This window comes from Lissotriton vulgaris, chromosome 3_2 (assembly GCF_964263255.1).
Source record: "Lissotriton vulgaris chromosome 3_2, aLisVul1.2, whole genome shotgun sequence".
Classification (NCBI taxonomy): domain Eukaryota; kingdom Metazoa; phylum Chordata; class Amphibia; order Caudata; family Salamandridae; genus Lissotriton; species Lissotriton vulgaris.
Window position 1 is genome coordinate 224,444,135 of NC_141690.1, and position 237,483 is coordinate 224,681,617.

General features: G+C 44.8%; 1 long non-coding RNA gene and 1 pseudogene across 2 annotated transcripts; one reads left to right on the top strand and one right to left on the bottom strand.

Moving 5' to 3' along the window:
• Positions 1-7,512: 7,512 nt before the first annotated feature.
• Positions 7,513-207,254, bottom strand: LOC147725557 (uncharacterized). Of its 2 annotated transcripts, none has more exons than XR_015309790.1 (3): positions 207,143-207,254; positions 168,068-168,227; positions 7,513-8,214 (listed from the first exon to the last, which is right to left on the bottom strand). It is a non-coding gene; the product is annotated as an uncharacterized LOC147725557 (long non-coding RNA). The 2 variants fall into 2 exon arrangements; XR_015309791.1 differs by lacking the exon at positions 7,513-8,214 and adding an exon at positions 129,878-130,001.
• Positions 88,139-96,847, top strand: LOC147725558 (uncharacterized; annotated as a pseudogene).
• Positions 207,255-237,483: the final 30,229 nt, after the last annotated feature.

The window sequence follows — 237,483 nt, forward strand, 5'->3', positions numbered from 1 at the left end:
TGACTCGGTTCAGAAGGGGGAATGGCCGAGAGAATTTTTTGTATTTTCTCGTCAAAGAAGGTAGCAAGATTAGTACATTTGCTTTCCCCTTCTTTGGGGTCCAGTGGTTTGACAGGGGGGTCAGGGGCATGAAGGAGTTCTTTAGGAACAACGAAGGTTTCGTGGGCTGAGCATGCGGCGTTTTTAATTCTGCTCTCAAAGAATGCGGTTTTGGTATGACGTAGCTTCTTTTTGTAGGCATTTATGGAGGTACGAAATGTGTCTTTTTTCTCTGCTGTTTTGTCCTTCCTCCAAAGGCGTTTGTTCCTCTTGCATTCCTTTCGCAGAAGGTTGAGTTCGGGGGCGTACCAGGGGGACGGGTTGACTCTCTTAATGCGTTTCAGAGTGCTGGTTTTCGGCAGGATGGCATCCAGAGATTGGGTGACCCAAGTATTGAATTCCTTGTCCGCGGCTATGGTGTCTTGAGAGGGGAGGGGGACGTTTTCCCTTAATTTGGCTGCCCATTCATCTAAGTCTAGTTTATTCCATCGTCTAGTATAGGTTCTGATTTTGGGGGGTTGAGGGGGCGGAATGTTGATGGCCCATTCAAAGGGGACCAGGAAATGATCGGTCCAGGGGAGGGGGACGTGATCAAGGGTTTTCAGGTCTTGGATGTTTGTAAATATGGGGTCGAGCAGTTGCCCTCTTTCATGAGAGGCCTGTGGATTTTTTAGGTCAAGGCCAGTGGAGGTGATATCTTGTAGCAGTTCTATCGCCTGCTTGTCGACCGGGTCCAAGAAGTGGACATTGAGGTCCCCCAGTAGGAGGTAGTTGGAGGAGGACGTGCACTCAATGGAGATTTGATCAATGATATTGCTAGGAAATTCTGCCAGGTGGCCCGGGGGGCGGTATACCAGCATTCCCGACAGCGAAGTCACTGGGGAGATTTGTATGGCAAAGCGACAGCTTTCACATCCCTTGATGTTGCCGTCCGAGGTTCTGCAGGTAAAGACGTCCTTGTAAATTATGGCTAGTCCACCTCCTCTACCCTCTGGTCTATTCAGGGAGCAAATGAGGTACCCGGGAGGGAGTGCAAGGACTATGTCGGGGCCGTTGCTGGAAGTGAGCCAAGTTTCAGTGAGAAACAGGATATCTGTGGCATGATTTGCGATCAGGAGGTTGATTTCGTGCGCGTGCTTCACGAGCGACCTGCAGTTGAGTAGGCCTAGTTGTAGTCCACTAGGTGCCGGATCCGAGCCGGCAGGGTTGCAGAGGTTGCACCTGGTGAATGGGATGTCGCCCGTCAGGGTGCGCGTGCAGGATGGGTGTTTCTGGGTTTTTAAGGCTGGAAGCTTGTCCCGGGAGTATGTCAGGTTGTTCCTGGCAAAAATGGGCATAGTGGTAGGGCCTGGGGCCGGCTGGGCCCGGACGGGCCCAGACGGGCTTGCCTTTGGCGCGCTGACGGCGCGCCCACTGCGCCCGTCCGCTGCGCGTACGTGGGAAACACATGTTTATGAAGGCGAAGGGGGCGTGGCCTCGAGCGAGTGGGCATGGCCAAAGACCGGCTCACTGGCTGCTGGCGGTGATGAACAGGGCGTTCCCTCGGCAGCGATTAGCTCTGCTGCGTGGGGCAAAGGAGAAGCGAGCGTGATCTCCCTGAGGATCGATCAGGTGAGAGAGGGGGTGATCGTGACACAAAGTTATACAAAGTAATACACAAGTTTTAAAATCACAAGTATAAAGTTTTTAAAATTAGCGCTCCCGGCTGTGCCTCAGGAGTAGGTCTGATGAGAGCTCCGAATCCGCTCTGCTTATGAAGGCGAAGGGGGCGTGGCCTCGAGCGAGTGGGCGTGGCCAAAGAACGGCTCACTGGCTGCTGGCGGTGATGAACAGGGCGTTCCCTCGGCAGCGATTAAAGGATTAGTGGTGAATTAATATTTTGAAATATGAAGTAATTTCAGTGGTGGATATTTAGTCAGATTATTTGGAGTGAGAAGGCTTGCGGAGGGATAAAAGGGGAAGAAAGGTGTGTATTCATTTAGCACTTGTTACCCCTGATAGGTGTTGAAGAGCTTTTCTGGCGAGTAGCACGCCACTTGGAACCCATAAAGGATTAGAGTTGAAAATTAGTATAGTAAAATATGAAGTAATTTGAGTAGTGGATATGTTATTTAGTTATTTGGGTAGAGAAGGGTAGGTGGCAGGATAGAAGAGGGAAAGAGGTTTGTATTTATATTGCGCTTGCTACCCCTGATGGGGTTTTGAAGCGCAAGTAGCACGCTACTCTGGAACCCATCAGGATTAATGTTGAATTAGTATGGTGAAACATGAGAGTAAATTTAGTGTTGGATATGTCAGTCAGTTATCTGGATTGAGAAGGGTTGGGGAGGGGTAGAAAAGGAAAAAGGTTTGCATTTATATAGTACTTCTAATCCTGCTTGGGTGTTAGACTCTTTATTGGCGAGTAGCACGCTACTCTGGAACTCTATAAAGGATTAGTGGTGAATTAGTATAGTTGAATATGGAATTTGAGAAGTGAACATGTTAGTCTGTTAATCTTGATTGAAAAGGATAGTGGAGGGATAAAAGAGTGAAGGATTTCTTTTTTTTTTAGGTCTTAGCAGTAGGAGGAGGCTTTTGGATGAGTAAATAGTTTTGGAGGGGAGGAGTCAGAGGGAAGAGTTTAGAAAGGTTTGTTTTAGTTGATCGGTATAGTAAAAAGAGGTATCAGATGATGCGCGGAGGGGTAGAGTAGGAGAGAGTCTAGAAAGGGTTATTTTGGCGATCATAGTAGTGGTATGAGGTTTGGGATAAATGAGAGAGTGGATGTAGAGGATATATTGATAGATCTATAGGATGAGAGAGGGTAGTGCATTGGAAAGAGTAGTAGAAAGAAGTTTGAGATGAGTCAGAAGGTTGGGCTAGAATATATATTGAGCGAAGTATAGGCTGAGAAATAGGGTAATGCATTGGAAATGCTACATTAAAAGAAAGTGATAAATATAGAGATCCATAAGTACATTGAAAGTATGTAGACACACAAATGAGGTAAGTATATTTAGATGAAAGGTATTGATAGGAGGCACAGGATGAGAAATATGGTAGTGCATTGGATATGCTTTTTCAGGAGAAAAGTAACAGACACACAGATCCAGGTACATGGAAGTTCCATAGATGCACAATGGAAGTATGTACATGTAGACCAAAGATGATTTTTATTTATTTATTATTATTATTTTTTTTCTCTTAACACCATAATTATTTTACATGTTTATTCAAAGTAATACACAAAGAGAGGTACATATCTAAAGTGAAAACAAATGCTTATATACAGAGAGATATGCTGTAAATTTCAGTTTGCGTATGGTGCTTATGTGGGGAGGGGCCAAATCTTGAGTAGTTTTCTGAAGATAAAGGTTGTTGCTGGTGGACCTTATGTTGGCGGGTAAAGAGTTCCATAGTTTGGCAGCTTGAACAGAGGATGTGCCACCCATGATTTTTTTATTGTATGGTGGGATTTTGAGTTGAGATGCTCCTTTAGAGCAGAGGTTCCTTTGTTGAATGTGTTTGGTGATTTTATTCCTGATGAAGAGTGGTCCCATTCCATGTGTTGCTTTGTGGGTGATACAAAGCAGCTTGAACGTGGATCTTCTGGCAACCGGTAACCAATGCAGGGGTTTCAAGGCAGGGGAGATGTGGTCTCGCGGTTTGATATGCAAGAGTAGTCTGACAGCCGAGTTCTTAATCCGTTGTAGTCTTTTCATGGTTGTTAAAGGTGATTCGTGGTAGAGGCTATTGGCGTAATCGAGTTTGGACAGAACAAGGGACATGGTAGCCTGCACCTTGTGTGGAAATCCCAAATAAGGGAAAATTTGTTGCATTGTTTTTATAGTGACAAAGCTTGATCTTGCTAGTGTATCCACTTGGGCATTCATCGACAGCTTGGAGTCCATGGTCATTCCGAGGTTTCTTACTTCCTTCAATACTTTAGGCAGTGATCCCAGTTCATTAGGCCATGCGACAAGCAGGTTGGAATGTTTCTAATCGCCACACATGAGTATTTCAATTTTTGAAGCATTCAATTTGAGATGGCTCCAAGTCATCCACTGATCCACGGTTCTGAAACAGCTGAAAGTTGGTGATTTTCCAATGTCTTTGGGGCATTTCAGTTGAAGGAGTATTTGCATGTAATCTGCATAGTTATAGCACGTGAGGTGAAATTTATTGATCAGTACAGGTAATGACTTCATGTAGATGTTGAAAAGCATGGGCGAGATGATAGAACGTTGAGTGCCTGGAAGGACCCCAGGGCCCCCCCGGTGGGCGTGTGGAAAAAGGGATTAGATTACTGTATGGGGTTGGAGCGTCCAGTGTTTGAGGCCCAAGGTTGCCCCAGGAAGCACTACAAAATATGGAAGAGATGGGCGGAGTACAGGGGATCGTGGCTGGAGCCGCCAGCACAGAGTGATGTGACTGCAGAACAGATGCCTTAAGAACTGGGTGGAGGGGAGTTTGCATTACCTGTTTCATGACTCTTTTCTTTTTTGGATCTGTGAGGACATCGTGCATGGGGCAAGGGTGGGATCCGGGAGGGGGTAGTTAATATGGGGTATGGGGATAGGAGAGTTGTAGTAATTATGCTTATTTGAACGACTGTATTGATTGCTATTCTGTGCATTTTGATTCTATGCTCACAGCCCCTCCGGTGTTCGGAGTACTGTGGTCTATTTGCAATCTCTCTCAAGAAAACAATAACATTTTGTTCTGAAAAAAGAAATTGGATACCATTGTCTCTCCCAATGTAAGCAGAAATGCCTTCTGATATAAATACTTCATCCACAAATTCCAAAACAGAATCAGTATCTGCCTTTTCAACAACTTTGACCACAGGCAATCTTGAAAACAAATCAATCAGAACAATGAAATACTTATGGGCCACCGCATGATGGAATAAAAAAAATAATAATCTTTTTTCTTTTATTCTCCATAGGGTAGGTTTGACAACACGGACAGAGAAGTAAGGAGATCTTCTCGATCGTGCGAGAATTTGCCCCCCCTCGCTCGAGCATAGATCAGGAGACTCCGGATGAAACCTGGGCTGACACTATTGCTAATTTTTTTACGACCAAAATTAGACAGATTCAGACTCCTTTCTTCCGAGACCGACAGTTGCTCCTTGCATATTGTCGAATGAGATAGTCCACCAGCCTATCTCTGGTCCGGTTCTATTGAATTTTCCGCCTCTCACGATTACCTCATCTTTAGCATTGATGAGGAATCTCAAATCTGGTTCGCCTTGTGATCCCTGCCCGGCAAAATTTTTAGCTAGAAAGGCAGATGTTGTGAACCCCCTAGCTAACCCTATTCTCAACCTTTCCTTGAGTCAGGGGGTTCTGCCTCCATCCTGGAAACAGGCCATGGTGATCCCTTTCCTTAAAAAGCCCAACCTTGCCCCGGAAGCCCCGTCCAACTATCGACCAATTTCGCTCCTTCCTGCACTTACTAAAATCCTCGAGAAGCACGTTCATAGCGTGCTCTCCAACTTCCTGGAGTCGAATGAGCTTCTCCATGCGTCTCAATCGGGCTTTCGATCCAACCTAAGCACCGAGACGGCACTTTTGGAAGTCTCAGAGACTGTGAAGGAGGTGCTGGATGATGGAGGCAGGGTGATGTTAGTCATGTTAGATTTGTCGGCGGCTTTCGACACCGTTCCCCATGAGGATCTCCTCATAAGACTACATGACATCGGTCTAGGGGGGACGTTGCTCAATTGGTTTCGTTCCTTCTTAGCCAACCGCCGACAAACGGTCTGGGCCTCGCCTGGATCTGCCGAAATGCCGCCATTGGGAGTCGGAGTTCCTCAGGGCTCAGTTTTGAGCCCTACTTTATTTAACATCCTCATGACCCCTCTGGCGGATTTGGTGGAGTCCTAAGGGGCCCGGATCGTCTCTTATGCTGACGACACCCAGCTCCTTTTCACCTGCTGCAAGAGCGAAGAATTTGATAGCAAAAGTATCCGTGAGTGCCTTGGGGCTGTTTTTAATTGGTTTCATCTGAACAGCCTCAAGTGTAACTCGGATAAATCCGAGATACTTTTCTTTGGATGCCCTGTGGAACCGGACTGGCATGGTTGGTGGCCTGCTGATAAGTTCCCTCCAGCCCAGTCCTCTAAATGGGCCAAGAACCTGGGAATTAAAATTGACAACGGGCTTTCGCTCAAATCCCAGGTGGCAACCTTGACTGGGACTTGCTTCGGGATCCTCAGGATGCTCCGAAAGTTTTTCCCTCTGCTGTCTGAGGAGCATCGGAGAATAACTGTGCAGGCTCTCATCGGATCCAGATTGGATTATGCCAACATTCTATATCTGGGTCTCCCAGAATACCTTTTACAGCGTATGCAGGTGACCCAGAATGCCGCTGCGCGAGCCATTTTCGGCCTGCACCGTCGAGCCAGTGTTTCAAACTTGCTGCAATCCCTCCATTGGCTCCCTATACGGAAGAGGATAATGTTCAAGGCCTTGACATTAGCCCACAAAGCACTGCATGCCACGGGTGCAAAATACCTTCAGAAGAGGCTGGAATTCTATCGGCCGACTCGATCTTTAAGATCGGAGGTCTAGCTCTTGCTGCAGTTCCCCGTATAAAGAGGGCACGTCTGGGAGGGCGATCTTTCAGATTCCTGGCCCCTCAGCTATGGAACTCCCTTCCATTGTCCTTACGTTCCACATCCAATCTGTTAGCCTTTAGGAAGGGTCTGAAGACTTGGTTATTCGCTAGGTAGAGTTCTGTTTTCTTTTCCTTTGTCTTCTTGTTTGCTGTTATGTTCTTTTTAGTATCTTTTCTGGGTCTGGAGCACAAAGCGCCGGGACACTCCTTTGGAGTAGCCGTTGCGCTATATAAGACCCATTAATAACATAACATAACAAGAGATGGAGGAGGGCGGATTGCTGCCTCAATTCCATCGAATAGATGCAGTGGCCCTTATTGGCCAATAATACTTGATCAGGATAATACTATGTTTCTCATAAAATCGGACCTATTGGAATTTTCCATTTTCAACTCAGAAGAAGACCTCTTGCCCTAAATAAAAACTTTGGAACATATACATCGGTTCATATGAAAGACTTCTGTTTGAGCCCTAAAGACAAAAAAAGTCAGAAGACTATCCCTGGACTGGTTCAAGGAATATAACACTCACTGGACTCTATTCTAGTCACATCACATTCACTCAGGGCATATCATTAGTGTGTTTCTTAAATTACTGGTCAACTAAAGTGTAACGTTCACAGTCTTTTATTTTAAAATTCAAATAAAAACACTCTCATTTCAATGAGAGACGTAAGGATTATATTAAAATATCAGAAAAAATATTTCTCTGAACACAGTTCAATTTGAGACATCTCATACAATACAATAAACTCAAAATATATTAAAACAATCAATAGTACATCAAGACAATAAAACATGTATCTACACAGGAAGAAAACACAGGCAGTGTAACCTAAATGACAAATGTAATCATACCATATATATATTCACACAGAGAAGAATAAAAAGAAAGACAACCCCCTTTGCTCAGTGAGACAAACAGTATTGCCACAAATTAATCAGATCCAATAGTCTTAAAATTAATCCCACGTGACTTCCATTGTCCAAAATTGGGATATAGCTGGAGTCCCTTAGACTTTGTTTGGATTCTATAGTTTACTGTGCGTCAACGCGTTTCGGTGTTTCAGGCCGTAGATATGGTCACTCCTTCTTCAGGACAGATTTAATGGGGTCATCCTGTTCTTGTGACTGGTATCCTTCTTTACGGTTTGCATGGGATATCTGGTAATAATCCTTCGTGTGGGTATGGGCAGAGCTTCTTTGTCCCCAGATACTCTGGCTCCGTGTTTACCAATTATCCGAAATGGAACCAATAAATAAAGTCTTTTTCTATTGCGTTTCTGTTCTTGTTGTTTCCATATTTTTCTATAATTGTAGCTCTCACTTCGTTCTTGACTAATGGTAGGCTTCTTTTTTCTTTGTATCGTTCTTACATTTATGTGGGTATTTCGTTCCCCGAGGTTTACAAGCGGTGCTGACTGTCTGATGCGTTACACCAGTAGGTAATGGAACCGGATATGTTCTATTTCCTTCTTTCTGCCGTCACAACCTCGGGTGCCATCTCGTATTTTTTTCGTTTATGAGCCCTGAAGACATCGTATAAAAGGATGAGACGCGTTGGCTACCCTGTGGAGAATAAAAGAAAAAAGAATAAAGGATTTTTTTTTTTATTCCATCGTAATTGTCCACAAATATATTTGTTTTGTGACTTTGATTTCATGAGTTAGTGTGTGCTGATCAAATTCTGGCACATTATTTATGTGAATTTTATTCAGGTTTAAGAAACTATGAGGTCTTGTTTTTTTTTTATCCTTGCACCAAATAGTTTCCCGTTGTGACAACAGGTGCAGTAATATATCCAAGACCTCCTTTGTAAATATTTCTGCATTCACATTGATATTCTTGCAAGTCTTGAAGATGCAGTGGTAGAACCCTTGGTTGTTAGAATTTTAATCAAAGGTTTATGGTCACTACAGATGGTACAAGCTTTCCTCCAATTAAAAGTTTTGAAAAGTTCTAAAGCCCAATCACATGATAAAGCCTCTCTTTCAATGATGCGATATTTGTATTCACAAGGAGACAGAGATCTAGAGGCATACATGATAATGTTTTCTTTCCCATCACCGTCCAATTGGGACTAAACCGACCATAACCCTTGTTACTGGCATCTGTGGTAATGATGCTATCCAACAATAGATCAAAACATTGTGAGGCTGTAGCATTAGCAATTGCTAGCTGGATGGCTCTAAAATCCCCCTCTCAATCAAGTTCAAGTTCAAGAATTTGTATAGGCACTACTCACCCAGAGGGTCTCAAGGCGCTTGGGGAGGGGGTTCATTATTTATCGAATAGCCAGGTTTTAAGTTCTTTTCTGAAGGAGATGTGGTTCTGTGTAAGGCGAAGGTGAGTGGGGAGTGAGTTCCAGGTCTTGGCCGCCAAGTAGGAGAAGGATCTACCTCCCATGGTGGATCTTTGGATACGTGGAACTGCGGCGAGGCCTCGATTGGAGGATCTTAGTTGGCGGGTGGGTGTGTAGAAGGATAGTCGAGTGTTGAGGCATTCGGGCCCTAGTTTGTAGAGGGCCTTGTGTGCGTGGGTGAGGAGGCGGAATGTTATTCTCTTGTTGACGGGAAGCCAGTGGAGGTCTTTCAGGTGGCCGGTAATGTGATACTGGCGAGGGATGTCCAAAATGAGTCTCGCTGATGCGTTTTGGATGCGTTGGAGTTTTTTCTGTAATTTGGCTGTAATTCCGGCATAGAGGGTGTTTCCGTAGTCTAGTCGACTCGTAACCAGTGCGTGGGTGACAGTATTTCTTGTCTCGGCGGGGATCCAATGGAAGATTTTTTTGAGCAAACGGAGTACATTGAAGCAGGAGGATGAGACGGCGTTGACTTGTTTGGTCATCGAGAGTGAGGAGTCTAGGATGAAGCCATGGTTACGTGCGTGGTCTGTGGGTATGGGTGCTGAGCCCAGATCCGAAGGCCACCATGAGTCGTCCCAGGCAGAGGGGGATGATCCTAGGATGAGCACTTCCGTTTTGTCTGAGTTAAGTTTTAGGCGGCTGTTTTTCATCCATACGGCTACTTCTTTCATGCCTTCATGAAGATTAGTTTTGGCGGTGTTGGGGTCTTTGGTGAGTGAAAGGATCAGCTGGATGTCGTCAGCGTAGGAGATGATGTTAAGATTGTGTTGACGCGCGATGGATGCGAGTGGACTCATGTAAACGTTGAAGAGGGTGGGACTGAGTGATGATCCTTGTGATACACCGCAGATGACTTCGGTGGCCTCTGATTTGAATGGGGGAAGTCGGACTCTCTGAGTTCTCCCCGCTAGGAACGAGATGATCCAGTCGAAGGCTTTTCCTTTTATGCCGATGTTGCGAAGACGTTGTATGAGGGTGCTGTGACAGACAGTGTCGAAGGCGGCGGAGAGGTCGAGTAGAATGAGGGCCACTGTTTCTCCGTTGTCCAGTAGTGTTCGGATGTCGTCTGTTGCTGCGATGAGGGCGGTTTCGGTGCTGTGTTTGGCTCGAAAGCCGGATTGTGAGGGATCGAGGGAGTTGTTGGATTCGAGGAAGGCGGCGAGTTGGCTATTGATGGCTTTCTTGATGACTTTGGCCGGGAATGGGAGGAGGGATATGGGGCGGTAGTTTTTAAGTTCAGAGGGGTCTGCTGTGGGTTTCTTCAGGAGGGCGCTGACTTCGGCATGTTTCCAGCTTTCTGGGAAGGTAGCAGAGTTGAAGGAGCAGTTGATGACATCACGGAGATGGGGTGCGATGATGGAGTCTGCTTTGTTGAAGATGTGGTGGGGACATGGGTCGGTTGGCGAGCCAGAGTGGATGGAATTCATTAGGTGGATGGTATCTTCAGTGGTGATTGGGTTCCAGGCGCTGAGGTTGTTAGAGGGCGGTTTAGGTTCTGAGGGGGGTGGAGAGGATTGTTAGTTGGAACTGTTTTTGAAGCTGTTATGTATGTCGGCAATTTTGTTGTAGAAGAAGGAAGGTAACGAATCGCAGAGGTCTTGGGAGGGAGTGATGTCGTTTGAGGCTGCGGTGGGGTTGGTGAATTCTTTGACGATGTTGAATAGTTCCTTGCTGTTATGAGCATTGTTGTCGAGTCGATTCTTGAATGCTGATTTCTTGGTGGATCGAATCAGCTGGTGGTGTTTGCGGGTGGCTGCGTTGAAGGTGGTCAAGTTGTCGGTGGTTGGGTTTTTTCTCCATGTTTTCTCGAGAGTACGGCATAGTTTCTTGGATTTCTTAAGGTCATCATTGAACCAGGGGACCTTTTTGCTGTCTTGTTTGGTGTGATGGTTTTTCAAGGGTGCTAATTCGTCAGCGCTGTGAGTGATCCATTGTTTGAATTTGATGGCAGCTTGGTTTGGGTCCGATGAGAGTGTGGGTGGGTTTTGGTTGAGAGATGTGAGGAGTTGGTCGGTGGTGATTTTGTTCCATTTTCTTCGGGGAATAGGTTGTGGACGGTTGTGGGTCGAGGTGGTTTTGTAGCTGAAGTGAACACAACTGTGGTCCGTCCAATGGAGAGCTGTGGTGCGATCGAAGGAGATGTGTTTGCTGGAGGTGAAGATTGGGTCGAGCGTATGTCCAGCTACATGGGTGGGGGTGTCAACAAGTTGTTTGAGGCCGAGATTGGCCAGGTTGTCAAGAAGGGTGGTGGTGTTGCTGTCGTTTTTCTTTTCCAGGTGGAAGTTGAGGTCTCCTAGTAGAATGTAGTTCTCAGAGGCGAGGGCGTGTGGGCTGATGAAGTCAGTGATGTCTTCGCATGATTGTTTCTGGGTTCCTGGAGGCCTGTAGATGAGGGTGCCTCTGAGTGTGGTCCTAGGGTCGGTGTGGATCTGGAAGTGGAGGTGTTCGGCAGTTGTAAGGTTATCGTCGGAGCTGGTCGTGATTTTGAGGGTGTTCTTATGGACGATGGCGATGCCTCCTCCTGTTTGGACGGTGCGGTCTTTTCGGATGATCTTGTAATTGTCCTGGATGGCTATGGCGATGTCGGGTGTTGATGATGCGTTCATCCATGTTTCAGTAAGGAAGGCGACGTCCGGTGATGTAGTGTCGAGTAGATCCCAGAGTTCAGTGGCGTGTCTGTGGGCCGAGCGGGTGTTCAGCAGGATGCACTTCAGGTGGTTAGAGTCTGTGTTTGGGGTTAGTGGATGTGGTATGGGTCTTGATGCTGGAAAATTTGCAGCAGTGGCAAGCAAAGGGACCGTGGTACGCCCCGGGGCAGCCTCGTAGCATTGGGGTGTGCGTCCTGGGTTAAGGGATAGGAGGGTGGCGGCGTCATACGTAGTGCGGGAGGAGTGCGGTTTGCGGGGGCGAGGGGGTCTGGTGCTGGGCGCGGTCCAGGTGCGGATGGGCGTAGACGGGCTTACCTTTGGCGCACCTTCGGCGCGCATGGGGCGCGACCGCTGCGCGTGAACGCTGCACGCAAAGACATCTGTCATATATAGATAGTGGAGGGGGGAGGGGCGAGGGCGGAGCAGCTGGGAGGCGGGAGGCGGGGTGGAGATCCGGGGAGGGAAGGCAAAACAACAACAAGCAAAACAAGATGGCAGTCGGCCAAATTCAATGCAGGGTTGGGGCACAAACTATGTAAAAACGCTATGATACTTCTAGTGGGACCGGCACAGGACACAATTATTCAAAAAGTTAAATGCAGGCAGCACAAACAAAGCAGAGCGTTGCAGGGCGCTATGGAAGGCTAGCGCTACGCTAATATGCTAATCAGCACAATTGGGACTAGCGCTACGCTACTATGTTAATCTGCGGAGACCATGTGAATATACTATTTTTTTTAAAACAATTTGCAAATATTGAATGCTTTTTCTGCAAAGTTGGGGACATATTTAGCACAAAATTCTTCCATTCCCACGAACAATCTAACATCCTCTTTGCTAGCAGGTGTGGAAGCTCCTTCAGTAGCAGACACCAAAAGAGGTTTTGGTTTGACGCCAGACTTGATGACATGACCAAGGTAAGTGACACTCCTTTCTGAAAATGTACACTTAGTATGTTCCACAGTATGACCCTTTTCCTCTAAGATATTATAAAAACCATCAGCAACTTAGATGCATGTTCCTGTTTGCTTGAGCCAAAAACTAGAATATCATCCTGGAAGAAGGTCACGCCATGTTCTTTTCTGGATAACTGAAACATTAACAGCTGAAAAACAGCAGCTGCTAAGGCCAGGCCAAAAGGAATGCGCTTGAACTGGAAACAACCCAATGGAGTGATAAAAGAGGTCAGTTTTATAGACTCTGATGCCAATGAAATTTAATGATAGGCTGCTGAAAGGTCTAATGTACGTGGCATTTTTCAGACAAGTCATCATCTTGTTGATTTTTGGTAAAGGAAATCTGTAGATCACAATGTTGTTATTTAATTGTCTTAATTCCACACATCCTGGCTATACCCAGGGGAGAAACCCAATCAGATGCTTCAATAGGTTCTATTATGTGTGTGGCAACCCTGGTGTACCTTATGTACTGCATTCCCCAGGACTATTTTATGCTCAAAGCCCTGAAGGTTGTCCAATACCTTACTGAACACTTTAGGAACTTTTTCCAGCATTTTGACACCCATTATAGTACCATCATCCACCGCCAACAACTGTTCCTTACTATTTGGATCTAGGACAATATGTAATTTCTTCTGGTCGAACCAACAAAGAACTGGTGGATCTTCCTTAGCTACTTACAATTTCACTCTGCCCTCGAATTTGAAAGCAAACCAACGGTAACCAAGTAAATCAGGGGTTTCCCCACAGTAACCCTCTGGATTTATGTCTGGCTCTAATAACTGTTTGCCCACCTCCTGTGTACAGGATATTCTCCTTAAGTCCTCATTTATGATCGTATAGGGGGATCCGGAGTCAGCATACATTTTTATGTCCGCCCCACCAATTTCCATCCAGCATTCTGGTTTTTGTTCCTACAATCCATGTCGCTAATATAAAGCACAAGATTATTACGTACATTCCTCACCAAGTTTCTTGTAGGTGCATTATCATCACTTCCGTCTTCATTTGTTTCACATTTTGTGCCATTGTCCTCGCAATCATTGACAAATTTGGTTTTAGAATTTCTTCTACATACTTTTGCAAAGTGGCCTACGATACCACAATTCCCACATTTTTGCTTGGTAGCGGGACAATTCCTACTATATGCTAAATGCTCCTTACTATCACATCTATAGCATCTCGCTTGACTCTTCACTTTCATTTTGTCTTTACTAGATGTAAAGGATCCCTTCTTCTCTGCCGCATTGTTAACTCTCCCCACCACTTCTTCTACAAAGGTATCCTCCTTAAGTGAAATAACATATCTACTCAAAATCTCAGCTTTCTGCACAATGGGAACAATTTACTCTAACAATGCATCCTCATTACCCCAAAGACTCTCCTGTATGGCTAGTTACTGGCATGCATGACTATCTGATCTCTAATAGGTTTGTCGTGTAAAACCCCAAACCTGCAATCCAAAACCAATTTTTTGAGATCAAGCACATACTCATCAACAGTTTCTGACTTACCCATCTTCCTCTGGAAAAACTTAAATCTTGTTATTCCCATACATACTTTAGGTGCATAATAGTTATCTAGATGTAATAATGTCATACACATTAATATCACCAGGAACAGTGTTTTTTTTAATATATTCAATTTTATAGAGTTTTTGAAGAAAAACAATAATAACAGCACAGCACATTTCAGCAACGCAGTTACGGATAGTAATAGGAGAATGAGTCAATATTATAATGACACACAGTGCCACACCCCACCCCACCGCATTACAGACAGAATTAGACCAATAGCTGAGAGATTCAGGTATCCAACAAATCCTAGCCACTTGCCTATTATTTTACGATGTTTGGTCAGGCACCCCCTGGCCTCATACAATGGTTTTCTCTGTGCTGTGCACCAGTCCACTCCCGTGCACCATTTAGTTATGCTTTGAGGAACAGGATTCTTCCATGCCGCTGCAATGTCTCACTTGGCCATCATAAGGACGGTGCCCAAGAATAGTTTGTCTACTCAAGACCAGTCCAACCCATCCGTGACTCCCAGTAGTATGTTTAGGGGGCCGTGAGGGACTTCCCACCCTAGCACTTCAGTGAGTTCCGCTGCCAGCGACTCCCAGTATGAGTCAAGGAGGGGACAAGTCCACACCATATGATAGAAGTCCGCTTTCTCTACCCACACCATGTGCAAGATGGGTGTGGTGTTAGGCCTTCCCTATGGAGGCGGTCAGGAGTAAGGTAGACGGTGTGAAGGTAGTATAGCTGTACAAGCCGGAGCCTAGCTGAGGCAGTGACGGTTTTGGGAGATATCAAGGCATCTCTCCAGTCATCGTCTTCTAGGGTGCCTAGCCAGGCCTCCCAGTGATTCCTGAGCGAGTCGATGAAGGTGGGACTGTTGTTTGTTAAGGAATGATAAATGCGTGATACCCCTCCTTCCCCAAGTCCCACGTTGTGATTTGTGCTTCTAAGGGACTGTGTTCTGGAAGTGACGTGCCAGGTACTATGTGCACATTGAGAGCGTGGCGGAGTTGCAGATATTTATAGAACTGTGACGGATGGAGCGAGTGTCGGGTCTGTAGGTCCGAGAATTAACGTATGTGGTCACCGACCCAGACATCGCCTAGTTGCAAGACGCCAATGAGTTCCCAGCCCTGGAACCCCTCCAATTTCCCCACTTCTCTAAGCCAGGTGCCCTGCCAGAGGGGTGTGTGTTGGGTCAATTTATTCTTCCAGTGGGTGTGGCGCAGGGAAGCACACCAGGCCAGCAAAACCACACGGGTCACTCTGGGCAAAGTCCTGAAATGGGCCCTCCATACATCATAGTCGGGATCTGAGGAAGTACCAGATAGGAACAGTGGCCGGTTGGCCCTATAGAATGTAGAAGTAGCCTTTTTTTCTGCGCCGGTTTAATCTTGCCTGCTTCATCCACAGCTTCAGTGTTTTCCTGAAATAAGCCTTCCATTCTAACCACTTAAGGGAAGGTTCTGTACTAGAAGCCCAAAATGCTTGGGGTGGTTTAGCATTGTAACTCTGTGTGCTCATGGTGCGTGGACTTGTCCAGTGTCCTTACTTCACCTTAGGACTAGTTCTCAGTCCTGATCTTCACCACAAAAGGAGAGTAACACCAGGAAGAAAAATGCAGCCAAACTACCCCACCAAAAAATTGGGTAAAAAATATTGTGCACAAACCGCCAGATCCGCTTAAAGTACTTTAAAAGGAACTCTTGATCCAGATTCTCCCCTGTTATAATAAAGTTCTCTTTACGAAGAGAAAGCTCGAAAGGGGGAGAAGAATCAATAAGGCCACTTTCATGTAGCGTGACCCAGCGCAATAACATCACTTCCTAAACAGAGCCGGAACACTATCACGCTCTCTGAGGTACTGCACTGTGCAAGTGAATGACAGCAAACATCCTCACGCTCTCAGGAACCCCCAAGGTGACATTGAACTTCCTTGCCCTCTCATGAGCCCTCACGGTGGCACTAGAATGGTGCTCCAACACTCATGCCTACAGCGCCAGCCACCAGGAACTTGCACAAGGCAAGCACGTATGTTAAGGCAAATTACCAACGCTCTGACCTGATGGATGTGGCACACCGTAGAAAGTATGCGCCAACAGCCAGTGCTTTAAATGGGCCGGTAATCACCGGTACTGAGTACCGGCACTTCTACATTTTCTGCACTTGAGTACCGGAACTTCTTTTTGCTCAAAGAGAGTACCGGTACTCATGGGCAGCAAGCCAACCCAGTGCAATTTGGCATTTTTAAAAAACCAAAGCGCGACACACAGCCGACGAGTCAGTCCATTTTTGTGACGCACTCGAGTGCTAATCTCCCCTTAAAATCTGCTAATTGAGAAGCCCCCCTGCCCCCGTTGTGCTCTCTAACCCGGGCTGCTGCAGACTCCCGGACACGGGATTCATTCAGCAGACCTGCACGCTGGGCTATTGTGCTCTGTTGGCCATACAAACGGATGTATGTCGTTACAACGCATACTTTTACAATGCATACCTTTACAATGCATTTTTTACACCGCAACATCCATTACAACGCATTCCATTACAACGCATGCAATTACAACGAATTCTTTGAAACTACCTTTACAACGCATTCCACTACAACGCATACTACATTTACAATGTATACCATTACAATGCATACCATTACATTGCATGTATGGTAAGTGTTGGATAGTGTAGGGGTAAAAATTACTATTCTAACTCCAGGGTGTGCAACAGTAGGGTAAGTGTTGGATAGTGTAGGGGTAAAAATTACTATTCTAACTCCAGGGGGGCAACAGTAGGGTAAGTGTTGGATAGTGTAGGTATGCGTTGTAATGGTATGCGTTGTAATGACATGCGTTGTAGTGGTATGCGTTGTAGTGACATGCGTTGTAATTGTTGCGTTGTAATGGCATGCGTTGTAATGGATGTTGCGTTGTAAAAGTTTTGTTGTAAAGGTAGTGCGTTGTAAAAGTTGTGTTGTAGGTGTAGTTTCCCATACAAACACCTTTGTAAAGTGGAGGAAGCTCTGTTTTTGTTTTTACATTTCTTCTTGTGCCCCCCTGCAGTCGAGCTCCCTGTCGGGACAGATGAAAGGCCCAATTTGCATCACGCCCCTCTCCCTACTGATAAACACACTACAGCCTTACATTTTTAGAGCTGAAATTATAAAAAGGAGAAATAATATACATACCATTCCTTTAAAATGTAATTGAACAAGAAAGTTGGTGATATTGTGTTATGTATTTTTGATTTCTATTGCACTTTCCCAATGCTTGTGAGGCCAAATAATCACTGTAAATGGCCATCCATGTAGGTTCTAGCCGCTCCTCAGCTCTCGTCACCAGTGTTGCAGCTCCAAGTATAAGTACGCTTATTTATTCAAGTTGAGGAGACACAACCTTTCTCTAACATGTACACCTCCCAACTGCCCTTTCCCAGTCATGCTATTGAACATAAATAAATAAAACAATTCCTGCTTGGTGAATGTATATAATTATGGCAAAAAGTCATACATTACAGAGCGCAAAATGTCACACCATAGCCCGTACACACACAAACACAAAAGATTTTCAAATTGTATTCTTTTCAGTTTTTTTTATAAATACTGTATAATATTATATACATTGTTTTGATGAATAATACAACTCCACAGACAATATAAAACATTAATGGACAAAAAAATTGAAAATAATTTGAAATACACACCAAAGATGCCAGAAATTCACAATAAGACAGAAAGCATCCCCCAACAGAATCTCACAAAGACATGCATATACTCAAACCAACAATACCAGACCATACCCAAACTTCAATCATTCAGAGAAAGATCCAATTCTTCAATAAAATCATCAATAAAATTATAATCAGTAGACCAGAAAGGATAATATAAATATGTATTTATGTATGTTGTAAAAGTGTCTCCTCTCCATGTCTTTTGTAGTTTATAACTGTAGAATGGCCCAGACTTCCTACATCCAAAGGGGTTGCATTTTAAATAATAGTCCTGGTTTGACTGATCTCAACCTAAGCGCCGATGAGTATTTCGGTATAGGCCTCAGTTCGGGTCCACCTTCTTCATGGCGATGAACTAATCAAATAAAACAAGATCCTAGGATAGGGGAGGGAACCCTGACACAGGTCATCGGGAGAATCAGGGGAATGATCAATCCCTATGGGGAACATCACTTACAACGCATTTTTTACAACGCACTACCATTACATCGCAACCATTACAACGCATACCATTACAACGCATTGCGCTGGGGGGCGCTCTAGGATAGGGAATATATTTAATTTACTATCCAACACCTTCCTTGCTATCCACGGGGACTGGAGTTGGAATAGTAAATTAAATAATTCACTATCCAGCGCCTAAAAGCATTATGCGTTGTAATGGACTGCGTGGTAAAAACCGCGTTGTAAAGGCATGCGATGTAAAAGCATGCGTTGTAGTGACACCAATCCATCCCTACAGATCTGACTCCAAACGCACTGGTAATGGTGACAGATGGCAGTGCTAAATAATAGCTCTGGGAGAAATCTTTTGAGTCAAGAGAGGAGGGCCTTTGGAAGATGTGGATCAGAAAGACCTGAGTGTCATAGATCAAATCAAGATCTCCATCTCTTCCTGGTCATAAGAGATGTTGAAAACGTAGTTCTATGGAAATCCTGATTCTCAGATAAAGAAGGGAGCATAGATCCATCTGCTGTCAGGTACACGTACCAAAGTTCACGGCGGAACATCCAATGAATGTAATGGTAAGTAACAGTGTTAGATCTGGTGGTCTCTAGTTGGCAGAGGTAGGTACCTTTGGCCAAATAGGGACCCTTGCGTCTAGTCAGGGTAAGGGGGTACACTCCGAAAAAAACCTCTGCTCAACCCCTTGGTAGCTTGGCACGAGCAGACAGGCTTATCTCAGAGGCAGTGTGTAAAGCATTTGTGAACACATACAGTAACCCAGTGACAACACTACAGTTGGACACCACACAAGTTGTAGAATAAAAATAAGTATTTTTATATAGACTTACCACAAGACCACAAATGACAAAAATCCACAATACTGTACTTAAAATGGTAGAAATAGATTAGTTCTCTTTAGATGGTAAATGCGACACTTTAAGTTCAATGTACCTTTGTATGCGTAACGCTATATAACGAAAGTGATGCAGGGAAGGTGATGCGTCGGTTCCTTACACGCAAGAACAGTGATGTGCTGGGTCCCTACTGCTGCCTAGGGGATGCGTTTGTTCTTCTCGGCTTGGGGAGGTGATGCGTCCGGTGCAATGAAACCAAAATGGTGTCTTCTCCTTGATGTGATACAATGCGTGCACGCCCGACGGGCGTGCAGCGAATCAACGATTCTTCTGAGCCACGACAGCCCCTGCGACACGCCTCTCCGGTGATGCAACGGCGACACTCTTCTCCGGTGATGCGAAACGTTTCAGCGATGCGACAGCGGCGACATCCCTCTTCAGTGATGCGTCAACAGCGGCTGCGGCGGCGACACGCTTGTCTGATGCAATGGCAACACTCTTCTCCGGCGATGGGAGGCGCTGCGAGGTGAAGCGGCAGCAGCGACACCCTTCTCCAGTGATGTGATGACAGCAGCGGTGACACGCTTCTTCTTCGTGAGTCGCACTTCCAGCTCCTTGCGCCACTCAGTGCCTTAGAAGGCCCAACACAACAGCAGGCACTTCCAAATAACTCTTGGGGAGTTGGTTGGTGAAGTCTGTTGTCCCTGAAAGTTCAGCAGGACGCCGGTTTTTGACGACGATTGCAGAGAACTCGCCTTGTGACACAAGTTGCACTGAGTATCATCACTGTATAGATTACAGAGTAAGCGAAAGCCTCGTGACACAAGTTGCACTGAGGATCACCATTTGTAGATTAAAGGAAAGCAAAAGCCCCGTGACAGAAGTTGCACTGAGGATCACCATTTGTAGATTAAAGGCAAGCAAAAGCCTTGTGACACAAGTTGCACTGAGTATCATCACTGTATAGATTACAGAGTAACCGAAAGCCTTGTGACACAAGTTGCACTGAGGATCACCATTTGTAGATTAAAGGAAAGCAAAAGGGCTAATTTCTGAAGACTTGAAAGAGCAGTGACTGAAGCCTGTTTTCTCATGAGAACCAGTGGGTCAAGTCATACATCCTTGATAAGGTGTTAACATTAGCTTTGGGACAGCGAGTGAAGATATGCCACTTGGTCCCCCATTTTAGGGGTCATCAAGATCATTGGGTTGCCCTCTGTTTTAGTCCTGATGAAGACACGCAGGGCCCAGGTCCAACTTACCTTTAGGCCCTAAGACGAGTCGAAACGTCGACGCTCTTTCTTTGAAACCTGGATCCTGTGACACTTTTTCATGTGCAAATAATTTTGGAACCCATTTCCTCCCTTTTTTGAAAAATGTGTATAGAATCGATATTTGAGGCCAGGTCATTGTAGGACGGTGAATTGTGTAACCGATCCTTTGTACAGTATTTTTGTGAATAATTTTATGTCCTTATCTGAACTTTGAAAACGGACAAGGGCGTCCCCACACAAAAAACACAAAGTAGGAGTGTGTCACACTTCTATTAAGTGCACTCTATAGTAAGTATTTTACTCTAAGAACAGCATGCCGTCAATACGGCGGGAAAGGTAAAGTTACAAGAATTGAATCTCAACTTCTAAAAGCGTATTTCAACTGGAGAGGCGAATTCTGTGTACTGCTGTTCCTGTGTATCTACAGATACCAAGTCTTTAGCAAAAGGCCTATTTTTAACTATATATTCAACTCAAACATAAGCATTAAAATCTGCGATATTTAATGAATAACACAAATGAAACAATTAAAAAGAGATGTTTTCCACACCATACGTTTCGTAAACCTCTGTTATACATTTATTACATTTCAAAACATAGTTGATCATTATACAGGATACAATTTTCAAAAAACATGATTATACATTTTATAAAAAACAATTTAAAAAACAAAGAATCACAAGTCGACGCGGCGTTTCGGTATTCTGTTTGTCTACCTTCTTCAGGACTGATTCTGGATAGATTTAAAAAGATTTAAAAACACAGAGTTACTCTTCTTACATTGGTGCAGCTCCTTCCATTAGAGGAGAAATTTAAATCATATGGGTGGAAAAGAATTTGAAATAGTGGAATACCAAGACTTTGTGTTATAGATTGATGCCCTTTGTACAAGAGATGTTTTAAAAAAACAATGTTATAACCGCTATAGTTGTGACTACTTATAGCTTTTAACTATTAGGGAGCTGCACCAATGTAAGAAGAGTAACTCTGTGTTTTTAAATCTTTTTAAATCTATCCAGAAGCAGTCCTGAAGAAGGTAGACAAACAGAATACCGAAACGCCGCGTCGACTTGTGATTCTTTGTTTTTTAAATTGTTTTTTATAAAATGTATAATCATGTTTTTTAAAAATTGTATCCTGTATAATGATCAACTATGTTTTGAAATGTAATAAATGTATAACAGAGGTTTACGAAACTTATGGTGTGGAAAACATCTCTTTTTAATTGTTTCATTTGTGTTATTCATTAAATATCGCAGATTTTAATGCTTATGTTTGAGTTGAATATATAGTTAAAAATAGGCCTTTTTCTAAAGACTTGGTATCTGTAGATACACAGGAACAGCAGTACACAGAATTCGCCTCTCCAGTTGAAATACGCTTTTAGAAGTTGAGATTCAATTCTTGTAACTTTACCTTTCCCGCCGTATTGACGGCATGCTGTTCTTAGAGTAAAATACTTACTATAGAGTGCACTTAATAGAAGTGTGACACACTCCTACTTTGTGTTTTTTGTGTGGGGACGCCCTTGTCCGTTTTCAGATCTACTATCCCCCCAGTCCCCTATTAGTCTGTGCGGGGTCCTCCTTTAGTTTCGTAACTTATCTGAACTTTTCCTTCCCCAATCACCCTACACTGTCCTAATCACTCTTTGCTCTTTGCACGCTCCCTCTGGGCAACCTATAAGCTTCTATCATTGGATAATTGTGATAAGATGTACTAATCAAACTGCCCATTCTGGCCTATGGGGAACCGATAGACTTGCAATAGTGAAAAACGAAAATGGCTGTAATTCACTATTAGGACATGACACACACACCAGGGCATGTCCTACTATTTACCTACAATGCACCCTGCCTTTGGGCCTACCATAGGGGTGACTAATATGTAGAAAAGGGAAGGTTTAGGGAATGGCAAGTGGGGGCACTTGCCCAGTCAACATGGCAGTACCAGACTGCACACAGGCTTTGCCATGGCAGACCCGAGACACACTTTTACAGGCTGCTTCTATGGGTGGCACAACCAGTGCTGCAAGCCCACTAGCAGCATTTGGTTTACAAGCCCTGGGCACACTCAGTGCACTGTACTAGGGTCTGACAAGTAAACCAAACCAACCGATCATGGAATCACTAATCCATACTTCAATTTACCATAGAGAGTACTTGCACTGTGGCCCTGAATAGCAGTGGCAAAGTGCCCAAAGCATCTATAACCAGCAAAAACACGAGGCAACAGCAAAAAATGGAAGGGAGGCCCACTCCAAGGTGCTAGTTCTAACAAACAGTCTGTGTTAGTAAGCAACATAATACAAACTTAAACAAATTAATACAAGAACACATAACGTAAAAATTACATTAGAACTACCTAATGTTTCCTGATATAATTAGTACAACAAAGCCAGAACTGACAGTGACATTTTTAGAAAAGAATAAGGATATGCGTATTCACATAAGTACGAGCTTTGGACCTTTCAGGATCTCTTTTTGTCTCTGAAAAGGGTTCCAACACTAGCTGTGGGGGTCTGCGTTATGCCCCTGAAAATAAATCAGCACCCCTGATGTAGGCGAGAGATATGATTTTATTGGTCAAAAATTGTATATTTGTTTTCTCTCGCTTAAAATTTCTCCCACCCTTAATAACATTTAATAAGGAAAAAAGTAAGCCCTATGTTTTTTTTCTGTTGCAAGCGTTTGCCAACAGACTCAAATGAATAACCTTCCTTGTTTAACACCACTGATTTCAACAGTCCAGTTTACCAGTGTTGCCAAAGTTAATATGGCATTGCGTCAAAGTTAACATGGCATTGTGTCAAAGTTAACATGGCATTGCCCATGCTTTTCACTCCTTTTCTAGTAATTTCCCCTCTACTCAGCTTAATTAATTGTCTTTGTCATCATTGGACACGTCTTCAGACCTCAAACTAACAACATTTATCAATAGGTATCACTGTGCTTTGTTTGTATTCATTTATTTTGCAGTTATGTATATCGTGGACTATGTCAGTGTTGACAATAGAATATACATGTAATTATTGAAACAGCATGCTTTGTGGGGTGTGGCCTGGGTGAGGACCAGGTAAGAAAGTGTCAGCAAGCTCCCCCTCCAACCAGTTGGACCTTGAAAATTGGGATGGTGGGATCCTTATGGCCGCTGCAAAGCCCCAACTGGCGCAAATCCAAGCTGGTGACTGTGGACTTTGCCTGCAGAGTTTCTGATCAATCACAGGGGAACGCCACCCAGGGGCGGCCTTAGGCATGTGCAAGCTGTGCACCTGCACAGGGCCACCAAACCTCAGGGGCCACCACGCCAATATATATCCTTAATATAAAATCCCTCTGAGGATGGATACATATTTGCGTGGTGGCCCCTGACAGGGATTTGGTGGCCTTCGGCTCTGTTCCACTTCCAAACACCCTGACCTCCCCCCTCTTCACTGGCCTCGGCGCTCCGCCCTGCCCGGACCCCCTCTTCCGGGGCCCCCCACCTATGCCCCCTGCCCAGGGCCACCTTGAGCCTAGAGCCGCCCCTGCGCCACCCCCTTTCAAGATATGACACTGCTGTCATCGACCTTTTAGAACAGAGAACTGACTGCCTGCCTGGAGCTTTCTCCACTGTGGTTGGCATGCCGCAATGGCCAGGGGGTTCAAGGCTCACTTGGTTTTAGAGCCATGGTGCTGCTCCATCATAGGTTAGTGGCATGGTTCACCAGCAGAGCCTCCCCAAGGGGTAACAGTACACAATAGATCGGGTCCTGGCTTAGGGGAAGTAGGACACAACAGGGTTTTTTCCAAGATGGCCTAGGAACGGAGGTCATTAAAAAGTTTTTAGCACAATTAAGCAGCATTTTGATTTCGATGAATTCTAGAACGGCGCCCATCGATGGACCTACATTATATTAGTGACATGGAGAAGAATTAGCCTCAATGAGCTTAACAGCCCTAAAGGTCTAACAATCAATCCCCTTGGCTTAATTCTCCATCACAGTCAGTATCTCATCTAGAGCAGCGGCCTAACTTCTAGCTCATCTTCAACAGGGACCTAGTGAAACGGAGAACAGCCGCCTCAGTGATCTCAACAATCCTGAAGGCCCAACAACCAGCCCACTTTTCTAAACCCCCATCACAGTCACCAGCTCAGCTACAAATGCTTGATAGTGGTTTGCAAATATGGCTACCTCAAAAACCAAACCGGCGAAACTGTTGTCTATCAAAAATGGCATTCAATCCCAGTAGAGGGATAGAACGAGGTCACTGACTTAATTGCGTCATCCATGAACCACAGTACACCGACAGCCGACAATGCCTCCTAGTGTCCCAAACCCCAGCCACCAAGGCTGGCATCCATTTATTTCTTCAGGAACTTAAAGGCGAGATGTCACCCTTTTGCCATGGCCTGACAAAAAACTATTAACAAATCTAGGCACATGCTGAGAATAGTCTCTATCCTGATCAAGCTATTTGGAGTACAACAAGCGCATGAACAAGATACTCTCGCAGAAAAAATAAAAGCACCAGCACGGACAGATATTTGACAAAACTGCAAGAACAAAAGTCAGAGGAACAACAGTAGAAATACAAGGGATTAATGCGAAGCTCCCTAAAGCTTCATCTTGAATAATACGTGAAAGGACTCATTTATCAAATTCTACCTGATAAGTATGACAATGACAGTTTACATAGTGTTCACAGCATATCAAACTCAATAATTGCTGCTTTCTGATGTTCTGAAAATGGAAGGGAGACCCACTCCAAGGTGCTAGTTCTAACAAACAGTCTGTGTTAGTCAGCAACATAATACAAACTTAAACAAATTAATACAGGAACACATAACGTAAAAATTGAATTAGAACTACCTAATGTTTCCTGATATAATTAGTACAACAAAGCCAGAACTGACAGTGACATTTTTTAGAAAAGAATATGGATATGCGTAGTCACGTAAGTAAGAGCTTTGGACCTTTCAGGATCTCTTTTTGTCTCTGAAAAGGGTGCCAACACTAGCTGTGGGGGTCTGCGTTATGCCCCTGAAAATAAATCAGCACCCCTGATGTAGGCGAGAGATATGATTTTATTGGTCAAAAATTGTATATTTGTTTTCTCTCGCTTAAAATTTCTCCCACCCTTAATAACATTTAATAAGCCCTATGTTTTTTTTCTGTTGCAAGCGTTTGCCAACAGACTCAAATGAATAACCCTCCTTGTTTAACACCACTGATTTCAACAGTTCAGTTTACCAGTGTTGCCAAAGTTAATATGGCATTGCGTCAAAGTTAACATGGCATTGTGTCAAAGTTAACATGGCATTGCCCATGCTTTTCACTCCTTTTCTAGTAATTTCCCCTCTACTCAGCTTAATTAATTGTCTTTGTCATCATTGGACTCGTCTTCAGACCTCAAACTAACAACATTTATCAATAGGTATCACTGTGCTTTGTTTGTATTCATTTTTTTGTAGTTATGTATATCGTGGACTATGTCAGTGTTGACAATAGAATATACATGTAATTATTGAAACAGCATGCTTTGTGGGGTGTGGCCTGGGTGAGGACCAGGTAGGAGAGTGTCAGCAAGCTCCCCCTCTAACCATGTGGACCTTGAAAATTGGGATGGTGGGATCCTTATGGCCGCCGCAAAGCCCCAACTGGCGCAAATCCAAGCTGGTGACTGTGGACTTTACCTGCAGAGTTTCTGATCAATCACAGGGGAACCCCACCCCCCTTCAAGATATGACATTGCTGTCATCGACCTTTTAGAACAGAGAACTGACTGTCTGCCTGGAGCTTTCACCACTGTGGTTGGCATGCCGCAATGGCAGGGGGTGGAGGCGGGGTGGGGTTCAAGGCTCACTTGGTTTTAGAGCCATGGTGCTCCTCCATCATAGGTTAGTGGCATGGTTCACCAGCAGAGCCTCCCCCAAGGGTAACAGTGCACAAGAGATCGGGTCCTGGCTTAGGGAAAGTAGGACACAACAGGGTTTTTTCCAAGATGGCCTAGGAATGGAGGTCATTAAAAGTTTTTAGCACAATATAGAAGCATTTTGATTTCGATGAATTCTAGAACGGCGCCCATCGATGGACCTACATTATATTAGTGACATGGAGAAGAATTAGCCTCAATGTGCTTAACAACCCCAAAGGTCTAACAATCAATCCCCTTGGCTTAATTCTCCATCACAGTCAGTATCTCATCTAGAGCAGCGACCTAACTTCTAGCTCATCTTCAACAGGGACCTAGTGAAACGGAGAACAGCCGCCTCAGTGATCTCAACAATCCTGAAGGCCCAACAACCAGCCCACTTTTCTAAACCCCCATCACAGTCACCAGCTCAGCTACAAATGCTTGATAGTGGTTTGCAAATATAGCTACCTCAAAAACCAAACCGGCGAAACTGTTGTCTATCAAAAATGGCATTCAATCCCAGTAGAGGGATAGAACGAGGTCACTGACTTAATTGCGTCATCCATGAACCACAGTCCACCGACAGCCGACAATGCCTCCTAGTGTCCCAAACCCCAGCCACCAAGGCTGGCATCCATTTATTTCTTCAGGAACTTAAAGGCGAGATGTCACCCTTTTGCCATGGCCTGACAAAAAACTATTAACAAATCTAGGCACATGCTGAGAATAGTCTCTATCCTGATCAAGCTATTTGGAGTACAACAAGCGCATGAACAAGATACTCTCGCAGAAAAAATAAAAGCACCAGCACGGACAGATATTTGACAAAACTGCAAGAACAAAAGTCAGAGGAACAACAGTAGAAATACAAGGGATTAATGCGAAGCTCCCTAAAGCTTCATCTTGAATAATACGTGAAAGGACTCATTTATCAAATTCTACCTGATAAGTATGACAATGACAGTTTACATAGTGTTCACAGCATATCAAACTCAATAATTGCTGCTTTCTGATGTTCTGAGTACTCTTTTTGAAATTAAAAGAAATAAAAAGAACACAATTTCTGAGACACGACAAGGCCATTTAAGGGCGATAAAATCACTCCCTTTCAAGACTTGTCGCCTTCACAGCTGTCAGACAGACACCCATCCCTTACAGACAGGGGCCCGTCATTCATCTCTTCTTTACGTTAGATTTGATTTGATTTTTGCATTTATATAGCGCATGAGTGCGTCTATGCTCTTATACTAGTGAGTTCAGTAAAGTGTCGATGGAACTGTAGAAGAACATGTTAATTTGCAAAGAGCCAGGTTTTTAGTGATTTCTTAAAGCTAGCATCCTAGGGCTGTTCTTTAGGCAGGCTGGAAGCGAGTTCCATGTTTTGACCGTCCCTAAAGAAAGCCTCATTCCCCCCATCGAGTTCTCTTGACCTCTGGAGTTTGTAGGAGTTTGCTATGTGCGGATCTTAGATTTCTGGAAGGCGCATGCCAGTTCAGGTGTTTCTTCATGAATTGAAGACCGGCGTTGTGCAATGACTTAAAAGCTCGGCATTGGGATTTAAACTTGATCCTCTTGTCCACTGGGACCCAATGCAGAGTTCTGAGACAGTGCAAAATGTAAATGTAAATGTAAATGTACAGGAATTTATATAGCGCAAATCACCGACCGGTTTCTAAGCGCTTGCTTAGGGAACCCATCCTGGTATTCCCCTGTGAGATAACCCCGGCAGGGTATCCGCAAGGTGAAAGCCAGGCATCCCGCCGCGAGGGGCCGTTGTGGAGATTAAGCAAGCTATTGCCCAGAGTCGCAGAGTGTGAACCCATGAATCGAGTAGGCACCGGAACGAGAATTGTCAAGTCCATGGACATTATAGGACTCAAGACCACGCCGAGCCGGGAATTGAATCCTGGTCCCGGGCTGACCTCTGCTTCCAGGTCTGCCTCCTCTAACCAGTGAGCCACACTTCTCCACTGAACTGGCCTAGACCTAGGGATATCCAGCAGTAGTCTAGCTACCGCATTTTGGAGGCGCTGTAGCCTCTGCAGAAACTGTGATTGGATACCCATTTACAAGGCATTACCGTAGACTAATCTGGACAGAGATAATGCTGTTACAAGTGTTTTCTGTGAGTCAGGCGGGATAAAACATTATTAGGATAGTAGAGGGGAGAGTATTGATCTGATTTTTGAATGCCAGTTTGTCATCAAAAATGAAACCTAATTTTTTCACCTTCTGCACTGGAACAGGAAAGTCTCCCAAACTGGAGGGCAACCATATAGGTGACCAGAAGGAGGTATCCATACCTAGCAGAAGGACCTTTGTTTTTCCACCATTACGTTTTAGGCAATTGGACCTCACCCACTGGTTTAACTGTGACATGCAGCTGTTAAATCGAACTGCGTCTCTTCGACATTGCTTGACACCGACATCACTAACTGGATGTTGTCAGCATATGATCCCACTGAGAAGCCGTGCCATTTGATGATTGTAGCAAGCAGGGTCACATAAAGATTAAAAAGCGTAGGGCTCAGGGGCGAACCCTGTGGCACCCAACAAGGGAGTTTAAATTGCTCAGAGGAAAAGGCTCCGGACTCAACTGATTAAAGCCTGTCGGAGCGAAATTATGTCAGCAGCTTAAGGTTTGTGCCAATTCCCAGCTGAGATAGCCTGTTGGCTAATATTTCATGGTTCACTCGGTCAAAGGCCGCCGCTAGATCTAGCAAAATCAGGGTGGTCTTAACCCCAGCTTCCAATATAGCTCTTATGTCTTTTGCTGCCATGACCAGAGCTGTTTCAGTGCTGTGCCCCTCCCGCAACCCGTATTGTGAGATATCTGGAAGGTCGGTGGGGGAGATAAATGCAGTGAGCTGTGCATTTAGTATTTTTTCCTGCACCTTAGCCAGAAAGGGTAGTCTGGTGATAGGTCAGTGGCTGCTAGGATTGGCTGGATCAAGGTTGTTTTTTTAGGAGTGGAAGAATCGATGTTGTTTTCCAGGAGTCCCTGAGCAGATTATCTCCTTGTATACAACGGCTAGTTCACTGATAACATCAGGCACCAGGTGCAGTATTTTAGGAGGACAGGGATCGGATGGAGACCCTGATTTGGACATTTTTACCAACTGGATAATCTGTTCTGTGGGAGGAGGGGAGAAGGAAGTAAATGGATTGGGTGGGAAAGGAGATGTAACTGCTAGAGGGTTCCCAAATATGGTTTTGTCACAGTCCGTAAAGGATTTGTACTCTGTCTCTACTTTGTCTTTAAAATACGGAGCCAGTAGGTTACAACATTCAGTACTACTTTCCATCCTTGGTGGCTCTGGAAGTTTTGATAGGCTTTTAACTGTAGCGAAGAACTCCTTACTAGAGTTTTTTGCTTGTGAGATTTTTGTTGAAAAGTATTTACTTTTTTCTTCCATTATCAGTTTCTTGTAGTCTGTCAGTGATTGTGCGTATTGTATTTTTTTAGTAGGGTCGTAATTAGCTTTCCACTGCCTCTTTATTTTAATTTGAAATTTAATTGAAAGGAGTTTGTAGAGCGCCTGGTGACGCCTCCCGGCTTGTCCCCGCGCTGTGGAGAGAGTGTGAAATAGTGTAGAGGAAACCAATCACAAGGTAAAGAGGCAGGTTTTCAACTTCTTCCTAAACATGATTTCATTATTCTCCGTCCTGATATCCAAAGGAAGAAGGTTCCATTTCCTAGCAGCTAGAGTACGGAATGATCTGCCTCCCATTCTAGCTTTTTTGGGGCAGGTAGTTCTGAGCAGACCCATTCCTTTAGATCTAAGCGACCTGCTAGGTTCATAAACATATGCCAAATCCGACATATAAGCCGGTGCTCTGTGATGAATTATTTTATGGCACCATAGCATAGCTTTAAAATCAATCCTCTTCCTGATAGGTAACCAGTGGAGGGCTGCGAGAGAGGGGAGTGAAGGAGCTCTGCGGGGAAGCCTTAAGACCAGGCGAGCTGCCGAATTTTGTAAAACCTGTAGCTTTTTGATGTTTTTCTGTGATGTCCCCATGAGCAGCACGTTTCCGTAATCAATACGGGACGTTATCAGTGCTTGCGTCATGGTACGCCTGGAATTGATGGGTAACAGGTCAAGGGTGCGGTTCAGAGTTTTCATCACCCCAAAGCATTTGCCTACAGTTTTTCTTATGTGGCTATCAAAGGACAGTTTATTATCCACCCACACACCCAAATTCTTCGCCTCTCGAGAGGGGGAAGGCAAAGGACCAAGGCAGCTGGGCCACCACTCTGTCGTCCATTTGACCTCGTTGCCACCAATAATGAGGACCTCTGTCTTTGTCCCATTAAGTTTCAGACAATGGTCATTCATCCATGTGGCAAGTTTGGTCATGCAGGCATTGAAGTTATCAGCTTCCTTAGAAGGAGCTTGGGTCAGAGATATAAGAAGTTGCGTGTCGTCGGCGTAGGAGACAAGCTCCACGCCGAACGACTGCACTACCTCTGCCAATGGGGCCATGTATAAATTAAACAGGGTGGGACTCAGGGCAGAGCCCTGAGGAACCCCCTGCTCAAGCATCACCCTGTCGGAGAGAGAAGTCCCCCTTTGGACTTGGAAGCTCCTGTTAAGCAAGAAAGCTTTCAGCCATCCCAGTGCCTTATTGGTGACTCCCGCTTTGTTTAGACACTGTAGCAGGATGGAGTGTGCTACAGTGTCAAAAGCGGCACTGAGATCAAGCATGATGAGGGCCATTGTCTTTCCCTCATCTGCTCCCTCACGTAGGGTTTCTGTGGCCCTCAGGAGAGCTGTCTCCGTAGAGAAACCAGATCTGAAACCCGACTGAGATTTATGGAAAATATTATGGGTCTCCAGATGTTCCATCAGTTGAGTGTTAGCGATTTTCTCTGCTAACTTGGCCACATAAGGTAGCAGGGATATAGGTCGTAAATTATCCATTATGTCCAAACTGATGTTGGGTTTTTTCTTAATGGGTAGCACTATTGCCTGTTTCCATTCCTCCGGGAGACAAGAGGTTGAAAAGGAGGTTTGTAGTAGGTGCCTCAGATGAGGTTCCAATACTGAAAAGGCTTCAGCTAAAATTTTTGGTGGTGCCGGGTCCCGGGGCGATCCTGATTTAATTTTATTGCACATTTTGGACAAAATCTCATGGGAGGGAACTACAAAAGATTTGAGGCACACAGGAGTACTTACAATTTTATCATTTTCAGTAAAGTCCGTGGCCGGGGCTCCCTGTTTAGAGAAACTAGTGTAGATTTTACTAATTTTGCCAGCAAAATACTGAGCAATATTATTGCACGATTCCACAGAATCATTTTGGGTGGAGGAGGACATCTCCACTATGGATATCTCTTTATATATTTGAAACAGTTCCCTAGAGGAGTTGCCTGCTTCCGTAATACGAGTGTGATAATGCTCAGCTTTGGCCAGGCGAACAGATTTGTAATATTCTCTCTGTGCTGTTTTATATAGTATTTTAGTATCTACACAGAGGTTATGGCGCCAGGCTCTCTCAAATTTCTTACAAGCCGTTTTCAAGGTCTGTAGTTCTTGGCCGAACCATGGAGCAGTTTTCTTAGGCCTCCTAACATTGGACATGGTGCGGCTAGGGGCTGTGATGTCCAGGGCCTTAGTAACGATATTGTTTAGATTTTCATTAGCTACCTCACAGTCAGCTCCTTTAGGAGGACCTTCGTCTTGAACAATTTGAATGAAAGAATCCAACGTAAAATTCTTCCATTTTCTGCGTTTGTATCGCAGGGATTGATGACGAAAGAGCTCCGCTTTGTCAAGTTGGACTGAAATGGGAATAATATAATGATCCGACCAGGGTATGGGTATAGGATCAGAAGTATGCACTCCCAGCCAGTTGCCAAAGACGGGGTCTAGCAAATGTCCTAGTTGGTGTGAAGGTTCTTTATTTTTTAGGTCAAATTGAACCGATTGCAGTTCCATTCGAATATCAGCTGCGTCTTTATCTAAATGATCTTCGAAATGAGCATTGAGATCTCCTAGAACTAACAATTTAGATTTCCTTAATGCTAGATGGGTGACCGCCTCCATAAGGGTGGATGTGAAGTCATATAATCTACCCGGTGGTCGATATATCAAGATACCAGAGATCGAATGATTGGGACCAGTGTTGATTGTAAAGGTGCCAGCTTCACTATGATCAACCTGTATGTGTGCAAGGGAGCAGACGAGAAGAGCTCTAGTAACAATGGCGATGCCACCTCCTCTACCGTCCTTTCTATCTAGCCTAGATATGGAATATCCGTTAGGTAAGGCCTGGATAATGTCCGGATCCGAGTGTTCATCCAGCCAGGTTTCCGTTAAGAAGAGGATGTTAAGATTCTGGTCGTCAAGCAAGTGGTAGATTTCCAGAGCATGTTTGCGTAAAGATCTACAATTCAGTAATGCTGCTTTGATGGTAGGCCCGGTGCTAGTATCCGGGGCTTGAAGGAGGGGATAAAAGCGGCACCTCCAGCATTTTGTGAGTGACTGGGCCAGCATGGTGTGCTTGCAAATGGCAGGCGTGTCGGGTTGTAAAGCAAGTAATGTATGTCTATCATACCTTATGGAAGTTTGTGTCAGTCTACCAGGGTCTGTGGCCCCGCGCCCCGTCCAGTCGCGGACGGGCGCAGACGGGCTGGATTTTGGCTCGACTTCGGCGCGCTTCCGGCGCGCCCGCTGCACGCGTCCGCTGCGCGGTCGCTGCCCTAAGCACATTTATACTAGAGGGAGGGGTCGCTAGAGCGCTGACCTCTGCTCCCAGAGCCCGGATGTGCAAGGCTCCTCCTCGCCCTCCGCATCAAACGTCCAGACTTGTTTCTGAGCTCTTAATTTATCAGAGAATCATGGTTCAGAGGGATTTTCCAATCCTGGTGATAATTGCAGCTTTAATCCAGATGGAGAGCCTGTGAGTAGCTGTATTGGCATCAGTGGTTATATCTAGCTTTGAGCAGGATAAGGACACTTGCAGAGTGAATGGATCCCTGTTCCCCCATTCACGACCTTTGGATGTGACACAGGGAGTATGCGGTCTCGAGGTGTGCTGATCAGTGCTTAATGAGTACATTATAGATTTATGGTCTGACCATGAAACGGACAGCACTTCAGAGACCTTCAAAGATGATTTTGAGGTAAAAATGCCATTTAAGGTATGCCCTGCATTGTGAGTAGCATGCTTGACGATCTGTCGCAGGGAGAAGCTAGCCATGGCATAGACTAATGAGGTTGTGTTTTGGTCCTCCTGGTTTTCTAAATGATAATCGAAATCATCTAACACTGTGAAGTCTGCTGCATTGATGCTAGATTCTACAAAAGAGCTAATGGCGTTCAGAAAGGTGGTCCTTGACCTTTGAGGTCTGTATAGGAGAAGGCCCTTAAATGTATATTTTTTACTTAGCGTGATCTGAAAGGATAGTACTTCGCAATCTGTAGAGCGTCCCGCTGCGAACCCTGAAACTAGCACGTCGTCTCTGAAGATAATTGAAAGCCCCCCACCCCATTTGTCTACCCGATCTGCTCTAAGAATCAAGTAGCCTGTAGGGATTGCTAAGCCCAGCTCTGGATCAGAAGATTCGTCTGCCCAGGTTTCAGTGACAAATGCCAAGTCGAGCTTAAATTGAGCCCACCATCTCTGCAAATTCTTTATTGTGTTTAGGTAAGGACCGGGCATTAATGAGCATACCCAGGAACACCTTTTTGGCTCAAGGTAGTAGTTGATTACATAGGGTGGCCTCAGCACTATTTCAGACTTTAGCAAAGCACAGGTGTTGTTTGCACTAGTGCCATTGCCTGGGCTCGCTCTGTAGGTCTAATAGAGGGCAGTTATGGTTTCCATCTGCCTTGTTTAGGGTCAGAATTTCCTCCTTTGAGTATTTCATTGTTGACCCTACTCCTGGAGTAAAACGGGCAGGGGTTGTGGCGCTGGGCACAATCCAGGCGTGGACGGGCGCAGACCTGCTTGCCTTTGGCGCACCAGTGGCACGCCTGCTGCACGTCCGTCCGACATCAGGCTAATAAGGTGGTTGCTGCAGGAAACTAGCCCTCGCACCACCCAGAAATACCTTTAGCCATCGGAAGTGAGGAGGATGATTAACTGGTTCGTACTCGCCCTCCGCGCCAATGGCACTGACCGCGGCTGAACAGTGCAGAGATCGGGATCCTAATGTCCACCAGGTGAGTACCTGCAAAGTATCAGCGAGGAGAGGAAATAGCCAAAGAAAGAATGCTTGGAGGATAAGATATTAAAATGATAAAAATGCTTAAGAACAACGAGTTTTGCAAACTTTGAAAAGTGATACAAATATTTAAGAGCAACGAGGCACGCAGTAATAATAACAATTAACATTTATTTAAAAGGGGGGGCTGCAACCGCAGCAGCCTTACCGCTAGGGGCGATACGCACTCCAGAAGAGGCCTTCAAAATACTAGGCCTACTATTGTGTTTGATGCTGTAATTGTTGGAACCAACCATATGCAAAACAATGCAAAACAATGGATTGAGATGCAGCAACGAGGGATTGCCAGTACCTAGCTGATGGGCCCTAATGAGGGCGAAACCAGTTCTGGGTTGCTTGTGTTCTGGTTCAGGACAGGACCTGGCAGTTCGCGCTGGACTGTTACCATTGGATCGGGGTGTAGTCTGATTTGCATATGTCTGGGTCCAACGTGTGGTGATATGGTGGCCAAAAAGCAATGAGATATAGGCCTGAACGATCACCAGTGGCTGAGATTAAATCAAGCATTCCACCCATCACCTTGTTTTTAGTGGCCAAAGTGCCCTAATAAGGGCAAAACCAATCCTGGGCTGCTTGTGTTCCGGTTCAGGGAGGACCTTGGCTGGTAGTTCGGGCTGGACTGCCCCCACTGGAGCAGGGTCAAGACTGATTTACACAAGGCTAGGTCAGACCTGATGTGGCCTGGTGGGTACAAAATGATGGATTGGGGTGTGGCTCGAGCAATTGCTAGTGACTAATAATAATTCAAGCATTCCATTCCTCAGCTTGTATTTAATGCCGCACTTGTGACGGGTATGCCCAGATGTGGGTCATTTGGGATTTGGAGAGTGAAGAGGATTGAAAGCAGAGAGTTCAAGGGATTTAGTAAGGCTAAAAATCAAATGGCAGGAAGGCATGTGCTACACTGGCAACTATTCTTTGTACGGTGGATAGTGGTATGGAAGTCATGCATTTCCTGATGCAAAGCCAGTGAGGCTTGGCCAAGCTTTGTAAGATGTGATAATAGTTGCCCAAATCAAGCCCCATCGTAGCAGGCATTCTGAACATGCTTCGATTGAGCGACTAAGAAGGCTAAAGAACAAGAGCTGGGGTTTCCTAATAGAGGAGTACCCTCTTGTTGCGTATGCGTGATAAAAAACAGTTCTTTACCAGATTAGAGACCTGGTTTTCCATGGTAACACTGTTCTCCATCTGTACTCCCATTTCTTTCCCTATAGTAACCGATTTTATGCAGGAGCCAATCCATGGTGGCCAGAGATCAGCTTTACAGAGAGGTGAGACCAGCAAAATGCGAAGGACATATGTCTGTCAGTTCGATATATACGCTATGGTTTTCTCATGCTCAATGTGAATGATCTTTCAGACATCGCATTTAAATATCAGTCCTCTATTTCAGAACTACCTCCTCAAATCCCAAGCGGTGACACTACATTGAAGAGAATCACTGCTTCCCCCTTCTTCCATCAGCTTCCCCAGTGTCCCCTCCTGCTCAATTACATGGCTTCACAATGTAACCACCTGCTTACCAGATGCCCTGAAAGAGGGCCATCCCTCCCACTACTCCCTTCTCACTTATTCCTCATCTCTTGCTTCTTACCTTTCATGACACCTACCACCCTAACCTTTCCCCTACACACTCTGCAGCATCTCTGGCTACAGCTGTCACCCTACCCCTAACTAACATCTATTAAAAAACTTTCAGCTGTGACGTCCACAACAAGTGGCAGTAAAATGTGAAAATGAATCTGTTGTTAAAAAGTCAACTGAGATACAGGAAGCTGCCTGTTGTTGCCTAATTGCTCCATGGTCAAAGGTAGCTCAAGGATAATAACAAGCATAGCTGACTATCACCTTTGGACCACCTATGTTACCTTAGGCTGTATCCTATTATGGTACGTGTGCTCTATTGCTTTGTAAATCATTGTACAGACCATAAATCTCCTACAATTAGGCCCCAAAAACCACCTTGCCAGCTTCTTTCTATCAAATAAAAGCTTTTATTTTTGAATAAATAAATTAAAATTCTCCAAAAGAAAGACATGTTTTTTTCATGGAAAAAATGCTAGTTTTTCATTTTTAGTTAATACACATAGGAGACAGTTCCCTATCTGTCAGACTGCATGTGTATCTGGTATTCGGCCTATTATTTTAGCCCTAGTATCACAATAATTTAAGTGTGAGTGCAGAGGCCTTGGCCAGTCGCTGGCTATGCAAGTTCGTGCACATGTCCTGTGACCTGAAGGGGTGCATAAGTATGCCCTCATAATCGCCAGAAAACTACTGTCACTGTCCAAGTAGTGTTAGCACCACACCATGTTTTGAGATTGATAGTGTGACCAGACTTTTTTATACGTGTCATTGAGAATGTGGCCTACAGGCTTCACTGTTATGTGATTGCTCAGAACTTTGCGCTGACCTGTGTGCATGTTGAGTGCATGTGTTGTTCCGGCATGTGTAACTCCGTGTGCGAGTAAGCCTGAGCAATGAAGCCTGTGGCACCCATGCAAACTATGATGATGGGCCCCTAAATCCCCCCTATCTTACAGATATTCGTTGGCCCTGGGCTCAGTGGGGACCCGCAGTGGCTGAAGAGGGGTATGTTACCCTGTGCTACTACCTTGCCAGTGGGATCCATTTTGGTATCCCTGGTTTGGCAAGGCACCATGCCGAACCAGAGGGCATTCTGTCCAGAGAGTGGAAGTGGATTACCTGCATTTTTGGTACTGGAAGCTAGAGATACTGAAGAGAGGAGGATGGAGACAGGGCTACCTTTAGAAATAACATGAAGGCTTTCATTAGCAAGGGACTGCTGTGAAGGACTGGGTTCTTTAAGACCCAGCGGTGCCAGGGCACAACACCTGAAACCTTCGTGGGTAACCTGCTCCGGCGTACGAATGACAGAGACACGGGACACTTCCTTAGGCGTCAAAGATTCAAGGTTTATTTGCTGCAGGGAACACAGATATCACAGGAAGTACATCGAGTGTAGTTCGGGGAGACTGCTTCAAATTGGTTCTGTGGGATCGCTCCTTTTATACAGTTTTTACCCATAAGACAACATGGTACACAAAAGTTTACAACCCGGTTCCCACCATCATCCCCCAGAGGGGTCGCTTTGGTCACTTTGAAACACATGAGGTCCGGATCATAAGTGCGGAAACATTTGGCGGTTCCCAACTGTAAAAACCCATCTTCCCAACATTAGTGCATTCCAATCGGTAATAAACAGATCGAAGTAGGAACAAGAACAGGTGTAGAGGAAGACGGAGACAGTGGGGAAATCGGAAAGGGTGTAAAAGGGAGGTATCGGGGAAGCACGAGATACAGGCATCAAAGGGACGTGCCTAATGAGATGCACGGCTGAGACAATAAGTCCGTGCAGCAAGATGAGCCTTGAGCGGCGCCATCTGCTTTACAGTAGCATCCCCCTCATCATAAAGGCACTTACAAAGGACATGTGTCTTCCGCAAATATCTTGGGAGTCCCAGGGTCGCGAAGCGGACATCGTCCGTCCGCTGGCTACTTTGAGGGCAAGAGACAAAATGGATGCCGTATCTAAGATGGAACCCGTGGGTACAGGTGAAAAACCCACATAACAAACGAACGGTTTAAGTTGGCACAGCGAAACTGCGCACACTTACTAAACTCGTCATTTGCGGTTCATAGATACCAGACTCGACCATATTCGTGCGAGTTAAAAACACCACTTACGATTGTCACGGAACCTCAGACGCTCCTTTTGCCCTCATGTAGGCAAGCACTAGTCGGAATCATATTCGATATTCATCAGACCATCGAGATGTTGCTGTAGCATAGCTCTGTCCAATCGAGTCCCCTTGGTAACAGGTGGCTGTCTCATACACGTTGTAGCACAGAGGCCACATAAGGCAGGACCGCACTGCACACAAAGGCAACACGTGAACAGGAACACCACAACGACCCCGATGATCATCAGAATCTTCCAACCCCACGTCGACATCAGGCCCCAAAACCATCCAAGTAACGTCCAATCCCCTACATCCACGTGTATGGATTCGGAGATCTTATGTAACCTCGAGATGGCTTGATAGACAGTCGGAGCATTATCCGGAATGAAAATGCAGCAGCTCGAATGGATCACCTTACATACCCCACCTCGATCTGCTAAGATGACATCTAAAACCATACGGTTTTGTAACGTCATAAGTCTCTCCGCCTGAAGTTCTGTGGTGATATTACCAAGGGCACTGGCAGTAATATTAGCTGTCGATTCTACCACTCGAGTCAACTGTCTCAGGTTCCTACTATTAACCATAGGTCCCCAAAAACGGGAGGAAACCCTTGAAAAAGTCTCCTGCCTCTTGACCGGCAGTATCCTCTTCGCTAATTACGCCTCTCACAACTCTAGTCTTGTGATAATCGGCATCTACAGTGAACGTCGGAGGCAACAGATTTGCAATGAAGCATGAGCCCATGAAGTCAGCGGGCAACCATGCGTATGCACGATCATAGCAGATAAAGTACGTACCCTTGGCAGCCAGAAACACAGGGGACGAGAACATTGGCAGAATGTAATTTTCAGTGCAAGCACTTGCTCCAAGTCGGGCTTGTGATCTTCGGCCACGACCCATGAGACAAAAATTACCAGTGTGGGGTACGACCCATATTGGAGGCGAGCTTTTAAGCTGCTTTTCGCTAGTGAACGCACTATATTCACCTCTACTTAGGACCCTATAGGCTTGTACCTCTTCTTCGGGAATAAGCGAGGGATCATAGATATCGCTATCTAAATCCTCTATTGCTATCGACAAAGGTTTTTGATACGAGGTAGGACCAGAGTAGGGGGAACGTGGTTCTCGAATGGGGTGGAAACCCAGTGCGCTTCGAAACATTGTCTGAAATGCTCGAGCGGACCCTTGGGAACTATACGGTAACACCAGATATGGAATTCCCTTATCCGTAGTATGTGGCATCAACCCACACACCCAACAATTAGTAGTGTTAACCACTAACTGATGCTGAAGAAGGAGCTGAATAAAGGAATTGTTGCGGAATTCTACACGTCTAGCCTGCTCATGTTCCGGTAACATATGAAAGGAATGAGGAGAAACGGTAGAGGTAAGGTTAGGGTCAGAAGTAGGAGTAGGTGTAACGGAAAGTAAGAAGTAAGACATCGTATAATACACCCCACCCGCCAAAAGTGCAGAAGCAGTCAAAAACAATACAAACAGTTGAAATATAAAACATTTGGTACGACTGAGTTGTTGCAGCTTGAATCTATGAGCTTGTGCTCCTTCCAAATCGTTCAGCTTCGAGAATGCCATTCCCTACGACCGTCCGCAACGTTTCTTGACGCACTTCGTTCTGTGCAGCAATAGTCAATCCCTAGGAGTTCCCAGGAACCGACGGCCTTTAACCTAGCGTCAAGACCTACTATCCAGAAGGAAGTACGCGCGCGGCCCTACGGCCTTCAATGCACAATATGTATATATGCAAAAACAAAGTCTCTCAGCTGCGAAAGCAAAAAGTATATGGAATGAAGCTCAATATATATATACAGGAATAATTACAGTAATATGAATGTTCAAAACTGATCACGGAAAACGGGATAATGCAGTTGTCAATACAGCAAAGCAGGATCTTTATTAGTCTTTAGTACGAGATCGGAAAAAGTATCGAGTCTTCCCAGGACGTGTCTGCTCGTCGAACAAAGGATCTGTTGAAGAGGCAGCGTCCTGCTGATCAGTCGAGTGTTCTGGTCTTGAGTCTTCCGATGATAATTGTTCAACAGTGTCTTTCTGCTGCGCTGAGGTTTCTCCAACAGGCTGCGCGTTGCTAAAAGGCACCAACGCTGGCAATGCTTCGGTTTCCGTTGATGCAATGCCTTTCCTTACCCACGGGTCTGCCGGCAAAGGGATAGGGACTCGCTTGGTATGGGTGGCATGCACCCAATTCTTGCGTCCCTCGAGACGAACGGCAGTCCTCGTGGCCAGGAGCACCTGGTAGGGTCCAGTAAACCTCGGGTCCAGGTTATTCTTGCGTGAAAAATTTCTCGTCACCACCCAATCTCCGGGCTGGAGCTGGTGGCCTGGACCCTCCGTCTGCGTCGGCAATGCGTCGTAAACCTGTTGGTGAATTAACCTCAGTTTAGCAGTCAAGTCATGTAGATAATCGATCAACATTGGGTACTCAAGATCAGAGAACATTCCTGGCCTAGGAACCCCCCACACATTCGCAGGACGGCCGAACACTATTTCATAGGGACTAAGCCCTACTCGGGAGTGTACAGTCGCCCTAGTTGACAGCAGTGCTAAAGGTAAAGCGTCAGGCCACGAAAGACCAGTCGTAGCCTGAATCTTCGCTAGCTTGAGTTTAAGGGTGCCATTGTACCCTTCAACCAAACCAGCTGACTGGGGATGATTGGCGCTATGGAATTTCTGATTAATTCCAAGGCCCTTACACACACTCTTCATCACACTACCCACAAACTCACTTCCGTTATCTGACCACACGACTCTAGGCATTCCGTACCGAGGAAAATATTCCTTCAGTAGGATTTTTGCAGTAGACAAAGCAGTATTGTCTTTGAGAGGATAAGCCTCGATCCATCGGGAGAATGCGCAAACCACAACTAAAACATATTTCAAGTTATTGCATCGCTCCATATGGATGAAGTCCAATTGGATCACCTCAAAGGGACATGAAGGGGGAGCAAAACTGCCAGGAGGAGTTGGAGTTCCTTTGCCAGGATTGTACATCATACACACCATACAATTCTTCACCAGACGTTCAGCACATTTCGTGATACCATCATTCTTCCATACAGGAGACAGCAACTTACAAATACCTTTCGCGCTAATATGTGCTAACCCATGCGCCATTGTCACAACGGCCAGCACATACGCATCGGGCAACAACCATCTTTTCTGATCCGACAAATCAATCCAACAACCACTCGCATCCAACTTTCCCGTGCTTTCTTTCCACTTCATCTTTTCAGTCTCGGTGGCCTCATTCTGAATTTCTTTCACACTTTCGATAGTGTCCTCACACATGCTCGATTCTGTAGGCCACCTAACCGAACTCGTCACATACATCCGAGTGCTAAGGTTCCGGGCAGTCTCTTTAGCAATCTCATCTGCAAACGCATTACCACGACCAACATCATCCGTCACCTTACGATGCGCACTACATTTAACAATCGCTACTTGCTTAGGCAACGTCAGTGCATCCAAAAGATCATTCACAAGTTGGCCATGCTGAATCTTCGTACCATGCGACGTCAAGAAACCTATCTCTCTCCACAATCGTCCAAAACTATGTGCGACACCAAATGCGTATTGGCTGTCGGTAAACACATTCACACGTTTCCCTTTGGCTAACACGCACGCTCTAGTGAGAGCGATCAATTCTGCAGCTTGGGCAGAATTCTGATTCAACCTTGCAGTCTCAACAACGGTATTCAACGTTACAACAGCATAAGCAGTAGTCACATCACCATTCGGCAACTTAAAACATGACCCATCCACATACAGTGTACCGTCCGGATCTTCCAATGGGGTGTTTTTAAGGTCCACTCGACCTTTTGTTTCTTCTTCGGTCCTCAAGTAGCAATCATGTTCTGCTACTTCATCTGACTCTGTGCTAATTGGTAACAAAGTTGCCGGGTTCAGAACATTACAACGTTTTATCTGAACATGACTTGCCAACAACGTCAACTCGTACCCAGACAACCTCGCACTCGTCAGGTGCTGAGTTTTCGTACGATTCAAAAGAGTATCGACTGCATGCGGAACCATCACCGTAAGCATATTATCCATGACCAGTCCTGCTGATTGTCGGATGGAGACCGCAGCTGCCGCTGTTGCTCTCAAGCAACTCGGCAATGCTCTAGCTACTGGGTCCAAGGTCGAGGAAAAATATGCACATGGACGCTGTTTACCACCAAAAGGTTGCGTTAAGACACTCAAAGCACAGCCTTCCCTCTCGTGAACATATAATGTAAACGGCTTACTGTAGTCGGGAGTACCCAACACAGGAGCCGAACACAATGAATCACGCAATTCAGAAAAACTTTTCTGACATTCTTCCGTCCATGGTAAAGGAGTTGAAACATCCTTGCACGTAAGAGCCACTAATGGTTTTGCCAGCAATGAAAAATTAGGAATCCATTGTCTGCAGTACGACGTGATACCTAGAAAGGCACGCACATCTCTTTGGGTTTTTGGCACAACCATTCGCGCAATCGCTGCAATTCTCTCTGGGGTCAACCTCCTTCCCTCCTTTGACAATAAGTGACCTAGATAGGTTACTTCTTGACAACAATATTGGAGTTTAGAAGGGGACACCTTATGATTCAACTCACAGAGATGTTGCAGCAATGACACTGTAGCAATTTTGCAAATGTCCTGAGTATCGGCAGCCACCAATAAGTCGTCGACGTATTGTATTAAGGCCGCACCGACCGGCAACCGAAACGCATCCAGTTGGCCCTTCAAGGCTTGACTGTAAATCGATGGACTTTCACAGTAGCCCTGAGGAGCGCGTTTGAACCGGAAGCTGCGTCCACCGAGAGAGAAACCGAAAAGGTCCCTGCTCTCCTCGGCAATCGGGATGCTGAAAAACGCATTTTTCAAGTCAATCACCGAAAACCACGATGCAGAAGCTGGAATCAGAGTCAGTAGCGCCGTGATGTCAGGCACAACAGGGAATTGAGGAACCACGATTTTATTCACCTCCCGTAAATCGATAACAAAGCGATAAACAGGCGGTTTGGAAGGATCCGTACGTTTAAGAATGGGCAGCACAGGGCTGTTGCACACGTTTCCCCGAGTCTCTTCAATAACATCTTTCTCGATCAAATCATAAATGATCGCTAACAATGCTCGTTCACCATCAAGGGAGATACGATATTGGGGAATACGCGGCAATCGCACATTAGACTTCAACTGAACAACATAAGGGGAGATATCAAGTAGGCCCACGTCATTCGGACCCGTTGCCCACAAAGACGCAGGAAGAGAACTCAATTCCGGTGGAAGCTTATCGAGAGACAAATACATAGGAGAGACGACCCTCTCTCCTAACGTAAGCTTTACACCCGCAGGAGAACAATACAAAGTTGCATACAAACGTTTAAGCAAATCCAGGCCCAAAAGATTTTCACCACAACCAGTAGTCAAAATTAACGGAGCCTGAAGCTCACGTGGCCCAATTGTAAGGGGCAAAGGACACGAAACTGGATTGCTAACGGGGGCGCCAGAGAATCCAACGGAAACATTTGTTAAGCCAGACAAAGGTGCGCCAGGGAGTTTCGAATGCTTCATGGAACTTTTCGCTGCACCAGTGTCCAACAGAAAAGGCTCAACGACGCCCGATGTAGCAACTGCGACGTAAGGCCCTCTCTGATCAACCGGAACTGATACCACTCCCTCTCCTTGTCTTTGGCTGTCCTAGTAATTACTGTCGTCAGTTCCCTGATCGACGTAATAATCGTCTACATTGTACTGCGCAGATCGTCCTTGCGATGATCCACGTTGATCGAAACAATTATTAGAATTAGAGGAGTTATCGGAACGATCATTCTGAGCACCACGACCTCTACCACGTGATGCCTGCTGCGAACCACCACGACCTCCTCTAGATGAGTTACCACTATTACGTTCATTCAAAACAGGGCAATTGAATTTAATGTGTCCCTCCTGTCTGCAATAAGCACATTGATTGTACCCGAACGACGATCTTTGGGAGGAGGAATCATTACGTGTTTGAGATCGGTTCGATTGCGACTGTGATCTATTCTGTTGAGATGCATTCTGATTTGAACGCGGAGGATATGCTTGTTGAAGCAACACTTTAGTTTTTAGTTCTTTCGTCTTTTTATCAGCACGGTCGTTCTCCTCTTTCTCTCTATTCTCATAATATTGTGCCGTAGCCAATATCTGAGCTGAGGTAGAAACGGCCCATGCACTTTCCGAATTCTTTAATTTATTGCTCAAATCGGGCAATAAGTTTGAAACAAATTTATCCACAAACAATCGTTGACCACCCTCGGTACCCATATCCTGTCCACTATGGTCAATGAATGCTTCCTCGAATCTCGTAAAGAAGTCGGAAACACTCTCGTCCTTCTTTTGCTTACAAGCTGATAGTTTGTCCCAATTGACCCTCATAGCTGGCATAAGAGTTTTCATTAACGTTATTATTCTTTGAGGAAGATCAGTAATCAGCTGCTCGGGTTTAGCACCACCAGTTTGTCGCGTATCGGCCGCAGTAAGAGCAGCCCAATCGCCACCCAATTCGTTTGTGTGATCTTCGTGCCGAATCTTAGCCCATACCGGTTGTGGTACAACATTGCCAAACAGCATATCAATGTCAGCAAGGTTCATTATCGTAGCATCTACGAGCTGCGATAATTTCTTGTAATACCCTGTGGGATTCTTGCGAGGGTCAGGCAAAGATTGCTTCACCTGCAACACTTCTGAGCGTTTCCATGGGAGATGTATCCACACTCTCTGGAAATGTGGCAGAATCGGCGGTGCTCGGGTGGCATCACCTGGCATCCATACCGGTGGCACTTCACGCATGGGAAACTGACCAGACTCATCTGGCAGTCTTTCAATATCCTCGATAAACAATGCATGAGGGATCGGAGCGGGGCGAAAAGATAGCAACCGCTCAACAGCACGTCGAACATTAGTATCCACTATCAGTCCATTTGAGAACTGAAGCTGAAGATCAGACAAAGCGGCCAGCACCTCGACAGGCGCATCAGCCGATATCTGATCGCGAAGGAACTTACACATTTCATCAAACACGTATCTTTGGGTTGGTATATTGAATTGACAAAACGTTTCGAGTACAACACGGGGCGGATTTCTAAGAGGGTTTACCATCCAACCCATCGCCATATTATATAGCGCAACACGTTCTCTGTTTCCAGGAAGCTGACTACGTCTCTGAGGACCATCGGAGCTAGCGGACCCATGAACAGGTCCGAGCGAATGAAAGAAGCTAGCCGCAAGAGGAGTAGTACGAGAACGGGTCGAGGGAGAAGTATAGGACACAGGACTAACAAGTGAAGGGGTAGAAACAGTAGCGACAGCAGAAGTTAACAAAACAGGAGCAGCAGGGGGAGCAGGAGTATGTGGAAGCGGAGGAGCAGTAGGGATAGCAACAGACAAAGAAGCAGGAACAGTCGGAAGAGCAGGTGCAGGTTGAGGAACAGGCGGGAGAAGAATAGGCGGAAGAATAGGTACGGCGGGAACCACAGGAGCTGCGGTACCCTGTACATATGGAGGTGGCGACTTCATGAGATAAGACATTAAAGGATCCTCAACTGGCTCTTCCTTCTTTTCCGACTCCGCAGGCAAAGCGGGATAACATTTATCTACGGTCATACGCTGTAGTCTGTCAAACACTTCCTTATCCTTATCCTCCTTATCACGCTGAAACTGCTCTGCTTTCTTCACTATGGTAGCAACATTATCTCGCTGATTTCGCTTATTCTGTCTAATTTCCTTCTGTCGGGCTTCTTTGCGCCACAACCGAAAGGCATCAAACATGGCCGGCCTTGATTTTCTTTCGAACAGCTTAATCTCTAAATTATCTAAGATCGGGGCCTCGAAGCTACCATGAGGTGGCCAACAAAGGTCACCGTCCTTCTTCGTGTATTTAGTCCAATAATCATTAAAGGTAATCGGACCCAATCCATGTTTACTATATAGTTCATACGTGGGAGTTCCAACCGGAGGTATCGGACACGAGTCCTCCAGTCGGGAATCCGTACCACAAGGTTTGAAACAACTAAACAAAGTACTGCGACCAGGCATCTTGCACACTAGCCGAGTTTCACAAACTTCAAGGGTTACGGGATTTACCAAGTCCCAGCCAAGAACAAAACCCTCGGTTTTTGGCGGCTGCAGTCGTCAAACAACACAACAAAGTACGCTAACAAAGTGTCATCGACAAAAACACTCTCACAGCGTCAACAACAAAAACACTCGCTAAAGTGTCAACAACTAAGGACTCTGGGAGCGACCCACAAATACTTAACTCAAAGATCAATGGCGTCACCAGGAAGGCCCGTCTATCGTCTCGCTCTACCAAGGTCTACGCCAGGCGCCAAAACAGGTCTACAGTCAGGGCAGCAGTCCGTCGCAGCCGTCAGGAGGCGGGAATCTTCGCGGGAAAAGTCTTCGGGCCACTTATTTCGACAACAGGATCGATGAAGCGGGGTGCACCTTCCCTCGGAGATTTCACACGAAGTTCCTCACGATCGTCGGGCTTGGACCGGTACCACTGATGCAGCCCCACGTTGGGCGCCAACTGAAGGACTGGGTTCTTTAAGACCCAGCGGTGCCAGGGCACAACACCTGAAACCTTCGTGGGTAACCTGCTCCGGCGTACGAATGACAGAGACACGGGACACTTCCTTAGGCGTCAAAGATTCAAGGTTTATTTGCTGCAGGGAACACAGATATCACAGGAAGTACATCGAGTGTAGTTCGGGGAGACTGCTTCAAATTGGTTCTGTGGGATCGCTCCTTTTATACAGTTTTTACCCATAAGACAACATGGTACACAAAAGTTTACAACCCGGTTCCCACCATCATCCCCCAGAGGGGTCGCTTTGGTCACTTTGAAACACATGAGGTCCGGATCATAAGTGCGGAAACATTTGGCGGTTCCCAACTGTAAAAACCCATCTTCCCAACATTAGTGCATTCCAATCGGTAATAAACAGATCGAAGTAGGAACAAGAACAGGTGTAGAGGAAGACGGAGACAGTGGGGAAATCGGAAAGGGTGTAAAAGGGAGGTATCGGGGAAGCACGAGATACAGGCATCAAAGGGACGTGCCTAATGAGATGCACGGCTGAGACAATAAGTCCGTGCAGCAAGATGAGCCTTGAGCGGCGCCATCTGCTTTACAGTAGCATCCCCCTCATCATAAAGGCACTTACAAAGGACATGTGTCTTCCGCAAATATCTTGGGAGTCCCAGGGTCGCGAAGCGGACATCGTCCGTCCGCTGGCTACTTTGAGGGCAAGAGACAAAATGGATGCCGTATCTAAGATGGAACCCGTGGGTACAGGTGAAAAACCCACATAACAAACGAACGGTTTAAGTTGGCACAGCGAAACTGCGCACACTTACTAAACTCGTCATTTGCGGTTCATAGATACCAGACTCGACCATATTCGTGCGAGTTAAAAACACCACTTACGATTGTCACGGAACCTCAGCTGATTAGCTCTTCCTCAGCACTGACATTTTGTGGATAGCATGAGTGAAGGGCGAGACTGTAGTTTGTTGTGCAACGTGAGGATGTTTTTAGGTCAGGCTTGCCCTTGTGTCTTTCAATGATTAGTTCTTTGGAGAGCCTCTGAGCCAGGTCCATAAACCTCTCACTTGATTGTGCCAATGTAATGTGTGCTCTAGCTTGGGGACAGCTGTTGTGGGAAGTGCTGTATAAAGCATCCCGCTACACAAGGCTATGTTTGTATAGCAGTCAGAGACCACTTGAAAGGAGAACCATCTCAAACCTGTTCTGAAGTTGATACAGTGGATCAACATTCCCTGTCTAGAATATGTCTATAAAAGCGGGATGCAACAATCCTACTTTCGTCCAGTTCCAAGTCCTTCATGGCCAAGGAAGAGAGGGCTCTGAAGAGTACTCAAAGGCCTGCTGTGTTACCAGTAAGCCATCTAACAGTCAGTCTCCCAGAGGCATATGAACATCACCTGAAGTCTGCACTTTCTGTTATATGAGCTGAGTTTCTTCTTAGTGCCTAGAAGCTTGCCCACCTGAGAGAAGGAAGGAATCTGCCTGGCCCTGAAGAAGGGGAGATTATCCAGGAGGGTATACCCAGCCTGTCCTTGGATGGCGGGACACCCAAAGAAAGCTGTATACCTGAGAGAAAATTTAAAACAGGGTGGAGAGGGGTGGGAGATAGAAGTATAAGTATTGAATTTCACTATTCTTCCATGTGTCATAATACTCTCAAAAGGGAGTGAATTCTGTCGATCTGGGAGGAACTAGGTGTTTTCAACGTCTTCTTGAAATCCTCTACCAAACTTTGCCATTAGTGGCGTATATTAATCAACACTGTGGTATTGTCGTTGAGTGGCGTCATCATTGGGTTTCTCACCGTGGTACTCGCTTCCCTAGGTGAGTACTGTCTCTGCTTGAGGGAAAGTACTGGTGGGATCCGTCTGATAGTGTCTAAAATGACTTCCTGTAACTTCAAGGAATACTTTAATATGGTTCGAAGATGCAGGGATAAGAATAAAAGAAAGGTGATGTTCTAAGATGTGTTAATTAACCATAACATCATACAGGGGTTGTCAACAGGTTTCGGCCTTTGATTCCCTATTGGGTCTGTGCCTTCATTAGGACCTGATACCAATATTAGATGTCCCATTGTTGTTTGTTGTTCTCGGTCATCTTTTTATACTTTTTGGACTCGTAAGTCATTTACTCACGTGTCATCAATCCGAAATGTGTTAGTTGGAAGAATATTCTTGGCCTGAGATGGCAGCCAAACACATATGCACACTTGGGAGGTGCACATAGTACTCCTCCTCCCCATGCCCCGCCCATCCCTGTTCAAGTCGGCGCAGAGCCGGAAAATGAAAAATAAAACAATGACCTTGTTTTATTTTGTATTTACTGGCTCTGAGTCAGGCAGTGGGGCGACGCTCCTGCACCAATTTCGGAGGAGCCTCCACTGGGCACCTGAATCTTCACCATTAGACTGATTCAGACTTAATCCATAATTGTTAGGGGAATTAGCAGATGTAGTGCCACAAGGAAGAATTGTGCCCATGATCATTGCCCTACAGAGTAGATTGGATTGTGTAGCATTTAGTACTGCAGTGAGATTATAAAGTACTTTACTATCAAAAAGGGAAGCTCTAGGCTGGATATTGAAGTTATTGTGTCTGTTGGTTGATTGAGTTCTGAGCTCCAGCCTCCATACTACCTCCCTGAGAGATCTATAAATGCTCGCTCTCGCTACCCTTAGAGTCAAATGCGTAAAAGGTTACATGTGGCCCACGTTGCACAGACATAATTAGACCACACTAATGACAACAGTGGCAAACTACCTCAACCACCATGGTTGAGGCCGAGTAGCCCTTGTCTGTCATGTGGCCCCTGAATCAGATTGGACAGATTTGGTTCCCAGATATCAGCATGTCACTTCCATCAAGTACATATTTATATTACTCATGTACATGGTTAGAGGATGAGAGTGTAAGGATACGAAGGACCTTCTGGAATCAATGGCGTGCTTAGTCTTCCCCAGATGGTCAATGTCCCAACGCATATTGCAGGACACATCTTGGATGGTAGATTTTCCAATGATCCTCTATTGAAGCTTAATGAAACCCTGCTGCTTAGTTTTCAGACCACTATGTAGTGGGATCTCTCTTTCTCGGCCAGCTAAACAAGTAGGCCTAAATAGCGATAATAATGAGTCAAGTATAAGTTGGGAGGGTGTATCAGAAGAGACTCTCTCAATATGAGAATGTGGAAATGGCCGCAGTGGAGTTCTCATCCTGGCTCAGCTCCGCATTGGATGTGGCGGCCCCCTTAAGAAAACTCAGATGCACAGGAAAATACCACTAGCCCTTTGGTTTACCGAACGTACTTAGACAATCTTGCCGGTAACAAGAATGCGCCTGGCAGAAGAATTATGAGAGCCAAGAGAAAGACACATATAAGACTCTTATTAGGGATTACAACGCTGAAAATCAGGGAAGAGAAAGTTAACTTCTAAACTAATAAGATTAACCTGGAAAAATTTACGAGTAGAGGCTGTAAACCTATCTGCCCACAAAAATCCTACTAACCAAAGGGATCCCAGGACTTTTGTAAGTAACTGGCAGATTATTTTCAATACAAAATTCTAACAATTTACAGGGAATTTGATCCCCCTCAGAGGAAAGACGAATGCACTCCCAGCTGCCACTACCAACTGAGCACAACGTCTCAGGAATCAGAGATGAATTAGGGGCACATACAGCTGTTTTAACATCCTTCAACCCCTTTATAGTGAAACAAACGGAGCATTATCTTCGTGGTATAAAGTCAGGTTCTTCTTTAGGACCTTGCCCTCCTATAATAATGCCTCTAGAAGCCAATAGCATTGCTGACACCTTGCCCTCCATCATTAACAAAGTCATGAGCACAGGTTGAAAAAAGCCGCAGTCAGGCCCTTACTGAAAAAGCTGAATCTTAGTCATCCCAGTGACATAAAAAACTACTGTCCCATCTCCATGCTCCCTGTACTGGCAAAAATCCTGGAAAAGCACCTACCTGTACAGCTATGTCCCATACTGAACAACACAATATGCTAGATGTTTCTCAGGTTGGATTTAGGACCAATCATTGCACATAAACTGGTTGCAGCGGCGGACAGTATTAGATCTATGGTTGATATGGGTCAGGCTGCAGCACTAATCCTATTGAACTTGTACGCAGCTTTCAATACCATCACCCTCTCCATGATAAGTCGACATCAGGACTTAAGGGTTCAAAGCTTCTGCACTAGACTTACTAAGATCCTTTCTCACAGATAGATCACAGATGGATGTCAAGCAACCAATTTGTATCAGGAACTCCGCAAAGTGACAAAAGAATTCCACCAAGCTACACAGAATACCCGAGTGGCGGAGTTGGTTACCTCACGCCGTTTGCACTAATTTTTAGCACCGGGTGTTTGTCCAGCACAAACGGCATCCCGCACAGTGCAAGAGGGCACTGCCTATTTCTGCTGCTCGAATAGAAGTTCTACTCGAGCAGCAGCTTCCTCTACGTGAATGGAAGGGTTCTCAATGCGAGCTATAGTGACCATCTGCGACTGCCCGAGTTGAGAAATCTAGCTGGGAAGCGGTCTAGCGTCGGATTTTCCTTGCTTGCGCTTTCCAACTTACCGTTGACTAGTGCGAGCGAGGAAAAAACTCAGCTCAAGAACTGTATAATCACTGCGGAGTGCAAAAAACTCTGCAAACAAGATCACTTCCCAGACCTATTAAAATCGGACCTTTTCACCCTGCCCTGTACGGTGCCTCAGGGATCTTCCCTGAGCCCAACCTTATTTAATATGTATGCCTCCCCACTAGCAAAACTGTTCCGGACATTTGGACTGCCAGCAATATCTTACGTTGATGATACCCAAATAATCGTCTCTAACATTAAAGACAATGAGTCTGTCGCAGCCAATTTCAACAACTGTATGAAGATGGTGGCTAAGTGGATGAGAGATAATTGTTTAAAACTAAATGGGGACAAGACGGAGGTCCTCATTTTTGGTAATCAACCATCCATATGAGCCACTAATTGGTTGCCAGAGATGCTAGGATCATTGCTGATCCCCATCGACTCAGCAAAAAATCTAGGTGTGATTGTGTACACTTAAGCTGGCCTTTGACTGGCAGGTGAGCAGCACAGTTTCCACCTGTTTCTGCAGAAGTAGGATCCTGTGCAAGGTCTTCTAATTTATCCCAAAATTGGCGTGCAAACAAGTTGTACTGACAATTATATCATCTAGACTTGACTACTGCAATGCACTCTATCTTGGTATTAACACGTCGATTTTGACCAAGTTGCAAATAGTGCAAAATGCAGCAGTAAGTCTATACTAGACATCCCTAAATACCGGTCAGTATCAGTCAAACTAATCAAGCTGCACTGGTTACCAGTACAAAAGCACATTGGGTTTAGCGCTTTATGCCTTGCTTAAAAGGCTCTTTATGATTCAGTCCCTGGAGCAATGAGATCTATGTTCCAGTGGTATGTCCCCTCTGAACATCTTCGATCATCAAATCAAAGTTTGTTAGTTGTCCCCAAATTTAGGAAGGCAAGCTGGAGAGTTAGAGTCTGCTCAGTTGCTACAGCGAAGTTGTGGAACTCTCTCCCTCAGCAGGTCTCTAGCCTGGAATCCCATGCCTTCTTTAGAAAAGCATGGAAAACTTGGGTTTTCAATCAATTAGCTCCAGACACAGCATAGAAAAATATTTTGGTTCCTTTCTCATCTGAATTACCTAGGCTTGTAATGCCTTGACATGTTTGGCTATGTGTGCGCTTTGATAAATCTCATTTCATTTCATTTCACATTCTACCTTGAGTGTCTATGTAATCCCATCACACACTATAGGTACATATATTGCCACAGATTTAAACCACTATTATGACAGAGTTGGCATAATCATACTATGGATGTCAACAATTTGTGAGGAATCACCACCATCGAGCCATGCCCAGCATTATACCAGGATAGGCACCATCATGCCATGCTTGCCCACAATATGACAAGATTTGCACCACAGGGGCCAATATTATGCCAGGCATTGATCCTGTTGTACTGTATATGAAGAATTAGAGGAGGATCCGAGGGAATTTTAACAACCTGCAAGGATTAAATCCCTAATTATGTACTTAATGACAACAAAGAAATCCTTGGGTCAAAAGGTAACTCAACAAGCATTTAAAGTGACTTCCAAAATCACACAGGAGAGCCTGTGGGATGATCCCTTTTAGGACGATCTCCCTCACCCTCCATATGTGGCATGCTTCATCATTGGGGTTTCTCCTCTCAGTGAGAATTCCTAGTCCCTCCAAAGGCTACAACTCCCTCTCTGAGAGGAAGGAGCTCAGGGATGTTTTTGTATTCCTCCTCTGCTGAGGATATACAAAATCCAATCGATAAAAGACAAAGGTCGGTCAGGAGAGGTGCAGCGCAACCAAGAATAAACTGTGAAGGGGTGATGTTAAAACTAACTAGCGGGGCGTGGCTTGGAAGGCCAACGAGGCGGACGCACCTTAAAGGGGCTCCATACTTCCACGCCAATTTCTTTTTAAATCCGGCATAATCCTGTCTAACGGAGCTTGCGAAACTCACAGCCATGAACCTGCGTTGCCCGGCTGGACATCTGACCGCAACTCTGTGATCCTGCGGTGCGCAGACGAAGCTGTGCTGAAGCCAGTGGCGGGCTGCAGCAGGCCGTGACTGCGGTGCACCCTCATCCTGTTCCCGATCCACGGACCAATGGGCGCCCCCGAGGTAGGCAGAGAGCGCCCTGGGGTTGCCTGTTGACCCCTGGATGGGACGGCGGGCGATTCAGTGGCCGAGTGAGCGGGCTGATAGATTGTAATTTTCCTGCTAATGATGTTGTGAATATGTTAGCCTAATGTGTCTAAACCAATATGCAGTTACAGCCTATTATTCATGAGCTGCAACCCACTGCGCTATTTCTGTAATATGCAAGCTTCATTTGGATAGAATTGTTTCTGTAATTGTTAAGCTTTTGTCTTATTTTTGCCTTCTAAGTTAGAAGACTTGCTGTAGTACATTGCCTTCTATCTGTTAGGTTCCCATTATTGATATTTTTGTATACTTTCCTATAAGAGAGAGAAGCTTGTCTATGACAGACAGATTTCTAATGCTGACATTTGCTCTGCAGCTCCAATGTCTCATGGTACAGTTTTCCCCCCTCCCTTATGAGCAGAAAGTCCCTGTTTCAGCATTTCTTTCCTCAGAGCTTCGGCTCTGTGGCCTTGAGGGGTGATAACAGTGTTGCCTTCGCAGGTGCAGATGCCTCATGTATGAGTTCATTGTTCACCCTCTGCTGAGCCCAGTACTTTTCCAGACTGGGCGTGGTTTTACTCTGCCATGCTATGTGATAATGTATTGCTGTGATGAGCGGAGTCAGTCCTCTCGATGCACTCCCTGGGGTGTAGACCTGACAGGGCCCATCTGCAGATGAATATTATGGCCAATAAAAATATTTTTAATTCTTCTCCACTGCCTGGCTGGCTTATTATATGAGAATGATAGATGAGTGAGGTAAGTCGCTCAGGTGGATTTGAGCCACTCTTATCAGGGCCGATTAAAGATAATCCAGACTGGCCTAAAGTGCGGGCCTTCATTCATGGTCTGGGCCTCCTGGTGGCGCCGGGGGCCTGGTTGCGGATCCCTGACTGGGCGCGCTGGATGACTGCACCGGTCGTACGACCTGGGTGGCTGCCTGTTGATCCTCGGCTGCATTAGTACAGCCGGTTTGGGTGCCGCCTTGTGGGTGCGACCCGCCTGGAGCAACTGCTAGTGATCTGCAGCGCCCCATGGGATTGGAGTGCTTCCCGGGGTGGGCCTCCCAGCGGCGGGCACCCCCGTTGAGCCAGCACATTGCAGCAGTGGTGGTGCGCCTCTGGTAGTTACTTACCAGCGCTGAAGACATCACTCTGGCTGGGGGTGGTCAGGCACCCGCAGAGCCCTGGAGTGTTGGTGTCTGCCCCTCCTGCATGCCTATCAATCTGTGAAACCACTTGTGCCAAATGAGGAGGCTGTGTAACGTGGGAGGATTTGGGTGCCGTCGTCCATTCCAGCCAAGCATATCCATCCCTGCCATCCTGGGATCACAACGGGCCTCATCGGTAAATCCCTCCTGGTGGCGACCTTGCCTGGTGCCTGCAACTTGGCGACTGGGCCAGAGGGTGAACCATACAGCAGCCATGCTATAGGGTGGAGGCGACAAGGTGTGATGATCTAGGGGCACGATGAGGGACGCACTTCCCTTCCTCGCGCCTGCAATAGGATTAAGCATGGGCGGAAAATCCGTTTCGCTCGCGGATTTTGCGGATTTTCGGTAAATTCGCAATCCGCGAGATTCGCGAATCTCCCGCAAAATCCGCAAATCCGCGAGCAGCGGATTTTGCTCACACTGTTCGCACAGTTCGCGTGAGTTCGCGGCTTCCCAGTACAACTTCGCGCCCCGCGAATAAGTGCAAAATTGCAGAAATACGATCTTAGCAAAACTGAAACTACTTACCAGGTTCAAAAGTTCAGGCTCATCATTAGTAGCCATTTCCTGTAGTGCTTCCTGAGGGGCCCCTCCAGAGTTCAGTTGCCAGTTGCAACTATTATGTGACCCTGCTCTGAACCTCAGAATAGTTACACATATGCCACAAAGGTCCAGCCAGGCTGGAAGTTCAAATCCATTAATCAGCCCCTAATTCATTATTGTCAGTTGGGGCAGGGCAGGTGTTGTAACTAATTTTGCAACAATGAAAGCACTTAGCAAGTGCAAAAGATCACTAATCAGGAAGCACTAAGGAAGCAGGTGCCAGCTAAAAAAATATTCTGTGACACATTAATCAGCCCCAAATTAATTCAGGTCACTTGAGGCAGGGAAGGTGTGCTTGCGTTGCCACAATAATGTACACTGACTGGACAACCAGAGGGTGCTGTGATGAAACAGAGGGTGGCATGGGTGGGCCAGAGGGTGGCATGAGTAGTCAGAGAGTGGCAGTGGTGACAGAGAGTGGCAGTGATGAAGAAGAGTGTCCCAAACAGGCTGGACACGTAGAAACAACAAGTTCGCGAAACTTGCGACCCGACAGGTAAGTTCGCAATTTGCGACATTGTACAAAACCCTCGCGAACTGGCAGAAACCCGCGCAAACACAAAAAAAAAAAATCTGCAAATTCGCGAGAATTCGCGGATTTTGCGGATTGCGAGTTCGCAAATCCGCAAAATTCGCGAACGCGAGATTCGCAAAATTCGCCCATGCTTAAATAGGATCTGCGTTTTAACACAGCAGTCGGATCACTGGTCGCCATGGGCAAAGACAAACCAGGTACAGCTGGTACCAAACAGAGCGCCCTTGATCAATACGCCACAGCGCCGGGCAGTCCGACTGGGAGTGACTCAAGTGGCACAATGCCGGACAATGCAGCGCTCCTGGCGCCCATCACTGAAGCATGGAACACGCTGGATGCCAAAATTGGCAAAGGTGGGTGCGGAGGTCTCTTTCCTGCGTCAGGATCGTCGTAAAGCAGCTGACCGCATCTCTGAGGCAGAGACGCAGGTGTCAACAGAAGAGGATTCCGTGGCCACTCTACAACAGAAGGTCAATAGGCTCACAGTGCTGACACAGGATTTGGCCTCTCGGGTCGAAGACGGAGAAGGACGCACGCAACACAAAAACTTGCGCTTTGTCGGCTTCCCGGACGGCTGTGAGAGATCATCCATGACCAACTTCCTCACCCAATGGCTGACGGACCTCATGCCACCAGATAAATTGTCCTCTTGCTTTGTTGTAAAATCTGCACATCGTGCATTAACTAAAAAAACGCCTTGGGGGAAAGTCCAAGACCCGTGATTGCAAAACTCCTCAATTATGTGAACAGAGACTCCATTCTGCAATTTGACAGGACTCAAAAAGACAAACTTAAACATTACTCCAAGCCTATAATGATATTCCCGGATTTTTCCCGACTTGTACAACAGCTGCGCCAGTCATACATGGACGTGAAGCGCAGATTAGGAGTATTGAACATACAATACATGCTTCTTTACCCGGCCCGAATGCGAGTCATATATATTTCCAAATCCTACTTCTTCGATACACCGGAGGCAATTTTAGCCTGGACTGATGAACGAACGCATCCAAAATCGCACACCCCACCGCCAATGGAGTCAGATTCATCTCAACCTACCTACACAGGAATAGGCCGAAGGGAAACAAATCCCAACCGCGATACAGATCAGGCTCAGCACGGCGCACATCGGATCCGGAAGAAGCATCCTAATACTAACTGTGACCATTACTGCTCTAAGGAATCAGGGTCAACTCTGCTGGTGATTTTTCAATTTGCTTTCTTTGCATAGACTTCAAGATGGCATTGAGGTTCGGCCACACACTTTCTCCCGCCCGGACACCTTTCATTGTTGATTAAAGTTATATGGGGGTTCAGGGTACCTTTGGTGGAGGCGTCCTGGGTCCCTCTGTTGGGGGCCTGAGGGTATCCTCCACCGTGACAGATGCTATGTGTTGCAGGCAGTATCAGGTGGGGGGAGCGTTTTTTTAAGGTATTACATTTGCATTGTTTTGTCACACACTCAGAGTTCACGTCCTGATCCCACTGTTTTAATCCTAGCACATGCAGATCTTGGGGGTAGATGACAATTAAACAGAATGACCCCCCTCTCAGGGGTTTGACCATAGTCTTGTGTAATGTCATGGGTCTACTTAATAAAGTAAGAGGGGCGCCATTCTTCGCCAAGCCAAACGTTATGGAGCTGACATTCTCTTTCTGCAGGAGACACTTTTGATGGGCACTAAAGCTCCCTATCTCTCCAGGTTTGGATACCACACTGTACATCATGCAGGATTCACCAGGGGATCTCGTGCGACTACTATTCTTATCCACCGCCGCATCCTCTTTGTACACACCAAACACTGGCTGGATCCCAGCAGTTGCTATGTCTTGTTGTCGGGGATACTTTATGGGGAATGTCTAACCATAGGGAGCGTCAATGCCCCCCCACCTTTGGGCGTCACCTTCGTTGAACGAATAACTCATCTGTGGGGAGAACTCTCTGACGACTTGACGCTTCTGGGTGGAGACTAGAATGATACCATGACAGTAAAGGATAGAGCTCGTACATCAGGGCAGGAACTCCAGGTTGACAGATCCAAACTCAATTCATTGGCATCTACACTGGGCTGGTCAGACGTTTGGCGCAAGTATCATCCCACAGAGCTAGGCTTCACATATATGTCCACTGTTCAAAAATCTCTGTCTCGTTTGGACTACATATTTGTCCCACGCGGATGTGTCCATCAGATCCCCGATGTGTCACACCTTCCCAGAGGTCTCTCTGACCACTCCCCAGTCCAGTGCCAACTCTGGGTACACTCCTATAAACCCCCATTCAGGTGGAGAATGTCTCGGTTGCACCTACGCGGCGCAGAGTATCTGGAGACGCTGTCTCTAGCGGTTTCTGACTATCTTGTACATAATGAATCGTTGAACCCTTCTAAGCGTACTCTTTGGGAAGCCATGAAGTCTACTATCCGTGGGGTAGACATCAGTTTCCGCGCCATGACTAAACGTAAATGATTGGCCCAACTACTGGAGTTGGAGGACCACCAGAGAGCGGTGGAGGCCCAGAGCCTAACAGACCCAGACCCTGCTCTTAAACGTGCTTTACTGCAGGCGCATCGGTCCCTACACCGCCTTCTTATGGGCGAGGCCAAGGAAATTTGACTGGCATCGCAGCACAGAATCTACCAATGGTGTGACAGAACAAGCAAAATGCTCCATAGGTTATGCCTAGCAGAAAAGTCCCCTACCAGTGTCCCGCTGCTTCACGACGATGGTGGGGCCTTATGCTCGTCCCCTGAGACGGTGGCTACTGAGTTGGCACGGTATTTCTCTTTGCTTTATACGAGCCAAGAGCAACTATTGGAGGCCTCTATCAACGAATTCTTGCGAGATATTCTAGCACGGGTCCAACTCGATGCTCCCATAATGGTGGACAAACTTAGTGCCGCATTGGTGGCCATACACCCTGGTCAGGCTCCCAGACCTAATGGTTTTCCAATGGAGTTCCTTAGAGCGCATATGAACGTACTGGGCCCACGCCTACTCTATGCCATACAGGAGGCCGCCGACCAATCACAACTCCCCCTGGAGTGGCGGCACCCGGAGAGAGTCCTTTTCTTAAAACCAGGACGCTCACCAGAAGACCCTGCATTGTACAGACCTAGCTCACTTATCAACTATGAGCCTAAGCTGCTAGTCAAAGTCCTCGCTAACTGTCTTAGAGCTTGTATATCAGATCTGATCACCCGGATCAGTCTGGGTTTATGCCCTATCGCTCCACCCGGCATAACATTAGATGCGTGCATAATGCTATGTCTAGAGCCCCAGAGCTTGGACGCCCAGCAGCTATATTGCTCACAGACATCGACAAGGCGTTCAACTCTCTTAGCTGGGCATACCTTTTTTGACTCTTAGAGGCTGTTAACATTGCCCCGCGCTTCCTGACTTACATGCGCCTTCTATATACAGGGCTGACTGCCTCGAGTTGAGTCACTGGACTTCGCTCGGTCCCATTTTCAATACATCGCGGTACGTGGCAAGGCTGCCCCTTATCACCATTATTGTTTACCCTCGCTGTGGAACCTCTAGCGGTGTGGGTATGTGGCGATCCAGTGCTTAGGGGTTTTGACTGGGATGCATCTAGATCTGACAGCATTGCACTATACGCAGACAACGTCTTATTCTTTATGACAGACCTGTGGTTCTCGGGCCGCATCTTACAGCTCCTGCGGGTATTTGGTCAAACCTCTGGGCTTCACATGAACCCCACTAAGTCTATATTATTCCTGGTATGCGGACACCAGGGCACCGAGAAGTGGGCTGATCAGCTGTCACGCGCTACCACTGGCTTTCAATACATTGGCATTTATACATTGCCCTGCTCACAGACTTCATGGGCTTGTAACATCAATCCTCTCCTTAAAAGCCTTAAAGAGGAGACAGTGGTTTGGTCCTCTCTTCCGCTATCATTACATGGGCGATCGGGAATTTTTAAAATGGTTTCTCTACCTAGAATACTCTATAGATTGCAGAATTTCCATTATGTCATACCGCGGGCTTGGTTTTCTCAGGTGAATGCCGTATATAAGTTTCTCAGGCACGATGGAGCCATGCGAGTGGCATTGAGCACGTGCACGCAGTCAACCTATTACAGTGGTATAGCGGCAACAGACATTTATGCCTACTACGTGTCTTCCCACCTACAAGTGGTCAATGAATGGTGGTACAATCCACCATCGGACCCAGCATATGCAGTGGATCATATGGCAATGGGGAATATTCCACTCCTTCAATTTCTTTATAGTTCACAGAACTTAGATTCTCTACCCCCCGCCAGCAGCATTGTCATCCATCTCTGGCGGGCTACGGCCCGACCGATGGGATGGCATGGCCGCTTGTCCCAGACCACCCTGCTGTAGCATGGTACACTGCTACACCCTGTAACAGCACTTGCGGTATTCGGAGGGTGGGACGTGGTGGGACTATCCACTCTGGGAGACGTAGTGCGTGGTACCATCTTAAAGTCATTTCAACAACTCCAGACGGAGTTTCAACTACGCAAGTCGCAATTCTATAAATACCTCCAACTTCGGTATGCACTTAACCCCGTACTGCGACAGACTGATACCTTGCCTGAATTCCATCCCCTAGAAGGACGCCTACTGATGGGTGACATAGGTGCTCACAAGATCGCCAGTCATATCAAACCCTGACAACACACAATCAGCCTAGAAGGCGGACATACCAGACTTACCCGACGATACTGGACCAAAACCTTGGCCAGCTCTCGGGGTGCGGCAATCTCAAAACAATACCGACTGATACAGTTTAAATACTTGCACCGTGTATATTACACTCGACTCAGACTATGGAAGATGGGTGCCATCCAGTCACCTGTGTGCCTGAGATGTTTGATAAAAGAGGGGACCTTCATGCACACAGTCTGGGGCTGTACCACATTGAAACCATTCTGGCAGAAGGTAGTAGCTTTTCTGAGTGAGGTGCTGGCATGGGATCTGCCTTTCGAGCCGAAGTTAATGTTACTACATAGCACCGATAACATGGGGGAAACCGATACAAACACCATTCATTGTTCTTAGCCGTTACCATCGCTAAAAGAGATATTGCACAGCAGTGGAAAAGTGTATCTCCCCAAAGATGGGCAGATGGAAAAATGCCATTGGCGAATGTATGAATGCAAAGATTGCTATGTTTCAGACTCGGGGAAGTCCCCAAAAGCAAAATATGGCTGCAGTGGGTGGACTACAGAGGCATAGAATTACCCCAATTCATCGAGTCCGACCCTTGAAAGACTATCCCCCAGATGCATCAAGCACCCACTCCACGAATTCTAAATAGCGAAAAATACCGAATCGCTATCTAGAATTCGCAGAATGGGATGCATCATAAAAATCGCTAATCACAGCGATTCGCAATCGGCTGCAATCACCGTATGTGAATTACCCAAAATCGCTATTAAATCGCAGAATCGTTTTTTTCACAACCCCAAATTGCAATTTCGCAAATACCAAAATCGCAAATAGCGATCTCGCAGATTGCGAGATCGCAAAAACGGGAAGTCGCATTTTGAACCCAATGATGACATCACAACCAGGAAGTAGGCAGCTCCATGCCTCATTTGCAACACAGAGCTTTTTTAGAGGAGGAGGCACAGCACTGAGCTCCAGGAGACACACCCTGCAGTCCCAAGACAGGACACACATTGACACCACAATGTCCCAGGATGCAGCAGGATCCAGTGACAAAGGCAGGAAGCGAAAAATCAAGTTCTCTGAACAAGAGCTGGAGTACTTGATAGAAGGAGTCAGTAGGGACCATGACCAGCTGTTTGGTAAGCTGTACCGGAAGGTGTCCGAGGCTACCAAAAGGTGCATCTGGCTGCGCATCAGGTCAAAGGTCAACACCGTTGGAGTGACACAGCGGTCAATCGATGACCTCAAGAAGAGGTGGTACGACCTCAGAGGCCGTGCCAAGGAACGCGTTGCGGAGAGACTGGGGGAGAGACGGGCCACGGGAGGAGGAGACTCCACAGTTCCTGTTAACACACCACTGGAAGACTTGGTGGAGGACACCATCAACCCTGCAGCCTGTGTGGGGTCACTCAGCTGGACAGCTCCCGTGCCACACACTAATCTAATGCCCCCAGAGCAAGCCATATTGCTCTGGGGGCATAGTAATGGACCCAGTAATGCAATCCCTGCCCATCCCAAACGCCCAATTGCATTGTGGGACCTGTAGTGTGACAATGTGCGCTGTCACCTGAAGGTAGGAGCCGAGGGTCAGTGCCTGTTATGCGCAGCAACATTGGCTTGACATTCTGTATGTGGGCATGTGTACTTACCTAGGAGATGTCCTTCGCCAAATTCACCCCTGGCCAAGCTGGTGTGTATGCCGCTATGCCGGAAGATGAAAGAATCATGCGTGCTCCCTGGATATTGGGCCACAATGTCTGTGATGATGGTCTTCGCATTACAGACCATCTGCATGTTGAGTGAGTGGTATGACTTGCGGTTCCGGTACATGTATTCGGTCTCTGCGGGTGGACAGATGTGAATGTGGGTGCAGTCAATGCAGCCAATTACATGGGGGAAATGGGCGTTGTGATAGAAGTCCAGTTTTGTTTGCGTTAAGTCCTGTTGGGTTGTTGGGAAGATGATGTAGTGATGTATGTGGCTCAGTATAGCATCCAGGAAACTCTGTAGGCAGCGTGACAGTGTACTCTGTGATATACCCCCTGCATATGCGACTATCCCCTGGAAGCTTCCGGAGGCAAGGAGGTGCAGGTAGCACAAGACCTGGACATGGGTGGGCACGACATTGGTCCTCCATGTTGGGTTCTGCATCAGGGGGTCAAGGTCTCTGATGAGCTTATTTTGCCCCATTAAGCCTGTATTTGGAGTAGATCTCCTCTTCAGTCTGGCCCAGGAGTGTAATCCACAGCCGAAGATGCGCTCCTGGATCCTGCGTCGGTTCTGGGCTGCAGCCTGGAGCCTCAGCCGCCTTGCCACGATGTAGAGACCTGGCATTGTGACTTTCCTCATGCTCCTACTGAGTCTCCTTAAGTGTGTTTGTTTTACCCTACACCTGTTTCTTGCTTGCATTTTTTTTTCCTATTTGACTTCATGGTTACCACCTGGTTTAGCTTCTCCTTAAATTGCGAATCATTTTTAGCGAATTCGGTTATTTTCGCAATTTGCAATTTATGATGAATTGGAATAGCGATTTATTAGCGAATTCGCAATATATTTGCGAATTCCCATTTTATTTCGCAGAAAATGGGGGGAATTGCTGTTAAGGAATCGCAATGTGGGTTGCCAAATGGTTTTGCAATTCTTTGTTTTGCAAATTCGCTATTTGCTGCTTTTGTAGTTGATGAATTGCGGGAGCGGAAATTGCAATTGCAATCGCTGTTTTGCAGCTATTGCGATCACAATTTCGCTTGATGAATCTATGCCTATATCCCCTTGATGCAACTAGCCTCCATACATCGGAGAGTTCCATGTGATCACTTCCAGCCACATATTCCGTGGTTCGATTATAATTTGGTGGGATTTGGAAAGAACTGCGCAATGTTGTGTATTGTTATGTTAGGGAGTTACTTTAAAAATACAAACTGATGCATACGGTGTTATGTGTATACATCACATTGTATCCTCCGGGTCATGTCCCGGCATATACCCTGTAAAATCAAAAAAATATATTGTTAAAAAAAAATAACTAGCGGGAACAAAAGGGAAACCTTTAATAACTTGCTCTCCCTGTCAGGATTAGAAACAGTGCACCTGCAGTACGGCGGTCAGGAAAGGCGACGTTTTCCGGACTGCGATCTCCGCCCATTGGGATCTGACTGAAATCCAGTAGCCGCTCCCAATCGTTGGGCTCCTCTCCCTCTCCCCCACCCCTGGTGGACCGACAGCACGCCTGATAACAATGAGGGGGTTGGGGGTATCTACTCCAATGCCATTTTCTGGCCTCCAACGCTGCTGCCCCTCTGACCTTCCCGGTTCCCGGCAGTGATCTCCGTCCTCGTTGGAGTACCGCCCCTCCGCCTCCGTGACGATTACCAGGTATCTTCACCACCTTATACCGGATTTCTGCCTATTGACGATCATGGTCTTAGGGCTGCCTGTAGTTATGCTGACTGCGATATAGGCATTGCGGGGATCTCTGCACTGGGCTTGTGTGGTTCTGTACCTCCCACAAGGAGATATGCAGGTGATCTTGTTAGGCACTGCCTTTCAGCCTTGGGGACTTAGCTTATTGAACCAGGGCATGCTGTACACTGCCTGACTTTAAATTGGCGGCAATATGAAGACATTAGGATCGCAGTACATTGCCTGACTTTAAAATGGCGGCAATACATAGACATTGTGACTACTATACCCTCTATAGTTATATTGAGAGTGGAAATCTAGGCTTGTAATTAAGTGTTGCCTGTGTCAAGCCCACATGGGTTGCTAAAGCCCTAAGAACTGACTGACGGACTTGATATTGGATTTGGTCGGGCGCCTTCTGGATTATGCTCAGATATAATCAATGGTCCTGCTGTTATACCGGCATATCATGAGGATCCTTTCTCGATGCTACTGATGTTACTACTATGCTGATCCTTTTGTCAAACCTACAACAACTCAAGAAGCCCTGGGACCCTACTGCATGTCCTGAAAACGGTGTCTATCAGGTACTTTTCTCACTAAATTCGCAGACTTTTGTCCAGGGCGTAGATCAGAAACCCTTCTGCTCCCCGCTTAGTTTTTCCTAGATGGGCCTCCCATCGTCCTGTGTAACAGCCAATGCCAGTCTATGGAGCCGAGACAAGGTACGGGATCCAACGACTGCAGTGACTTAGGGGTCCCTAGTCTCTAGCTTTGCACAGCAAGATCTCTCCCCTCCCAACGTGCTGCCTTTCTGCCTCCCTCACCTTTCCGTTGAGAGAACCCGGATTGTTGTCTTTTTCTCTCACCTCCTTATTCTCTTCTCTGTGATCCCATCCACTCTACGATTTTACTACACAATGGAGATAAGTCCCGATCCCAATGGTTCCAATGCCTTCATCATCAATTATCCAACTGACCTCTCTAAAAATGTGGCAAAAAAATACAAACTTCGCATACTCAAAGCTAGACCAGAAATGCTATTCTCAGATACCTACTTCTGCACCAACAAAGGTACTCTGGTGAATGACCTCATCTATACCCGTAAACGGGCATGCTGGCGAGCTTTGCTCTACTCCTTGATTCGAATAACAGGATCTAAGAAAACCCCACATGGCCTCAAACTAACACCATCTCCTTCGTCCACCCTCAAAGCATCCACCACTATCATCCTCTACAATAATGGTATCATCCTAATCAAAGCCTCTAATATCAATCTAGCAAAGATGGCCAATTTTTACCCCACTCTTAAAAATGCGGTGTATGGTAACTCCTCTGAGGCCTACTCAACCTCCTCTTCTCCACTGGGCTTAACCAGTACACCCCCTTAACAGTTCTGAGTACGCCACTCTCCCCTAACCCCACATCCCTTATAGCTGATCCTGGAATTGTGCTTTTCCAGAATAAGGACTCAAACTACATTGCCTACCAGTATCAATGACATGTCACTCCTACACTACACGTTGTAGTCCTGTCTGATCTAACATTTCCTATGAATTGATTTACACGAAAGAAGGTTGACTGGGCAGTGTCCTAACAAGACGAGGCATCGGCAAAATGGCAGGCAACGATAGCAAGCTAGCCGCAGACTCAAAAAAACTAAGGAAGGACATCACAGATTCGCCAATAAAGCCAAGAAATGAGACAGTCACCTTCGAGACCATCCTCAGGAAAATCAACGAGAGCAACGCAGTAGCGAAAGAAACGAAGAGCAAGATAGACAATATGCAGCTGGAACTGGCGGGAATAAGAGCAGATCTGCTCAGCACCAACATCCGAATAGAAGCCACAGAGGGGCGCATAAGTAACGTGGAGGACGCAACGGAGCAGAATACCAAAGCAATATCAGAGTGCCAAAAAAGCCACTAAAGCCATACAAAGGCAACTTGCGGAACAGGACAACCGGACCAGAAGAGGAAACATAAGGATTTTAGGCGTCCCAGAAGGAACAGAGGATAAGGCGGTATACAACCTTTAGCATGCATCTTTTAGGACGCACTACCATTACCACGCATCTGTTACAACGCATACCATTACAACGCATAGCGCTTTGAGGCGATCTGACTTAGGGAATGGCTAGTGAATAGGTTAATTTACTATCCAATAACCTTCTCTAGTGTCCACGGGGACTGGTGTTGGAATAGTAAATTAAACTATTCACTATCCAGCACCCAAAGCACTATGCGTTGTAAAGGTATCGCGTTGTAAAAAATGCGTGGTAATGGTATGCGTGGTAAAAGTGTGCGTGCTAACATCATACATCCGATAAGGCGGGCTCCTGCGCGGCCATGCTTGAAGATATGATTCCAAAGCTCACCGACCTTAAATTTGACAGGCAGTTTGAAGTGCAAAAAGCATATTGAGTGCCGGCAGGGAAGCCAGCGACAGGGAAAGGCCCCAGACCAATAATCTGCAACTCGTTGAGAATGAGCCACACCGAGGCCATTTTTGCCTTCGCCAGGAAGAATCAGAACCTCACATGGGCAAGCAGCAAGATTGTGCTGACACAGCACTACTCCAAAACAACGGTAGAAACAAGAAAGGGCTTTTTAGCCCTAAGAGACTCGCTACGAAGAAGAAACATCAGCTTTAGTTTTACCGTCCCAGCACGCTTTAAGGTCACTGACAAATGGAAGACAATGGTGTTCGAGGACCCGGAAGTTCTGAGACGCTACATACAAGGACCACCTATGGAGGAGATGGAAACAAAGAGCCCAGGAGCGGCCAAAAGAAGTGCATCACCGGACAATGCTGAAACATCTGAATGAGAGCACAAGCACAGTCATAGGAAAAAAGACACTACCTCAAGAAAATCTACCTCAACCAAGCGCCTGGGAGTCTCACTCAGGGACTGCTGAAACACCACGAATCTTGGACGAAAGAGAGATCCCGGCCGCTAGACAAACCAAACAGACATGATACACCCTACCTCTCTGTCGACCAGGACCACGAAAGGAAAAGAGACAGAAAACGTGATAGCCAGGTTGTTTGACTCAACCCATGAACACTACCTCAGGGACTATGCGGAGCAAAGGAACTTTGTCGTCGCACACCCACTCAGCAAGTAAGGGGGGGAGGGGGAGGAAGGAGAGGGGGGCGCGGGGGGAAGGAGGGGGGCGCGGGGAGCACATACATGGGGTACCTCTATTTCTTTTCTTGTATCTCTCTATCTGCCACTCTTCCACACCTTTTACTAGGAGCTATCAGCGCAGGAATAAGTACAGCCATTCACACGTAAGCGAAGAACATGGGGGAGGCCAGCACAGTGAGGCACAGAGAATGAGGCCAGATAGATCGCCAGATGCACAACACAGCAAATGACACACAACGACCGAACCAACCTCGCAACTGATATCAAGATAGTATCCCTGAACGTTAAAGGTCTTAATAGCCCAATGAAGAGAAGGAAAGTCCTAGAATACCTAAGGAAGCTCAAAAGCGACATTTATGTACTGCAAGAAACCAGGCTAGAAGCTGAAGATATATGGCGTCTCAAGGCTAGCTGGATAGGCGAGGTAATGGGATCACCAGCACAGAACAAAAAGAACGGGGTGGTAACACTAACTAGCAAGAAATCCAAGCTTACACTGGGGAATATGCAGGCGGACACCTAAGGTAGAATGCTAGTGACCAGCCTAAAGAGAGGCGAAGAAGCAATACATGTGGCCAACATCTATGGCCCTAACACTGACGACAGGGCCTTCTGGGACAAGGTAGGAGTACAACTACACACATTACCACTAGGCGAGCTTCTAGTAGTTGCAGGAGACATGAACCAGGTCCTGGACCCACCATTGATAGACACCCGCACAGACCTAGCCAAACATCACAAAAGGGCAATATCCTGAAGAACCTGTGCTCCAAACTAAATCTTAAAGACCCGTGGCGACTCCAAAACCCGGACGCCAGAGAATACACATTTTACTCAAACCCACACAACTCCTACTGCAGAATAGACCACATCCTCATATCAGACACACACACCCACCTCATAGACCACACTGAGATTGGCCCACGTAGCATTTCAGACCACTCACACATCAGCCTAGTCCTATCAGGGAAACACAATGAGAAGCCAACTCGTAGATGGCGCTTCGACGATAACCTGCTTACCAACACGACAGCGAAGGCAAAGATTGAGACAGCAATAAGAGAATACCTGGCAATTAATGACACCCCCTAGACAGACAGGAACTCGCTCTGGGACGCCCTAAAAGCCACTATCAGGGGGACAATACTTGCCATCAAGGGAAGGCTGAATAAAGAAAGAAACAAAAAGATTGCAGAACTAGAAAAAGAAATCAAAAACTTAGAGACAGGACACATAGCAAACTTAGAAGATAGGAACACCCTCACTTGGATAAACAAGTACAAAGCCATCAACCTGTGTACCGCAAACAAAGCAGGGAAAAATCTGGCATCTTACCTTAAGGGAAAACAGAAACAACACTCGATAGAGGTCATCAAAGACAGAAATAACAAATCCCAGACGGCAAACAAAGAGATACTTGAGGTCTTCAAAGACTTCTACGAACAACTCTATACGAGGGACGCCACCTTACGAGATGACGGAGGCAAGGAACTCCTAGAACGCATATCCACACCAACACTAACAGACAAAGAGCGGGACATGCTTGACCTAAACATCACAGAGAACGAGATAGGGAGAGCCACAGCCAGTCTCAAAGATAACAAAGCACCGGGGCCAGATGGTTTCACGGCCGGGTTCTACAAACAGTACCTCCACATATTAAAGCCCACAATGACGGAAGTCTTCCCGAACTGCGTCCAGAATGGACGGATGACACCGTCAATGGCGGAGGCCAACATAATAGTAATCCCAAAAGAGGGCAAGGACACACAGCAGGCAAAAAACTACAGACCAATCTCACTTATAAACGTAGATTGTAAAATCTATGCCAAAGTCCTCGCATCCCGGCTCAACGCACACTTACCCAAGCTCATACATTGTTCACAAGTAGGCTATCTTAAAAACCGCATGACCCACGACAACACAAGGCTACTCTGCCACATAATAAACCACTCCTCCAAGAGTAGCAATGCAGCTGTAATGATAGCCTTAGATGCTGAGAAGGCTTTCGACAGAGTGTCCTGGCCATTCCTAGACCAGTGCATGCAGAAATTCGGGCTCGGTCCCAACTACAGGAAGATGGTTTTAGCCCTTTACAACGATCCCAAAGCACGAGTGGTAGTCAATGGGGGGACATCAGACCTACTCCACCTTGAGGGTGGGACCCGGCAAGGGTGCCCGCTCTCCCCAGCCCTGTTCCTTCTAGCGATAGAACCACTACTAAACATGATTAGAACCAACACAGACATAGCGGGGATACCAGTGGAAGGGGAAACCTTCAAACTAGCGGCCTATGCGGACGACGTCCTAATAATCACCGAAACTCCAGAGAAATCAATCAAGTCCCTGATGGAAACGATAGAACAATACGCCCAGGTCTCGGGATACCAATTAAACAGGGAAAAATCAGAGTGCAAATCCTTAAACGTCCACACCACAAAGACAGTACTAGGCTCATCCGGCCTGACATGGCAAAAGAAAACAATCAGGTACCTGGGCCTCCTGTGGAGAGGGAAGAAGTCTAGAATCAGCCTACAGAAACTTAGACTGATGAAAGACCTAGGAGGCCTAAACATAACAAACTTCAAAACATTTCAAAAAGCATGCATAGCAAGACAGGGACTGTATTGGCTCACACCTAAACAAGACTATACCCCGGCCTGGCTCACACTAGAAAGAGGACTACTGAGAGGGATGGAACCCATAGCTCTGCTTACCGCCACCCGACACCCAGCAATCAAACACAACCCCATCCTAAGGAACACCAAGACAGCACTCTTAAGTGTAGATAAGCTACTGGGGACTAGCATAAAGAAAACACAGTTTGAGTCCATATGGCACAACCCCAGAATCAAATACAGAGACAAGACATTGAAAATGCACTCATGGTACAAGCACGGCATTTCCACAGCAAGCCATCTACAAAAGCAGGGCACACACGTTACTTTCGACACACTCAAAGAAGAACACAAACTAGACAGCATAGAATTGTACAACTTCCTGAAGATTAAGGTAGCAATAAGAAAAGCTAACCTGAACGGATTAACACCATCAATCCTGCAATACGCCACTAACCTTAATAAACTAGGGCACCAAGTGGCGCACCTCTACAAAGCCCTGTGCCCCAAATCCACCAAACTCAACAACAAAGTCATGACCTTTTGGGGAACACTAGGGGGAAGGGTGCTAAGCGAGGAAGAGAAGGCTGATCTATGGAGATCCACATCAAGGAAAAAGGTTACGGCGACTTTAAACCAGACCAAATTCTGGCTGATACACAAGGCATACTGGACTCCCGCCCGCCTAGCCTCCGTGGGAATCCGCAACAGCGATTCCTGCTGGAATTCCAACAAACAAAGGGGGGATCTTGCACACCTGCTCTTTCACTGCACCAAGGTTAGGAAGTTCTGGAACATAATCGAGAAACTGATAAACGACATCACAGGGGCCGCCATACAACTAGATTTGTACAGCCTAGCATTGGGGTTCACGTCTCCTTCAATCACAACCAAAGAAGACAGAGACCTCATTGACCTGCTGCTGACAGCAGCGGTAAAAACAGTATTGAACAACTGGAAGGACACAGGGAAAGACACGTCAAGAACATGGCTCAACTGGGTCACATTCCTGAGAGAGGCGGTCAAACATGTGGGAGTCCCTGTACAACTACCTATCCTCGCACAAACCCCCGTAGGCAACACAGCCAGGTACCCAACCAGACAGGTGCCAACAGTACCCAGCCCACTTGATAGTGCAAACCCCAAAAAGCCTGCGCTGCTCCTTCTCTCTCTCTCTTTCCTATCCACGGTCGGGGCGAGGGATCAAGAGTGACAATCGATGCAAGACAAGGGGACGGAGAACCCAAACGACTGGCGGTCAAGCACGAACGACTGGCGGTCGGACTAACGCCAATAAGACTGAAAAGCTGAAAGTGAAGCAGATCCGCCCCCCACTCCCCTCCCAGGCGTTTTTCTTTTTCTCCTTTCTTTCCCCTTCTTTTTTCTCTTCTTCCTCCCATGTATATGTTATGCTCCATGTAAATATATCTTTTTTCAATAAAAAATTACGGAAATTAAAATTTCTTAACAGCGATCAAACAATGAGTAGTTTTTACAGCAACTCAGGAGTTCTGACATTAGCCAAACTAGATTTGTGTTTTTATGGAGGTGTATCACGCGTTAGAGAAAGCCCACAGACTACGCTCTGTAATAACCTATTCTTATTAGAGTAAGAATAAAATGTTGCTGGATCGGGTAGAAGCATTAGAAATGTTATTCGTGCTGTACTCCCTTTGCTTCAACGGACGTCACGCCTGTCTCTTGCGCATTGGTACTAGCAGTGCGTAAACCTGATTGTGGCACGTGAAATTGTGCAAAGTTTGTAAACTTTAAAAACGTCATTGGTGACTGACGTTTTCCTTCAAAAAAGATTTTTCTGAGAGGAACAGGGAGCAGGAGAAATAATGTATTTATGGCAACATGGTCATTTTTTGCTTGCTGTAGATAATTATAGGAAAGATGCAACCCCTCTCTGCATGTTCCTACACATGCTGAGAAAAAGCATTTTCTAAAAATCTAACTTAAACTTATTCAAATATTTTTTGCAACAAATTACTAACTTCTTTTTTTGTATTTAATTTCACACTTCAGAATTCACTTTCATTTGTGTCACCAGCCATGCGGTCCCTTTCAGATGGAAGAGCAAGGACGACTTCTAGGAACTGAACAGTTTATGGGAGGGGTCATGGTGTGATTATCTATTGTAAGAAGCAACATATTCTCTGACATAGGGTAAAAGGATACTGCAAGTCACTGGTGAGTTCCACGACTTTATAAAAAGAGCTCTGCCTTTGTTTGGCCTCTTCTGTTTATGGCCATGCAACTCCACAGTGACTTTCAGTGTCCCTATACAGCACAACAGAGGTTGCTTTATGCTTTTCGTTAATGTGTCCAGCTCTCTTTCTGCCTGCTATAATGACAGATGTTAGTTAGCACTGAGCACCAGAGCAAGAAAGATGTAATTTGCTTATATGTAAGGGTCACTACATGGAAGCACCAAAGAGGGATGGCTACTGTTTTTAGACAGCCTCCTGAGATCATTGCTGTGCGGTTGTTACACAATGATGTAGATAATTGTCTATCTACTGTTGGCACCTACCACTTACCATGTGTAACGTAACTCGTGCACATGTAAAGCGCTCCAATACCTTAGGGTCGCAGTCGCGCTTTATATAGCTGGACACACAAATAAAAAAGCATTTACAATGTAATAGGTCTCACATTTTTAAAGATTGAGCTATGGGTGTTGCATTCTTTAGCAATGCCAATAGCAGAAACTTTAATAATGCGAGACCTATTGCATTGTAAATGCTTGTTTCTCATTGCAGTCTGTTAGCCTGGCCCTGCACATAAGGGTCCAATGTTGATGTTAGGGGACGACATGCACTTACCTGTATAGTTACATGGATCCCCCACTCACTCACTCATGACTACTGTCACATTGTATGACGGAGCAAGCGATACATGGGAGCAAGGGGATTGGAGCAAGAGGAAATACACCTTTTGTGCTGCTTGGTTTTACATTTACAAAATCAACCTTAGAATGTGTTTGTTTATATAGCTGCTAAAGAGACTTGACCTGCTGTCATGACTGAACTAGTTCTCAATGGATGTGCGAGTAAGCAAGTAAGGCTACACAGGTCTGTTGGAGTTACTACTGAAATAATATTAAAACGTTGTACAAAGTCAATCACCTATACTTGTGTGTATATCATAGCATCAACATATCAAGCAAAAGGAAGGGTAACTACGTAAAGGAACCACAGATACAATTAAATATATAAAACACAATTTCATTTAATAAACGTTCATATTAAAAACAAATTGCATATCACTGTCAATGTTACATAAAATTCAATAAAGACACTTCAATAAAAAAAACACAAGAATTAACAGATTACACAAAAATGACAAAAAATAATCATATATTAAGAAGGACTAAAAAGTGGCAATCAATGTTTTCCGACGTGCGTTTCGGCGTTTCAAAGACGCCTTCTTCAGGAGCCACAAATTCTTATTTGAAACATATGATTAGAAAAATATAAAAACATAATCAATTCCATAAAATAACAAATTAATTTTCTTCAATTTTATGTACTTGTACACTCACTGTGGACCGTTCTAGAATTTTCCATGTCATTAAGCATTATGTCATTCATTGATATGAACACTAATAGCGCAGGTGTTTTAAAATGTGACGCTCTTTCTTACATAGTATACTCCCTAGTAGCAATGCCCTAGTTACACGGATCCCCCCTGAATGCAGTTAGACGTGGAAGGCTATAAATAGGTTTGATTGTAACTGAATTATAATATGCAAAGTGCCCGTTGTCTGCTTGGCTAGCGTTGCATCTTTTATGGGCCGTAAATAAATAGTTCCCAGAGAGCCGGCAGCTCTAGTCTTGCATGCTGTGCTACAAGGCTGAGTTTGTAGCCCGAAATCACTAGGTACACGTCTGCAGTTGGTTTACAATGCGGAACCCAGTCTCAGATATGAAACTGCTCAATGAGCATCAAGCATGGAAACTGAATACCTATCTGACTAACCGTACCTGAATCTTGATATTCCAATAGGTACCAAAGGTAGAACTGTGAGGCAGGTGTGTGAATTGAAACTCTGGAGTTGATGTGTCCTAGGGCCTTGACATTGGAGAACATGATGAAGCGGTACAGGATAATGGGTGAAGCACTGGGATCAGATTGTCTGGAGTTTGAAGAGCTTGAAGGGATGCTGCTGCCTCCTGCTCAAAATTCCAAAATTGGATGTATGACATTGTTCTGCATTCTGTCCATCAATTATTGTTTTTGCATTTGTCACCCCGAGTGGGCCTGGTATGCTCAGACGTGAATCCTGTGCTCTCCACACCTCTGGAGTCAAGCTATCCTGGCTGATGACGGCTGATAGCCAGAAACCGGTCTTACGATGATTGATTCCGGTTCAGGGAAGACATGGCTTGGCAGTTCGGGCTGGACTGTTCCCGTGAGGCACAGGGTCAAGGCTGATTTGCACATGGTCATGTCTGAACTGGGGTGTTGTTGAGTGCAAAAAAACAATGGATTTAGGTCTAGATCTCTGGACTGGGGGAATGTATGACATTGTTCTGCATTCTGTCCATCAATTGTTGTTTTTGCACTCCTGCTCAAAAGTCATCAAGGCAAGGAGGCCAGGAGGCCTATTCACAAAGGTAAATTAATTTACATGTGACTAAACCTTCACATGTAAATGTATTCTCACAAATTGTAGTAACTTTACTACTTTTTGCTAGTCACCATTTCTGAATGTACAGTTACTACAAAGTCATACTTACATCAGTGGCGGCTCCTCTGCTACGGCGGAGGAGCTTCGACCCACTCCTATTTTGCAATGAAACACAGATAAAATAAAATGATAATAACTTGCGTTATTATCACTTTATAGAAAATAAAATGATAATAACTCGCGTTATTATCATTTTATTTCTCTTACTACTGCCCACAGCTATACGTGAGGGGCGGGGCAGGGGAGGAGTGGTAGCACCCTCCTAAAGTGCGCAAAGACTGCTTGGATGCCCCTCTTGGGTAGTCCAAAACAGTCTTGCGCACTTCACATGTTCTCCATGCAGGCTGCATCGCAGCATACGTGGAGAACATGCACAGGCCTCCAGTCAGCGTCTGAGCGCCAAAACACAGCACTCGAACCAATCAGAACGCTGCTAAGGCAGCATTGTGATTGGCTGACTGGGAGCCTGGGTGTGCTTCCTGTGGCCGAGCGAGGAAGAGGACTATGGAGGAGAGAGGTGGCAAGAAGGTTCGTTTTTCATTTTTAATAAAAATAATTATAGCCGGTTCCTCACGCCCTCCCCCCTTCTCCCGCGTCCTCCACCACCCGCCGACCTCCGATCCGTGCCAGCCGCCGCTAACTCACACCCTCACTGTAGCGGTTGGAGTCGGCATAAACGTAAAGTACAACTGTAAAGTTACTAGAAGCCACTTACCAAGCATATTTTATGGTCTGCAGCCTTGGCAGAGACCTCTGCAAACAGAGCCTTTTGCATGGAAGGGAATATAAAACGTATATACACGTGCACAGAAAATATCTACACCTGTCTTCTCTAGAGAAAAATACATTTTAATGCAGAGGGGTCAGCCCTTGTAGTAACATTTATTTTAAAATATTACGTTATCCTACATGGCTGCCCCCGTTCACTCTCAGTGGAACACAGAAGGCAGCCTTATAGCGAGAGGTATGCATTTGGGAATGAGACACACACTGTGGGGGATATAAAATGGGCAGATGAGAGGAGGTGGGAGATGATTTCTAGGATTCAGTTGGTGCAAGGCCTTCCTAGAAAGGCACCTGGATCCTGTCTGTCTAACCTCCTCAAAGAGCCTGTCCTTCCCGCAATGCACCCCACCTGCTATATAGGCTGCCTCTTTCTGACAACACTCGTGGCAGCTAAAATTCCAAAGTCCCCTCTCTTTCTCATTAAAAACAAACCTACAGTCGTTCACCTATATCAGTCTTTCAGCCATTCCTACATTGGAAGGCACACATCCCATACAAACAACGTCTAAGGCACACCATAGAAATACACAGAGGTTTTGATTATATTCCTGTTATTTTTACTCTTTTTTTACGGCTACAGTTTGGGTAGTAGGTTGGTTGTTTTTGATGGGGAAGGAGTCATGGCGAGTGCAGCGGGGCAACACACAGGGCAGGTCTCGTAATACAATACAACACAACTACACACACAGGTGTATTTTTATGCTAACAGTGTCATTAACACCATAGGATATTTCTATCACTTGGTTTCTAAAACCTTAATTTTTTATAATGTGTTTTATATTGGCCTATAATTGACTCAAATCTAACCTTGATACTTATATTGGTTTATATACTCTGAATTGTTTTAACCCTCTTAAGGCCTTGTGTCGTTGTCCCATCAATCACCTACTCCAGTATCGACTTCTGTTCCTACACTGCACCAAAACCCAAACTGGCCCCACATGGTAGAAACTAGTAAGAAATGTCTGCTGTTTGGCGTTAGACCTAAACTCTTTATTTGTTGCTGACAAAAGTAGCTGCACGTCTTCTGTCACACATTTCTACTTGCATCCTGGTCAATATGTGTTGGAACAGTTGACCACATTATATATTGTCTTATAAAACTGACCTTGCAGTTAGCAATGTAAGGGACACACTATAAATTACATGTTGAATCATTGTGTGTCTCAAAATTAGTATTGAAAACATCTAAATTTTAATTTTCATGTACAGTTTAAGGTGGTTTACTCCCTAATCTACATCTTTGTCTCCCATCAGCTTCTGTTATAAAATGGCTGCTGGTGTACACCTTGCAAACATAATCGCCTATGACATCAACGTGTACCTGGCAGCAGCTCTTAGGCCATCAACCATCCATCGGTCAGGTAAGTCTCAGAACCTCTGATCTGAACTTGTGCATCTCATCATTAATCTGTTCAATAATCTATTTATCTCCTTTTTTTATATCAAATATTAAAAGTCTATTTATTGGTCTTGATAGCTTACCTTTCTTGTATTCATCCCTTAAGTGTCAACATTTAGGGTCATGATTACTTTTATAAGTACACAATATACAGTGAACATTATTCATATCCGTATAGCTACTGAATCAGGAGATACCTTGGAAACTACAAGGGCACAGGCTCAGGAGCTAACCTCATCGGGGATTTCCCTAAATGAATTATCTGTGGCTGGTGGATTGACATTGTTGAGAAATCATATTTCAATGTGTGGATTATTTGTTTCTTTATGTTCAAAAGGTAATGATTTTAATTCTTTTTTGTAGAACTATATCAGGGAAAGTACTCCGTGGAACATTTATCAAAACTGTATTTGATGAACTTCAACTGTTTACATCTTTTACCTCAAGGTACTGGGAACACTGCTGGATGATGATGCTGAATCATCTGCCAGCGGAGGATTGGCGGGCAATCCGAGGAGACAATTAAATCGTCATCCTCATCCAAACTGTACTTTATGTGCCCAACCCTGCTCGAAAAGAGAAGAAGAAGCAGGAGCTGGTCAAGGTGAAGAACTTTGTAGCCTCAACACAGAACATCTCCAAGAAGGAAACTTCATGGCCAGGCATCTGTTTTCCTCCAAAATCACTTCTGAGCATTGTCAGTTAGCTAAGCAGTCATGGGTGCTTATTCCACATACACAAGACTCACTTCCTCATAGCCATAGCCTCCAATTAACATGTACCCCTGAAAAATCTCCTACACATTCTGTGAAAGGGCATCTCCCAGTCTTCTTACATTCATCGGGTGGAGAGAATATCACTGTTGAAGAACAAGTATCTTCATTCATCCCGCCCCCACTAGGGTGGCCTGGAATGGAGACCTGGGGTTGGCGATTGAAGACTCGCAATAGTCACGTGTGTGTGGGTTGGTAAATCTACCTCTAGTAACGCTAGATTTAAACGTACACATTTTTACTATCTACATCGAACATACATGACACCATATAGGCTACACAGGATAGCCCCTCCAGACCCCCAGCGATACCCCTGAAGCAGTCATATGAAAGCATCATTCCTGCATCTCGCATGGCACTCTCAGTTGATATCTACTTCCGATTGAACCACACACACTTCAGTCATGCATTACTGACTACTTGTGGGCTCAAGGGGCTGGCTATTACATGTTGTTCAATGCATACTTACGAATTGTAGTATTAATCTGGGACTGTATTTTCCTGTAACTAGGTTTTAACTAGCATATGTTTAAGATTGAACTGTTATCAACCTTACTTCCTACTGCTTTTTTTGGGGGGGGGGTTTCCTCATATACCATTGTGGAAATTCTTGAAGGGAAACTGGGCACCTCCTACTGATTGGTTGACCTGATCCAGTCCTGATGTTAAAGACCAAAATCGTAGTGGTAGTGCCTGATCCCTCAAGTTGCCATTGCTTTCCCAATCTACTCCTGTTCACACCATAACTGGCACCCTGCGTTACTTAGGAGATAAGGGAACCAACAGGGCCCAGAATAAATCATAGGAAGACCTTTCACCTTTCACCTGTCTTGCCAAGCCACAAGGGCCGCCCAGATTTTAACAAAACTTGTGGGGTCGCATGCCATGTCAGATTTGCTGGTAAGAATATTGTATTTTAGGCAATTCGAAAAGGTAGGAGGGATTGGGTCTTTCCATGCTCTACATATTTTGTGCCTTGCAAGAAGCATAACATAAAAGATAAATCTTGTGGGGGGATCGTTCACATTATAACCATGGCTCAACCCAAAAAGAATAGTTCTAGTAGTGATTTCCAGCGGTAGCTGAAGAACATCTTCCAAAAAGTCCTGGACCTTAACCCAATATTTTCTTATCTCCGGAAAGACAGCAGACATATGTACATCATCTGCGGCAGGGTGTCTGCATCTTGGGCAATAATATTCTAAATTAGAAAATTTGACTAGTTTTGTGGGAGTTATATATACCCTGTACATAGTATACAGATGGTTTCGCTTCAATGTGGCAGGCTTGACCACTGCCTGCAAGATGGTAAAAGAGTCAGTCCACAGATCCGCTTTCTGGATTTGATACATTATCCCAGAGTTTTTGTAGCTCTGATTCTGTGATGTTCTCAGCATCTAACATGGCTGTATACCAGTACGAAATTTGATTTTTCCAGCTGCCACTCCTAAATATTAGATTGAATTTTGGATTGGGTTTATTAAGGTTCCATGGTCTCATTGACCACCATCCAGACAACTGGTAGTATTTAAATCTGGATAGTGTTCCCCCAGTCAGACTAGATAAGACCTCCCAGTTTAAAAGCTGCGAGTCTTCCTGGAGGTCCCCCCAACATTCTAGCCCTGCTATCCTCAGAGGCCGAGATAGTTGTCATCGAGACAAGTCGGCGTTCCGGGGGATTCCCAAATGGGGGACTGTACTGCATAGTAGGAAATATCTAGCCTCTGCCTAATAAATACCCAATTTCTTAAGGCTGCCCCTAGAATCTTAAGTCTAACTTTTTTTTAAAACTTCGGGTCCCCATACTTGAAAAGAAAATAAGCTTCACCCTGTGGTATGTCTTCCAAAAGTGCTTTAAATAATAAACCCCAAGACGATGGATCAGTTTTACCCACCAGTGGTCTAAACTTTTTAAAGTGAAAAGCATGGCAGTAGACAAGTAAATCTGGAAAGGCCAGCCCTCCTGTTTTTAAAGTTCTCCTGAGCTTTTTCCAGGATATTCTCGGAGATTTTGAGTTCCAGATGAAAGATCCAAGTTTCCCTTGTAGTTTTTTAATAGATGGTGTGCGAAATGGTAGAGGAATAGAATTGAATAAGAACGTAATTTTTGGAAGGATGATCATCTTGATTAAATTTACTCTCCCGAAGATGTTTAAGGGGAGAGATGACCATATTTGAAGGAGGGCACAAACATCCTTTGAGACTCTGTCTAGGTTGATTTTTGGTATATCTTCGATTTTTTGGGCCAGATGTACCCCCAGATATCTCATTCTGGTCTTTGCTCCCACTGTCCCTACTTCTTGATTCCACTCCATGATCTCAGTTTTGTCTCTATTGATGGTATATCCTAAGACCTCTCCGAACTCCTCAGCCCAATCTACTAATCTGGGAAGGGCATCTCCCGGATTTGAAGTAAGCATAAGTAAATCATCAGCGTATAACGCAAATTTTAACTCCAAATCAGAGATCCTGAAAGGTTTAAATACCAAATCAGATTTAAGCAAACAAACAAAGGGCTCTATGTATAAATTAAACAACAAAGGGGATAAGGGACAGCCCTGCCTGGTCCCACGTGCGATAGTTACCCAATTGGTGAGGGAACTGTTGATTAGGATTTTTGCACGCGGCGAGCAGTAGAAAGACCTTACAGCTATTATAAAGTTGTTTGGAAAACCAAAACCAGCCAGGACCTTCCACAAATACAGCCAATCTACTTGGTCAAATGCCTTGGCGGCATCGACCGCTGCCAATATCAGGGGGAGCTTCTTGTTAACTGCAACATCTATCGCTGCGATGGCTTGAAAAGTTAACTCGTTGAGTTGCCTATCAGGGATGAAGTCCCTCTGGTCTTGATGGATAATAGTTTTAACTATTTTGGCCAGTATTGCTGCTAAGACCCCGCAAAGACTTTGTAGTCCGAATTTAATAAAGAAATCGGTCTGTAAGACTCGATTTTGGATGGATCTTTGTTTGGCTTCAAAATTAAGGTAACGGTAGCTTCTGCCCATGAATCTGAGGCCCTCTCCCCGCCTTGGAGGATTTTAATAAACAGGGTTGTTAGGACAGGTAGTATTTGATCCAGAGCTATCCTGTATACTTCAACAGGAAGTCCGTCGGGACCGGCTGCTTTTCCTTTAGCCATTTTCATAATCTGAGTTCTTACTTCACCTTCTCTTATGTCGGAGGAGAGATAGATTTTGTCTCCCTCAGACAGATACGGAAGCTGTATTTTAATTAACCAGCTATCTACCCTCTGCGGGCAGTGATAGGTGTTGGCTGTATATAATGTTTGAAAAAAGGATTGAGCCTCCTCCCTAATTAGATCATCCTTGTGGGTAATTGAGCCTGTGCTTAGCAGGGATAGACTGTTGATCTGATTTCTAGACCTATCCACCCAAGATTTCCATGCAAGAAGACGGCCACATTTCTCCCCATACGAGAAATTCTGAAGCTTGCTGGCATCCCATCTATCTTTAAGAACCTTATCGAGACCTGCTTGATAGTCTGCCCGCAAGCCGTCCAACTCTTTTTGCAGGCGGAGTTTAGTATTTAACTGATTTACTGAGGCCCCCTGAAGCTCCTGTTTTTTAAATTTTTTTTTAAAATTTGTTTTTATTGCAGAATTAGAAACCATAGCATACAATTGCTCAACCAGTCCACTAATGGTGTCCCCCCGCATCAATCGTAAGATCGTATATCATACACAGCCATTCAGCCCGCATCCCGGAGGCCGGACGGCACTGCGTCCCAATTAGCAACAAGACATCATGGTGAGCGTCCCTGAGGGACAATGGTCGAAATCTTTTTACGTATCCGCATTTTACCCCCCCAACCATAACCTGACCCCAACATCAGCCATCCTATGCTAACATTCCGGTGCCACAGAGCCGCTACCGTCCCGTTCCCGTACCCTACGAGGCCCTCATCAGGCCCATCCCGGGCGCCCCTGCCGCCTCCCGCTATCCACCCACGCTCCGCAAACCCAGTCATCAGTCCAACCCAGTAGCGCTACAGTGACTAATCTGCCTCCCGGCTCCTATCCCACCCCTGAACAACCCCTAAACAACCCCTGGTCCCCCCCTCCACGCAACCGCCAATGGTGTGTGCCCTGTTCCTGACTCTTGCATGGGTCCCGCTACAGATCTAATGACATCCTTGTACTCATAAGCCTCGCGGTGTCCTCGAGCCCTGTCCATTCAGTCCTCTTCCTCCACTAATGAATCACGCAAGGCCTGCACTATCAATTCCCATGCGCGCGCTGATTCTAAGGTCTTCTCATTATCAAGCTTGACGGCCTGCCTCATTCGGAGCACACTCTCGCACTCGGACCACCTCAGCAAGTCATTCGTCCATCTCCTCACAGACGGTCCTTCCCTCGACTTCCAGTGCCAGGTGATCTCTCTCTGTGCCAGTATCAGCCCTAGGTCGATAAACTTACTGGTCACCTTAGTGTGTTTGGTGTGAGGGAACCAGAGCAACAGACACGCCGCCATATCAAACTCCACCTCCCTGTCGGTCACTGCATTGAGAAGGTCCCCTACCTCTGCCCAGTAGGCCTCCAGTTTCGGACAGCCCCAGAAAAGGTGATCCATATCCGCCTCCGGCGCCAAGCACCTCGGGCACCGTGCGTCCTGCACCTGGAATCTTCTCCGGAGTCAAGTAGGCCCTATGCAATACGAAGAAGTGCACCTGCTGGAAGCGCGCGTTCCTCGTGCCCTTCCACGTACGCTTAAGTATGTGGCCCCACACCGTGTCTGGAATGGGCCTACCTATGCTCGCCTCCCAGGTCGTTTTCAGCCCCAGGAGCGGTGCCAGCCCCTCGTGCAGCATCCTATTATGGAGGCAGGTCACCGCCTTAAATGTGCCCGCGGCCATTACTACGTACTGGCATGCCATGGTCGTGTCCGGTTCGATGAGCCCCCCCTTCCAGTGTTTCTGAATGGCCGCCACCATGGCCGCATGCAAGAGGAAGCCCCCCTCCGGCAGCCCAAACTGTTCCCGTAGCACCTCGAAGGGCACCAAGGTCCCGTCCACATATAGGTCCCCTACCACTTGCAGTCCAGACTCCTCCCATTCCAACAGTGGGGACCAATCGCCCCCATGCGGCAGAGCGGTCAACATGCCGATCGGTATCTCCGGTGCATACGGTCAAGTCGCCTTCACCCTCCTCAGACTCCTCTGCCAGCATAACCTGAGCGTCCGCTCCTCCATAGTGAGGCCTCGCAACTCCAGTTTCTGCTGCATAACTATATAGGCCAGCACATGGCGTTGTATCCCCAACTCTCGGTCGCACTCCGGCCCCCTGAACACCCTAGCTACATGCTGTGTAAGAACCTGAAGCTGCGCCGCCAAGTAATACAGCTCAAAGTCGGGGACGGCCATCCCCCCCTCAATCTTAGGGCGTAGCAACGTGTTCAGTGCCACTCTACGGCGGCCATGCCTCCAAAGGAAATCAATAACCATCGTCCGCAAATCCCTAAAGATCCTCTGGGGGATCCAGATGGGCAGCGTCCGGAAATAATACAGGAGTCGTGGAAGCGCCACCATTTTCAGCAGAGCGATCCTACCCAGCACCGTCAGGGGAAGGGATGCCCAAAAGGACATACAGCCTCTCAGCGCCCGCACGCACCGTCCAATATTGCCCTCTAATAGGTCCGCGGCCTCGTGGTAGATACGGACTCCCAAATAAGTAAAGCAAGATGGCTCCCAGACCACCCCCAAGTCACGTGTGGGGCAGGGCGCATCCGCTCGAAGCGGGAAGACACAGGTCTTCGCCCAGTTAACCCTCAGGCCCGACAACCGGCCGAACTCGGACAGCATTTCCATCGCCCCCTCCAAAGCCCGATCCGTGTCCTCCATATACAGCAGCAGATCATCCGCGTACAGCGAGATGTGGTGCAGCCGCCCACCGCTCGCGATCCCTGCATATTCGTCTCCCGACCTGGCCGGCACCGCCAAGGGTTCCATAGCCAGTGCGAACAAAAGAGGGGAAAGGGAGCACCCCTGTCGCGTTCCCCTACCGACCGGATAAGCCGCGGACACCAAACAGCCCAGGCGTACTCGCGCCGTCGCCGAGGAATACAGCACCTTCGTCCACCTGCGGAACCCCTCACCAATACCAAACCTCACTAGCACTTCATCCAGATAGACCCATTCCAAACTATTCCAATGTCTACAGACAACACCGCCTGGGCACCGTCCGCATCCACCACACCGTCCAGTATCCCAACCAGGCGACGAATATTTAACGCCGTGCTCCTCGTGGGGATAAACCCCGCCTGGTCCCTGTGCACCAGGCCAGTCATGTGTGGGGCCAACCTGGCGGCCAAGATCCGGCTCAATATCTTGTAGTCCACCGTCAGCATGGACAATGGTCTATAGGACCGCACAGCCGTCGCTTCCCTGCCGGGTTTCAGCAACGGCACTATGAGTGCTTCCCTCATTGATCCGGGCAGACCCCCCAACCTGTAAGCCTCAGCATATACCACCAACAGTCTGGGCGCCAAGCTATCCACGTACTTCTGATAGAACTCTATCGGAAAACCATCCACCCCGGGCATTTTATTCCGCGCCATGTGCTTAGCCCCCTGAAGCTCCTGTTCTTTTAATTTAAGCTTGAGAAGGCCTTCCTCCTTTTTTTTACTCAGTTTATTCCTTCTAATCATCAAAGTAGTCAAAGATCCACTCAAAAAGGCTTTAAATGTCTCCCATATCACCTGCTGGGTTGTTGAGCAATTATTATTCCTAAAGAAGTCCTCTGTCTGTGTCAATAAGTCCAGCCTCACCCCCTCTTCTAGTAGCAGGGTTCTATCCAGAGTCCACCTCCTCTGCAGTTCCTTCTGTTTAAAGTGGATTACTAGCTCAACAGTCGAGTGATCTGACAGTATAGCCGGGATATAGGAGATGGTGTCTACTGAGGCAAGGAGTGACTGATCTAAAAGGAAGAAATCGATTCTGGAGTGATGTCCATATCTACGACTATAAAAGGAAAAATCCCTTTTTGTGTTGTTTTTGGCTCTCCAAACATCTATGAGATTGAAATCTTTAATTATGTTCTTAAGCTCCATTCGAGATCAAGGCAAAGACATCCTACAAAGAAATACCCTATCTCCTACTGTCGTCAGCATTCAGATTCGGCTGGTGAATTCTACTGAGGGTTTTCTTTCATCAAGACAAGAAATGAGTCAACTTCATGGGGTCATAAAAAGGTGTGGGTTTTATTCCTCCAAACCACTTTTAGGAATGCCGGGAATTTCATTTGGACCTGTGCGCTCATACTTCTCAGATCGGGCATTCTTTTCCCCAACTCCCACTGCCTTTGCCCTGTGGCCTTCCCTACATCTGACCGGATTAGGTATTTAACAGAGTCTATCTGAAGTGTGGTATCTGATAGTGCTCTACCCAAAATTAGCTCCTTTGTTGTATAGGTGAGGAAGTTCACCAGGATCTTCCTAGGCGCTTTCCTCTCTTTGTGTAGTCTGAAAGGATCCCTATGGGTTCTCTGGATTTCAGCCTCAAGGTCTATGTCAGGTCTATCTTTTAAAACCCAGTCTGAGGAGTTTACAGATCAGTGACTTAATGTCCCCATTCTCCGTCCCCTCTGGGATTTTTAAGAATATTAGATTATTCCTTCTGGAGTGTATCTTGAGTCTCTCAATATCCATCTGGAGGGTTTTATTTTGGGTTCTGAGGGCCTCTAGGGCCCTCTCATGTCGCTGGGAGACCCCCGAAAGCAAGGACACCTCTTCTTCCAAAACGCTGGTTCGTTTACATACATCATCTAATTAGGCTTCTAGATTCGAGCACTGTTCATGGATACTTTTTTGGTTAGCCTCAGATATTTCAAACTTGGATGATAACTTGGATAATAAGTCCCCCCTCATGGTATGTAGGAGAGACTCCAACTGTGAAAACCCGGCTCCAGAGAAGTCTGATACCGATGCTGACTCCCGAGTACGGCCATCACCCTTTTTTGCCCAATCCATGGCCTCTGGAGCAATCGAGTCAACCACTATAACTAGGGGACTTTGGGGGCTTTGATGATTAGATGCCACCTCATCTGCTGGGGGCAACTCCTCTGTATCTGGATCACATGCCAAGACAGTGTATCTATTTTTCGAAATCACCGGTCGGGACACTATATCTGGGGCAGTGGTTTGTACAGCAGGAGTGGGGATAGCTGAAGATAGAGGGGGGGGGGAGGCTTGCTTCCCTTAGGACCAATTGCCTGCTCCATGATTTTAAAATAAGATCTCAGCGAGGGAGTAGGTTTACCCTGAGAAGGACAGTTTTTTTGTAGTCTCCACTTAGGTTCCCCCACCCTCAAGTTCTTCACCTTCTTCTCCTTCCCTTTCCCCCTGGGTGAATAAGCAACTACCCCGGGATCCGCTGAAACACTAGATACCAAAAGACCCGTCTTTTGCAGATCTGAGTTAGATCTAAGCTGATACCTATTTTTAAGGATTACCACTGAAGGAGCCGGTGCAGATATCACCTCCTTACTGCTTCTCAGAGCTGAAGGGAAGGATGTCTCTGCCACCCTAGGAAGGGCTACTTGTAATGAATTGGCGGCTTGTAGTATGTCAGAGCCCATCACCCTCCGCAACTCCAATTGTAAAGGGGCAGGAGCAGTCACAGAGCTAGGTGTCTTATCACAGAATCCGCTTAAACAAAGACCAAAATCACAATCACCTGTAGCACTTGTAACAGTATCAGCTCCGTGTGCAGCGCCTCCTGGGGCTCGTAACATGCACCTCCTCCCTCCCCTGACTGATCGTGTAGCGTTGGCTCCAATGGGTGCACAGTGACTAATCCTGGCAAGCACCGTCCTTGTTCTTCGCCAGAGTCTTGCCCGGCATTCCTGCTGATTCTCTTGCTCTTGTTCTTCTCCAGTTGCAACACTGACGCCCTTCACCTTCTCAGCAGTCGACTCGACTGACTCCGGAGCAGCCACCACTACCATCGAGAGAGAGAGGGTAGCAGTTTGCCCGCGGTCCTACCCCCGGGCGCTCTCAGTCTCGGTCTCGTCGGCAGGCAGGTTCGAGTCACAGCAAAAAAGGAAAATCAGAAAACGAAGAAAAATATTAGAAAAGAATTAAACATGGCAAAGGAGATTCCTTGCATCCGCTCACCGTTGGTATGCCTTTCTTAGCCACATTTACGCAAGGGAATCACTCGACCGGACCGGAGCTCCCGCGGACGGCGTCAGCCTTTGGCCATGTTCCTCAGGTCACGCCCCTCTGTTCCTCCACTTCCTACTGCTTTCAATAACCATTAAAGAAAATATATATATTTTTTTTAAGTACCCTTCTTCATCATTCTTCCCCCACAAAAAACCCTCCATACCACCTCTCGCTGTGGTGGATAACCTGTTAACCATGTCAGACGACTACACTTGCTGGGCGTGAAAGACTTTCTTGGTCTAATGCTGGTATCAGGGGGTATCACTTTTTTCATCAGAAGTCTATTTTGCAGGAGGATATTCATGCAATGGGGACAACTCTCCATGAAATAGCCATCTCCCTTAAAGGACTCCCTAAGTCGATTGGCAAACAAACAGATCTAAACCTTTTGTTAGTAACTCAAGCATGCCCAAGGCGAGACACAAGAAATACTCAAATTGGCATTTCAAACATTTATTGAAGCAATAGGATTCTTGTGTAAAACACGTGCTCTGTAATGATTAAAAGAAGAAAACAAAACAGAGTAATCAGGATTACGGGAATGGTAAAGAAAATGAATACTTCAACAATTGTGCTGTTACGTTGATTATATGAATACGTATAATTGTATCCATACCCCGATGTAATGATAGAGGGCAGAATGAAACATCATGAAGAGACCTCACAAATCTAAACCCCAGGCCCTGTGTGGACCTTTCAGGTTAGAAGCAACATCAAACATATGTATGGATGAAGTTCTGCAGATATTATGGGTAAATATGTCTGAAGTTCACCTTAACGGCCTAACGCCAATGTATGTGAAGTCCATAAATACCCCACAAATTAGATTCGGGTCCACTTACCGTGTAAAGGGCACAATAGAAAGTGCAACCAAGTACTACATAAACAATAAAACTAGGGAGATTGAGCATTTACATTAAAAACAAATTGAGGACTAAATAGAATACCATGTCCACCAAAGAGACATGGGGTCCCCTTTAAAACACATGGTGAAGGTGTCCCTCAGAGATAAGGCTAGGACAGAAAAACAAAATAAAGAATGGCATAACGCAACATTAAAATATGCCCATGCCTGCCCCCAAAAGGGCATATTTGCTGACATAACATTAAATCGCATGACTATTTTTTTTGCAAAGCAAATACACTGGGTCTAAATTGGAAAAAAGGAAGACAACCTCATACCTATGGCGGGTGTTCTGTGAAAAGAAAGATGAGCGGATTGACGATGACTATGTAATACGTACTCCCACAGCTCCCCCACCACCATACCAGATACTAGGAAGGAAACTACAGGCCCATAAAATGTATACAGTACAATCAGATAAAGAACACGCCCCATATTAGGTTCGACAGCCTGGTAGTTACCAATACCTCTGGGACCCTGGAAGAGTCTTTACACTCAATCCGAATGGCCCCCCCAACCTACGAACACTAGTACCCCTAGACACCTACCGGACGGTGTTGGAACTAAATATATGTCGCAGGTGAAAGCACAACTCACTTTACTCATGGACGAGAATTCCCCTGAACAGAAGGAAAAAGGTGATGACGACAAGGACAATACTAAGAAATTAAAGGACACGGACAACAAGGTTTCACTTATATCCTCAGCCTCTGGGCCCCAGAAATGGCAAAGGATTCAGCACAAATAATATCAGGTACCCCGGGAATGTTAGGACAGCAACAAGGTCAGGCACGGACAGGAGAATAGGTGAAGAGTCAGAATGATGGACCCAGTGACCAAAAGGAGTGATTTGAAGATAAAGAGGCATGAGATTAGTATGGGGTGGGCAGCATTACCATGCCTCAGACTTGGAGACCAACCTCAAAAGAAGGCAAGCTGAACTAGACAATAGCAAGAAATTAAAAGAGGACATCCTAACTAATCCTAAGGAAGTGCCTTGAAAGGACAACAAAGGGGTCACATTTCATTCCCTTTCAAAATTGGAAGGAGGTGAAATTGATGAGGATTTGATAATAACAGCTTTCACCTGAGCAAAAAGAAACAGGAGAACTGAGGTATACAATTTACAGTTTGACGGTTATCATGGTCAGTCCTATACAGGGACATTTGACATAGGAGTACTTGTGACATTACAAAGGGATACATTGGGTCAGTACCCAGTGCCCCTCAGACTGCTAGACAGAAAAGGACTCAGTCCAAATGAGATAGTGGCTGAGGAAGAAAATAGTTGGTACCATGTAGTCCCTTTTACTGACAACTTAGTGGATTGGACAGAAGACTTGGCACCACAAATGGCGCCATGGCCATGAGAAGGTTCCTTTGAACTCTGAGAAATGGCAAATGTGGAGATGTGCATCTTTCAGGGTATAGGGGATCCAGAATGGGAGTATCTTATATGCATAAGATTCTGCACATACAGTAAAAGTACGCCAGAAAATGTGATTCACGGCATCCGGAAGGATTAGTTGATGGACCTCTGTCCCAAATGCCCCTAGTGTATAAAGTTTAGGGAGTAAGACTTTTTGTACCTTTGCTCCATTTGGGCAAAGAACCTTAAGAAAACAAGTTACTTACCTGTAACTTTGGTTCCCCAGTATTGGTAACTTTCATAGATTCACATGCTTTGTATCATTCCCCGTCGTCGGAATGGGAGCCTCGGTAAATAGTAAAAAACCATAGTAGTAAGCACAAAGTGAAAAATAGGCCTAGGCCTCATCTCATTTTGTAGCTTATCCACCTCTTTTTGTAAAAGAGACCAAATTTCTGCAGCAGCCAATCAGAGCAGCCTCACCCCATAGAACCTTCCTGAGAGAAGCTCAGAGCCTCAGATTTTCGTAGCCGTTGTATACAGCTATCCACCAAGATCAGAAGAGTGAGCTTTCCCAGGGGAGGTGGGTGGGCGCATGTGAATCTATGAAAGTTACCAATACTGGGGAACCAAAGTTACAGGTAAGTAACTTGTTTTCTTGCCCCAGTATTGGAACTTTCATAGATTCACATGCTTTGTATCAGAGTAACTAGCAGTAAAGAAAAGCATATTTTGCCATACCTGAACCTGAAAATGTGACACATCTCTGTAAAGAACAGCAGAACACATAGGATCATGAAATATGACAATAATGCAGTATACAAAATATGCAATAGGAAGGCGGGATAGAAAGGAAAAGCTCACCGACTTATTGGAATAGATTCCTCAGGACTGCTTGGCCCACTGCTGCATCCTCCTTCACAGAAGAATCCAGACAGTAGTGGCGGGTGAAGGTGTGGACACTGCTCCACGTTGCCGCCCTGCAAATGTCCTTGATAGGGACTCCTGCGAATAACGCCGCAGAGGAAGCCATGGATCTGGTAGAGTGAGCACGAACTGCTCGCTGCAGAGGTTTCCCAGCCGCCTGGTGACAAAATTGAATAGCACCGGAAATCCAACGGGAAATACAAGCCTTAGAAACTGCACAACCCTTGCGTGGAGCACTGAAGGAAACAAAGAGCTGTGAAGATTTCCTGAAATGCTTCGTTCGCTCCAGGTAGAATTTCAGGCATCTGTGAATGTCCAGAGAGTGCAGAGTTCTTTCCGCAGGTGAAGAAGGCTTTGGAAAAAATGGCTTCAAGACTACGGGTTCATTCAGGTGGAATTCCGAAGGTACCTTCAGGATAAATTTAGGATTCGTCCGTAGAATCAGCACATTATTTTTAAACTGGAGAAATGGTTCCTCAATCGTGAAAGCCTGGATCTCACTTACTCTGCGAGCCGATGTCAGGGCTAAGAGAAGAGCCACTTTCCAGGAAAGAAACTTAAGGTCAGACTTATGCACAGGTTCAAAAGGGGCTTTCATGAGGGATGACAAAACTAGATTCAAATGCCAGGCCGGAGGTGGTGGCCGGACTGGAGGAAAGACCCTGAATAAACCCTTCAGGAATTGCTTGACAATCCTTGCTGACCATAGGGAAGGGCCTGAAGATGAACGTCGGAATCTAGAGATGGCTGCCAGATGGACCTTTATCGAAGATGGAGCCAATCCCGACTTCGCCAGTGAGAGCATGTAAGGCAAGAGCTTGTGTGGAGAAGAAGTGTACGGGTGTAAACCTTCCTTCTGGCACCAAACACAGAATCTTTTCCATTTGGCTCGATAGGTCTTGTTGGTACTAGGGGCTCGAGCATGAGCCAGAATGTCTCTACATTCCCTGGAGAGATCTAAACCCTGGAACTCTCTGAACTCAGGAGCCACGCTGTCAATCTCAGTGACTTCAAGTCCGGATGTAGAACCTGACCGTGAGACATTGTTAGCAAAGTTGGAACAGGATGTAGGAGAACTGGCTGGTCCTGGGAGAGGAGAAGAAGCTCCGAGTACCAAACTTGTCTGGGCCATGCTGGAGCGATCAAAATCATCCTGCACGGTTCCACCTTGAGTTTGCTGATCAACTTCGGAATCAGTGGAATGGGAGGAAAGGCGTAAACAAAGGCGCCTGACCAGGCAATCAAAAGCGCATTCCCCAAGGATTCCCGATGGTGAACCCTGCTTGCGAAGGATAGGCATTTGGCGTTCTGGGGAGTCGCAAACAGGTCGATGGATGGTGTTCCCCATCGAGCAAAGAGTTCCTCCAGAACGGTCTGATCCAGTTCCCACTCGTGAGAGACTGTCCTCTGACGACTCAAAGCGTCCGCCTTGACATTGAGTGTCCCCGCTAGATGTTCCGCTGAGAGGGAGACGTTGTTCTGTCTTAACCAATTCCACAGCGTTTGGGCTTCCTTGGAGAGGGTGGAGGATCTTGTGCCTCCCTGTTTGTTTATGTAGTGCATGGCTGTAGTGTTGTCCGTACGAACCAGCACTGCACTGTTTTGAATCCTCGGAAGAAAAGCTTGAAGAGCCAAGCGGATAGCGAGAAGTTCCAGGAGGTTGATATGGAACTTGCGTTGCACTGGACTCCAGTGACCGCTGACCTTTAGCTCCTGGAGGACCGCTCCCCATCCTTCCATGGAAGCATCCGTTGTTACAATCAGGGGAGATGGTGGAAGGAGGAACGATAAGCCCTTGGAAAGATTGTCTTTTTCCAGCCACCAGTTGCCTGCTTTTCTCATCTCCTTGGTAACGACAACCTTGTCGTCGAAGGATCCTGTGACTTGCCGCCACTGTCTGTCCAGTTGCTCTTGTAGTGGACGCATTCTGAGCCTGCAGTGCGGAACTAAAGGAATGCAAGATGAAATCGATCCTAGAAGTGATTTGTACTTGCGAACTGTCAGCGTCTTTCGAGATTGGAGAAGACGAGCTGAACACATTAGTTTGGTCTGGCGTTCTTCCGATGGAAGGGCTAGGCAACTGTCCGTGTTCAGGATGGCCCCTAGGAACCTTGCTGACCTGGATGGGCATAGAACCGATTTCTCCCTGTTGAGTCGGAGACCTAGTCGCTCGAACAGATCTTTGCATGTCCGGACTGCACTGGACGCTTCTTGCACAGATGGAGCTTTCAGCAGCCAATCGTCCAGGTATGGAAACACTTGAATAGCTTGTTTCCTGAGAAAAGCTGCCACCGGAGCTAGAACCTTTGTGAAGATCCGCGGGGCGGACCGGAGACCAAATGGCAGTACCTTGAATTGAAAGTGACTCTTGCCCACTGTAAATCGCAGATATTGCCTGTGAGCTGGATGAATAGGAACGTGGAAGTAGGCGTCCTCCAAATCCAGGGTCGCCATACAATCCCCCGGATTGAGCAGACGAAGGATGTCCTGAAGAGTGACCATCCTGAAGGACAATTTCACGAGATAAGTGTTGAGCTGCCGTAGATCTAAAATTGGACGCCACTTGTCCTTTGTCTTCCGAACCAGGAAGAACCTGGAATAGAACCCTTTCCCCTTCTGCGAAAGGGGTACAGGCTCTACCGCCCCCTTGGTGAAAAGTTGGTGGGCTTCGAGATGAAGGAGCCTGAGATGTTTTGGAGGGAAGGCATCCGGCGCTCTTGTTGGAGGAAGGTCTTGAAACTCCAATGTGTGTCCTTCTCTGACAATCTGGAGGACCCACTGATCCGATGTAATAATCATCCAGTTGTGTAGGCAATGGGAAATCCTGCCCCCCACAGATGTGAATGAGGGAACAGGAACAGTGGAAAGAGCCACCTGGCCGCTATTGTTTCCTGGTGTTGTCTCTCCTCTGCTGCCCCCGACGTCCTTTAGGCTGCTGGCGAGAGAAAGAACCCCTTTGAGAGTATTGTGTCTTATACGTCTGGCTGGACTGAGATCCAGAAGAGTAGCGATTTTGATTTCCTCCACGATAAGAAGAAAAACCTCTACCTCTAGCTCCCCTGAAAGGCACCTTACGATACTGCAATGTACCCAAGGACTTAGCTGTATCCGTGTCCTTTTTGATGCCCTGCAGGGCCTCATCGACGTGCTTGCCAAACAGCATCTCACCGTCGTATGGGAGATCCAAGATCTTATTCTGTACCTCCTGCCTGAACCATGTGGCCTTTAACCACCCTTGGCGTCGCAGAACCGCCGAGCCGGCTAGTGCTCGGAATGCGGTGGTCGCAATATCCATTGCCACATCAATGACCTCCGAAGAGGCCCGTTCCCCTTCGAGCAAAATCTTCTTCACCTCCTCCTTAGACGAATCCTGCAGTTCGTCTACAAATGGAGCCAGGTCGCACCACATTTGCCGATCATAGCGTCCCAGAATCGCTAAAGCATTGGCTGCCCTAACCAGGAGACTGGCCATAGTTGAAAACCTCTTGCCCACATTGTCTAGGCGCCTGCCTTCCTTATCCGGCGGTGTAGTCATCGGCGTAGAAGGATTCTTGGATTTGCTCTGGGCCGCCTGCGAAATGACCGAATCCGGTTTCGGTTGGCCAAGTAAACATGCCGGACTGCCATCCGGTGCCTTGTACTTCTTTTCTAGTCTCGGAAGCACCGGGAGGACTGCGGCCGGATTATGCATAGCCTTCAAGCCCTCAGACCAGACATGCTCAATGATTGGAATGGACCTCACTGACTTTCTGAATGGTTCTTTAAAGTCATATAAAAAGCAATCCGATTGAACTGTGGTCACTGGGAGACCAAATCTTTTGGATGCCCTGTCCATCAGGTTGTGAAATCCTCCAACGTCCGCTGGAGGCGAAGTAATATTATCCGGGTCGGTGTTGTCCGGATCTATAGGGTCAGCAGTATTCCATTGCGTCTGTTGATCCTGATCAGGATCCACCTGCTGGTCTGCATCTGAAGATGCAGCGTCATCATCATCAGTATCTTGCACCTGTACCACCTCTTGAGGGCGCACATCCAGCGCAGTGGCACGCTCTCTTGGAGGCAAAGAATGGTCTGCCACAGGACGTAATGTCTGAGGCGGAGGTGTCTGGGGGCGCACTTGTTGGGCTTCTGGAGGCGCCGGGAAACGTTGCTTGTAGTCCCGCAACATAAGTTGTAAATCCGTCACTAAAGTGGATGGTATTGCCACCATACCTTCAGGTAACTGACGCATAGGCTGTTGTGTATGAACGTGCCTGGTAGAAGTGCGTTCCTCCTCATAATAATGCTCTGGAGCATAGTGCTGTCGTTCCAGCTGCTCCTCTTCAGAGCTAAATTCCTGCACCTTAACCTGGAGGTCAGAAGGGCTATAGGCCTGCCCAAATTCACTGAAAGTCTCTTCCTCAGAGTCATCTTCCAATAGAAGGCTAGGAGGTAATTTCTGAACCTGGCGAGGAGACGTCATCTCTGGCGTGATCTGTTTCCTTTTCCGCGAAAAAACATGTTTTTCTGAAATTTCCCTCGTCGACGAGGTCGTCGTCGACGAGGCAGTCGTCGACGAGGCCGTCGTCGATGGGAAGGTCTTTTGAGTCTGTGTCGACAGTGGAAGTGTAGACGTAGATACTGTCTTCGTCGCCGAGGAAAGCGTCGTCGACGAGGTGAAGCTCATCGTCGACGATGGTGGTATCGTCGACGGGACCGTCGACGAGCTCGTCGTCATCAACATGGCAACCGGCGTCGTCGACATCGTCGTCGTCGAAGTCGTTCTCGTCGACGACACCGCCGTCGACGGCAGCTTTGCAGACATTGTCGTCGACGTGGAGATGGTCACCCTCGTCGACGACGAGCAGGATTCCGGAGCCTTGAAAACAGTCGACGGTGTAGGCGTCGACACAGCCGTCGTCGACGAGCCCGTCGACGAGGCAACCCTGGTAGAGCTGTCCTTTTTAACACTCGTAGACGACGTACCTGGGAGCTTAGTCGTCGACGATTTCTGCTTCTTGTCTGAAGCGACCTCTTGAGCCGGGGTTGAAGGTTTCTTGACCCCACGATCTTTCTCTGAGGAAGGTGAAGAGACTGTAGAAGCCTTTCTCACCTTTTTTGAGGCCTGTTGATCCTCAGGCTTACCCTGCCTCTCCTTTTCACCTCGGTGAGGAGATTTTTGGGCAGCCGGCCTGTCAGACCTGTCAGAGGTCCCCGGTAAGGCCTTGTGAAGGGACTCGTCTGAAGCAGAAAGGGGGGACCTACCCCTTTTCAGAGACCTTCTGGATGACACCATAGACGAGGAGCCCTCACTGTCCGAAGAGACAATCTCTTTCCGGTCCTTAATCTTCTGAAGCCATGTGAGGAGACGTCCTTCCCTGTCCCTCAAGGTCTTGGCTGAGAAGGATCTGCAAATCGGACAGCCTGTTGGTTTATGGTCCGGATACAAACAGTAGATACAATTCTCATGTTTGTCCTCGACAAACAACCTCTTTTTAGAGCAGGTGGCACAGGCTCTAAAAAGGGCTTTCCTCTCCGACATGCTGAGAAAAAATCCAAGTAGTTGAAGAAAAAACTGAAGAAAACTGAGCAGAGCTCAATGGAGACTCCCTTGCACAACGTGCGGTAGAAAATCTGAGGCTCTGAGCTTCTCTCAGGAAGGTTCTATGGGGTGAGGCTGCTCTGATTGGCTGCTGCAGAAATTTGGTCTCTTTTACAAAAAGAGGTGGATAAGCTACAAAATGAGATGAGGCCTAGGCCTATTTTTCACTTTGTGCTTACTACTATGGTTTTTTACTATTTACCGAGGCTCCCATTCCGACGACGGGGAATGATACAAAGCATGTGAATCTATGAAAGTTCCAATACTGGGGCAAAAAACAATTGCAACCTCTCACTGAAGGGGCTTAAGCGTGGATACCATCTCTCGAAAAACATACTGCAGGGAGTACTCTTACAATAGATGATATCAAGAGTTTAATACGTTCCCTCATAGGAGACGAGACAGATTATTCAATTCAAGAAGGCAGGAGTATAGGATGTAACTCTGACTGACCCTAGATGTGACGAATCATCCTTTTAATAACTACAGCGGAATCGTATGGAAACAATTGAGAAAAATGTATCCCCACAGGTCAGACATTGGGTCCCTTATTGCACAGAAAATGCAGCCAAATGAGCATCCAGCCCAAATCCTTAGCAGAAGGAAGGAAACATGGAAACATGAAGTTGGTGAAAGTTGGGACGTGACTGGAGGAAATGCAGTACTGTTTTAGAATACAGTGAAAAAGGGACTTCCAGCCGAAGTGCTAGACAAACTAGACAACATAGCAGCCTTAGACTCCAAACCATAGACAAGAGATACAAGCACACTTAATACACTTCTGTATGAACAGGCAAGAAAAGAAAAGAAGAGCAAGAAAGACAAAATAGAAAAAGCAGCAGTCAAATGAGTCCAGCTGAATTTGGCAAAGAAAACGGAGGGAGGAACTGCCACTGCCGCTATTCAGGCGCTGTATCCCTGGGTGTGCCTCCTACAGGCATCCCAATGCAACTTCAACCGTATGCCAAGGGGAAAAATAACATGAATGAATGAGGAAGGTGAGGACGTTTTGGGGGAAATATATCCAACACATTCCAGAGTGGACAGATGTGCCACTATTGCAGAAAGCCAGGACATTTTATTAGGGACTCTAGTCCAAAAAAGAGCGATGAACATAAAAACCAGGCAATGCAACATATGGCCAACAAGTGGCACCATCTGATGGCATTGTGGCGCAACCAGCCATGAGTCCTCAAGGAATGCATCTCCCCCAGCCCCAATTGCAAATGCAACATCAACTGCAATTGCAACCCCAGATACTACAGCATCCCGTATCCCAAATACAGTGCCGGCCACAACAGACAATGAAGCCCACCTTACAACAGCTGAACACACAAGAAGGGGTAACTGTCAGGGGAGGAAACCCCTTTCAGCAAAATTACATGGGAGGATATGCCCAATGAGAGTGCCCAGAGAGTAGTCTTGTGTCCCGTCTTATCTTTAACCCACAGGCCAAACAGGAAACACACTGTGAAAGTAGCCATAAATGACAAGGAGTACAACTTTCTCATTGACATTGTGGCCACAAGGTTCTGTATTCGTGAGAAGGGACTACCGCTGTCAGATTCATCAATGGGCCCACAGGGGTTCTCCGGGGCTGTGATGAGGGTTCCTTTGACTAAACCTGGGAAGATAGAAATAGGGAGGGGGGGTATGATGGCAGCAGTCTCTTATTCTCCCGGGCCGCCTGTGCCAACCTGGTAGGACACCCCTTTATGGCAAAATTAAACATGTCTATCCACTGTGAAGAGGAATGGCCTATGATATGTTCAACACCAGGAATATCTCCTACATACATCATGACAATGGACTCACACCGATCAGATGGTGACTTTGTTAGGGCTAGACCCTCAGACATTTTAGCCTTCATTAAAGAAGTGTATACCATCATAGCAAAAACACCTGAATTGACAGGGAGACTAGTCGAATTACCAAATAACTTTCTCTTCCGGCACCATAACCCCTAATCTGAGGTGGCAGGCAAACACCTCATCCTGGAAGTAGAGGCTCTGGAGATATCTACCGCCTATAGGACTTTGATGGCAAGTGACCACACCCATACGATGGGGGCATGTGTCATCTTTCATGATCCCAACATGCAAATGAGAGACATATCAGATGACCAGTTGTTTGCAGATGACCCCAAAAGAACAGTGACTGTTTACGAAAACAGTATACCCCTACAACCCACACGAGCGACAAGATCTGCGGAGCCAAGAACTGTCTCTGGCCCTATCAATGATGATGACCTTGCACTGATATAGGCCTTGTCCACGTAGCAGTCCCCTTCAGAATAACTCTGAAGGATCAACCAAGAGAGAAACCATACCCTCTCTCTAAAGAAGCAGAGGAGCACATATACCCAGGTGTATCCCCCTGCAACACCCCGATTTACCCTGTCAAGAAGGCCAAGGGCAATTAGTGGCATATCATTCAAGACCTGCCCCCCCTTGAATGATGTGGTTATACCAGAATTCACTGTAGTGCCTGACCCTTCTGTCATCCTCACCAACATATCTCAAGATGGCACATACTTTTCAGTCATTTTTCAGCATTCCCCTGCATCCAAACAACCACTATTTAATCCAATTTTGCTACCGCAGTTCTCAGTCGCTCCTTACCTCATGGGTACTGCAAGTCCCATCGCGTCTTCAACAGGACGGTCAAGAATTAACTTGCCAATTTTCAATGTGACAGCAGAGTGTTGCCATATGTCGACGACCTACTGATCTGCAGCCCTACAGAGGAGCAGTGCAGAAAGCACACTGTCTCTGTTTTTTTTTTATGTCCTCATTTGTACATAGCCGATATATATTTGAGAGGTTGAATGTAGAGACAGAGACAGAACCCACAGAGGAAGAGGCCCAAAGTCTAATGGCCTTAGATCACCAGAATTGGGACTTCCGATCGCTTCATTCACTGAAGGTGTGTTCACAACTCCTCGGGTCCACGCCTGGCCTCGACCTTTATCCCCATAGTCCATCACTCTGTCCCCCAGGCTCGCTCTCCAGTATAACAGGTCCCGCAGAGAGTTCTGCTCTGGGACTATCAGTCCACACCCAATAGACTATCCCACACCTGTATGGCTAAACATAATCATAGGACTGAAATCCCCTACCATTTACTACAAGAAGAAAAAAAAGAGATGAAAAGAAAACAAAAGAAAAAGAAAAGGAAAACCGTAACTACCAAGAAATAGGAGGAGAAAAACATTGAAAGGATATTTGCTACACTATACCTAATGTGGCCCATCGTCTGCTCCTATCTGGTTTTACAATAATTGTCCGAAATATCCCAAAATCTAGTTTTTAGTTGTTGTTCGTATTGCCCTATCTAATTTGGCAACCCTGTGGACCGAGTTGATCCATTCGCTCTCTAACGGCGGGACAGGCAAAACCCATTTAATACATAGTTCCCTTCGTGCCAATAAAATTAGCACAAACATTAAACTTTTATACTTCTTCGAAAGGCTAGTTAATGTGTCCTCATCTGGTATTACCCCAAAAAATTACCTGTGGGAAACTTACCTTTCTTCCTTCAACCCCCTCGATGCTGAAAATCGTCTCACCTACTTTCTCCCAGAACGATTGAATTGCTGGGCATCTCCAAAACATATGTGCTTCATCAGCCTCTATTTCCCCGCACTTTTGACATTTCACTCTCCTGGAACCAAACGTGGATAATCTTCTCGGGGTCCAATAAGCCTTATGAACTGTAAATAAATGTTTTTTTCTTAATGGTGCAGCTTTAACACTTTGCCATAGAAGAGATAGAGATACTTGCCATAAGGTATCCCGATCGTAACTCGGCAGCTCTTTCCTCCAAATAGATCCGGGCCACTGCTGCAAATCTTCATGGGGGATCATATTCCAGTACCATATGGCAATTTCCTTCCATCCCACTGGAAAAGTAGCTGCCTTCCGTTCAAACCACCCATTTCCATTTCCAGTTTTTTTATGTGATTTAGCCCAGCTTAATAATTGAAGATACTTGAATTTAGAGATGTCCCCCTTTGTTGCAACTTGACGTTTTAGCCATGATTTCAATTCATCGTCCTCCAACAACTCCCCCGCCTTTCTATTCCATTGTCTTGAATTGCTTTGGCTGGGGAGTCTTGTAAACAAATTGGGGTTCCCGGTGAGTTCCATATTGGGGCCAAAGTACTGTAATAAGGAATACGCTGTGATAGTCTTATTTGATGCCATCCCCTGCAGGCTGTGAATAGGACTTTTAATGTCACTTTCTTGTAGTATTTTGGGTCGCCAAATTTAAACAAGAAGAATCTAGCTTGGGATTTATAAATAACTGTTAGGGCCTGAAATAGTGGTGCAATGCTGGGGTGTCACCCAGTGGCTGCCTGAAGATTTGTAGGTGAAATGCCCTCTGATACTGAAGAAGGTCTGGAGTTGCTATCCCACCAGTCTCTTTTTTAGCTCTAAGCTTTTGCCAAGCTATTCAGGGGCTTTTCTTTGCCCATATGAAACTAAGAAAAAGACTTTGCACCTTATTTATCAATTCCTTCTTAAACTCCAGAGGAATAGAGTTAAATAAAAACGTATACTTTGGAAGGATAGACATCTTTACAAGATTAGATTTGTCTAAAAAGGATAATGGCAAACATGGGCGTCCGCAGACATTTTTCCAGGGGGGGCAAATTGTTAACGTCATCACCATCCTCCGACATGATGTGTGCCAGGTGGGGCACACGAAACACTGAGGCGCAGAACTAGGATAGACTCAATTAAATGCCAGGAATCCAGGGCATGTAACTGACCCTGCCACAGGCCAACAAACACCACCTGTAGGAAAAATGCTAAACTTTCTGACAAGGTGCATTATCTCTATCAGCTAGGTGTGCAGACTTCTGGGTCCTCGATCCAACCCCAATCAAGGCTGTCTTCAGCACGATTCGATTTTTATCAGAATACTTTAAAACAGCCTATGATTAAAGCACCAGATTAAATATACTGTATGCACAGTGTATGTTAGGGATTATTTGTAGCACACATATTTACCAATATTGGCTTCTTGGTGCTAGAATTCATGATAACTTTTATCCAAAGTTAAAGCAAAATGTCAAAGTTAGTAATAAATAATGCAGCAATCACACACGCTAGTGATTTGACAGTGGGTGCTCCCTTTACTAGAATTCCCCGGGCATTGCTAAATTTTACACACATTCAATGAATTTATACAAAATAAAATTTATAGGTCCAAATGTTAGCTATATTTTTGAAAAGAAAGTTAGAGTCCCTCTACGTGTAGTCAATGTCAAACTGACATCGTGCGCACATTTAGGGATACAATAATGGCCAGCTCCCTTATGCGGAAGCCCAGCACCGTGAATGTATGGCACATGCGGCGCCCGCAGCATTGCCACATCACAGGTCAAGGGATGCTGAGTCTTACACAGTGGTAGAAGTGGGGGAAAAAAAGTGGGACGGGAATAACCCAAGGATTGGATCTGTGGGTGGAGCCAGAGGTGTGGCTAGAAGGCGCAGACATCCCAATTTTTAGTATTAGTTTGGCATTTCACTGCCCAGTTTAATCAACCAATGGATACATATGATTATTTAAGGTTATAATGAGTTATTGACATTAAAATATATTCACAAAGTGGGATAGGCTTCTAATCACAGAATGTACCAAATACGATAAAATGTGGAAACACAAGCCATTTGTCTCCGAGCCATGGAATTTCTGTCATCAGCACTTCACCCTTTTTCAACAACAGCAGTTCAAACATGAATGGCAAAATATCCTAGTTTGCAAATGTTTTCTCTAAAATTATGGCTCTGCCATATTTGCCTCATAATGCAAGATCTGCTGCATTATCTGACCATTTAAACTATAAATTGTTTGTAGCTCAAACATATCAAAAGTTAATATAAAATGTGACTTGTGTTGCTGCAGAGTGGATGGCCTATTGTAAAGGTTGACTGGTCATCTTTCTCACTGCTGCATTTGTATGTTACACTGGTACTAATAAGGCAAAATCTTTCCAGAAACTGTTAGCATGTGCACACACGTCAAAATAATAAAATATCTGAGAATATACTGCATTATGCTGCAGCCTTTTTGTAATGCATAATTTAGTCAACACTAAGGCATAATGTTGTCATCCTTTGCAGCATACTTAATTCCAGTGGCCCCACAGCAGGCAGCACATGTTAAAAGTGCTTGTGAATGAAGCAGGGAGACTGTGAAGTTTGCAAACTTAGTTTGGTGTGTGCAAATCCTGCATTGTCAATCCCTGGTGAATTGCAGCTACTGCTGCTGAAACAAGGCCAATGGAGGTACCTTTGGGTGAGGCAGACTGGCCTCAAGGGCAGGGCCAGCCATAGCACTGGTGGTGTCCTGTGCATTAATGTTTGTTAGTGCCCCCCAATGACCACCTCTGCCATGGATTCCCTCACTACCACCCTTTAACTGTGCCCCCCAAGTCTCCATAAACCACTCTCTCTCAGATGCATTTAATTTGATTTACAGCGCCAATCATACCATTGTAGGGTATCAGAGCACTTTACATCACACACATTACACAGAGATAATCAATATGTGTGTAAATCACTGAATAGAAAATGTTACATAAGACTAAGGACTACAAGGTGTAGGAGTCACATGACAACCATACTAGTACCCCGTATAGTTTTATAGTGATTGGTCTGGAGAAACACAATACCCGGAATTTAAAACGTAATACCATGGTTGGGGGTTCTCCTTAATAATCAGAATTGATTTCTGTCCAAAAGAACACTTTTTGGGACATTAGGATAATCAAAGACTGCGGGACGGGTGAACATAACGCTCAAATTTATACCTTGCCGTTTGTATGCAGCTCTTAGATGACAGTTAATAGCTCACTGTTCCAGGTTAGTTTTTTTGACTTATAAACTGCAAGTAACAAAAGGATCTCTGACAAAAGCAGTAGATCACTGACCTATTTACATTATGTGCACTTTGTGATCTGCATGGCGCATGTTCTTTGCAGCCGGTACATTAACCCTCTGAGCTACCTTTCCATGAGTCAAAACTTCCACTAGACAAAATTCTGATCTCTCTCTAGGAAGAACATTAATCACCAGAGTCATCATGACATTTTTATTGTTGCCGAAAATTGCTGGAAGCCAGGAAGGAGGCACAAGAGTTTTTAGAACCATAATATACTTGCAAACATGATGCCTTCACCTAAAGTCAGCAGCCGGTGCGGTCACACTGGTTGCACCGCCCTAGAGCTGGCTCTTCTCAAGGGTCCTGTGACCTCAGTGACTGTTGTTCTAGGTTGTGCTGCTTCATAGGCCTGCCCGCAAGCCTGGAGGTGAACTTCAGTATGGATAGTGGTGGACAAGCCTTGAAGGTTATTCTACACTTGTCATGCTAGGGTCCACCTGCTGGTGCGAAGACACCAGGACTTCCAAGGTGTTGCGAAGCCTTTCAAGGTCTAGCATGAGATTGTGCTCTCGCAAGAGAGTGGTCTGGTAGGCTGGTTATTAAGGCAGAACCTGGTTCCCAGTTCCAAATTCAGCAGCTCTGACCATAGTGCCACATCCTCTCCCTCACTGAACCCCGTGCTGCCCCACTGAGAAAAACTCCCACTGTTTTCAACCACAACCCAATTGTTGCCCGCTATAAACGCCTGGATGCGCAATTTAAATTACGCACTAGACAAGAGCAATATGCGCCCTACAAAAAAAAAAGGAACAACATCCTGGAAGAAGCAAACGCTTGTATGGAATGCAAAATTTAGCAAACCATGGGAAATGTAAGCAGGAACAACATGGTTACCTTAATGCTTTTACAGTCACTATTCAGAAATCAGTGAGGGCTTTTGTCTGAAAAGTTAAGGAAACAACTACAGGGCCCTGAATGGACCCATTTCAATGGCCATTGCTTATATCCTTACAAAACGTAAGCAGTATGGTAAAAATACCACATCCCTGGACGCAGAGCCGTAGCACACATTTTATTTTCCAATCCACACATTTTGGTACCTCCAGGATTGGTGCACTAGTTCCAAGTCCAGGGAAAACAAAGACAAGAAAACAAAAATAGCGCTTCACTGGTAAACTCTGTAAAAGTGGCGCTAATGTGTTTCAGTGTGAATAAAATCAGTTTGGCCAGTTTGCTACCACTCTGTCTTACTTTATTTAGTTATTTATCTATTTTTCATATTTTTAGCCTTTTATTCCCAATGCTGCACTTTGGAATTAAAATGTCAGAAAAATACTACATTCCCAGCAAAAGCATCTTTCTTTTTTGGATCCATTTCACAGGGAAGCAAATAAAAGAAAGGAGAGGAAAGAGAGTGAGAACACCATCTTGAAGTCACGGTTTTCATTGGCGTCTGCAGGGGGGCAAGGAGGGTCGCTCTAGGGGAGGGCAAGCGCCCCTCCTTGCCCCCCCTGCGGACGCCCATGATGGCAAAGCGTCAGATTTCTGTAGTAGTGTTCTTACTTTCGCTGTTACTTTATCAAAATTAACCTCTGCTATTGATTCAATTTTCTGTACCACCTCTATGCCCAAATACCTAATATTTTGCTTAATCTGTGGACAACTATAAAGTGTGTTCCATTGCATAATTTCAGCTTTATCGTGGTTCACTGCGTAACCAGATATTTTTTTCCAATCATTACAAACAAAAGGAGTTATATCCTGAGATTTCCTAAGCTTAATAGCGAGTGGCTCACTAAACATATCAAAAAGCAATGGAGAAAGGGGACACCCTTGCCTGGTTCCTCTTCCTATTTTAAATTGCGGTGAAAGGGATCCATTTACCAATACCTGTGCAACTGGGCTATTATATAAGGATTTAACAACTTGTAAAAACGTATGTCCTAGATTGAAACGGCAAATTATTTCTTGTAAAAACACTCAATTCACCCTGTCAAACGCTTTAGCTGCGTCACAGGTCATGATTGTTAATGGTTTGTGGTGGCCAAGTCAATTATACCTATTAGTTCGTGAGTTAAATCGTGAAGGGGTCTGCCCTTAATAAAGCCCTTCTGGTCCTCGTGAATGGTAAGACCGATCACCCTCTCCAGTCTCTTGGTGATTAACTGAGTAAAACTTTTATAGTCTGAATTGAGTAGGGAGATCGGTCTATATGACTCACATATCTTTGGATCTTTATTAGGTTGGTTTTAATAATACAATTATGGTGGCTGCTTGCCATGATACAGCTAAAGCCAGTTGTGAGATGTAGATGGAGTTGAACAAATCCAATAATATGGGCGCTAACTCTTCTTTTAAAGTAAAATATATTTCATTAGGTAGAGCGTCGGGTCCTGCAGCTTTCTCTTTCTTGAAGCTTTTAATGCCTCCATAAATTTCCTCAACGTAAAGGGGGCTGATAGCTCATTCCTATTTTTTTCACTAATACTTGGGAGATCAATATCTTGAAAGAAGGCTGATATTTGATCAGTGTCTGGACTTAGATTCTCTGTATAGAGTTGTTGAAAAAACAGTGAAAATGCTTGTTTAATCCCTCCCTCCTCTGTTATCCCTAGCCCAGTTTCCGGACATTTGATTTCTTTAATGGTATTCCTAGCTAGATCTGCCCTTGTTTTCCAGGCTAAAAATTTGCCGCAGCCTTCCCCATAATCATGATTTGCGAAATTACTCGCCTCCCATTTTTGTTTTATCTTAATCTCTAGGTAATCAGCTAGATTAGCCTTAGTCTTTGATAGTTCCCCTTCGTTTATTGTATTATGAGAGTCATCTAGCTCTCTCTGTGCTCTTTTGACTGCCTTTTCTAGTACCTCAATTTCTTTTTTTTCCTTTTTCTTATGTGATGTACCAAGACCAATTAATATACCTCTGAGGTAGGGTTTAAAAGCGTCCCAGACGATATCCAAAGGTGCAGACCCAAGGTTAATGTTGAAGAATTCCTTTGTGGAAAGTTTCAGAGTAGTTATTATTGTTAAATCAAACAATAAGGATCTATTCATAGTCCATCTCGTTTCCTCTGTGTTATGTTTTATCTTGAGATTTTAAAAAAAACTGCAGAGTGATCTGACAAATGTTCTGGTATGTGCAATACCTTACTTAGTTGCTGACTGTCTCTGTTGTGTACCCTTGTTCAAGGAGGCTACAAGGCAGACAGAGGCAAATTGCAGTATTGTCAGGAAGAAGTCCAATACGTGGGACAACTGGTGTCGGTCTCAGGCTTCCGAATTACACCTGAAAGAGCAGCATCCATCAGACGGATGACAGAGCCGAGACTGTGAAAGGAATGCAGAAGTTCCTGGGCTTATGTAACTATGTCAGACAATGGGTTTATGATTATATTACTTTAATAGGTGGGTGGGTAATCCCCAAGATTACTGCTCGTGTCTCTCAACCATGCTAAAATACAGAAGGACAGGATAACATGGACTGCTGAGATGGAGCAAACCTTTAGCAAATTAGAGACAGAGATAACAATTGCACCAGTGTTAGGAACACTAGACTACAACAAAGAGATTGTCTCTTTTCCCACTGCAATGGCCATGGGATGACAGTTTTGCTCACCCAAAAATATCCTTTAGGCCACATACCGAATGCTTACTTTAGTGGCCTCCTTGATTCTGTTATGAAATACTATTACCCCTGTAAACAACCGCTGGCCACAGCAGCCTTTGCAGTAGGGAAAAGTGTTCCCATTGCTATGGGTGCACCTCTGACACTAAGCTGAACATGCAGTATTTGTGATTATTCAGAAAGCCAAAATGACACTAACATGGGTATCAGACTAAGAAATAATACTATCATTACCATCTGTCAAGGTAGTTAAGTGCCATACAGTCAACCCTGCACCTTCTATGCACACCCCATTTCAGATACAGATGATGATGCCCATGACTGTGCCACATACTCTGGACGAGTGTAGCCAAGCAACAGAAGACCCCATTCTAGGTAGTGCTGTATATTTTGTGGATGGGTTTTCCACAATAGATCAGGACACATGAGTGAGACACAGGTGCAGCAAAGGTCACAGCTATGCAGCATGACTCTTCAGAGGTTCTGTAGATAACAGAACAGCTAACTTTGCCACCTCACTACTCAGCCCAGGCTGCTGAAGTCATGGCATTCGTGGCAGCCCTCAAACAGGGAGAAGGTGAAACTACAACAGTATACTCTAATTAAGCCTATGTCACCACAACAGTGCACTCCAGCAACATGCGGTGGAGCAGACGTGGGTTCCTGAAGTCTGATGGAAGCCCTGTCATGCACCGCCCCTTTTGGAAGACTTAATAAAACCCTTCACACTGCCATGCGAAGTTGCAGTGGTGAAGTGGGCAGCCCACTCTAATGTCCAGGACTTTGTATCCCATGAAAACGCCATGACTGACTTGGCAGCCAAAGATGTAACTAAACTCCCCCTGACCCACGCACACAGTATCAGTATTCACCAGACCCGCCCTAAAGGTAAGATCATCCACCATCTCTCAACCACAAGGACCCTTCAAAGGACCCACCAGCAGTTATGTCTGTAGATTGGATCGGTTGCACCCAAGGCATATATTCAGGATATACTTGAAAGTGCAAAGCAGACAGCGTGATACAGGTTGAACGCAATGTAAGCAGATAGGCCAAAAGAACAAGAAACAGTTATCATTTAGTTCGTGAAGCAAAGGTGCGCCAAAATACTGCATCAGCTTTTCACAACAGAGTAGCACATGTGGCAGTGCTATCCCCATTTGGCCGCATGATGAAATATCCATTGTGGAGCAACTGAAATAAAACCAATAGCCTAGATAATTAGAAACAGGACAAGTGGTATGCCTCCAAATATGCCTTCAAGCATGGAGTGTATCAACAATGGAATAACTCGGAGGACGTTCTGGAAGGTGAAACAAACCCAGATCCAATCGCCTTAAAAAAAAGTGTACTACTCCCTCAGTAATTGAGGTGTTAAAATGCGGTGCACAAGTTTGCTGAAATGTGGGAGGTTATTGTGTAATAGCGACTGGATTTCAGATGAAGACCTTTCAACTTGAAGATCAAACATCACCTGTTCCGAAGTTAAAGAAACATTCTTTCTGAGACAATAAGGCTTTTAGTCTGCTTAGAATATCAAAGTACACATTTGAAATGGAAATTGAAGGCCAAATTCTCACTTTTATACCTGTACGTTCATGTGGAAAAAGCACATTTGTACTACAGATAAAAACCATAGAAAACATCATCTCATAAGGCACTCCTGGTTTCATCCCACAGAAACCCTGGTCGTTCAACATCAAATAGCTCCCATTTGAAAGTAATCTGAATGCCGGATAAATTACAGCAGCTGGTGAACCTTTCAGGTAACAGGACAAGTTCTTCTAGGAGCATCACATGCTCCGTGAAGTATGACCTCCCTGCAAACTAATGAATGGCATAAAGTGTCCACGCAGTATCTACATTTCTACACCTGTATGTGAAAGTTAGGACCCATGCCTCATGTACAAATCTCACCCCTACCGCTTTATACCTGCCTACTTGATAGTGGTGTAAGCAGTTCTTTAAGTGGAATGTTGAAATTGGCAGAGATATAAACCCATGTATTATTCAATCGGCTGATGGTGTTTCTGCCGCAGATGGTATTTGTTTAACACTGTATATGTTGTGTCCTTCCTTGTCATAGTTTTCTGCTTTTTTGTCAAATTGTATGGCAGAAATAAACTTGTGATGTTTAAATACTTCCAGGGAACACTGCCATTGCGCAAAGGTTATAAAGTCCAGCTCAATAGCACAATAGACCTAGCTGCGTTTGTCCATGTTAAAAATGGGACATGTCACTCTGTATGATGTCAGTAGCAGATAACACAATGTTACTTAGAGAATAAATCTTAAACGATAACGTAGTCGTACCCTTGTCAACAACTGCTAGATCTTTTTCTAAATTTGCTCTTTCAGTTTCACATATCTGCTCTGTAGCTTCCTGCTGTGAAACATTCCACACCTTGTTGTATATTGCAGACAAAAAGCTCTTTTGTCATGGCTTTCTAGGACCTAGCAAGAAAACAAATAAATCCATGTCACTAGAAAGGATAGATCTTCACCTCATCTAACGAGCAGTGTTTTGGCTAATCTAGGCACAATTTTCCAAAGCTACAGGTCATTACTACCCTTGAGATGTAAATGCGTGTAACATGGGTCTGGCCTATTTATCCTAAAGCCCTTCTGGACTGGAATGTGAAGAATTGTATGTACCATTCTTGAGCATGTTGGTAAATGTTTCTTCCATGTAGTTTCTGAATTGCTGCCAATTCTCAAAACGTGCAAATGTGGGAATATTTGGTGTATTCATAGCCTTTATTTTGGCCAGGCCGAGGCAGGATGTTTGCTGCACGGTTTTGTTCAGAAAAATCATTTGTCTGGGTATAAGATTTGCTCTAAACAAAGCCTCATTGCCTTGAACTTGTCAGTCTTAAGTTCCCTAAACAGATTTAAAATCTATATTTGTCTTTCCAAAAGTCATACCCTTGTATTGACAACTGGGAAATGAAAGGAGCCAAATAAATTTGCTTTGTGCCAGTGAGCATATTTTTCTTTATTGGGGAAGGGATAAGTTTATAGTAACAAGACTACGGGTCTACAGGGTAGTTGCAAGAAAAATGTGCAAACGTCTGTGCAAATGTCTTAGAGCTATCTACTGGTGGTATAGGGCAGTGTCCTCATGTGTAATTAAATAATGCCCATGGGGTTCTTGCTTTGTGCAAGTAATGGTGTATGTTAGAATTGGGGGTCTCTAGTTGGCACAGGTGGGTACATGTGAAAAATAGGGACCCTCTCCTCTAGTCAGGGCAAGGTGATTACACTGCTAAAACAACCCCTGCTCACCCCCTTGGTAGCTTGGCACGAGCAGCAAGGCTTTATCTCAGAGGTGTTGTAAGTTAAGCATTTGTGACCACATACAGTAACCCAGTGACAACACTACAAATGGACACCACACAAGGTTTTATATCAAAAATAGGTATATTTTATATAGAGTTACCACCAGACCAATAAACAACAAAAAGAATCCACAGTATTACTAGATTTTAAGAGTTCTTGTAAAATGGCTTAAATCAAGGTTCTGAGTGAGTCGGTAGCCCGGATGGGCTACAGCGTTGTTGAAAATAACACAGAGTCTAGCAAATCCAGCGGACCGCTTCAGTATGGGCCCACTCAAATGTCAACAGACTCAATCACAGTACCTTTTACTTGAAGCGGCCGGCACAGATGTGCTAGCCGGTTCTGGTGTTTGAAAGGAAGCGTTGCAGGACGAGTTGTCCCTCGATGCGGTGCAGGTAGCTGCCAGTTGACAGAGTCGCTGGATCCAAGGCTTGCGCTGCAGGGCGAGACGGTGCTTCGATGCGGTGCTTGCAGCATGCAGTGCGGCGACAGAGCCGGAGTTCGGGAGCTGTGGTCGATCAGTCCGGACAGCGGTGCGAGTCGGGTGGTGCATCGCGAAGCGTACGAGGCGGTGCCGAACTCCAGTGCGTTCACAGGACTCGAAGTCAGCAGCAGGGACCTCTTCGGTCAGACCAGTACGAGTCGGTGTAGTGAGGCGTTTGACGCCACGGTGTCCACGAGTCGCGGTGCAGTCTACGGCTCGGTGACGGCGTCAGGACGGAGTCGGTGAGGGCAGAGCTTGCGTTGTTCGAGGCGGATGTTGCTTGATGCGGTGCCTACAGGACACCGGGCCAGTGGTGAGAGTCGGTCACAGCTCCCTGCCTCTGTAGCCACTAAAACAGCGTTACCAGCAGCAATTCACAAAGGCTGGTGAAGTCCACTGGTCCTGGGACTTCAGTCAGGGGGCAAGCTCCCTTCCAAACCCTTGGAGATCTTTTGCACAAGTTGAAAGAAAAGTCCACAAAGTTCTTTCTCCTCTCTTTGGCAGTCAGGCAACCACTGCAGGCCAATACCCCAAGCAGCACTTCAGCTTGGGAATAGTCTCTCCTCAGTTTCTTCGGGTTCCTTCTCCTCAGCAGAGGTTTTGTCTTGTAAGTCCAGAAGTGAACTAATTTCCTGGGATCAGGGTCCTAATATTTATACCTCAAAATCCTTTGTTCTCTGAGGGGAGAGGGGCCTGTGCCCAGTACAAGCTAGTTCCGAAGCACTCTGTTTACCAGACTTCTCCTTTCCTTTCACAGTGCAGGGTAGGCACATCAGACGCCCCACAGGAGGTGGAGCCAGGATTGTGGAAGGGAAGTACAGTCCTGGAGCACTGACAGTCTTCCTTCTCTTCAATTAGTGTGCAGGGCAGAGACATCAGACGCACCACAGGAGGTGGAGCGAGCATTGTAGAGGGAAGGCCCAGCCCTATTCAGGTCCCAGGTGCAACTCATCCGTCCCATCTAGATGCAGATCTCCCTATTCACCACCGGGCTGCCCCAGCCTGTCACTCACAAAACCAGACGAAGGAAGACACAACCTCGCAGAGGCAGGCTTGAAAGGTTAGGCAAGCAAATACCTACTTTCTAAAAGTGGTATTTGCAAACACAGAATATTAAAATACACTTCACTAAAAGATGTATTTTATTATTCGGAGTCCAGGCATACCAAACTCGAATTTCTACCATGTTCTCTGAGTCTGTTAGGATTATAAAATATAATAACTCTAACAGCCCATTCTGGCCTAAAGAGAACAGGTAGCCTTGCAATAGTGAAAAACGAAAATGGCTGTAATTCACTATTAGGACATGCCACACACATCAGGGCTTGTCCTACCTTGTACTTACAATGCACCCTGCCCGTGGGCCTACCATAGGGGTGACTAATATGAAGTCAAGGGAAGGTTTAGGGACTGGCAAGAGGGTGCACTTGCCCAGTCAGCATGACAGTACCAGACTGCACGCAGGCTCTGCAATGGCAGACCTTAGATAGGTTTTAGAAGGCCACTTCTGTGGGTGGCACAACCAGTGCTGCAAGCCCACTAGCAGCATTTGGATTTGCACGCCCTGGGCACACTCGGTGCACTGCACTAGGGTCTGACAAGTAAACCAAACATCCAATCATGGAACCACTGATTAATACATCAATTAACAGTAAGGAGCACTCGCACTGTGGCACTGGACAGCACTGGCACAGTGCCCAAAGCATCTAACACCAGCAAAAACACATGAGGCAACAGCAAAAATGGAAGGGAGTCCCACGCCAAGGGTGCCAGGTCAAACAGTGTGCATAATATTGAAAACAAAACATTTCATTATATTTAATGTATCACTTTACATATCTTCATTTTCAAATACAGTATAATTCTCTAAATCATCAAGCAATGTCCTCACTGTACGAATATCCCTATCAGAGATGCTGCCAAGAGTAATAACATGACTAAGAGAAATTGTACACGCATATGGAATCTGCCATGTTTCTATTGGTCCAACTATATCATAGGGTACCTTATATCAAACAATTTCATCAACTATGGGAACCACTGAAATGAAATGTTCACTGGGGACATGTCTCTTTGCACTTTATGATGAAGGATGAGGCTTCAATACATCGTTTACCAGTTCAATAGCAGAACGTTCTGGGAGACAGAAGCAAGAAAAATACTGACACAAAACCAATCCAAAGGAATAGCAACTAAATGGACATCCAAATATAATCTAAGGTGGAATAAAATTTATTTTTATGCCAAATAAAAAATGCACGAGTTCCATGCAGTGGTGAATCTGACAAATCCAAAAAAGTCATCAATGTCAACAAAATAGCCTTAGGCAGTCTGTGTAAATATAAGGGCCACTTTGAGCTGTGTAGATCTGGTGGTAAACTCAAATGGTGAGTTGTGGTGTTGAAATCTGTAATTTCACACACTGTGACTGTGTGGTGTTAGTAGATGTGACTTCAGATGTACTTAGCCGGGGAGAAGAAACTTCAGTTGCTGGTTAAAGCTTGTAATGGGATTTCCTGTATGGTAGTGAGAGGAGGCAGGTAACTACCCAGTAGCCCTTGTGGCCTACTATGTAGAACCTGCCACATGTTCTGGTCCTATGAGATAGATACAAATCCCTTGTATTTACTACCAGCAAGTGTTGGTAAAAGTACAGTTCTGGTAACTTGAACAGCCAGGACCGGGACTATTTCTCTGTAAGATGGGCCACATTTTATTTTGTCGGCAACCTGTTACCGTACTCGATCACCAATCTTTGGAATACAGCCAGAAGTTGCTGGTAGTGCCTGCACTTCACCAGTGGCAGAACGTTTCTGTAGCTCGTTGCTTTGCTCTTCTCAGAAGTCGTTCAGTTCCTGTAAGACAGCCAAACGTTCCCAAATATCTAAAGGAGTTTCCGCTGTCACTGTACTAGGATTGGTCAAGATCTGGAACTCACATCTTAACTTCAAGTAGGACTTCATAGGGAGTCTGACCACCCAAAGATCTTCTTGGCAGATTGTTTAAGGATCTTCACCCCATACAGGTGGTGGACCCAACTGCAACCTGAACTTAATACTCTAGCTGTTAAAGACTGCTTTAAGTCATGATTTTTCCTTTCCACCATCACATTTCCCTTGGGATGATAAGACGAGGAATAGCGCACAGTCACATCCAGTTTTCCGATGGTGTGCTGGTAAGCCTTAGAGGCAAATGCTGGACCCTCGTCCAAACCGAATGTGGCTACTGCATATGTGCAGATGAAGACTTCCAAATCTTTTATAATAGTTCGGGCATCAACTGATCACTGTGGTCATACCCATATGACCCAAGAACAAAAATCCACTGCTAATATTATGTAAAGGACCCATCGGTGTGTAGTGGCCCGCAGTGGTCCAGATAAACACAAGCAAGAGGCTTGTTTCATATTAAAAGAGTTGTCTGTGGGGTAGTAGCTGTGGTGGGAACCTTGATTTACTGATAAATGTCACATCTCAGGACTAACCCCCAGATTCATCAAGAACACATTTTGCGATTCTTTAATCGCGAAAAATACCGATTCGCTATTAAGGAATTGCAAAATGCTATTCATCAAGAAGTCACTTCAAAAATAGCGATTTCTAATAATTCCTTAATTGCGACTCGCAAATTGCAAGTCGCAATTAAGGAATATCTCCCCATTCATTTTTATGGGCCTAAAGGCCTATACGAATGAATGGGAAGACAATCTCAATTTGCTAATCGCAATTAGCAATTCGCAAATTGAGATAGCGATTTCAAGGGTGCAGGGGTGTCCAAAGGACACCCTGTTGCACCCCTGAAATTGATGTGTACACATATGTTGTGCACACACATGCCCTTAGGGCATGTGTGTGCGCAACATGAAACTTTGAAAAATGCACTTTAGTGCATTTTTCAAAGTTTTTGCTATTTACCACGTAGTTAGACTTCGGAGTAAATAGCGGCCCCATATTGCGAATTCGCAATTTAGAAATGGTTCACGAATTGCATTTAAGGAATCTCAAATAGAGATTCCTTAAATGCAATTAATAGCAATTTAGCGATTACTAGAATTGCGATTTTTGCATTTGGGATGATGAACCCCAAATACAAAAATAGCGCCCGCAAAGGGCCAGATTCTCAGAATCTGGCCCTTTGCGAGCCGATTTCGGCTTGATGAATCTACCTGATAGTCTTTAGTTTGTATAGACCTGGCCACCAGTAGCGTTGTTGTAATAATTAAATTGTAGATGCAACCCCTGCGTGAGCAGATGCTAGAACCTCATGTGCTACTAGTATTAATTCTAACCTGCAGTATTCATTAGGAGTTACTCTATCCCGACCACCCCAGGAAGATGAACAAATGGAATGTTTTGCACACTTAGCTGGTAGGAGTATTTTGCTGGAAAACCTTTTGGCAAGGGCAAAGCTGTGACAGCCTTTATTATGTCTCCATCTATCTTCGTGTTAGAACGAGTCACTTCAGCTACAATAGCAGTTTACACTGCTGATTTTCAGGCTTCAGCCAATGAATTCCTTGCAACATGTATTCCTACATGCTGGTAGATCAGTGTGTGAATAAAATTACCTCTTGGCACACCCGCTTTAAGTTTTGCCACCTGTCGCCAAAACATTTTATACTTGATAGTGTACCCTTTAGAATCTCTGAATCCATTATGTCTCGAATAGTGTAAGCACTCATTGTAAGAATGGATACAATAATATAAATCAAATATTATAAGTGTAGGGAATTCAGGATCAGTATTCTCAAGTGCCAGAATTAGAGCTTTCAGTTCAGTCAGTTGTGCAGTGCAATCACCTAGTGACTGCAAACATGTTTTGAGAGGTTGGAATGCTCTATTCCTTATTTTACCCTTAAGCGCTGTAGAAGTGGTGGAGTATTGGTGTTTTGTTCCTACAGGCTGGGCAGAACCATCAGTATAAACTATAAAGTCAAACTGATCAAGAAGCATTATTTCATTTGGCAGAGGATATTCGTGTTCATTTTGCAGGTATTCTTGTGTTTGAAATATAGAGTCAAAGACATAGTCTAAGTCTACTGCTGTATGTGAGTTGGCCCACTATATCAATCATGGATATAGGGCTTTTGCATTAGGAACGCTAGCCTTTGTGATAGCCTCAAAGCCTGTAATCGGGAGTACCACAATTATGTGTTTTCCCTGAGCTAATGATCTTTCTTTTACTACATCTGTCTGTACTGCAGTCAGTATCACCTCTGTTGGTGCAAAATGTATTTCTGCATTGGAATAGAAATGTGATTTATATGCAATTAGTACAGTGTCACACTGGTTGAATGTGACATATGGGTAACCCAAGTTCCCTGCGAATACACGGATCACCAAATTGTGGTGTTGACATGTGTGTAAGTATTTTGAAACTAGCTTGTCAGCTTATACTGAGCGCAAGGTCTGTGTGTGTTCTGGTGTCCAATGTGTGCTTGAAAAGTCTGAAAGAATTAAATCAAAATGGTTTTACCCATTGTGCATAATCTAGTACATATGTTCTACCAAAGTTCAGAAAACCCAGTACTCATTGGAGTTTTTTCAATGTGTGTGGTGGTTGTAAGTGTGCACACTTCTCTAGAAATGTGAGGCTAAGCTTTTGCCTTCATTTGACAACTTGTACCCAAGGAACAGGACACTGAGAAAGGTATATATATATATATATTCACTGAAAAAAACATAGGTTTCACACCAGTTATAGTTAGGAATTAGCATTTAAAAAAACTATTAAATTCACTGAAAAAACCATAGGTTTCATACCAGTTATAGTTACCTGTAAATTTTGCTGGCATAAAACCATTGAAATTCCCACGTTATAGTTAGTTGGACTCACTATAACTTGCGCGTTTAATGCACTGCTGATGACATCACATATTACATCACTCATGACATGGTCAGTGACATCACTCATGACATCACTGATGACACCATCCAGTGAATGTGTGTCTTTCTGAAAAATAAATATGTTTTATATATGTATATGTAAAGCTCGATGGAAGAATAAATGTTTCAATAAGTGTCTTAATGGATGTTTTTAAAAAAAAAAATGATTGGTTAACTGGCTTATTAAGTGTTTCATAGTGAATACATATATTAGCGAGTATTGTTTAAATATTTAAATGTTTGTATCAGTGTTTCACTTTGGGTATAAGTGGCTGCATGGGTTGGTGAGTAGCTACATGTGTGTGTATATGGGTTATTAGATGTTTTTTTTAGTAGCAGTATAAGTGTCTGTATGATTTGGTGGGGGTGTTACTTAGCACATAGATGCATCAATGAATGACTCACTGTTTGTATGTGTTTTGAAGACAGCATATGTGCCGGACTGTATGTGTGAATGAGTGTGTATATGTATGTGTTAGTAATTGATTGACTGTCTTACTAGTGTCTTTATCAGTAACTACATATGTTTTAATCTAGTATATGTGAGTATTGGTGTATATTAGTGAGTATATGTGAGAGTCAGACATTGAAAGAGTTCTTGTTTAAATAAGTATGTGTTTCTATAAGTGATTGTTTAAGAAAGTAAGTATGTGTAAGTTTCCTTAGAAGTAAGGTGGTAGTGTGTGTATCGCTGTATATGCAAAAAAATGGATGTTCAATATTTTATTTGCATGTGTGAATATGTGTGTGAGCAACTTATGGAAGACTGTCAGTGTGTTAACGGATGTATAGGTGTCTCACTACATATGAGTGAGTATATGTATGACTGACTATATAGAACTGTTGGTGAATGAGTGGACGTGTATGTAAATGGTGGAATTACTGAATTGGTTGTTGTAACTGGTATAGGTATCTCCACTTTTTTGAAAATGTTAGTTTCTATTTTTTAATATTTGTTTCAAGGGTTACTTTACAGTGAAAAGAGGTCAGTCTCTCTGTCACAAGGATGGTGTCATCAGTGATGCCATGAGTGATGTCACTGACCATGTCATGAGTGATGTGATATGTGATGTCATAAGCAGTGCATTACACGCGCAAGTTATAGTGAGTCCAACTAACTATAACGTGGGAATTTCAATGGTTTTATGCCAGTAAAATTTCCAGGTAACTATAACTGGTGTGAAACCTATGTTTTTTTCAGTGAATTTAATAGGTTTTTTAAATGCTAATTCCTAACTATAACTGGTGTGAAACCTATGGTTTTTTCAGTGAATTTCAAAGGTTTTTTAATGCTAATTCCTAACTAAAAGTCTCACTTTATAAGTAAGACTGTTACCGCTCTAGTTGTTCTTTAGAACACTCTGGTACATACTATCATTGGGCTATAGTTGCACTACATCTGGCTGATATTTGGGCTACATTTGTATTTTTTTGTCTCTGGTGGCCATCTTTGGGCTACATTGGGCTACATTGGGCTACATTTGGGCTACATTTGGGCTCTAACATATATAAAGCCCAAATATAGGCCAATATATATTTTTTAGAAGTTAATTTTCTTAAAAACAACTGGAGCATATATCTCGAGACATAGCTATCAGTCCTTACAATTTTTCATTTTTTTAAATTTTCTTTTTTTTTTGTTGTTGTCTTGGAGCGCTTCCGGTGCGCGCCCCGGTGAGCGCCCCGGAAAGCGTACTATTTTGAAGCGCCCCGGTGCGCGAACCGGGAAGCGTCCCGTTAGCGCCAATGTCGCGATCGAAAACAACATCGTGACGCATCGCGTAAGCGTGACGTATCGCGTAGCCGCGTGATGCTTCTTATGACGCGCTGCGTAAACGCACCCGGAAGCGCTCCGCGGCGCTGCCCGGAGCGCGTAACGTAAGCGCGCCTGAGCGCGTAACGTAAGCGCATCGGGTCATGTGACTTGAAAATAACACTTTTCATTGGTTCTCTTCATTTTTTTTCTCCAAATAATGAAAGCCCCCTCCTTTTTTCCTCATTCTTACTTTCTTCATTGAGAGAGCAAGAGCTATTTTGGAGGAAAGAATGGCATCAATCAATCAATCAAAGACACTTGTAGAGCGCGCTACATACCCGTAGGGTCTCAAGGCGCTGGGGGGTGGGGGGGGCTGCTACTCCTCGAACAGCCAGGTCTTCAGCTTCTTCCTGAAGGAGAGGTGGTCTTGGGTCAGGCGCAGGTCGGTTGGGAGGGAGTTCCAGGTCTTGGCGGCCAGGTAGGAGAAGGACCTTCCTCCTGTGGTCGCTCTTCGGATGCGGCGGACGGCGGCGAGGGCGTGGTTGGCTGATCGGAGGTGGCGTTTGGGAGCGTAGAAGTTGATCCGGCTGTTGAGGTAGCTCGGGCCTTGGTCGTGTAGGGCTTTGTGTGCGTGGGTGAGGAGGCGGAAGGTGATTCTTTTGTTGACGGGGAGCCAGTGAAGGTCTCTCACATGTCCGGAGATGTGGCTGGTTCGTGGGATGTCGAGGATGAGTCTGGCTGAGGCGTTCTGGATCCGCTGGAGTCTCTTCTGGAGCTTGGCGGTGGTACCGGCGTAGAGGGCGTTGCCGTAGTCCAGTCAACTGGTGACGAGGGCCTGGGTGACGGTCTTCCTGGTCTCGGTGGGGATCCACCAGAAGATCTTCCGTAGCATGCGTAGGATGTTGAAGCACGCCGAGGAGACGTTGTTGACTTGCCTGGTCATGGAGAGGGAGGAGTCCAGGATGAAGCCCAGGTTGCGTGCATGGTCTGTCGGTTTGGGTGCGGTGCCCAGGGCGGGAGGCCACCAGGAGTCGTCCCAGGCGGAGGGTGAAGAGCCGAGGATGAGGACCTCCGTCTTGTCAGAGTTCAGTTTCAGGCGGCTGGTCGTCATCCACTCGGCTACCTCTTTCATCCCTTCGTGCAGGTTGGCTCTGGCGGAGGCGAGGTCGTTGGTCAGGGAGAGGATCAGCTGGGTGTCGTCGGCGTAGGAGATTATGCTGAGGTTGTGTTTGCGTGCGATGGCCGCGAGGGGGCTCATGTAGACGTTGAAGAGGGTGGGGCTCAGAGATGATCCTTGAGGGACGCCGCAGATGACTTCGGAGGCCTCTGACTTGTACGGTGGTAGGCGGACTCTCTGTGTTCTTCCGTCGAGGAAGGAGATGATCCATTCCAGCGCCTTGTCCTGGATTCCGACGTTGCTGAGGCGCTGTACTAGGGTGCGGTGGCAGACAGTGTCGAATGCCGCGGAGAGGTCTAGGAGGATGAGGGCCGCTGTTTCTCCATTGTCCATCAGGGCTCGGATGTCATCGGTGGCGGCGATGAGGGCGGTCTCGGTGCTGTGATTGGCTCGGAAGCCGGACTGTGAGGGGTCGAGGGATCCATTCGTCTCGAGGAAGGCGGCCATCTGCTTGTTGACGGTCTTCTCGATGACTTTGGCTGGAAACGGGAGGAGCGAGATGGGGCGGTAGTTCTTGAGTTCGGTGGGGTCCGCTGTTGGTTTCTTGAGTAGAGCGCTGAGTTCGGCGTGCTTCCAGCTCTCAGGGAAGGTGGCGGTGTCGAAGGATGTGTTGATGATGTCTCGCAGGTGGGGTGCGATGACAGCGTCGGCCTTGTTGAAGACGTGGTGAGGGCAGGGGTCGGTCGGTGATCCGGAGTGGATGGAGTTCATCGTGCGGATGGTGTCTTCGGTGCTGATCGGGGTCCAGGCGTGGAGGGTGGTGGTGGGGGGTGGTTGTTCGGTCATGGTGTGCGTTGGTTGGTTGTTGAAGCTGTTGTGTATGTCCGCGATCTTGTTGTGGAAGTATGAAGCGAGGGAGTTGCAGAGGTCTTGCGATGGGGTGATGTCGTTGTTTCCTGCGCTGGGGTTGGAGAGCTCTTTCACGATGTTGAAGAGTTCCTTGCAGTTGTGTGCGTTGTTGTCCAACCTGTCCTTGAATGCTGTTTTCTTGGCGGCGCGGATCAGCTGGTGGTGCTTCCGGGTGGCAAGCTTGAAGGAGGTCCTGTTGTCCGGTGTAGGTTCCCTTCTCCAGACTTTCTCGAGGGCTCGGCAGTTCTTCTTGGAGCTCTTGAGTTCGTCGGTGAACCACGGGGCTTTCTTGCTGCCGGGTCTGCTGGGCGGGGTCCTCAGCGGGGCGAGCTCGTCCGCGCAGATGTTGATCCACTTCGTGAGGTTGTCGGCGGCCTGGCTGGGGTTCGCTGAGCTGGCAGGAGGGTGCTGGCTCAGGGAGATGGCGAGCTGGTCTGCTGTGATCTTGTTCCAGCTTCTGCGGGCGGCCTGTTGCTGGTGGTGGTGGGTCGTCGTTCTCTTGAAGGTGAAGTGGACGCAGCTGTGGTCCGTCCATTGAAGCTCTGTGGCGTGGCTGAAGTCGATGTCTGTGCTGGAAGAGAAGACTGCGTCGAGTGTGTGTCCGGCGAGGTGGGTGGGAGTGGACACCAGTTGCTTGAGTCCAAGATTGGCGAGGTTGTCGAGCAGGGTGCTGGTGTTGCGATCGTTGTTGTTCTCCAGGTGGAAGTTGAGGTCCCCCAGGAGGATGTAGTCAGCGGAGGGGAGGGCATGCGGGCTGACGAAGTCGGCGATGTCCTCGCTGAATTGTGTGCGTGGTCCCGGAGGTCGGTAGATCAGGGTGCCTCTGAGGGTGGTGTTCGGGTTGGTGTGGATCTGGAAATGCAGGTGTTCGGCGCTGGTCAGGGTGTTGTCGGTGCTGGTCGTGAGACGGATGGTGTTCCTGTGGATGATGGCGATGCCTCCTCCCATCTGGTTGGCGTTGCGGTCCCTCCGGACGATCTTGTAGCCCTCTGGGATAGCGATGGCGATGTCGGGAGCTGAAGAGGCGTTCATCCAGGTCTCCGTGAGGAAGGCAACGTCAGGGGCTGTGGCGTCTAGAAGGTTCCAGAGTTCGATGGCGTGTCTGTGGATGGAGCGGGTGTTGAGCAGGATGCACTTGAGGTGGGTGCTGCTGGTGTTCGGCTTGGCGGGTGCTGGTGCGAGGCAGGTCCGGATGCAGGTGAATTTGCAGGCGTGGCAGCTGAAAGGTCCGTGGGTGCGTCGTGGAGTGGCTTAGTGGCATTCTGGGAGTCGGCCGGTGTTGAGTGTGATGAGGGTGGCGGAGGAGTACGACAGGCGGGTCGCTCGGTGTCTTCGTGGGCCAGGGGTCCTGGCGCTGGTCGCGATCCGGTCGCGGACGGGCGCAGACGGGCTTACCTTTGGCGCGCCTTCGGCGCACAATCGGCGCGCCCGCTGCGCGTGACCGCTGCGCGTGACCGCTGCGCGTTCGCACGGTCGCCATTTAAGGCGAAGTGCGCGGGTGGGCGGAGCAGCTGGGAGGCGGGAGCGGGGAGGGTACAGAATAGAAAAAGGGGCGGGGAAAGCGGCGGTGGCGGGAAGGGAGAGCGGAGGGCGGCGAGGTAGGCGGACAAACAGGAAGGAAACGTAAACACAGGCACAACGGACTTAATAAAATACAGGCACAAAATGGGGGCAAAAACAGGGCAAAAACAACAACTTAGCAGCAGAATCAGGAAGCCGGCAGTCGATCACGGACCACGCCGGAGGGGGCGTGGTCAGCGGCAGCGAGGAGAAGTGGCAGGGCAGAGGGGCACACGCAGCAGCTGGTGGCCGTGCGGCGCGGGGGTGTCCCACAAGTGGGTCACACTCACCTGCGTCGCACGGTCGCCATTTAAGGCGAAGTGCGCGGGTGGGCGGAGCAGCTGGGAGGCGGGAGCGGGGAGGGTACAGAATAGAAAAAGGGGCGGGGAAAGCGGCGGTGGCGGGAAGGGAGAGCGGAGGGCGGCGAGGTAGGCGGACAAACAGGAAGGAAACGTAAACACAGGCACAACAGACTTAATAAAATATAGGCACAAAATGGGGGCAAAAACAGGGCAAAAACAACAACTTAGCAGCAGAATCAGGAAGCCGGCAGTCGATCACGGACCACGCCGGAGGGGGCGTGGTCAGCGGCAGCGAGGAGAAGTGGCAGGGCAGAGGGGCACACGCAGCAGCTGGTGGCCGTGCGGTGCGGGGGTGTCCTCACTTGTTGCTGCAGCTGGTGCATCCCCACCACCACCCCCACCACCCAGAAAAGAAGGTCCACCTCCACAGTTTCTTGGAGGACAAGAAGAAGAGGAGGAAGAAGAGGAGGAGGATCAACATCAAAGGGTCTACCTCCCAGAAGAACCAAGACAAAGGCATGTCACAGTGCACTTCATTTGGCAATTTTTTTCTTTTCCAGATGACCAAAAAAAGATGAACGCCCCCAAAATCACCTGTCTCATCTGTGACAAAGTTCTCTCCAGGGGCAATCCCTCCAAGAAATATTCTTTTGGTAACTATACCATGATCCACCACATGGAGAGGTGGCATCCCAATAATTTGGCCCAGGCTGAAGTCCGGGAACTTCGTCACAACCCACCCCCTGTGGCCAGCACTTCCTCTTCAGTACCCTCACTTTCTGGACCAGAAGAACGGCAAATGGTGCCAAATATTCAACCAAAATTTGGCAAGGTCAAATTTCTTTGCATTTTGTGTGGCAAAAGTTTATGCTATGGTGAACTTAGTGTCACCTTAATAAATACTGCTATAGACAACCACAAATGCAGCAAGGAAAGAAAACAGTAATTCTTTTCATTTTTTTTGCTCCTGTTCAGCCATTTCCAATTCCCTGTTTTTTGTTTGTTCCCTCAAAAACCCCCTAAAAAATATAAAATTGTTCAAAAACACAAAAGAATTAAAAAAATGTTCAGAAAAATAATTAAAAAAATATAAAACAACAAAAAGAATTTAAAAAAGTTCTTTTCAGAACTACCTCCCATTTATAAAATATTGCCAAAAATGTTTAAACTCTGGCATTCTTTTTTCTCTGTTGTGTGCTTCCCGGTGCGCTCCCCGGTGCGCGTACCGGGCGCTCCCCACGCAAAAATAAAAAAATATTTATTTTTTTTTGCCCCGCGGGGCCCTTTTAAAGCCCCCACATCAAACCTAGGGGGTCAGGGAGGGTCTACTCTGCCCCCTTATGGTCAATTCCCCCTTTGTTTTGGCCACCTCACTTTCTGGACCAGAAGAACGGCAAATGGTGCCAAATATTCAACCAAAATTTGGCAAGGTCAAATTTCTTTGCATTTTGTGTGGCAAAAGTTTATGCTATGGTGAACTTAGTGTCACCTTAATAAATACTGCTATAGACAACCACAAATGCAGCAAGGAAAGAAAACAGTAATTCTTTTCATTTTTTTTGCTCCTGTTCAGCCATTTCCAATTCCCTGTTTTTTGTTTGTTCCCTCAAAAAACCCCTAAAAAATATAAAATTGTTCAAAAACACAAAAGAATTAAAAAAATGTTCAGAAAAATAATTAAAAAAATATAAAACAACAAAAAGAATTTAAAAAAGTTCTTTTCAGAACTACCTCCCATTTATAAAATATTGCCAAAAATGTTTAAACTCTGGCATTCTTTTTTCTCTGTTGTGCGCTTCCCGGTGCGCTCCCCGGTGCGCGTACCGGGCGCTCCCCACGCAAAAATAAAAAAATATATTTTTTTTTTTGCCCCGCGGGGCCCTTTTAAAGCCCCCACATCAAACCTAGGGGGTCAGGGAGGGTCTACTCTGCCCCCTTATGGTCAATTCCCCCTTTGTTTTGGCCACCTCTTGTGTCTCCATTCTACCGAGACACAAGATGGCGGCCGCTCCGGACTGTTTCGAATGTTTACAGACAACTAAGAACCAATCAGCTTTCTGCGCGCAAGTCGCGTGGCACGCCCGGTGTGCTCCCCGGAGCGCGTACCGGGGCGCTGTCATAGATATATATATTTTTTTTAACCTAAATTACTCAAAATCCACTGGAGCACATATCTTGAGACATAGCAAAGGCACATCGGGCTACCAGTCCCTACAATTTTGCCAAATTTGGTGTAAATCCATTCAGCCGTTCGGGCTAAAAGTGAGGTCGACCGCCCTATGGAAATTAACATGGGGAAAACGCGTTTTGGGACCCCCCTTTTATCTCGGCCCCCGCTTGACGCATCCCCCCAAACTTTCAGGGAAGGACCGTAGCTCGACGAGGCCAATTTGCGGAAATTTTCAGGCAGATTCGTCAACCGGCGCCAAAGTTATTCCAAATAGAATTTTGAGATTTAACATTGAAAAAAATCCTAACTATAACTACCTACTGGCGTCCGCCAGTAGGTAATATATATATATAAGGCACTTTTTATATTGTGTATTTGGATTTATCCAGAGATTTTTTAGAGTGTCAAAATGAAACCTTGTTGATTTTGGAATTATATTATAATTTCATAAAGTTTGATTTTGTTGTTCTTCAGCCGATAACAATATAAATTTCCATTATAATGTGATGGTAAATACGGTTGGGGTTCTGTCAATATGATTTTTTGACACTAACGAATATGCATATTACATTGATTATATATGAGTCATGTAGTCTGTTTACTATGTTCTTCATTAACTTTTGGAACATGTGACTTTGGTGGGAAGGGCATATCACTTAAAATGGCGAAAAACATTCACAGCCTTTATGTGAACAAGGGCGCCTAAGCCCGAAACGCGTCATCTGTTGACTGCTGCTAGGTTTTAAATAAACATCTTGCCTGGAAAAAAGAAGTGGTTTGTTCTCTTTCTTCGCTGCCGAGGCTTTGGTAGAAGTGGAAGGAGTGTTGTTTGCGATATATATATATATATATATACATACATACATATATATACATACATACATATATATATATACATACATACATATATATACATACATACATACACATATATATATATATACATACATACATACATACATACATATATACATATATATATAGCAACACAATTCTCCCTTTCTGCAAGTCTTGCCTACCTATATTAAGGACACCGGAGACTTTATCAGAAAAGTTAAGGGTGAAAGCAACTTAAAACTTGGATATTCGACAAGTAATTCCCCTCCCTTCCTCTAGCGCCTTGAGACCCTCTGGGTATGTAGCGCGCTATATAAATTATTTGACTTTGACTTTGACTTCCATGGACTGATGATTTATTATTTATTACTTTAGACATTGAATCACTCTATACGAGCAATGTACATGCAACTGGTCTAAAGGCTTTGGAACACTTTCTTGGAAAAAGGCCTATTAATTGTTATAATCATAACAAAATGATAATTGAATTAACAACATGGTGTCTCAACAACAACTTTTTTCTATTTGGCAATGATATTTATCTCCAAAAATGTGGTGTTGCGATGGGGGCCTGCTTCTCCCCCAGCTATGCGTGGAGGAGCAGGTTCTCAGACATATACATGGGGCTACCTTTGACAAACATGTGATACATTGGATGCGTTATATAGACGATGTTTTTGTTTTATGGAGGGGAGATTCTGAGAGTGCCAATACCTTTCTAATGTCTATTAATGCCAATCAGGAGAATCTTAAGTTCACATCCGCTATTAGCAATTCTGAAGCAGAATTTCTTGATGTTAAAATATTTGTTCATGATGGTTACCTAGCCACAAAACTGCATAGAAAAAGCACTGCGGGCAATAACATCCTACATGCCAGCAGTGCCCACCCTAGGCATGTTATTGACAATATTCCTTTTGGAGAGCTTCTTAGGCTCAAACGGATCTGTAGTACAGATACGGATTTGGCAATCTGCACCAATGAGGCCTTAGATAGGTTTAGACGTAGGGGCTATAGGGAATCCATACTTAAACAAGACCAATGCTAGAACTCGTGAGTCACTGCACGGACCTACTCAGAGCACTCCTTAGGAAGCTGACTCTGGTATAGATGACCAAGCTCCTAGACTTATTACCACCTTCAGTAAACAGGAAAGAAAGATCAGGTCCATTATTAAGCAAAGATGGCCCATTTTAAAAACTGATCTAGTCCTGTCACCTAGACTACCAGATGGCCCCACCATTATCTATCGGAAGGGAGCCTCGCTAAGAACTCAAATAAGTCACGAGTTTCCTGAGCTTGGAAGAAAAGAAGAATGGTTGAAATCCCAGCCGGGATTTAAACGCTGCTCCAACTGTAGGGCGTGTAAATTTGGGATAAATACCACCCAATACCCTACACCGTTCAGCCCAGTTATGACCAACATCAAGAGTTCGTTTAACTGTAAAACTAACAGTCTATGTCCTGACATGCACCTGTGGCCTTAGATATGTTGGCAGTACTAGGCTAGAGGTGCGTGTCAGGATTCTCCAGCACCTGCGCGCCATCGTTAATAATGATGGGGCATACCCGGTGGCTAGGCACTTTAAAACCATACATAACAACAATCTACAGTGCCTTAATTACTATGTCACCGACTCAGTTCCTAAGCCACGTAGAGGTGGTGATAGAGACAAAATGCTCACGAGACTTGAATCACAGATGATTTTAGATCTAGACAGCAGGTTCCCTAACGGGTTGAATACTACAGAGGATTTAGATGTATTTTTATAAATTCAGTTACTTTTGGAGGTTTCATATGGGTGGAGTGCTCCGCCTAAACGTCTTTATGCTTATCAATTCCCTAATTTCGCCTTCAAACTACACCTCTTTCTATTTCTTTAATGATTTCACTTGTTTTTTTCACGTATTAGGAGTTATCTCTTTTTGGCACCTCTTAATTAGGACATAGACAATTTGTCATGCACATTTCCCTTTGTCTTCTTTTCTTTGGATTACCTTTTATGTTGTGGCTCTCTCTCTATATGAATCTTGAGTTTTTGAAACATGCTTATTTTCCAATGTTGCTGTTAGTGGAAGCAGGATTTGGGTTTTTATTTTCTCATTTTCCTGCATCTTTCAGTGAGTTTATATATACGATCGTATATGCATTTATGCAGAGAAACTTGCAGTTTACTGTGGTATGTCCTTATACGATTATGAGGATTGAGGTTTACATTTGCTAATTTGCACATTATTCCTCTGTTCACATATCTTTGCGTAATTTGCACATTTTCTATTTGCACTTTATTGCAGGATTTGCACGAATATATAAATTGCCCATTTTTGCACATGCTATTTTTGTGTCAATCCACACAGTATTCTGATTGGTCATTGCATTTATGCTTTTAAATATATATATAGATTTTCAGCACATTATCAATTTTAATCGAATAATGCTCAAGAGATAGAAAATAATATGGATTTAATATGAATTGTTTTGTACCCATTTGATTTTTTACACAATGAGAGAGTACGAATATTTAGAAGACAGATTTATGTGTTCATAGCCTGTAGTGTGCCCCGCTTTTCATTATCACATGGGGTGTTTTGAAAAAATGTGATGAAAAAAACTGTGGAAAAAATGTATTTAAATGGTGTATGGTTCATTACCTGACGATCTGTGAGCAAGGGCAGATGCCCGAAACGCGTCGGATTTAGTGACTCTACTCTAAGAAATATCTCTTTGCCGAAGAAATACTCTGGATTTGCGTGGTCTCTACTATCGCAGTGGCGGTGTGGTGGGAGACTGCTGTTGATATATATATATATTCCAATCTATAATCGTGCGGAACAAACCTGAAGGAACATAGCAGCTGCCTCAACCAAATATCACATTTTAAACATACACTGATTTTTATATTATCACAGGGTTGCACGTAACAGCTCAGGAGCCAAATGTCAGTCAACCATTAGTCACCTATAGGTTGAGTGGGCACACAAGTAAATCTCATTAAGGGATTTATCCCTATGATATACGATTACTTCATGCGAGAAGAATTTTAAATTATATGGGGAGCCCTATATGAATCATTAAATGGAAGGATAACAGAATTTTTATGGTTGCATTTATGATGAACTCAAGATACAAGTATATTTGCATTTGTATGTACATATGTATATATTTTTTTTATATATTTATATATTTACACATGTAATGCCTGGTGCTTACATTATGTATAGAGAGCTCCTCCCCGATGCACTTTAGTTTATCATATTGCGCAGCGTTGCAAAAAGTTTTTAATTTTACTTGTTGCTGCTAGTGATGCAAATAGGTGAATTTTAAATGAGTATGTATATATATATGTATTTATTTATTTATTTATAAACTCAGTGCACAATATGATCTGAACAAATATCGTATCATATCCAAATATCTTCAACTGTGTAACCAAATTGTTATAATCATGCCCACTGATGACAAAACTTTAATTATGCATTGATGCAGTTACTTTTCGTGACAGTACACTCTCTATATCTATGCAATTGGTAACTGGCCATTGGCTCCGAGCCCTTTAAATTGAGCACGCCTGCCTTGTATTGTTGTCATGTGATCAAGGTGCTGTTTGCACCGAAACGCGTCATGGCGGTATGGTGATGAGTAATTAAAAACCACTACTCACAACATTAGGTTTGCCTCGTCTGTTTTGCTGCTGCTGGACGTTTTTATGCCGAAAGTATACTCCAGGATTGCTTCCTTGAATCCGGCAAACCCCTCCACGCTTGGGCTAAGAGGATTGAAGCAGCGATTCCTGTTTTGGAGTTTCCAGTGATTCACTCCGTGAGGAGTAACCTTGTACGCCCCGGGAGAGTAAGCAGTTCCGGAGTCGAAGCGAGGAAGGAAGTCAGAAGTGGTTCCGGTTCACGGCGGGTGCCTGCTGGAGTCGTCTGGCGGTCGCTGTTTGTGGACTGGATGGGAGGTGCACTGACAAGTACTCGAGACGAGGACGGAAAGCTTAAGTAAGTCCCTTGTGGAGTGTGTCGGCTCCCGCGTTTGCCTGGCTATTACAGACTATTACAGATTATCATAGTCGGAGCGGGGGAACCGTGTCAACTAGGCTCACAGCTATCACCATGTCCGCCGACACGCTACAAGGGCGGTCTGAGGCAGCAAAGACTATGTTCAGCGATTCCCCGGCTGGGGAGTCGGTATTACCATCGACTTTAGGAGCTCCACATGAGGTTTCCAGCAATGTGAAAGATTTGTTTAGAGCCCTTGAAAAAGCGTCTAAGGCTGAACAGTCAAAGTGGTGGGAACATAGTTCCCTAACAGGTTATTTAGAAGTTGGAAGAGTCCCACGTGGGCTAAGAATTTTTCTGGCACCATCCTACGAAAATCCGGACCCTAAAATGCTCACAGATTGTGCAGAGTGCAATTTGGAATCATCTAAAAAACTTATGACCATTCTAATACATTACGCTGAAAGCGATAGAGTCAAGTTACTTGCTGAAATGGAGAGAATAAATGGGGAAATAGAAAAACTGCCAATTACCCCACACATCACCAAATATAGGGAGGAGATGCTAGTGAGACTAAAAAGAGAGGAAGACATAATCAAATGTCGCAAAGCCTATAAGTTCCAAAGGGACCGTTTGGACTATGAGAATGGGCAAATCTTCACTTTTGCCAAAAAATACGATAGCATCAAGAAATCCCAGCCTAATAAGAGGGTGGGGTCCTCCAAAGCACCCACCACACTCGGAGCTGCAAGCACTGAGAGTCTCTCTTCTTTGGATGCAATCTCAAGCGTTGAAAGTGGGTCTGATAACGAACAAAGTAGAATTCAACGAGTGGGGTTTCGCAAATTTACTCCAGCACAAGAGCTGGAGGTGGTCCAGCAGGACAGAAAGCAGACCATGCGCTCTGGTGCACAAAATGCTGCAAGAAACAAAACACAAACACCAAACGTGCAGCAAGGAAAAAACACAACAAATGCAAGCGTGCCAAACAAAGCGCAAAAGAAACGCAAGCAATGGAACCAGCGCTAGCTTCACTGCACAGCATTTGCACAAATACTGTACCCCCAACGGTTATTAATTTGACTGATCTGACCTTATCTACCAAGGAAACTGAGATACTGCCGCTGGGCTCATCATACAGAGCGAAAACAAATTTTGATTATGCTGATACCGAAATTGTTTATCAAAAGGTGAGCGACCCGGAATACCCTTGAGGGCTTGGGTAATGAAAGTGAAGGGTAAGAGTGCCTTCAAGGGATTTTATTTTGTCTGTATTCAATAATTCAAATATTTTAGGAAGGATCAATCAATAATCCTTGGAGCGAACTAATCCAATATCAATTGTCTTAGTACAGAGTATAAACACTTCGTATTGTCAACACATAACATATAAACAAAGACACAAGGTGTATACGAAAAAATAGTTTTATCAAATAATTCATTAAGATAAGTGACTTCATATACAGATAAATACACAAATAAGATTTAGGACTGTGGGTACACACATAAGTAAATTACTAAGTGACTCAACAGAACCTAAAAAACACCTATCCCAAAATACATTGAATAAAACAAACATAGGGATAAGATGTACTGTCGACGTTTCGGTTTCTTAAGAATCAATTGCTGAAACCATCCTTAGGACTGTTATCAATTCTGATCTGTATAGAGGTATTGTAATCTGAAAATTAAAAAATATTTACAGTTACAATTCTACACTAACTATATTCGTTACACCCTGGTGACAAAACAATAAAGCTTCACAATGATGACAAGGACTATACCATGATATATACAACACAAAAACTATTTTAAACAAAAAGTTCATTTATGAAATCATAGGAAACATTTCAGTATTTTCAAAGCCTTGTATAAGTCAAGGAGATATTTTCATGTATGATCATATATATACAATTTACCCATGCGGAATCAAGCCCATATTCTTTTGGTTCAATAGGAACAAAACAACTTAGTATATTTAACCGTTGAGAGAAATAAACGAGAGCCTCCATTCCATTGAGGTCAATCACTACATATCAAATAAATCAAGTGAGTTTACATCAACATTTAAAGTGTCGGTCTTTTGGTGCAGAACGCAAATCAGAGATGCAGGTTTTTTTCATAATAATCAATCCATAATGACTTATACCTGTTTAGGAACATGATGATAAAAACTTTTTAAATTAATAGTGTTGCCCAGCAGATGTTATATGAAACCATGTTAAGCCAAGTGCTTACTGATGTAAGGGCTGTATTATTAATTGATTCCATTCTGAATTGCCAAGAAAACTAAATACCTGTTTACAGTAGTGCTGCCACTTCGTCACATAAAGGATTTTTTGGAGATCGGGGTGTCTTTATAAATTGACTACAACATAAGAAATCTAGCATGTTGAGTCTGCATTTTAAAAGGAGAACATAGAAATATCTATTTGGCCGTTAAAAAACATACCTGTTAATTGTTTGAAATCTGGGCTCACAATTAAATCAAAGGTAGACGTGAAGTAGAGTTTGATCTTCACTCATAGAAAGCAAGTAATTTGCTAAGCGGTGATAATCTGAAAAATGATAGGTATTATTAGAATTTAGCAATAACTTGATAGACTAGCCACGTAGTGCTGTTAAGCTATTCTTACCCAGTAGGAATATGGTGGAATCTAGTGCATCACCGGGACCAATGTGGAGCGAATCGTAGTGGTTTACGTGGAATTTAATGGAAGGAATTGTATATGAAGCAGTCGTCAATCCTGCATCATCTGTCTGAAAGTTCAAGAACAATGTATGCAAGCGTTAGGGACACGAGTGTCTGAACGCTTCGTTAGTTGCATAGGGCAACAAAACATTTCGGCCGTGCACAGAGCATGCGACAGTGACCGCATTGTCTTGAGCGTATGTGCGTCTGTTTCTAGTTCTATCTAGTGTTCTTACCTCAATTCAAAGCGGAGTGGAGTCACAGAGCGTCTCGTCAGTTCGGAGCAAGGAATTGCTACTGACCGCTCTCTCGTTTAAAAGCCGTGTTTGGAAATCGAAATGGGACTACATTTAGCGGCCATATTGGACTAGTCAGCGGAATAGCGAGTGCAACAAACAATATGCCATGGTGCACAAAAGTCCGAATCATGTTTTTTAAAACAATCTAGTAATATTGTGGAAAGTCGTGTGCTAATTTTAAGTAAAAAAATAAAGGGGGAACTTACGGATTTAGTCATAGAACATCCGCGATTGAAATTGAAATTAAGCGGATTGAAATTTTAATTGGCAACATAACAGACAATTATAAACAACATTATTTATCCATGTAATATTCCTATATAAGACATGTATTATTCCAAACATATCAATCGATGTAGTTGTCATTGCCATATACAAGATGTATTATTTGAAAGACATGTCAGTCTGTATAGATCAAAGTGTTTGCTTATTTGATTCAGGCCTTTAAGGAGAGGAACAGTGTAGACAGTTAAGTGGTTCACGAGAGGCATGCCAAGGCATGCCATTCAGTTGCTGAATTCAAGCCTCGCTTAACAGTATCGGTAAGGCAAATCAATTTGCCTTCTCGCATTGTTAATACCTTATCGACATTGTTCTGCCTCTTGTTGGGTTTTATTACTTCTAGAACCCACCATGTCATCTCAGTTTCCTTATGTCCTAGACGTAGAAAATGTTCTACCAAGGGAGCTGTTTCCTTCTTGCAGCGAATACGCGACTGATGTTGTAAAATGCGCTTTTTTATGGGTTGAATGGTTTTACCCAGATAATGTAGCTGGCAAGGGCATTGAATGCAGTAGACCACATTTGTGGTATTGCAGTTTGAGAAGCTTTTATTTGTGAATTGGATGTTATTGATTTTACAGGCTTTAACTGTCGTGGTGGTTGCACAGGCTGCACAGTTGTTACATTTAAAGTGGCCTATTATAGGGCTGAGTTGCTTCATGTTGTCTACAATATTATCTGCAGAGGGGTTCTCATATGCATGAATTAACCTGTCATGCAAATGGGTGCCTCTTTTGAAGGCAAACAGCGGTTTCTGTCCGAATTCAGGAAAGGAATGAAGTAGGTGCCATTGTTTTGATATGATTTTTTTTGATTGCATTTGAATGCGTACCAAAAGTAGTCACACAGACTATGTTGGTCTCATTTGATCGTTCTTTAACTGTTAGCAGAGCATCACGATCATGGTACCAGGCCCTTTTCATTGATTTCCTCAATAATTTACCCGTATAACCATGTGAAAACAATTTGTCTTTAAGTTTTCTAGGAAGCTGGACGTTTTTATGCCGAATATATATATATATATATATATATATATATATATATATATATATATATATATCCTTCACTTTGTGCAAGCAGCCGCCGCACCTCGCTATGACCCCTCCACTTACAACAGCGGTCCGTACTGGGCAGCGAGCCCAAATTATCCAAAACGATCACACTCACGTCCTGCAATCTAAGGACAGTATGAAAGTACGGACTCCAACCGGCGTATTTTAAGAATTCATTTATTTAGCGTAAATAGCAGCAAAACATTAGTCACTCAACGCGTTTTGGGGCTACATACATACATACATACATACATATATATATATATATACATACATGCATACATATATATATCTTTGCTGGTGTGTGGCTGTAGTTCTCTTGTGGAGACGGAGGCGAGCTCTTGCAACATATATATATCTATATATATATATATATATATATATATATATATATATATATATATATACACATACATACATATATACATATATATATATCAACACAATTCTCCCGCAAAGAGTGAAGGTGAGCCGCACACGTAATTTGCTAAGTTAATTTAATGCAATGTTTGTTGAAACAGCATGGCAGTCCTGACGTGTTTCAGTCTAACATAGACCTTTGTCAAAGATAAGCCTGCACCTCGCATACCGCCTGTGTCCACAGCCAAATGTCCACAATTTATAATTCTAGCCTCTGGTGGCTCATTTTTATATTGCATTCTGGGGCATGTGGTTACAACCGGCAGCCTGCTTATGTTTCCCTCCAGTGGGCGGTGCTTTTTACGCAGTTTCAAGGAATCACTTTGCTTCATTAATTTTTAACTTTTGGCAGCATTTGTTACCCTGCATCCAAACCCATTTTCAAGGTTGGTACAGGTCCAATACCGAAGCCAGCCTTCGGCGGTACCTCATTACCCTGATACGTTTTCACGGGCAGCACATTCGGTCCAAGACGGGCAATGGTGGCGCTCTTGTTGGTGGTGCGTTGCTCCTCGCCAGGACCAAGCCGACATAACATCAACACAATTCTCCCCGCAAAAAATGAAGGTGAGCCACACGCGTAACTTGCTGAGTTGATTTAATTCAATGTTTGTTGAAACAGCATGGCAGTCTTGACATGTTTCAGTCTAACATAGACCATTATCAAAGGTAAGCCTGCACCTCGCATACCGCTTGTGTCCACAGCCAAATATCCACAATTTATAATTCTAGCCTCCGGTGGCTCATTTTTATATTGCATTCTGGGGCATGTGGTTCCAACCGGCAGCCTGCTTATGTTTCCCTCCAGTGGGCGGTGCTTTTTACGCTGTTTCAAGGAATCACTTTGCTTCATTAATTTTTTACTTTTGGCAGCATTTGTTACCCCGCATCCGAACCCATTTTCAAGGTTGGTACAGGTCCAATACCGAAGCCAATCTTCGGCGGCACCTCATTAGCCTGATACGTTTACACGGGTATATATATATATATATATATATATATATATATATATATATATATATATATATTCTTTTCACAAATCACCTCGGTTGGAAATGATAGCCCGGACACCTCTTCTGTGCAAGAAAATGATAGATTTAATGGCAATAACAACGCGTTTCGGCGATTAAGCCTTGATCACGCTTACAATCTCGCCAACAAACATCAGTTTTAAATCTCCAAACAAGTGCAAATAACATAGAAGAAGGACTGTTTTGCAGGTATACACAATGTGATGGTATATATATATATACACACACATTTATTTGAATTTTCCATCAAAAACATTCAGGTCAACATGGCCCGTCATAATACATAATGCAGCTGAAACCCATCGTCCATACGCAATTACACCGTTGTAAAATACATCAAGCAATTTCTCCATCCCACCAACGATCCACGTGCAAATTTTTACATCATCATGAACAACAACCCCAACAGGGCAGCAAGGGTCCTCAGGATTCAACAGTATATTGTTGTATTTCTGCATTAAGGAGGGAGTCTATAGTGGGGGCTGGAGCCAGAACCAGACCCCTGTAGTCTGCTCACCGCTGCCATACCTTAGTGTGTTTTTGCTGGCACCCCATTCCTCGATATTCAGTGATTTCCATTACTATACAATGATCCATTCCTTTCTTCCAGGTACCCACTGTGGGTGGCGGCACATCTTTCCACGGCTTTGCAATAACTCCCTTAGCCAGGGTTACGCCTGGAAACAGTAATTGCCTTTTGTGCCTGTTCCCTCCTATTCCCTCGGTGCTATGGAACAAGATCAACTTGGGGTTAAGCGGGACCTCCCAGGACAAGACCTCCTCCAGGCACAACACCACACCCCACCACCAGAAGAGTGATAGGGCCCTGCAGTCCCACACCGTATGTATAAAGGTGACCTCGTTATCGCCACATCAAAGGCTTATCGGTGAGGTAATTGCACCCATATGCATAGGCGATGTCGGGTGAAGTAAACTCAGCGTATTTTAATTGAATAAGACGGAGTCTGGATGTGATTGCCACTTCGCCTGGAGCCATCAGGGCCTCGGTCCAGTCGCCATCAAGTGTGGCTATGTCCCCAACCAAGTTTGTCGTAGTGCCGGAAGTGTGGTAGCACTATGAGTTGTTAACGTCCTGCTCCTGCTACAACACCCTACGCATGCTCCGCAGGATCTACAAGTGGATCCCAACCGAAACAAGAAGAACGGTGACACAGGCCCTCGTCAGCAGCAGACTGGACTACGGCAACGCACTCATCGCAGGAATCCCAGCCAAACACCTACGACGACTACAACACATCCAAAACGCCTCCGCCCGACTGATCGTCAACGTCCCCTGCCGCAGCCACATCACCCCCCACCTGAGAGACCTACAATGGCTCCTCGTCGACTAGAGGATCAAGCTCCTCACCCACGCACAGAAAGCACTCCACAACGCCGGACAAGCCTACCTTAACAGCAGACTCAGCCTACACACCCACCTGCCAGCTCTGCTCTCCAGCCTCGCCCTCGCTGCTGTCTCCCGCATCCAACGAACGACCTACGGCGGCAGATCCTTCTCCTACCTCGCCGCCAAGACCTGGAACACCCTCCCTACCCACATACGGCAGACCCAGGACCTACTCACCTTCAGATGACTCCTCAAGACCTGGCTCTTCGAGCAGTAGCAGCACCCCCTCCACTCAGCGCCTTGAGACCCGCACGGGTAAGTAGCATGCTCTACAAGTACTCTGATTGGTTGATTGATTGAACGTCTAATAGATCTGTTTAAACTTGTGTGTGCCAGGTCACCCGTCAGTAAGCTACCTTCCAGGAGGTTAAACTCCGGCAACTCATGGAGATCCTGAAGGTTAGGAGTCAAAGCATGGCGGTGCAACTGAAAGTCTGTCTGTAATTCTTGAAAGGACTTAAGGAGTAAGCCTTGTATGACGAATGTCTGACAAAATATCGAAAACTAGAATATCGATGTACAAAAATATCGGAACAAAATTATCGATGTCAAAAATATCGGGATCCTATACTTAACTATATATCTACACAAATATCGATTTTTTAATATCGATATACAAAAACATTGTTTACTGTGATATCGACTACATTAATATCGGAAGACAAAAATATCGCAATCTGCAAAAAATAATGACATTTACAAAAATATCGACATCAAATATATCGTGCACATAAATATCGGATTATAAACTATATCGACTTTTTAAAAGCATTTCTTTACATAATTAATTAACGCTTTATATGTTTTCACATCAAAAATAACATACAACACTTTAATTTCTACTATACACACACTATAAATTCATATAATTTTTAATATTGGTAAAAAAATGTCACCTACACATATAAAAATATTCTATGCTACTTTGTATACTTTTATAATTATTGTTGGTTTTTCTATTCTAATACTAATTAATCTCAACAGAAATTCAAATCTACTAACTAACCAATCACAACCCTAATTTTTTAAATGAACCAATAGTAAAGTAATTACTACTGACACTCCCCTATATAAGCAATGAAAACGTAAGCACAAACTACTTGCCAAAAGTCACAGAAGGAGATTCATCTCTATCCGAATTGCTGCACAACAACTAGAAGAACCAGACTATAAACCTACTATTACATCTTCTAAGTAAGTAAATAAAATAGATAGTGCATTATTTGCTAATTGTATTTACTTACCTGCTAAATACCCAGTGCCCCTTTGCTATTCATACTACTTAACATTCTAAATAATGATATAAAAATATTTTTTTTTAGATACTACCACTACTGATAATTCTACTCCAAATAATTGTGAACAAAACATAGGAATACAGATTCTGAAAACTATGTAAGTAATTTGACATTGTTTCTTTATGTGCACATTAATCTAAACACACAGAAATAATGACTTTTGCACACCATCTTTTTATTTTTCTGTAGATTCTACTACTGAAAACTGCACTACTACTGAACTAAGGACATCAGTACTACATCTACAATACTTTTTACTAAGTAAGTAAATAAAATAGAAACTGCTTTATTTGCTAGTAATACTTAATTACCTGCTAAATACCCAGTACCCCTTTGCTATTCATTGCAGTTAACATGCTAAATAATTATCTACAACTATTTGTTTAAGATACTACGAGAACTGAATATTCTACTCAAAATAACTGTGAACAAAGCATAGGAATACAGATTCAAAAATATATGTAAGTAATTTCACATTGTTTCATTATGTCCACATAAATCTAAACACACTGAAATAATCATTTGTCCCCCACATATTTATTTTTTTCTATAGATTATACTACTAAAATCTGCTCTACTACTGAACTAAGAACATCAGAACTATTTCTACAATACTTTTTCCTAAGTAAGTACATAAAATAGAAACTGCATAATTTAGTACTACTAATTATTTACCTGCTAAATACTCAGTGGCCCTTTGCTATTCATACTACTTAACATGCTAAATAATAAAATATTATTTTTTTTTTAGATACTACGACAACTGAATATTCTGCTCAAACTAACTGTGAACAAAGCCTAGGAATACAGAATCGAATAACTATGTAAGTTAGGTCACATTGTTTAATTATGTGCTAAAAAATCTAAACACACAAAAATAATCAGTTGTGCTCAACATATATTTTTTTCTCTGTAGATTCGACTACTGAAAACTGCACTACTAATTAACTAAGGACCTCAGTACTATTTCTAAAATACATTTTAGTAAGTAAGTATTATGCAACTGCAATAAATGTGGAAAAACAATACAAACATTTATAACTGCTCTAATAAATTTCTATGATATATTGTTTATTTACAGAGCAAACACGGTGAATAGATATACAGACAACATACAGAACTTCACATTCTAAACAATAGTAATACAAATCACTAAGTAAGTATATTAAATAACATATTTTCCACATGTTTAAAAAAACCTACCAACATGGTGATTAAACTAACTCATATATTCCTTATTTTTTAAAGATAACACTACAAAATATTCTACAGAAGCTGAAGAAACAATTATACTGCCAAATACCAACCACAAAAAATATGTAAGTATCTTCACAATGTGAATCATGAATATACACTTTTGTAGTAAAAATGAGCTCTAAAATTGCTAATTTACCTAAACATTAATTAATAATATACTACTTTCATGTTTCTCATAACAGCTACAACAACATCACAACCATTTATCCTCAACTAAAGAAGCAAGAAACTCCTAAGTTTTGCTGTACATTCTAAAACACGCAAGTATAAACATTCCTACTTATCACTAACATAGATTATTGATCACATTTAAATTGACATTAACTATTATATATATATTTTATAGATATACAAAGTACAAAATGACCGAAGGAGCCGAATTTGTGACCAGCCAAAAAGGAAAATTATTACTATGCTACATGGGTTACACGTACACACAGGAAAAACAATATGGCATAAAAGTGAATTGGAAATGTTGCAAATATTATTCGAACAAGTGCTATGGCAGAGCAACAACAAAAGAAGCTACAGTACTATATACTAGGGAACATAATCATCCACCTAATATTACAGAAATAGAAGTTAGAACAGCTATGGAAAGTATAAAAGAAGCTAATACCGGATCCCAAAAGCAAACTAATGTCATTTTAAAAGAAGCCATTCCTAAAATTCCCAAAACAGCCACAACCCAAATGCCAAATATCCTATCATTAAAAAGAACTATAGCACGAACCAAAAAAGCTACAACTTCTTCAACACCATGTCCCAGAACATATCAGGATTTTAATTTTACTGCTAACGAAATAATAACTTTAAATAAACAACCCTTTATAGTTTATGACAACGAAAGCAATGAGAATAGGCTTATAATTTTTGGTACCAGTATGAATTTAGTGAAACTGCAGCAAAGCCAATATTGGATGATGGATGGGACATTTAACATCTGTCCCAAACCATTCTTCCAATTATACACAATACATGGCCTCTATCACAACTACAACATCCCTTTGTTATATGCACTATTGCCTAACAAAAACAATTCTACATATATGGAATTATTAAATGTCATAAAACAAAAAACGAATGATTTCTCTCCTGACAAAATCATTCTTGATTTTGAGCATGCAATGCTCTCAACTATTCTAAAAATCCACCCCCATACCTCCATTCAAGGCTGCTATTATCATTTCAACCAGTGTTTATGGCGACACCTTCAAAAAACTACCCTAAGTGTCGAATATGCTACAAATTCATCATTTGCTTTTCAAATAAAAAAACGTATTGCACTTGCCTATGTCCCTACAACAGATGTAGCTGAACATTACAATATTATTATAGCCAGTCCATTCTACAAACAAAACGAAGCTAGATTAACTCCTTTTCTCGATTACTTTGATTACTTTGAAGACACCTGGGTAGGCAGACTCCACAGATCTGGCCACAGAAGAAATCCAAAATTCCTCATTCCCTGGTGGAATGTGTACAATAGTACCCTTAACAGGGAGTCAAAAACTAACAATGCCATTGAAGGTTGGCACAATGCATTTGTCCAATCAACTGGCAGAAGCAAACCTACTCTCTAAAAATTCATAAAATGCCTACAGAAAGAACAGAGCTATCAAGAATTTAGAATGGACCAATCTATAACCGAACTTGTCCCTAAAACATCCTAGCAAAATAAACAAATGCACAAGTACCTGGAAGAACAAGTTAAACTTTACCCTAATACGAAAGGCATAGAAGACCTAAACATCATAGCCAAAACACTACTGTAAATAATTCCGAAACTGTTATAAAACACCAAAAGTAGCACCTAAGTATGCAAAAATATGTAACGTGAGCTTCTAAAGTATTTAATGTATGCAATATATCATGATATTATTTTAATATATGCACACATTAAAACAAAATAATAAGTTAAAAACAATTCCATAATAAATATGACATTACCCACCCACAAAAATAATAGAAAGCAAAGACTTACCAATTATGTTGTCAATCCAATAACGTCCTTCACCACCAAAGTAATCCAGGTAGTGCAAAAGTAACCCAAAAAAAAAATTCTAAAAATACAACTGTTCCAAAATTAAGAAATCCACGCGGTCCTTAGCCATCGAACTACCATAAAAAACCCGAAAAAGTAGAAAAAAAGAAAGAATCGCTCCGGAAAACCCGAAAAATGTAAAGAAGTGTTTGTAAATCAGTGTTGGATGAAAAAAAACTAACACTTCCTTAAAAAAAAAAACGGAACTTCCGATGTAGCGTACACCTATGAAAAAAACATAGAAAACAGACATTCCCACCCACAATAATTAGCTAATAATTACATACCAACATATTAACATTGATGATTTAATGTTAGATATACCCTAAAAGACTTAAATTAACTCTATAAATAATTCGTTAACTAACTAACACGACGTGTATATACCATACGTAAATATCTGATTTCAAAATCTAAAACATAGCTCCCTCACATTCAACAACACTAAATATAAGGTCACTAGGCTAAAAACATCATAATAATACACATATAACATATAAAATGAACCTTACCTGCAGCGACGTGAAGTGTCTCCCAACCGCGATCAGCCCTTCTTCCAAATAACCCAAAACGACCTAACCCGGTTACAAAAGAAAGCACCAAAAATCAATAAAATAGTCCCAAGTGTAAAATATAATATCTATACAGAACCAACTGTGTAAAAAAAATGTATTAATTTATGTTATAGTGAAAAATTGTTTTTTTTATCCTACAAAGAAATCATTAAAAAAATGTACATGAATGTAATAATTAAATATGATTAAAACAATAATGTTTATGTTAACAATGTACAAAAATGTAAGTACATTGTCACAAAATGAAAAAAAGTAAAAAAGAGGAAAATATTTTTTTTTATATTATAAAAATTTGATCTTCACAAATGAAGCAGAAAAAAGCTTAACAGAAAAATATTTGTGATATTTACATTTATTTTCTGACATAACAATATGTAAAAGAGATAATAAAGAATGTTAATTTCATGAAAAAAAAGAAAATTAATAATGGTTCTGTATAGTTGTTATTAAGTGTGTTTATAAAAGTATTTTTCAAATGAAATGTAAATAAAAAAATGTTATTATGAATTAATTTTATTTGTTAAAACGTTAATAAAATAAAAGTTTATACAATCATGGTGAATAATTTGTATTATTATCTTACTAAAAAGTATCAATGTAATAAAAAATATTTAACTGTATATTACATGTGAGTATATGTTGGACTCTAATAATGTAATGATTCATATACCAAATCCAGTGTACATTAAATTAGAGTAGGTGTTGCACAGTAATAACATAAGTATTAATATTCCTACTGTATTCTACATAAAATGTTAATATGTGCTGTACACTAATTCATTAGAATAGATTATTCCAACTGTAGTCTACAGTAAATTTGAGTTGGTGTAATGTTATATATGTATAATTTCCTTTAATTGATTAAATGTAAAATAATTATATTTTTATCCTGTAGAACTAGGTACCAAAAAGACAAAATTGACCCTGAACCCTACAAATACTCCTTTACCCAAAATCAGAACACTGACCCAGAACCCCAAAAATATACCTTTACCTAAAAACTGAAAACTGACCCAGAACCCAACAATGACCCCTTTACCCACAAACTGAAAACTGACCCTGAACCCAACAAATACCCCTTTACCCTGACCCTGAACCCAACAAATACCCCTTTACCCAAAAACTAAAAACTGACCCTGAACTCAACAAAGACCCCTTTACCCAAAAAATAAACTGACCCTGAACCCAAAAAATATGCCTTTACCCAAAAACTGAAAACTGACCCTGAACCCAACAAATACCCCTTTACCCAAAAACTGAAAACTGACCCTGAACCCAACAAATACCCCTTTACCCAAAAACTAAAAACTGACCCTTAACTCAACAAATACCCCTTTACCCAAAAACTGAAAACTGACCCAGAACCCAACAAATACCCCTTTACCCAAAAACTGAAAACTGACCCTGAACCCTAAAAAATACCCCTTTAGCCAAAAACTAAAAACTGACCCAGAACTCTAAAAATACCCCTTTACCCAAAAACTAAAAACTAACCCTGAACCCTAAAATTAGCCCTTTACCCAAAAACTGAAAACTGACCCTGAACCCAACAAATACCCCTTTATCCAAAAACTGAAAACTGACCCAGAACCCAACAAATACCCCTTTATCCAAAAACTGAAAACTGACCCAGAACCCAACAAATACCCCTTAACCCAAAAACTAAAAACTAACCCTAAACCCAACAAAAACCCCTGTCCCCAAAAACTAAAAACTGACCCAGAACCCAACAAACAGGCCTTTTCCAAAAAACTAAAAACTGACCCTGAACCCAAAAAATACCCCTTTACCCAAAAACTGAAAACTGACCCTGAACCCAACAAACTACCCCTTTACCCAAAAACTGAAAACTGACCCTGAACCCAACAAATACCCCTTTAACCAAAAACTGAAAACTGACCCTGAACCCAACAAATACCCCTTTAACCAAAAAAAATTAAGTACATTATTATAATTTATTAAAATAAAAATTAATTAATTACCAATTAATTAGTAATAATTAATTGTGACTATATAATATTAATTAATTAACTAATTAATAATAATTAATTACCAATTAGGTATAATGTAGAAATATATAATTAATTAATTAATGAATGAATGAATTAATTAATGAATTAATTATGAATAAATTACTTCCCACCCTTATCCCCTATAAACCCAATAACCCGCTCCTTTTAATAAATTTAGAAATACTAAATAAACATGTATCTACATAGAATTATTTAAGTATATAATTATGATGTCTTAATTAATATTAATTAATTACCAATTAATTAGTAATTAATAATATAGACTATATGAGCTTAATTAATTAACTAATTACTTATAATTAATTAACAAATAGGTATAATTTAGTATTATTTAATAACATATATTAATTAATTATTAATAAATTACTTCCCACCCTTATCCCCTATAAACCCAATAACCCGCTCCTAAACATAGATATGTTTTTTTTAATAATTTATTTATAATTGTTTTATATATAATAATACACCTTTTTTAATACATTTTATATACAATTATTTTACTTTTTCCTATACTATTGATTATTTCCATTACTACACGATATTTTTTTTTTAACGATATTTTGTCACTCGATATTTTTTTTTTCGATATTTTTTCATACTTACCTATTACGATATTTTTGTATCCGATATTTTTGCTTACCTATATTTTTGACCTTCGATATTTTTACTTCGATATTTTGTCTTTCCGATATTTTTTTTCGATATTTTGTCTGATTACCTTGTATGACATTTCCCAGAGTAGAGATACCTATTGTGCCCCACTGCCGAAACCTTGGCAGAGATGCCACCTGGCCCAGTAAAGTCCAGCCCCACTATAGCATTATCTGAGTCAACCGATCCCACCAACCCAGCTGCCTGAGCACTCGTTTCCATAGGTTGAGCAGTAATTGTGTTGACGGGGAATGTGACTCCCCATCTTCCAACCGTAGAGAAGGGCGAGGAGTAGTACGTCTCCCATTGCCAAGCGTTCCGTTGTGTATGCTGAATTAGTCTGCAGCATGTAACACCATTCATTTATATGTAATAGTAGGGACACTGCAAAATGGGAGTAGACATCTGGGGCGGCAATGCCATCATTATTGGTAGATTGAAAACCGCTTCAGAGGGCAATGCGCTCCACCCCACCGCCCCAGAGGAATTGGGTTAGAGCCATATTCACTTGTCGAAACCCTGTCTGACGGATTGTGAAGGGATCATTTTGTAGGTGGTATAAAATCTGTGGCATTGAGACCATCTCAAACATCATCAAGCAGCACAGTAGCGATAAAGGCTGCAGGGACAATGCTTAATCTCGCCCCTTGCATAGGGTAGGATCTGGACTATGTTATGAGCCTAGGACATGGCAGGAACTGGGGTGATATATATCCCCAGATATTTAAACCCTGACACAGCCAGCGTCAGCCCGACGCCCATGATATATCTGCGACTGCCTCGTTAATAAAAAATACTACAGACTTGTCAGCGTTCATATGCAGTCCTGAGGTCTCACCGAAGATATGCATTATTTGCAACAATCGTGGGCCTGAGGATGGGGGCTAGTAAGAAAGAATAACATGTCATCAGCATACAGGGCGACTTTATCCAACAGCTCCATGGACCACTCAAACCCTCTCACCAGAGGATCAAAGTGCACCCACGCCACCAAAGGTTCTATTTCCCAGGCGAATAAAGGAGACAGCGAGCCCCCCTGTCAGGTTCCCTTGCCTATATAGAAGGGATCAGAAGTTGCTCTGGCAACCTGAACCAATGCAGTTAGTCCGGTATATAAGAGGCAGATATAAGTTAGGAAGCAAGGGCCCAGGTTGATACTTCGAAGCAGAGCAAACAAATATTGCCAACTGACCGAATTGAAATCTTTATCTATGTTGGCCAATAGCACTGCAACTGGTCTCCCCAAGCAGCCCATCAAAACCAATGCGTTGTAAACGTACCGTATGTTATGACGTGTGGCCCTTTGAGGCTTAAAGCCCGCCTGATCCAGATGGACAAGGTCTGGCATATGCTGCATCAGTCTGTTAGCCAAGATCTTGGACAGGAGTTTTACCTCAAAATTGGTATTGGTTGATAGGATGAGTGAGCATCCGGGGGACACCCCGGTTGGAGGAAGACTACAGTTTCTGCGTGTCGCTAATCCTGCTGGAGTATGGCACTGTCTGATGCCACGTAAATAGCCTCCAGCAGAGCACTGCCTAGTTGCAGCATAAATGGCTTCAAAAAGTCACTAGGAAAACAGTTGGGCCCCAGGGCTTACCCAGTATGCAATTCGGAGAAAGCAGTTCTAACTCCTCCAGGGTGATCCTTTCATCTAGTTAAGTGTGAGCTGCAGCCAACAGAGTTCGTGACAAGATATCCTTGAGGAATTCCTGCACTAGTTCAGCACTAATGTGTCCATTCTCAGCATAAAGCAACTTGTAGGATTCTGCAAAGCTCTGGGCAACCTCGTAGGGACCCCACAATAGTCCACCTTGGGAATTCCGGACTTCAGGCACCGGCAGCACAGCATTGGCCGCCTGGCACAATCTCTAAAGCATTCAACTACAATTATTGCCCCATTGGTATATTCAATTGTGTGGCTTGCCAAGCAGTCTTCGCCTTGTTTAGACGGTGCTGCTGGTAGGGATGTTGAAACAAGGTTAATTGAGATCTTGCAACCTCACCTCCCCATCCTTGGCAGTCCTCCAGGTTCTCTATTTGTGCTTCAAAGTCTACCCGGGCTTGGACTCTATGCATCCATTATTTTGCACAGTAGCTGATGTCAACTCCTCTGAGAGTCAGTATAAGAACCTTCAATAATATTTCTTTGGAGCGAGCCGTGGACATATTAAGTGTGAAATATTCTACAGTGGCACTCTGAAGAGTTGCCCTGTACGTCAGGTTCTGGAGATGCCTAGGCGACATGCACCAACAGAATCTAGAGTGACTCACACCGGCATGGCGCTCCAGTGGCACGGGAGAGTGATCAGAAAACCCCTGCGGGTGGCTATGGGGAGATGATACTCTATATAGATAGTTCTTGGAGATATACAGATAGTCTAGTCAGGAGAAGGAGCCATGAACTGGCAAGTAATGTGTAGTCATTCTCAGCCAGGTTTTAGGACCTCCATAACTCAGACCAACCCAAGGTAGCCACGAGAGCGACAAGCCTGGACTCCTGATGGTCATCTCGCCTGATCCATGCTCGACACCTATCCATCCCAGAGTTCATAACATCAGTCCAGTCACCACCCACCAAGCAGAGACTATTAGGCAGGTTGCAGGTTGTAAAAGAAGCTCCCAGTGTTAGTTGCTCTCCGTAAGGCTTGCCTGTCACCATGACATAGAGGCCATAGGCATCGGTCCACACCTTCTGGGGTTGGAAGGGGTCTCTACGGTGGACCAGGATACCCTCCTCTCTTGAGCCCTGTGTGAATCCAGAGTGGGATATCTGAGTATAACCATGTCGAGCTAAACAGGGAATCTTAGAGCCCATGAGGTGATTCTCTTGTAGCGGCAGAATATACGCCCCATACGCCTTGCCTGGTGGAGAACTGCTCCGTGTTTTATTTTGTATAGTACCGCTCTAATATTCCACGTGAGAATTTGAAGGAATCCTAACTTTACTACTCCTAAATGCCTTTTGTGAATACCGAAAGTCGTAAAGTTAGGATTTTCTCTCAGTTTAGGAGTAGCAAAATTAGGAATCTAAACTTTACTACTCCTAAATGCCCTTTGTTATGACCGGAAGTATTAAAGTTAGGATTTTGTCTGATTACTTTTGTGAATCGGGCCCTATGTTTGTGAGCCCAGGGCAGTAAAGGAAGTCAGACTCCTGCTTTCAGGCACTATGTTTTGGCAGAGAAAGGCATTGAGATGTCTAATGTGGTTTTATATTTTCTCCGCACTATATAGTTCATTTATGTTTAACTGATTCTAGAACGAGGTCGGAAAAGGCTGATAATATTATGCTTTCTCAGTGCTAGGCATTCATCAAATCTAAAGAAAAGCATTGGCTAAATTCAAAAGTGTTTTTCTAGCCTCCCAAAAGTACACATTACTATGGTGCGCTCTGTACTGAAGGGAACTATCTTGTGTGCAGATGCACTCCTTGTGAAAGGGCGGCATGCCATAACTAATACATGAGTCTATGGCTGAATGAGTCAATGGCTGAAGTGGGCTGACATTGACCCTTGATGAATGTTGCAGTGGGGGGAAGAAAATGTGAATGACACAATGATAGACTAATTTATGAAGCCTGGCTGTAGATCCCAATAAGCAACGTTGTTATACTTTTTTTTAGTAAACTCAAAAGGTCTTGGCTAACACAGATCTAAAAAAGCCACCAGTCTCGCCTTTGAGAAAGAAGGCTTCAAAAATGGGAAGAAAGGAAGGTAGGAAAGAAGGTAGGAAAGAAGCAGGAAAAAAATTAAAGAGATAAAAGCAAACATAAAGGACGGAAGGTAAAAAAAGGGAAGGAAGGCAGAAAGGAGGAGAAAAGGCAAAAAAGAAAGGAGGCAAGAAGAAACAAAGGAACAAAAAAGGTAGAAAGAACAAAAAAGGAAAATGGCAAAAAGAAAAAGGGAAAGAGCAAAACAAAGCAAAAAAGGAAAGAAGGCAAAGATGGCAGGAATGAAATGAAAAATGAAGGTAAAAAGAAAGCAAAAGAAAGAAATCAAAGAGGAAGACAACGAACAAAGGAAAATGGAAGAAAGAAGGAAAACAAAAAGTAAAGAATGAGAGCAAGGCAAAAAAGAAAGACAAAAGAAAAAAAGATGAAAATAATGCAAAAGGAAAAAAGTTAGGATGGTCTAGAGGCAAAAAAGAATTAAGAAAAAATATAGATGCAAAAAAAGGAAAGAAGAGGCAAGAAAAGGGAAAGTAGGCAAAAAAGAAAGGAAAGAATTAAAGGAAAGTAGGCAAGAAAGGAAAAAAGAAAGTAAAAAGGAAAGTAGGCATAAAAGTAGGAAAGAAACAAACAGAAAAATAAAGGGAAAGGAAAAAAGAAAGTAGGCTAAAAAGAAGCAAAAGAATGGAAGAAGGCAAACGAGAAAGAAAGAAGGAAAAATGGAAGAATGAAAGTAGGAAAGAAAGAAGGCAAAAAAGAAAGGAAAGAAAAAGGAAAGATGGTACAAATGAAGGAAAGAACGAAAAAAGGCAAAAAGGCAAACAAGAAAGAATGAAAGAAGGCAAACAAGAACAAAGGAAAAGAAAGAATAACAGAATGAAAGTAGGGAAAAACAAAAGAAGGAATTAAAGAAAAAGGAACGAAGGAAAGAAAAGAGAAAGTATGAAAGGAGGATAGAAGGCACAAAAGAAAGACAGAATAAAAAGAAAAGTAAGGCAAAAGAAGAAAAGAAAATGGAAGGGCAAAAATGAAAGAAGGAATGGAAGAAGAGAAAAAGACAGGCAAGAAAGAAGGAAAAAGGCAAATAAGAACCAAAGAAAGCAGGAACGAGAAAAGGAAAGAAAAAAGAAAAGAAATTAAGTAGTAAGAAAAAGGGTTCACAGTATAAAATATTGGCTACTAAAACACAAATTACAGACGCGTATGTTTAAACAAGTATTAAAAGTGTGCTGCAAAGGAAACGCTATAAAAGTTTTCTTTTCTTCCTGGGCAAAGTTTATTAAAGGTTCATTGACAAAACCAATTCCAGGAAAACAATATGATATGCTGTGAAATAGCAGCAGTCCATTTCCAAAGAAATTTACAACCACATTGGAAGGAGATATAAAGTAAAAAAGCTGGACTATGCACTGCACTCACTTCAAATGCGTCCTAATATCACCTCAGGCAACACGTGCCAAAGGGAACTAAATAAACTACCTTATTTGCGGATGTGTGCCTTGTGAAAGAGCAAAATACAGTCAGTCAATGTGATGTTAACTGGAGGCTTAAAGGGGCTGACTCATTGCCCCAAGCTGTATGCTGTGGGCAGAAGCAAAAAGGGAATGACAACAAGAGATCAATGGGTGCAGAGTAGTGGTTGAAAGCCCATTTATTTAAGTATATCATATATGTAATTTTAGTAAAATCAAAGGGTCTTGGTTAATGCCAGAACTAAAAATTACTTTGGAGATTTTTCACGGCCATGTCATATAAAACATTAAGCATACCTGCTTTTTAAATACCACGCACTCCGCCCAGTGGCATTCAGGGACTACTTTAGGAGTGATTTATAGGTATTAAAAAATAAGGTGTAGACACACTTAGAGCTGTGAGATCTGCAGTCACTGTGGGAGAAGTTAAACGAAGGCTAGAAGCTGCTAGAGCTGCTCTAAAACAAAAGCTTTTGGATGCAGCAAGGAAATTATGGACTGCATCTCAGCACTGCCACTACAAGCAAGGAGACAAAACAGGGAAACTGCATTACTGGATATTTAATGAAGACATGGAGGCTAGATTCATGTCCAAAATCCATAGGGGGAGGGGGCACATTGTTTAGAATTCCCAGGACATAGCTCATACCTTTACAGATTCTATCAAGACTTTATATAAATCCCACTACCAGGAACACTGGAACAACAACTCACTATTGTGGAAGATTTGCCCTTCCAGACACTGTCCCCTGTCGCTTACAGACAGGAGAGGAACTCACTGCAGCAATCCAAGGAATGCCCACAGGTAAGACGCCAGGGGCAATGGTTTTCAACAGTGTTTATGAAAGCGGACACTGCTCGCCTGACACCATTTGTATTGACCTTATTTATGGAGACACTGAATAAAGCGCCGCCCTATTAATTATGTGGTGGTACCACTAACACAGTCATCCCCAAGCCAGGCAAATCACCCACAGAATGCATCCCCTACTGGCCGATCTACTTGATCAATGTCGAGCCCAAGATGGTAGCCAAGATCTTAGCATATCAACTAAAGTGTTTTAATCCTTAACTAAAGCAGATCAGAACGATGTCGTGGCTTGGCAGGTCACCCAACACTGCATTCACCACCTGCAATGGTGTTGGCACTACTCAACTTCAAGAAGGCTTTCGATTCGGTCGAGTGGCTTTTCCTCCACCAAGTTCTGGAAAAATAGGCTTTGGACCATACTTCCAAGACTGAAGGTGCTTTACCACTCGCTGTGCGCTAGAGTGGAGAGTAAATAATGCAGTCGCTATGAGATTGATCAAGAAGCTCAGTCTCCCTTCCTTTTTGCCTTGACCATTGAGCCCCTGGTGGAATGGATCAGGCGTGATGCGCATGTATATGGAATCCAACGAGGTGACAATGCTGAAGACCGAATATCCCCCTATATGCGTACAGAAACCAGATCTAACAAATTCAACACTACTTAACATTCTTACAATATATAGAGAAGACTCCGGCCTCCAAGTCAACTAGATTAAGTCTGTCCTGGCACTGCTGTAGGGGGAAATAGGACAAGGGCAGCAGTGCCTATCGAATGTTATAATTAGAAGAGACAGATTTTCTAACCTAACAGTATATATAACCAAAGACCAGTTTGAGAGTTGGAACCTAAATATTGCCTGCTAGCCCAAAAAGTCCAAGAATACACTGCCAGCTAAAGCAGACTCCCATTGAGCACAATGTGAAGAAGAGCCCTAGTGAAAATGATGGTCCTCCCTTAGACACTATACACACGGCAGAAGTACCCCGTCAGGATCCCCCTCCAGTGAGGTTTGCCACAATTCAGACTTTAGTGAAAATATATGGGCAATATAGAGGCTCACAGGAAGTGAATGCAATTAACATTCAATAAGGACTAGAGGGTGTTAGACATGAAGTTACATTTCTGGGTTTCCCAATTACTTCCCATCAATCACTGAATATTTAGTGACAGGTCAGACCCAGCAATTTGATAAGAAATGCATTTGTTTGGGGAGATATGCTATGGTCCTTACTCTACAGCTGCACGGGCATCGAGACTCTACTACAGGTGATAACTATCCCCTTACATTGCTGGCATCAGGCCTTAAATGGTCAGACTGGGGGGAGGTAGATAAAGGAGACCTCTGGGGTGTGCCTCCATGCTCCCAGAGGTCTCAGGCCACAGGGGTTCTGGGTATGGTGTTGTGCCAGCATCCTGCCCAACAGCTATCTGTCTCGAGCGGGCAGGACACACGGATTCCAAGCAGTGGGGCAGAGGCCGGTGGGCCTCAGTGGCACTCCCCCTACACACTTACTTCAAGGCGTTCTGCTTGCAGGTATCATCTCCTGCTCCTTTCTTTGGGAAAGTTGGTAGGGAGAACGCGGTCAGCGTCTCCATTTTGATCTCACAAAATCGCTCAAGGGTCAGAACTATAATGACCAGCACATATTTTCACTATTAGTAAGTGCCTATTTAACAGGTAGTTCCTTGTGCGACACGGTCGAGGATGTGACCCATATACACCCCCTGAAAGTGACTAATGCCACTAAAACATATATCACAAAAAGTTGACCCGCACCAAGGTTTGTACACAAGTATTTGATTTATCCAATTTCTATATTTCACAGTGATAATAGATATTCAGACAGAAACTTTCCACACATAAGAATTTTCAAAAAAGAGTTGATTGTAGATTTTTCAATTTTCTTTATTCAAGTTCTTAGTTAAAATTCACAGAATTGCTTGTTGCCAACGCGTTTCGTCACATCCGTGACTTCTTCAGGGCTCAAAAGTCAATATTCTGACAGAATTTCTGGTTAGCGTCAGCCACCATATAATCTCTACGTATTCTGGTCTGATATATTCACATTGATATGTCCGGCGTGTACCCCTCTAACCATTCAGTGCAACACAGGGAAGGTACCTTCTGTTCTTTTTGTCGAACCTTAAACAATTAGTGTCTTGTGGCCAGGGCTCATATGCGTATAAGTAGTTCCCCAAGCGTCCTGGACAATGTATACGTATGACGTATGACGCTAACCAGAATTTCTGTCAGAATATTGACTTTTGAGCCCTGAAGAAGTCACAGATGTGACGAAACGCGTTGGCAACAAGCAATTCTGTGAATTTTAACTAAGAACTTGAATAAAGAAAATTGAAAAATCTACAATCAACTCTTTTTTGAAATTCTTATGTGTGGGAAGTTTCTGTCTGAATATCTATTATCACTGTGAAATATAGAAATTGGATAAATCAAATACTTGTGTACAAACTTTGGTGCGGGTCAACTTTTTGTGAGATATCTCCATTTTGATCCAAGTTTTACTTCCCAGAATCCTGCTGACTATTTACATAACCCAATCCAAGATGGCGGCTCTTCCTGCCTTTAGTGTTCCTTCCCAATCCATCATGGCAGCTGTAACTTCCTGTGATGCAGTCCTGTTTCACCAATACAAAAGGCCATTTTTAGGTCTCGCTGAGCCAGCACATGCGCTGCTCTGCGAGAAATTTAGTGAGTGGCTTTTTGAAAGTGCCACCACAAGCTTTTCCTGGTCTCAACTTGCGTGCACGTGCCATGTTGGTTTCTGTCAAGGCTCATTAAGCCTTGTGTGCCTGCCTCTCTCCACGCTTCAATTCCCTCCCCCTCCCCCACCACAGATCGCCTCACTCTGCTTTCATGGCCGCGCGGCCGCGTTACTTTTACGGCCACGCAGCCAATGCTTGTTTACAGTTACGAGGCGTCATGGCTCATGGCAGATGTCTAAATTTGCTCAGAAAGAGAAGCAAAAAATGTATACTTGGCCAGCTTTCAAGAGCATGACACACGTTATACAGTTGCAAGTTCAAACATATTTTGCGAGGTTGTTGCTTACTGTACACAGTGCCAAGCGTGGGCAGCAGGAGGTGTTTTCATCCTGTCAGCGATTTCACCGCTTTTATTTGACTTCAATAATAACCTCTCAGGACGCCTCTTTCGCACAGGCTGTGGCCAAAAACATCTGCGGTGTATTCTGAAAAAAGTGGCATTTCCCAGATCCATGGTTAGCATTGGCATGCCTCCAATGTCACTATTCTGGCCAGTCACATAGCGAAGGGGATGCCTTGCAGAAGCTATAGTCTAGGGCAACAGAAGCGGTTAACATGATCTTCAGTGCGCTTCATTACGAATCCGCGCTTAACGAGAGGCTTCTTCTCACAAGCGAGCACACTGCTTATTTGCCCAACACATTTACAGAAATGCAGGTACTGCCTCTCAGAGTATCTGTCTGTCACAGCGAAGTGTCAGTACTCGACCATTAAAGGTACTGCATTCCGGGTGAGAAGCGGCGATGCCGTCCCTTTCAAATTAAGGAATTGCAGATAACCAGTACTTGACCATTTCAAGCGATTGCCCGGAACAGGGATTTCTCACTGAGTGGCCAAGGACCAGTAAGTTAGCGCCTTCTTCCAACAGTACCACACAGCAGAGCTGATTACCTACTATTAGTTAGAGGCGCCTCTCATCTCGCACATCATGGACTATGACAAATGCTCTGCTGCCTGATCCAGACACATCTCAGTCCAGCCTGCCCCTCTTCTAGCCTTCTACCCCTCTAACCCTCTGCTACCCCTCTTCTACCCCTCTAACCCTCTTCTGCCCCTCTACCCCTCTTCCACCCATTTTCTACCCTTCTTCTACCCCTCTACCCCGCTTCTACCCCTCTACTACCCTCCTACACCCTTCTACTCCTCTCCTACACCTCTACCCCTCTTCAACCCCTGTCCCTCTTCTTCCCTTCTACCCCTCTTCTACCTCTCTACTACCCCTCTACCCTGTTACTCTTCTACCCCTCTACCCCTCTTCTACCCCTCTACTACCCCTCTACTACCCTTCTACCCCTCTACCCCTCTTCTACCCCTCTCTTCTACCCCTCTTACTCCTCTACCCCTCTTCTACTCTTCGACCCCTCTACCCCTCTTCTACCCCTCTGCCCCTCTTCTACCCCTCTACCCCTCTTCTACCCACTGTAACTAGCAAAGACACTGTGTCATGTCAGCATCACTCAGCAGCACCACAGCATCACTCAGTGCAACAGCAGCATCACTCAGAAGCATCACTCAGCGCCACCACAGCATCACTCAGCGCCACCACAGCATCACTCAGCGCCACCACAGCATCACTCAGCGCCAGCACAGCATCACTCAGCATCACCACAGCATCACTCTGCACCACCACAGCATCACTCAGCACCCCACAGCATCACTCAGCGACACCACAACATCACTCAGGGTCACCACAGCATCACTCAGCACCACCTCAGCATCACTCAGCACCACCACAGCATCACTCAGGACCACAACAATATCACTCAGAACCACCACAGCATCACTCAGGGCCATCACAGCATCACTCAGCACCACCAGAGCATCACCACAGCATCACTCAGCACCACCACAGCATCACTCAGCGCCACCACAGTATCACTCAGCACCACCACAGCATCACTCAGCACCACCACAGCATCACTCAGTGCCACCACAGCAACACTCAGTGCCACCACAGCATCACTCAGCACCCCCATAGCATCACTCAGCACCACCAAAGCATCACTCACGGCCAACACAGTATCACTCAACACCAATACTGCATCACTCAGCACGATCACAGCATCACTCAGCGCCACCACAACATCATCACTCAGCATTGCATTTGCAATAGTACACCAGCACATCATCATCACTCAGCAACACCTACGTATCATTCAGCATCGTCTCAGCACCAGTCACCACCACCACCACTACTACCACCTCAACATCACTCAACACCACCTCAGCCTGCTCTCGGAATCTGCCATCTGTTGATTGTCTCCTACCGTCTGGGCGCTGCTAGTGTTATAATACAGGTACAAGTTCACAACCTTCAACCTCCAATTGTTTATGCCTCTCCAAAAAAAAACTTTAACAAACAACCATTTGAATAGGCAAAAACAGGTTCCCAGCATTGCAAGAACAAAAGAAAAATGAGGACATTTTTTATTGTACATACATTTTTTAATATGGTCGTTCTGTTGGACATAATGCCTTCTTGGTCATATATAAGGTAACAAAAATGATTCTGGCACTTTTTCATTAAAAATTTTCAGCATGCTGCACAGCAGCCACACTTCTCTACAGCACAGCTTAAACACATTGGCAAAGTCTATAGCTCTGCCTAAACACTTATAAGGCCCCAAAGGCGAGACCTATTGGCTATGCCAATGCTTGATCCTTTTGCTACCTGCCTCGCAACACTTCTTTCTAAGGGTGTGTTCCTCTCTCCTGTTCCTGTGAGTCCTGTTCAGTGCTCCTGCAGTTCTCTGATTCACCTGTGTTTCCCTCTGCCTTGGGGCCATATTCTGGAACCATCTGCTGGTTTAGTCCATCTGCCTTTATGAGGTTCTTTGCCTGTGGACTTTTTCCTCCTTATGACTCCTTCTGGGAGGCACCATCTGCTTCAGTGCTTTTTCTAGTGTCGGCGGCAACGTGGCTACTGCAAGGGGTCGCCCTTACCTTTGGCAGACTAAGAATGTTAATGACTGGGCTGGTCAAAGGGTGTTCTGAGAGAGTTTACCAACAGAAAGGTGCGACACATCGGACAAGATAGGGATCCCCAAAATTGAAGAGGTCTGGGCCAGTGACCCCTTGTTATACTATGAAAAACTGACATAAGAATTCAGATTACACAAATCACAATTTCATTACAAGACCGGAGGCTACCATTATGCAGTAACTTTTATTTGCTGCCGGGGGCGTGGCCTGGCGCTTGGCAAGATGGCCGCACTATAGTGTTGCTCTGCCGGCCGCCAATTGATATCCTACATTTATCCTGCCTCTACTGAGCCATCCGCTGTCCTAGGCAATGGGACTGGATTGCTTACGCTGTGATTGTTCATATGCTGTGTTTTGGGTCGTGGTAGGAGCCCCTGGGACACGATCGACTACGGGAGGATCGCTCCTGCCTCGTGGAAATGGCGGTGGAGTGAGCGAGGGAGCCTGCTATCTATGCCCTGCTACCGCCTGCGATTATACTGCTGAGTTGCGCGAGACGAACCAGAGCACGGCAGAGACTGCACGGATTGGTGCAGTGCCTCGAGGTCAGGGGTGCAGCAAAGAGCAGCCGCGCTGGCAATTTGCCCTAGGTGAGCCGGAGACCAGTGAGGCGTGCCGGGCCACTGGTGGCACGCAAGCAGCCGGCGCTGGATAGCTGAGCAGGCCGCGTATAGGCCGCACAACCGGTGGGTGACCCTGCACTGAGACTCCTTATTGCCACGCATCAACGGCTGTGACCCTCCTCCCCTCTCCCGCTGACAACACCTGATTCCCTGCTGTTAAGGAGCTGCATGAGAATTGATGCCCCGTAACGGTACCGCCTGTGCGAGGTGAGCCCCATGGAAGACAACTGCAGAGTGGTGCGGCGGGCCTCCATTCCGTACAGGCTGGGTGGATTGATTGCCTGCAGCTCTCTATCTGGAGTCTGGACGCGCATTTCCTCAGCGCGGGGCACCCCATCTGTCCACTCACGACGGGTCTCAATTTCTGTGCCACCCCCACGGGCTGCTCTACTTCTGTTACACCCTGGGAGCATGAATCGACTGACTCCTGAGCGGCCAAAAAGATTGGACCAACAGCGTACAAGGCTGAGGTGATTAGCCTGGTCACGTGAGCGCCTGCATTGCACTATAGGAATTGTCCTGGTCGAGGGTGCCTCACAGTATATCCTGCCTGCGGTATCCCACCACTGATCAGCTGAGACTGGAGTTGCAAAGAACAGGAGAAGATAAAGCTGCAGGCTGTGCCTATTTTGCGCTGCTTATAAATCTGCATTAAGGACTCTAAGGAAACATCGGGGAGCGGCAAAGAGTGGCATTATATGGACTCTAGGCGTTACCCCTTTGGTGAGTGCGGCGTGCGATATGGGTAAGCCAGAAAAGAATCAACCGCGCCTTACCTTTGAACTGCGCAAGGGCGGCAAATCTGGTCAAAATGCGGCCTCAGACACAAAGCTGGAGTCGGCGTCACTGGGCCCCACAGCATTAGAGAAGTCGCTTGCTGCTATTTAGGCCAGTCTCCAGGCTATAGATGGGAATATTGAGGTCCTTAATGGACAGATGAACCACTTCTCTGCGAAACTGGACAAACAAGCTGTGCGAATCGGCGAAGCGGAGCAGCGCATCACAGATGCGGAGGACGGTCTACAACAGGTAGCCGCGAAGACGTCGAACACCATGAAACTTCTTGTGGTCATACAAGCAAAGAATGAAGATATTGAAGCAAGATCGAGGTGCAACAACATTCGTGTTTTAGGCCTCCCAGAATCAACCAATGTGGGGCGTCTGGAGGACTATATGGAGACGATGCTACGTGAAATTTGTGGAGCCGACGTACTGTCACTTCTGTTCGCTGTGGAGCGGGCCCACCAATCCTTGGCGGCACGCTCGCCGCCTGGCGCCCCACCGCGACCTAGAATTGCCAGACTGCTTAACGTCAGGGATCGCGACACTGTCCTGCGAGTAACTCGACAAAAGGGCACGATAACTAATCAAAATAATGTTTTGTCGTTCGACCCGGATTTTCCAGCAAATGTGCAGGCGGTCCGAAAGGAGTTTCAGAGTGTTAAGAAAGTGCTGCTCAAGGAACAGATTCCTTATGCCATGCTCTACCCGGCGAGATTGCGCATTGGGGAAGCGGACACCGGCAAAATCTTTACGAGCCCAAAGCAAGCGATGGAACATCCGAGAGCTCTACGACGTCGACGGAAATCGCCGGACCACACGTCTGACATTGATGAATGAACAGTAAGAGGGTCTGGGCCCGTTGCCAATGTGTGCTCACTTTCGCAGGAATCATTGTCTGGGAGGATTGTATAATGACTGTGGCAAGACTGCTGTTGTCTTTGACATTCATATCCTTACTACAATTAGATTGGTACCCCTCACTCTGCTAGATGGAAATGTAAAGTGTGATTAGAGTGTCAAAATGTTGGGTGGCTACACTCTGCTTAGTCACATGGTTAGGGGAATGTGATCTCTCCACCTGATGTCCCACGACATCAGGTGGAGAGAGCTGGGAGTGAACTCAGCCGCTACGTCCCCGATGGGCATTCCCCACCGGTTACGATGTTTTACACTGTTTTTGTTGGGATGGGAGTCACAGGTTGGTCATGTCTTTGGCAAATTGGGGATTCTGAAGTGGGTGGGGGGAGGGGGAGATTGTTCAATTTTATCTAATCAAAGGTACTGTGATTGGAAGCATGATGATACACAGATCTGGTTTGCAGACGTCTACGTGCTTTAGAATAGTTAGCTACACTCACTGTCCTACATACCATCATAGATGAAAGGAAAACTATACAAGTGCATAACACCTAAGAAGACAAGGCAAATGCTGCCGCAGCTGGATAGACACAAGGTGCAGATTGCTCTTCTACAAGAGACCCACCTGAGTAAACACACAGAGGGTATGGTGGTGCGCAGATATCCTTACGACAATTAGATTGGTACACCCAGGGCCGCACTGGGAACCAAAACCGGCCCTGGCAAAGTGCTCAGCCGCTCCCCACCCCATGTGGGGGGTTGGGGGTGCCGCCGAGCTCTTTGCCAGGGCCGGTTTTCTGCCGATTTTGTTACAGGGATGATTTTGCAACTATGCTGCAAAAACAGCCCCGTAACAAAAACGGCCCCTGGGGGTCCAAAACCGGCCCCCAACCGTGCAGCGCACCGGGGGATTGCCCGGTGCCCGCTATGGCCAGTCCGGCCCTGGGTACACCTCACTCTGCTAGATGGAATTGTAATGTGTGATTAGAGTCAAAATGTTGGGTGGCTACACTCTGCTTAGTCACATGGTTAGGGGGATGCGATCTCTCCGCCTGATGTCCAACGAATAGTTTCTTTCGGCGCACTTTAAAGGTTGGCCATAGTAGTGGGATGGATTGACGTTTCAGCGGCCCCCTTCCTATGAGAGCTGGGAGTGGACTTAGCCGCTACGTCCACGGATGGGCATTACCCACCAGTTACGATGTTTTATACTGTTTTTGTTGGGATGGGGGTTACGGGCGGGTCATGTCTTTGGCAAATTGGGGATTCTGAAGTGAGTGGGGGGGGGGGGGGGGAGATTGTTCAATTTGACCTAATCAAAGGTACTGTGATTGGAAACATGATGATACACAGATCTGGTTTGCACACATGTCTACGCGCTTTAGAATAGTTAGCTATACTCACTGTCCTACATACCATCATAGATGAAAAGAGATCTATAGAAGTGCATAACTTGGAATGTCTGAGGCTTAAACACACCTAAGAAGACAAGGCAAGTGCTGCCGCAGCTGGATAGACACAAGGTGCACATTGCTCTTCTACAAGAGACCCACCTGAGTAAACACACAGAGGGTACGGTGGCGCGCAGATGGGCATCCTACTGGCTGGCCTCATCCTACTCCACTTATGTGTGGGGGGGTCATTATTCTCATCAAGACAGGGTTTCCGTTTAAGCCTATACAGACCTGCACGGACAAAGAAGGCTGCTGGGCTATGGTGCATGGTAAGCTGGGGATAGTGCTAGTGACAATAGTAAACATATATGGTCCTGTGGTGGATGACACGGTGCCTTTCCTTCAACTGTTTAATGTGCTGCACAAATGGCCGGAGGCTGCGCTATGTGGGGGTGACCTTAATACACATCTTACCCATACGTTGATAAATATAACCCAACAGGGGTGCGCACGGTTAAAGTTGCGCAGTGCATACCCAATGTCATTGTGGAGATGGGCCTAGTAGACGCTTGGCGGCTGCGTAATGTTGGTGTTATGGAAGGTACACACATCACTCCTGCATTCAATAGTTGGTCTCGGCTAGATTACTGGATACTCAGCGAAGAGGCCAATGGGTGGGTAGAGAAGGTTTACACGCTCCCGAGAACCTTGTCTGATCATAATCCTGTTGTCCTTGAAATAGCTATACCCCTCAATCCGCACTGACCATTTACCCGGTGCTTTCGAGCTGACACGCTGCTAGACCCGGTTTATGCTGAGACCATTAGGAATGCTATTATACAGTACTTTGAATTGAATGTGGGCACAGCCGACAGCCAAGCTACTCTGTGTCAATTTTTTAAGGTGACGATTAGGGGTGTGTGAATAAGCACCTCGGTGGGAATCTCCGTGACTTGAGGGGACAACTGCAGAGGCTTGAAGACAAACTGGGGGCATTGAAGACCCAATACAATAATGCACCTTCCACTGAGACGCTAGCTCGAATTTTACAAACACGTGGAGGAATATAATTTATTAGCGGCTACGGAAGTGAAATATTTATCTAAACAGCATGTGGCTAGAGCATATGGTGAGGGTGGCAGACCGGGTAGGGTTTTGGCTAATAGACTACGGGACAGAACTGATAACCCCCAATTGATCATATAATCGATGAAGCTGGTGAAACGCATCACTCTCAACACAGTATTGTAGAGCAGTTTCGGTCTTTTTATGAGTCTATATATACGACTCGGGGTGGCATGCCAGAATCAGCTATGAATGAATACTTGGATGATACGGCATGTGCATGGCTGTCAGACGTTCATAGAAAATATTTGAGCCTATCCATTGACGAAGACGATGTTAAAGATGCCATCCTCTCTCTACCAAATAAGAAGGCTCCGGGGCTGGATGGTCTGACGGGGTAAACAACCTTTACAATGAAACTTTTACAACGCACTACCATTACGATGCAACTTTTACAACGTAAACCATTACAACGCATTGCGCTGGGGGGCGCTCTAGGATAGGGAATAGGTTTAATGTACTATCCAACACCTTCCCTACTATCCACAGGGACTGGAGTTGGAATAGTAAGTTAAACTATTCACTATCCAGCGCCCCAAAGCACTATGCGTTGTAAAGGCATGCGTTGTAAAAACTGCGTTGTAAAGGCATGCGTTGTAAAAGCATGCATTGTAACATCATACATCCGTCTGACGGAGGAGTTTTATAAGGCATACACCGATCTACTTATATCACATATATTAGAAACATATGCAGGGGCCCACAAGACAGGTTATCTGCCCCATCCCTGAGACAGGCCTTAATCATTACCTTGCTGAAAAAAGATAAACCTCCCTCGCGGTGCAACTCCTATTGCCCGTTATCGTTGATAAATTTGGACGCAAAGATATTGGCAAATATTCCAGCCACTAAATTACAACCCCTGATGCCACTTCTCATGCTACCGGATCAATCCGGATTTATCCCGGAGGGCTCTACCTCCCTCAACCCCCGCACAATATTTGCCATGTTCCACATGCTCAATCCAGATTTGCCGGCTGTGGCAGTCCTTTTAGACACTGCAAAGTGAATGACTCGATAGAGTGGAAGTACATGATGCACATCCTAAATAGGATGGGATTCCCCCTGTTTTCGTTCGCTGGATTCATGTCCTGTATACCGACGCTTCCACGAGAGTCAGGGTGGGCGGTCTCACATCAGACCCATTTAGTATAGAGGTTGGCACTAGGCAGGGCTGCCCCCTATCCCCCTTTCTTTTTGCCATATATTTGGAACCACTAGCATGCAAAATCCGGCAATCCCATAGGGCGGCTGCCTTGAATTTTAACAATCGGCCGGTTGGAATTTCCCTTTACGCGGACGACATGGCCTGTATGTATGTGTGGTCGGAAGAACCGGTCAAATATCTAGGAGTGTGGAACAATCGGGACCCCGTGGTCGTAATCAGGGAGAATTATGGTAATGCTTACACCTCGCTGGTGCAGCAGATCGATCACTGGGTTTGCTTGCCACTGTTCCTCGCAGACCGCATAGCGGTAATAAAAATGATTATTCTCCCCAAGTTTCTCTACCTGTTCTGCAATATCTCTATCAACCTGACAAAACATTTTTTTAAAACACTTCAGACTCAATTGCTGAGATTAGTGTGGGGGAAAAAGCAACCGAGGATCAGCTGATCCAAGTTGACATTGCCATTTGAGAAAGGAGGATTTAACGCCACAGATCTCTACGTGTACTACCTATGTGGGCAGGCTCAATATGCGTACTTCTGGTTTAGGGCTCACGACTTCATCCCGCATGTGGCTGTGGAGGAGGGAGACGCGCATCCTTTACAACTGAAAAGTATTATCACCCACACCAATAGGCAGATGCCCAAGTCAGAGATAAACACAATAGATAACACTGTTTCAGCATGGCAAGAGATTGGGAGGCGGGCCCAAAAACTTCCTCTATATGCGCCGGCGTTGCCTATAGAGGGACACGCTGCTCTGTCCATAACAGGAGAAAGAGGCCCCATAACAGCCCTCAGAGAGGCACGTCTTACACTCATGAGCGATTTGTACATTGAAGGAAAGTACATAACGGGGGATGACTTAGACTATATACAAAATCCCATGCCACTGTTTCAGTACACCTGTTATAGACTCAGACGGGCAGTAAGGGACCATTACACTAGTTTCCCGGCTGAGCCAGTAGCGTTGCAGGCGCTGTAGATGATCATAGTAGCTCCATCAAGAAAGAAGCTGCTCACTAGGTTATACAGGGCAGTGCAGGCGGAGACGATTCATGTGGTGGACAAAAGTATGGAACGATGGAACGCTGTACTAGACCCCCGATTACTGAAGCAGTATGGGAGCAGATCTGCATGCTCCTAACAGGGAGGCTAACGTCCAATAGTAACTTACGAATTATCCACTTGAAGTTCCTTCATCAGGTATACCACACTCCCACCAAGTTACACAAGATGGGGCTACATGATTCGGACTGTTGCAAGAGATGTGGGCAGAGCGGTGCGGATTTTCTGCACCTTGCGTGGCAGTGTAGGCTGGTATACCAATACTGGGAGAAGGTTGTTACTCTTATACTCACCATGACTGGCCGTGAGGTTGGCTGCACGCCATTGGAGTGTCTATTGGGGTATGTGCCTAGATTAAAAGCGGCAGTGGGACGATTCGTACGGGTGGCTTTGCTGTTGGCAAAGAGACTGGTTCGATTCACGTGGGACAGCCGGCTGCTCCCGAAAGCTGATATGTGGATAGAGGACATGGTATACTGCAGAGAGCAGCTGGAACTGTACACTGAGGAACTACCGACGACCTCACGACCGACGGATATTTGGGCTCCACTGCGAGAACACTTCTTAGCTCAGAGTGAACAGGTCGATGGGTAGTTTAATGCTAGAAGGGAGTCAACTAGAGCCTTTATGCACTCGGACAATGCAAGTATGTGAAAAATAGGACTGAGATGTAGACATGTACGTTGATTACTGATCACAATGTGGCACCTGTTCTTTATTGTAACCTAATATTGGATACGGTTATACTGTTTTTTTTCTTTATTTGTATTTGCTGAGTGTTATTGCAATGTATTCTCAGATGATGTATATGCTGTGTGACATTGAAAACTCTTAATAAATAAAAATAAAAATTAAAACTTTCATTTGCTGCCCAAACATGCAGCTACCCAAACATGCAGCCCTTTAAAGAATGTCCATACATCATAAAACATAGGAGTGTTCATTAAACACAATAAATATACAGTTCACAATCCCATCTCCCTCTTTTATTTGCTGCTCTTGACACAGCTAAGTATTACTCTTGGTTGAGGCTTTATTATATATATCACCCTGGTTGTTTCTTATACCAAGTATTCAACGTGTTTGTATTTTATAACTTATTATTCGAGTTTTTATTGTAAGTGATTTGTCAAATAGAGCGTTTTTAAACTAACATTATTTTTCCTGTCAGGATTGTCCTTTCAGGTCTTAACCCAGGCCAATTTATTAGGGGGCCAGGTAAGCGCTTAGTGAGGTTCCCTTACTTCATTTATCTTTTTTTTTTTTTTTAAGTTTGATTTATTGAGAAATAGAAAGGGGGTAGGGAAAGGGGAAAGGGAAGGGAAAAGAGAAAAATTACAATAAGCAAATGGCAGAAAAAACAGTAAAAATAAAAAACATCATGAGAGTAAGCATTACAAGCATGAAAAGGCATGAACATATCTTATAAATAGGAATACATTAGGTAGAGTATAATTATTTTGAGTACAATAATAATAGCAATTAAATACCCGTATGAAAAAACTGACAGTAAGGAAATCCTGGGGGTTTGCGAACTTCAACCGTGTCTGGAGTAGGAGAGGGAGGAACAGGAGCAGAAGTAGAAAGATATGTCACCAAAGGAAGCCAAAGCAGGTTACGCTTAATAGCCAAGGAAATGGGAGATACATAGTTGGTGTCTAAACGATGATTAAAACAAATTGCATTCCACCAGGATTGATAGGTAACATTCATAGCTTGCTTCCAATTAGAGGTAATAACATGAAAAGCGATAGCAAGGAAAAGGTCAAGCAAAGGGTAATGGCTGGAGGGGCGAGGAAGTTCAGACGAGAGGGAGCCAAGGAAAATTAGTGAGGGCGAAAAGGGGACCTGGAACTGAAAAATCTTTTGAATTTGCTTCCAGAACAATTGCCAAAACTGGGAGACAGGAGGGCATTCAAATAACATATGTTTGAGGTCAGCAGAGGGGGATGGACAGGACCAACAGGAAGAGGGAGTGTCTGTTGAGAAACGGGACAGAACGAGTGGGGTAAATAAAATTCTATGGTAAATGAAAAATAAAGTCTGGGTAGTATTAGCAGCCCTGGAGGTCTTATGTATTTTAGTCCAAATTTTATCCCATAAAAGGACCGGCCATGTCTGAGAAAAGTCCAGCTCCCAAGCAAGCTCAGTACGAGATTTTAATCTATCATTGGTAAGACGAAAAGAGTTATATAAAGCTGAAGCAGAAGGAGACATTTCCAGCAAAAGGGAAGTGGACTTGTGATCTACCCGAATTTCATTAGAGGATGGAAGGGCTTGAAGATATGAAAGCAAGACTGGATAGAGGGTGTTATATTGCGTTCGAGCAGAAACGGGTAAAGAGAAAAGAGACTGAAGATGCTGAAATGAAGAGGTTTACCTTGAAATAATAATTGAGATATCCATGAGAGACCTCGAGAATGCCAAGTTCTCCAATATATGGTACGGTTGCGGATTTTGAGAAGAATATTATTCCAAATCAGTTGTTCGTGAAGAGAGAGAAGATATGAGTAAGAGGAAGAGATGAAGGGGGAAAGAAGGTTACGAGAGTATGAAAGAATAGGAGATCGAAAGCGAGTTAAGGAGGATGTAAAAGACAAGAATTCCCGGAAGGTGAAAGGGGACATAAAAGAAGATTCCATGTTTAACCAAACAGGGGGGTGATGTGGTAAATTAGATGATAACCAGCGAGTCGATTGTTTCAGGGAAAAAGCGCAATGATATTGTTTGAAATCGGGAAAGCGCACTCCGGATTGTGCTTTATCTTTACATAAAGAGGCAAGGGCTATTCGAGACCGTTTACCGTTCCAAAGGAATTTCAGTAATAGAGAATCAATTTTCTTAAAGAAAGAGAGGGGAATGTGTAAAGGGAGCATGGAAATAGTGTAAAGAAGTAGGGGGGACAGCATAATTTTTATGGAATTGAGTTGACCCCACCAGGACAGAAAGAGCGGATGCCAGCGATTGAGAGCTGTTTCCATTTTCTTGTATACATAGTCAAAATTTAACTTGAGAGTATCGGAAATCAGAGGGGCAAACCATACTCCGAGGTATTTAATTTTAGATGGTTGCCATGCAAACCCTGTACAAGAAAAAAGATATTTCTGACAGAGAGGATTTAAAGGTAGGATCTCACATTTATCAGCGTTTAAGCGATAGCCGGAGACTGCCGAAAAAGAAGAAACCTGTTGAAGAAAAGAGGGAATGGAAACAGCTGGGTCATAGCAATAGAAAAGAATTTCGTCGGCATAAACCGAGAGCTTGACTTGTTGGGGATTAAAAGGAAAACCAGAAATATTGTCATCTAAACGAATTTTAGTAAGAAAGGGTTCTAAAGCTAAAATAAAAAGTAAGGGAGAAAGTGGGCATCCCTGTCTAACTCCTCTATGTAGAGAGAAGTAATCTGAAGACATTCCATTAACAAAAATAGAGGCTTGGGGATTAGAATAAAGTAAAGAGATAACAGAAATGAATTTAGAGGGAATGCCAATCCAACGCAAAGCCTGAAACATGAAATCCCACCCAATGCGATCGAAAGCCTTCTCCGCATCTAGAGAAATAGCTGCAAAAGGAAGAGTGAGTGAGGAAGATTTACTAAGTATGTTAAGAAAAATCGAGAATTATCTGAGGAAAGACGCCCTTTGACAAATCCAGATTGTTCTGGTCCAATGATATCCGGTAGAAGAGGATCCATACGTAAGGCCAATATTCTCGCTAGAATTTTATAATCAGTGTTAACTAAAGAGATTGGTCTATAGTTTTTACATAAGGAGTGATCTTTATCTTCTTTTGGGATTAAGCAAATTAAGGCTTGTTGGAAGGAACCACTAGAGGAGCCAGCATCGGAAAAAGATCGAAATAAAAGTAGAAGTTTGGGAAGAAGAAGAGGAGCAAAGTGACTATAGAATTCGATTGTAAAGCCGTCAGGACCTGGAGATTTACCATTATGGAGCTTAGAAACAGCATGGGAGATTTCAGAAAGAGAAATATCGCATTCCAGAGTGGTAAAATCAACATGAGAAGTTGGAGGAGAAGGGAGAGATTGAAAATAAGCAAGAAGATCATCAGGAGTAGGAGTTTGCTCTGGAGTATAAAGCTTATGATAGAATTCAGCAAATTCTGTAAAAGTGGATTCACCAGAAGAGGTTTTAATGGATTGGATTTTTGTGCGTTCTTTACGAATCTTCAAGTAATTAGCCAAGAGCTTCCCCATTTTATTCTTCCCACCATAATATCTCGAATTACATTTGAGGAGGATATTAGAAGCGGCATCTGTTGTATATTTATTAAAAGAGATTTTGGCATCAATAAGAGCTTTAAGGGAGGAAGCAGATTTAGTGGTAGAGTAAGTGTGTTCTAAAGCTTTGATATCTGCCAAAATTTTCTCCGATTTGGCCGCATGTAGTTTTTTCCGCTTCGACACAAAGTTAATAATAAACCCCCTAGAGGCTGCTTTAAATGAGTCCCAAACCATGACAAAGGGTGAATCTGGAGTTTGATTTAAAAGAAAAAAAAAATCCTTGGCAAAAGCAGAAAATTCAGTACCAAAAGTGGGGTCTGAAAATAAAGCATTGTTGAAACGCCATCTGCCAGAATGTGGTGAAAAAGGAAGTAAATCTAGGTCTACAAGAACTGGGGCGTGGTCTGAGAGTAAAATGGAGCCAATCTCTGAGCGAATAGCGTGTTGGGATAAGGGTTGACTGAGAAAAATATGATCGATACGGGATTGGGATTGATGAGGAGGGGAGAAGAAACTATATTCACGAAGGTCAGGATTACACAGTCTCCAAATATCTACAAGGGCATTGTTTTTAAAGGAATTGAGAAATTGCGTATGCATTCTAGAGGGGGTAAATTTGACTTTTGAGTGTCGATCAAGGAAGGGATCTACAATCTGGTTACAGTCACCAGCAAGGAGTATGTACTCACCAGTAAGGGAAGAGACTTTGGTAGAAATAGCAGGCCAGAAAGACTTATCAATTGTCGTAGGGGCGTATACATTAAAAAGGGTAAGTGGGATATTACCTATGAGTAAATTTACAATGAGCCAACGGCCATCAACATCACATTCATGTGATGGAGAAGTGTGGCTCAATGCTTAGAGCGGCAGACCTTGATGCAGAACGCTGGCCAGGGACCAGGGTTCGATTCCCGCCTTGGCGGGTTTCGGGCTTAAATTCCTCTGACCGGATATTCTCGCCTCAGTGCCGATTCTAAGCATGGGTCCCACGCTGCAACTCTGGGCAATAGCTTGCTTAGTCTCCACAAAGGCCACCTGATACACAAGGGATGCCTGGTTTCACCATGGGATGCCCAGGAGTGGACACCCCACAAGGAAAAGCCAGGAGGGGTTCCCTTGTGGTAGGAGTACAAGCGCCGGGATGCCTCCGGGTCACTGTTCGCGCTATACAAATACGCCACATTTACATTTACATTTACATTAATCGAGGAAACATTTAACTTTTTATGTAACAAGAGTGCAACTCCATTCTTTCTAGAAGTCGTAGGTGAACAAAAAACATGACCCACCCAGCAACGCTTAATCTCAAAGCCTCCGAATCAGTTAAATGGATTTCTTGAAGGAGGGCAACATCAGTCTTAAGTCTTGCTAAATGCGAGAGAACCCTCTGCCTTTTGATGGGGTTATTTAAACCTTTAACGTTCCATGTGGTTACACGGAATGAAACAATTTAGAAAACAGCTATAAGCAACATGCTTAATAATGCATAAAAATACAATTGAGAAGGAATGAGAAGAGTAGAAGAGAAAAGGGAGAAGAAAAAAAGAGTCAAGGAAGAGAACAGTGACGGTTGCAAAAAGAAGAGAAAGAGAAGGAAAGAAGAAAAAGAAGAAAAAGAGTAAAGTCGAGGGGAGTTCAAGAAAAGAGAAGTGGGAAAGAGGACAGCAACAATTGAGAAAAAAGAGACAGTACATGTCCGAAACGAACTACTGAGAGACATACTTACGAAAATGAAAATACCAGACAAATAAGGGGAATGGTGGTGGCAGGAGGTGACGACGAGACATCCAGAGCCAACACCAAAACCTCAAGTATTATGACATCCAAAAAAGGCAGCACAAGGGGGAAGTAGGCTAGAAACGAGATGATGTGGTGAAGGGGAATACCTGTTGAGAAAGTAGAAACATGAGGATAAATATTTGAGCATACATAGGGCAAAAAGAGAAACAAAGAGCAAAAAAAAAAGAAAAATGAGATGGAAAAAGGTGAACACATATGGTCCAACATATATGAAGAGCACTGAATGCTTCATATGAACAACAATGCAAACAATGAAAAGCCAGAACTAACAATCAAATGCATGCATCAATAAAGAGAGGTAGAAAGCCAGTCAACCAGGATTAGACATATCCATGACTTCAGGACCATGGCATTGAAGAAAAGCTTGTAAGACCGCAGGATCTTCGTAAGTGGTTGTTTTGTCTTTATAAGTAACTTTAAAGAGACAAGGATGCAAAAGACTGTATCTGGCATTGAGGGCTCTGAGCTGCGGTCTCATGTCTAAGAACTTCTTCCTGCGTTCTGCGGTGGCCCTAGAGACATCCTGAGAGATGTAGAGACGATGACCTTCCCAAATGATCTGTTTCTTGAGTTTGGCGGCTGAAAGAACTTGGAGAAGGTCAGTGTATTGAAGGAAAAGCATGATAACTCCTCTAGGTTTGGTAGCAACTCTAGGGCCAAGGCGGTGAGCTCGTTGAATGTTGATGGACAATAAAGCTGGTGCATCCAAGATCTTAGCGAGGAAGGACTGGAAGAAAGCGGTAGGATTAGACCCTTCTGAAAGTTTCGGAAGGCCGTAAAGGCGTAAGTTGTTCCTGCGATTTCTGTTCTCCAAATCTTCCGTCTGTCGTTTAAGTAGTATGATCTCCGCTTCCATGGACGGGATGCAAGAACAAGAGGACTGGAATGAATCTGTTGTCTGTTCTAAAGTGAGAACACGTGCGTCTAGAGACGACCACTTCTCCTGCATCGCCTGCATATTCTTGGTGGTGGCTTCCATAAAAGGCTTGAAAGCATGTAGTTCCTCCAATATGAGATCCATAGAGGAAGGAGAAGAGGAAGAGCTTCCAGGAGAAGGTGGATCCTTTTTGAGACGCTTAGATGAAACCAAAGAGGATGGCGTTTTACCTCCGTTGGAAGCTTTTGGAATGGCTCCGTGTGGTGACTCTGATTTTGATGGACGGCTGTACTCCATATCTGGAATAGGAGAGTCAGAATCTGAACCAACCGGAACTTTAGAAGTAGATATGAGCTTCAAATAGCGAATTTTCCCCATGAACGCTGAACAAAGCAATTGGCAGGAGTAAATGTAAAAATGTAAATGTAAAGTATTTGTAGAGCGCACTGCTACCAAGCGGTTTCGTGGCGCTATTACTCATACCGCTGTGGAACCCTTCCTGGCTTTCCCTGTGAAGTGTCCATTCCTGGGCACCCCCAGGGTGAAGCCAGGCATCCTAGCGCTGTTGGGGCCGTTGTGGAGATTAAGCAAGCTATTGCCCAGAGTTGCAGCGTGGGACCCATGATTGGAATAGGCACTGAGGCGAGAATATCTGGTCCGAGGAATTTTTGAGCTCGAGACCCGCCGAGGTGGGAATTGAACCCTGGTCCCGGGCCAGAGCTCTGCATCAAGGTCTGCCACTCTAACCATTGAGCCACACTTCTCCAACACAGGAGTCCAGTGAGAGAACGCAGGTTGCCAGACACAGTAGAGAAAGGGCATAAAATGCAGTCAAGTTAATATCAGAGTAGAAAAGTTCAGCAAAAATACCCTGAAGCACCAGAGAGAACAAAGGGCGCAGTGGTACTTGGCAGTCTTGAGGTAATGTCTTTATAACCAGAAGTACAGAGCTGAATGAGTCATATCAAAAAAGAACCATGCAACTGTTCCTCCAGTAACAAAAGGAATGTCATGCCAGTGACTGAACATTGAGATACTGTGAAAGTATCGAAAACGTGATGTGGTACTGAGGGATGCCGTACGTATAGGAGAAATTGTCCATAAACTGAAGAAAACAATCGCATGAGAAAGAAATGGTAGCAAGAAATAATTGCAGGAAATATCAGGAATTCCAGCTGATAGAGAGATATAGCAGGTGAGAGTCATAAATAACCCTTTCGTTGAGTGCCAATGGAGAGTTGAAATGAACCTTGTAAGAGATATGCAGAGGTACAAAATGGCGGGTGGAGAAAAGCAGGACACTTCAATTACGAGCAGACAGGCGTTTTTTAGGCACAGCAGAGTGTGGAATGCAGGCTCACCTTGAGAAACGCTGCATTTGCTGTGCTGAAGTGCAGGCTGTAGTATGGAAGAAAAGCGGCATGTTTACATCGCCTCAAGGAGATTGCCGCCGGCCGCTGTGTGAAATACGGCCGGCGCACAAAATGGCGGCCGCGATTCTAAGCCTCCGGTCCTCCTTGGAAAAAGGAGCCGAAAGAAGCGTGGAGCCGGGAAACTGAGGTGGCGGACAGCGCACCTCACATTCCGATCTGCGAAGGCGCCCCACAGCGTACAGGAGAGCCCTTCGAGCCGCAGGAACAAAGAGGATGCCGAGGCTCGGCGCGGAGCTCCGGATCTACGCCGCCATCTTTGTCGGCGGTCAAGCCACGCCCCCTCTACTTCATTTATCTTAAATGATCTAAATCCTTACTTTCTTCCAAAACCAAGATCGATCCCCGTGCCTCCTGCCCACTCGCATCGGTCATTTTAAGCGTGGCCAAACCCTTGCCAAACTGGGTGGCCAAGTCCGTCAGCTTGTTTCTGTTAAACTCCTTATTTTCATTTTTTTTTTAAATAAGGAAAAAAAAGAAGAAAAAAGAGAGAAGATGGTCAAATCACGCTAGCGTGAATTAAACGAATCAGGTCTCCTAGCAACTTCCTAGGAGACGCGAAGGGAAGTTACTTCCTGCTCGAGTACGCGTCCTTAGTGATGCGAGCCATAGCAACCCGACGTGGAGGTCTTTGTTTCGTTCAGGCTTGTTACCTTAGTTACAGCTCCTCACTAGCTCGTAACGGTGCCTCTTTCGAGTCGGATGCTTCCTCGTCAAGCAAGTACCCTTCTCCTTGTTTTTATATGTTTTTTCACGCGACGCCATCCATGGCCTCTCCATTATTGCACTGTCTTCATTAAAAATAAATAAATAAGAAGGGTCTTTTCACGCTGTACTCCTTATCTACAATTTAATCGCAAGGCAATTCAATTCGGAAATAACAAGTGTGGGAAACAATATCCCTTTTTCTCTACATATAACCGTGAGTACACCTTAAAAAGGTTATTTGATCAATTTACATTTATCATAGCCTCTCTATTGATTAAATGGATAGTAACAACCCACAGCAACCTTCTAAGGAAGTATTTATGGGGGAGAGTTTCAAGAAATTTCTTGAGTAAGAACTTAGGTCTTCCGTTAAAGAGGAGGTGGACGCCGCACTAATCAAGAGGAAGGGGGTATCCCCCGCCAAGGAGATTTACTTTTCTCTCTCTGACTGCAAGTCGCCTACTATCTCAGAACCCCTTAAAAGGGGGGAAGTCTCTCATAAGACGAAACACCAAGAGGAAGCATCTACCCGTGCTAATGATTTTGATAGCCCCCACGTTACAATAGATAAAGGTGCTCATTGCAAAACAAAAGATAAAGCCCAACCTATCGGGGCTCAGAGAAAGGTTGCCCGTAGCTGCATGAAAGAAAGAAGTAACCTTCATGGTACAAATGATATTGGAGACAGCTTTAACTCTGACTCTGTAGAGTATCAAGTGATGGCTACAGATTTTTTTATTTTTTGATCAAATATATTTTATTGACAGTTGCATTCAAGTAAAACAATACAGCAAACAGATAGACATAGCCCTGGTGCAATGCCGCACCAAAGTCCACTGCAATTATCAGGAAGCCAGTCACTGGAGCAAAGTGCCTTGAGTTCGCACAAGAGGGCATGAGTCCAGCATGGTAATCAACTGTCTTTCAAAACCCCCCTTACCCTGCCTCCCAATAGACCTCCCTAACCCCAACTACCCTGTCCTTAGAACTGACCCCTACCCTCCCTCCACTTTCTGTCCGGTGTGTATAGCTATGTATGTGTGTGGCGTACAAGTGTGTCCTCCACTGAATCTTCACGTCCCATCTCCTGGTGGCTTATGGAATTCATCGACTAGTCTAAGGACTTTAAGATACTTTGGGAAGGTGAGCTCTCCGAATTCTCTGGACATTAGGGAGATCAAGGGTGCCCATGTTTCCCTAAAGATGTCAGAGGTCTGTGTGAGGGACGCCTGTATCCACTCCATACCCAGTGTATACCACAGTCTGTGGAGCCACCCTGTGTGAGTGGGTTTCCTAGGGGTACCCCAAAGTGAGAGAATATGTAGCGACGCTGCCCCTATTGCCAGTCCCATTTGGCGACTTCAAATAGATTTGAGTGGAAAGGTGAGCTTGTTGGGCAGGCCTAGGATCGCATATGCAGGGAAGCGGGGGATCTCTGTTTCGAAGCATTCGTCCACACCCCGAAGGACCTCTACCCAGTATTCCAGCACCATCAGGCATTCCCATAGCAGGTGGAGCATGGTCCCTATGTGTCCACAGCCCCTCCAACACAGGGGGTCTCGGCGAGGGTTGCTTTTGTGTAGGCGCTCTGGCGTCAAGTGCCAGTAATAAGCCACCTTAACCGCCGCCTCCCGGCTGGCTACATTACGGGCCGTATGATTTGCCCGGTAATAGACGTCTTGCCATTCCTTGTGTGAAAGCTCACGTCCCAGTTCCCTCTCCCATCGCTGCTGTCCCGCGGATTTAGTTGTTGGTTGGGGAGGGGTGAATATCTTGTACAGTTCTGTGATTGCCCTTTTATCCTAGTTTTTGGCAAGAAGCCATTTCTCATACGGTTTGAGAGCGCGGCCTACGTGCGGTATGACGTCTTTACTGGTGAGCCAATGCCTCAGCTGGAAATATTGAAAGTTTTGTGGTTTATTGATTGAGTACCCATCCTGTATGTCTTTCAGTGTCATAAAGCCTTGTGTATCGAATAGGAGACCTGCGGAATTGCACTCGGTCAGTTTCCACTGCGGGAATGAGCCAAGGGCCATTCCCGGATGAAATGCCGGATTTTCAAATAGTGGCGTCATTGGAGAGGGGAAGGACGTGAGATCTTTTGTCACCGCTACCGCATCCCAGACTTGTAGAAGCGTTTTGGTGATAGGTGATTTTTTAATGTATGCTGGTCTGTCCGTTCGAGCTAAAAATTGAATCTTCCAGAGCAGCATCCCAGCATTGGCACTGTCTTGGAATAGCCAGCGCTTCTCTGACATCGGCCTGGACCCCTCCAGAAGGTATTGCATCTGTGTAGCCTGAAAGTACCGCCGTAGGTTGGGGACCCCCAACCCTCCATCTGTGGGAATGCGTGTGAGCAGGTCACGCCGCATCCTAGGGCGTTTGCTTGCCCATACATATTGCTGCACGGTGTCCTGCAGCTTCTTGATCATGCCTATCGGGGGGTGATTGGGATGGTTTGAAACAAATACAGTACCTTTGGCAGCAGAGACATTTTGACCGTAGCTACCCGACCTAGCCACAAGAACGGTTGTTGTTTCCAACGCCGGATATTCTGTATCCCGGATGTTTGTAAGCAGTTTAGTGTAGTTTAGCTCCACTGTTTGAGCCGTATTAGGTGTTAGTTCGATCCCCAAATATGGAAGTGCAGTTCCTATGGTTAGCCCACCCAGGTTTAACGAGCCCCTGTTGGCCTGGCGGGCGTTGCACCCCAGGGGGAGAACGACCCAGTGGTGTAACGAAACTTGAGGGGGCCCCCCTGCAGGGTACGTGGAGGGGCCCCCTCCATAATTATTCTGTGCCTCTCCAGCCAAAGTGTGGTGCTAAGGGGGCCTATGGAGGTGTCGGTGGTCTCTGGCGGAGAACCGCCTCCTCATAAACCTGCTGGGAGCTGTGGACTGTCCATCTAGCTTTAAAAGCCTTCCTACCATCCATCATTCGGATGCTGGTTCAGGTGTTCACGATCAACAACACCAGCATGAGAGTTTAGAAGTATAATGTTTATCTCCACTACTAAAAAGTACTTGAAAATATGGAAAAATACAAAGATGTCAAAAAATGTTAAATAACGAGATTAAAACTTTAATGAAGACGAAGAAAAAAAGTATATAGGTTTAGTTTTCAAGTATTGGGAAGTGGTGATCCATCTTCCCAATATATATTATATTTATATATGCATATATTTAAGGAGAACTATGGTGCAATGGGAATTAGTAAATATGATAAATAATAACATTTTTAAAAAATAAGGTAAAATGCTGCATAGAATTCATAAGCCAAATAGAGAAGAAACACAGGACAAGAAAACAAGCAGAACAACAAACAAGTTACTTACCTTTGCTAACGCCTGTTCTGGTAGAGACTCAAACGAACTGCAGATTTCTTACCTTAGACTATTCCACAGGCGTCAGACGGAATCCAGAAAGACCTGATGACACATTTGTGCCTGGAGGTGACGGAAACGTCTCCTCGTCTGCGCCGGATGTGAGGTCACACAGATGGAACATAGCCTCCGAGTCCAAGGGTTTGGGATAGGTTAGAGGCATTTACAGCATCCAGTAAATTCTGACAACATGCTAGGAGGTATTTATTGGGTACTTAAATGTCTAATATTCTGAAATTAATCTTTGACCACAGGGGATTAATTACAAAGGTCAATTATGCAAGCATGAGTATTTACTGCACGTTTTCACCAGGTTTTAGCTGCGGAAATAAACCAGCGGAGAATTACAGGAGGTGCAGTAATTACTGATTCACTTGAAATTTCGATATAGAAAGTACATCAAAGTTCAACACCAAATTTGAAATTTTGGCTTTAGCTTGTAATGGTCCTACATACTGGATAAGCAAGACACTGCCATGTTTATCTTTCCTCAATTGGTGTACCCTGGAAGTTGCTAAATAAGGGCATATTGAGGATACCACAATATGATGGGAAGAAATGCTTGAAATAAATGTTTTTGATGATTTAATATAAGGCGAATAGTTGGTGTTCTTTTATAACAAGACGCTCACACACAGGATCTCTGAAATATGCATCAGAAACTGGCTTCTGGTCTGTATTTCATTCCTATTTCCACATTTTGATTTTGCTACTTAACCAAAATTAGAAGCAAAACATACATCTTTTTAATTTTTTTTAAAAAGGAGCATGCAAATTCGACTTATGTAAAGTGCATCAAAATTGCCATTTGTTTGAAGTTTTCTTGGAAATAACATAGGTTTTGTATTCCAGCTTATGTGGAAACCCTGCTAACGAGGCTTGCATACCTCGAAGCATCACCCTCTACGTATGTGATACATTTCAACAATAAAGTGTTTTAGTTATTTATTGATTACATTTCTTTTCTGAATATGCAGTTTGCTCATTCCAAAGCATGTCTTTTGCCTGTAACTCTCTGGTCGTACCACTCCCTGCTCGTCCCTTGCTTATATGTCGTCTCCCTGCCCACATCTCTTTCAGCCAGCTGCCGTCCTACACAGTCCGTCTGTCCCTGTCACCAGTTCTTCTCAGTCTGCACCCATCAGCAGCTGTCCCTGTCCACACCTCTGCTACCGCTGTCTGCTGCACTTCGCCCTGGCCGTTCCATTCTTAGTCTGCACTCTGTCAGCCCATTCCCTTCACAGCCTGCACGACTCCTTCGCCATACCTTTCTCAGGCTGCACCTCTCTGACCTTTACTATCTCCCTGCCCGCGCCTCTACATGCCCACTCTCCCAACCTGGAGCCCTTCCTGACCCTCGCTATCCTGCACCTTTCCCTGCACGGACTTCATGGTCACAGGTCACACGTCTCAAAGCGTTCACAAATCTCACACATATCTCTACACCCCGTACCTCTCATCCTAGCAGGGGCGGCTAGGCCGGTCGCCGACATCCTGGAGAAGCATCCTAGGCAGCTGCCTAGTCCCTGTGGGAACTACAGTAAGGTGGACAAAGATTGTCCCTTGTGACGTGGGATATATCCTGATTGCAGGAAAGGCAAGTGTTATTTCGATTTAGGCGCTGGTAACGCTTGCCTTATCTGATTGCCCTTTTCATCATGTTTTATCCTCCTTCCTACTTCTGCCTCTTAGTGAAGAGCACTGACAAAGCCAATAGGACTGATGCAACAAGAACGTATGCTTGCATTCATGCAAGACTGCTGTGTAAGGTAATTCGTAGCTAAGGCCAGTTTCCCCGGATTCACAGCCCGCATTTGTCTTGGAAAGACTAATAATACATTATCTACGCCACCAACTAAGATGCTACTATCGAGAGGGCTTTAAATTGCTCATAGAAACATTTAATCTGGTCGCCTTAGCAGTTTAGAGGGGTAGCAACTTTCGGCAAATCATCACTTCACCTAGGAACCCAAGTCTTTGCACCAAACCTCGGACATTCCTGCTACTAGGCTCGGACTCTCTCTGACTCACCTGACCTGAGGGCTGGGGGCTCAGGCTGGGCTGGGCTTACTTCAGTTATGCGGGAGGCGAGCAGGACGGCCAAGCGGCAGGCAGAGGCAGGGCAAGGTTAGCCAGGCAGGGGCGGGGGGCTAATACATTAATTTAAATTATGGCCGTCGGGGACGGAATTCGACAGTCCGGTGTAGGAGCGGCTCGCTGCGTGGCTGGGTGGGTCTTCTTCTTGGGATGCCTCACGCGCACTTTAATAACGTGCGCACAATACGCATGTCTAGAGTAAGACACATTCAAATCACGGCATTGGTCAACAGCTCTGCCCCCACCCGGAAGAGCGCACACACGCATCCGGGAAGCAACTGCGCGCCGCCCGCTTGCATATTTGTTATAAAGAGCCTCAGAGGCCTCGGCTAAGGGCGCACACCATTTCTCAAAAGCCTCAGGGGCCCCGGCTTTGGCCCTCAGCGCGCGTGTGTGTACTGTGCAGCAGTTGTTGCGCAAATTGTTCACCATTTATTCGTTATGACCTTCTGAGGCCCGGCGGGGGCCCAGGCAGGCATGCATGCCTCGCGCACGATTTAATTTATTAAAGCTGCTGTGAGCATGCGCAACGCGCACCATATCTATTCAATTGCAGATGAAGTAAGTTAAGGGGCCCCGTGGGGCCCCCGGAGCGCGGGGGGCCCCCCCCGCAAGGCAGGGTCTGCGGGGGCCTGTGTTACGCCCCTGGAACGACCAATTTGCTAATATTCATTTTAAAGCCCGACACCTCCCCGAATCGTTCCATCTCTTCCAGGAACGCTGGTATCGAGACCTTGGGGTCATCTACAGCTACCAAGATGTCATCTGCGTATAAGCTTATCGTGTGTTCCTCGCCCCCGAAAGTAATACCCGTGATGGCCCAAGTGTCCCTCACGCGCTGGGCGAAAGGTTCTATATAGAGGGCAAACAGTGGGGGCGAGAGTGGGCAGCCCTGCCTCGTGCCGCGGCATATGGCGAATGGTTTGGAGCTTGTTCCGTTGACTTTAACTGTTGCTTGAGGGGAGGTGTAGCAACTTGCTACCTACGCCCTGAACCTTTCGCCCATTCCAAATCTCCCCAGTCAACCCGGTCGAACGCTTTTTCAGCGTCGCCTGAGATGAAGGCCGCGTCCGAGGCATTAAAACACGTTTTATTGATCACGTGCAACAGGCGTTTGGTGTTGTCTGCGCTTTGGCGGGTGGGGACAAAGCCCGCCTGGTCCGGCTCTATTATGCCGGGAAGACATGGGCCCAGTCTCGCAGCTAGGATCCCAGTGAAAAGTTTCAGGTCTATGTTTAGGAGGGAGATCGGCCGGTATGCCGCGCAATTGGTCTTGTCCTTGCCTGGCTTTGGTAGAACGATAATGGCTACCTCCAGCATCTCTGGAGGGATTGATCCCAGCCCCTGGAAGGTGTTGAACAGCTTTGTTAGTACCGGGGCTAGTAGGGGGCAGAAGGACATATAGAAGCCCGCGGAGAATCCATCTGGGCCGAGCGCCTTGAGCGGCTTGAGGCGTGCAATAGCGGAGATCATCTCGTCTAAGAGTATGGGAGCATCTAACGCTAGGGCGTTTGCCTCCTTAAGGGCCGTCACGTTGGCCCCCTCCAGGTATGCTGCTCCCAAGTCCGCAGCCACGGTGGGGTCAACCGCGTAAAGTGTAGCATAGAATGTCTTAAATGCTTCGGCTATAGGGTCGCCTTCCCGAAGCTCTCGGCCTCCTTCTTCGCATATAAGTAGGATTTTGGCCCGGACGGTTTTTGCTTTGAGCTTATTGGCGAGTAAACGACCCGTCCTGTCTCCCCCCACATAATACGTATGTTTAAGGCGCAGTGCGGCGTATTCCGCCCGGTCAAAATCTAGACTCGCCAGCTGTGCCCTGGGCACTTTTAGCTTGCGCCAGATTCTAGAGGCCCCAGTTCGACTATGTGCTTGTTCTAATTCTAGCACCTGTGCCGATAACTTCTGGAGGCGTTCCTTCCGTTCCTTGTTTTCTGCTGCCGAAATTGCAATCAGCTCCCCCCTAATAACCGCTTTGAGCGCCCACCAGACCGCTGTTTGTGCCACCTCCCCTGTGTCATTCTGGGTTAGGTAGTCCTTGATGCTTTGGCTAATCTGCTCGGTGACTCCCTTGCGGGAGAGTAAGGTTTTGCGGAGGCGCCAACTGCCCTTGTGCGTTCGTTGTCGTGGTACCTGCAGGCGCAGTACCACTGCATCATGGTTCGATAGGGCCGCTGGGGCAACTTCTATATCCCGCGTCATGGGGGCCAAGTCAGTGGAGTTGAGCAAATGGTCAATTCTAGCATATGTGTGGTGCACATGAGAGTATAAGGTATACCCTGGGACTCTGTGGTGAGCCTCCCTCCAGGTGTCCAGGAACCCCCTGTCGGTGAGCCAATGCTTCCCTTCAGTGGATAGCGCCCCCGAATCGCCAAACCTGCGACCTGACCTGTCCCTTTCATTATCCATGACCAAATTGATGTCCCCGCCAATCAGTCTGTGCCGTGAACTAGTGCTTAGAACTTCTGAGAGTGCCCCAGTAAGAAACGCCTCCTGTTTTGTGTTAGGAGCATAGATGGCCCCCACTGTGAGTGATAAGTTCCCAACGTGTATCGTGTGGGCTAGGAGCCTGCCCTTAATCTCGGCTACTTTGTCCCCCACCCTGCCTCTGAAGTGTTTAGCAAAGAGTAGGGCCACTCCTGCTTTTTTCTCCGTGGTGGAGGAGTAGAGCTGAGTTGGAAACGCCCTGGACCTCATGCGATGCCAGTCTTTAGCCAATAGATGTGTCTCCTGTAGGAGGGACACCGCCGCCCCAGAGTGTTCTAGATATGAGAGTACCGCTCTCCTCTTGATTGGGTTGTTTAGCCCTTTAACATTGAGGGTGAGAATCTGAAGAGCCTCTTCAGCCATGAGAGTGTGTGTTAACATCTGCGCTCTGCCAGCGTTCCGGTGAAGGAACACCCTCCCCACCTGGTCTCTGTGCCTGAGCTAACAGGCCACACCCGGACAGAACCCCAGAACTCTCCCCCCATCCCACATCCTCCCACCCCTCCCCTACCCCCCCTAGTCCAAACCTGGAACCACAACTGGTGAACATTGTCCCAGGCCTTTATAATGTCTGTCCAGGCCTGTGGTGAACGAGTATACGTGTGGGTGTGTGGCAATGGCGGCTCAAGACCCCCCGTCGCGTCCCCGACCGTGTTCCCACAACTTAGCTGATTACGACCACCGCTGCAGTCTCTCAGGATTCGGCGCCAGTGTCCTTGGAGACTTCTTGAATCGCTGCAGCCTGTTCTTCTGCCATTGTTTCTGGATTCGGCTTGAGGCTTTTCTTAGGCAGCGGCCCCGTCTCACCTTTTGCCAGCCATCGCCAGTCACCCGTGGGGATCTGGATGAAGCCCCGGACGACTGCCCTTCGTCGTTGTCGTCCGGCTGATTCTCCTCGTGCTGAATGCCCAGCAGGGCGCAAGTGTCACGTAAGGATCGCATCTGGTGTAGGGCCCCGTTCCACTTGAAGATCAGTCGAAACGGGTGCCCCCAGGAGTAGGGGACCCCTCCGTTGCGAAGAAAGGCTGTGGCTACCTTGAATGACCTCCGCTTTTATAGGGTGTTTGCCGATAGATCCTGGAATAGTTCCACTACGTGGCCTTGGAAGCGAAGAGGCTGCTTGAGACGTGCCGCCTTCAGTATGCGTTCCTTAAGAGGGTAGTCTGGTAGGAAAGCCAAGATGTCTGGCGGGGGACCTTGAGCTCGGTGAGCTGGGCCCACCCGGTGGGCTCTATCAATACGGATCTCAAAGTCTTTGTCTCCGTCAAGCACCGTTCGGAATAGGGTCTGTAGGTATCCTGCCATGTCGTCCCCCTCTGCCTTGGATGGCACATTTCGGACCCGGATGTTGTTGCGCCTTGAGCGGTTTTCCAGGTCTCCTGTGTGAGATTGAAGGTCCGTTTGTTGCTCGTTGAGCCTAATGATTTCCTGCCGCAAGAGCTCTATCTCTTCGCTTCTGGCTTGTCCCGTGAGCTCGTTCGTGGCCACCCTCTCCCCGAGGTCGTCGACATCTCGTCGGAGTTCTCTATATTCCCCTGCCATTTCTTGCCAGAAGGTTTGGATGTCCTCGTTAAGAGAGGTGAAGAGGGCTTCCATGAACGCTTTGGTCGCCGGGGCCTCCCCTTCTGCGTGGTCTTTACCCTTAGGAGGGGGCGCTTGAGCCTGCTTGTCCGGACTTTTGTCGACCTTAGAAGTCCCTTTGGTCAGCATCTCAGATATGGTGCAGTTCCCCTTGCGGTTGGAGGACGCCATCCCTCTCCTCTCTGCCGGTCCGGTTCCCCAGTCGAGTCGCTTTCCTTGACGGGACCTTAGTCAGCCCGCGATGGACGCGTAATGGGGGAAGGGGGTGTTGTGCGTCAGGATGGCGTTGCGACCCCACGAGGGCCGTGTGCCGCTAGGCCCAGGATCCTGGAATGTGCTGTCTCCAGGCGTCTTGCTGTGGCTCGTTCTGCTGTGCCCCGGAGGCCACGGCTCTCCGATGCGGCCCCCCCGTCTCCCCCAACACCGGACGCCCGAGTTATGCCCCCCAAGCCGCAACTCCTGCGGCCGGGTCTCTCCGCTCCTCGTGATCCGCCGCAGATCGCCGGGCCCTTCCCTTGTCAGCCCCCGGGCACGTCAAACTATCGTGGACACTCACCGGGGTCCCAGGCACTGCCCCCCGAGCCCTCTCCTGGTTGCTGTAGTGTCAGCGGCTCCTTTCGTCCTCTTCTCCTGGCACGCGGACCCGGTGGGTGATGGTGTGCCCGGACAGCGCGTGCGCCGTCGGAGCCGCTCGCTTCGTCGCGGTCAGTAGCCCAGGACTCCCCTCAAGGTTCGTTGAGCACCCCCTGACCTCTCCTATCCGCCTTGGGGTTGCCTCTCTCTCACCTCTTTGCCAGTGAGTCTACCGCTCTCATTTGCGGCCTTGTAATGCTAGGCCTCGTGGCGCCTTTGTGCGAGCTGAGGCAACGCTATCTTGGGCCTTGCAGCGCGAGGCCCGTACACTCCTTTCCTTGCTGGAGCCGGGATCGCGGTTTTCGCGCCTCTTGTCCGCTGTTGCGGCGCCCTCACTCCGCGGCACTCCTCTCCGCCTCCAAGTCTCGCTGGGGGTCCTGGCTACCCAGCTAGTGTCCCGCTTGCTTTCTGCCTTCAATGGCGGGGCTCAGTAGGGAGTAGGTCCGCTTGTAAGCCCGGTCGGGGGATTGGGAACGGGGAGCCTCCTCCGTACACGTCTTACCGAGCCGCCATCTTGGCCACGCCCGTCCTACAGATTTATTTTTGACCCACAAGATAGTTACGATACCCTAGACAACCTGGATCAAGACTTGGAGCTACCCTCTACTTCCACGTCTCTTAAAGACCCCTGTGGCGGGGAACTGTTCAACCCATCATCTATTAGGCACCCACGCAGCACAGAGTGGTGGCCCATGGACCACGTGAATAAATATTTAAGTCAGTGGGTGAGGAAACCTCTGGACAGAGAGACCCTAAACCTCTTGCGCAAGGAATGCCCAAGACCTTCCACCGAGGATAAGGTTTGTAGCACCCTCAAACTTGATCCGGAATTGATACCCTTCCTGTTCAAATTTGGGAAGGACCCAGGAAAGGGATCAAAAAATGCCTAAAACAATGTGGAGACAAGCTCTTTGATATCCTTGGCCCACTAACACGAATTCTGGATATGACAGAAGAAGCAAGGGCTAATAGTATGACAGTCAATAATGACCTACTGAGAGTCTGGTCCCAAAGGGACATTTAATTATTAGGCAATGCCAATGCTAGTCTGATTACTGAATGGAGGAAGGCAGTCCTCTTGAGAATGAATCCCAAACTAGCAGATTTGTCCTCTAGAGAGTACATGGGTGATACCAAAGGACTCCTCTTCGGGGACAATTTTGTGAAATTACTGAAGAAGCAAGTTTCCACATTTACAGCTTTTAGTAAAGTGCAGTCCAACATGCGCAGAGTCTTTTGGGCGTGCCCACTTTTTGGAAGGGCTGACATGAGGGTACTGGCTGTCAGCTGCGGTACCTACAGGTCCCAGTTCTTACCACAAGACCAGAAAGGCCCCACTCCCTACAGCAGAAGTTATTGTCAAAACTCAAATGTTTACCCCCAGAGAGGGTGAAACTCAAGGTCCCGTGGCGGCAGACCAAGATCTTTGAACCAAAGCTACCACGGTAAGCTTGGCTCCCTATTCCCATTCAAAGGTAGGAGAGAGATTGAGACACTTTGCACACAATTGGTCAGAGATTACACATGACCCCTGGGTTCTAGAAACTATTGTGGGTTTCAAAATAGATGTTTGAAACAGCCAATTCAACATAAAAGACCCAGAGAGATTACTTTAGACGCAGAGAATACAAAACTAATAGACCTAGAAATTACCCAGTTGCTGGACAAAGGAGCCTTTTTAAAGATTCTTATAACAGAGATTTCAAAGGGTTTTATAAGTTCAATTTTTTTAGTCAAAGAGAAGGACAAGGGATAGCGCCCTGTCTTAAACCTAAAGTTTCTAAACAAGTTCTTAACTTACAGACATTTCAAGATGGAAGGGATCCATCCTAAGAGATATTGTACAAGCCAGGGACTGGCTGGTAAAATTAGACCTCAAAGATGCCTATTTTACAATACCCATGGACAAGGTCATCCAGAAGTACCTTCGTTTCACTTTGAAAGGAACTCTTTATCAGTTCCTCTGCCTACCCTTCTGTCTGTCCTCAGCCCCTTAGTGCTGTACCAAGGTCCTTCGTCCTGTAGTAACCTACCTCAGAGAAAGAGGAGTTTGTCTAATCATTCATCTAAACGACATACTTATTATGTCTCAGGACAAAACAGAGGTTCAAAAACACTTATCATGGACAGTAGACCTCCTACAGAAATTTGGATTTATAATAAATATAGAGAAGTCTATCATAATACCAACCCAGGAGTTAGAATTCCTTGGATTTCAGGTAAATACAATTCTATCCTACTTAATTCTCCCCAACAAAAAAGTAACCAAAATAAAGAAACAAGTGTCTGCTGTACTATCAAAAGACTCAATACTTTTGAAAGACCTAGCGAGTGTCCTGGGACTAATGTCATCTTCTATCCAAGCAATTCGATCCGGCCCCCTCCACTACAGGGGGTTTATGGTACAAGGACTCAATACCCCTAACAGAGGATGCCCGGGAAGATATACTTTGGTGGCTAAAGAACATCCAAACATGGAACCGGAAAGCCATCTTTGGAAACGTTCGACTTCATACTAGAATCAGATGCGAGCAACCGCGGCTGGGGAGGCTGCCTAAACAAACTAGAACCCGGGGGGAGATGGTCATTGAAGGAACAATCCTTACACCAGCGATTGGAAATTGAATCCAGAAGCCTTTGCAGTAATTAAAAAAATATGGGGTCCAGTTCAGATAGACTTCTTCGCGAGCAGACTAACTTCCCAAGTACAAGCATACTTCAGTTGGAGACCAGATCCCAACGCAACTGCGGTGGATGCCTTTCTTTAGTTCTGGGGGAGGAACGGGTTATGTATTTCCCCTGTTCTCCATGATAGAGAGTTTTGTGGAAGGTGCGACTAGAGTCATGTCCATCATTCTTGTAACTTCCTTCTGGTGAGCTCAGGTATGGTTTCCAGGGGTAATTGAACTTGCAGTGGATTTCCCACGCCTGATCCCAACATCTTTGGGTCTTCTTCAAGGTCTAGACAGAGAAGAACATCCGTTGGTCATAGAGGGGAAGATTGAACTTCTTGTTTGGAAGATTTCAGGGGCTCAGATAGATATTCAGACCTTTCGGGAGAGGCTAAAAGCTTACTGAAAGATTCATGGGCACCCTGAACTATAAAGAGATATAAGGGTGTTTGGAGGAAATGGTGTAGTTGATGCATGGAAAGTGATCTGGATCTCGTGGAAAGCTGTTTACAACAGATAGCCAACTATCTAGCACAACATTTTGTTTCAGGTTTCTTAAAGAACCATCAATTGTTATAGATCTGCAATTGCATCAGGTCATGCCTTGATTAATAATCTTGAATTAGGTATTAACCGCCTAATTAAAAGGGTAATGAAAGGGATTAGATTGAGAAGACCCCCTAAAGCAGGTTATGAATCCTTATGGGATGTCAACCTAATTTTTAAATTGTTCATGACCTGGCCTAATAATACCTTGCTCTCCATTAAGCAAATTTCCATGAAACTCGTGATTGTACTCTGCTTAATCTCTTTTAGAAGAGTTTCAGACATTAAAGCGTTAGAACTTTCTAATAGATTCTACTCCTCTGAAGGTGTCCACTTCAATATCTGGAAAAGATCCAAGTCTATGGCAGAATCTATATTCTACCCTTTTTTCCATGAGTGTGAGAAATTATGTGTGGTTAAATGTATAAAGGTTTATGAGAGCAAAATTTCGGAATTCAGATCTCACGACTCTGACCAACTTCCCTTATCTTATGTTAGACCATATAGACCAGTTTTTACTGCTACCTTAGCCAGGAGAATTTGACTGATTATGTATGAAGCAGGTCTAGATCTCTAAATTTGGGGCACACTCTTCCAGAGGTGCCATGGCTAGTAAAGTATTCTGGGCAGGGGGATCTCTACCAGAAAAACTTAAAGCTACTGATTGGTCAAATGCAAGCACGCTTTCTCAAAATTTTACTTCAAACCCGTGGAGCATGTTAGCAGTATAGCCTTGCATGGCTTTGAACATGCCTAATGGTAGCCTCCGGTCTTGTAATGAAATGACGATTCTCCAATTATTATGAAGAGAGAATCTAGATTTCATTAATGACAGATGGATGCTACCATTGTCCCCCCTCCTCACCCTGAGGCTTAAGGGTTGAATATTATTAATTTCTTGACTCAATGTAATGCTTGGTGAAAACTTTTTCTTTTGTGCTCTACCGTTTTTTCAGTATGTCTTTACTATACAGTTCTTTTCCTTGGTTCTTTAGATAACAATGCTTGAGAGCAAGCGGAAAGCAGCGAGATGTCTAATCCTTGGTGTCATCGCAGCCTAAGAGAAAGATGGGACTGTGCACTGTTATATTTATAGTGTTTTACAAACATCCTTATGTTTTATGATGTATTGACATTCTTTAAAGGGCTGCATGTTTGGGCAGCAAATAAAAGTTACTGCATAATGTTAGCCTCCGTCTGTCTTTAATGAATTAAAGATTATCTCTGCATAATAATTGGAGCATCGTCATTCTTCTTTTATTTGCAGTTGCCGCACACACACTAGACTTATACAAGGAGCGATTCTCCACCCTCCCGGACTTTAATACCTTGGAACCCAAGATCACTTTGGACCCCTGTGGTCGGGGTTACTCTTAACGCCTTAATAGCTTATCTATCCCCTGTTCTAAAGTATCCAGTCCCAGCCATACAGATGGTATGGGTATACTCTTTATTCTGTTTAGGGTTTATTCAGTCCTGAGCCAGTCTCTTTGAGAACTTTAGTCAGTCTCTTGAAGAAAACAAAAAAAACACGCTGATAAGCTTCTACAGCTCCTCCAGAGTAGCTTCCAGGGGCCTCTTTTCCCGTCATCTTTCTCCCAGCCAGTGTGGGGACCCAAAAAGGAAAATAGAAAAAAAACAAGGCTCAGGCTTTTGGTCCTGTTATCTATACAGGGAATGGGGAGGGGTCATGCACCGTCACCAAAAAACCCTTATTGTGATGTGCCTAGTGATAGGGAAACATTGTAGTGCCTCAGTGTCTTGTGACGCTTAGTCTCTGGCGTGGTGCTCCTAGAGCTGTCTCCTCTCCCGGGGTCAGGTTCGCCTCCACGTTTCTTCTGCTCTGCGTCGCGTCTCTCCTGCGCCGCCACCTCGCTGAGTATCCGCTACTCCTCCTCAGGTCTGTCCGGGTCCGTCGGTCCACGCTCCTCTCCTCGAGTCTCCTCCGCCGAACGCCGTAGTCCTGGCGTCTCACCCTTCTCTTCCGTATCCACACCTGGTTGTGTTTACAAGCCTGGGCCACTAACCGCACTTCCGGGTTGCTTCTCCGTGGCGGCCATGTTGGGTTGGTCGGGTGAGGTTCCGGACGCAAAACTCTCACAACCCCATAACTGAAAAGGGAATGTCTCAGACATATAAAGCACTGTTATAAGCATACCAGACTCCTTTACCAGTCTAAAAGTGAAATGGGAGAATGGCCTTGGCACACTGGTAGAGAAGGACTGGGTCAAGGTAAAAATGGCAGCCCTGTCTCTGGTCATCTCTGCACGACAGACCCTATGAAATTATATAAACTTAATTAGGTGCAAATTCATATCTGAGAAACTATGGTCTATAGGCTGAATTCTTCACCCCGCTTGTCGGAAATATGGGCCAGACAGGGGTACCATTATACACATAGTCTGGGAGGGCATAGCGATTCAGAGACACATGTCACAAATGTTCGGAACATTAAAGATGTTGTAGTCTCTCGCCTAGATAAAGATCCAAAGCTGGCACTGCTATGGATAATCTCATGTTGGGATGGCCACGCTAGTCATAAACTACTTGTTAGAATTGGGTGTACAGCTGGGAAAAGGGTCATAGTGAGACACTGGCAATCTGCCATGGCTTCCCTCACTCTCTGAAAGGTTGAGGGGAATGGGTTACTGCACCCTGACAGAAAAATCTGTATACCAGGCCAGAGGCTGCCCCCAATAGCAAGCAAAGGTCTGGAGCCCATTGTGGGAACATGTTGTCAGGACATGGGGAAAAGATTGAGGGAGGCTTGTTTCTTCCTTGATATCTTTCTTTTTATTAACAAATATGCACTTTTACAACCTCTCTCCTTTGTTGCATAGGGAAAAATAGTAGCCCGGGCATCTCCAGCGTCTCTTGTATAAATGAAAGGTCCCACTGGGAGTCTTCCTTGGCTTCAGAACTCTCAGGAAAAAAAACAATAAAATACGGAACCAAAATGAATGACCTGACTTTAGGTCTGATATTGGCAGGGTAGGAGTGATGGGATCTGCACCTTTACCAAAATTCACCAGTTGAGAGGGGAGGGCTTTGCAGTCAGGGAGTTTGCTCTACTGCGGCCGTTATGTCGCGTCTCCACCTGCCTCCCCCTAAGTGCCCTTAAACGTACCCGTACCTCTGTAAGCCACGCTCCTCCAGGAATGTGGTTTGCTTCTTCGCTATATTTTATTTTTATTTTGCGGTTTTTATAGAGCGCATCAATCATCCCGAAGGATATCACGGCGCTAAGAGCCAGAGAAGCTGCTAGGGTGACAGCTAGGATTTATGGTTTAGTATAGAGATACGTTTTGAGATTCCTTCTGAACTGAAGATAGTTGGAGGTGTGTCTTAGCTTGGGGGGGAGCTCGTTCCATCTCTTGGCTGCTAGGTGGGAAAAGGAACGTCCACCTGTTCTGACCTTATGGATGCGTTTAGGCTTTGCCAATGCAGATTGGCAAGATCGCAGATTTCTGTTAGGTTTGTAAAATTCGATCCTTCCTTGCAGTATCGAAGGGCCAGTTCCATGTAGGGTCTTGTGAGCATGACTGAGTAGCTTGAAGGCAGCCCTCTGACGCATTGGGAGCCAGTGGAGTTTATTTAGGCACTCTGATGCTGAGTCGCGCTTACTTTTGTTAAGAATAAGTTTAGCCGCCTGGTTTTGCACAATCTGCAGACGTGAGAATAGATGGTCGTTCATCCCATTGAAAAGTGCATTACCATAATCCAGGCGACTGACCAGTAGTGCCTGCGTAACGGACCGTCTGCAGTCCAAGGGTAGCCAAGGGAATATTTTAGCAAGGAGTTTGAGTATGGCAAAACTTTTCCCGCAGAGTGATCTGACATGATCTTTCATGGAAAGAGTATCGTCCATAATGATTCCCAGGTTCCTGGCCTGTTGACTGACTATATCTCTGTAGTCCTCCTTCTTCTGGCATGGAAGACTTGACCTTCACCACTCCCGCACCCACGTCACTCACTGGGTTCGTTGTTTTGCTTCCTTCTTTCTGCTCCGTCCCCCGCTGATTTCCCGATTCCTCGAAGCGGGTTCCGTGGCGTCCTCTTCCAGCGTCTTCTCAAAAGTCACATCCAGTAACTGGCTTCTTCCAGGGTTTAAGTTTTCACGATCACTGTGAACCATTGGCTCAGGGAATATACTATATAGGATGCATTCCTTGTGGGTGGGGTTTATGTCCTGCACTTGGTTTCTCTTAAAGGAGCCCGAATATCTTTTGGACATAAACGGGGATGTTGGAAAGTCGCCATTCTGCAGGAATAAGCAGGGCAGGGCATGGTCAGGTAGGGCGTCCTCCTGCTCACTATGTTTTTGTTGGCTAGAGGTTTTGTGACACACACCCCCACCATACTTTTCCTGTTCGGGGAAATACGGGACCCGGGATAAAAAGTTAGCATTCCCATTTGCAGGGCCCTTCCGATGTCATACTTCAAAGCAAAAGGGTTGAAGGAAAGGAACCATCTTAAAACTCTAGGGTTATTTCCTTTATTGCGACTCATCCACAACAAAGGAACGTGGTCGGTGTACAGTGTAAAGAAGGATCCCTCTAAATAGTTCCATAGCTTTTCTACAGCCCGTATGAGGGCGAGACATTCTTTCTCTACTGTGGGATATTTGCATTCCCTGAGGAATAGTTTTCTACTTATAAACAAAATGGGGCGTTCTTCACCTTCTTCAGATAGTTGGGAAAGCACAGCCTCCAACCCGAGGTCCTATGCGTCAGTTTGGAGGATAAAGGGTTTGTTGAAGTCGGGAGATACTAAAACGGAATGGGATGTTATGGCCTTTCTCAGGTGGACAAAGGCTTCTCTAGCTTCTGAAGGAGGATTAGAAAGGTCTTTGTTTTTCATGTCTTTTTTTAGTACATTTGTAAGGGGAGTAGCTATGTCTGAATACCCAGATATAAACCTACGGTAATATCCAAGTAATCAGAGGAAAGCCCTGACTTCTCTTTTGGTGGTTGGTGGTGGTTGGGAATGGTGTATCGATGATCGCTTACATTTTTTCATCTTGCAGCTCTATGACACCTTTTCCCAGAAGGTATCCCAGATACTTCATTCTTTGATATGCCATTCTGGACTTTTTGGCGTTAATGAGAAGACCAGCTCTTTTGAGGGCATGAAGGACCTGTTGACAATGTATAAGATGTTCCTCCCATGAGGGGCTGAATATTCCAGGTAGGCGGAGGTATACTTTTTGTGACCTTTAAGGACTGTATTCATGAGTCTTTCGAATGTGGCAGGGGCCGCGTGTAACCCAAATGGGAGTACTGTGAATTGGTACAGCCCATTTGGGGTGGCGAAGGCTGCTTTTTCCTGATCTTCTCGAAGGGGTACTTGCCAATAACCTTTGGTAAGGTCGATTGTGGAAATGTATTGGGCCTCCCCATGTTTCTCAATCAACTCATCGATTTGCGGAAGTGGATAAGCATCAAACTTGGAGATGGCATTTACGGCCCAAATGTCTATGCAGAATCGTATTGAGCCGTCCGGTTTTGGGACCAAGACTATTGGAGAGGACCAATTACTTTGTGATGGGGTTAGTATAACACCCATTGATAACATGTTATCTATTTCCTTCTCAATGGCGGGCCCTCGAGTCTCGTGTGTCCGATAGGGACGCTGTTTTATTACTTCCCCGGGATTAGAGATTATGGAATGTTTCACCAGGGGTGTTCTTCCAGGTAAATCTGAGAAGATATCGGATAAGGGGCGTAAAACGTCTGTCAGTCCCGTTCTTTGGGAGTTTGTGAGGGCATCGTTAACTTCCAGATGTTCTAGAGTAGAAGAGGGATTTGGGTGAGGGAATTGTAGGAGGTTTATTGATTTGGGAGGAGGACCTAACCACTTCTTTAGTAGCTTTATGTGGTATCTTTGTGTCTTTTTGGGACTTATTTGTATAGAGTAGGTGGTACGTCCTATTGTCTCTGTTACCTTATATGGACCCTTCCAGGTTACATGGTGTCCCTTTCTTACAATCTACAAGTAGCTGCATGAGGTGCTCAACATTCCTGCCAGTTCAGGCTTTTAGTCTACACAACTTTCCACATTGGGGTGTCTGGGGCCATACTAGCAGTGTTAGAGGAAAAGCTGTAAGTCCTTGTTACGTCCCTTTCTACCCATCCTACAGTCTCTTCAACCCCTTTTCTGCCCATTAACTCCCTGTCCTCCTCTCATACAGTCTACTAACCTTCCAACCACAACCTCCCGGAAAGGAAATTAAAACTTTCACAGACATGTTAACGGGGCGACTCACGAGAAACAAAAAAAAAGTATTTCACGACAGATTCACAACCTGTGACCTAAGGATCACTGCTTTTCTCCTACAGCCTTCTGATCTACCAACTGAGCAATTGAAGGTGCTGGAGGTGACGACCTGCCTCTCATCTTTCTCATTCCAGCACAGGCTCACTGCTAGTTTGGAAGTATTTCCCCTCGGACATGCACAGTGTTCACTAAGCACACACTGAGAGCTGCAGAGAAGTGCTTGGCTGATTCTAGGCGCAATAAATACCAGCAGTTACTGCAAATTCAAACCTGGATAAGGTCTGCACAAAATCAGGTAGGCAGACTTGTGCAACTGAAATACTGACGAACTCGTACATTTAGAGCAGCCACATTAGTAAATGAAACGAAATTATCTCTCAAGAAATTGTGATATCCTTGAACCATTGACTTCCAGGGGTGAAGTCAGGACTGCTGGCTGGTAATCCGACTGGAATATTCTTTTTGAGAGGTATTGTAAAGGAGATGCCAGCTAAACTTTGAAGCGTGTACTTTTAAAAGACCATCATTAAACAAGCATTTGGATTGCAATAGCTCTAGCATTTTTTAGAGTTAGAGCTATTGGCATTGTAAATGACAATGCCTTTCCTTGATGTGTTTTGAAAATCTGTAAGCAGTACCAAAACACACACTTTGTACTTGTAGTCCTTGCTTACGAGAAGCAAGGCTGGCAGTAAATGGGGCGCAGGTATTGCCAGCCTTGCTTCTAGTAAGCAACTACTATAGGTACTAAGTGCATGTTTACGCACTGCTTGCAGATGTTCAAAACACATAAATAAAAGACATTTTCATTTACAATGCCAATAGCTCAAACACTCGCAAATGCGAGACCTATTGCATTGCAAATGCTTTTTTATAGATTGGAATAATTGTAGCAGTAGTCCCTTTGAGGCTACCACATTTAAAACTTGGGTTAAAAGGGGGGCCCAGACCTCGTTGTTATCACAAAACCGATCTGCAGGTATTCCGTCGGGACCCTGAGCCTTATTTAGCGATAGCAGCTCTATACTTGAATGAACCTCATCCAGCGAGAAACTAATGGGAATTAAGCGTGGACTAGGCGGTAAATCTACCCTTGACTCCTCCTGGGAGCCTATGGAATATACCTTTTTAAAATGAGATACCCACTGTTCAGAGGTGATATGATGGAACATGGAAGGTCTAGCTGATTCCTCAAAGCAGGGACTGTTAATGATCTTCCAAAATAGGGCAGCGTCCCACAACTCCCCTGCTTTCGCTAGGTCCGTAGCTCAGTAACCAAAGTTGCAGCATTGCTTAGCGTGAGGGAGAGAACAGGACAGTACCTATCTACTAAGATATGGCACTGTTGTGCTCTCTCCTTTTCTCATCAGGCAGCCTAGCACCACACACACACCTTTCAAATTTTGCACTAGAAAGTAAATGCCCTAAAAACATATTGTGCGAGTTTAAATCACTTTTGTGACTCAAATCCATTGTAAAATATTAGTACATTTGCCTCTTAGTTCTTTGGCAAAATACTTTGTTTGACCAAGACAAAGGGGTTTATTTACAAGCCATGTTTTTCTTGCACTGACTTTGCTTCACTTTTTTTGACGCAACGGTGGCGCTGCATCTGCTCCATATTTACATGGACGCAAATGTGTCACTTTTTTACAGGCTTCGCCGGTATTTACCTGCGTGAAAATCGCCAGCACTACCTGGTATTTTAATTTATGCAAGGTAGGGGTTTTGTCAGAAACACCTTACTTGAAAATGACGCAGTGGTATTTACCACTTTTGTTTCATGCAGGCTGCCGCTGCACTGGCAATGCGTCACAATCCCTATGCCTGCCAAACCCAGGCGTAGGAATGACACATTGGCTGTTGCAGTGGAAGTTGACCAGCTGAAGTGAGTTCCAACAATGGAAATGACGTCCCCCTACCAGGTAAGTGCATACATAAGGTAGGTAAGACAATAAATGTCAGATTTTGTGACATTACTGTCTTATATAATGCATACAAGTGGGCATAGTGATATCCATAAGTACACTCTGCTCACTTGTATGCGTAACATACAGGACCAGTGTAATAGAGTGCAAGGTGAATTTTCCACTTTTTCACGCTCTATTCTATTGGTCCTCATACAGTAGTCGATGCGTCACTGAAAACAGACACATCGCCTCTGTATTTAAAGCATTACTGGAGTTGCGTCGGTTTCCACGCCAACTCTAGCAATGTGCCAAAAAGCGCTGCACCATGGTGCGCCAAACTGTAAATATGGTACATTCATGGTGGCGCAAAGGTTTCTCCCTCAGGCGCAAGAAAACTGACACATCACTGGTTTAACGCAACAATGTGTCCGTTTCTTGTTAATGAGGCCATAAGTTTCTAAGTGAGTGTTTCAGTCTCAGTGTTATCTTTTCAGTGAAGCTGTATCTTAGGGTGGTACAGCATGGTGCACATGTAGAGGGTTCACCGTCTGAACCTTTGCCAGTGGTTGGTGGGTGCATGTGTTTGTCAGTTGCGGCCCCCCGGGCTCTGGGCCAGCTCCTCTTCTATGTGTGGTGTGGCACACATGGAGGCAGCAGAAATACAAACCACTCTGTTTGCGCTGCTGGGGTTTGGGCTTGTAGTTACTTCATGCAGTTAGTCACATGCGCCCTGCTGGGTGACCTCTCACAACTTGAGTTGGTGCTGTTTGTGCTTCTGATGTCAGTCAACTTTTCTGGATGCTCAGCATCTAGGGAGCACTACTGGGCATTTACAGGACAGACTCACCTCTTGGGAGTGCCAGGCGCTCTCCTTCACCCTTAGACGAGGGAGGCAGTCAGGCTTCTAGACAGACCTATCGCTTCTCTAGCAGGTTACGCAGGCATTAGGTAATGTCCCCTTATCTCTGGGAGACTGATTTTTATGCAGACACCAGTTCTGGTCCTACAAAAGCTCCTTGAGTACTCTGCAGAACAATCAATTTCTTGGTCAAGAAGAAATTGGAACTGGAAGTACAGGGGATGGTTTGGGTCCTGTTTTTATATGTATTTTTAGACTGGATGTTGATCCATTATGTAAGCTCGGAGAGTTGGCTTGAGGTGGTCCTTTTTCAAATATTATTTTCTTGCTTCAGTGCAGACACTGCCTTTGTGCAAATTGATGGCTCATGCAGCAGGTAATGATTATCTTGCTTCAAGGAGGGGGTGGTCTCAAAACATGGGTACAATGAAGTAGGAAAACTTTGCACCTGGCTGTCATCAGCCTTCCTGAACCAGCTACCAGCAAAAGGCGAAATGAAAACCCCTTTCTAAAACCTTCTTCAGTCTTAACAATGGAATCTGCAGACTCACCCATTTCTACCCCCCCCCCCCCCATCAGCCAAATGACAGCACTCAGGAAGGGTTAACCAGCAGTCCCCTGCTATACAGTTCTCATAGATTGTCTAAGGGTAGCCAGTCTCAATCTTACCTCACTTCAGTGTCTTGGTCTTCGCTGTCAAACTTAAGGATTGCAAGCAGTACACTTTCATTGTTAGGAGAGCTGTATGACATCCTCTATCTTATAACACTATAATAAAGGGGGAACCACGGGCAATAAAGGTCCAGGACACGAGCCCCAAGATATGAACTGTAAACCACGGGTGTGCTGTTCCTAACAGAAGAAAAGTAGGTCAACAAGAGGGGCAATAGCTTCTATAAGGAGCAAGGGCCCTCACACACCCCAGGGGGTGTCATGCTTCATCATAGGGCAGCTCCTCTTTCGGCTGGCACTGCAATGCCTAGCGGGCCCCACAGGGGGGTGAGGCTCTTTATCCTGCCAATTTAGCCGTTGATGAAGACAGTGTGTGTGGGATATAGGGTGTATATACAAAAGTGAGTTGAGTGTGGGAAAATAGCTATGGGTACCAGCTGCACTCACTTTAATTAGCTGGTTCCATGTCATGATTAAAAGACTGTGATGCTTGCACTAAGTGGAAATGTTACATAAAGATGGCTGATAGGTCGCAGACCATAGAGCAGAAAAATGGTCTGCTGAGGACGATTATTCGACAAAAATCAGTGTGCTGCCCAGGACATTAACAGTCATCCCATGTGAGCAAAGACAACATGCTTGGTGCTCCTCTCCAGGTCAAAGAACAAGTTCTGGAGCATGACAGCTTGGCCAACAAAATGTAAGGATAACAGGATGCATGCAATTAGGTCACTCAGTGCAAGGGAACATCTGAAAAAGACGCCCCTCCCAGATCTTGCTCCACTGTTGGAGAAGGTTGAATGACCATCTGTAGTCATGTGCTGCTTTCCAACTTAGTTCTCTACAGTTAAATCCAGGCCACATAATGAGATAGAGATTTAACCAACTTGGGATTCTCTACTTTCTTTGGTCTCAGCCATTTCAGTGGCTTGCGATCTATCTGAAACATAAACTTTATACCAAAAAATGTAAGACCAGAGCCTCCTCAAGGCCCATGCTATCACAAAGACTTCTTTTTAAAAGGCAGCTCATGTCTGTTCCCTAGGGAGCAGTCTGTCACTGATGCATGCCACTAGATGCTGTCCACTCTTGTCATCAAGTTGAGTCAGTACCGCTCCCACTTCTGGGTCTGAAGTGTCAATCTGCACAATGAAGAGCTGACCATAGTCAGGTACCTACAAAACATTGCATAGTGCTAGCTTCAGGTGCCTGAAAGCCTTTTGACATTCTTCAGCCCAAATCACTTTCGTAGGCTGCTTAATGGATACCAAGCCTTTTAACGGTGCAACCTGGGCCAATAGTTGTCCACAATGATTGTGTAATATGCTGTGAGTCATAGAAATGATTCAGAAAAGGGGGTGGTGATGAACAGAGTGTCTGAATTAAGCAGACCACTCTTACCCTTTTCTGAATCGTGAGTCATAGAAAGGCTCTCATCTAGGTCTGAGTGGTGGAATCTCCTCTTGACATGCAAGCAGCAGATCTTCCCATTGCCCAGTGTATGCCCAAGGTATACCACAGCAGAACAAACACTGCTCCACCTGGCACCGGATTACCTTTATGGTTAGCTTCACTCCCCGTATCCTTACCAGCACCTATTCTCAGTGCCGTTGGTGTTCTTCTCATAGATTGCTAAAGGTGGAAATGTGGTCAATAAAGGCTAAACAGAACTCCTCCAGCCCCGATAGAACATGGTTTACCAGGCGCTGAAAAGTGGCAAGCGCATTTGTGAGCTGAAAATGCATGACACTAAACCACTACAAACCCTAGGGCATGAGAATGCAGTTTTATGTTTGGCACTAGATGGCTAGTGGCCTAATCTCTCAGCCCTAATGATGATCCAAATTTTTAATATGGGTCAAAATGTTGTTGATATGAAAAATAAGTGTCAATTACCATTGCTTACAAAACTAAAATATGATTGTAAAAAAAGCATAATTTAGGAAGAGTTCATTGGGCTAGTGTTTGTCTATACACACAGATTTGGCACTGTGTTTATCACTCATTATGTGATCACATTAGCTCTTAGCCTGCTTTCTGTTTTAAATTATTACTTATTATTGCTTAATGATATTTAATTAAATGTTTGAATCTGTATTAAGTGACACTCTGAATTTCCTTGTGCAGCAGTTTTGTTGTTCCCTGATAGGACTGTTTAATAATTCACAAATATTTATTCCCCTTTGCAAAAATAATACCTCCATGAGCCATTGTTGTTTGTAATGCCCGATGCTACATTAGGAATTTTGGCCCTCAGAGGTACCACCTCTGTATACCTATGTGTTGTCTGATGCTGAGGGGGGATGTACGTCATTACCACGCACACTTTTACAACGCGTTCCATTACAACGCGGTTGTAACAACGCAAGTCGTTACAACGACTTGCATTGGGGGGGCGCAAATTAAAAAAAATGAATTTACTATTCCAACACCAGTCACCGTGGATAGTAGGGAAGGTGTTGGGATAGTAAATTAAATGATTTACTATCCTTGAGCGCCCCCCAGCGCAATTCGTTGTAACAACTTTCGTTGCTATGACCGCGTCATAATGGTACGGCGTTGTAACGGTTGCGTTGTAAACATAGCATACCGCTGAAGGGAGGAGGCAAAAGGGCCAAAGAATTAATGCCCAGATTCTTAAATGGCACACCTACTACTGGCACTGGCACAACAGTTCCTTGGCCTTACTTCCTAACTTACACTCAGTTGGGAAGTAGGACATGTTTAATAGAACTTCTCTGTGTCTTGGCACATCCCTTACCAGTAGAACTAAGAATCTGACCTGACCTGGGCCTTTTTATACCCAAGTAACCTGCTAAGGGCACTTTGTGGCCCAGTGACTATAGCAAAATTCTATGTGCTTGGAGAACCTCTAGCCTCTTGCTAGTTACTGGCTCGGGATTCACAAGCTCAATATGAAGCATTCCATCCTCCCAGCAAATAGAATGCCTTCCAACTCCTCCCTTGCCGACCAGTTCTTGTGCTTCCTTCTGAAGTCCCACAAGTGTAGGGGACTCAAATGGTGCCTAGCAGAATTCCTCAAAGGAAGTTCCTCCAGCAGCTAACCATCTCTGCTGCAATGACTAGACTCCAACCCCTGATCTGCTTCAGGGGCCTCATCCTCCTCTCTGCCTGGAGCAGGGGTGACAGATGCCAGAGCTTGTCCTTTCTCATTGTGCGCTCTGGTCCACTTACTACCCATCTCAGGTCCTCACAAATCTGGGATGGTCTCCGTCTCCTCCTGATGCTGGCATGTAACCTGTGCCATGGACAACACAGCTGCCTGGGTGCAAGCCATACAGGTTTCTTGCTCTGGTTCTAAACTGGTGCAATTAAATCATTGGATGAAAGACATCAAGCACTTTGTTTCTCTCTTTCCTCTACGTTGATCATGGCCGTTTTGCCATTGACTTCTGCCTCAAACCTGGCAAGCAGATACTCCATGTCATTTTCACTGGCTATCAAGCCTAGGCCTTTAGCACCTGGAGGAAATTCTATCAGTTTGAGATTCTTCCACGTAACCATAGTCCTGTAAGCAACTCTATCCCTCAAGGCAGAAATCTTCCTTCCCTTGATATCTACTTCCAACACAAATCCCATGATGTTTGGGTGCATGTGTTTAGGGACTCTGAATTCCTATCCAAAATGTCGATATACACTAGGTTGAATGCACCAGGCCCTTTCGGATTCCCTTATCCATAGTCAGCAGAGTTCCGTAATGAGCGAAACGCGTTTATGGTATTTCACTTGGCAGTCTCTTTTGTAATGCCCCTCCTTGCGGCACCTATAGCAAATAACCCCTTTGGGCATAGAGGAACTTTCCTTTCCTCCTTTGTCCATATGTCCCTGGCTAGGAGTACAGTTCCCTTGCTGACCTGTGTCCAGTCTTAGAGTTTTTTGGTTTTTCTTTCCGTTTGGCATATAACCATGCTGCTTCTGCCCTTTTTGTAGCCATTTTAGCTAACCACTTGCCAGCCAATAGGTGCTGCAACCTTCTCTGGATCATTCGCTGTCAAGTCTGACAGGCTTTGTCTCAGTGGGGTAGATCACTCCTCTTTGTCGCTTTGTCACCATTAACTGGGGAAGGTTATTATATATGGGGTAACCCAAAGAAAGTCCTAGGACCTGGGTATCGAGTGTTGCAGATATGGTGGTCCTAGACATAAACTTCCACACACAATGTTTGATATTATTTCAAAGAAACTTTCTCAATTCTTATTCCATATGCGAAATCAATCCTGCAATGAAGAATTTTGGAAACAAAAAGAAAAAACACACAATAGCCCAAAAACAAACAGATGTCCAGTATACACACAAAGGATTTGTTCAAACGTTTTAAAAGTAGAGGAGAGAAGACTCTACTGTTTAATCTCAATAAAATTCCTCCTCATGGAACAGTACATAAATATGCAGTTATTACGAAACAAAAGGGGTTACCAAAAGAGGTAAGGTGCATAGAGTGAGAAGTTCAGTGCTCGTGTGAAAGAAAGAAAGGACCAAGAGGTCGGGGGATGGTGAATTGCACAATTGTCTTTGAGTCCAAGGCTAAGGTAGTCCTTGGTTTGGTTCAACAAGAGCCTGCCCTCAATAGTTTTTGCAAAGAAAAGTCAATCTTTTTGTCTTTGCGGCGGTCAATTCGCTCAGAGCTTCGTATCTTCAGAGGGGGTGAGTGGGCAGGGGCATAGGAGATGCAGGCTCAATGTAGGGGAGATTGTCGACGTTTCGATCCAAGGATACGAAGGGCAGTTTATATCCTCATAGGCGGGTCTTCATCAGGACGGGAAGGTGAAGGGAAGGAGCTAAGTTACATTATACTCATGTAACCCCAGCAGTGTGGGCGGACACCTGTAACAAAAATGTAAGGGCTAAGTATTTCAAACCAACAACATGAAGGTTTAGGACTGAAAGCAGTACTCCAAAAGCACTCACCCTTTAATGGAAAGCATAGTAAACAGAGGAAACATCTGTATGTAAAGGAAAATAAATTACAGGGTATATGTTATACAGTACATAATTACGAGATGCAGGAAGAATTATATACATGCAGGTCACATATTTACATACAGTTTCCTATGACTGCCCGCAACACAGGCAAAACCAGCAAGATTACATTAACCATTGTACAGGCTAGCCATTTGCCTTGTTGTTTCCTCATATTCGTTCAGACCCCGGTTGACTGTGTCAAATATATGCATCCATTTGCATTCTCAGAGGCTAAGGGTACTTGCAAAATTCCCACCCCTTACATTTACTTGGACTTTCTCCAGAACCCACCACCGGATGCTTTCAGGTGGGTGACCGAAGGTCAGAAAATGTTCCACCAGGGGGGCGCCCTATACCTTGCAGCGTATTCTGCTTACATGTTGCATAACAACTACACCCACACCATGCGCCAACAAACCAACTGTAACTCGGCCGGTGTTATCTATGCGATCAGATGTCCTTGTGGGTTCCTATATGTTGGGCAGACCATACAGAAGGTTAAAGCTCGCATTCTGCAACATGTAAGCAGAATACGACGCAAGGTACAGGGCGCCCCCCTGGTGGAACATTTTCTGACCTTCGGTCACCCACCTGAAAGCATCCGGTGGTGGGTTCTGGAGAAAGTCCAAGTAAATGTAAGGGGTGGGAATTTTGAAAGTACCCTTAGCCTCCGAGAATGCAAATGGATGCATATATTTGACATAGTCAACCGGGGTCTGAACGAATATGAGGAAACAACAAGGCAAATGGCTAGCCTGTACAATGGTTAATGTAATCTTGCTGGTTTTGCCTGTGTTGCGGGCAGTCATAGGAAACTGTATGTAAATATGTGACCTGCATGTATATAATTCTTCCTGCATCTCGTAATTATGTACTGTATAACATATACCCTGTAATTTATTTTCCTTTACATACAGATGTTTCCTCTGTTTACTATGCTTTCCAAACCTCTAATACGCCTGGAGTCTGTCTTCTCTCAAATCCACGCAAGTTGCTAGGCAACAGCCCCGACTCTAGCGTGAGTCTTAGTAGCGTGCACGTTGCCGTCACGTCCACTACTTAATTTGGCGCCGACTGAGCATCTCTCAGCAGTCGCCAACAGACAGAGCCCCATTGATAGGCCGCGCAGTTCTACTGAGGAGGTATGTTATGGCAATAAGCATCCTTGAGCTTTCCTATTCATCCTCTCTCCTTCTTGGACTGTTGATCCATTTAGCTAACTATACATTCTTGTCTACAGACACAGCGTGTATACTGTTCGACCGATTAATCAATTACCATCCATCGCCCTACACAGCGAGGGTGAGTGCAACTAGCGTTTTCAATCGCTTTTTATGTAATGTCATTGTGTTGAGTATTGTCTCAGTCCAGTCTATGTTCTTCATGTCCAATTGTATTGGAGTAAACACAGCACTGATGGCATTGTGTTTTCATTTTCTCTCCAGTACTCGAGAGCACGTTTGGACGGCTTTCATAAACCGAATTGATCTTTTCGCATAATGGCACACCATTAAAGGGTGAGTGCCTTTGGAGTACTGCTTTCAGTCCTAAACCTTCATGTTGTTGGTTTGAAATACTTAGCCCTTACATTTTTGTTACAGGTGTCCGCCCACACTGCTGGGGTTACATGAGTATAATGTAACTTAGCTCCTTCCCTTCACCTTCCCGTCCTGATGAAGACCCGCCTATGAGGATATAAACTGCCCTTCGTATCCTTGGGTCGAAACGTCGACAATCTCCCCTACATTGAGCCTGCATCTCCTATGCCCCTGCCCACTCACCCCCTCTGAAGATACGAAGCTCCGAGCGAATTGACCGCCGCAAAGACAAGAAGATTGACTTTTCTTTGCAAAAACTATTGAGGGCAGGCTCTTGTTGAACCAAACCAAGGACTACCTTAGCCTTGGACTCAAAGACAATTGTGCAATTCACCATCCCCCGACCTCTTGGTCCTTTCTTTCTTTCACACGAGCACTGAACTTCTCACTCTATGCACCTTACCTCTTTTGGTAACCCCTTTTGTATCGTAATAACTGCATATTTATGTACTGTTCCATGAGGAGGAATTTTATTGAGAATAAACAGTAGAGTCTTCTCTCCTCTACTTTTAAAACGTTTGAACAAATCCTTTGTGTGTATACTGGACATCTGTTTGTTTTTGGGCTATTGTGTGTTTTTTCTTTTTGTTTCCAAAATTCTTCATTTCAGGATTGATTTCGCATATGGAATAAGAATTGAGAAAGTTTCTTTGAAATAATATCAAACATTGTGTGTGGAAGTTTATGTCTAGGACCACCATATCTGCAACACATTAACTGGGGAAGGGCATTAAAATCCTTGGCCTCCACTCCTCTCACCGCCTCATCCAAACACGCAAGACACCCCGATTCTAGGCCTAACAAAGAATGCCATCTGCTCGCCTGCTGTCTTTGAACCTCTGACGATACCGTACTCCCTTTAGTTCAAACCATCTAATCAGATCTTCCTTGATTGGCTCGTAGTTCATTCAATCAGAAATATGCATATTCTCAGTGCTCATCCTTCCATAGGAAAGTGACTCAAGCCAGCTGCCTTAGGCAAATCATTCAAAGCCTGTACTCTAAAAGCAATTTTAAAGCTCACAAACCATTCCAAAATATACTTGCCTTCCTATGCTTGTGCATAAGATCCTGTGCAACATTCACAGAAAGCCCTGCAGATTTGGAGGGGGAATCGCCTTTCATAGAAGTAGCTATCTTTACTGTTATCCTGAGTTTCTGTGTCTCCAAGGCAATCGTCCCTTTCTCCAATTCTTTTTCCTTTGCTTGTTTTTGCCTTGCCTTTTCCTTTAACCTCTCCATCCAGGCCCAACTCTCCTCTCTCTGCCAAGTCATCCCAAGGCAATGTAGGACCTTAACTGGGAGTTACTAAGCCAGGCAAAGCCACTGTGCGTGGTTATAACGTAACTCATCGCAGCGCATAGAGTTGCCTTGTGCTACTTTGCATCGAGGAGGCGTTCCATAAGTGGAGCATGGGCTTTCCCATGCTTTCACCCGTGCATTTTGATGCAAACCCAGATTTACAAAGATTTGTTAACCTGACTTCGCACCAAAATGGAACACCAACTTGACAGAGGCTTAACAAGGAGAAATATCATTAGTTCTACTCGGCAATTCCTATTTCTGCAGCACACAAAGTAAGAAGAAAATGCCTGGAGGATTTGTTTTTCTGCAGGCAGGTGTTCCTCCCTGCCCGTGATGCAGAAACCCTTGCCGGATGGTGCAAGGGTGCGCGTGTTGGCGCTAGGCTGCACACAGTGCATCATCGCAAGGAGGGAGCTGAAATGTGCCTTAACTTTGTAAATATGGAACATTTCTGCCCTCTTCCTTTCACGCAATGCAGCGCAGCAAGAATAAACCCACTGAACTATCTAAGGGGGGTTAGTTAACGCTTCCTGACCAAAGCCCCATGACATTGATTTCACATTTCTAGGGCACTGACCATGTTAACCCGACTTATCGTGCAAGAGTTCCCTGGCCAAACCTTTGGTGCTTTAGACATTGTCTCACTCACACTGGAAATCTTCATGACTCATTGTAGGAGCACTACACTCAAAAGTATGCTTTGATGACGTCATACCATGGCATGTGGGGACCATATTTAAACTAAATTAAAACTATAGGTTTGAATACAAACTATGCTTTTCAAACTCTGTTCAAATGCTTTGTAAACACACCAATATCATTAGCAATGGAGCGAGGGCTTCCCATGTTGGATGGGAATGGTCCATAGAGTTATAATAGCGAGCACTGCTTTCAGTAAAGCGCCCACCATCTATAGCGCTTCGATGCCTTGTACCTAAGTATGCACTTTATACGCTACACACATGCACACAACTATACATATCGGCACTCTTCTTTTGTAGAAAAGAAAATAGAAGCCACAATGGGGAAGTTCCAAGGAGCAGCTTTTATTCTCAATGCAACAGGCAAATGCATTTCGGCGAGGCCTTTCTCAATGCCCACAGTTGCTGAAATGAACACGCCTCCTCCCCTTGGACTGCTATGAATGTCCGGCTCAGTCTTGATTGGCTGTTTTCTCAATTCCTCCCACTCCGGCCGGAGTGGGCTGCCCAACGTATACATATATACATGTCTGTTCCAAACAGAAAGAGGGACGCAGGATGGGAAATTGAGCTCCAGAGCTGCCCTAGTTTGTGATCAGTGAACTAAATTACAAAGATGGTCATTTCTACATTCCCTGTGAATGGACAATAACTTAACAAGATGCCCCTTCGAGCGGGTCAGAAATCTCACACCTTTGAGTCCCTGATGATATCCAGGGATGTCCCCTTGTTCTAAAGTTGATCATATTTGCTGCTTAAAAGGTATGGCGTGGTCACAGATTAGAAGCCACAGAGCAAACATGGCTTTATTGACCCTGCTTACATCCTGCCCTACCACTGTCTTCATGACTCCTGGGGACCAGGGGTAGATAGGGCAGTGCCAGAGGACAAGCAAGTGATAGCAGCTGCTACCCCTGGCTCATCTCAATTGGCATCCACGCCCCTGCGTCTGAGCAAACGGTGCCATTAGAGAGCTCTTTGCATCTCACTGGAGGAGGTGTGTTTCCGTTAAGCATGGATGCTGATAGCTGGACAGGCTGAGATACACTGGAAGAGTTGTACTTGCATCAAGCATGGATGTGGATAGCTGGACAGGCTGAGATACACTGGAAGAGTTGTGCTTACATCAAGCATGGATGCGGGTAGTTGGACATAAGCATGGGCGGAAAATCCGTTCCGCTCGCGGATTTTGCGGATTTTCGGTAAATTCGCGAACCGCGAACGCTTGCGAATTTACCGAAAATCCGCAAATTCGCACGCAGCGGATTTTTTTTTCTTGGTGATACAATTTTGCGGCGCGCGGCGTAAGTTCGCAATTGCGAACATGTAGGTGCGGCGGGCAGCAACAATCTCGCACTCCCGAAATTACAAAATTTGCAATTCTGCACAAGAAATCCACTAGCAAGCAGCATAGACCTTCTGAAAATGATGATTTTTATCAGAATAACTCCTCAGGTTGACATTTGCCTGCCCTTTTTGGATTTGAGGCCTTTTGACTTTCTTTGGATCACTTTTGGATTAGAAATCAACTTTCACAAGTAAGTTTGTTTGGGGCATTACATTTGCTGTTCTGCAGAAAAAAAGAGTTTTGCTAAACTGAAAGCACTCAGCAGGTGCAAAAGTTCAAATTCATCATTAGTAACCATTCCCTGTAGTGCTTCCTGACTGGGGCCCCTCCAGAGTTCAGTTGCTAGTTGCAACAATTGTATGACCCTGCTCTGACCCTCACAGCTGGATCATAGAATAGCTACAAGTAGGCCACAAAGGTCCTGGGAAAAAAAATTGCACTGCAACAGAAAGCAAATTACAGATAAGGAAGCAGGTGCCAGACTGGAATTTTAAAACAGTGACACATTAATAAATCAACCCCAAATTAATTCATGTCAGTTGAAGCAGGGCAGGTGTGCTTGCTTTTCCCCCCCATAATCTACAGTGATGATGATGAACCAGAGGGTGGCATTGATGTACCAGAGGGTGGCATGGGTGAAACAGAGGGTGGCAGTGTTGAAACAGAGGGTGCTGTGAACCTGTGATGATGAACCAGACGTAGAAACAATATAGTCGCGACCGTTGCGTGCCGACAAGTAAGTTCGCAATCGCGAACTGGTACAAAATCCTCGCGAACTGGCAGAAACCCTTGGGAACACTATAAAAACAAAAAAATCCGCAAATTCGCGAGAATTCGCGGATTTTGCGGATTGCGTGTTCGCAAATACGCAAATTCGCGAATGCCAGATTCGCAAAATTCGCCCATGCTTTGGACAGGCTGAGATACACTGGAAGAGTTGTGCTTGCATCAAGCATGGATGTGGATAGCTGGACAGGCTGACGGATGGCACACTGGAGAAGTTGTGCTTACATCAAGCATGGAAGCGGACAGTTGGAGAGGCTGACATGGACTGCACACTGAAGGAGTTGTGCTTACATGAATCAGGGATGCTGATAGTTGGACATGAGAAACACTGGAAGAGTTGTGCCTATATCAAGAATGGATGCTGATAGTTGGACAGGCTGAGATACATTGGAAGAGTTGTGCTTACATCAAGCATGGATGCTGAGATACACTGGAAGAGTTGTGCTTACATCAAGCATGGATGCTGAGATACACTGGAAGAGTTGTGCTTACATCAAGCAGGGATGCTGACAGTTGGACAGGCTGAGATACATTGGAAGAGTTGTGCTTGCATCAAGCAGGGATGCTGATAGTTGGACAGGCTGAGATACATTGGAAGAGTTGTGCTTACATCAAGCATAGAAGCGGGCAGTTGGAGAGGCTGACATGGACTGCACACTGGAGGAGTTGTGCTTACATGAATCAGGGATGCTGATAGTTGGACATGAGCAACACTGGAAGAGTTGTGCCTATATCAAGAATGGATGCTGATAGTTGGACAGGCTGAGATACATTGGAAGAGTTGTGCTTACATCAAGCATGGATGCTGAGATACACTGGAAGAGTTGTGCTTACATCAAGCATGGATGCTGAGATACACTGGAAGAGTTGTGCTTACATCAAGCAGGGATGCTGACAGTTGGACAGGCTGAGATACATTGGAAGAGTTGTGCTTGCATCAAGCAGGGATGCTGATAGTTGGACAGGCTGAGATACATTGGAAGAGTTGTGCTTGCATCAAGCAGGGATGCTGACAGTTGGACAGGCTGAGATACATTGGAAGAGTTGTGCTTGCATCAAGCAGGGATGCTGATAGTTGGACAGGCTGAGATACATTGGAAGAGTTGTGCTTGCATCAAGCAGGGATGCTGATAGTTGGACAGGCTGAGATACATTGGAAGAGTTGTGCTTGCATCAAGCAGGGATGCTGATAGTTGGACAGCCTGAGATACATTGGAAGAGTTGTGCTTGCATCAAGCAGGGATGCTGACAGTTGGACAGGCTGAGATACATTGGAAGAGTTGTGCTTGCATCAAGCAGGGATGCTGACAGTTGGACAGGCTGAGATACATTGGAAGAGTTGTGCTTGCATCAAGCAGGGATGCTGATAGTTGGACAGGCTGAGATACATTGGAAGAGTTGTGCTTGCATCAAGCAGGGATGCTGATAGTTGGACAGGCTGAGATACATTGGAAGAGTTGTGCTTGCATCAAGCAGGGATGCTGACAGTTGGACAGGCTGAGATACACTGGAAGAGTTGTGCTTGCATCAAGCAGGGATGCTGACAGTTGGACAGGCTGAGATACACTGGAAGAGTTGTGCTTGCATCAAGCAGGGATGCTGACAGTTGGACAGGCTGAGATACACTGGAGCAGTTGTGCTTGTATCAAACATGGATGTGGATAGCTGGACAGGCTGACGGATGGCACACTGGAGAAGTTGTGCTTACATCATGCATGGAAGCGGACAGTTGGACAGACTGACATGGACTACACACTGGAGGAGTTGTGCTTACATGAAACAGGGATGCGGATAGTTGGACAGTCTGACATACACTGGAGGAGTTTTGGTTGCATCGCGCATGGATGTGGATAGTTGGACAGGCTGAAATGGACTGCAACCTGGAGGAGTTGTGCTGGCATCAAGCATGGATGCTAATAGTTGGACAGGCTGAAATGGACTGCACCCTGGATCTGCGGATAGGCTTCTTAGGCCACACCCCTCCTGGGTTTCCTCCCAGGTATGGCACTCAGGTGTGCATGATCCTGTTCCTCTCAACAGGCCTGCTCAGTCAATGCATTGGATTCTTTCTATGAATTCAAGGCGTTACATATTTTATATTAATAACCACAAAGCACCGCCGTCCATTTGGAATATCAAACATCCAGATCTACCTGTTTTGCTGCAGCTGAGTGAATGCATTGCGTGCTGTAAGGTAAAGCCCATCCTCGTCCAAGAATACCCATCACGAGTTATGAACTGCATACAAAGAGAATTCTGCCTAGTGGCCTCGTTTCTGGAAAGCATGAGTCCTAAAAATAGAGTTTGGGCGTGCAGGCGGCCTTTAACCCCAGACATCATGTGAGTGGAGCGAAAGCACACTTTGTACCTTCATAAATCATTAGCGCACACAATGGCCGGCTTGAGGTTAGCCCTGCGGCAGTGACTTCCTGTGAGCGCGTGAGCACCGGAAGCTGTGGTTACACTTTAATGTCTCGTTCAGTATACTGACAACATGGCGTAGCATGTTACGCATGCAGGCAAGCCTTCCGTGCCCCACATAGGGATAGTAAGTGCAATATAATTTAGGCTTCCAGTTTCTCGTTTTTAATTATTTTTTCAGATAAATATAAACAGAAACCAATGTACTTTCTATCTGCAATTATTTAGGAAAGCGGAAAAATACCAAAGATTGATCTTCTTGTCAACACTCTGGTTTTTCATGAATTCCCGGCCAACAGATGAGCAGATCTCAGCATAAGGAGTCAAACACAGGTTGAAATTTCCTTCAATAATGGTCATGTCAACATACTTTCGTAGTATAATGCTAACATTTACATGTGGGTGTATTGTTATATCATATTTGGCTGCATCATTTCCTAAATCACGACCAGCATCAAAGTATGAGCGTGTTTATCAGTTAAATAAATGTGTGAAAATATGATTTTTTCTCTTTATTTATTCACAAAGTAGATATAGATAAATAACTAATAAGATGGTAAAAAAATAAATATATGGATACATCCTAAAACAGGGAGCCCTATATATAATACTGCAATACAATACAATCGCAGCCGTCCCATCATGTTTATATTTCAGTTTAGAGGCACCACAGCGGACCCGCTGCCGCAAAGGTGCCTGGAAAAAGAATGGGCACTATGCATTAAAGTGATCAAGTGCATCCCATATCTTTTTCTTGCTTGCTGCTCTCCTGTAAAAGAATGCCGAGGGGGCACTCCGAGGCAGTGACTTACCATGGTGGACTCAGAGGGCTTGAGAATAAGCAGGGGGCCCTGCTCCGTCAAGGTAATGACTACTTGGGCGAGCTCCACTCCTTGCCCTTCTAAATCAGACCTTTATCATTTGCAATATTATTCGCAAAATTATTAGTTAGATGTTGTGTTTTTGGTTTTTCGTGTTACCATATAGATGGAAAGTTACATGACGCACTGCTGTTGCATAATTTCTGGAGGGAAGGGTCTACCATGATATCTTTTTAAAAGCTTTTTAAAAGCTTTGTGGAGATCGCGCTGTGACCGTCCTGTTTACCACAGACGCAGTCGCTCCTCCACGCTGCTCCCCGACCTGCCTCACCTCACAGCCTGGTATCGTTGCACTCCTCCGCTGCTTGAATACATCGCTTTAACTTATTTACCTCACATTGCAGGATCGCTTTTTAATTGAATACATCGATTTTATTTATTTAACTCACATTGCAGGATAGTTTTAATTTCTGTGCCATATAGCGCTGAACCACCTCGCCTGCTAATTAGCTGCTTGTATCATTGTGCCGTCGCTGTGTTGCCTTAACTGCCATTTCATTTACGTGTTTGGAACATTTTGCTTTACATTGGCTGCTTGCTCCGTTTCGCGCTGCCGGCCATTTTGTTGTTGTTATTGTTGTTGTGTCGCCCTGCCGGAGTCTCCACCCCGCTCCCGCCTTCCCAGCTGACCCTCCCTCGCCCCTCCCCTTCCACTATCCACATATGACAGATGCAAAAGCGCGCAGCATTCACGCCGAAGGTGCGCCAAAGGTAAGCCCGTCTACGCCCGCCGCGCCTGGACCGCGCCCAGCGCCTGTCCCCCTGGTCCCCGCCGCTCCCAACCCTCCAGATTCACATATGATGCCGCTACTCTCCTCTCCCTCAACCCGGACGTACACCATTATGCTGCGAAGCTACTCCAGGACGTACTCACGGCCCATTCGCCTGCCTCTCCTGCAAGTTCAACTGCTCCAGGACCCTCACCAAATCCACTTCCTCCACACACAGCTCCGACTCTAACCGCCTAAAGTGCATCCTGCTCAACACCCGCTCGGTCCACAGACACGCAACAGAACTCTGGGACCTACTCGACACTGCGTCACCTGACATCGCCTTCCTTACTGAAACATGGATGAACACATCATCAGCACCAGACATCGCCATAGCCATACCGGACGCTTACAAGATTATCCGAAAAGACCGCACCTATCAAACAGGAGGAGGCATCGCCATCATCCACAGGAACACCATCAAAATCACGACCAGCTCCGACGACAATCTTTCAACCGCCGAACATCTCCACTTTCAGATCCACACCGACCCCAGGACCACACTTAGAGGCACCCTCATCTACAGGCCTCCAGGTACCCGCACTCAATTCAGCGATGACATCACGGACTTCGTCAGCCCACACGCCCTCGCCTCCGATAACTACATTCTTTTAGGAGACCTCCACTACCACCTTGAAAACAAACACGACAGCAACACCACCACCCTTCTGGACAACATGGCCAATCTCGGACTCAAACAACTTGTTGACACCCCCACCCACACAGCCGGAATCACGCTCGACCCTATCTTCACCTCCAGGAAGCACATCTCCTTCGATCGCACCACAACTCTCCACTGGACAGATCACAGCTGTGTTCACTTCAGCTACAAAACCACCCTGACCCACAACCGTCCACAACCTATTCCTCGGAGAAACTGGAACAAAATCACCTCCGACCAACTCCTCACATCACTCAACCAAAACCCTCCCACCCTCTCAATGGACCCAAACCAAGCGGCCACCAATCTCAGGCAATGGATTACCCACTGTGCTGACGAATTAGCACCCCTGAAAAAGCACCAGATGAAATCAGCTAGCAAAAAGGCTCCCTGGTTCAATGATGAACTTAAAAAATCCAAGAAGCTATGCCGCACCCTGGAGAAGATATGGAGAAAAACCCAACCTCCGACAACATGGCCTCCCTCAAGACAGCCACCCGCAAACACCACCAACTGATTCGATCCGCCAAGAAATCAGCATTCAAGGATCGTCTCGACAACAACACTCACAACAGCAAGGAACTCTTCAACATCGTTAAAGAATTCACCAACCCCACCGCAGCATCCAACGACAGTACTCCCTCCCAAGACCTCTGCGACGCGTTATCCTCCTTCTTCTACAACAAAATTGCCGACATCCACAACAGCTTCGAGAATACTCCCAACGATCAACCCTCCCCACCCCCCTCAGATCCTACTCTGCCAACTAACAACCTCAGCGCCTGGAACCCAATCACCACTGAAGACACCATTCGCCTTATGAACTCAATCCACTCTGGCTCGCCTACCGACCCCTACCCCCACCACATCTTCAACAAAGCTGACTCCATCATTGCACCCCATCTCCGTGATGTCATCAACTGCTCGTTCAACTCTGCCACCTTTCCAGAAAGCTGGAAACACGCCGAACTCAGCGCCCTTCAGAAGAAACCCACAGCAGACCCCTCTGAACTTAAAAACTACCGACCCATATCCCTCCTCCCATTCCCGGCCAAAGTCATCGAGAAAGCCGTCAACAGCCAGCTCGCCGCCTTCCTCGAATCCAACAACTCCCTTGATCCATCTCAATCCGGGTTTCGAGCCAAACACAGCACTGAAACCGCCCTCATTGCAGCGACCGACGACATCTGAACACTCCTGGACAACGGAGAAACAGTGGCCCTCATCCTACTCGACCTATCCGCCGCTTTCGACACAGTCTGCCACAGCACCCTTATACATCGCCTCAACAACATCGGCATACAAGGAAATGCCCTGGACTGGACCATCTCATTCCTCGCTAGGAGAACTCAAAGAGTCCGACTTCCCCCATTCTGCTCAGAGGCCACCGAAGTCATCTGCGGCGTACCTCAAGGATCCTCACTCAGCCCCACCCTCTTCAACGTCTACATGAGCCCTCTCGCCTCCATCGCGCGTCAACACAACCTCAACATCATCTCTTACACCGACGACACCCAGTTAATCCTTTCCCTCACCAAAGACCCCAACACTGCCAAAACCAATCTTCACGAAGGCATGAAAGAAGTAGCCGAATGGATGAAACTTAGCCGCCTAAAACTCAACTCAGACAAAACGGAGGTGCTCATCCTAGGATCTTCCCCCTCAGCTTGGGACGACTCTTGGTGGCATTCCGCTCTGGGCACAGCACCCACACCCACAGACCATGCACGTAACCATGGCTTCATCCTAGACTCCTCTCTCTCGATGTCCAGACAAGTCAACGCAGTCTCGTCCTCCTGCTTCAACGTACTTCGCATTCGCAAAAAGATCTTCCGCTGGATCCCCCTCGAGACAAGAAAGACTGTCACCCACGCACTGGTCACGAGTCGACTGGATTATGGTAACACACTATACGCCGGAATCACAGCCAAATTACAGAAAAAGCTCCAGCGCATCCAAAACGCGTCAGCGAGACTCATATTAGACATCCCTCGCCAAGATCACATCACCGGACATCTGAAAGACCTCCACTGGCTTCACGTCAACAAAAGAATTACTTTCTGCCATCTCACCCACGCACACAAGGCCCGCCCTCTACAATCTAGGACCCGAATGCCTCAACACTCGACTGTCCTTCTACAAACCCACCCGCCAACTAAGATCGTCCAATCAAGCCCTCGCGGCAGTCCCGCACATCCGGAAATCCACCATGGGTGGCAGATCCTTCTCCTTCCTGGCTGCCAAGACCTGGAACTCACTCCCCACCCACCTCCGCCTTACTCAGAACTACATCTCCTTCAGAAAAGAACTTAAAACCTGGTTATTCGACAGATAACGAACCCTTCCCTAGCGCCTTGAGACCCTCTGGGTGAGTAGTGCGCTATACAAATGCCCGAACTTGAACTTGAGTGAATATCTGGAGCAGCATTTTAATCATTTATTGGTGCTGCATTTTAAGAATTGTGTTGAATTTTAAGATGATTTTACAATGTAAAAAAATGCCGACTCTCTACTGAGACTTGATTAGGTATTGGTGATAGATGTTTTTAGGTCTCGCGTGGCTTGGCAGCACATGCGCTGCTTGCCTCGCGAGATGTATTGTTAATAAGGACTTTCAGAAGAGGGCTTTAAGCCCCGCCCCTCATTTCCATTGGCTGACGTCACCGTTTATGCTAAACAGTGGCCTGCCTTTGGAAATTAGGCTTTTCTGTAGACGCCCTTTGCCTCCGAGCCGGACTCGGTGGCCTGCTTTGCGTCTGTTGCAAAGCACTTTCTTATCTATATGGGGCCATGTGTTTCTAACATATGGCCCCATAAAGACAAGAGATCCCCATGCTCCGGCTGCAGCGTGATGCTCTTTCACTTTCAGGACTGCGCTTGTTTAAATTGCATGATGCTTGCTTTAGTCATGTCTTTACTTTCTCTCCTTTTGGCTCAATGTCTTCCAGTCTCTTGCTTTATCTGGCGCTGCCTGTCTCTCCTTGGCTTAAGCTCGCTGTTTCTCTCCCTGACTCCCTCTCATCATCTCTCCCAGCCGTGCGCCGTTGTTAATGTCTCTTACAAACAAACAAAAACAACCGGTGCTCAGATTTATCTTCGTTGTGAAATTGAAAACTGGAAGCCTCTGCCGTTCTTGATGAAGTTTGAGGTGTCTTGCTGTGTCTGCAGTGGCAATTGGTATCGTGTTCGGTGCCTTCTGACAACAGACATTTCTTTTCCTCAATTTCCTTCTGTCTCTTTTATGGATGCACATCTACAATTATGTTCTCGTGCCCTCCACCTTAGAACAGACATCCAGCGAACTGAGCGCGGGCTCACAGGCTCAAGACGACGAGTTGTAAGCAAGCACGCCCTTCTAGATCACACTTGTACGCATACGCTGCGGGTGCTCGGGAACGGATTCTCACGGGGACTTGAATTTGTCACAACACCGTCCATGCATGCTTGTTTTAATCGACATTATGGTTAGTGGTCCAGATATTTACATCAGGAGACTTTCTGTAAATTCACAAACATCTTCATCATCTATATGAAGGAAAGTCTGATAGGTTTGGGATAAACATGGATTTTAGGAGCAGCAGCAGGCTTTTAGTGTTCTGCTGTAGCTTCTCCTTAAAGTACACTGATTTAAAAACAGTACACATACCTGGTTATAGGTTTACATACGACTACTTATCCAAATCAAATTCAAAAGCTTTATTCGAAGTGTGTAAACAATTCATAAAAGCATACAGAATAAAATCACAATTTAAAATTCATATCATTTACACTCATAGTTAAAACACTAACTATACTGTACAATTGAAAGTTCCTAAAAATATTTAAGAATACAAAGAATACATTCAAGCTATTTAAAAGGTTAAAACTAATACATTGGTACAAACTAGGGATAATCAATAATAATGGACCTTCTCAGGCTAAGTATTGCTCTCAGATTCAGGGTTACAGTACTTATAGTATAGTGATCATCCAATGTCCTTAACTTATTATATGATTCTCTTGATTTTCTTAGACCCCAAACAACTACTTATCCATTCCTAACGTATAAGACCTGCAAAAGTACAGACAGCTTAGTAAAAGAAACAGTAAATATTAATGACATGATCACAAAGGTTCATCATGTCTGATTGAAAGAGACAACTACTTAAAAACACCGGAAACCTCTCAATAATTACTCAGTTTAAAGCAATTTCCGCAGACTGGGAGCTCATTTTATATCAATACTATTAAAATGTTATGTTTTGGGGACTCCTTTATTTCTACAACTTGTGGCATCAGAGATAACAGCAACTTTCATGTACGTAGTCAGCCTCCTGCACAAGGAAGTTAGGATTCTAAAGCTGTCTTTTAAAGCCGCATCTCTCCGAATGATGGTCTCATCTGTGAGGAAACAGATTATTAACCCTAGCTCTCTTCTAGCTCTTCTAACTCTGGGATCTTCAGAGGCAGTTCCCATGGCAACAAGATGTAGTGATAGGTGCTTTGTGTCGGTAATGAGGCTTCTCCCATCCTCTGGGTATACGTCTCCTGGGTACAGATAGTCTGGCTGGGAGCCAATGCACTATTTGGTGACCTATTCCCAACACAATGATCACCATTATGCAAGGGATGCAGTGTCATTGCTTGTATCGCCACACCTGCCCCAGTGACGCATTGCTGTGCCTATGCGTTAAACTCCAGTGTGGCTCCCATGCCCTACGGTCCCTCCGTGTCCCTACGTCGATCCATTGTAGTTTATCATCTTACCCTGTCACTGTCCCACATTAGCCCTGCACGGTTTATCCCTTCTTCCTTAGACCTCTATCCTTGACCGTGCCTCTCAAGCCCCCACCTCACTGCTTGGCCATACCTGCTTTTTAGGTCGAACCTGGGCAGCGCATGCGCTGCTCTGCGAGGCATGCTGTATTGGAGTATGGAATAGAAGCCCTGCCCACTCTCCGCCCATATTTGTCATTGGCTAGTGTCATTGTCCGACGTAAATGCTGGCTTCTGATTCATTAATAGGCTTGTTAGTTCCTCCTTAGTACTGCCTTGTCTTAATGTGTATCTTCCCATGAGGACTGGCCCTTTTACTTCGGTTGTTACACTGTACATCTTTTTAGGTCTCGCCTGTCGATGCGCATGCGCATCGAGCTTGCGAGACTATGGGGGCTTAACCACTCTTTAACTAACTTGCAAGGAATCGTGGCGATTCCTTGCAGTGCCCGTGACTTTTAAGCTCAATGCGCATGCGCATTGAGCTTAAAAGCGCGTGCACATCTCACAGCCTCCCCCAGCTCCGCCCCCTCCTCCCCTGCCCGCCGTGTCGCATTTCCCCCCACCCCTTCTCTCTCGTCCAGCCGTCGTGTTTATTTATTGTTTTACCCGCTCCGCCCCCTCCCCTGCCCGCCGTGTCGCATTTCTCCTCCCCCCTCCCCTTCTCTCTCTTCCCTCCGTCTTGTTTTTTTTTCCCGCTCCGCCCCCTCCCCTGCCCGCCGTGTCGCATCGTCATGGCAGTTTTGAAAGTAGGGGCAGAAGAGCGCCACATATCAAAAGTCTGCGGCTTCGTCCAAGCATGGTATTTTTCCCTTTTCATAAACCTGTTTTCATTAGGCTGCCTAATGCTTACTTTTGGGATAGATCCTTTGTGTCCTTGTTCGAGGGACTTACAGTTGGATCTTACAAATATTTCTGCCATGCATGAGATTATCTGTTTGAGAAAATCACCGAAGCCGCCTCGAGCCAGGCACACCTGCACAGGCCTGGAGAGCGTTCACCCTCGTAGTGCACACAGCCAGCGACAGAGACAGGCCTCACTCCGTGGCTAACGTAGCAGACACACATGCACGCCGCCCCCTCCCCTGCCCGCCGTGTCGCATTTCTCCTCAACCCTCCCCTTCTCTCTCTTCCCTCCGTCTTGTTTTTTTTTTTTTCCCGCTCCGCCCCCTCCCCTGCCCGCCGTGTCGCATTTCTCCTCAACCCTCCCCTTCTCTCTCTTCCCTCCGTCTTGTTTTTTTTTTTTCCCCGCTCCGCCCCCTGTTGGTGATTGCCTGCTGTGTTGTAGTCTTCTACTGATGACATCATGGGCCTATTTTTATTTGTTTTTGCATTAAAATGTTGCTTTTGTTTTCACTCATGCTCACGCTCTACTCTGGTCCTTTCGTTCTGCCCTTTCTATTCCCTTCTCAGCAGCACCGAATGGCTGCCTTCTGAATCACTTGAAAGCCTCCTCCCAGTACACCATTACTTCAAACTGCTATCCAGACTTTAAACATAGCTGCTCAGGTGCTGGCAAAATCAATCACGTCACTGGCTGAACATTGGTGAATGATTGTCCTTGCCAATGCTGGTTTACCCTCCCTCTTTTCTGCCTCCTTTCATGGTCCCTTTCCCTTCCTGTATCCTATCCTCATTCTCTCTTCTACTACTCGTTCCTTCTTTCTTGCCTCTATCTTGCTATCAAAAGCCTTTTTCATTGCTGTCTCTTGCCTTTTATATTTTTCTTTTGTCCCATTCCCTCCTCTTTTGCCTAGCATCTTTGGTCTGAACTATTTTTAGGTCTCGTGTAGTGAATGCAGCGCAGCTGCTTCGCCAAGCGAGACTATTGCTGTGGCTTAGTAATCTCCCTGTGCCACCCTCGATGCCACTCCCACAACACTGCTTGTTGCTCTTTAATGCTCGATCCAGGCTCATTTGTACGGTTACTTTAAGAGGCTAAATGGGAGCGTCGAGCTGCGTTAACCTGTGCCTCTCTGCGCTTCCTTCTCTGTAAATCTGTTGAAACACTGAGCGGTGGAATGCGTACATTTCTCTTCCATGTGGCAACACGATTATGTGATGAAACTAGTTTTAAGTGCATGGGCGCTGCGCTTTGTTTCATCCCGGCACCCGCCTTCAAGTTAGGAAAAAAAACTATTCCGAGCGGGGGCTCCAGGTCACGGACCTTATTCAGTGTGAATACTTTAGCTGCACTTTATTTTCAGCTTAATATGACATTTTGGTCCGTATGTGCGGCTTAACTACCTACATGTTTTTTAATCACATTGACCTTTAACATTTCTCCCGTTTGGTGCCCTCCCTCTTAACACCAAAATCAACACTCCTCCCACCCCCATGTCCGGGTTAAGTGGAGTGCCCTTCGTCATCGGCCGCTCGGGCTCAACCTCTCCCGGATCACCTCTATAGCCGCAGAGGCCACGGTGATCAGCCCACCTCTCCTCCTCCCCTGCAGCAGCTGATCTACCACTGCAGTTCACACTGCTCTGCAGGTAAAGCCCTTTAATGCCTTTGTGCATTTAGAGGGGACTCATTGGTTATGCAGCATTTTCCATAGTTGAGAAAACCAGCCTGAATGCTGTCCTTTTGACCACCAAAAACCCACCCAATCACAACGATTTAAGGAAGCTGTTAAAAACATTGTTTGCGCTTTGAAGGTGCTCTCCAGCATGTTCAAGAACTATGGAATTCATAAAAATTATAATCTTTTCCTTTGCAATTCTGTGCAGCAAATCAGAACATAAAAGTCCTCTACCCCATTTAGGGAGCCAGCTGAAAACCATTAAAAGTGCAGGAGCTTCCGTAACTTGGCAGTCTGCTACGCCTTCTGCGGTTGTTTGCTGTGCGCTGTTCTACTGGGATGTCCTAAACCTTATTATTAACACAAGAAGGATCACTTCTGACATTTGATTGGTTATTGAACTTCACATTACTCCTTCAGTACGGCTGTTGGATAGATTTGTAGGTCTCACCTATCCCATTCCACAACCCCCTCGCCCTCACACCCCCTCACAACCCTTTCACCCTCACACCCCCTAACTCACCCACCTCACCCTCACACACCCTCACTCACACTCACCCTCACACCCCCTCACCCTTACACACCCCCTCACCCTTACACACCCCCTCACCCTTACACACCCCCTCACCCTCACTCACCCCCTCACCCTCACACACACCCTCACCCTCACACATCCTCACCCTCACACACCTTCACTCACCCTCATCCTCAACCCTGCACCCTCACACCCCCTCTCACACACCCTCATCCTCACACACCCTCACACTCTCTCACACCCACACTCACACTCACACCCTCACCCTCACCCTTGCACCCCTTCACTCTCACACACACACACACCCTCACTCACCCTCACACCCTCACACACACTCTCACACCCCCTCACCCTTACACACCCCTCACCCTTACACACCCCCTCACCCTTACACACCCCCTCACCCTCACACACACCCTCACCCTCACACACCCCCTCACACACACCCTCACCCTCACACACCTTCACACATCCTCACCCTCACACACCCTCACTCACCCTCATCCTCAACCCCGCACCCTCACACCCCCTCTCACACACCCTCACACCCCTTCACCCTCACACACTCACACACCCTCACTCACCCTCACCCTCACACCCCCTCACCCCCACTCCCCCTCACTCACACTCACCCCCTCACTCACCCTCACACCCCCTCACTCACCCTCAAACCCCCTCACTCCCTCACCCTCACACCCCCTCAACCACAGCATCACTCAGCGCAACCACAGCATCACTCAGCGCAACTATAGCATCACTCAGCGCAACCACAGCATCACTCAGCGCAACCACAGCATCACTCAGCGCAACCACAGTATCACTCCGCACCACCACAGCATCACTGGTTCAAATATGTTCTTTCAATGTTTCAAGCTGTTTTAAAGCTTTCAAACTTTATTACAAATCACAAAAAAGGTGTTAATATTTCACTTATGTTCTTGGATTTTCGTCACAATAAAAAAACACTGAACATAATCTTCACAAAAGTTATTTACAAAAGTTTAAGCTATTGACATTACAAAATAAATAAATTATTTAAGTATTAATTATTTAAAAAAATTAAAAGCCATTGTTATTTGTAATATCAATACATCTAAGTCACGTAAATACAAAACATGTTGCATTACAAATGCTATAGGTGTCACATTTGCGAAAGTTATAACTATTGGTATAGTAAATGACAAAGCTATTAATTTAGCTATTTTAAAAAACAACACATAAATAAAAAAAATGTCATTTATAAGACCAATAGCTCAAACTTTCCTAATGCGAGACCTATTGCATTTCCAATGCTTGTTTAGTCTGTTAGCACTATTTCCTTTACAGAGTTCCTCCTACTGCAGGCACAACATGCTTTCCTGCAACATTCAGCACGCCATGCATGCTTTGACTTTCTTAGCAGCCCGGGGCAATGGAGGCCGCTTCTTTGAATAGGTCTTGCATTTACAAGACTTTGAGCTACTGGCATTGTAAATGCCTTTTATTTATTTGTTATCAAAATATTCCGCCCATTGCTTACCATTCTCTTTGTGGCATGTAACTCACATTTGCTTGCTTTCTTTTTGCTGGCTTTATTTGTTTTAAGCTGCCCAGCTTGATTTCATCCCTTCCCTTGCCCAAATCCTGTTTACGGTATTCTTTCACTAGGACTTAATTTCTGTAAACAGGCTTTTAAATCCTGTTCTTATCTTGTCACATTCCCTGTGCATTCAAAGATAAAGGTCAAATGTCAGGCTCTGTCTTCCAGGGAGCCTAGTGTTTCTTTTTCTTTCTCTGACTTCAAAGTGAGAGTATTTATGTGACAATCATGCTAGCTATTCAGGGTGTGCTGGACAATGTTATTTTTTTTGCTAGCACAAGACAAAATTTAAATGTCTGTAAAAGAACTGTGCAGATATCTCAGGACATGGAATGCACATTTTTGGTAATTCTGAAGTGTGTTGGAAACAAGTATTTTAATAAGATCAAAACAAATCAATATGCTAGGTCAGTGTTTCCCAAACTATGGTCCGTGGACCCCCAGGGGTCCTTGACACATTCCCAGGGGGTCCGCAGGCAGCAGTTTTAAAAGCACTTCAAAGTTCCTTTTAGAATTAGCAGTTTTCGAGCAACAATAAAAGTGTCAAGATAACACCAGTGATTAATGTACCTGCTGGCGAGAGAGAGAGAGAGAGAGAGAGAGAGAGAGGGAGAGAGAGAGAAGAGTTTTGTCCAGTGCAGCTTTAACTTATCTAATGTAACACAGAGGGTTAATATGCCTCCTGCAAAGAACATGTACCATGCATTTTTAAAAATTTTATGTGCATAGGTCAGTCGGTTACTTACTGCTTTTGTCAGTAACTTTATTTTTCTTCCCAGATTGTCGTACCCTGGTGCATAATAAGGTCTTCATTTACTATTCTTTGAAAGCTAATAACATTCAATATGTAATGATAACTGTGTTGTAGACTGCACCATTGTTTCCTAAAAACTTTTGGGGGAGAGCATTCCAAAGCCCCCTCTGTAGGGGCCAGGCTCACTCATTGCACTTGGTATGCACCGTATGGGGACTGGTCTGAAAACATTTTCTAGCGCTGCTTTTGGTTTCCAGTCTGGCCCTGGCAGGAGCAGGAGCCTCGTACTGCAAAATAAAGCCAGGCATGTAAAAGTTTGTCACTGGGATGCAGCACCAATCTTCCCATTAAATTATTTAGTTTTTTCAAATTCTTTCAATATAAAATTTTAAGAGGGATATTTACAACAGAAGTGGAGGAGTGTGTCGTTAGCCTCCTTGGCTTAATGACACGCTCCAACACTTCGGAAACGTTGGGCTGCACCATATTTACAGGAATATGTTGCAGCCTTGCGTTTCCCCCTGTGCTGGCGCTACGCTCAAAAGTGTAGCGCCAATGCAGGCACCCTTGCACCATAGTGCAAGTGTGACTGCGTGCAGGGGAAGATGTACAGGAAGATCCTCCTTCCTGAATATATAAAACCCAAGGCGTTTTGCTTTTTCCATGTGTACTGCATAAGGCAGCACACATGGAAAAAGCAAAATCGAGGAGAAATAAAGCATTTCTCCTTGTTTTGTTAAGTTCAGGTGTTTCCTGGTTTTCATTTTGGCGCAGCCTCCTATTTACGCTGCCCTTGTAAATAGGAGGCAGCGTTAAAAAAATAAATGGGTGTTGCAGTGGAATGCCCACCGCAACACTAACTGCCCACCTCTTTCACGCTAAGTATTGCATGAAAGGGGGTCTTATTTGCAAAGCAGCGTTAATCCACAGTAAGTGGCTCAACAATGCCTTGTACATAAGGCGAAGCCCGTATCGCCACGGGAACTTTGCAAAAAGTGACGTTCCCATGGGGATAGGGGCTTGTAAATATATATTTTCTTTTGTGTACACCTGTGTTTATTTTGTTCGAATTACTGTTTTAATGTTTGAAATTTAAAACCTACAAATTGCTTGGGGGTCCCCGGCTTCCGGTGGTGACTCAATGGGGGTCCACAGGAGTCAAAAGCTTGGGAACTACTGTGCTAGGTGATTACATTTCCACACAATATAGTTTGTGCACAGTATACTTTTATCAGCAAACCTGTATGTCTGTGCAAATATAATGGTCATTTCAATTGAAGATGCATTTGTAATGGCAGTGTGCTACTATACTATGCACTTTGACCATGTCATGAATGATGTAATATGTGACATCATCACCAGTGGATTGCGGGCGCAAGAGTTACAGTTAGTACAACTAACTATAACAGAGGAATTTCAATGGTTTTGTAGGAGTAAAATGTCCAGCTAACTATAACACCCCTGAAACCTATGGTTTTTGCAATTAATTTCTAAGGTTTATTAAATGATAATTCCTACCTATACCCTGCCTGAAACCTACGTTTTTTTTCAATTAATTCAAAAGTTTTTTTTTAAATAATAATTCCTAACTATAACCTGCCTGAAACCTATGTTTTTTTCAGTGAATTTCAAAGGTTTTTTAAATGATAATTCCGGTAAACAACCATTATAACGCAACTTTTACAACGCACTGCTTTTACAACACGACTTTTACAACACAGGATCCTTTACAATGCATGCTATTACAACGCATGTCAGTACAACACAGATGTCATTACAACGCATGCCATTACAACGCATTTTTTGGGTTAGTATGAATTTCTTTAAAAAAATATATATATTTTTGTATGTAATGAGTATTTATTTTAATACTAGAGTATTATTTTAAAGTTATTAGAATTTTGTTATAATAAAAAAATAAATAGGTATTGTTTTAGAAGTATTTATTTAGTCATTAGAGTATTAAATAAAGTTTTAGAAAAAAAGCAAAAAAATTGATACCTGAGTATTAAACACCCATGTTGTAAGAATACTAAAGTATTTATTTAGTTATTAGAGTACTAGATAAAGATTTAGAAAAAAGTTACAAAAATTAATACTCGAGTATTAAACACCCATGTTGTAAGAATACGAATATATACCCTTACACTATCCTACACTTATCGTACTATTACACCCCCCGGGAGTAATACAATTAATACTCTAGTATTAAACCACCATGTTGTAAGAATACTAATGTATACCCTTCCACTATTCTACATTTATCGAACTAATACACCCCCCTGGAGATAGAATAGTAATTTTAACCCCTACTCTATCCAGCACTTACTCTACTATTACACGTCGCTGGAGTTAGAATAGTAATTTATACCCCTACACTATCCAGCACATACCCTACTATTACACCCCCCTGGAGTTTGAATAGTACTTTTTACCCCTACACTATCCAGCACTTACCCTACTATTACACCCCCCTGGAGTTAGAATAGTATTTTATATCCCTACACTATCCAGCACTTACCCTACTATTTCACCCCCCTGGAGTTAGAATAGTAATTTATACCCCTACACTATCCAGCACTTACCCTACTATTTCACCCCCCTGGAGTTAGAATAGTAATTTATACCCCTACACCATCCAGCACTTACCCTACTATTTCACCCCCCTGGAGTTAAAATAGTATTATATACCCCTACACTATCCAGCACTTACCCTACTATTACACCCCCCTGGAGTTAGAATAGTAATTTATACCCCTACACTATCCAGCATTTACCCTACTATTACACCCCCCTGGAGTTAGATAAGTAATTTATACCCCTACACAATCCAGCACTTACTCTAGTGTTACACCCTCTGGAGTTAGAATAGTAGTTTATACTCATACACTATCCAGCACTTATCCTACTGTTACACCCCCTTGGAGTTAGAATATTATTTTATATCCCTACACTATCCAGCACTTACCCTACTATTACACACCCCTGGAGTTAGAATAGTAATTTATATCCCTACACTATCCAGCACTTACCATACTGTTACACCCCCCCTGGAGTTAGAATAGTAATTTATACCCCTACACTATCCAGCACTTACCATACTGTTACACCCCCCTGGAGTTAGAATAGTAATGTATACCCCTACACTATTCAGCACTTACCCTGCTATTACACCCCCCCCTGGAGTTAGAATAGTAATTTATACCCCTACACTATCCAGCACTTACCTTACTATTACAACCCCCTGGAGTTACATAAGTAATTTATACCCCTACACTATCCAGTACTTACCATACTGTTACACCCCCCTGGAGTTAGAATAGTAATTTATACCCCTACACTATCCAGCACTTACCATACTGTTACACCCCCCCCCTGGAGTTAGAATAGTAATTTATACCCCTACACTATCCAGCACTTACCTTACTATTACACCCCCACCGAGTTAAATAAGTAATTTATAGCCCTACACTATCCAGCACTTATCATACTGTTACACCCCTCTGGAGTTATAATAGTAATTTATACCCATACACTATCCAGCACTTACCCTACTGTTACAACCCCTTGGAGTTAGAATAGTATTTTATATCCCTACACTATCCTACACTTACCCTACTATTACACCCTCCTGGAGTTAGAATAGTAATTTATACCCCTACACTATCCAGCACTTACCATACTGTTACACCCCCCTGGAGTTAGAATAGTAATTTATACCCCTACACTATCCAGCACTTACCCTACTATTTCACCCCCCTGGAGTTAGAATAGTAATTTATACCCCTACACTCTCCAGCACTTACCCTACTTTTACGCCCCCCCTGAAGTTAGAATAGTAAAATATACATCTACACTATCCAGCACTTACCCTACTATTACATCCCCCTGGCGTTAGAATAGTAATTTATACCCCTACACTATCCAGCACTTACCCTACTATTACACCCCCCTGGAGTTAGAATAGTAATGTATACCCCTACATTATCCAGCACTTACTCTACTATTACACCCTCCTGGAGTTTTATTAGTAATTTATACATCTACACTATTCAAAACATGCTCTAGTATTACACCCACCTGGAGTAACAATAGTAAATATTAATCCTCTACTATCCAAAACATGCTCTAGTATTACACCCACCTGGAGTAACAATAGTAAATATTTCTCCTCTACTATCCAAAACATACTCTAGTATTACGCTCCCTTGAAAAAAAGTAGGTATTAATATTTGATGTTTAATTTATTTTTAAAATTAAAATAGAGTGTAATTTTAATGTAAAAATATTTTTAGAATTTTTACTTTAAATGTGTGAATTTTATAAAAATGAACTATTGGTTTTATAAATAAGTTAAAAATCTTTAATAAAAAAAATTCCCACGCTTTATCATTGATTGCTATGTAAGGAATTGTCCTACATTTATTTCAATAGCTCTCTATGTGAATATCGCGTACCTGAAAAAAGAAGCTGGGTGGAGACTAACGTGGTTCGTTTAACATTCAAAAGGGAGTATGCATAAGGTAAGAATAATATTAAATTTATGTAAACATTTTTAAGAATTTAAAATAAACAAGTTTAATTCAAAAAAATATGTGAAATAATTTATTACGACACAGTTTATTAAAGTAAAAATGTAAATAAATGTATTTATTAACAGAATATATTTTAATACATTTGTGCACATATTTAAACATTTATAAAAAAGGAATAGCATTTATGAAAATAATTATTAATAATGTTTAATAATAAATACCTTTTTAGAAAAAAATAGTCCTTTTTCTTTTTTTGCAGCTTTTGATGACGTATACGCGTGAACGTCAAACGCGTGGGCAGCCATATTGAGGAGCATCGCTAGACAGAGCAGAAGCATGGAGATCTGCGCTCAGGTAGGAAACTTTATAAAGTTTTTATTTATTTAAAAAAAAGTACATATAGATATTTATAGCAAGGAAAATATAGGCAGGTGTAGAATACGTAAATAACATGTTTAGGTTACATTCCCATCTTCACAAACACATTGTTAGAGTATGGCTACGTCGGGTCATGTGCTTGTTCAACTTTTTTGCAATGTATGCTTTTATTTATTAAAAAAAAGTAGTTAAATCCTTCCATGCTCGTGACGGAACCGCTCCGTCACGAGTATCGGTTGAGCTGTGCTCATGACGGAGCGGTTCCGTCATGGCCCGCTCGGCGCGTTGGCGCGGCGCGAATTCCGCGCCTGCGCTGGACATTCCATTGAGCGGGCGGGGCCATGACGGAACCGCTCCGTCATGAGCACAGCTCAACCGAGGCTCGTGATGGAGCGGTTCCGTCACAAGCATATGAGCGCCGCTCGGCCCCCCTGCCCCCTAGCGCTGCGGCGGAATTGCCGCCGCAGCGAAGGGGTTAAACAATGGTTTGACAATGTATTTTTGTGAAATTGTTTGTTCGGGATTCCGTCGGACACAGAAGAAGATCGATTTACGAACATTACATTTTCAATGGAGAAAATGGATCGTTGTTCGTGGTGGATTTAAGGAATCGTGGAACACATCTTTGGATTGTTTTTGGGTTTGGCATTTCGATAGACTTACGTCTTTCAAAATGGATTTTGAAGGAGTGCTGATTTCAAGTACAGCAAGAGGATGGATCTTTATTTGGATTTTTTGAGACTTCGGATTTGAAGAACAGCAAGATGATGGATACATTTTCGATTTTTTGGGAGTTTAAGATTGTTTCGATTTGGAGAAGAAAAGAATTTTGGTGGAATTGTTTGTTGTAAACTGATCTTCAAAAAAGGAATACCTTATTTTGAAAATGCATTTTTAAAAAAAAAATATGCAACAAGAAGATTTATTTATTTGCTTTTTGGGAATGGTTTTGCAAAAATGGAATACAAAACAAGCATGGCTTTGGATTATATTGGATTGCATTAAAGAAAAGAAAAAAGAAAAAAGAAGACTTCTAAGGTAAGATGACCCGACTTTACATTTTCAAAAAATTATTTTAGAAAAAAGCCAATAGAAATGCCAAATTAAATGTGTCGTAATGTAATTTAGGGCAAAACAGGAAAGTAATACTGAAGGGAGTGTTAGTAGTGGAGTATGCGTGCAACATTATCTAGGTAGTCTGAAGCCACACACAACGAAAACTGTTGTAAAGCTGCCAGTAGTCGTTCTGACATTTCTTTTGATCTTTTAGAGATGCGTGAGTTCAGACTGCCAGTTAATGATTGGGACATTCTCATTTCTTGAAAACTTTGCTCCTTCCTCAAAGTTTCCAAGAAATGATAGAAATTAGGATGAGGTTTTCCAATTGTGTGGTTGAAGGAGTTGTGCCATCCCTCTATGGCATTGTTTGTTTTTGCCTCTCCTTCTAAGCAGGAGGTGTATCTGTTCCACCACTCCACATGGAAACGTGGCTTCCTCCTGCTACCCGACCTGCTTAGATGACCAATCCATGTGTCTTCGAAATAATTTAGCAGGGGTGACAAGTTTTCCTCATTTGTAGTAAAAAACTCAGATTCAGTAATTGCAGTGTAGTACTCATATACACTTGTAGGAGGGACAAAGCAAAGTGCAGTTAGTTTTTTTAGTTCGAATTGCAGTTTGCTGTCTGATATGTAATCCACAACTAGGGATGATTTTTGTATTTTACGCCAAAATGCCTGGAAAAAATGGAAAAAAACAACCCTGAATTTGGGTATCCGTGTACATTTTGTAAATAACATTTTATCATCGCAAATTCAAAATCAATAATTATTTTCCTAGGACTTTTATTGGATGTTTTTGATTTAACCACTGTTAAAAGTTCAGTGTACGTCAGGGGTCTCCAAACCGGTCCTGGAGGGCCAGATCCATGCCAGATTTTTTGGATATCCCCATTGAGATACATATAATTATTTTAAAAATCTGGCATGGATCCGGCCCTCCAGGACCGGTTTGGAGACCCATGTACGTTGTGGATTGTTTATCAGGTAGCAAACTGTATACTAGGGGTACTACAGTATGGTTAATTTTTGCATGTATAGTGTATATTTGGGTGAAAGGATGGGGGGAACTTTTAAACGTCCCATCCATCATCCAAATATCACTATTTTCTAACTTGGCATGGTTACGGGGTGTGCTAAAAATAATTATTCATTTCTGAGGGTTTTGGGTATCATGCAGGATAAAAGAGTCATTAGAAATAGAAAGAGAGAGTTCAGGGGGAATTACAATGTCAGTGAATGTTTGGGGTGTAACTCTTTGTGTGTTACCTGCCTGTTTTTTACGTTGAATAATTTGTCTCAAATTTGGTATTATAGGCATACTACTAGCAATGTGGTCAGGAACATGTTGAGCTACCTCCCTCAAAATCGATCCAGAGGAGTCATTGCAGGTGCTTGCAGTATTTTTCATTTCGTTAATGGTTTCTCTAACTTCAATCTCCATTGCAGAGGCAGAGTGGTTATGCTCAGTTGTTTTTTCAACGGTGTCACCAAGAGTAACCGCTCTGCCTTTGCAATGGGATGAGTAATATTGCACGCACCTCCAATGTCTCCTTGGTTCACTAATTCTTTCCTTGCAATAAATATAACCTGCATACCGTAGGAGACGGTTTCCTTTCCTGCTTGTAATGTATTTTGCTGCTTTCTCTTGTGACATTTTCTGAAACGATAAATACAAAAGGAAAAAATTTTGCACATTTGTTTTCATACTTTATCGTGCATTTACATTCTTTTTGAGGGCTCGCCTGCGTTGCAGCACGAAGCGCGCTGCCGCTGGCGAGCCTTATTGTCGTTGTCTTCCCTCCCCAAGTAGCACAGACCGGTGCACGAGCAGACACCGACCGGTCTGTGAACGCGCGAGCCGCAGGGAACGCCAACGTGCACGCTCCCGGCGTCACGCTCCTGCCCTCCCGCGTCTCTTCCAAGGCGCGCTCCAGGCCGACTTGTTTTGCTTGCTTGTAAATGTAAATGTAAATGTATTTGAGCTTGTAAAGCGCACTGCTACCCGTCCATAGGTCTCCTGGCGCTGTATAACTCTGGGGAACCCGTCCTGGCTTTCCCTGTGGGATGGTCCCTGCTAAGGAGTCCCCGAGGTGGAGCCAGGCATCCCCGGAATTGATGGGGCCGTTGTGGAGATTAGGCAAGCTAATGCCCAGAGTTGCCGAGTGGAACCCCTGATTAGAGTAAGCACCGAAGCGAGAATTATCGAGTCCGCTGACCAAGGTCCACAACCCGTCCACAACTGAAAGTGCTTTCAGTGCACTTTCACTTTCGGGACAATCTCGATCGCTTGTTTAAATAGAAGCATGCTGATGGCTTCGGGGGGAAGCTGTGGGCTACCCGCCCGGTGCTTTTCTTCCTGCTCTTCTACTTTGCTGTGGGTGAGTAGGTTTCTGTGTCAGTCTGTATGTTTGTGAGGCGAGTGGGGGCTGGTATAACAGGGAGTGGACAGGTGGTAGAGGGTGGGGAGTACCCCGATCCACTGCCTCGCGTTGCACCCATACCACCTCATGCATACCTCTAGTGACTCTGACGGGGCTCGCTCGTGGTGTTTACCACTGTTTACATAAATGTTCCCCTCGTCTCATTACTCCCAGGCCAGCACTTCTAAAGGGTAACTGGGCCGGACACTTATGTTTATAGGAGTACCAGTACCTGGTTTTCTCATGATGATGAGCACACTCTTCAGGGGATAGAGTGGGAGTACTTCTTTACACAAAGGGGGAGCTTCAGCACTGTTTTATTCTAATTTTATTTACTACGCATATAGCTGCATTTCACTGTGGAAGGTCTCTGTATAGCGCTCCATTGCACGGATTGTGAGGTCAGAGACCTTCCACAGTAAACGTAAACAAGCAATGGAAGTGTGCGTGCACAAGCAACAGAGGTGCGTGTGCAGCGGCTACACAGCTTCGTTCACCCCGAGGCACAAACTCATCTGAGTGTCGGTGGCAGATCTCTGTGCCTTCGAAATATAAAATACACCTATATGGGGGGTGGGGGGGGAATTAAGTAAAACAATGGCGAGCCTGTTCGGAAACCAGAGCTTGTGCAAGGGGAGGGATGCACTGAATGGAGAGCTGCAGCCTCTACTGGGCTGAGTTGCGCAGCCCTTCCAGTCACGTTCCACGAGGAAAAGAAGACACACTTGGGTGCTCCACGAAGAATGAGAAAGAAATCAGCAAGCTCATACACACTTTTACTTCACGTGCTCTTCCTGTGCAGGTTAACCTACCCGCATTTGGCAAGCAACATTTCCTATGCATTAATGAGACTCTCCCAAGTATATCTTTATTACCGTTTAATTTGCTCACATGTTGGCAGCCCTGCCTCTCTTGGATACAAACGCTGCCTGTTGTGCTCGGAAAACGTGTTCCGCAGGTTTCCGTGGAAGTGATTCCGAATTCTAGCACAGCTTGAGGGGTTGATATTTAATTATGAGTTTGTATTAAAAATATGAAGCACGTGTGGGGAAAGTGAAGGTCTCTGTATAGCGTTCCATTGCACGGGTTATGAGGTCAGAGGCCAAATAAATACTTCCAACTGTAGGAAAAACAAGCATTTGCAATGCAAATTGGTCTCGCATTTGTGAGATTTAAAGGTATTGGTGTTGTAAATGACAGTGTTTAACCTAATAAAGGAATGAAAGAGGAAAGGATATGTAAACAGAAAGGATGCTAGAGAAAGGAGGAAAATGACATGGAGTAGTAATGATGGAGCCGTTCATTTTTTATTGGGGACAGTGTGCAAAAGCTCATTTATAGATAGAGGTTTAGCAACAAGTTGCAACTCCTGAGCCCTTTTGATAGTAAAAGGAAAAAAAATGAAGTATAAAAAACTGTATAGGAAGAGTGGGCAATGGATAAGATGGGGGGTTGATGGAGCACATATACATTGCTGCCAAGCAACGGTTTCCAGTACGCTGGCCACAACAGATGGACTAAATGTGTTATTCGCGATATATGAGCGATGTGCTATTTAACTTCTAATGCCCTGCTATGGAAGCAGCGTACTACAACGCACTATGAACCAACTGACACTGTGGTTTTCTGACACAGGTAATGAGGCGCAACCAGTTGCCTCTTACAGGCGGAAATGGTAAGATTTTGGAGAGGTGATCCTGCCTTAGAGCACATCCTGTTACCTTCCCCCAGCAGCAGAATCCGCATGTCCTGCTTTATGGCTCCGGTTTGCCCTCCCTTTCCAGCACGCCAGGAGCTGAACTCCATAGCTGCCAATGTTTCAGATTGCTATGTGTGACATTTTCATAGTTCCAGTGTAATTATGACACTTTCACACAAGCAAAATCAAACAATGAAGATGAGCAAAGCATACAAATATTAAGAATTACTCCCCTCTGTGCAACAAAAAAACTCTAAGGATATCTTAAAATTGCAAAGCACCAGAAATGGATAGACACTAACGAGAGATAGACTGCTTGGCTGCAGTGCTCAGCAACAGAGGGCAGGCACGCACAGCAGCTGCTCAGTAAATGATCTCAGCCGCACCATGCAGATTGTGCGATATTGTTATGTGTGACACTTTGAAAAGAATTAGACAGCCCTTAATAGCGTTTTTTTTTAAGTTTCATTTTTTTCATAACTTAGGGCCCGATGTAGGTGCCCTAATACCGGTCGGAAACGGCCCGAATTCGGCCGTTTCCGACCGTTATTACGTTTTTCAGATGTAGGGCATGCATTTACAGAATCGGTATTATACCGATTCTGTATTTACCGATTCGGTAAAATTACCGAATCGATAAATACAGACTCAGTAAAATACCGATTCTGTAAATACAGATGTAGCTGGCACATGTCAGAGTGCCACAGGGCTTTAAGAATCGGTATTTTACCACCCAATCCTATTGGGTGGTAAAATACCGAATACAGGTGTGCATGCACATCTGTGCATGCACACCTGTGCAATGTGACATACAGACATGCCCTTAGGGCATGTCTGTGTGCCGCATGGCACACAAGTCCGGAATTGGGGTGCTAGAGGGTGTCAAAGTGACACCCCCTGCACCCTTGCAACAAGCGAAATTTACCGATTCGGTATTCCACATTGATTCCTATGGGCTTCAAGGCCCATAGGAATCAATGGGGGATACCGATTCGGTTTTTACAGAATCGGTAAATACCGAATCTTACCGATTCTGTATTTACCGATTCTGAATTACCTACATTTCCCCCCCTCTAATTTACCACTTCTTACATACCGAATCGGTATGATTCGGTATTTAAGAAGTGGTAAATTAGAATTACCTACATCGGGCCCTTATTCTTTTAACTAGCCTTTCTTATAACCCATAGACTGCAGTGCACATCAGAACCCTTTTGACAATAGCTTTCATCAATAGAATCAGTCAAAACTATTGGAGCTGCGCACCTGATCAATGTCCTGCTGACAAGTGGTAATAAACGACTAGGACTCATTGTGCACAAGCTGCCTGCTGATGCCTTTATTGGACCTGCAGCATTCAACAGGACAAACCACACAAATGTTATTGGCAGGGGGACATCTGGGTGGACTCTACCACAGAGAATGGGCTCTTCTTTTCTTTGAACAAACATCATTCGCAATATAAATATTACCAAGCATACTAATGTGTTCATAATTATATTACACAATCTTTGATGGCAGGTGGTAATTGGATGCTTGGAATCAAAATGGACTCGGGTTAGGACCATTGGGTCAGTGTCCTAATTAGCAATGTAAATGACAATACCTTTTCTGTTTGTTTTAAAAACCAAAACATAAATAAAAGGCATTGTCATTTATCCACATCGCTGCGGCGGCTATTCTGCCGCAGCGCTAAGTGGGCAGGGTGGCCGCTCGGCGGCCGCATGCTGATGCCGGAACCGCTCTGTCTTCAGCCGCGGTTGGGCTGTGCTCATGACGGAGCGGTTCCGTCATGGCCCCGCCCGCTCAATAGAAAGCGCCGCGCAGGCGCGAAATCAGCGCCGCGCAGGCGCAGCGGCACGGCCATGACGGACCCGCTCCGTCATCAGCACAGCGCCACCGCAGCTGATGACGGAGTGGTTCCGTCATCAGCATAGAAAGGGTTAAAATGCCAATAGCTCACACTCGCGTAAATGATAGGTGAGTGAAGGTGACCTGCACTAGATAGAACCCTGAAGAGTCAAAAGCTTATTTTAAGACGGAAAACTGTAAATAACATCGCCTTTTTATGACCCATGTTTATTATACGGACTTCATTGCCGCCGTAGAGGAAGAGCAGGCTAAAGTAATACAATCTCCCCAGAATCCACTTGCTTTGATGAGATATGGAGTCAGCTACTTGTGTTCTTGTATAAAGTTTTATTTTAAGAGAAAGGGCAGGCATTGGCGAAAACTCCCGAACACAAATCGTTAAAGTCATTATGGAGAAATGCTGTGCAGATGTCGTTTCACAAATCCCTGGTATATTCAATATGAACTTGGTCTTTCAGTCTGCCTGCTTCCTCTCTGTAGCTGCTGACTGCTCTGAATTTAGTTTATCAACAAGGGGCTGCTTCTATTTTCTGAGACTGCTTTGTGATCACTTTAGGGCTGCATGCAATTTTTATGACGCTGTTGTTCCTTTTCCGTCACATAACATTAAAGTGATATAATGCAGAGTAAAGTATATGTATGCACACAGCTCGATTGGAAAAAAACAATTTAGTTCCACAATTAAACAGGCAGCTGCTTCACATTGCTAGAGACAGTAGAAGTGACATCGTGCAGCATTTCAAGCCCGATGATATCTCAGGGCTGAGCTCCGTCCTTAGACTCTCAGTAGCGTTGTTGTTAGCACTGAAGGGCGTAGGGCAGGGAACAAGGTGGAAACTACTGGAAGTAAACAGGGCTTGCAGAGCACATGTAGCTCCTTTATGACTAAGGTGACCAGATGGCTCCATGTACCCACTGGCCAGCACTTTTTCCATTCCTGGTCTTTTCTTTTACATACCTTTGTTATTAGATGTTGTGAAACAATTGGCTCAAATAAAATGAACCAAGACTACAACCCTCATAATGCACCTATATGTAGGTTACCCTACTCATACCTCTGCAGATGTAGCAAGTCTAGAAAATAAGTACTAGCCATGGAACACAGCTGGCAGACCTGCTAGATCTTCAAGAGTGTGCTATTTTTGAGAAATGTGACAACAATCAAACCTAGTAATTAATAGTTGCCAAAAGGATGAGTTTTTGAAAATAAATCTATATTGAGTAGCCCAGGAAATCAAAATGAATTTGGGCTGCGTTGTAGTGATTAGAATTGTGTTGAACTTACTTAAATACTGATTTTTACCTAGCATTATTTTAATCACTTATTTATGTCCGTCGAGTGGTACTCGTGAAGTAACAAACTCTAAACTCTGAGGACTAGCCATAAGCAACGCTATGATTTTCAGTTATGAAGACAAGGATGTGCAGTTAAGGCCTCAGAAGGTGTATATGGTGTGTCACAGGCCACTCTAGTCAGATATAACAATAATGTCATATCACTTACTGCAGTGTTTAATTTGAGCTAGTGGTTGCAGCACCCAGCATAATGTGCTGCATGGAAAAATACTTATATGGTCCCAAAGGCGAGACCGTTTGCATTGCAAATGCTTGTTTTGGTTTCTTTTTAGGTTCTGTGCTCTTTCAGGCGTAGAATTAGTTTAGAAAACATGCTTTCAAGATATTTACCTTGGTCGTGTACTTTGAGATGGTGGTTGTTTTTGGATTGATTTTTGTCTGTAGGTTGTGTAGGTCCTGGTCTTGAACTGGTTTTCCTTGAGATTGTTTGGTAGTTTTCTGTAGAAGGAAATAAAATATATAGGTTGTTTAATCATTGATTAAAAATACCCTATTGTTTTGGGATTTAATTGTCATTATTTTTATGGTTAGTATGCATGACTGTTTCTATTATTAAACATTTTTTTAGCACAGCAAAACATTTTTATTAATAAATTCAAAGATTAAATTCGACAATTTAAAAAAGGATTGATTTGCTTGACTGCTTTTTACAAACACATTTTTTGACTACAACCAAAAATACTTTCCTATTTTAGAAAAAAAGCATTTTGAAAAGCAGAGATAGTATTTTTTTATCTGGTGAAATCAGTTCATTTTTCTTTGTTAATTATTTTAAAATGTACCTACCGAATATTTAGGTTTTTCGATGTGTCTGAGTTGTTTGTTTTTATTTGGAAGCTGTTCTTTTGGTGTTGTTTTCAAGCTTTAGGTTTGTATCTGTAATTAAGAAAAAATATATATTTTAAACCTATTTCTTTAAAAATACTAAACACTTTTTTAAAGGAATATAATGATTGACAGTTTTAAAATTCACAATATTTTAACTTAAAAATGTTTCATTGCCTTTTCATAATTCATAAATCTCGAAAAATGAGATTTTTAAACTGTTACTCTTTCTGCATATTACCGGTTTATTACATTTAAAAAGATAAAAAAATATATTTGGCTTACTAATTTAATTTGATAGTTGTATTTTCGGATTTTTTCTAAATCATTCTTCCATCAATGCAAAAATGATACCTGTATATTATTATTTTTGTTAGGTATATTTTAAATAATATAACTTTGATTATATAATAGGTTACTTACTTTTATTTTGAATGTAAGTTCAATGTGAAAAGCTGTCTTTCAGTCACGTTAGCAGTGGCGTAAAATGCGTCTGCTCTCGCTCGTAGTCATCCGACCACTGAGTTCAAAATGGTGGATCACCTGTATTTATAGTTTTAATTGTGTGTAATCAAAAAAATTTCTAAAAATAATCATTTAATTTGTTTTTTTAGATGTTTCATTTGATGTGAGAATGTATATTTTCATTTTTTGAATTTAAAAGTGTGTTTATTCTGTTTTGCTTCGACATTTATCCTCCATTTTGATTGCTGTGGCTTCCTTTTAGTGTCATTGAAACTGTTGTAGGACTGCGCCATTTGCTACCTTACAAAATGGTGGCTTCTTTTATTTAGGTTTCTTTAATCTGAATGAAGTATTTTGACTTGCCGTTCTTTTAAACACTTTCTTTTTTGGAAATTTAGTTTAATTGGATTATGTATTAATAATGTTTATTTTTTTATTGAAAATTAAAAAAAGCATGAGTATTAATTTTTATACCCGAGTATTAATTTTAATACTCGAGTATTAATTTAGTAAAAATCGGTTCGTTTTCGTTAAAATAAACGTTAAGTTCGTTTTACCGTTTTAATACACTTCCCCACCCAAAACCCCTATTTTCCCTGCATCCTGTGCCAGGTTGTAGGTTACTAAATTAATATTATATATATTTTTTTAAAATATATATGCATTGTCATGGTATGCGGAGTATTGTCATGCGTTGTAGTTGAACTTTTATAGTATTTAATACACTTGCGTTATAATGGTATGCGTTGTAAAATCATTCGTTGTAATGGTATTTGCGTTGTAAAAAATGTGTTGTAATGGTATGCATTGTCAAAGTTTGCATTGTAACGTCATACATTCGATAATTCCTAATTATAATGTTCATTAAGCATACCTGTTTTTTTCTATTTTTTTAATTATCATCCCAATCGCAACCTAGCAAAAACTGCAAATATCACCACTCTTCAATTTATTCATTCTGCCAACAAAATCGCCGCAAACCACTAAAAAAACAGGCGATAGTTCCACTTACCAGTAAGAAATCAACATCAACTTTTAACTGGTATAAGGAGGTCGACTATCTACTGCGTAAATTACACCCAACTCACACCCATATTTAAAGACAAATATGTGATAGAGGTACTAATCATGCACCCCGAACACCCAACAAAATCACAACACCCAGCGCCACCACCACCAGAACCACCCCCCCCCGGATCCATCCCCCCTACTACCTCAGAGGCAGCGCAAAACAGGACAGCAGATCTTCCCAAGATACCATATCCTCTCAAACGCACTATAGCTGAATGTTCAGAGATGTGGCAACCAACTATGTATGAGGGAGTAAATTCCCACATCAACAATAATTTACAGAATCCCAGGTGTACCGGTGATATGCTATACACAACTCACTATAGAAAAAAAAAAACTTTTCCATGTGAAAATATAGTATTGATACCTGTAGTGTACTGCACAGTGGGCGCAAATATATTATCTCAGACTCTGGGGAATATCTCGGTCATGTAGCTGTGTTGTCTCCCCCCCCTTTCAAGCAGAAGCGGAATGGGCTGGTCCAACATACGCAACTCCAGCGTAAGAGTATAAATACATAGGCTTCGCCTTGGGTGTGGTTCACTTGTGCGAAGACAAAAGACTCTGCCACAGCGAAGGTCCTCACTGTGCCGCGTGGCTGCCGCCATGACCACGTGCTTCCTCCATAGAGGCCCATTCCGAACTCAGTGCCACAGCACCGCAGACTTATGTCTGTATCGACTACTACCTTCGATCTACACTGTGGCCAGCAGGGTTCACAAGTTGAATTCAGCTTTGCATCTACACTACGGATAGTGGGAAATTCAGCCTTGATTTATTTAAGGCAGAAACAATTGTACTGTATGTATTTAAATTTTGTTAAAATAAGTGACAATAATCATTCGTCGATATCTGTGTTAACTACTGCTTTCAATATACAGTGCGGACAGCAGGGTTCACAACTTGAATTTAGCTTTGCATGTACACTACGGACAGTAGGGAATTCAACCTGCTTGTATTAGCTAAGATGCTGCACCTGAGATCACAGCGTTGAAATAAACATTTTAAACTTGCTTGTGTCTCCCTTTACTCCCTGTTCTGGACTGGTATGAGAGTATAACTAAAGAGTGCTCATGTTTTCCACCTTACCTGAGGTATCCTAAATCGCATGTTCTGGGTTGTCTAATCATTGGTGACTTTGCTATAGGACGAAGAGCTAAGGTGACACTGATGCTAGTCTGGTAGGGGATTTTGGGTACTAAGGTGAGTTTTGGAACACCCTAATTCACTGAGGTCCTGAGTCTCTGTGCACAGTTCTGTGACTGAGCAGAATCCCTACAAAATGGCGCCCATAGCTTGGTGGCCTTATTTCATGACGCTTGAGTAGTGCTTATATAAGTCCTTAACCCCCTCACTATTGTTTCCGGTTAACAGTAGTGACGGATAAACCTACCTTTAGTTACATAGGTCATTTCAAGCTTGAATATTTCAAAACGGTTTCCTTTTGAATTACTACCCAGTTGTGCTATATTGTTTTGCATTGTACCTTTCTTAACTGTGTCGCTATGGCTGACGTTGACATACCGCAGCACAGTCGCACTGCGGTCCGCAATCATTTGCAGGTTTATAACGTTGGCTTGGAGGGCATGGCGGTTATTTTAGTGGTGAGTGCTGAGGTAGCTTACCCGTTTGAGATCTTCTACTCATGAGTGACATTTCCATCTGTGGATGCAGCTACTCAGGTGTTTTACGCTTACACTCACACAGTTGTGCCCAGGGAATATGTTCCTTATAGAAACACAGGAAATTCCGATTTCTGCATGGCAGCACCGCATTTGGTTTAATAGTGCCCTTCCCAACAGTTTAACGGCAATTAGATTAGGTCTTTTGTCCATTTCAGGCGCTTCTTGCCTGTGTTGGCTGGATTTACCCTGCATTCTTGTGCAGGAGTAGTACCCGTTGCTGACTTGAGGCCCCTATACAACTCCGCGATTG